At 43.1% G+C, this 274,124-nt stretch overlaps 6 protein-coding genes across 6 annotated transcripts in view; 4 read left to right on the plus strand and 2 right to left on the minus strand.

Moving 5' to 3' along the window:
* Positions 1-7,502, minus strand: part of LOC311108437 (mitotic checkpoint serine/threonine-protein kinase BUB1 beta-like) — a 21,902-nt gene extending 14,400 nt beyond the window's left edge. Inside the window, exons 1-10 of the mRNA XM_084151060.1 lie at positions 7,420-7,502; positions 6,457-6,598; positions 6,148-6,207; positions 5,674-5,818; positions 4,150-4,346; positions 3,760-3,923; positions 3,221-3,417; positions 2,877-2,977; positions 448-677; positions 1-53 (exon numbers count right to left, since the gene is read on the minus strand). The exon at positions 1-53 is cut by the window's left edge and continues 60 nt beyond it. Of these exons, the coding sequence (XP_084007186.1) occupies positions 1-53; positions 448-677; positions 2,877-2,977; positions 3,221-3,417; positions 3,760-3,923; positions 4,150-4,346; positions 5,674-5,818; positions 6,148-6,207; positions 6,457-6,590 (1,281 nt within the window). The 5' untranslated portion in view covers positions 6,591-6,598; positions 7,420-7,502. The remainder of the gene's footprint in view (positions 54-447; positions 678-2,876; positions 2,978-3,220; positions 3,418-3,759; positions 3,924-4,149; positions 4,347-5,673; positions 5,819-6,147; positions 6,208-6,456; positions 6,599-7,419) is intronic.
* Positions 7,503-11,742: 4,240 nt separating this feature from the next.
* On the minus strand, positions 11,743-24,228 carry LOC311108702 (protein phosphatase 1 regulatory subunit 14B-like). Its single transcript, XM_084151422.1, has 4 exons — positions 23,893-24,228; positions 14,541-14,621; positions 14,231-14,263; positions 11,743-11,946 (listed from the first exon to the last, which is right to left on the minus strand). Exons 1-4 carry the CDS (start codon positions 24,079-24,081, stop codon positions 11,884-11,886), a joined length of 366 nt encoding a protein of 121 aa, XP_084007548.1. The 5' UTR covers positions 24,082-24,228; the 3' UTR covers positions 11,743-11,883.
* Positions 24,229-34,669: 10,441 nt separating this feature from the next.
* spint1b (serine peptidase inhibitor, Kunitz type 1 b) lies at positions 34,670-47,433 on the plus strand. The gene is made up of 10 exons (XM_084150741.1): positions 34,670-35,194; positions 35,882-36,039; positions 36,439-36,580; positions 40,231-40,401; positions 40,548-40,577; positions 41,195-41,326; positions 45,019-45,069; positions 45,363-45,533; positions 45,993-46,052; positions 47,171-47,433. Exons 1-10 carry the CDS (start codon positions 34,747-34,749, stop codon positions 47,353-47,355), a joined length of 1,548 nt encoding a protein of 515 aa, XP_084006867.1. The 5' UTR covers positions 34,670-34,746; the 3' UTR covers positions 47,356-47,433.
* A 5,045-nt stretch (positions 47,434-52,478) lies between these two features.
* On the plus strand, positions 52,479-165,268 carry LOC311108543 (pleckstrin homology domain-containing family G member 3). Its single transcript, XM_084151189.1, has 21 exons — positions 52,479-52,674; positions 83,516-83,583; positions 119,825-119,887; positions 127,186-127,685; positions 141,597-141,697; positions 145,275-145,344; positions 145,503-145,549; positions 146,518-146,668; positions 147,554-147,685; positions 148,915-149,097; positions 149,812-149,904; positions 150,283-150,369; positions 150,475-150,508; positions 151,776-151,871; positions 152,289-152,321; positions 153,707-153,717; positions 155,955-156,320; positions 157,555-157,668; positions 159,389-159,484; positions 159,986-161,621; positions 162,795-165,268. The coding sequence occupies exons 2-21, from the start codon at positions 83,535-83,537 to the stop codon at positions 163,745-163,747; spliced, it is 4,815 nt and encodes a 1,604-aa protein (XP_084007315.1). The 5' UTR covers positions 52,479-52,674; positions 83,516-83,534; the 3' UTR covers positions 163,748-165,268.
* A 20,440-nt stretch (positions 165,269-185,708) lies between these two features.
* On the plus strand, positions 185,709-214,792 carry LOC311108300 (neuroglobin-like; the record flags this gene model as incomplete). The annotated part of the gene is made up of 5 exons (XM_084150927.1): positions 185,709-185,869; positions 205,833-205,940; positions 209,542-209,662; positions 210,046-210,126; positions 214,670-214,792. 5 exons carry the CDS (start codon positions 185,709-185,711, stop codon positions 214,790-214,792), a joined length of 594 nt encoding a protein of 197 aa, XP_084007053.1.
* A 36,063-nt stretch (positions 214,793-250,855) lies between these two features.
* On the plus strand, positions 250,856-259,609 carry LOC311108544 (uncharacterized protein). Its single transcript, XM_084151190.1, has 6 exons — positions 250,856-251,017; positions 255,302-255,502; positions 255,579-255,614; positions 255,904-255,990; positions 257,578-257,625; positions 258,458-259,609. The coding sequence occupies exons 1-6, from the start codon at positions 250,927-250,929 to the stop codon at positions 258,568-258,570; spliced, it is 576 nt and encodes a 191-aa protein (XP_084007316.1). The 5' UTR covers positions 250,856-250,926; the 3' UTR covers positions 258,571-259,609.
* Positions 259,610-274,124: the final 14,515 nt, after the last annotated feature.

Below are 274,124 nucleotides of genomic sequence, written 5' to 3' on the forward strand. Positions count from 1 at the left end.
ATCTATCTGCTGCCTCAGCCTCTCTTTGGCTTGGCTCTGCTGTTGAATCGTCTCTATCCAAAGGAAAGGGAGGGAATAAACAATTAATAAAGGGGCATGGGTGGTTTACCTTGAGGGAATATGTCAGTGGAAAAAGGTCCCTTAAACGGCACAGAGAAGCCAAAAAGGAGGCCCGAGTGACTGGGTGAGAAACGGCAGTCGAAGGCACAGAAGCCCAAGACAATTTACATGAACAGGGGATACACACACAACCTTGCCCAAGTATTTTGTCCAAAACAATATCTGTTGTATGTCTGTACTTTAAAGGGGGTTTGTTGGCCCTAAATACTGTTGGGGGGTAATAGACTACAGCCAAGGTGCATGTGAAACCAGGAAATATGTCAAATGTCTTGGAACATCCCAGGTATAACGTGAGTTTTATGCTAACAGTTACTGTCCAATGATAACCTTCGATTTCTTGCCGCTTGCGTGTGAAGTAGTGTTCGGCGCGCAGCTCTTCAATGCTCAGCTCCACAGCACCATTCAGCAGCAGCTCTTTGAGGTACATGCTCTGTTCCTTCACCTCGCCCCCTCCTCCCTCCTGCGACGGCAGACGCTCCAATGCAGACTCGTCTTTGGAGGGGGGCGGGCGGGCAGAGAGGACCATGTTCACCGCAGGGTCAATCTTACACGCAGACCTGCAGCCATGGAGAAAGGGGAGGAGATTATTTTTGCTGCATTTAGTCAGAGATGAAACGTTAGCTAGCCCACTTGGTTAGTTAGCTACTGCAAACAAGAGTTTCCATGGTTTCTAAGAATGTAACCAGACGATTGAGAGTTGATGAATCATCAAAACTTCTTGTAATTTACTCCTTTTATTAAAACTCATTTTTTGACCAGAATATGCGCCATCCTATTAATTCCGAACAGGTAGAAAATTAATGTGAGTGTTCTTATATGCATTTATGAACATTACTTTTTACATTTGAAACAACGAAATTAGCTTGCAGAGTCCATCTTTAACCATGAGGGGAGTTACTCAAAATTGGCCCTAGATCAGCTGCTTGAGACAACTTTAGTCCTCCTCCACTACTCACACAGAAGGGGTCTGGTCACCCTCCTCCACTACTCACACAGAAGGGGTCTAGTCACCCTCCTCCACTACTCACACAGAAGGGGTCTAGTCACCCTCCTCCACTACTCACACAGAAGGTGTCTGGTCACCCTCCTCCACTACTCACACAGAAGGGGTCTGGTCACCCTCCTCCACTACTCACACAGAAGGGGTCTGGTCACCCTCCTCCACTACTCACACAGAAGGGGTCTGGTCACCCTCCTCCACTACTCACACAGAAGGGGTCTGGTCACCCTCCTCCACTACTCACACAGAAGGGGTCTAGTCACCCTCCTCCACTACTCACACAGAAGGGGTCTAGTCACCCTCCTCCACTACTCATACAGAAGGTGTCTGGTCACCCTCCTCCACTACTCACACAGAAGGGGTCTGGTCACCCTCCTCCACTACTCACACAGAAGGGGTCTGGTCACCCTCCTCCACTACTCACACAGAAGGGGTCTGGTCACCCTCCTCCACTACTCACACAGAAGGGGTCTGGTCACCCTCCTCCACTACTCACACAGAAGGGGTCTAGTCACCCTCCTCCACTACTCACACAGAAGGGGTCTAGTCACCCTCCTCCACTACTCACACAGAAGGGGTCTAGTCACCCTCCTCCACTACTCACACAGAAGGGGTCTAGTCACCCTCCTCCACTACTCACACAGAAGGGGTCTAGTCACCCTCCTCCACTACTCACACAGAAGGGGTCTAGTCACCCTCCTCCACTACTCACACAGAAGGTGTCTGGTCACCCTCCTCCACTACTCACACAGAAGGGGTCTAGTCACCCTCCTCCACTACTCATACAGAAGGTGTCTGGTCACCCTCCTCCACTACTCACACAGAAGGGGTCTGGTCACCCTCCTCCACTACTCACACAGAAGGGGTCTGGTCACCCTCCTCCACTACTCACACAGAAGGGGTCTAGTCACCCTCCTTCACTACTCACACAGAAGGTGTCTGGTCACCCTCCTCCACTACTCACACAGAAGGGGTCTAGTCACCCTCCTCCACTACTCACACAGAAGGGGTCTAGTCACCCTCCTCCACTACTCACACAGAAGGGGTCTAGTCACCCTCCTTCACTACTCACACAGAAGGGGTCTGGTCACCCTCCTTCACCACTCACACAGAAGGGGTCTAGTCACCCTCCTCCACTACTCACACAGAAGGGGTCTAGTCACCCTCTTCCACTACTCACACAGAAGGGGTCTAGTCACCCTCCTCCACTACTCACACATAAGGGGTCTAGTCACCCTCCTCCACTACTCACACAGAAGGGGTCTAGTCACCCTCTTCCACTACTCACACAGAAGGGGTCTAGTCACCCTCCTCCACTACTCACACAGAAGGGGTCTAGTCACCCTCCTCCACTACTCACACAGAAGGGGTCTAGTCACCCTCCTCCACTACTCACACAGAAGGGGTCTAGTCACCCTCCTCCACTACTCACACAGAAGGGGTCTAGTCACCCTCCTCCACTACTCACACAGAAGGTGTCTGGTCAACTTCCTCCACTACTCACACAGAAGGGGTCTAGTCACCCTCCTTCACTACTCACACAGAAGGGGTCTAGTCACCCTCCTTCACTACTCACACAGAAGGTGTCTGGTCAACTTCCTCCACTACTCACACAGAAGGTGTTTGGTCACCCTCCTCCACTACTCACACAGAAGGGGTCTAGTCACCCTCCTTCACTACTCACACAGAAGGTGTCTGGTCAACTTCCTCCACTACTCACACAGAAGGTGTTTGGTCACCCTCCTCCACTACTCACACAGAAGGGGTCTGGTCACTCTCATCCACGAAAGGCTGGAAGTTGGGCCTGCTGGCAGGGACCATTACACTGGAGCCAGAACACCATGACGTCTGGGGCATCTGCCATGACAAAGAACACCCCCTTAAATGGCTTAATAATAACAGTTTTTACAATGATCAAATACAAAAGGTTCCACAGAAAATGGCTTTAGTTCCATATTAAAACACAAACCCAAGTCTACCAACTCTATTCACTACTGGTAAGCTATCGCGACAAAGTCTCACAGATTAGAAACAGCGCACATTGATACAATGGAAACGACAGGTCAAGTTATCTGTGGAGATGGGCATCTGTGGTCAAACCTTGATGTCGGCCAATTGCTCAGGCATGACTTCATTCTCTTTGGCCCTGCTGGTGGGTGGTGCCATCCAGGGTTCTAGGTTCGGTTCTGCAGCTTGAAGGGAACCCGCCTGGTTCTCGTTAAACACCGGGATCGGATTGTTCTGGATGTTGCGAGCGGACCGTCTGGGCAACTGCAAGTTCAGCCCTCGAGAGTGTCCTACCAAAGACAGCAAAACGTAGTTCTCAACCTCTTCAGCCCTACTTTACTTTCAAGTGGGATATTTTTGCATCAAAGTCCAGCATTTCATCTGAAAATACTGCATTTCATTTTAGAACATTTTCTAAACAACTCTCAAATTGATATGGTCAAAACATGGCTCTGTGTACGATTGCAATTGCCCTTCTTAAGCAGAAGATCAACGACTCTGGATCCACTTTCCTCAAAGACGGCATTGAATTCAGAACAGCGCCGATTGGCTGAGAAAGCCCCATCTACCCGCCCATTGGTAGATCAGCAACTGTGCAGCAAAACCCCTAGTAAAGACCACAAAGGGCTAACCTGCAGCCGAGGCCTCTGTCCTATTGACTGGTGCGACTGCCTTTTTCCTCCCCCGTGGTCTCAGGTCTACCATATTGGTTCTTGCTGGTTCTGGTTCCTGTTCCTCCTCAGCTCCGTCTGCTATGCCAGACATAGCCTGATGGGCCACCCTGGCCTGGAAAACCCTAAAAGAAAAATCACCAAACCACAGATAAACAATGACAAGGGCTGTGCCTGAATTCTCATATTAAATCATTATAAAGTATTTACTATGAACTAATAGTACATACTATTTAGAACACACTGTTCAGTACAAATGTATGCAGCATACTCCCTTCCGTATATGACGTAGACAACAGAGGCAGACCTAGGACAGCTAACAAGGAATGGACAGAGACAAGGAGCACACACTTGTGATATTGCTGAAGTTTATCCATGGGCTGGGCTCTGCACTTAAGTCCCTCTTGGAATTTGGCGTCTGCCTTCTGGAAGTTGCCGTGCTTCTCGAACTCCTCCGCCCAGGTAATGTAAAGGGCAGCCTGAGTGAGTCCGATGCCTTGGGCCTGCATGTAGCTGAACATTTCCAGGGGCTCCATGCTGTTCTGGGCCTACAACACAGCAGTGTCCATTAGGCACCAAAACAGACTCAAATAGGGAGAAACTACATGGACTTGCCTAATAACAAAAGCTCATTTTTGTTCTATGTTGCAAAATGTTTTAGAACTTTTCCGTTGTGTACCCTAATGCACTCAACCCAAGTTGGGTCAATTGTTCCGAGTTCTGTATCGATGCAAACAGGTGGGTGGTGATAGCATGCAAGCCAATGTCAGTGCTTTCCCAGCAGTAATATACAGTATATTGAACGGCAGGGGTTGGAACCGGTTCAGGGAACAGAACCGAAAAAGAACATTTTTCAAGGAACGGAAACAGAACCGGGAACGAAGGTTCTCTAGTGTTCCGCAACAAAAGTTTTTTTCAAATCTTGAGAGCTGGTTAATGTTCTTTTTTGTTCCAAAAATATTCCTGATGTCTAGTATATAATTCTGTAATTCAGTGAAGTTATGATGCTAGTAATAGCCTAAACACATTCCAATTCACATCACGACGTTCTGCATTTCAAGCCAAGCTCCCTCCATCTCCACCCTCTCTCTCCTCACCCCTGAACTTTCAGTTGTATCTCGCGCTTGCACTTACAGGATCTGTCCATCAAACAACCTTCCCGTTCCATAGCCAGCTGCTCTATCCACGCTAATTGGTGGAGTAAATTAATGAGCCAAATGTAAAAACTGTTGATTTCACTGGGTAAATCTTTTATGATAAGTAAATATATTAACTGCTAATTTTTGGGGTTCTAACCAGTTCAGAACTTTATTCTGCTGGTCGGAACAGAACTAAATAAATAGGGATTCTGTTCGGAATGATTGGAAAGTAATTTACGTTCCAACCCGTTCACATTTTCATACAAATTTATACGAGCTTCTAAACATGGCTGTAAACATACATTTTTACACTTAGTATTAGCTTGGGGAATACAGCGAATATCGCTCCATTTCACTATTGTCAATGAAGGGAAACAGTGAAATTGAGCAATATTTCGTTTGGATTACAATATCCCAGGCTATACTTAGTAAGGCATGTGTTTGCAAGTGTGATATTGTATGAGTGGACAATTTTCTGCCTTAGCTCTTGCACAGCTCAAACTAATTTGATGTGAACAAGATCACGCATAAAATGTAGATATCCTCATTGACCACCAGAGTGTGATCGTAGAAGCGAGGCTATTGGTATTCCTTAATCCTTTGGCAATCCATGTCATGTTGCCGCTCACTAGCTCTGGCCCAGGGCGTTAGCGGAGTTTGTCTATGGAGTTGAACATCGTTCAATGCAGGGTGGTAGTGCAGGATCACGCACTAACGACCTGGACTAGCCACTCACCAACTTGATCCAGAGGTTGATGTAACGGGGATCATTGTAGTATTTCTTGTCATCAGCAAAGAGCTGCACAGCCCTCTCCAGAATGACCGTGAGGCTGCTCTCTTTACTACCCTGTGGGTAAGTCAGGAGTATCCATTTTAGGTACCTGCACAACACAGAAGCAAAAGTGTTTTATGGTCCCCCGAGTGTGTGTGCGTCTGTGTGGTCAATCAAACTATTGTTCCGAGGGACATTTTGGATTGGAAGCAGGGGTAGGTTTAACAGCATACAAAAATTGTACCTATACAAAAGTTTAAAACAGATCACACAAAAGAAACTGAGTCACAAAAAAAACACACAAATCCCATCATGGCAGGTGAAGTTAGGGAGCACGGGGAAGTGTGTTTGTGTGTCTAAATCTGTATGTGTGTACCTGTGTGTGTGTGTGGTGTGTTACAGAGTGAGGTGAATTGCATATGCTGCTGCACATCTCACCTATCCCAGATATCAAGTGGATCGTCTCCAGTGTACACACGGAGTTCCAATTCAAACGCTCTGTGGGGCACAAAGCGGAGGTTTCAATTCTATAGACTGAGCCGATGTGAACTTTTAAAGACATGCCCCATGTAGAAACTCACCAAATCCACACAATACCAAATTCTATAACAGATATCATAATATATCTCTACACAAAGTGAGATGGCACCTGAACAGAATAGCCCAGACAGTGACTCCTATCACCAAACCTAAAATGGTTGAATATAGCGAGCTAGTAACATTATGAAGTCAACGTTGATGACATACTGTCTCTGTTGCTGGATAGCTGCATGGCTTGATCCCTCTTGGTGGCTGAGGTGCAGATCAGTCACAGCCCATCCCTCTCTCAATGGCTGGATGTTCTGTTTACACAGCTCCCGTTCTGCCTCAACCTGGGCCATAACCACAACTGTCAGAAAGAAAGGGATGTTAACTAGCTAGCTACTTTAAAATTGCTAATATAAATTTGCAAACAAGTAGCCTACAATCTAGATTACAACAACATGACACCAGTGTGCATGATGACACAATACATAAACATTGCATACACACTTACACTCTTCACTAAAGTTATATTGGACTTATTGTACTGAATTTGTCAGTGTTCCTTCTACATTACTAACGCTAGTTAACTAACGTACATTCATTTACGACTAAGTGCAAAACAAAAACATTTCGGCAATTACACTTGGTAATAGTAACGCAAGCGAGCTAACAGTTAGTATGCATAAGAGCGTCTGCTAAATGACGTAAATGTAAATGTAAGTAACATTTACATTTTAGTCATTTAGCAGACGCTCGTATCCAGAGCGATTTACAGGAGCAATTAGGGTTAAGTGCCTTGCTCAAGGGCACATCGACAGACGTTAGGCCAACTTAGATTGTATTGTTAAATCACTCATTTGCTGATTTGACTAGACAGCAATCTGCTGTTCGTGACATTCTAGCTAGCTATCTTGGTTTGCATTCTTGTTATTTTACTAATGCTGAAACGCCACTCATTAAAATACAACCAGCTTCAAGCTAACGTTAGCTTAACAGCAAAACAGCTATTTTATAGATACTAGTAGCTAGTTAACGTTAGCTAGCTCAATGAAAGAGACCGGTCGAGTTTGTGGTTGTGAGCTTGTAACGTTAGTGGTAGCTACAGACATTGTGTGTAGTGTACAACTCAAAGTTAGCTAGCTAAAGACAATTTACAGTTTTTGTAATTATACAAAATATATTTACCTTTTCTTTTTTCAAATCTAAAAATGCAAAAGTTGGCTACAGCCGATTACGCCTGTGTTTTCCACACATTTAAAATCAACCGCGAGCAAAAGACGAAAGCGATTGGATTCAATATTTCTTTGATCCGCCTACTCCTCTCTGATTGGATAATGTCACCACACTTCCGTAGCAATGAGCGGACTCGATTATTCTGAGCAGCGGGGCACTGGTCCATGGCCCGTGACGTGACCAGGGAAAAGCGGTATTGGAGGAGCACCATTTTCAAAATCGAACAGTAATCTGCGCCATTTGGTCATGTTGTCAACAAGGCAGCATGGTGCATCGTACAGAAACATACATCAGTTTTCATTGAGAAGGCAGATAACGCATTTTTATCAGAAACCTACCTCGTGCTTAATTACGTCACTTTTGTTTTTAGCCGATTTCGCCGTGGGCTTTGAACGGGGCACCTGGCCAAACGGTTCCAAAACCAATGCAATCAACTTTCGCCCTATGCAAAACACGATTACCCGGGCGCCTGAGCCAGATTAATCGAGTCCCCTCCAACTTTCTCGGTTTACACTATCCTTCTACTTTTTCTTGGCAGGCGTAACATGCAGGTCAAAATGGAATTAGGGCCCTCTACTGGATTGGAATGCGAACACATTAAGAGAAAGCAGAAAGATATTCTAAACCTCAGAAGCTAGCACACAGTTCACTAATAATGCCGTGCAGCCTACCTATACTGAACAAAAATATAAACGCAACATGCAACAATTTCAATTATTTTGCTGAGTTACAGTTCATATAAGTAAATCAGTCAATTTAAATAAATTAGGACCTAAACTATGGATTTCACATGACTGGGCAGGGGTTCTGGCTCCCAAGTGGGTGGGATAATTAGTTTTTCCTCACAAAAGGGCTTTATTACTTAGAGAAATACTCCTCCAATTACATTTACAGTCATTTAGCAGACGCTTTTATCCAGAGCGTGAGTGCATACATTTTTATTTTTATTTTCTTTCATACTGGAATCGAACCCACAACCCTGGTGTTGTAAATGCCATGCTCTACCAACTGAGCTACATCCCTGCCAGCCATTCCCTCCCCTACCCTGGGCCAATTGTGCGCCGCCCCATGGGTCTCCCGGTCGCGGCCGGCTACGACAGAGCCTGGATTCGAACCAGGATCTCTAGTGGCACAGCTAGCACTACGATGCAGTGCCTTAGACCACTGCACAGCTGTCCGGGTGGCTGGTCTCAGACGATCCTGCAGGTGAAGAAGCCGGATGTGGTGGTCCTGGGCTGGCATGGTTACACGTGGTCTGCGATTGTGAGGCCGGTTGGACGTACTGCCAAATTCTCTAAAACTACGTTGGAGGTGGCTTATGGTAGAGAAAGTAACATTTAATTCTCTGGCAACAGCTCTGGTGGACATTCCTGCAGTCAGCATGCCAATTGCACGCTCCCTCAAAACTTAAGACATTTGTGGCATTGTGTTGTGTGACAAAACTGCACATTTTAAAGTGGCCTTTTATTGCCCCCAGCACAAGGTGAACCTGTGTAATGATCATGCTGTTTAATCAGCTTCTTGATATGCCACACCTGTCAGGTGGATGGATTATCTTGGCAAAGAAGAAATGCTCACTAACAGGGGCGTAAACACATTTGTGCACAACATTTGAGAGAAATAAGCTTTTTGTGCGTATAGGAAAGTTTCTGGGATCTTTTATTTCAGCTCATGAAACATGGGACCAATACTTTACATGTTGCGTTTATATTTTTGTTCAGTATATTTTAAAATAAATTGTGGGGATACACTTTATTTTTCTTTAATTTGACTGTTTCCACCCAACAACATTCAAAAAGGGTATTTGCCACCCCTGTATCCAACTGCATCCATCTTTTTTTTATTAGTCATTTAGCAGACGTTCTTATCAAGAGCGACTTACAGGAGCAATTAGGGTTAAGTGCCTTGCTCAAGGGCACATCGACAGATTTTTCACCTAGTCGGCTCGGGGATTAGAACCAGCGACCTTTCGGTTACTGGCACAATGCTCTTAACCACTAAGCTACCTGCCGCCCCAATAGTGAGTGTAACTCACTATTACTCCTCCATGGTTAGATAAGAGCAGGTGAAATGTATCTGGCAAAGATAGACACTCATGTACAGTAATTACAGTAAGGAGAAAGATAGACACTCATGTACAGTAATTACAGTAAGGAGAAAGATAGACACTCATGTACAGTAATTACAGTAAGGAGAAAGATAGACACTCATGTACAGTAATTACAGTAAGGAGAAAGATAGACACTCATGTACAGTAATTACAGTAAGGAGAAAGATAGACACTCATGTACAGTAATTACAGTAAGGAGAAAGATAGACACTCATGTACAGTAATTACAGTAAGGAGAAAGATGCAGTATGGTAAGGAGAAAAATACACTAAGAAGAAAGATATTATACTCTTATCCCGTCAGGGAAACGGTCTATATAGGCTATATCATTTTGTGACCGTTTTTTTCAAAGGTATGCTCTTTAATGTAATATGATACAATATATAAAACGGTATATACTGTATGTTATATTATAAAACTTAACAAACAAAAAAACAAGCTAATTTGTATCAGTTGGTGGTTGTTGAGGTGGTCGTTGGCTAACTTGTCTCTACCCGTAATCCCTTGACCTTTGTTGTCTGTCAACTGCTGTACGGTGTCAAATTCTGAGCCGGACGGTTAAACCATATTCCATTCCATTATATTTTTGATCAGTATAAATAGATAAAAGGCCAGTAGCTTTGCCTAGAGTAGAATATAGACTAGAGAGACGGGATGTCAGAAAATGCAATATAATAGAAACTCATTCAATGGTAAGAACATTTGGGAGTAGTTTGAACCTGCCTGAAATTGAATAAATTACAATTAATTAAATATTTGTATTGTCACATACACCGGATAGGAGCAGTGAAATGTGTTGTTTTACAGGGTCAGCTATAGTAGTACAGCACCCCTGGAGCAAATGAGGGTTAAGTGCCTTCCTCAAGGACACAGACATATTTTTCACCTTGTCGGCTCGGGTATTCAAACCAGCAACCTTTTGGTTACTGGCCCAACGCTCTGCTACCTTCCGCCCTATAAGTAGTTAATGTAAAGAAATGAAGAATGTCACAACTCTGATATGCTTCCACTGATTTATTGAAATGCACAAACATCTAAAGTTTCGATCCCCCATTGGGATCTTTAGCAGGTCCACAGCTCTTCTATATTTTGTGATGCCTAACTACCCTTTTATGGATTGAAGTGAATTTGTTTGAGGTGATATTTTACAGAATATCATAGGTAACATCACAGTACAACACTTATTTTCTGTAAAAGATTTCATTTGAAATTCCGATGTAACAGTTGGGGAAAGTTAATGACAGCACTGCTCCTTTTAAAACACCACCTTAAGCTAAACAAAAATATTAGTAACCATATTTACAGTACATTCTTCGGCTAGTCATAGCAGGGGATTTATCAGAGAAAACATTTAATCAAATAATAAAAAAATTAAAAAGAATGTCAACATAAAAATAAGCTGTGATCGGATTATTAAAAATGCCAGAAGTATCCATTAACACTGAATAACTAAACCAATCAGGCCCTGGTGAATTGGTGAACCCTTCTGTAACATAACAGTGAAAAACATCGACATAAACGATAGACTGGATAATCCATCAACACTAGACTGGATAATCTCTCATTCTACTTCAGAGGCAACTGATACCAAAAGGTGTTCGAATCCAGTAGGACATCTCTATGCTATATTATCTAATTTTTAAACTCTGTTTTACACAGATGCCCCATTGGAAGACCCACCAGGCTTATGTGTGTAAGACATATATGTTACCAAATAGTCCTATAATATAATGCTGTCACATAGAGGCAGGGACGGACTGGCCATAGGGCAATTCTGGAAAATGCCAGATGGGCTGGTCCGTCTTTAGCACAGTGGGCATGTCTAAATTGTTGGTCATTTTATGTGTGCAAAATGATCGTTATTTGGCTAATAATGGGGGTTCTAGGAAAAAATTGGGCCGTGTGAGGACCTCAAAGGGAAAAAATGGGCAGTGTAATAGAAATGCCTGGGCCAATTTCTGGGCCCAGTCAACCCTGCATTAAAGTATGTGATAAGTAGTCCTGTCTGTACCGGTCGTCCATTGGTGGATGGATCCACCATCCATCTGCCATCGTGCCATATATGATTAAATATTGCCATGGGGGCCCCTGATGTAGTAACACCATTGACTGTTAAGGGTGTAACCTGCCCAACAAGGACCCTCTTTGTCTAGGGCTGCCAACCACTAATATAGACACTGATACTGCAGATTGTGGATACATAAGGATATATCTAGATACATGAGGACTGTCACTGTTCACACATCCACAGCTACAGGTGAGAGAGGATGGTGTCTCATTTCAGATGGTCTCCACTCCAACTTTGTTCATTTTTTCAGTGACATCTTGCGAAGTCCCTTCATCCGATACAGCAAGCCGTCAATGAAGTCCTGTCAGGGAACAGTAGAGAAATTAGTGAGTGAGAGGTGGTTATACTGTGTACAGGTTAAACAGTCAATACATGCATGCACAACACAGTAACCCTCAAGTTTTAGGTGTGTTTATGGAAACTTAGTGGAAGTATATCTCACATGTTGTGGTTGTAAGAGCCATTTTGATAGGGTGTATGTTTGTCTAGTTGTGGTTGTTTTGGGCTGTCACTTCTCACCACTAGAGAGCAGTCTCACTCGGGTTAGGGGTCGTGTGGTGGGGTCAGGTGGTGGGGTCAGGTGTATGAGGGCCCAGGTAAACAGGTAGTAGTCATGCATGGGTCAACAGAAGATTCACTGTTTTTTACCGGTATTCACAAGATAATAATCAATCTCACTGTCAACTGCATTTATTTTCAGCAAACTTAACATGTGTAAATATTTGTATGAACATAATAAGATTCAACAACTGAGAAATAATCTGAACAAGTTCCACAGACATGTGACTAACAGAAATTGAATAATGTGTCCCTGAACAAAGGGGGGGTCAATATCAAAAGTAACAGTAAGTATCTGGTGTGGCCACCAGCTGCATTAAGTACTGCAGTGCATCTCCTCCTCATGGACTGCACCAGATTTGCCAGTTCTTGCTGTGAGATGTTACCCCACTCTTCCACCAAGGCACCTGCAAATTCCCTGACATTTCTGGGGGGAATGGCCCTAGCCCTCACCCTCCGATCCAACAGGTCCCAGATGTGCTCAATGGGATTGAGATCCGGGCTCTTCGCTGGCCATGGCAGAACACTGACATTCCTGTCTTGCAGGAAATCACGCACAGAACGAGCTGTATGGCTGGTGGCATTGTCATGGTCATGTCAGGATGAGCCTGCAGGAAGGATACCACATGAGGGAGGAGGATGTCTTCCCTGTAACGCACAGCATTGAGATTGCCTGCAATGACAATAAGCTCAGTCCGATGATGCTGTGACACACCGCCCCAGACCATGACTGACCCTCCACCTCCAAATCGATCCCGCTCCAGAGTACAGGCCTCAGTGTAATGGCCATTCCATTCGACGATAAACGTGAATCCGACCATCACCCCTGGTGAGGCAAAACCGCGACTCGTCAGTGAAGAGCACTTTTTGCAAGTCCTGTCTGGTCCAGCGATGGTGGGTTTGTGGCCATAGGCGACGTTGTTGCCGGTGATGTCTGGTGAGGACCTGCCTTACAACAGGCCTACAAGCCCTCAGTCCAGCCTTTCTCAGCCTATTGAGGACAGTCTGAGCACTGATGGAGGGATTGTGCGTTCCTGGTGTAACCGTAGCTCAGTCGGTAGAGCATGGCGCTTGCAACGCCAGGGTTGCGGGTTTGTTTCCCACGGGGGGCCAGTATGAAAATGTATGCACTCACTAACTGTAAGTCGCTCTGGATAAGAGCGTCTGCTAAATGACTACAATGTAAATGTTGTTGCCATCTTGTACCTGTCCCGCAGGTGTGATGTTTGGATGTACCGATCCTGTACAGGTGTTGTTACACGTGGTCTGCCACTGCGAGGACGATCAGCTGTCAGTCCTGTCTCCCTGTAGCGCTGTCTTAGGCATCTCACAGTACGGACATTGCAATTTATTGCCCTGGCCACATTTGCAGTCCTCATGCCTCCTTGCAGCATGCCTAAGGCACGTTCACGCAGATGAGCAGGGACCCTGGGCATCTTTCTTTTGGTGTTTTTCAGAGTCAGTAGAAAGACTTAGTGTCCTAAGTTTTCATAACTGTGACCTTAATTGCCTACCGTCTGTAAGCTGTTAGTGTCTTAACGACCGTTCCACAGGTGCATGTTCCTTAATTGTTTATGGTTCATTGAACAAGCATGAGAACAGTGTTTAAACCCTTTACAATGAAGATCTGTGAAGTTATTTTGATTTTTACAAATTACCTTTGAAAGACAGGGTCCTGAAAAAGGGATGTTTCTTTTTTTGCTGAGTTTATGTCCTGTTACACACTTGTACAAGTGTCAGTGTGTAATGGAAATGTGTTTCTTGCATATCCTAACTCCCCCTGAGACACCCGCAGGGAGTGGGGTCACAGCCAGTATCACCGTTGTCCAGCACCGCTGGAGCAGTTGGGGATAAGTGCCTTGCTCAAGGGCACAGCGACAGATTTTTCACCTTGTCGGCTCCGGAATTCAAACCACCAACCTTTAGGTTACTGGTCCAACGCTCTAACCTCGAGGCTATCTGCCTCCCTTTAAAAAGATTGCCTGTATCATTGGACTGTCAATGCAATTTGTTTAGTGCTTCCTTACCTCTTTGGGCTTGCCACACTCTTGAAGAAGGTCCTGTAGAAATAGAGTTGGGAAACCATGAACTCTGTCACTCTGACTCTTTATTCAAACAACATAAGGTGTTTTTGACAGATTTAGAACAGGGTTCAAATAGTTTTAGTTCTTGTTCAAATAGTTTGAGCGTTTGGTTGAACCTGTCAGTGACAGTTGGGCTTAGTTTTGCACTTTGGGGACTGTTCCATTGCCAGACAAATTCAATCAAGCACAGCTACAGTATTTGCAGGAAGATGAATAGTATTTGAACCCAGGTCTGAACAGATTTTGCACTCACATGTAGCTTTGATCTCTGTTCTGCGTCTGATATATCCAGCAACTCATCGATGTCAATTTCTAACTCCGGAATATCCTCCTCCTGAAAAAGGGTAAAACACAAACAAAAGAAAACTAGAATAAAACAAGAACCCAAATGTCAGCAAGATAACTCTCCATTTACACTAATAATACATTTAACCAATGACAAAAGGCTGTGGTCCTCTGTAGCTCAGCTGGTAGAGCACGGCGCTTGTAACGCCAAGGTAGTGGGTTCGATTCCCGGGACCACCCATACACAAAAATTTATGCACGCATGACTGTAAGTCGCTTTGGATAAAAGCGTCTGCTAAATGGCATATTATTATTATTATTATTACTCTGAGTCTGAATGTCCTCTCTGGCAACCGTAGACTACTGTATTTCTTCTGAGAAAGGGCATCCTTTGCATTCTCACTCAACAATTTTCATTAACCTGATTGTTGATGGATGAATACACACACAATGATCACTGTGAAATGAACAAAGTAAATTCTGATTTAAAAAAAATAAATACAACTTTTGCCAGTAGATTTCCATGTTGATAGGAAGTGAAAGCATTTTTGTGACCAACACAGTCACGCACAGATATTAGTTCAGACACTTAGTCTTTTGTGTTGACGGCCAACAAGCCCAACATTCCATGGCGTACACTGGGCTTTGGTGGACCACAGTTGTCCCACTAATCATGCAGCCACAGCTATCAAAGAGCCAATGACATACTTTAAAAGTAAACAACCACAAAAAAAAGAGAATATATTGTGCACCTATAACTCTACAATTCCTATTCCCACTGTTCTTCCATTTTAACATAAACTATCGCAAACTTCTCCTGACAAAATGTGGATGTAGATCTCCAGGAAGACGTTTAGGCATAAAGAGGGCTAATAGATATAATAAAAGATCTGAAGATTTACCCAGAGAACACTTTCCCTTGCAAATTAGCTTCCATAGAAATGACCCTTAGGTTTCAATGATTATTTCATGAGTATGTTGGCCTATACTATTAAATATGTTCCTTATTGTACCTACAATTCCTCTAATGAGCCAAAATGGCTGCCAATCCCGACAGTAGAAGATGGGAAATGACTGTTGACATTATGAATAAGTGAAACAGCCGGGAAAACAAAAACGCAAGTGCACCTAATGTTCCCTGTACACTTACGGAAAGACAAACAGGTTCTTATTCGACGCTGCAGAATTTTTCATCTTATTAATGCGTGAAGATAATTTGTGCTGAGATGTTGCTTTTCAACAGCAGTAATGAGGATAATGGAGAATATGGGTTGGGCCCTGAAATGGTTTTCGAGAACCACAACCAAGAGTACAGCGTATACATTTTTCAAACCTCAAAATGACTTTGCAACTTATTTTGCATAATAACTGACAAACGGGCTAATTATGAACCTCTTAATCTACAGTTGTCATCTCCTGCATTAAGGTTGTTGTTTTTGTACCATTCCGGAACAGGAAGTTGTGGGAAAGAAGGAAGTTAGGCCTTCCCTTGTTTGTTTTCTGTTAGGTTGAGATAAAACAGGGATGCCTCCAAAAGACGTTCTAGCTTATTGTAGTGACATTTTTATCAACTTTAACTTCCTTTATTTTTTCTCTTAGTTAGGTCCACTAACTGAGAAGGCATCAAGGAGCAAATGCATATTCTGCCCAATCAAAACAGATATAGTTATAGACCAATGAGGGTAGTACGCTACAGAGGGTAGGGGCCATCATGGGGCCAAGCTTCCTGCCTTCCAGGACCTCTATACCAGGCGGTGTCAGAGGAAGGGCCTAAAAATTGTCAAAGACTCCAGTCACCCTAGTCATAGACTGTTCTCTCTGCTACCGCACGGCAAGCGGTACCGGAGCGCCAAGTCTAGGTCCAAAAGGCTTCTTAACAGCTTCTACCCCCTAACCATAAGACTGCTGAACAGTCAAATGGCTACCCGGACTATTTGCATTGACCCCTTTTTTTACGCTGCTGCTACTCGCTGTTTATTATCTATGCATAGTCACTTTACCCCTACCTACAGTGCATTCGAAAAGTATTCAGACCCCTTGACTTTTTCCACATTGTTACGTTACAGCCTTATTCTAAAATTGATTAAATTGTTTTTCCCCTCATCCATCTACACACAATACCCCATAATGACAAAGCAAAAACTGGTTTTTAGACATTTTTGCACATTCATAAAAATAAATAAAAAAGTGACACAAAATGACATTTACATAAGTATTCAGACCCTTTACTCAGTACTTTGTTGAAGCACCTTTGGCAGCGATTAGAGCCTCGAGTCTTCTTGGGTATGATGCTACAAGCTTGGCACACCTTTATTTGGGGAGTTTCTCCATTCTTCTCTTCAGATCCTCTCAAGCTCTGTCAGGTTGGATGGGGAGCGTTGCTGCACAGCTATTTTCAGGTCTAAATATATAAATATATATAAATATATATATATATATATATATTGGTAATTTAGCAGACGCTCTTATCCAGAGCGACTTACAGGAGCAATTAGGGTTAAGTGCCTTGCTCAAGGGCACATTGACAGGTTTTTCACCTAGTCGGCTCGGGGATTAGAACCAGCGACCTTTCGGTTACTGGCACAACGCTCTTAACCACTAAGCTACCTGCCGCCCGGGAGGTCTCTCCAGAGATATTCGACCGGGTTCAAGTCCGGGCTCTGGCTGGGCCACTCAAGGACATTCAGAGACTTGTCCCGAAGCCACTCCTGCGTTGTCTTGGCTGTGTGTTTAGGGTCGTTGTCCTGTTGGAAGGTGAACCTTCACCCCAGTCTGAGGTCCTGAGCCTTCTGGAGCATCAAAGATCTCTCTGTACTTTACTCCGTTCATCTTTCCCTCTATCCTGACTAGTCTCCTAGTACCTGCTGCTGAAAAACATCCCCACAGCATGATTCTGCCACCACCTTGCTTCATCATAGGGATGATGCCAGGCTTCCTCCAGACGTGACGCTTGGCATTCAGGCCAAAGAGTTCAGTCTTGGTTTCATCAGACCAGAGAATCTTGTTTCTCATGGTCTGTGAGTCCTTTAGATGCCTTTTGGCAAACTCCAAGTGTGCTGTCTTGTGGCTTTTACTGAGGAGTGGCTTCCGTCTGGCCACTCTACCATAAAGGCCTGAGTGGTGGAGTGCTGCAGAGATGGTTGTCCTTCTGTAAGGTTCTCCCATCTCCACAGAGGAACTCTGGAGCTCTGTCAAAGTGACCATCGGGTTCTTTGTCACCTCCCTGACCAAGACCCTTCTCCCCCGATTGCTCAGTTTTGCCGGGAAGGCCAGCTCTAGGAAGAGTCTTGGTGGTTCTAAACTTATTCCATTTAAGAATGATGGAGGCCACTGTGTTCTTGGTGACCTTCAATGCTGCAGACATTTTTTGGCACCCTTCCCCAGATCTGCGCCTCGACACAATCCTGTCTCGAAGCTTGGTTTTTGCTCTGACATGCACTGTCAACTGTGGGACCTTATATAGACAGGCGTGTGCCTTTCCAAATCATGTCCAATCAATTGAATTTACCACAGGTGGACTCCAATCAAGTTGTAGAAACATCTCAAGGATGATCAATGGAAACAGGATGCACCTGAGCTCAATTTCGAGTCTCATAGCAGAGGGTCTGAATACTGAATGTAAATAAGTATCTGTTTTTCATTTTTAATAAAATTAGCAAAAATGTTTAAAACCTGTTTTTGCTTTGTCATTATGGGGTATTGTGTGTAGATTGATGAGGATTTTTATTTAATCCATATTAGAATAAGGCTGTAATGTAACAAAATGTGGAAAAAGGGAAGGGGTCTGAATACTTTCCGAATTCACTGTACATTTTACCTCAATTACCTGGACTAACCTGCACCCCTGCACATTGCCTCGGTATCGGTACCCCCTGTATATAGCCTCGTTAGTGTTATTTTATTTTGTAACTGTTTTTTTTTAAACATTAGTTTATTCTATTTTTCTTTTTTTGTGCAAATATTTTCTTACTTAAAAAAAAACTGCATTGTTGGTTAAGGGCTTGTAAGTAAGCATTTCACAGTAAGGTCTACACCGCATGTGACAAATAAGATTTGATTTGATGTACTTTTTGTCCCCTTGGAACCGTAACTAAATGTAGTCCCTCTGATCCAGTCTGGCTCTGGCTCATATAAATCTACTAGACAGCCCATTAGCATCACAACTCTGGAAAGCCAGAGCAAGCTTGTCAGCACAGTCAGACTCTTAGAAGTAATGATCGTAAAGCGAGGACAAGGAAGATCATTAGGCTATAATGCTAGATAAGGCTAGCCCTGCGAGCTAATGGGCCATTATCCCTTAAATGCAATACATTAGCTAATGTTTTATATTTGTATAACCTTGGAGCTTTAAAGTTATGTTCACCCCTCCTGTGGTAAACTTCAGATGTAGGATCATAATTTGAGCCAGTTTGTTACAGCAGGAAAATAATCTTGCAGCAACAGGAAATGTGAATTATTATGTGGATTATAATTTATGGACATTTTTGTAGGGGTTGATACATTTTTAATTAGCGCAAATCAAGTCAAATTTCAAAGTGAAAATTACAATCGTTAGAAGCCTTTTTAAAACTCAAATACACTACAAGTTTGCATGTCCTGCTTTGCACGAAAATTCTCAGCAACAAAAGGTTGATCAAATTAAGGTCCTACATCTGTAGCTGTCTATTAAACTCTATTCAAATCCACACAGACATCGCTTTATAGTTAAAGTACAGGGGTTCCAATCAAGGTAATTTGGCAGCTGATGCTTAAGGTTACGATGAGGGGTATTTCGACACAGACGTCTATAAGGGTACTTACTTAACGTCAACGCCCCTAGGGTCATGTGTTGAATTATTGAAGGTTATTCCTTAATTCACGTGTGGTTCCAAGGGTAGACCTTATCGGTAGCTTGACATCTTTTTTGCAATTTTTCTCTTTAAAACACACATTGTATTACAAAACCCTGTGGAATTTAACTGCAGCTAGAACTAGTTTCATAGATTGTGTTTGTGTGGCATGCAGGGGCGGTGTGTTCATTAGGGCGATATGGGCGACGCACTGCCAAACGGGAAAAGGAAGGGATTTTTTTTCTAATTAATTATATCACGGCAACAGTAGTTATCAGTGTTCTAATCTAGACGTCTGATCTGCCACTAAATGTCCAATCAGGCTAAAGTCGTGCTTCAAATGGCCCCGCCCCTTTTGGGGCGATTTCAGTCAGGTTGAAAATCGCCCCAGAAGTCTCTCATAGACTCTCATGTAAAATCTTTTTTTTTCAAATATCAGAGCTTTCAATACAATCTCTATGGGTTCCGGGAGGGCTTGCACTTACGCGCTTTCGTCATACGTAACATAACCATGAACGTAACTAAGAAAAGAGCGGGTAGCAGCGTCAATCAATTCACGTACTACTGTCAAGATGGCTAGCGTTCAGTGCAACTCGATTGTCTCTTTGAAAGAAGTTCCTTTTTGTCGGCGAACAAATCAAGATAAATTGGCAACGAAACAATTAGGACCTCCCAGACCAAATGTAATAATTCAACAGGTTTCTACTAAAGGGGGAAAGTCCTACACCCGAGGATTTTCCAAAAATTGGTACGAACGAAAAACCTGGCTAGCAGGCTGCGATGTAGCTAATGCAGTCTTCTGCTACCCCTGCTTACTCTTTCACCCTGAAGGCGGCACGGCAGACAGCACCGCTTGGACAGCGACTGGTGTAACGGACATGCACCATCTTTCAGAAAAGATTATGAAACATGAGCTGTCAAAGACCCACATGGATAGCTGTTTGAGATTGTCTGCTTTGGGGAGAGTGAACATTGCCACTCAACTGGATGAGGGATACAGGCTAGCTGTCCGCCGCCACAACGATGAGGTTAGCAAGAACCGCCACATCCTCAGCCGGCTAATCCAGTGTGTGAAGTTTTGCGGAGTGTTTGAGTTAGCTTTGCGAGGCAAAGATGAAACTGAGGGCTCCACCAACCCTGGTATTTTTCTTGGACTTGTCAACTTTGTGGCACAATTAGATGAGGTGTTTTATGGAAATGCATATTGTTTATGCAGTGTTGAGGAATGTGAAAGAACACCCTTGATTATTTTTACTGTGATAACTTATTTTGCTTTTGTAAGCCAACACTTTTGAGATCAGTCAATAAATGCTTCTGGTATTGACTTATATGCTGCCCCTGTCTTCATGTTGTTGCTGGACATATCTTTTTAAAAATGTGTGTAGGTCACCTAAATCATCAGAAAAATTGACCCCCTGAGAATTTTTTCAGGAGCCGCCACTGGTGGCATGTATGTACCATCCCTGCCTGCATTCAACACCATACTCTCATTATCAGTACTCTATCATCTGAAACCAACCATTACTAAACCATTAAAGCTCAGGTTCTATAATTTAGGGGTAAAGTTAGTGTAGGTATTGGGAAACCAATGTCATTCACCGCGTGAAGCTAAGAGGAGGTTTAAGCACAAATAGCTGAGAAATTAATCTGATCCCCAGAATATTAATCAAGTCAAGAATCTTTGAGCAAGAAACGTTCAGTGCCTTTATCTACACTGTGGGCAAACATGTTAAATCTTGGTATGCTAACTGATGGAGGTAATCGCTTACCTGCCGTAGCATGCGGAGAGAATTTTCTCTGCAGGGGGAAGTCAATAAGTCAGCCATTTTGTTTCTTGGAATGAATCCCACACACAAAAAAGAATGTGACCTCTAACCTGTGTGTTATTGGAAGCTTAAACCACCTTTGTGGCATAACATAGGGTAATGGCTTTGTTTCTGCTTCTAAAATGGTTTCCTCTTAGTTTTGTGAGTATTAATAAAGTCCAGATTACTTTCGTTTTTTCCCCAATAGCAAACCACTTCAGACTTTCCTTGTATCGCTTGGCAAGCTCCTTTACTCCATTCCTACTTTCTTTCCCCTGGCATAAATCAAATAGAACACACATACAGACTGCTACTTGGGAAAATGCTACAGTATTTACTATATGAGTAAAAAGTAGATTATTATTGTCTTGATCTTTCCACCCTTTTCTCAATCATGTACGAACTATTTCTAACCTCAGTGTCTTGGAAAATCATTATGTTATCTGATAATTGATCATGAATGCAATGAGGGTCCAATCCCTCTGATCTGGCAAGGTCATCCTGGAGAATGTGAAGATTAAATGGCTTTGTCTTGATTAGAACCCACAACAGTCTGTTGTACACTACTTTGGTATTTCCATTCATATAGGAACAAAGAAACAACTATTCAGAGACAACAATGAGTGCCTACCAGGGACGAAATATCTAGAAAACTTTCTAGAAAATTAACAATATTCTTTTGAGGGAATATGATAATAAGCTGTTGGTGGTTTCTCAGGCCAGTTCACTGTACTTCTCTACCCATACAAATGTGAGGCATTACACTAAGCAGCTTGAGTTTTAATAATCAACTTTTATCTTTCAATCAGAGCTACTGGACATGGTGTTAGTACTAAAGATGCATATCCATTGTATTTCATTCATTTAAAAAAAATACGTTTGTACTATACAGTGCATTGCTTCAGGCTAACTGTTATTATGGACTTTCTTACAATGGGGACAAAGGGGACATTGGATGGGGGCCAGCATACCGACTCTATTGTCACCCACGCTGCCTGTGACATGAGGCCGTGGTTGAACCCTGACTGGGCCCTTTTCTCCCTCAAACACTGGGGTCTTTTGCCACCAGTTATTTACTTCCATATGGGCTTTACTGGCTAAGGGCCAACTGTGTCCCAAGGTCATGTGAGAAAATACATATTTCCTGACAATGTCCTCCAGGAGGGCAAAGTAGAAATATTAGAATTTTAGAGAACCTTACCTACAGTACTTCACTTACATGTGATTTTAGACTTTTTTTTAAATCGCACTATGGAAGTTGGTTTAATTTCTGCATGAGTCACATAATATGAATATGTATATACTGATATGTGTTAATGTAAGGATTGGGTGAGGATACACTGATCCTGAATCTGTTTCCACAGGCATCTACAGTATCTTCTATCATCTATCTATCTATCTATCTATCTATCTATCTATCTATCTATCTATCTATCTATCTATCTATCTATCTATCTATCTATCTATCTATCTATCTATCTATCTATCTATCTATCTATCTATCTATCTATCTATCTATCTATCTATCTATCTATCTATCTATCTCCCAAAACAAAAGTTATACGGTACACTGACAAGGAGCCAAAACTGAAGCCCAAATGGTCGTTTCCATTGCATTTCCTAGGGGCCCGGTAATCAAATTGCCACAGCTGAGGATATAATTGGACCGAGCTCCCTCTGGTTCCGGGACTAATCATCAATAAAGCCCTCATAGCCAGCCTCACCCAGGTTCCCAATTCAGTTTGTCTGGTCTGGAAACCAACAGAGAAATATACCAAGATAGCTAGATCCTGTCACAGCATGAAATAATCGAAGTACTGAACTGTGAAAGTGCAGGCTTTTACTCCAGTCCAAGCAGTAAGACAGCTGATATCTCAACTAGTCTTGATTGAAGACTGTGATTGCCTGAACCCACACAGGGCTCCTTGTGGATAAAATTGGACATTACTGTACTAAACACAGGTGGCCACAGAGAATGAATGAATGAATGAATGCCATAATGCGCATTTAGCCAATGTTAGAGACAAAACAGGACCAACTAATGGGGCAATACACATTCTGAATTGCTTTAAATGTCATAACCATGTCTGAGTAATCAAAATAGGATCTAATTTAACTTTAGTTACTTCAGATTTGACCCACTAGTCATCTGCACTACAGTAACTGTACAGTAACTGAGCAGCTCAAGTTGCCCCCCTAACCACAGATCTAAAATCAGATTACACAACACAATTCCTAACCTTGACTATTAGGAAGATAACCCTGGACCAGGGTATCTGACCCCGGACCAGCGGATAGGACAACTGTGAATGCCAGGTAAACACACATAACCAAATGCTCTCTCCAGTAAAGTCTCTTTAGTCATCTCCCTCTCTTTCTATACATCATCCTCTATCTCTTCCTCTCTATCCTTTCAGTGGGAATTATTCACAGTAGAAACGAGGGAGCGCTCTCCCCTCTTCCCTCACCTCTCCTCCACTCCGTTTCTCCCCTTCTCTGCCAGGCGACTGTCGCTATGGGAACTCCCTTGTCTAAACTTAAGCTTGCTTACTTCACCATTATATTTACATCATGCCCTTATAAGATACTGGTCCAGGACTAGCTTTGATACATTACACCACAATGGTAAAGATCATCACCGGTGTAAAAGGAGCTGACCCTAGATCGGAAGATAGCTGAAAGTTACCTCGCAGTCAAACAGGAGATGCAGCTGCCCGTCGATCCACTCCTCGATGTCCAGCCTCCGTTGCAGGTCCTTGCGGTTGTACTTGACCGTGAGTTTTCCCAGTCTGCGTTGAGGAGGCTCCTCTTCCACCTTCTCCTCACCCGGGGTTTGGAACAAGACCCTGTGCTGGGGACCCGGTTGGGTGGACATGCCTCTGTCTGTCTGTCTGTCTGTCTGTCTGTCTGTCTGTCTGTCTGTCAGCCCTGGTCACCAAGGAGAAGAGCAGAGAGCTTGAGTTCCTTTCAATTTCAAGCTTTATCTGTCTGCACTGCTGTTTGTCTGTCTGCACTGCTGTCTGTCTGTCTGCAATGATGTCTGTCTGTCTGTCTGCAATGATGTCTGTCTGTCTGCCTGCACTGCTGTCTGTCTGTCTTCCTCTTGTGCTCTCTCAACTGTGTATTCCTACTTCCAACCCTCTGTATCTCTCTGTATCTCTCTGTATCTCTTTGGCCTCCTTTCTTTCTTCCTCTGCCCTGCTATCTCTTCTCTCTATCATGTTCTCCTGGACTCCCTCTTTGCCTCCACCCTCCCCCTCTCTCTCTCTCTCTCTCTTTCTCTCTCTCTCCACCCTCCCCTCTCAGTCTCCTCCCCCTTTCCCTTGCGTGCCATCTTCTTCTTGCATTTCCTCTCCTCTTCCTCGCTCCTCTTACACTCTCCTCTTCCTCTCTCCTCTCTTGATACATGTCGATTTTACTTTGTTATTTTCTGCCTCTGTCTGACTGACTGTTAACAAGAAATTTGTGGAGTGGTTGAAAAACGAGTTTTAATGACTCCGACCTAAGTGTATGTAAACTTCCGACTTCAACTGTATATATATATACAGTATATTACAGTAGAGAGAGAGCGAGAGCAAGAGAGAGAGAGCAATTAAAAGAGTGACAGCTTGTTTACTGGGAGGTGCTAGTGTTTAATCATCGACTTCAAATCCCAGAGGAAATTATTGCTATCAAACCCACAACACGGGGAGCTTTTGACAGATGCCTTGCTGCCCTTACTTAGAAAATACATTTGGAAATATACAGTATTGCAGAGGGTACTTTTTGCAAGTCATCTATAGGCTGCTGCTTGAGAAAGAAAACATTTGCATTGTAAATTATAATTTACTGTCACGACTGTCGGTGAGATGCGGTAAAAGAAGTCAGGCGCAGGACACAGAACTCTCGGACACGTACTTTAATCCGATAAGGATCCAAAAGAACACAGAAATAACTCCACGCAGGGAGGAAATAACCCGCTCACTAAAATGACAACCGTGAAGGGAAAAACAATCACACACAATGTCCTGATGAGAGACAGGGGTAATATAAGGGAAACAATTCAACATAATGACGAACAGGTGTAAACAATACAGACAAAACTAAACAAACACCGATAACATCGAACGGCAGTAGCTAGTACTCCGGGGACGACGAACGCCGAAGCCTGCCCGAGCAAGGAGGAGGAGCAGCCTCGGCAGAATCCGTGACATTTACCTTCCTTTTTCATATCCCCACTGTGACTGGAATCCACAACTTTTTCCCCCACAGTGAAATTAATTGAAGGGGAAGGAGAACAACAGCAATGAAAGACAACAACAAATTCTGAACCTACACATCGATGCATAACTGACCAAATTATGAAAGACAAGCATTGTAATTTTGAATTCTGTATAGTGAGTGTGGAAGAGGTGAAAAAAATATTGTTGTCTATCAACAATGACAATCCACCTGGGTCTGACAACTTGGATGGAAAATTACTGAGGATGATGGTGGACGATATTGCCACTCTTATTTGCCATCTCTTTAATCTAAGCCTATACGGGAAAGTGTGTGCCCTCAGGCCTGGAGGGAAGCAAAAGTAATTCCGCTACCAAAGAATAGCAAATCACCCTTTACTGGCTCAAACAGTTGACCAATCAGCCTGTTACCAACCCTTAGTAAAGATACAATGCCATTTCACAGTAAACAAATTAAAAACAGATTTTCAGCACACATAGGGAAGGGGATTCAACATGTACGGACGGCACTTACACAAATGGCTGAGAGAAATGTATAATGTGGTCCTCTGTAGCTCAGCTGGTAGAGCACGGCACTTGTAATGCCAGGGTAGTGGGTTCGATCCCCGGGACCACCCATACACAAAATAATGTATGCACGCATGACTGTAAGTTGCTTTGGATAAAAGCGTCTGCTAAATGGCTTATTATTTATAATAAAAATATTGTGGGGGCTGTTTTGTTAGACTTCAGTGCAGCTTTTAACATTATCGATCAATTATCTGCTGCTGGAAAAACGTATGCGTTCTGGCTTTACATCCGTGCCCTGCTATATTGTGAATCGAGAGTTACCAGTCTAACAGAACACAGACGGTGTTCATTAATGGAAGCCTCTCCCAACATAATCCAGGTATAGTCAGGCATTCCCCAGGGCAGCTGTCTAGGGCCCTTACTTTTTTCAATCTTGACTAACAACATGCCACTGGCTCTGAGTAAAGGCTGTGTGTCTATGTATGCTGATGACTCAACACTATACACATCAGCTATCACAGCAAGTGAAATCACTGCAACACTTAACAAAGAGCTGCAGTCAGTTTCAGAATGGGTGGTAAGAAATACATTAGTCCAAAATATTTCAAACAACTACAAGCATTGTATTTGGGACAAATCATTCACTAAACTCTAAACCTCAACTAAATCTTGTAATGAATAATATGGAAATTGAGAAAGTTGAGGAGACTAAACTGCTAGGAGTAACCCTGGATTGTAAACTGTCATGGTCAAAACATATTAATGCAACAGCAGCTAAGATGGGGAGAAGTCTGTCCATAATAAAGCACTGTTGTCATGACTCCCTCCTTGTTCGGGCAGGCGTCGCCGTTCGTCGTCACCAGCTGACTAGCCACTGCCGCTCCATTATTCATCATTCCATTTGTCTTGTCTTGTTGATCACACACACCTGGTTCTTATCACCTCATTAGTCCGTGTATAAGTGTTCCCTCTGCCCCCCTTGTCCTTGTGGGTGATTGATTGTTCGTGAGAGTAGTGTAGCTCGGTGGCGCTACTCGTACCTTGTTATTGCCGGGGTAGATATTTCCCCTGTGCTTGTTATTGTTGGAGCTACCGTTACCTTGTATTGCCAGGGTAGATTTTCCCCTGTGCCTGTTTCGTTTGTCGCTATCCAGCGCTATTTGCGTACGACGGAATAAACTCTGCATTCGGTGATTACCCTCCTGCGCCTGACTCCTTCTATCACACTCATCACAGCTGCTCTACCTTCTTAACAGCACTATCAACAAGGCAGGTCCTACAGGCCCTAGTTTTGTGCACTTGGACTACTGTTCAGTCGTGTGGTCAGGTGCCACAAAGAGGGAGTTAGGAAAATTACAATTGGCCCAGATGAGGGAAGCACGGCTGGCCCTTAAATGTACACGGAGAGCTGACATTAATAATATGCATATCAATCTCTCCTGGCTCAAAGTAGAGGAGAGATTGACTTCATCAGTACTTGTATTTGTGAGAGGTATTGACATGTTGAATGCACCGAGCTGTCTGTTTAAACTACTAGCACACTGCTCAGACACCCATGCATACCCCACAAGACATGCCACCAGAGGTCTCTTCATAGTCCCCAAGTCCAGAACAAACTATTGGAGGCGCACAGTACTACATAGAGCCATGACTAAATGGAACTCTATTCCACATCAAGTAACTCAAGCAAGCAGTAGAATCAGATTTAAAAAACAGATAGAAATACACATTATGGAACAGCGGGGACTGTGAAGAGACACACACACAGGCACAGACACGTGCATACACACACGATAACATACGCACTATCCACACATGTACACATGGATTTTGTATTGTAGATATGTGGTAGTAAAGTATTTAATGTGTTGTGAAATCTGTTGTGAAATGTAATGTAATTTAAAATTTTAGAATTCCCTTAATTTTGCTGGACCCCAGGAAGAATAGCCTCTGCCAAAAACATTAACCATCAACTGTTTAATTTACACAGTTTAAAGGTAAACTCAGTGATATGATGTAATCAAGTGATATGATGTAGTCAATACAGTGGGCCAACTTCCTGCTTATGGACATCTACAACAACAGAATTCCATTCTGTCACAACCATTGGATCATTACAAATGACGCCCTCACTCGTTCGTTCATGTTATATCATTGTTATGAATAGGAACTACACTATCAACCTGAACACTTACGCTCCGAACAAAAAACGTGTTTGACATGAGCTAAGTGTAACTATGCAGCTCTTGGTCTGACCTTTGACCTGTGTCCTTGTATACTGTTTCCCATGTTCTTTGTGGGTATCTATCTTCTGGTGTTATGTAGTACCAATGTGTGTCCCACATGGCACCCTATTCCCTATATTATGTACTACATTTGTAGTACACTAGGGAATAGGGTGCCATTTGGGACACTGCGTAAGTGTCCCATTTTCGTACACGAACCTACACATGCAGCAAACAGCCAATAACATTACTCATGCTTGCTTTCCTTTGTCTTTGTTTGAGACCTTTGTCACAGAGGTAAGGCGATCCCTGTGCATACATATAGCGTAACGTAAGGGAATATAGACAACAAAGGTCAAGGGATTACAGGTAGAGACAAGTTAGCCAACGACCACCTCAACAACCACCAACTGATACTAATTAGTTTTTTGTTTTTTTTGTTAAGTTTTATAATATAACATACAGTATATACCGTTTTATATATTGTATCATATTACATTAAAGAGCATGCCTTTGCAAAACGGTCACAAAATGATATAGCCTATATAGACCGTTTCCCTAACGGGATAAGAGTATAATATCTTTCTTCTTAGTGTATTTTTCTCCTTACCATACTGCATCTTTCTCCTTACTGTAATTACTGTACATGAGTGTCTATCTTTCTCCTTACTGTAATTACTGTACATGAGTGTCTATCTTTCTCCTTACTGTAATTAATGTACATGAGTGTCTATCTTTCTCCTTACTGTAATTACTGTACATGAGTGTCTATCTTTCTCCTTACTGTAATTACTGTACATGAGTGTCTATCTTTCTCCTTACTGTAATTACTGTGCATGAGTGTCTATCTTTCTCCTTACTGTAATTACTGTACATGAGTGTCTATCTTTCTCCTTACTGTAATTACTGTACATGAGTGTCTATCTTTCTCCTTACTGTAATTACTGTACATGAGTGTCTATCTTTGCCAGATACATTTCACCTGCTCTTATCTAACCATGGAGGAGTAATAGTGAGTTACACTTCAGTGAAAGATGGATGCAGTTGGATACAGGGGTAGCAAATACCCTTTTTGAATGTTGTTGGGTGGAAACAGTCAAATTACATATTTTCCACCTAGCCTAGGTGCAAGGAACTATAGACAAATAAAGTGTATCCCCGCAATTTATTTTTTTAAATATACTGCACAAAAATATAAACGCAACATGTAAAGTGTTGGTCCCATGTTTCATGAACTGAAATAAAAAGCTTATTTCACTAAAATGTTGTGCACAAATTTGTTTCTATCCCTGTTAGTGAGCATTTCTCCTTTGCCAAGATAATCCATCCACATGATGGTTTGGCATATCAAGAAGCTGATTAAACAGCACGATCATTACAGAGGTGCACCTTGTGCTGGGGAATGTCCACCAGAGCTGTTGCCAGATAATTAAATGTTAATTTCTCTACCATAAGCCGCCTCCAACATTGTTTTAGAGAATTTGGCAGTATGTCCAACCGGCCTTACCACAGCAGACCATGTGTAACCACACCAGTCAAGGTATATTTTTGTTCCATATATATTTGTAGTAAAGTGGTGAGAAGAGCCCTGGGCTAGTATCCAGGGCTGGGGAGTGGGACACCAGCTACTTTAAGCTGAAAGTCATGAAACCAAATTCTGGTTCTGACCCATGGAAGAAAATATCTGATTCAATTGTAGAGATTTTCAAATCTTCATGCAACAAGAGCAAAAAAACTCAAATGTTTTCTATTAGGCCATCGTCAGAGTGTGTGATAGTGTTAGTTTCTCTAGGAAACTCAGTTAGAGTTCAATAAGATAAAGGAAAGGAAAACATGGTGATAGATAGTTCAATCTTTTTCCACAGTTGAACATGTTTGAGTAGCCTAGTAGCCTAGTAACCTAGTAACCTAGGTTACACGATGTCAGTCTATGTATAATATATATTGTGACCCGCAGACATAGCTTAGTGGTTAAGAGCGTTGTGCCAGTAACCGAAAGGTCGCTGGTTCTAATCCCCGAGCCGACTAGGTGAAAAATCTGCCGATGTGCCCTTGAGCAAGGCACTTAACCCTAATTGCTCCTGTAAGTCGCTCTGGATAAGAGCATCTGCTAAATGACTAAAATGTATATTAAATACATTGTTTTATTTGCTTGGCCAGTAATAGAATAATGAGGCACTGTGAGGAATTGTAGTTTCCAGGCTCCATGTTCTGAAAGGACAGCACTTTTCAAAACAACATTTTGGCAGCCAGAGTATGAACGCATAGCCTTGCCTGTGATGTGCTGTTTGTTAAACATAATCAATAATTCAGCTTGTTAACGGCTCTCCTTTCCTGGTGAACATGCTCATTTACTCACACACGCATGAACGAACGAGTGGCCAGCTTTTGAGGGACCTGGAAGATTAAATTTAGCAACAGGCGATGGACCGATAGCCTCGACCCCATTCCAGAGCCATTCAGGACAGTGGAGGCTGGTGGGAGGAGCTATAGGAGGACAGGGTCATTGTAATGTATGGAATGGAATAAATGGAATGGTATCAAACACATAAAAGATATGGAAACCACATGTATGACTCTGTTCCATTTATTCCATTCCAGTCATTACAATGAGCCCGACGTCCTATAGCACCTCCCACCAGGCTGGCAAAGAGACCAATAGTAAGGCCCTCCTTTCGGTCCAGTTCTTTTCTACCCCGCATTTTGATCATCACGCCATGTGTGAACTAATTGTCATGTGCGCATACCATAATAATCTAAAGCAATTATCCAATTAGTCCAAAATAAATTCTCAAGCATGTGACTTCAAATGATTTCCTAATTCCTATTATTTTTCTATATTCCTCCATGGTTGGTTTCATTGACTCTCCCCTTTAAAGCTGCAATATGTAACTTTTGGGGCGACCCGAACAAATTCACATAGAACTATGTGTTATAGATCTGTCATTGAAAGCAAGTCTAAGAAGTGGTAGATCTGTTCTATGTGCGCTATTTCTATGCTTCCCGTTCTTAAGTTTAGTTTTAGCATCTTTTACTTTCAATTTTGTACACCAACTTCAAACAGATGAAAAAACAATATTTTTGGTTATGGAAAATATATTTCAAAGCGGTTTAGATGGTTAAACGATTCTCTACTCTATACTTGCTTGTTTTGTCACATAAACTGAAATTAGGCAAACTATTAGAATTTTAGCAACCAGGAAATGGCAGAGCGATTTCCGCATAGAGCATTTTTAACTGCCCCCAATTGACCCATTTTTATCTATAAATTCTGAGTCCATTGGAGAGGATCAGCTTGAGTAAAGTGAGGTGTAGAATCACTGATCTACAAATAGTATTTCTCTCCCAAATAATAGGTTTTGTGCAATCAAGATTCGCAGAGCTACGCCTCCAGTCTCAGGCGATATCCCTGCCAATCCCACCTGCACAACCAGACAGTGATAGATTGATTGGAGACAGCTTGTATCATTTACAGATCATTTCCAAGGATTTTCTACCAGCAGCGATGCGAGATGTTGCTAGAAATACTGGTAAAAGCACAATACCTCCATTTCCGGACCAAAAGGCAGGGCCCTAGATAAGCAATAGAACCCTTCACATACTGACTCACTCACATCCATTTATTATTATTATTTATTTATTATTATTTATTGTCCATTGCTTCCTCCTGATTTCGGCTCACACCCAGGATCTCTGCCTTGCTAGGACACGTGACCACCCTCCAGTCACGCCATGCGAAAAGCTAGCTAGTCAGCGGCGCAAGTGGGGATACATCCACATCTGCTACACCTCAAACTGCATTTACACAGGCTGCCCAATTCTGATATGTTTTCCACTAGATCTTTTCACATCAGCTCTTTTTCAGAGCTGATCTGATTGGTCAAAAGACCGATTAGTGAACGATCATAATTGAGCTGCCTGTGTAAACGCAGCCATACAAATCGACCCATTCGCAAACCCAAACTCACATGTGCCGGAGTCTGGCACAATGGTAACTCTCCCAACCACACGTACCCTCATGGCGACAGGGGGTTTGTCCTATCAGCAATAGTTTTCATCAGAAGACAAATGTGTACAAATGTAGCCACTGTTTCCAGCAATCAGAAAAATACACACAATTCAAAATCATGTACAATTTAGGATTTTTTTTTACATCAAACTCAGCCTATATTATTTAACATGACACAATGGAACTTTGGTTTTTGAACATTAATGTCCCTCTACAGTGCTGGTTTAGGCCTTGAAGATCATATGATATGCACTTTTATTTCACTAACTTGTCAAACAAGTATGACTTCTTTGATGTACCTTAGCCTATGACATTAGTGTCTTGTCTGTGGAAATCACCAGAAAATGCTTGAGCTTTCTTGAGAGAAATTATAATATCTGTGTAAACCAGTCCAAGGAAGCTAGTACGGTAAGACTTATTTTCATACATTTGATTACTCTCTAATGTACATTAGATTCATGAATGTCTCTTCAGTTAATTTGGGTTGTGTGCCAAACACAGTACCAAACTCAACCATTCCCAGTTTCTTACTGTAATCGTTGGAATCCATGCAAAAGCTTCAACGGCCATTATTTTCCTGATCAAACAAATTCAAACAAGAAGTGAAAGAACACAAAATACACTGAGTGTTACAAAACATTAGGAACACCTTCCTAATATTGCGTTGCGCCACCTTTTGCCCTCAGAACAGCCTCAATTCGTCGGGGCATGGACTCTACAAGGTGTCGAAAGCGTTCCACAGGGATGCTGGCCCATGTTGACTCCAACGCTTCCCACAGTTGTGTCAAGTTGGCTGGATGTCCTTTGGGTGGTGGACCATTGTTAATACGCAGTGGAAACTGTTGAGTGTGAAAAACCCAGCAGCGGTGCAGTTCTTGACACACTCAAACCAGTGCGCCTGGCACCTACCTCCATACCCCGTTCAAAGGCAATTCAATATTTGGTCTTGCCCATTCACCCTCTGAATGGTACACATACACAATCCATGTCTCAATTATTTTAAGGCTTAAAAATCCTTCTTTAACCTGTCTCTTCCCCTTCATCTACACCGATTGAAGTGACATAAATAAGAGATCAAAACTTTCACCTGGATTCACCTGGTCAGTCTATGTAATGGAAAGAGCAGGTGTTGTTAATGTTTTGTACACTCAGTGCCATTCATACAAAAGAAGATCTAAAAGGAAGACCACACAATGTCTCTTTGTTTCTTGACAATACAATGTGCAGTGTTACAAGACATGTCTGCCTGTGGAATCAAAGACCAACTGTTTTAGGATGTCAATCATTCTAAGGCAACTACACTATAGCCACTCTCACAAGGAAACATTTTAAAACCAATATGAAAGGTAACAATGAACAAGAGTTGTCATCAGACCATCTTAGAAAAAAGGGCTCCAAAAGGGTTATTCAGCTGTCCCCATAGGAGAACCCTTTTGGGTTCCATGTAGAACCCTCTGTGAAAAGTATTCTACATGGAACCCAAAAGGGTTCTAGATATAACCTTTTTGTCTAAGAATGTATGCTAGATGATAACACATTTAATGTGAATATTTATTGGAATAAGGGACGTGAAAGGAGTAGAGGCTGGGGTGTATTATTGAAGTAAAAATAATTTCAGCTCTAAAAGTGTTATTCCAAGTTTTGTTGGAAATAAATGTGCACGAAATAAATACATATGACCCATTATTTATTGACAAGAAAATGACAAATTATTGACAAATTACACATTATATATTGACAAGAGAGGAGGGATGTTGAAGTTATGAATTACAAAGGGCAGCCAGCCTGATGCGACAGAAGCAACAGTCCACCGAAACTCTACCGCCCACATCAACGTCAGTGCGTCGGGTGCAGCAGATCATTTCACTTCCTGGATTTCACAGGTATGACAAACCCATAGAGATAGATAGAGTATTCATTATGGACATAACCCCTTTTAGCATGGACATTCCCATTGAGGGAATCCACCATGCTTACGCCATTTTAAAGTAGTCAAAGTAGCCTAGTCAACTGGGTGGGGATTCCTATGGGTTGTAGCCTCAATGGCGCTGCACATGCGTTCACAGACGATATAAAAGCACAGATGAGTAAAGATGAGTCCTCCATATATCTCTATGGACACACCTGAGGATTTTGCTGAAGTTAAATTGTTGGCCTTTCTTGCGAATGGAAACACCCAACATAGCTGAGTGATTTAATCCCGTGAAGCACTCTCTTTACTTGGATTTTAAACAAGGAACGCAGAAAAGGATTTCAACAAATTGGCATATAGCCTTTCTTGTTTGTTTTCCTGCAAAATACAGAATTATTGCTATAACCCGTTTTGTCGGTCGACTATTGAACTCATTTCATGTCGCACGTTCTGTGTTGGGGAAATTAATAGAATATCGTTTTGTTTGAAATGAAATAAGACATTTAGTAGACTGAATGAGCGTTGAACCTTTGTCCAAATATTTTTTATAGGAGTAATTCACACGGAAACCGAGAGGAAACATAAAACAACACTCGACTGCATTTACCTTCTTTGTGTCGTAGGCTATTGCTCAGTAGGCTACGTCCTTCAAGTATCGGCGATAATGACTGCTCTGTGTACTGGGTCAATATTAGGATCTGCGCTGTTGCTCCTGTCAATAGTCTGCCAAGACAACGCACAGGTTACAAATGGAGAAGAATGCGCCAGGGATTTCATTGTGGGCAATGAAAACTTTGTGCTAGACACTGAAGACTCTGTCAAAACAGGAGCCAGATTCATCTCGTCTCCAACTGTAACCCAAGCTGAAGACTGTGTTGACTATTGTTGTAAAGACCCCAATTGCAACTTGGCTCTGATTGAGAATGGTGCAGAGAAAGGCTCGGTTACAACTTGCTTTCTGTTTAATTGCCTGTACAATAGAGAGTATGTCTGCAGGTTTGTGAACAAAGTGGGATTCACAAATTACATTTTGGACTCAGTCTATGAAGATTACCTGGGAGGACCTGAAAGCACCCGTGGTAAGATCAAGACTCGACTCACTCCAGTTACAGGTAGTAATTTATTTATAGTCTTGTAGGCCTACGGACCAGATTCCCAGATACATATCAATAACCATAATCCTGGACCAAGCATGTTTATTAAGGATTTAAATCGGCAATCAGGAGTTGAAACAATAACAAAGTACACTCCCTGCCACTGTTTCGCTAAAAAGCTGGAGAAATGGAGCCACTCTAAAATTCATAGACCGAGCTATGGATGCAAGGACTGACCATCCACGATATCAACATGATAGTTTGTATCATGTGTTGAGGCTATACAGTTTGTTTACTTTGGTTACAAACATTGGACTAATGGGGTACGACACTTAAACTAAGCTCATCAGGCATTTTTAAGTTATATTCTTCAAGAATCAATGCATCCATATCATTGATTTATATGTTCAAAAATAGATGTATCTATTGCAGATTGCCCCTTTTAAAGAGATGTTTCATCCAGTACTATAGGCTAATATGGAAACCAGCCCATTGTTACTAATTAGTAGATAATTACTAACCCCCACAACTTCAACGATATCCACCCCATCTCCTGCTTATGTCCTACAGTGATTTATTTTGTGTGTGTGTTGGGTACTGGGACAGGAAAAAATAAAAGAATATCTGTGCAAATGGACCAATAAAGCAACTATTATTACTATTGTTTTGATGGTAAGTCTTTTGCTGATTGGTATGGCTGCTCAGGTGATGAGGATAAGTTCCCCACGGCCAACGCAGGCCGGAACATTGTGGTCCAACCCAATGACAGGGTGACATTGAATGGCATTGAGAGCTGGGACGACAAAGGGATCACCAGCTACGAGTGGAGCCTTGTGGAGGGGAACAACACGGTGGTCATTAAGGTGAGGGCATCAACCACCATAGTCTCATCCTCATTGTAATAACGATACACTTTATTGTCCCAGAGGGGAAATAGACTTGGGCACAAAATGAGGACTATACATTACACACTCAACACATACTCTTCATCATCATCATCACCAAACCCTCCTTTTCTTCATTAGCCAATGTATAATCTATTGTTGTTATTCAGAACAGTGCTACATGTTTTAATGGTGTGGACTTGCTGCATGGTAAAAATCCAGGATAAATATGCACATTTGCCTTCAAAGTCTTTTGCGAGTTTAATAATCTGAATAAGCACACTGAACAAGCTAAAATGCTTGTTTTCATGAGACAGAGAGAAAGAGAGAGATATAAAAGGCCACAGTTGTATTTTTCTCTTAACCTTTTTCTTCCAGAAAACGGACCTGAAGGATCAGGTGATGCTGTTAAACCTGAAACCTGGGATGTACGTCTTCCAGCTAAAGGTTACCGACTCCAGCGCCCAGTCAGACACGGATCAGGTCTCGGTCCTCGTCCTCAGTCCAGAACAGTCTGAGGGTGAGTACTGAATTATGGGAAATGTCCATGTTAACGCTTTAAGGATGTGTTTCAAAGTCGTCAATAACCAGATTTCCATCCAACCTTTTTATGTCGGATAAAACATGTCACGACATGCCTGATGGATACAGAATATTTGTCGATAAACTTTCCAAATGTCGTTGAAATTGCTGCATGTTGTGTTTAATTGTTGTTCAGTATAAATGAATGTCATCCTTTGAACTACTCCTAGACAAACCTGGTCTTTGGTTTCCTGTAATCAGGCAGTTGACTAAGTATTTCCTCTACCCTGCACTATGATCGGTACCCCAGACATACACTTCATTTAATGTGTGTAAGCAAACGTTTACATGAAGGCAGGGCCTTATTTGGTTACTGGTTAACATGGGCCTGGGTTTTAGTTAAAGAAAAATTTATATTTTATTAATGCTTGAGCCAAACAACTTCGATACAGTACTTCAATTACAGTCAACATCATTAGGGGATCTCAATGGTTTGTGAATTAAACTGATTATTTTCGACCATTAACCATTTTTAAGTCGAGCGTGTAGCTTTAAAAACATGTGTTCTTGACACCCAACACAAGGAGATAACCATGTGACCACTCCCCTGCTAAGCTAGGATCAGAACAGGTCTAGCGTGATTCACAGTTGAGTCACATCAGCCAGTAACTTTATTGGCTGAGGCTCAGCCCTCCTTGAACATTCCACAGAATGTTGTGTTGCTGTTAGATATTTCTGGGAGTTTTGTAACATGAAATGGGGTACTTGTGTTACAAATAGGCAATATTTGTGTCATGGTAGAACAAAAAAAAAGATGGAAACTTGACTGAGTGCAGCAAAGGGGGAAGCCCCCAAAACAGAAGTGTAGAGTAGGCTTGTGCCAATAGATAGTAGAACCAACCACACAGTAGATGGCAGTAGATTTTTTTTTTCTTTTTTTTTTTTCCTCACTGTACTTCAAGTTCAGCTACAACTGCACTGTAGGAAGAGCCAAGATGGCCATGCAGGGGTTCCAGTGAAATAAAAGTCATAGCAACTACCACAACCTCTCCGGCCCTTCTTTAAATAATGTTTCCCTGTATTGGAGAGACTTCCTCCACATCTCGAGAGCTTGGGACTAGAAGGTTCTATCTGCAAAAAAAGATGATTCTGAGATAATTAGCTTTCATGTTCTGAACCCTCATTGGATTGAAGTGTCAGCAATTTTGATCTTGTGTTCTTTTGAACTTAACATGAATTGTGGTATTTAGAGTACTACACAGTATAGTTGGAGAACATTGAACAGAACAAGACCGTCAATAGAATCTTGTAGTCCCAAGCTCTCGATCTCATAAACGTAAGGAATTCTATTGAATATAGCAACCCACTCCAGCTTTGTCCTCAGATCAATGGCCCCTATCACCTTATCTGTGTACTCATGCTATATGAACAAAAAGTCATTTATACGTGTGTTATCACTGAGCGGTTTATCTGAGGTAAACAGGAACTCTTAATCGCTCACTGCTGATGCACTAAGCTGATGAGGGTCCATATCCTCTTTGAAATGTTGACTAACTGTAATTCCACACATTGTCATCTGGGTTGAGTTAATGGCACACACAGAAACATTTAGAAATGTTTTGCAAAGGCTAACGAAAATGTATGCTTCTTATTGGACAAGTCCAGGTAGTCCCTCCCTTTTTTCTTCTGTATGATGCCGAATGAATGCAACCTAGGTGCATGTGATTGGTTGGGCAAACGGTTGGTTGCTATTATAAGGTTGGATAGAATAGATCAATTCATTGTTGCGTTGATATCACTCCATCATACCTGTGCTGAGTGACCGATCCAACATGGTAACAAGTGGAAGTGCCAAAATCATTGCTGGATTAATTAATATTCAGGGTTCGAAGTTAGCCCCTATTCAAGTCAGTTTTGTTGAATGCCTTTGTGGGAATCAGAACAGTTCCCTTCCTAAGTACACCTACAGATCTGAAATGATTCAATGGGTATAAGCAATATGAACATTCCACCGAGCCTATCAAAAGGAAGGGTAAAACAATGACCTTCTTTAAGCCAATCCGATTCCTTCATGTTTACCAGAGTGCCTAGGGTTAGGGGCTAGGCCACTAGGGTTTAAAAGCTATTATGCCTGGCTTCTGTCACGTGCCTTGTCAGCTGTCACACCCTCCCCTTCAACCCTTTGTTGTGTCTAGTACACCCGTCCCACTCATGAGGCCCAGACAATGGTGTATGTCTTTATTGTGTGGCTGGAAGTGTACTCAGTGAGGTGAAGCTTTCAGATATACATATACAGTGGGGTCCGAAATGATTCACACCCTTGATAAAGATGAGCAATAATGACCTGTATAAAATACATTATTCAAATACTGGGCTATATTATATGTTCAGAAAAATTGGGAAATTATATTAATACAATTGCTCAGAGAAAGAGATTTTGTTTAACAGGTAATACTTTTTTTTCTCAAAGGTAGGGGTCAATTATTGACCCCCTTAAAGATTCTTATAAATAAAGTAGTCAAGCCTTTAGTATTTGGTCCCATATTCTGAGAAAGCAATGACTACATCAAGCTTGTCTTTCAGATTATTTTGTGCCCAATATAAATGAATGGTAAATAATGTATTGTGCCATTTTTGGAGTCACTTTTATCGTAAATAAGAATAGAATATGTTTCTAAACACTTCTACATTAATGTGGATGCTACCATGCTTACAGATAGTCCTGAATGAACCGTGAATAATGAAAGTTAGAGGGTCAAAGGTCATACCCCCAAGACATGCTAACATCCCCTGTTATTGGGAATGGGGAGAGGTTAGCATGTCTTGGGGGGTATGATCTTTGACCCTCTATCTGTTATCAAGGGTCTCAATAATTTTGGACACCACTGTATGCTCCATACGTTTCTATCTCAATGTTCTCTGGCAATGACTCTCCTGAACACACCCTTATTGACATTTCGCCATGAGCCTAAAGGGTGTGCATGGGCAAATGTAAGGATACAGTCATAAACTTCCTCCAATGGTGGCATTAGTGGCCTGTTGGCTGCAATAAGCATTTTATGGTTATGGGCTTAAAGGGTAGCACCAACACTGTGTATTGTAGATCTACAGTACAATGTTAAACTGTTTCGCTGCTCAGGTTGATGGACTTTTGATAAACAAGACTTTGTTGGCATGGTGAAGTGTGTTAAAGGGATAGTACACTGGGGGCGGCAGGTAGCTTAGTGGGTAAGAGCGTTGTGCCAGTAACCGAAAGGTCGCTGGTTCTAATCCCCGAGCCGACTAGGTGAAAAATCTGTCGATGTGCCCTTGAGCAAGGCACTTAACCCTAATTGCTCCTGTAAGTCGCTCTGGATAAGAGCGTCTGCTAAATGACTCAAATGTAAATGTAAAATACACATTGGCAAGATTTTCTACTTACCTTGGCTGTTGTCGATTGACTGAGGGCCTAGACAGTTTTGCATTATGGTAAAACTGAGGGAGCCATTGTCATGAATAGCTTATATAAATGGCATGTGCCATACATTAACATTACTGCCATGCTATGTAAAGCATAGATAATTTACCTATGTATCTCATGTAAAGTTGTACAAAAAAATCTAACCAATATTAACCCTCATAATCATCTCTGTCTGTCTGACTGCCCAGGTCATTGTCTTGTCCCCAAGAAGGTGGGTCATTGTCGAGGTGCCTTCCCCAGGTGGCACTACAATGGTGCGTCGGAGAAGTGCGAGGAGTTCACCTTCGGAGGCTGCAAGGGGAACCGCAACAATTACTTGTCTCTGCAGGAGTGCTCCGACGCCTGCCAAGGCGTGTCAGGTACAATGAGATGGAGCTGTCTGTCTGGCTCTCTCTGTTTGTCTCTGTCTGTGTCTGTCTGCAGCCGACTGACTGTGTGCCTGCCAGCTGTCTTTCATATTCTCTCTTGCAAGTTGAATAGATTGTCTCTCTTTTTCAACCTACAGCTGCTTCAGGAAGAAGAGTGCCTACTGAAGGTGAGTGTAATGTACAGTTGAAGTCGGAAGTTTACATACACTTAGGTTGGAGTCATTAACTTGTTTTTCAACCAGCTCTGTCAGGAGGAATGGGCCAAAATTCACCCAATTTATTGTGGGAAGCTTGTGGAAGGCTACCTGAAACGTTTGACCCAAGTTAAACAATTTAAAGGCAATGCTACCAAATACTAATTGAGTGTATGTAAACTTCTGACCCACTGGAAATGTGATGAAAGAAATAAAAGCTGAAATAAATCATTCTCTCTACTATTATTCTGACATTTCACATTATTTTAAGAATGTGGTGATCCTAACTGACCAAAAACAGGGAATTTTTACTAGGATTAAATGTCAGGAATTGTGAAACTTAGTTTAAATGTATTTGGCTAAGGTGATTGTAAACCTCCGACTTCAACTGTACATACTAATTTATGGGCACATAAACACTATCCACCACATAAACACTATCCACCACATAAACACTATCCACCACATAAACACTATCCACCACATAAACACTATCCACCACATAAACACTATCCACCACATAAACACTATCTACCACATAAACACTATCCACCATATCTCTGTTAAATATGTGTGTGTGTGTGGTTTAGGGGAGGTGTGTGGCTCCCACTGTAACTCTGGTCAGTTTACCTGTGCCAACGGCTGCTGTCTGGATGAAGTCCTGGAGTGTGACACGGTGACTCAGTGCAGCGACGGCTCTGACGAGGCGTCCTGCGACAAGCGTGAGTCCACACACAAACACACACACAGCAGTTCTTAACTTAACTAAATGACCCTCTTTTTTTTATTATTGTACTGTCTCAATGCACACTCACATGACTCTACACACTCACGCACACACTCACTTAAGTTGCTCACACACACATCATTAACACACATTTATACTGACTTTACACACAAACACACACACCCATATATGCTGCTGCTACTCTGTTTATCATACATCCTGATGCCTAGTAACCTTACCCTTCTACATATATACCTCTATCACTCCAGTATCCCTGCACATTGTAAATATTGCATTGGAACTGACCCTGTATATAGCTACTGACCCTGTATATAGCTACTGACCCTGGAACTGACCTGGTATATAGCTACTGACCCTGTATATAGCTACTGACCCTGGAACTGACCTGGTATATAGCTACTGACCCTGTATATAGCTACTGACCCTGGAACTGACCTGGTATATAGCTACTGACCCTGTATATAGCTACTGACCCTGGAACTGACCTGGTATATAGCTACTGACCCTGGATATAGCTACTGACCCTGGAAATGACCCTGTATATAGCCACTGACCCTGGAACTGTCCCTGTATATAGCTACTGACCCTGTATATAGCTACTGACCCTGGAACTGACCCTGTATATAGCTACTGACCCTGGAACTGACCCTGTATATAGCTACTGACCCTGTATATAGCTACTGACCCTGGAACTGACCCTGTATATAGCTACTGACCCTGGAACTGACCCTGTATATAGCTACTGACCCTGGAACTGACCCTGTATATAGCTACTGACCCTGGAACTGACCTGGTATATAGCTACTGACCCTGGAACTGTCCCTGTATATAGCTACTGACCCTGGATATAGCTACTGACCCTGGAACTGACCCTGTATATAGCTACTGACCTTGGAACTGACCCTGTATATAGCTACTGACCCTGGAACTGTCCCTGTATATAGCTACTGACCCTGGAACTGACCCTGTATATACAGTGGGGAAAAAAAGTATTTAGTCAGCCACCAATTGTGCAAGTTCTCCCACTTAAAAAGATGAGAGAGGCCTGTAATTTTCATCATAGGTACACGTCAACTATGACAGACAAATTCAGAAAAGAAAATCCAGAAAATCACATTGTAGGATTTTTTATGAATTTATTTGCAAATTATGGTGGAAAATAAGTATTTGGTCACCTACAAACAAGCAAGATTTCTGGCTCTCACAGACCTGTAACTTCTTCTTTAAGAGGCTCCTCTGTCCTCCACTCGTTACCTGTATTAATGGCACCTGTTTGAACTTGTTATCAGTATAAAAGACACCTGTCCACAACCTCAAACAGTCACACTCCAAACTCCACTATGGCCAAGACCAAAGAGCTGTCAAAGGACACCATAAACAAAATTGTAGACCTGAACCAGGCTGGGAAGACTGAATCTGCAATAGGTAAGCAGCTTGGTTTGAAGAAATCAACTGTGGGAGCAATTATTAGGAAATGGAAGACATACAAGACCACTGATAATCTCCCTCGATCTGGGGCTCCACGCAAGATCTCACCCCGTGGGGTCAAAATGATCACAAGAACGGTGAGCAAAAATCCCAGAACCACACGGGGGGACCTAGTGAATGACCTGCAGAGAGCTGGGACCAAAGTAACAAAGCCTACCACCAGTAACACACTACGCCGCCAGGGACTCAAATCCTGCACTGCCAGACGTGTCCCCCTGCTTGTCCAGGCCCATCTGAAGTTTGCTAGAGTGCATTTGGATGATCCAGAAGAGGATTGGGAGAATGTCATATGGTCAGATGAAACCAAAATAGAACTTTTTGGTAAAAACTCAACTCGTCGTGTTTGGAGGACAAAGAATGCTGAGTTGCATCCAAAGAACACCATACCTACTGTGAAGCATGGGGGTGGAAACATCATGCTTTGAGGCTGTTTTTCTGCAAAGGGACCAGGACGACTGATCCGTGTAAAGGAAAGAATGAATGGGGCCATGTATCGTGAGATTTTGAGTGAAAACCTCCTTCCATCAGCAAGGGCATTGAAGATGAAACGTGGCTGGGTCTTTCAGCATGACAATGATCCCAAACACACCGCCCGGGCAACGAAGGAGTGGCTTCGTAAGAAGCATTTCAAGGTCCTGGAGTGGCCTAGCCAGTCTCCAGATCTCAACCCCATAGAAAATCTTTGGAGGGAGTTGAAAGTCTGTGTTGCCCAGCGACAGCCCCAAAACATCACTGCTCTAGAGGAGATCTGCATGGAGGAATGGGCCAAAATACCAGCAACAGTGTGTGAAAACCTTGTGAAGACTTACAGAAAACGTTTGACCTGTGTCATTGTCAACAAAGGGTATATAACAAAGTATTGAGAAACTTTTGTTATTGACCAAATACTTATTTTCCACCATAATTTGCAAATAAATTCATTACAAATCCTACAATGTGATTTTCTGGAATTTTATTTCTCATTTTGTCTGTCATAGTTGACGTGTACCTATGATGAAAATTACAGGCCTCTCTCATCTTTTTAAGTGGGAGAACTTGCACAATTGGTGGTTGACTAAATACTTTTTTTCCCCACTGTAGCTACTGACCCTGGAACTGACCCTGTATATAGCTACTGACCCTGGAACTGACCCTGTATATAGCTACTGACCCTGGAACTGACCCTGTATATAGCTACTGACCCTGTATATAGCTACTGACCCTGGAACTGACCCTGGATATAGCTACTGACCCTGGAACTGACCTGGTATATAGCTACTGACCCTGGAACTGACCTGGTATATAGCTACTGACCCTGGAACTGACCCTGTATATAGCTACTGACCCTGGAACTGTCCCTGTATATAGCTACTGACCCTGGAACTGTCCCTGTATATAGCTACTGACCCTGGAACTGACCCTGTATATAGCTACTGACCCTGGAACTGACCCTGTATATAGCTACTGACCCTGGAACTGACCCTGTATATAGCTACTGACCCTGTATATAGCTACTGACCCTGGAACTGACCCTGTATATAGCTACTGACCCTGGAACTGACCCTGTATATAGCTACTGACCCGGGAACTGACCTGGTATATAGCTACTGACCCGGGAACTGACCTGGTATATAGCTACTGACCCTGGAACTGACCTGGTATATAGCTACTGACCCTGGATATAGCTACTGACCCTGGAACTGACCTGGTATATAGCTACTGACCCTGGATATAGCTACTGACCCTGTATATAGCTATTGACCCTGGAACTGACCGTGTATATAGCTACTGACCCTGGAACTGACCGTGTATATAGCTACTGACCCTGGAACTGACCGTGTATATAGCTTACTTACTTCTCAAGTGTTTTTGTTCTACCTTATGTTATTTTTAGTATTACATTGATATTGATTACTGCATTGTTGGGTTTAGAGTTTGGCAAGAAAGGCATTTCTCTGTACTTGTGCACGCGACATTAAAATGTGAAACTTATCAACTGCAATGAAAACAAGGAAGTCTGCTAGTCTCAAGTCACTTTACCTCACACACACATGCTCAAACCAGCTTAGTTTTAGACCATCCGAAAAAAGAGTGACTCTTAGAAGATTGCTGAGGCACACTTCATGAATACAACAGAAACTCCTAAACATAACCATGCTGTGTCTGTGCAGCAACATAACATGGTGCTTGTTTTGGCAGTGAACCAGACCTTCACTCGTCTCCTGAACATTAATGTGGACAAAAGTAGGGGTGAGTTGATTTGATTTTCACACCAAAGCTTACTATAGACCCTAATATACCCTTACCAAAGCAATACTGTTTATCCTACTACAGCCCTAATGCCCATACATTAATCCTAGCCCTAGATGCCTTACCCAATCCCAGTTCCCATTCTATAGACACAACCCAAGTATCCAGTCCCCTCAGTCCTGTAGTAGACAATACATTTATCACCTCTCTCTCTCTCTCTCTCTCTCTCTCTTTGTCTCTCTCTTTGTCTCTCTCTCTCTCTTTGTCTCTCTCTTTGTCTCTCTCTCTCTCAGCCCGCTGCACCGAGTCCCCCAGGACGGGGCCGTGCCGTGCCAGCCACTCCCACTGGTACTATGACCCGCTCAACAGGAAGTGCCATCGCTTCACCTACGGCGGATGTGACGGCAACGACAACAACTTTGACATTGAGGAGAGCTGCACTGAGACCTGCAAGGGCGTGACTGGTACAGAACTCTAGGCCTGTATTCAGTCTCAGAGTAGGAGTGCTGGACTAGGATCAGTTTTGCCGTTTAGATCATAATGATTAAGATTAGGAGGACCTGATGCTAGATCAACATCCTACATTGACACACTCTTTGAACAACTGAGCTACAGTTTAGGGCTGCGTTCAGCAAAATGTTATGGACTGTTCAGATGTTAGAATACAGAAATATATTATGTTCAACTGATCCGCTTCATTGACATGTAGAGTAAGGAATCATGTCAGCTCTATTTATGGCATTTCTATCTGCAACATTTAGTACTTTGCAGCTGTATTGTTCAAAGTAGTGCTATTTTGATCTACTGTATTTATTGCAGGTCTGTCTCCTTTAAGTCTATGTGGTCAAGCAAAAGTTTTCAAAGGCTTTGAGGTCAAGCAACATTGACCATTATTCTTAATGGCTGGATGTCTTTCTCTATAGAACATGATGTGTTTGCAAGGGGAATGTTTGAACGCTACGAGGTAGAGGAAACTGAGTCCGGTAAGAACCTGTCTATCTATACCTCCTCCAGGAGTTAGAACCTGTGTATCTATACCTCCTCCTAAACAGGAGTTAGAACCTGTCTATCTATACCTCCTCCTCCAGGAGTTAGAACCTGTGTATCTATACCTCCTCCTCCAGGACTTAGAACCTGTCTATCTATACCTCCTCCAGGACTTAGAACCTGTCTATCTATACCTCCTCCTCCAGGACTTAGAACCTGTGTATCTATACCTCCTCCTCCAGGACTTAGAACCTGTGTATCTATACCTCCTCCTCCAGGAGTTAGAACCTGTCTATCTATACCTCCTCCTAAACAGGAGTTAGAACCTGTCTATCTATACCTCCTCCTAAACAGGAGTTAGAACCTGTCTATCTATACCTCCTCCTAAACAGGAGTTAGAACCTGTCTATCTATACCTCCTCCTAAACAGGAGTTAGAACCTGTCTATCTATACCTCCTCCTAAACAGGAGTTAGAACCTGTCTATCTATACCTCCTCCTAAACAGGAGTTAGAACCTGTCTATCTATACCTCCTCCTAAACAGGAGTTAGAACCTGTCTATCTATACCCAGTGCTTGACTTGGGTGAGAGCTCACCGGAGCTGAGTACCGGCACCTCCAAATGTTCTACTGCTTGAGCTCCTGTTCCTCTTATAGAATATTAGCTCAAAGGTATAGTGGAGCTCCTGCACCTAAACATAAACAGTACTGGAAGCTATTTCAATCCAAGTCAAGCACTGGCTATCCCTCTTCCACTGTCATCTCTTGTTGCTGAAAGTTTCTCAGTCGGTGTCCTTAGTTATACTTTCTCAGCATTCTCTGCTGTACGTAGCCAGATTGTATTCCATACACAGTGGGGACATTTGGGCTACTTCCTCTGACCTCTGTTTAGTCACCTAAACCAGTGTTTCTCACAGGATTGCACATTTTTGTTACAGCCTAGCACCAATACATCTCATTCAATTATTGGCTTGATTAAAAGTTGAATCAGGTGTGTTAGTGGTGGTCTGGAACAAAAATGTGCAATCCTTTGAGAAACACTGGTTTAGACGATTTATCGGACTAAATGCTGGTCTAAACCTTAATCATTTGTCTGAATGCTTCTGTTTCTCCAGGCTCCATCGCTATAGCTATAGTGTTAGCGGTAGCCATCATGGCGGTGCTGGCTGTCCTGGGTTACTGCTTCCTGAAGATCAGGAAGGACCGTTCGCAGCACCAGCCCGTGGCCACCAATGTCCCCCATGTTGCCTTTGAAGACCGAGACACCCTGGTCTACAACACCACCACCAAGCCTGTCTGAACCAACAAGCACCTGCCTGGCTTTCAGGACCTTGGTATATTGTGTTCATGTGTATATACTGATCTAACCAGAGAAGGACCAGAGCAATACATACACATCTCCCACACAGGTCCAGAAACTCCAGATATAGTCAGTAAGTGAGCAATTTAAGCAACATTTCACTTGAACAGAGCTTTGCTTGGGCTCCTCCTTGGACAACCGGTTTTTGCTTTCAGAGAATTTACCATTAAGGAGTTGGTACATTAGCATGCTCTGTCGAAACCATTCTGCAGAGCTTGAGTGCACAAAAAGTATGAGACATGGGCACAAATCCAAATACTATGTATGTGTGGGCTTTTTTAAGTGTGTTTTTGTATGTAACACATTCTCAGGGGGAAAAAATCTTTGTTCTAGGTTTTTCTTACAGATTTTGTAAAGATGATTTTTTTTCTTTACCTTTTTATTTATAAAATGTGATTAGTCGCAAGGTTTGTGCTGGGTTTGCATTAGGCGTTGTTTTGTCATGAAAATGTATAAGGTAAACCACACCAGATTTAAATGTAGGTACCAATAAGTGCTCTATGTACGTTTTTACTTACTGAAATATTATTATTTTTAAGCTGTGTTTATGCACCAGTGTGTCTGTGTACTGAATTGTTATCATACTGTAATCGTTTCTTACTTTAAGTAACAACCAAGGCCTAGATCGTGCGGTAGGTGTCTTTTTTGAAAAAGTGTTCTATGTTTGTGTTTCATGTTTCCTTTAACCGTAATAAAACGTTAATTACATAATATAATGTTGTGGTGTTTCTATGTAATTTGTACAGGGCATTACATATTTTAGTTTATCCACTAGGTGGCGATATTGCACCAATGTAGCCTTGCATCATTTGTTAACTACAAATCAATAGACCAAACCACTACCCACTAGTATGTCAAATTCTACCGGTTTGATTTCGAAAGTAAGAATTGCATGCCTGTGGAATATGAGTAGCCTACATAGCTACATTGCTTGCTGAAGTCACATGTGGTCTTATAATTATAGTATATAGAGCATGGTTGGTCAATATCCTCAGAGGATATAGCCTGAAAGTACTCTCCCCTTCCACACATTTGGTTCTGAGCACCGAGATTAGAGTGAAAGCAATCCAAAATTGTTAATATAGAATTGAAATGGAATTGTATACAACACAATCACCCACTTGTTCTGAATAGGTAAACACAAAGTTTGGCATCCTCCCCAAGTTTCATAATCAAATGCATAACAAGCCTATACCCAAATTATATTTTGCCTTAATGATTGCTTTTGGCATAAGCTTGTGTATGCTTTCTCCTTCCAAGTGAATACTTTCCCCGAGCAATTTGAAGATTCCTGACAGGTCCTGACTTGCGTGGACCTGCCCTTAGTTTGTTTACCTCCAGAATAGGGTCACCTGTAGATGTTAGACTTCCTGCTTGGTAATGCAATCTGAGCTTGTTGCAATGCATAACACAAACCTGGATTTAAATGGAAAAGTTTGTCTTGTGTATACATTTTTGATTATGTATGTGGGCTTCCTACAGAGTGGTTTCACCAATTAGACCATTTAAAGCTGCAGACATCCGGTTAGAGTCAGATAGCCAGGCTCAGATATTTTTTCAACCTCCAAAATTGTTTTTATTAAAGAGCCACTGAACAAGCTGATTGGCAAGTGTATTTATTTTGCTCATTAGAAAAATTAGATATCAGTCTTGGTGTGTTTCCTGACTGATTCCGTGTTTGGTTAATGATGTTTGTCCCACATGAGACACTGTAGCCTATTTAGCAGATTTCACTTCCTCCAAATCCCCAGAATGAATCTAAGATAACTCAAGAAATCTGTAATTAATTTACAAAACATTGCAGAGAATGTTTTAGTTGTGCAATTTTATATTAACTAAGGTGTTTGGTGCACTATTTCTCAAGTTAAAAAGATGCACGACATATCTTCTGTAAACAAAGTCGGGCTGCTGGGCAGGTCTGTGTCACTGTCTATGCCAGTGATTCTCAACTGGGGAGGACGTTAAAGGGTCACGGGTACTTGTGAAAGAATATATATAATATATATACACACACAGTTGAAGTCTGAAGTTTACATACACCTTAGCCAAATACATTTAAACTCAGTTTTTCACAATTCCTGACATTTAATCATAGTAAAGATTCCCTGTCTTATGTCAGTTAGGATCACCACTATTTTTAGAATGTGAAATTTTCAGAATAATAGTAGAGAATGATTTTTTCAGCTTTTATTTATTTAGTCACATTCCCAGTGGGTCAAAAGTTTACATACACTCAATTAGTATTTGGTAGCATTGCCTTTAAATTGTTTAACTTGGGTCAAAAACATGTGGGTAGCCTTCCACAAGCTTCCCACAATAAGTTGGGTGAATTTTGGCCCATTCCTCCAGACAGAGCTGGTGTAACTGAGTCAGGTTTGTAGGCCTCATGCTCGCACACGCTTTTTCAGTTCTGCCCACAAATTCTGTACAGGATTGAGGTCAGGGCTTTGTGATGGCCACTCCAATACCTTGACTTTGTTGTCCTTAAGCCATTTTGCCACAACTTTGGAAGTATGCTTGGGGTCATTGTCCATTTGGAAGACCCATTTGCGACCAAGCTTTAACTTCCTGACTGATGTCTTGAGATGTTGCTTCAATATATCCACCAAATTTTCCTTCCTCGTGATGCCATCTATTTTGGGAAGTGCACCAGTCCCTCCTGCAGCAAAGCACCCCCACAGCATGATGCTGCCACCCCCGTGCTTCACGGTTGGGATGGTTTTCTTCAGCTTGCAAGCACCCCCTTTTTCCTCCAAACATAACGATGGTCATTATGGCCAAACAGTTCTGTTTTTGTTTTATCAGACCAGAGGACTTTTGTCCAAAAAGTACGATCTTTGTCCCCATGTGCAGTTGCGAACCGTAGTCTGGCTTTTTTATGGCGGTTTTGGAGCAGTGGCTTCTTCCTTGCTGAGCGGCCTTTCAGGTTATGTCGATATAGGACTCGTTTTACTGTGGATATGGATACTTTTGTACCTGTTTCCTCCAGCATCTTCACAAGGTCCTTTGGTGTTGTTCTGGGTTTGATTTGCACTTTTCGCACCAAAGTACGTTCATCTCTAGGAGGCAGATTTTCCCATGATGTCAAGCAAAGAGGCACTGAGTTTGAAGGTAGGCCTTGAAATACATCCACAGGTACACCTCCAATTGACTCAAATGATGTCAATTAGCCTATCAGAAGCTTCTAAAGCCATGACATCATTTTCTGGAATTTCCCAAGCTGTTTAAAGGCACAGTCAACTTAGTGTATGTAAACTTCTGATTCACTAGAATTGTGATACCGTGAATTATAAGTGAAATAATCTGTAAACAATTGTTGGAAAAAATACTTGTATCATGCACAATGTACATGTCCTAACCGACTTGCCAAAACTATAGTTTGTTAACAAGAAATTTGTGGAGTGGTTGAAAAAAACGAGATTGAATGACTCCAACCTTAGTGTATGTAAACTTCCGACTTCAACTGTATATATACAGCTCTGGAAAAAATTAAGAGACCACTGCAAATTTTTCTTAAATCAGCATCTCTACATGTATGACAGCCATTCCATTCCAGTGTCTGTTGAATTCCAACACAGGCACACCTCATTCTACTGAATTAGGTACTGATTAGGTGATCACCTGAACCAAATCTTATTTAACGAGGAAAAGTATAAAAACCACTGCTGTGGTCATCACTATCCTCTTGCAATAGGACCAGCTGGATGGTGAAAACAGTGCTAATAATACCTCAAAAGTAATATTAATCAAAAAATAACTATTGACCATGCCAAAAGAGTTGAAAAGGAAAGTTTTGAGTGAGGAAAAGAAGGGTTCAATTCTGGCTTTACTGGCAGAGGGATACAGTGAGCGTCAGGTTGCTTCCATCAACCAGCCTTGCAACAGAAACTGTTTGAGATGGTTGAGAGATACCATAGATAGTATCCTTCACCTTCCTGGAAAAGACAGACTAAGGGCCGCAGTCGATTCTCTCTCCCTCCAAAGTATGCACTTACTCCCTTCCATGGGTTTAAAACGAGTAGATGGGTCTGCTAAACAAGCTGTGGGTGAGGATTAGTGGAAACTGGCTCAACACCATTCTTACACCAGTTCAATGCTTTTAAATCCCTCAGGGGGAGGGAATGACTGCACGATTCAAGGAGAAGGGCAGGGAAAATTCAGCACTCAGCTGGCAGGTTATGTGTAGGCGTGCACGTCAGACAGGCATTTGTATTTTTGGTAGGAGGCAGAGGGTGTGCCTATCTGAAGCAAGGTTCTCACGTCTTGTACCAACAGGCTGTGTGCGTCAATGGATGAGTTTTGTGCCCACGCTTTAACGCAGGCTATTTCTCACAGCTATTTGTCTGACATTGCGGTGCTGTTATCATAGATTGTCTATGGTTTTTATACTGGTGGAGCGGAGATAGATTCTCAATAGAGATAGTAGGAGTCCTTGCAGGTGTAACATTTCCAATACAGTGTTCGATTTTATTCTCACACGTTTGATAGTGATCGATATCCTATAAAATGTAATGTGGCATGACACCATCTTGCTTTTATAGATTATATGTGAGATAAACAAGCGGGATTACAAGAGAAACAAGCAACAAAAATGGGGTCAGATGTTGGTCCATTTATTTAGATATTTTTTTGGCTCCATTCACCATCTCGTTGATTGAAGGGTACATGACATGTCAGTTGTCACACCTAAGTAGCCTACACATTCAATAAACATGACAATCTTCGCATATTTTGGGACTGAGACAATATGAACACTAGCCTACAGTTTTGCTTGTCACGCCAGCCCACTTTTTAAAAAATGCCTCGTACATCTCAGGCAATGGATGACTTCCTGTTGACGCATATTTTAAATGTCATTATGCCGTGGAGAATCGTGGGGCATTTTAATACAATGCTAGTTGTTAAACATAAACAAAATCACTATAGATAACTGGGTTTTCTTTACTTGCATCATCTTTTTGATGCAGACAAAAACAGTTTATATATATATTTTTAAACAAGTTCTACGAGGGATGCATGGGAAAGGGGGCGGCGTTCACCAGTCGGTGAAATTCATGAAAACCAGTGTAGCGACAGAATCCAACACTACTGTAGGCCTACATCGTCTTGTCAAGGCGCAGTCAAACTCCTCGGAATTATAAGAACGTTTTCAACTTTTAGGGTCATTGGACAGTTGTCAAATAATATTGTGAATGTAACCGCAACATTGTCGTGCCACAAGGAGTTCTCAGTAAAGTTTTAGAAACTTTCAGCACTGCGGTAAGTTGCAACAGTTTCTTTTAAGCCCTTTCAATCGATGAGATGTGAAAGGTTACAGCTGAGACAGTATGATGATGTGTCGGAAATGTGCCTTTCGTTCATGTCGGTTGGAAAAAAATGCTGATTCTTTAGAAAAGTTATATATTTCTGTCGACATTGAGGAGAAACAGCCTAATGTCGTGTTAGTAGTTGTACATGAGCAAACTGGCTACATAACGCAAATAATATTCAAATCTGTGGTCATCATCAGCAGACAGCACATAAAGACTGCTGTTGAACAAAGGCTTTATGGTAACATTGTAACCCACTTAAAAGTAACACGTTCAGATGCCTGAGATAAAGCAGCTTTCATAGTTCTGAAACATTTTGGTAAAGTTGTTTTAGTGTTGATGGTGTATGGTTGTGAAGAGTATTTCAATGATCCAATGTTGCACCGCTTGCATAAAGCCTAATCACTGACAAGACTTGTCATACTGTGAATACAAAAGGGATAGGACTACCTGCCGTCCACTTGTAGGCTAACGGTTAGAGCGTTGGTTTCTAGCTCAAATCCCTGAGCTGACTAGGTAAAAATAAATCTGTCAATCTATCCATGAGCAGGGCACTTAACCCTAGTCACCATCAATAATGGCTGATCCCATGCCGTGACCCCACTCTCAGGGGGAGTGGGATATGCAAAAAATTATCACATTTCCATTTCACCTCACTTTTACAGATGACACACTTGTACATATGTGGAACAGGACAAATATATAAATGTCTTTATCATAAGATGCAACGTGTTACGAGCAGGGTCTGAACCCTAGACCCATTGGAGAAATCATCATCTTAACCGTAGCCTAGACCGGGGGGGGGGGGGGCAGGCATTCTGTCTTCAATGGAGGGCCGCTCTGAAAATTGGCCAGACTGTCAAGCTTTAATTTCAGTGATTATTAGCGAGCTGGACATTTCTACACAGTTTCGATTTGGTTGTAAACATTTTAAAGTATATTGAGTTCGTTTTCCCCTCAACCCCCCCCCCCAAAATAAAACATTTATTTGTATTTATTTTTACTAAAACCACCCTCCGGCCCACAGGCAGTATGTTTAACGTGTTTGATCCCTGGCCTTGAGGGAATCCTCTCTTGGACCGATGTTGACACTGATCTTGAGGTTGCAGACAGGGCTACATCACGAAACTGTGAGCCGTACTCACGTACGCATCTAAGTGCAATCAATCCTGACTACTGGACAAATGTCTCAATAGGAATAGTTAATTTCTTAGCAAAAGAAAAATCACATTTTCAACGGTTTTCTGCCATACGTCCATATAGTATTTCTCTTGCACTAGCCTACATTTTCAGCCTCCGATTACGCCAAGGTAAGTTATTGAATACATAATTGCCTGCACCTCTAGTATGTGCGTAATTGTAGAGTCAACCCCTCAATTTGTCCATTTATATCAGCTGATTGTATTACAACAGCCTGTGGGATAATTGCACTGTTGACCTAGAGATGGATTTGCCCCACTCTTTTCTAAACACCACTAAGCCTGGTACTGCACCTGAGCATGGCCACCAGAAAAAACTATGAGATCACATGCTGCCCAGTGCCCATTTGTGAAACCACACTGGCCACAAGGCACAGATTTTTGCATCTTTCTTGGAATCAAATAAAATACATTTTTATTTGCCACATGCGCCGAATACAACAGGTGTAGACATTACCGTGAAATGCTTACTTACAGCCCTTAATCAACAATGCATTTATTTCTTAATAAAAAAGTAAAATAAAACAACAACAACAAAAAAGTGTTGAGAAAAAAGAGCAGAAGTTAAATAAAATAACAGTAGGGAGGCTATATACAGGGGGGTACCGGTGCAGAGTCAATGTGCGGGGGCACCGGCTAGTTGAGGTAATATGTACATGTGGATAGAGTTAAAGTGACTATGCATAAATAATTAACAGAGTAGCAGCAGCGTAAAAAGATGGGGTGGGGGTGGAAATAGTCCGGGTAGCCATGATTAGCTGTTCAGGAGTCTAATGGCTTGGGGGTAGAAGCTGTTGAGAAGCCTTTTGGACCTAGACTTGGCGCTCCGGTACCGCTTGCCGTGCGGTAGCAGAGAGAACAGTCTATGACTAGGGTGGCTGGAGTCTTTGACAATTTTGAGGGCCATCCTCTGACACCGCCTGGTATAGAGGTCCTGGATGGCAGGAAGCTTGGCCCCAGTGATGTACTGGGCCGTACGCACTACCCTCTGTAGTGCCTTGCGGTCGGAGGCCGAAGAGTTGCCATACCAGGCGGTGATGCAACCAGTCAGGATGCTCTCGATGGTGCAGCTGTATAACTTTTTGAGGATCTGAGGACCCATGCCAAATCTTTTTAGTCTCCTGAGGGGGAATAGGCTTTGTTGTGCCTTCTTCACGACTGTCTTGGTGTGTTTGGACCATGATAGTTTGTTGGTGATGTGGACACCAAGGAACTTGAAGCTCTCAACCTGTTCCACTACAGCCCCATCAATGAGAATGGGGGCGTGCTCAGTCCTCTTTTTTTTCCCTGTAGTCCACAATCTTCTCCTTTGTCTTGGTCACGTTGAGGGAGAGGTTGTTATCCTGGCACCACACGGCCAGGTCTCTGACCTCCTCCCTATAGGCTGTCTCATCGTTGTCGGTGATCAGGCCTACCACTGTTGTGTCGTCGGCAAACTTAATGATGGTGTTGGAGTCGTGCCTGGCCATGCAGTCATCTGTGAACAGGGAGTACAGGAGGGGACTGAGCACGCACCCCTGATGGGCCCCCGTGTTGAGGATCAGCGTGGCAGATGTGTTGTTACCTACCCTTACCACCTGGGGGCGGCCCGTCAGGAAGTCCAGGATCCAGTTGCAGAGGGAGGTGTTTAGTCCCAGGATCCTTAGCTTAGTGATGACCTTTGAGGGCACTATGGTGTTGAACGCTGAGCTGTAGTCAATGAATAGCATTCTCACGTAGGTGTTCCTCTTGTCCAGGTGGGAAAGGGCAGTGTGGAGTGCAATAGAGATTGCATGATCTGTTGGGGCGGTATGCAAATTGGAGTGGGTCTAGGGTTTCTGGGATAATGGTGTTGATGTGAGCCATGACCAGCCTTTCAAAGCACTTCATGGCTACAGACGTCAGTGCTACGGGTCAGTAGTCATTTAAGCAGGTTATCTTAGTGTCCTTGGGCATGGGGACTATGGTGGTCTGCTTGAAACATGTTGGTATTACAGACTCAGTCAGGGACATGTTGAAAATGTCGGTGAAGACACTTGCCAGTTGGTCAGCACATGCTCGGAGTACACATCCTGGTAATCCGTCTGGCCCTGCGATCAGTAATGCGTTGTCGATAGTTCAGTGTCTGGCATCTCTTTCTGAATGTGTTTTGATGGGCCAAATGCCTTGCATTCCTTAGGTTAATGCTCTTTCAGACGACAGCCTGCAGACATATTAGAGACCGCTGCATTTGTTGTGCATTTTCTATTCCTTTCACACTGAGAAGGATTCTACAGTTCATAACCAAGGATCATCTTCCTGACACCTCCAGTGTCAAGCCTCAGTCACCTTCTGCATTATCGTCAATATTCATATCTTTCTTGCATAGCTACGCAGTGCTTGGGAATAGGGTTGGGCGGTATCCAGATTTTCATACCGTTTCTGTAACATAACGAGATATACGGTAATACCAGAAGTGCACACAAGGGGCACTATTAAAAAAGAAAATATATTTTTACACACAAAACAATTTAGGCAACAGGGATCTTGGTCCAGGAGAGAATTGAATGTCTCTGCTGTAACCAAGAAGCTTGATCTTGACGTCTAGCCACTTAGCTAGCAAGTTAGCAAACCAAATGCATAGCTGGAGCCCTGAGCTTTATTTAGTTGATGCATCTTAGATTTCTTATAGTTATACTTAGTTTAAAGCAGTGGCGTAGCACGCCGATATATCGCCCAAGCCTGCCTGTGAATATCTTTGTGGATCAATGAAACATAGCAACCTATCTCATCACAAACTTCATTATCAGTCTCTTGTTCAACTGCAACAACATTGTGGTTGATTTTTGGCCTTTGGACACTGTCACCACTGAGCAGATAGATGTTTGCTGTTGTGCATTGAGAACATGTCAAATGTTAAGGGATACATTTTTTTTTAAGTCAACGCGTCATTGCAAGATACGTTGAATCAATGGCCTAAGTTAGAAGCAATGTTCCCATGGAAATAATAATAATACAGTCCTTGCCAACACAAATACGGTTGCCAGCAGGCTAGTCACTCTTTCCACTGCCACACTGGGCAACACGCATATGACAGAGAATAACTGAGGTCACGGTATCTGTCTTTATTCAGATGGAGAGACTTCCATCAACATTAAATATGTGGAACGATACATGGAAATGCTGGAGGAATCATTTACAGATAAAGGAAAACCGCACTGCAAAATGTTGGCACTTTATCAGAGGTGTTAACCCTTCCTCCCGTAAGCGGTTCTAAGTACACTTGTCCTTAAAATACAGCACAAACGTTCTAAGTTAAACCTCAATGCAGTTTTCCCTTGTATCTGTGATTGATTTAATTCAGTCTCATAATGTTATAATACAGTGCCTTCGGAAAGTATTCAGACCCCTTGACTTTGTCCACATTTTGTTACATTACAGCCTTATTCTAAAATGGATTAAAAAAAAAGAAATAATCCTAATTAATCAACACAATACCCCATAATGATAAAGCGAAAACGGGTTTCTAGAATGTTTTTCAAATATATACAACATAAAAGACAGAAATACCTTTATATACGTAAGTATTCAAACCCTTTGCTATGAGATTCGAAATTGAGCTCAGGTTCGTCCTGTTTCCATTGATCATCCTTGATGTTTCTACAACTTGATTGGAGTTTACCTGTGGTAAAATCAAATGATTGGACATAATTTGGAAAGGCACACACCTGTCTATATAAGGTCCCACAGTTGACAGTGCATGTCAGAGCAAAAACCAAGCCATGAGGTTGAAGGAATTGTCCGTAGAGCTCTGAGACAGGATTGTGTCGAGGCACAGATCTGTCGAAGGGTACCAAAACATTTCTGCAGCATTGAAGGTCCCCAAGAAGTCAGTGGTCTCCATCATTTTTACATGGAAGAAGTTTGGAACCACCAAGACTCTTCCTAGAGCTGGCCGCCTTGCCAAACTGAGCTATTGGGGAGAAGGGCCTTGGTCAGGGAGGTGACCAAGGACCCGATGGTCACTCTGACAGAGCTCCAGAGTTCCTCTGTGGAGATGGGAGAACCTTCCAGATGGACAACCATCTCTGCAGCACTCCACCAATCAGGCCTTTATGGTAGAGTGGCCAGACAGAAGCCACTTCTCAGTAAAAGGCACATGATAGCCGGCTTGGAGTTTGCCAAATGGCACCTAAAGACTCTCAGACCATGAGAAACAAGATTCTCTGGTCTGATGAAACCAAGATTGAACTCTTTGGCCTGAATGCCAAGCATCACGTCTGGCGGAAACCTGGCACCATCCCTACGGTGAAGCGTGGTGGTGGTGGCAGCATGATGCTGTGGGGATGTTTTACAGCAGCAAGGACTGGGAGAGTAGTCAGGATCAAGGGAAAGATGAACGGAGCAAAGTACAGAGAGATCCTTGATGAAAACCTGCTCCAGAGCGCTCAGGACCTCAGATTGAGACAACAACCCTAAGCACACAGCCAAGTCTCTGAATGTCCTTGAGTGGCCCAGCCAGAGCCCGGACTTGAACCCGATCGAACATCTCTGGAGAGACTTGGAAATAGCTGTGCAGCGACGCTTCCCATCCAACCTGACAGAGCTTGAGAAGATCTGAAGAGAAGAATGGGAGAAACTGCCCAAATAAAGGTGTGCCAAGCTTGTAGCGTCATACCCAAGAAGACTCTAGGCTATAATCGCTGCCAAAGGTGCTTCAACAAAGTACTGAGTAAAGGGTCTGAATACTTACTTAAATGTCATATTTCAGTTTTTCTTCTTTTTATGACTTTGCAAAATTGTCTAAACCTGTTTTTACTTTGTCATTATGGGGTATTGTGTGTAGATTTGATGAGGGAGGGGAAAAAAACACAATTTGATCCATTTTAGAATAAGGCTGTAACGTAACAAAATGTGGAATAAGTCAAGGGGTCGGAATACTTTCCGAATGCACTGTATATATAATATACTATAAGCTTGTCCTCTCCCCATCCTCAATCATCCATCAGGCCCTCCTGCTGGGACTAGCATTGTGAAGCCAGTTCTGAGTGATGGAACATGTGGAAAGTATTAAACAATGGGTCCCATGTGTAAGGGCTAAGCAGTGTCAAGGGAGGTGCAGTGGCAGACACACCCAGTTCCTCTCTGGGATGACGGAGTCTGGCCTGTGGCTCGCGACGCTGGGGTGCCAAGTGACTCTCGCCATTTTTCTGATCCCAGACAGATAAAGGCCACCCCGTGGGAAAATAAACCATTGACTCATATTTCATTTTTTGTGCTATGTAGGCCTACAAAGAAGGGAACCCCATGTTCCTCAAGACATTTGTGTCCTATAGCCTATAGCTGAGATCTGGTTGATCGGCGGCAGCGTCTTGAATCAGGTGCAGCTGGCCGGAGAAAGAAGGCGTGTTTGACACTTGCTGCGATTGCCTCCCGCTGAATTTCTGCCGCCATCAACATGTGGCAAAGGTCTGTGACGGAAATATGAAAACAGTGCGGTACAGTGTGTCAACAGTCTGTCATTCATTAGACAACTGAGTCATGTGGTATAGTTTTACAGTCTTTGTTTGGAACATAATGCTCAGTCAATATGCCATCGCTATTCATGTCTCTGGGACCTTCGGTCTGTACATAATACTGTTTGGCTAGTACTACCCTGAACAAATGTACAATGTCCTCAGTAATGGTCTACTGACTGTAAGTCGCTCTGGATAAGAGCGTCTGCTAAATGACGTAAATGTAGATGTAATGTAAGCCTAACCGAACAGCTATGGCTGTAGTTTGCTCTCGAACCTTATACCCTGGCATGCTTACAATGACCTATGCTGTTGCCATGATGACAGGTAAATTGTCAAACAACTTGAGGAAAAGTCAAGCTTACTGCTTAGGTTCTTTATAGTGTGTGTTGCTAACCCTACAACCGCGAAGGGCTCATACACAAATTAAAGATGGAGATTAGGAAACCCTGCTCTAACAAGGACAGTCAATGGTGGTGGTGCAGGAAGCATACTTCATTTGTGGAAGGAGGAGGGCTTTGAAATGTTCTACTGGGCCCAGTCCACATGCCATGAATTCTCCATTTTACTAGTCTGCCTGCGGTCCAATTCAGCTTTCACACTATGGACTGGGGATGGACGGCTGTATGAATACACTCACCAGGAAGAGTCTGCTTTATGTACACAGTAACCCAACTGATGCTCTAATCAAAAGGGATGAGCATCATGAGTATTTTCCATCTGTAGTCATTAACAGTATGGTGTACACACTGTACCCCCCCCCCCCAATACATACACACACACTACCTTTTTATTTGTACTATTTTCTACATTGTAGAATAATAGTGAAGACATCAAAACTATGAAATAACACATATGGAATCATGTAGTAACCAAAAAAGTGTTAAACAAATCAAAACATATTTTATATTTGAGATTATTCAAATAGCCACCCTTTACCTTGATGACAGCGTTGCACACTCTTGGCATTCTCTCAACCAGCTTCATGAGGTAGTCACTTGGAATCCATTTCAATTAACAGGTTTGCCTTGTTAAAAGTTAATTTGTGGAATTTCTTTCCTTCTTAATGCGTTTCAGACAATCAGATGTGTTGTGACAAAGCAGGGGGGTATACAGTAGATAGCCCTATTTGGTAAAAGACCAATTCAAGAACAGCTCAAATAAGCAAAGAGAAACGACAGTCAATCATTACTTTAAGACATGGTCAGTCAATACGGAACATTTCAAGAACTTTGAATGTTTCTTCAAGTGCAGTTGCAAAAACCATCAAGCGCTATGGTGAAACTGGCTCTCATGAGGACCGCCACAGGAATGGAAGACCCAGAGTTACCTCTGCTGCAAAGGATAAGTTCATCAGAGTTACCAGCCTCAGAAATTGCAGCCCAAATAAATGCTTCACAGAGTTCAAGTAACAGACACATCTCAACATCAACTGTTCAGAGGAGACTGTGTGAATCAGGTCTTCATGGTCGGATTGCTGCAAAGAAACCACTACTAAAGGACACCAATAAGAAGAAGAGACTTGCTTGGGCCAAGAAACACGAGCAATGGACATTAGACCGGTGGAAATTTGTCCTTTGGAGGTTTTTGGTTCCAACCGCCGTGTCTTTGAGACGCGGTGTGGGTGAACGGATGATCTCCGCATGTTTATTTCCCACCGTAAAGCATGGAGGAGGAGGTGTTATGGTGTGGGGGTGCTTTGCTGGTGACACTGTCTGTGATTTATTTAGAATTCAAGCCACACTTAACCAGCATGGCTACCACAGCATTCTGCAGCGATACGCCATCCCATCTGGTTTGGGCTTAGTGGGACTATCATTTGTTTTTCAACAGGACAATGACCCAGCACACCTCCAGGCTGTGTAAGGGCAGTTTTACCAAGAAGGAGGGTGATGGAGTGCTGTATCAGATGACCTGGCCTCCACAATCCCCCGACCTCAGGTGAAGCTGGTTGAGAGAATGCCAAGAGTGTGCAAAGCTGTCATCAAGGCAAAGGGTGGTTATTTGAATCGCAAATATAAAATATATTTTGTTTTTATTAACACTTATTTAATTACTTCATGATTCCATATGTGTTATTTCATAGTTTTGATGTCGTCACTATTATTCTACAATGTAGAAAATAGTAAAAAATAAAGATAAACCCTTGAATGAGTTGGTGTTTTAAAACTTTTGACCTGTAGAGTGTGTGTGTGTAGGTATGTATGTATGTATGTATGTATGTATGTATATATATATATACATACATACATACATACATACATACATACATACATACATACATACATACATACATACATACATACATACATACATACATACATACATACATATACTGCTCAAAAAAAATAAAGGGAACACTTAAACAACACAATGTAACTCCAAGTCAATCACACTTCTGTGAAATCAAACTGTCCACTTAGGAAGCAACACTGATTGACAATAAATGTCACATGCTGTTGTGCAAATGGAATAGACAACAGGTGGAAATTATAGGCAATTAGCAAGACACCCCCAATAAAGGACTGGTTTTGCAGGTGGTGACCACAGACCACTTCTCAGTTCCTATGCTTCCTGGCTGATGTTTTGGTCACTTTTGAATGCTGGCGGTGCTTTCACTCTAGTGGTAGCATGAGACGGAGTCTACAACCCACACAAGTGGCTCAGGTAGTGCAGCTCCTCCAGGATGGCACATCAATGCGAGCTGTGGCAAGAAGGTTTGCTGTGTCTGTCAGAGTAGTGTCCAGAGCATGGATGCGCTACCAGGAGACAGGCCAGTACATCAGGAGACGTGGAGGAGGCCGTAGGAGGGCAACAACCCAGCAGCAGGACTGCTACCTCTGCCTTTGTGCAAGGAGGAGCAGGAGGAGCACTGCCAGAGTCCTGCAAAATGACCTCCAGCAGGCCACAAATGTGCATGTGTCTGCTCAAACGGTCAGAAACAGACTCCATGAGGGTGGTATGAGGGCCCGACGTCCACAGGTGGGGGTTGCGCTTACAGCCCAACACCGTGCAGGACATTTGGCATTTGCCAGAGAACACCAAGATTGGCAAATTCGCCACTGGCGCCCTGTGCTCTTCACAGATGAAAGCAGGTTCACACTGAGCACATGTGACAGAGTCTGGAGACGCCGTGGAGAACGTTCTGCTGCCTGTAACATCCTCCAGCATGACCGGTTTGGCAGTGGGTCAGTCATGGTGTGGGGTGGCATTTCTTTGGGGGGCTGCACAGCCCTCCATGTGCTCGCCAGAGGTAGCCTGACTGCCATTAGGTACCGAGATGAGATCCTCAGACCCCTTGTGAGACCATATGCTGGTGCGGTTGGCCCTGGGTTCCTCCTAATGCAAGACAATGCTAGACCTCATGTGGCTGGAGTGTGTCAGCAGTTCCTGCAAGAGGAAGGCATTGATGCTATGGACTGGCCCGCCCGTTCCCCAGACCTGAATCCAATTGAGCACATCTGGGACATCATGTCTCGCTCCATCCACCAACGCCACGTTGCACCACAGACTGTCCAGGAGTTGGCGGATGCTTTAGTCCAGGTCTGGGAGGAGATCCCTCAGGAGACCATCCGCCACCTCATCAGGAGCATGCCCAGGCGTTGTAGGGAGGTCATACAGGCACGTGGAGGCCACACACACACTACTGAGCCTCATTTTGACTTGTTTTAAGGCCATTACATCAAAGTTGGATCAGCCTGTAGTGTGGTTTTCCACTTTAATTTTGAGGGTGACTCCAAATCCAGACCTCCATGGGTTGATACATTTGATTTCCATTGATAATTTTTGTGTGATTTTGTTGTCAGCACATTCAACTATGTAAAGAAAAAAAGTATTTAATAAGATTATTTCATTCATTCAGATCTAGGATGTGTTATTTTAGTGTTCCCTTTATTTTTTTGAGCAGTGTGTTTTTATATATAAACACACACACACACACACAGTGAGGGGGGAAAAAGTATTTGATCCCCTGCTGATTTTGTACGTTTGCCCACTGACAAAGACATGATCAGTCTATCATTTCAATGGTAGGTTTATTTAACAGTGAGAGACAGAATAACAACAAAAAAATTCAGAAAAAAACGCATGTAAAAAATGTTATAATTTGATTTGCATTTTAATGAGGGAAATAAGTATTTGACCCCTCTGCAAAACATGATTTAGTACTTGGTGGCAAAACCCTTGTTGGCAATCAGAGGTCAGATGTTTCTTGTAGTTGGCCACCAGGTTTGCACACATCTCAGGAGGGATTTTGTTCCACTCCTCTTTGCAGATCTTCTCCAAGTCATTAAGGTTTCCAGGCTGACGTTTGGCAACTCGAACCTTCAGCTCCCTCCACAAATTTTCTATGGGATTAAGGTCTGGAGACTGGCTAGGCCACTCCAGGACCTTAATGTGCTTCTTCTTGAGCCACTCCTTTGTTGCCTTGGCCGTGTGTTTTGGGTCATTGTCATGCTGGAATACCCATCCACGACCCATTTTCAATGCCCTGGCTGAGGGAAGGAGGTTCTCACCCAAGATTTGACGGTACATGGCCCCGTCCATCGTCCCTTTGATGCGGTGAAGTTGTCCTGTCCCCTTAGCAGAAATACACCCCCAAATCATAATGTTTCCACCTCCATGTTTGATGGTGGGGATGGTGTTCTTGGGGTCATAGGCAGCATTCCTCCTCCTCCAAACACGTTGAGTTGATTCCAAAGAGCTCCATTTTGGTCTCATCTGACCACAACACTTTCACCCAGTTATCCTCTGAATCATTCAGATGTTCATTGGCAAACTTCAGACGGGCATGTATATGTGCTTTCTTGAGCAGTGGGACCTTGCGGGCGCTGCAGGATTTCAGTCCTTCACGGCGTAGTGTGTTACCAATTGTTTTCTTGGTGACTATGGTCCCAGCTGCCTTGAGATCATTGACAAGATCCTACCGTGTAGTTCTGGGCTGATTCCTCACTGTTCTCATGATCATTGCAACTCCACGAGGTGAGATCTTGCATGGAGCCCCAGGCCGAGGGAGATTGACAGTTATTTTGTGTTTCTTCCATTTGCGAATAATCGCACCAACTGTTGTCACCTTCTCACCAAGCTGCTTGGCGATGGTCTTGTAGCCCATTCCAGCCTTGTGTAGGTCTACAATCTTGTCCCTGACATCCTTGGAGAGCTCTTTGGTCAGTAAGGCCATTCTACTGCCAATGTTTGTCTATGGAGATTGCATGGCTTTGTGCTCGATTTTAAACAACTGTCAGCAGTGGGTGTGGGTGAAATAGCTGAATCCAGTAATTTGAAGGGGTGTCCACGTGTGTGTGTGTGTGTGTGTTTTTGTGTGTGTGTGCACAAATACACACACAGATCTTGCCTTAACCACTCACAGGATTTCTAAATGAAATCCTAGCTCAAGCTTCACAGTAGTACCATTATGGAAGTCTGAATGGGCCAGTGAGTAAGACGACTAAAGCAATGCCAGAATAGTTTTGCCTGATGGCAGTGGCACAACAACGGTGCATTGGATGGTTTTCAAAAGACCCACTCTCCTTGGAGAGCTTGGTTCAGGAAGCTGTAGTAAGGGACCCCCTTCAATCCTTACAGGATGAGGACTTTCCTGTTTGGAAAAAAAGCACAAGCAGCTCCCCGTCAGGGTGTCTTTATTCAGAAAATAGGAGTCCTCTTTAAGGGCCTGTTTCCAAAGACACAGATTAAGCCTAGTCCTGGACTTGTTCAATAGAGAAACATGTTGAATTGAGACTCCCCAAGTGTTTTTTTTTTTGTCCAGGTCCAGGAAACAGGCCCTAAGTGGACCCCACAAGATAATTCCTGGAGCCATCAGTGTACTTTCCAAAGTGAATCTTTGATAATTAGATTTAGCAGCTAAATGACTGGAGTTGTGTATCAGGTTGACTCTGTGAGCTAGGTATGTTATTGGTAATTGAATGAATGGTGGTGCATGTGTATAGTGACTTCTTTCATTTTTTAAAGAAAGTGGAATGCAAAGCAAGTAGACTACATCGCAAGCGTAAGAAAGGTTTGTTCACAGTTTTGGGGAAAATATTTCAGTGCTGTTTGAATGACGTGGCACTCCTTTAAAAAATGATCACAGCACTCATGGAAAAAGACACCCAAATCTTGTCAACTGTAAAGGCTTCATAGTACATGTCTTGTCTTGTCTTGTCTTGTCTCAGAACAATAACTAAAGGACCTGTCTGCAGTGAGTCAGTTGTGCTCATTTGAGGTGTGGAATTCTTACTGCTCCCATCATGCCGTCATCTGATGTTTTCATTACTCATCAATGACATCACATTGACTCTCAAATTGTCCAAACATTGAAACAAACTGTTCTTATCAGGAATCATCCTAAGCAGAAGAAAATATAGGTTTCACAATCTCTAAACGATTTGCCACCAGGGATGAGCTCAGCCAGTGTGTATCTCGTGCCAGCAGAACTCATGATTGTGAAATGGGATCCGTTCCATGATCTGCCTCATATCATGATTATATGTGAAAGGCGTTTTGTTGGCCAGCTCCATTTCTCATGTTCAGACCTGAAGCAGTCCTAGATGTAGCAACACATGGACCAAAACCAGAAAACAAATAGAATGGCCTCCATCTTGAGGCAAAACACAAGCTCTCAAAATTGAGATTAGACTTTAACCAGCAGGTGGTTGGATATGAAAAAAAACAAAAAAACAATTGATTGTATACTCCATTTTCATGTGCATCAATAGCTAGGTTTCCATCCAATTGTCGACAGATTTTCATGCAAATATTCTAAAGTCTGCATTTTTCCAGCAGAGATGTTTCCATTGAATTGACTTGTTGCAGTTAAAAGGCTGTGCGTGATGACGTAGTTCACATTAAAATTACTTTTGCGTTTTTAAAATACAAGTTAAATGAGTTTCCATTGCATTTTTACCTCCTTTGGATCGTTTTGTCACAAAGAAAATTGCCCAACATAGCAAATGTGCCCAGTCTAGCCAACAACTGGCAGATGCAGTGCGTGTAGGCTACAGTACCTACATGATGAAATTACTATTGACAAAAGAGCAAGATCATTTTTTGGGGGGTCAAAAGGCAGACAATCATCGATCATTCATGTCACCAGTATAAGACCCTCGATATTTATTAGAAAGGAGCATCAAGCTCATCACCGTGCACTTTCACCACCCTGTGAAGTTCATCATAACTTATTTCATCTGTAGCCTAATAAACTGCATGCTTTCCCAACGAGCTGTAGCGATATGACGGTTATTATATCAATATTTCCCCATAAAGGGGTTTCCACCTCCATTTCTCGCAGAATTAATTTTACAGACACAAAAAGATCCCACCTTGCCTAGCGTATTTAGTTTTGTCGACATTTGGAAAGTTTACTGACAGGTTTCCATCAGGCCTGTCGTGAAATATTTTTTATTGGACATATACTTTATTCTCATTAAAAAGGTTAGATGGAAACCTGGTTAGCGTGTGAAACTGTTTAAAAATAATAACCAAATGCCTTTTTTATATTTTTAATTTTATTATTCTGCCTGAGCAAACTGACGAATCGGTTCCAGCTTAATGCGTGACGGTCCATATTCTATATATAGCCTATCAACTGACATCTTTCCCAGTAGTGCAATGTGTCACTCCCAGAGTCCTCTAGGGACTCATTGGAGTGGAGTTCTAGGGATGAACCTTCACATTTCCTCTCACAGGAAGCCTCTGAAATTGAGGGGGTGGATTCACCACATGGGGCCATTTTTTTAGCAAGTTTCTAACACTTTGGGGGTTTACCTCCTACCCAGAAAAATGGTCCCACTCATTAGATTAAGCTTCTGGAATTTGATGAGTGTATGGCAGTTTGAGTGAAAGCGTGTCTTCCCATTCGTCTGCTGGCCCTTATCTGAAGAGATGACTGGAAGCTGCACAGTAAGTGTAGTGACATCATAAAAATTTTGGGAACTAGAAGTGCAACTGAGCCTGTAGGAGAATGTGCGTATGAAAGTGCCTCCAGAAATGTGTAACACAATGGGTGGCGCAACTCATGAACGGGAATATTAAAATAATGTTGCTTTCTGACATCACAGTTCTCTTAAACAGGGTCTCCCAAACCCTGTACTGGGGCTCTCCCTGGGTGCAAATTTAGTTTTTTGCCCTAGCACTACACAGCTGATTTTAAAATAACCAACTCATCATCAAGCTTTGATTATTTGAGTCAGCTGTGTAGTGCTAGGGCAAAAACCAAAACGTACACCCAGGGTTTGGGAAATCCTGTTCTAAAACATATGTAATGCGTAGAGAACACTCCATTTACCCCACCCAAAACTTCAGCTGTTTTAAAGAATTTCAGGTTTTATGTTTTTTTTCATTGTCTTAGGTTTTTGAGTAATGAGGCACATGGACATGCTAACTGTGTTAGCTGCAGCTTTTGCGTAAGTCATTACAGCTAATGATTGCGATCCTCGTTCTTTCTTAGGGGGCTTTCACACCAAATAGTTTGAGTTTTCCCCCTTGGTGCGTTTTCCCCCCTGTTTGGTTAGTTTGGACTAAACAACGCACTTTGGTTTGCTCAAAAAGTGTGGTCTCGGTCCGATTCCATTCATACCATTGTGCGGTTCAAAGCAGGTGAGAACGCAGTCCGGACCAAACACAGGAAAGTAACCAGAGGCGCGCAGTATTATTGGTTGTTTGACTACGAGCATTTGATGAAATGCATGCAGTAGCCTTCCATAACATGATATCTCTGAAACATTTTGTGAGTAGCAGTGCATTTATGAGGCATCTGATGCAGATCAGGGTAGAGGGGGCTGTAACCCACCGGGGATATAGGCTACTGGATCTAGCCTATTCAGGTAGCAGTCAGAGCGGTGGCTGTTGTTTCCTCCCGCATGCTGTTTGTAGACCAGAGCAAATTTAATGAGGTTTGGGAAACAAGTTATGCTTCTTGATAATCCTAAATGTATTTAACGTGAGCGTTTTTCTGCAATAAACAAATGAACACGTGGTTGTCTAGGCATTTTAGTTTGTTTGACATTTGGCAATGTGTAACCAACTGGACCCCCTGTAACCCCCCCCCCCCCCCCCCCCCAAACAAATATACAATGTAACAAATAATCAAACTGTGATTCGAACTATAGCTCAGAACTATGTGTGAAAATGCCCTTAGTCTCTTCTAATTTGCATCCATGAGGGTAATTGCCAGAGTGGTCCTCATTATTAATACCCATTCCAAGGACCCATTGAATGGGTCATAGGCCCTACCACCAGTTAGGTTGTCAGGATTCTGGAAGTGAGTCAGTCAGCATCCGTTGGGTTCTCTTTTGTTGAAGCCCCTCGGCTCTGCCACTGCTCACTTCCTTTCTTGCTTCGGCCTCCTCTTCCCATCCCTGTCCCCTCTGGCTTGTTGTGTTTCCACTTAACCGTCAACATTTTGGCTTTGCCTCAGTTGGAGTTTAGAGCCATTCCTATATGAATGTTTAGGGTGTATCAGAAGACTGTCTGTCTGAGGGGTCAGCTCTGTCAGTCCCCCCCCCCCCCCCCCCCCCAAATGTTATCGGTTGATCCTGCGTAAGTAGAACCATGATATTTCCTCTTCAGGCTAGCGTAAATACCGATGCTGATATACTGTAGGATTGAAGGTTGTTGACATGAAATTGCTTTAAAATTCAAGTACGAGCTTGGTGATGCTCTGTTCTGAAGGGGGCAATGGGCCAGGAGTGTAATGAGGCATCTTCCAAGTGATGTATGCTAGCATAAAATCAAATCTAGATTTTTTTTCAAAGGTATGGGCGATGCACTGTCTATCTATCTTAGAGCTGTTTTTAAAACGTATATAGACACACCCTATGTGTTTTAATAAAATCAACTATATGTAGGCTACTGAGCTTGTCTGATGCTTTAAGCACACTGCGATTTAAATAATTAAGACGCACAAATGACTCGAGGGAGCCAGAGATCACGATAGCCTAACCAGAAGAAAAAAAACACACAGAAAACCTGTTCCCAAACCACCACCTCCTCCCCGCTGCTGCTGGCCTTTGCAGATTCTGCCATTACCCTCTTGAAGTGGCAGGTGATAGGCTACAGCAGAGGTCAGAAACCTTTTCCATTTGGAGTGCTAGTTTGTCTTCCCTTTTCTACAGATCTGCAAGTTATAATTTTCATATGCACATTTTCGTGGAACAGTTTCATTTATTTTATAATAGTCTTAGTATCTCAAAATCATTGTCATGTGATTTAATACAAATGTTATCTAAATGAAAATGTTACAAATCTAAAAGTAACTTCTATAGCCATTGCCAACTATGTAAAAATAGCCTACATAAAGCCAACAAATAAAAACATTGCAGCCTGCAGGTAGAAAATATCCTGATAAAGATAACTCACATTGGCTACGCATGGCCTGTCTGCAAGGAATTTGAAACATTGTGTCAACTGTCAACTTGGTCCAGCCTGAATGCACTAACAAACTTGCAATATTTGTATAAAATATTCTGGACCTTCAGAGTTTCCCGCACCAGTGAGCTCCGGACAGACACAGCTGTAGGCTATTTGCGCAAGGGAAAAGAAGTAATCAGGTAGGCCAATTTTCTGACGTTTCCACCGGATCAGAGCATGACATTTTATTTTCCCTTTCACACTGAGTGGTTATTGCAAGGGGGAGAGCTGGAAAGATTTTTCAAATAGGCTACATTGAGGAACTTTTGTCGTTATCAATGGATGTAAAAACAGACTTTGTTTACTTGCTGTTTTGAGGTGAAGAAAATATTATTTTGAGAAGCTCTACAGCTCATTAGTGGTGGTTAGTTAAGACAATCAGAAATACTATCAGATCCCCAAATGGGCACATTTTATAAGCCTACATTTGCAGGCAGGCCAGGTAGCCTATGCCTACTTCTATGTGTAATCAGGTGGATGTCCTTTCTCAACATTGACGCTCCAAACAAAACACAATGAATAAATTAACAACTCGTAAATTGAATTAAAAAATAAACCAAAACGTGTTTCTCACAAGTGTAGCCAAGGTTGTGCGCTCTGCAAACAACGTGTCCACTCCGACAATGAGAACTGTAAAAGACTGCAATAATAATATATTGAATGCATTAACAGAAATTACGGTAACCAAACAAACATAGTAGATTACAAATTCTGGGAATTAACAGTAAATGTGAAACTGCTGTGCAATCCCAGCGGCCTCCGCAAATGCTCGACTAATAAATTCTCAGTCGACCAGCAGCCTATCGACCAAACAATCGACCAGTCGACTAAATGGTGTCGGCCCTAATCTATCTCGATTTAAATATATATATATTAAGCTTTGTTGTACAATTAAAGGTAAAATACACTGCATTTCAAACAGTTAGCAATAATCTAATGAATTCAAGGGATGTGAACTTATACCTAGGCTAAATATAAGACAACTAATAATTACATTATTTTATCAATATAGTTTAACCTGCTTTTTTTGCAATAATCACTGATCTGCCTTTCAAGTCTGTCTATGAAAACACCCTTTTTTGTTGCAAATTTAACCAGAACCATGTATAATGCACATTCACTAATACTGACCAACTTCTTGTAATGGACATTTATAGAAAATGAACACTGGTCTCATAAACAATCTCTCAGCACAAGCCCACGTGCAAGTGAGTAGCCAGCTAATCTTTATATTTCAAGTGTAACCAAGTTGGATCTATTTGCTAGCTAACAAGGAAGACCAGTTGAATTGTTATAAACACACCCTTCTGTCTGTCTCCAACTGTTTGAACAGCATGCTAGGCTTTCCACTTTGTTCAGATGTTGAAATCAAGTGACCTACCTTATTTCTCAGAATGAGAATGAAATGGAATATCTACATAGGCGTACAGAGGCCCATTATCAGCAACCAAAAGCCTAAATTATCATTAGAAAACCCTTTTGCAATTATATTAGCACAGCTGAAAACTGTTGTGCTGATTAAAGAAGCAATAAAACTGTCCTTCTTGAGACTAGTTGAGTATCTGGAGCATCAGCAATTGTGGGTTCGATTACAGGCTCAAAATGGCCAGAAACAAAACTTTCTTCTGAAACTCGTCAGTCTATTCTTGTTCTGAGAAATGAAGGCTATTCCATGCGAGAAATTGCCCAAAAACTGAAGATCTTATACAACGATGTGTACTACTCCCTTCACAGAACAGCGCAAACTGGCTCTAACCAGAATAGAAAGAGGAGTGGGAGGCCCCGGTGCAAAACTGAGCAAGAGGACAAATACATTAGTGTCTAGTTTGAGAAACAGGCGCCTCACAGGTCCTCAACTGGCAGCTTCATTAAATAGTACCCGCAAAACACCAGTCTCAACGTCAACAGTGAAGAGGCGACTCCGGGAGGCTGAGTTGCAAAGAAAAAGCCATATCTCAGACTGGCCAATAAAAAGAAAAGATTAAGATGGGCAGTCTGAGATATGGCTTTGTCTGAGACAGCTGATGAAATTGAGGAGTATTTCTGTATGTAATAAAGCTCTTTTGTGGGGAAAAAAACATGATTGGCTGGGCCTGGCTCCCCAGGCCCACCCATGGCTGCGCCCCTGCCCAGTCATGTGAAATCCATAGATTAGGGCCTAATTAATTTATTTGAATTGATTGATTGTCTTAGATTAACTGTAACTTGCCTTTATATTTTTGTTCAGTATAATTGGGTTTTATGCTTATTGCACATTTATAAAACAGACTAGACAGCTATTATAACAATCTTTGGCTAAAATGCTGCCAGTGGTAAGGCGTGACAAACTGAGCATTCATTTACCAGAATCAATGTTCATTGATACTCCCGTTTATAGTAGTGTCTGTTCTGTGTGCAATTTGAGGAGTTGAGACATAAAAAGGGTATCGTTAGAAAGGTTAACTTCTCCTCTATTACAGTAAAATAATGTCTCCATGTGTTTTGTTGGCCATATGACCGATTCTGTTGGACCAAACCTCAACTGCAAATAGCGAGTTGAAGCCGGTTTACAGAGAGGTAGAAGTGATCTCGCATCTTTGTTGTTGCGAGTAGCAGGGGAGGGGCTTGGTGTGTGTGTGTGTGTGTGTGTGTGTGTGTGTGTGTGTGTGTGTAAATGGGAAGGTGCACACGTCACAGAAGGAGCGACGGAGACGAGACCAAAAAGACAACATGAAAACAAGCGGACATAAACGCTCAGAAAAACGACAGAAAAACCAGTAACTACTTTCTTGCGATACAGGCATTTGGAATATCGCACTAAAACATCACTTTGAATTAATCTAATTCATTTGATATATCGCCCAGCCTTAATTTCAACCGCTTGGTCATACATACACGTAACTGCCAAAATAAAGGAAACACCTAAATAAATTGGCATAGTCTGCTAAATGACTAAAATGTTGAATGTTAAAATGTTAGATTCTTCTAGTGTCTGAAACTCTATTTCCATGAGGAATTCCATCATTTTGTGTTTTGTTGATGGTGGTGGAAACCCCTTCTCAGCCGCCGCTCCAGAATCTCCCGTAAGTGGTGACTGAGACGGCCATGGCATACAGTTTACATCATTTTCATGCTCATCAAACAATTCAGTGACCACTCGTGCCCTGTGGATGGGGGCATTGTCATCCTATGGGGGCATAGCCGTGGTAGCCAAAATAACGGCCTGCCCAGCATTTGTATACTTGGTCCTAAGCATGATGGGATTTAATTGTTTAATTAACTCAGGAACCACACCTGTATGGAAGCACCTGCTTTCAATATACTTTGTATCCCTCATTTACTCAAGTGTTTTCATTATTTGGCCAGTTACCTGTATATCTACTGCTGACCTTGAGGTGTTAAAAGAACAAGTTTGACTCCTCAAACTTGGATCTAGGAATCCATGCAAATCCCCTTTCTGAATAGAATTAGCTAAGCCCTCTCCCTCAGTGGTCATCCTAGCTTATGTAACAGGCTCAGGCCCTGAGGCGCGGGCCAAGGATGTGCGCTCGGAACAAAGCAGATATTGATCCCCCCCGAGCGCCCCAACTTCTGTGTTCTCGTCAGAGAAGAAATGGGGGATTGTCGGGAGAATGATGCAGGAGTGGACCCAAAGCCTGGCCCATGTATTTGATTAGGGATTGACGGTTGTGGATATGTCAACACATTATTGGACGTGATTGGGTGAAGCTATCACACCCCTAGCCTTTATTGCACCCCACAAATCAGTCACCAGTGAACATCTAACATTGCATTGCCAGGAGCCCGGGCTACTCTCCCAGGATGTTCCTCAACTTTTGAACCTTGTGTTCTACAGGAAACTGGCAAAATAAAGGAAACACCAACATAGTGTCTTAATAGGGCGTTGGGCCACACCGAGCCGCCAAAACAGCTTCAATGCACCTTGGCATAGATTCTACAAGTGACTGGAAATCTAACGGAGGGATGCGACACCATTCTTCCACGAGAAATTCCATCTTTTGGTGTTTTGTTGATGGTGGTGGAAAACGCTATCTCAGGCGCTGCTCCATAATCTCCCATAAGTGTTACTTTGGGTTGAGATCGGTTGACACACACACACACACACGCACACTTTAAACCCACTATGCTCCTTTGCGTCTTTTCTTTCAACATCACAGATCTCTTCTTCTAGCCATGGTAGCCAAAATAATGGCACCTGGGCATTTTTATACATGACCCTAAGCATGATGGGATGTTAATTGCTTATTTAACTCAGGAACCACACCTGTATGGAAGCACCTGCTTTCAATATACTTTGTATCCCTCATTTACTTACGTGTTTCCTTTATTTTGGCAGTTACCTGTGTGCTTGAGCTTCGACACTCACTCACGGTGAAATTGCATTTACAGAGTATTGAATTTACAGAGTGATGGTTGAAAACCCTGAGGCTTATGGGACAATTGCACGTCTAGTTGTATTCCTTCACCTGTTTGTTCTGAGTGAAACACACTGTGCTGTTACAGAGCTGCGTCATCATGTTTTTTCAAGCACCATCCACACAGCCTTCTGTTAAAGGAATAGTTCACTTTTTAATTTGAAGGGATGTAGCTCAGTTGGTAGAGCATGGCGTTTGCAACGCCAGGGTTGTGGGTTTGATTCCCACGGGGGGCCAGTATGAAAAAAATGTATAATGCTCACTAACTGTAAGTCGCTCTGGATAAGAGCGTCTGCTAAATGACTAAAATGTAAATGTAAGTTTTAGCTTATTTTTAAATACAGTGGGGGGAAAAAAGTATTTAGTCAGCCACCAATTGTGCATGTTCTCCCACTTAAAAAGATGAGAGAGGCCGGTAATTTTCATCATAGGTACACGTCAACTATGACAGACAAATTGAGAAAAAAATTAATCCAGAAAATCACATTGTAGGATTTTTAATGAATTTATTTGCAAATTATGGTGGAAAATAAGTATTTGGTCACCTACAAACAAGCAAGATTTCTGGCTCTCACAGACCTGTAACTTCTTCTTTAAGAGGCTCCTCTGTCCTCCACTCGTTACCTGTATTAATGGCACCTGTTTGAACTTGTTATCAGTATAAAAGACACCTGTCCACAACCTCAAACAGTCACACTCCAAACTCCACTATGGCCAAGACCAAAGAGCTGTCAAAGGACAGCAGAAACAAAATTGTAGACCTGCACCAGGCTGGGAAGACTGAATCTGCAATAGGTAAGCAGCTTGGTTTGAAGAAATCAACTGTGGGAGCAATTATTAGGAAATGGAAGACATACAAGACCACTGATAATATCCCTCGATCTGGGGCTCCACGCAAGATCTCACCCCGTGGGGTCAAAATGATCACAAGAACGGTGAGCAAAAATCCCAGAACCACACGGGGGGACCTAGTGAATGACCTGCAGAGAGCTGGGACCAAAGTAACAAAGCCTACCATCAGTAACACACTACGCCGCCAGGGACTCAAATCCTGCAGTGCCAGACGTGTCCCCCTGCTTAAGCCAGTACATGTCCAGGCCCATCTGAAGTTTGCTAGAGTGCATTTGGATGATCCAGAAGAGGATTGGGAGAATGTCATATGGTCAGATGAAACCAAAATATAACTTTTTGGTAAAAACTCAACTCGTCGTGTTTGGAGGACAAAGAATGCTGAGTTGCATCCAAAGAACACCATACCTACTGTGAAGCATGGGGGTGGAAACATCATGCTTTGGGGCTGTTTTTCTGCAAAGGGACCAGGACGACTGATCCGTGTAAAGGAAAGAATGAATGGGGCCATGTATTGTGAGATTTTGAGTGAAAACCTCCTTCCATCAGCAAGGGCATTGAAGATGAAACGTGGCTGGGTCTTTCAGCATGACAATGATCCCAAACACACCGCCCGGGCAACGAAGGAGTGGCTTCATAAGAAGCATTTCAAGGTCCTGGAGTGGCCTAGCCAGTCTCCAGATCTCAACCCCATAACATCTTTGGAGGGAGTTGAAAGTCCGTGTTGCCCAGCGACAGCCCCAAAACATCACTGCTCTAGAGGAGATCTGGATGGAGGAATGGGCCAAAATACCAGCAACAGTGTGTGAAAACCTTGTGAAGACTTACAGAAAACGCTTGACCTGTGTCATTACCAACAAAGGGTATATAACAAAGTATTGAGAAACTTTTGTTATTGACCAAATACTTATTTTCCACCATAATTTGCAAAAGAATTCATAAAAAATCCTACAATGTGATTTTCTGGAAAAAAAATTCTCATTTTGTCTGTCATAGTTGACGTGTACCTATGATGAAAATTACAGGCCTCTCTCATCTTTTTAAGTGGGAGAACTTGCACAATTGGTGGCTGACTAAATACTTTTTTCCCCCACTGTAACCAGCTAACAAACTTTTAAAACATTTTGGATGAATTGATACCTTAGGTTTGTCGATGGCAAGTAGCCTAGCGGTTAGAGCGTTGGGCCAGTAACCGAAATGTTGCTAGTTTGAATCCCTGAGCTGACAAGGTGAAAAATCTGTCGATTGCTCTGAGGTCGCCGTCAATAATGGCTGATCCCTGGATGTGACCCCGGGGGAGTTGGGATATGCAAAAAAAACACATTTCCATGTCACACCTCACACTCGTACAGGACAAATATAAGCACCCCCTATTTGACATGGTTGATTTAATAGGCTTCAATACAAAGCTCCAAATAAAATACATCTGTTTAGCAAAAGTTGTGAGATCTCTCTTTTCTGGCTGGAGGTTGCTTTTGGTCAGTGAGGCCTCTCAGGAAATCAACAGGTCCATAAACCAATGTGGTATCGCTATAGAGGAGATGGGTTTTTGGTTTAATTTCCTACGCCAAATATACACGAGTAACATTGGCCTCCAGATATGGTGTGAAGGCACATGAGGTTGGTGGATGCTTAATTGGGGAGAACGGGCTCGTGGTAATGACTGGAGCACAATTAGTGGAATGGAATTAAATACATTAAACACATGGTTTCCAGGTGTTTGATGCCATTTTAATTTACTCTGTTCCAGCCATTATTATGAGCCGTCCTCCCCTCAACAGCCTCTTGTGTGTGAAAGAGACATGGCTTGAGTATGCAACTGTTTCAGACATGACCCAGTTCAAGTAAGTTAGAGGGCGTTTGTTCTACTGGGACACAGAATGTAGTCAACTGACTATACTAGTCATAAGTGCGTCTAAAGTTAGCAGTAGATATTCAGTTTTGGCCCTCGTGATTTCTGATTACTTCTAGCAAAACACTGTTGCTATAAATGGGAAGAAAATAATACAAGGGTTATTATCACCTGTCTTTGAAAGATGCCGACAGCATGAAATCAGACAACAATCTGTCTAGAAATATTCCATCAGTCATCCATCATAATGTTTTTGAGACATTTGACTGTTGCAGCCAGGGTATATTTTAGTCTGTGACTCATTTGTAATCACACACATTTACAATATCATTACGTGGTCCTCTGTAGCTCAGCTGGTAGAGCACGGCGCTTGTAACGCCAAGGTAGTGGGTTCGATCCCCGGGACCACCCATACACAAAAATGTATGCACGCATGACTGTAAGTCGCTTTGGATAAAAGCGTCTGCTAAATGGCATATTAGATTATTATTATTATTATCATACCCAATTATTTAGTTGCTCAATTATGTTTAAGTGTTCATGTTTTCTGACTATTTAAATGCCTTTGTGGAGACAAGCCCTTATTCAACCAAAACCATTACATTTTCACACAAGTCTTTATTTAACTAAAACCATTACACCTTCACAAGTCCTTATTCAACCAAAACCATTACAGCTTCACAGAATCCCTTATTCAACCAAAACCATTACAGCTTCACAGAAGCCCTTATTCAACCAAAACCATTACAGCTTCACACAAGCCCTTATTCAACCAAAACCATTACAACTTCACACAAGATCCCAGGATGTGTATAGAAAACGTTGTAGTATGTTTGAATTAATAGGCAATTGAGTTCCATTTTGTTTCACATAAGACTTTTTAGTTTTGTTTTGGAGTACATGAATCCAAACATCGATTCTTTCAGCACAAGGAAAATGTACTTTGTTTAACTACTCATATTTTCAGAAATTGTTCCAATCCACAGTTCTTATGAACATAATACAGTTCAGTTTTTCCCAGTCAGTTTTTTTGTTTGTTTCAACGTTGTTCAAACTGTTCAGGAGCTATATACTTTCTGGAACAATTTACTAGAGCTGGACGATATGGTCATAAATCCATATCACGATTAAATTGACTGAATTATCATGATAACGATAAATTGAACGATACGTTTATAACATTAATGTGCACCAGTTACGTTTTTATATTACCCTTAAAACTACTACTACTTTGACTACTATTGTCCCGTTTCATTTCAAACTTCACATTCCTCTAGCAAAGGCTACTGAGTCAGTTGTGCTCATGTAAGGAGTGGAGTTTTTCCTGCCGCCATCACACCATCTTCTCTGTTGTTTTCATTACGCATCAATGACATCACTGACTCTCAAATCCTCAAAATGTTGAAACAAGCAACACCACTGTTATCAGGAATCATTCTAAGCAGAAGAAAATAAAGGTTTCACAATCTCTAAACTCATGATTGTGGAATGGCATGATATGCCTCATTTGAGTGGGGATGGTGGAGAACCCTGAGGCTTATGGGGAAAATTGCACGTCTAGTTGTATTCCTTCACATGTTTGTTCTGAGTGGAACACACTGTGCTGTTACAGAGCTGCTTCATCATGTTTTCTCAGGCACCATCCACACAATCTTGTGTTAAAGGGATAGTTCACCTTTGTATTTGAAGTTTTGGCTTATTTTTAAATAACCAGCTAACAAACGTAAAAATATGTTGGATGATTTGACGCCCTAGGTACAGTGCATTTGGAAAGTAACTCAGGCCCTTTTAACACATTTTGTTACATTACAGCCTTATTCTAAAATTGATACAATTGTTTTTTCCCCTCATTAATCTACACACAATAACCCATAATGACAAAGAAAAAACTGTTAATTTTTTTATTTTAGCAAATGTATTAAAAATAAAACAACTGAAATATCAAATTTACATAAGTATTCAGACCCTTTACTCAGTATTTTGTTGAAGCACCTTTGGCAGCGATTACAGCCTTGAGTCTTCTTGGGTATGACCCTACAAGCTTGGCACACCTGTATTTGGGGAGTTTCTCCCATTTTTTTCCTCTGCAGATCCCCTCAAGCTCTGTCAGGTTGGATGGGGAGCGTCGCTGCACAGCTATTTCCAGGTCTCTCCAGAGATGTTTGATCGGGTTCAAGTCCGGGCTCTGGCTGGGCCACTCAAGGACATTCAGAGACTTGTCCCGAAGCTACACCTGTGTTGTTTTGGCTGTGTGCTTAGGGTCGTTTTCCTGTTGGAAGGTGAACTTTCACCGCAGTCTGAGGTCCTGATCGTTCTGGAGTAGGTTTTCATCAAGGATCTCTCTGTACTTTGCTCCAGTGATCTTTCCCTCGATCCTGACTAGTTTCCCAGTCCCTGCCGCTGAAAAACATCCCCACAGCATGATGCTGCCACCACCATACTTCACTGTAGGGATGGTGCCAGGTTTCCTCCCAGACGTGATGCTTGGCATTCAGGCCAAAGAGTTCAATCTTGGTTTCATCAAACCAGAGAATCTTGTTTCTCATGGTCTGAGTCCTTTAGGTGCCTTTTGGCAAACTCCAAGCGGTCTGTCATGTGCTTTTTACAGAGGAATGGCTTCCGTCTGGCCACTCTACCATAAAGGCCTAATTGGTGGAGTGCTGCAGAGATGGTTGTCCTTCTGGAAGGTTCTTCCATCTCCACAGAGGAACTCTGAAGCTCTGTCAGCGTGACCATTGGGTTCTTGGTCACCTCCCTGACCAAGGCCCTTCTCCCCGATTGCTCAGTTTGGCAGGGCAGCCAGCTCTAGGAAGAGTCTTGGTTCCAAACTTCTTCCATTTAAGAATGATGGAGGCCACTGTGTTCTTGGGGACCTTCAATGCTGCATACATTTTTTGATACCCTTCCCCCTTGACACAATCCTGTCTCAGAGCTCTACGGACAATTCCTTTGACCTCATGGCTTGGTTTTTGCTCTGACATGCACTGTCAACTGTGGGACCTTATATAGACCGGTGTGTGCCTTTCCAAATCATGTCCAATCAATGTAATCTACCACAGGTGGACTCCAATCAAATTGTAGAAACATCTAAAGGATGATCAATGGAAACCAGATGCACCTGAGCTCAATTTCGAGTCTCATAGCAAAGGGTCTGAATACTTTTATGTGATAAGGTATAAAAAAAAAAAAAGGAAATTATAAATTTGCAAACATTTCTAAAAACCTGTTTTCGCTTTGTCATTATGGGGTACTGTGTGTAGATTGATGAGGAAATAAATGTATTTAATCAATTTCAGAACAAGGCTGTAACATAACAAAATGTGGAAAAAGTCAAGGGGTCTGAATACTTTCTGAATGCATTGTATGTCGACGGCAGGAAGCCTAGCGGTTACAACGCTGGGCTCGAATCCCTGAGCAGACAAGGTGAAAAATCTGTCGATCTGCCCTTGAGCAGGGACTTAAACCTAAGCGCTCCATGATCGCCGTCAATAATTGCTGATACCTGGCTGTGACCCCACTCTCCGAGGGTGTCTCAGGGGGAGTTGGGATATGCAAAAAACACATTTCCATTTCACACCTCACACTCGTACAGGTTACCCACTTGTACATGCAGTGAAACAGGACAAGTATAAGCACCCCCTATTTGACATGGTTGATTTAATAGGCTTCAATACAAAGCTCCAAATACAATACATCTGTTTAGCAAAGTTGTGAGATCTCTCTTTTCTGGCTGGAGGTTGCTTTTGGTCAGTGAGGCCCCTCAGGAAATCAACAGGTCCATAAACCAATGTGGTATCGCTATAGAGGAGATGGGTTTTTGGTTTCATTTCCTGCTCAAAATATACATGAGTAACATTGGCCTCCAGATATGGTGTGAAGGAGACATGGCTCGAGTATGCAACTGTTTCAGACATGACCCAGTTCAAGCAAGTTAGAGGTCATTTGTTACTGGGACACAGAATGTAGTCAACTGACTATACTAGTCATAAGTGCGTCTAAAGTTAGCAGTAGATATTCAGTTTTGGCCCTCGTGATTTCTGATTACTTCTAGCAAAACACTGTTGCTATAAATGGGAAGAAAATAATACAAGGGTTATTATCACCTGTCTTTGAAAGATGCCGACAGCATGAAATCAGACAACAATCTGTCTAGAAATACTCCATCAGTCATCCATCATAATGTTTTTGAGACATTTGACTGTTGCAGCCAGGGTATATTTTAGTCTGTGACTCATTTGTAATCACACACATTTACAATATCATACCCAATTATTTAGTTGCTCAATTATGTTTAAGTGGTCATGTTTTCTGACTATTTAAATGCCTTTGTGGAGACAAGCCCTTATTCAACCAAAACCATTACATTTTCACACAAGTCCTTATTTAACTAAAACCATTACACCTTCACAAGTCCTTATTCAACCAAAACCATTACCGTTTCACAGAAGCCCTTATTCAACCAAAACCATTACAGCTTCACAGAAGCCCTTATTCAACCTAAACCACTAACCAAGATCCCAGGATGTGTATTGAAAATGTTCTAGTATGTTTGAATTAATAGGCAATTGAGTTCCATTTTGTTTCACATACGACTTTAGTTTTTGAGTACATGCATTCAAACAGATTTTCAGCACAAACATTATTTTTTGTAACTACTCATATTGTCTGAAATTGTTAGTCCACAATTCTTATAAACATAAAACCATTTCCCTGTCTGTTTTAATGTTTCAACATTGTTCAGACAGGAGCTATATACTTTTTGTCAGTGCTTGACTTGGGTGAGAGCTCACCGGAGCTGAGTACCGGCACCTCAAATGTTCTACTGCTTGAGCTCCTGTTCCTCTTATAGAATATTAGCTCAAAGGTATAGTGGAGCTCCTGCACCTAAATATAAACCGCACCGGCACCCAAAATGAATTCTGCCACCTATTTCAGTCCAAGTCAAGCACTGCTTTCTGTAACAATTTACTTTGTGATCGTTTAGTGCTGCTCAGAGTTGTCTGAGGCGAGAGCAAGCAGAAAGTGCTTAAAGGTGTAATAAAATGGTGTGATAAATATATCTGCACACTATAATTGCCTTGGCTGCACCCCAAGCATAACAGATGAATAGGCTTCCTGCAGACCCACCTTCTACAAGGGCAATAGTGCTTTGCGCTCACTGAGGACCTGACTGCGTCAATCCACTGTGCCCTCAACCTTTAAATGACTGTGAAGGGAGGAGTGAGAGGAAATTTGTATTGAAGAACTGTGTCAGTGCCCCTAATTTATTGCTTTCTTGCCCTGTGGAAAATCAAGTTGAGGACAAACACAACCAAATAAGTTAGTTCTGTGTGTGGAAAATGTGGAGTGCTTTGCCAAACTTTCCCAGTGTGAATAGAGCTGTGGACTGTGACAGCCACCTAGACAGACAAAGCCAGAAGTCATGGACAATACCTTACGAGAAGCTTCCAGTGTGTGATCCTTTACACCACACAATATGATGAGGGAGATGGGAATATTAGAAAAGAGAACTTGAGTTTGTGGTTGGTTGGAAAGCCAGGCATTACTGGCATGAAGTAACAGCTTAACAACCCTTGAAGATGTGAAATGGATTCACTTCTTGGATTCTCTTGAATGCCCCCTAAGGTAGTAAGTAGTCTGGTGGACATTCAAGATATAGGAAGAACCATAAAGACGTTGGTGGAATCTAATGCCATCCCAGACCACATGGAGAGGCACATTGGACCTCAGTAATTATATACTGACTATTTAATATGTACTTATTAGGTTTTCAAACACATTTGTGTCCAAGGAAAGTTTGGTCTGCCGTGGCCCGTGGGATCCAAATATTTGGTTTATTTTAGGATTTGTTTTCAATGGGAGTCAATTGATAGATTATTTTGCTGAGTGGGAGTTCTTGCCAAGTTACAAATCATTAGAGCTATTTTATAAACTTTAAAAAGTTTCTGCAATAACAATAACGATTTTGCGGCAGTGTGAGGCAATTATGAACATGATTTTGAACACATTTTATTTTCTTTCTAATAGATGCTGAAGTTAAGTTGAATTTCTCCTGCTGTGTTCAGCAGGGTTAAGAGTTAGGGGAGCTGTTTAAACTGGCTCACTGAAACACCTGCATGATTTGCGATTTTGAGTGGTGATGATATATCCAAGTTCTGTCTACAGTTCTCCATAAATCAGTCTAGGTACGATTTTTCTTTGTCTGTTAAAAATGTCCAGCTGGAAAAACATGATATCTCAGTTTCTAGTGCTTTCTCAGGCCACAGCAGCTAAGATAACACCTACACTGTAAAAAAGCACATTTTGTTTCAAATGACAAGGCCATGGTGGCTGCTGACCTTCCCACACTTAATGACCTCAGTGAGCAGAGCTGTACTTCCTCTTTTGGGGGAAAGGAGGATTTGCAACTTCCTGTAGTGATGCGTTATGGGAATGATTTGCTGTCAGATTGTGGTCAGCGGCTGTGCACAGCAGTAGTATGTCACAAGATGAGTGATTTTAACTGGGTGGTCCTCTAGTTTGTTGACAGGGGGATCTGACAAGGGCTACTCTTTCATTCTCTGTCCTAATCCTGCATCTTCATGTTTTCTTGCAGTTCCCGAGGCCGCAGTGCCATGCCAGAGGGCTCTCACAACGCCACCTATGAAGTCCCAATGGGTGAAGGTAAGACATCTCCCTGTTCTCCTGCTTCTTAAAGATATAATAATCTCTCAGATATACCCAGACCATGCTGGGATGTTTGTGATTCCTTTCTGAGAGATCTCATTCCAAATGAGAATTTCTAAAACGAGTTGTGGACGGGGAAACACAATTGCTGTAGAGGCCCTAGTCAGCAGTTCATCTTTTCATACTGTGTCTACTTGTCTCGTCCCGCTAAAAAATATAGGCCATTTATTGAGGGGACCTTCATTTGAATCCCAAATCTCCCTGAGAGGTTAATGTATGAACACAATTCTACTACTATTCTACTCTTCTTCAATCTTGCACATTTGTTTGCAAATATCCAGCTGTCACTTAGCGAGTCCCAAATGTAAAACATCGTTGACTGGCTTTACTGCATTCACTCAGAAGCCATACAACATTGCTTTTAATTGGGGTCATGACTTTCGTGAAAGCCAAAGTTTACTGTCCGGTTCAAAGCAATAATGGAATATTGAAGAGCTTGGGATCTTCTGCTGAACTTGAGCATTCTAAGTGACTTGTTCTTTGTCTGCCTCCTGACTTTGCACAGCTGGAACATTTCAGTTCCTGAACTCCAAATAGGTGCCAGACATTTACCAGGAAGCTAGGGAGAGACTTTTCTCTCCCACACTCTTCTTGAATGTTATTTTTACATCATACAGCCGGCCTACAATTAAGTTAATCTGTTCTGTTCATGCAGGCCGTGTCCTTCAAAGAAAAGAGAAACCCGCACTCTGCATTTGCTCATATCACTTGTTTTAATTAAAAGTGATACAAGCAAGACCAGTGTGCAGGTTTCTATTTTCTTTGATGTTATTGCATTATTCCCACGCACCTGCAACAAGAATGACTTAGATATGCGAGTGCTTAATTTTTTATTTTATTTTACAAAATCACATAGGCTTAATCTGAAATGTCACCCTATTTCCTATATAGTGCACTACTTTTGACCAGGACCCATAGGGAATAGGGTACCATTTGGGATACACACCCATAGAGTTGTGGCAAGTTGAATAGGAAACACAAGTGTGCAAAACTTCAAGGAGAACGGTAGGGAATCTGAATCCTTATGAAGGCTGCAGTACAACAGTGGTGATTGTGTGGTGTCTGTGCACTGTGCAGTTCCATTCTTCTCTCTCTCTGGTGCTGTGTGGCAGTGGAGGGAACCGGCTCAATCATTAGTCACATAAGTCCTTTTCCAGGGTCTGAGTTTCTCACAATGGGGTTCTTTCTGTGCCCTGGTCCCTGCACTATAAAGGAATCTGGTTAGATTTAAACATTTTAAAAGCATAGAAAATGATAAATATTTGTATTACAACGGTTACATCATTGGCTTTAGACAACACAGATTTTGTGTTTCCTGGATTGGATGAGGCCATGAACAAAATGGTGAACTTTTGTGGCTGCAGTTCTCATGTTTTTACAGATTTGGTAAAAAAAAAAGTGGCTTGCCTGTTTGAACAAATGTGAAGGATTGGCATTTGGGTCTCGTGTTTTATCACCTGACTTCATTACGCCACTCCTCAAAGCTGTAAGTCTTAGTGGGGTTCATCTTAACTCAGTCGGACAAACCACCACACATCTGTATTATCCCCCCTCCCTCACAGATGATACATTCCCAGAGTTAATTTATCATAGTGCTGTGACACCGACCACACCAACGTGGTTGCAGAGGGGTAAACATCCCTTCAGATTTACAGCCTGGTGATATTGTTAGTAGGGTTGGGCTGTATCCTGATTTTCATATCGTCATACCGTCCTTCTCTCATACCGGGAAATACCGTATTAACAGTTTAGTACACAAGGAGGTGCCAACAAATGCAAAAAAAAGGCCATTGGGCGTCTTTTACCAGAATGCTAACATAATTAGCACAAGTAATGGCGAATTTCAATGGAGGCTGCTAGCTAAATATGCTAACGCGCGCAAAACCAAAATAAACAAATTGCAAAGACAGGCAATCCAGCTCATAAAGTTATACATATATACAGGGCATTTGGAAATTATTCAGACCTCTTCACCTTTTCCACATTTTGTTATGTTACAGCCTTATTCTAAGATTTTTTTTTAAAATGTCCTCCTCAATCTACACACAATACCCCATAATGACGAAGCGAAAACAGGTTTTTAGAAAATGTTGCAAATTTATTAAAAATGTAAAACATTTGAGCTGTTTCTACAACTTGATTGGAGTCCACCTGTGGTAAATTCAATTGATTGGAGACTATTTGGAAAGGCACACACCTGTTTTATATACAGTGAGGGAAAAAAGTATTTGATCCCCTGCTGATTTTGTATGTTTACCCACTGACAAAGACATTTACATGATCAGTCTATAATGTTTCCACCTCCATGTTTGACGGTGGGGATGGTGTTCTTGGGGTCATAGGCAGCATTCCTCCTCCTCCAAACACGGCGAGTTGAGTTGATGCCAAAGAGCTCCATTTTGGTCTCATCTGACCACAACACTTTCACCCAGTTCTCCTCTGAATCATTCAGATGTTCATTGGCAAACTTCAGACGGGCCTGTATATGTGCTTTCTTGAGCAGGGGGGCCTTGCGGGCTCTGCAGGATTTCAGTCCTTCACGGCGTAGTGTGTTACCAATTGTTTTCTTGGTGACTATGGTCCCAGCTGCCTTGAGATCATTGACAAGATCCTCCTGTGTAGTTCTGGGCTGATTCCTCACTGTTCTCATGATCATTGCAACTCCACGAGGTGCCCCCCAGGCCGAGGGAGATTGACAGTTCTTTTGTGTTTCTTCCATTTGCAAATAATCGCACCAACTGTTGTCACCTTCTCACCAAGCTGCTTGGCGATGGTCTTGTAGCCCATTCCAGCCTTGTGTAGGTCTACAATCTTGTCCCTGACATCCTTGGAGAGCTCTTTGGTCTTGGCCATGGTGGAGAGTTTGGAATCTGATTGATTGATTGCTTCTGTGGACAGGTGTCTTTTATACAGGTAACAAACGGAGATTAGGAGCACTCACTTTAAGAGTGTGCTCCTAATCTCAGCTCGTTACCTGTATAAAAGACACCTGGGAGCCAGAAATCTTTCTGATTGAGAGGGGGTCAAATACTTATTTCCCTCATTAAAATGCAAATCAATTTATAAAATTTTAGACATGCGTTTTTCTCGATTTTTGTTGTTATTCTGTCTCTCACTGTTCAAATAAACCTACCATTACAATTATAGACTGATCATTTCTTTGTCAGTGGGCAAACGTACAAAATCAGCAGGGGATCAAATACTTTTTTCCCTCACTGTAAGGTCCCACAGTTGACAGTGCATGTCAGAGCAAAAACCAAGCCATGAGGTCAAAGGAATTGTCCGTAGAGCTCTGAGACAGGATTGTGTCAAGGCGCAGATCTGGGGAAGAGTATCAAAAAATGTCTGCAGCATTGAAGGTCCCCAAGAACATAGTGGCCTCCATCATTCTTAAATGGAAGAAGTTTGGAACCACCAAGACTCTTCCTAGAGCTGGCCACCCAGCCAAACTGAGCAATCGGGGGAGAAGGGCCTTGGTCAGGGAGGTGACTCTGACAGAGCTCCAGAGTTCCTTTGTGGAGATGGGAGAACCTTCAAGAAGGACAACCATCTCTGCAGCACTCCACCAATCAGGCCTTATGGTAGAGTGGCCAGACGGAAGCCACTCCTCAGTAAAAGGCATGACAGCCTTATTGGAGTTTGCGAAAAAGGCACCTAAAGGACTCTCAGACCATGAGAAAAAAGATTCTCTGGTCTGATGAAACCAAGATTGATCTCTTTGGCCAAAACAATTATTAAAATGTATTGAAAAACTTCAAAGAAATCGTTTCAACTGTATTGAAAAACCATCCTGTGGCTATTTTCAAATACCTCTGTATACGGGATGTACGGTATACCTCCCAAGCCTAATTGTTGGCCACCAGCTCGTGTCATTCTCCTCCTTCATTCAGCATGCAGTTTGTCAGGAATAGAGTCCGCATGAGGCCTAATGTTATTTCCCCCCCGATAGGTAGGAGTGCATGCAGTATGAACATCTCTGAAAGTTCTAAAATGATGGCCATCAATTAAGCTTTTCTTCTGTACTTCTGTTTTGTGTAGCTTAGAATAATTGTGAAAAGTGCAGCACTCTGAACTGATGCTTTCCTAATACAGCCTAGTGATCTTACCTGTTGTCTGCATTACAGAGAGAGCCTAGTGACCTGTTGTCTGCTTTACAGAGAGCCTAGTGACCTGTTGTCTGCTTTACAGAGAGAGCCTAGTGACCTGTTGTCTGCTTTACAGAGAGAGCCTAGTGACCTGTTGTCTGCTTTACAGAGAGAGCCTAGTGACCTGTTGTCTGCTTTACAGAGAGAGCCTAGTGACCTGTTGTCTGCTTTACAGAGAGCCTAGTGACCTGTTGTCTGCTTTACAGAGAGAGCCTAGTGACCTGTTGTCTGCTTTACAGAGAGAGCCTAGTGACCTGTTGTCTGCTTTACAGAGAGAGCCTAGTGACCTGTTGTCTGCTTTACAGAGAGAGCCTAGTGACCTGTTGTCTGCTTTACAGAGAGAGCCTAGTGACCTGTTGTCTGCTTTACAGAGAGAGCCTAGTGACCTGTTGTCTGCTTTACAGAGAGAGCCTAGTGACCTGTTGTCTGCTTTACAGAGAGAGCCTAGTGACCTGTTGTCTGCTTTACAGAGAGAGCCTAGTGACCTGTTGTCTGCTTTACAGAGAGAGCCTAGTGACCTGTTGTCTGCTTTACAGAGAGAGCCTAGTGACCTGTTGTCTGCTTTACAGAGAGCCTAGTGACCTGTTGTCTGCTTTACAGAGAGAGCCTAGTGACCTGTTGTCTGCTTTACAGAGAGCCTAGTGACCTGTTGTCTGCATTACAGAGAGCCTAGTGACCTGTTGTCTGCTTTACAGAGAGCCTAGTGACCTGTTGTCTGCTTTACAGAGAGAGCCTAGTGACCTGTTGTCTGCTTTACAGAGAGAGCCTAGTGATATTACCTGTTTTGAATGCAGCCAGGGGTAGGTATGACCTCCTGCCATGGGCATTTTAATGGTTCCTATCTAAAGACAGACGGACAGGGAGTCTGGAGCACTGGAATGCTTCTAGTTCTGTCACCACATACACTTAACTGAACGGTGAAGAGAGGTGAGCTCATACTTTTGGATACAAAAAAAGTGAAATACAATAACTTCTTTGTCCAACTACAGAATATTCTCATTGGCTCACCTCCAGGCCTGAAGAGCGTGTTCTGATGAGATGATTGTCTGGAAGTGAATTTATGACATCCATTTAAGGTATGTGTTATTATGCGTGTCGGTGGAACGTCTGCATGCATGATAGTTGGTGACTTAAGTCTGGTTTACAGCGTTAATCTCTACTACTTCTCGTTGGTAATCGCAGAGAGAGCGAGCTAATGCAGAGGGCCAGTATGAATGTCATTTCTATTCTCCTACTATTTGTCCTGTAAAATCTGTTTTATTATAACTCGGTGATTGTCTTCAACTGCCTGCTCAGCACTCAGCATGTTTAATAACTAGGTAGAAGAAGTCTTTGGCTGCGTTATGTTGTACACTATAAAGACATTTGCCACTGGTAGTATCTCTGCAGCCTGTGACTCCCTCAGCAGTTTGTGCTGTGGTCAGACTGTTCCCTCCATCTTTATGTGTGACTTGCTGACTTACACTATATATACAAAAGTATGTGGACACCCCTTCAAATTAGTGGATTCGGCTATTTCAGCCACACCCGTTGCTGACAGGCGTATAAAATCAAGCACACAGCCATACAATCTCCATAGACAAACATTGGCAGTAGAATGGCCTTACTGAAGAGCTCAGTGACTTTCAACGTGGCACCGTCATAGGATGCCACCTTTCCAACAAGTCAGTTGCTTCAGCACCCTGCTTGAGCTGCCCCGGTCAACTGTAAGTGCTGTTATTGTGAAGTGGAAACGTCTAGTAGCAACAACGGCTCAGCCGCAAAGTGGTAGGCCACACAAGCTTTCAGAACAGGACCGCAGAGTGCTGAAACGCGTGGCGAGTAAAAAACGTCCGTCCTCGGTTGCAACACTCACTACAGAGTTCCAAACTGTCTATGGAAGCAACGTTAGCACAAGAACTGTTCGTCGGGAGCTTCGTGAAATGGGTTTCGATGGCCGAGCAGCCACACACAAGCCTAAGATCATTATGCGCAATGCCAAGCGTCGGCTGGAGTGGTGTAAGCTTGCCGCCATTGGACTCTGGAGCAGTGGTGACGTGTTCTCTGGAGTGATGAATCACGCTTCACCATCTGGCAGTCCGACGGACAAATCTGGGTTTAGCGGATGCCAGGAGAATGCTACCTGTCCCAATGCATAGTGCCAACTGTAAAGTTTGGTGGAGGAGGAATAATGGTCTGGGGCTGTTTTTCATGGTTCTGGCTAGGCCCCTTAGTAAAGGTAAATCTTAACGCTACAGCTTAAAATTACATTCTGGACGATTCTGTGCTTCCAACTTTGTCGCAACAGTTTGGGGAAGGCCATTTCTTGTTTCAGCATGACAATGCCACTGTGTACAAATCGAGGTCCATACAGAAATGTTTTGTCGAGCTCGGTGTGAAAGAACTTGACTGACCTGCACAGAGCCCTGACCTCAACCCCATCGAACACCTTTGGGATGAATTGGAACACCGACTACAAGCCAGGCCTAATCGCCCAACATCAGTGCCCGACCTCACTAATGCTCTTGTGGCTGAATGGAAGCAAGTCCCTGCAGCAATGTTCCAACATCTAGTGGAAAGCCTTCCCAGAAGAGTGGTGGAGGCTGTTATAGAAGCAAAGGGGGGAATAACTTCATATTAATGCCCATGATTTTGGAATGAGATGTTCGACAAGTAGGTGTCCGCATACTTTTGGTCATGTAGTGTGTGTGTGTGTGTGTGTGTGTGTGTGTGTGTGTGTGTGTGTGTGTGAGTATACAAAACATTAAGAGCACCTGCTCTTTCTATGACAGACTGACCAGGTGAATCCAGGTGAAAGCTTTTGATCCCTTATTGATGTCACTTCTTAAATCCACTTCAATCAGTGTAGATGAAGGGGAGGAGAGGTTAAATAATGATTTTTAAGGCTTGAGACATGGTTTGTGTATGTGTGCCATTGAGGGTGAATGGGCAAGAATAAATATTTAACTGCCATTGAACGGGGTGTGGTAGTAGGTGCCAGGCACACAGGTTTGTGTCAAGTACTGGGTTTTTCCACACAGCAGTTTCCTGTGTGTGTCAAGAATGGTCCACCACCCAAAGGACATCCAGCCAACTTGACACAACTGTGGGACGCATTGGCGTCAACATGGGCCAGCATCCCTGTGGAACGCTTTCGATACCTTGTAGAGTCCATGCCCTGACGAATTGAGGCTGTTCTGAGGACAAAAGGTTGTGCAACTCAATATTAGGAAGGTGTTCTTAATGTTTTGTACACTCAGTGTATATATTCATATTCCTGACTCTGACATTGCTCGTTCTGATATTTCTTAATATATTTCTTTTTACTTTTTGGATTATGTGCGTATTGTTTTTGTATTGCTAGGTATTATTCCTGCATTGTTGGAGCTAGAAACACAAGCATTTCACTGCACTTGCAATAACATCTACGAATCTGTGTACATGACCAATACATTTTGATTTGGTTTGAATGGACTTCTTTAGTAAATAAATGTCTAAATCCAGTGCCTTGCAGAAAAACAGAAGTGAAGTTCAAAATAATAATTTGCTTCTTTTAAATTTGCTTCACTTCATTAAGGATGTTCATGAATTGTTGCCAGTAGGCCTATTCAATACCCTGAAAGTAAGCCTATATTGAAAAACATTCTACATTGTGACTGATTTATGGCTGTAAAAACACCCCAAACACAGCGGTCAGTGATCCTTATGGTACTGTAGTTTATTGAATCAAATGGTTTATGGCACCCCATATTTCCTCTTAACCTCTTGTTAAGGTAGATTAATAGGTCACCAGTTTGATGAATACGTCCCCAGTTTAATGAATACGTCCCCAATTTGATGAATTGGTCCCGACTCCCCAGTTAGATGAATACTGTACGTCCCCAGTTGTATAAATAGGTCCCCAGTTTGAGTTCCCTCAGTTATGACTTATGTTGTTGAGAAATGTCTTTCGGCAGTGAAGGTGTGAAAAATGACATAAGATCAGTCCAATGTCTCCTCTTGATGTTGGGATTTGGTTAAATAAATGGCATAAAGAGTATTATTCATGTACAGTATATAGGGAATAGTATGTTTGAGAACATTATGTTGACAGGTTTAAAAATGCCTGCTCCGGTAATGTTTTATCAGCAGATTTGAAAGGTGATTTAAAAGATCAGCACCTTTTACCTAGAGTGTTTTAGTGACATTCTGCCAGACATTGCATTTTCAGCTAAAATTGAGCTGATTAGCTAGCCGGATATATAGAATCTGGAGAGCTTAATCAATGCAGTGCTAAAGCAGAATAGGTGAAAATGCCACAGAAGAGACTGAGGTAAGTTTCCCCTCACTGAAACTGAATGTTGGCCTGAATTATGACGAAAGACCATTTTGAAACTAGACCAATCTTTCAACACTGTGTGTCACTCTTTTTTGAGCAATTTGGAAGTCTTGGTTCTCGGTTATCCTGTTTGTATGATAGTCCCAGTGTGTTGCCTCTGATAACACGGAGTAAAGACTGAATTCTGGTTCTCCATCCATCTCACAGCATCACCTAGCCCATGAGAAGCAGGGAGGAGGGCATTCCGCAGATACCTCCTCGGCCCCGAGCAGTAGCCCAGCACGGTGCCTCTCAGACTGCTTTCTTTCATTACCCAAACCCAGCAAGTGTCTTCCAAGCAATCATCAGCTCAAAACACCAAGGTTTCCAAAGAGTGGGCGGGTGGTCAGGATGGTATCGAGGAAGAATGTAAGAGATCAAGAAAAAGAAAAAAAAAGTAGACGACTTCGAAAATTAGACGGCCTGACGATGTTCCTACGTCCTCATGGCGGAAAAATGAATTAATTTGTAATCAGACTGACATGAAATTCGAAACACATTTGACCACTGTACTGTGAACCTTGGCTTGTTTTTACAGTCCCTGGCAGGAGAACACTCCACGTTTACATCCAGACGTGGAAAGAACGTAGGCCGAATTCGGTTTGGCTGTGGAGTAGGTCTGAGAGCCCACTAGCTCAAATCTTCATAGGTTTCATATCTGTTGTAAATCTTATGGTCTCGATTGCGGTGGAACACATGCTTTCAGGGAGGATTACCACTGATATATTTTTTAATAAATCAGACGTATACATGAAACCAGGCTTCTTGTCCAAGCAGGCTCCCCAGCTCTGGGGAAACCAAAGGTCATGGCACCTCATATTTAAAGCCCTTTTGCAGATATTCTGTATATTCAGTTTCATTTAGGAATAAACAAAGTGTGAGCTGCTGCCCAGACTATGAGGTTGGTAAGCATACATGACATGATACATGGTTGGAAAGCAGTTTTGAACCCCAAGTTCACAAACTGTTCAGCTCAGACATGGGATTTGAATGCCCAGAGAGACCTGTTAGTATGGTAGATTATAGTATATCATGTTCACGCTGTTTACGTTGCTAACAGTTGTACTTATGAAGCCAGCAAGGATTGCTGTGGTTTTTGACAGCAACTAGCAGCATACAGTGTTGTGAATTGTGTACTGTTGGCACACAAGGTGAAGGGAGTTTTTGCCCTCCTCGGTGTACGGGAACCCTTTGGAGACAATGGTGTCTGTGGTAATGAGCTTACGTTGCTGAGCGAGAGAGAAAGAGAGAGACTTAAAGTAGGTAAATGGTTTTAAGTAGATTTGGTGGGCAGACCGCAGAGTATACAAGCCTCCTAGTATGTTGTGAGGGTAAACAGGAGCCATTAACAGATTCATTGGAAAGTTATGTAGGATGTACAGGGACATACATTTTGTTCTTGGCAAATGTTTTCCTCATTCTTCCACGCTCTAACATGGATTCATTGTTCTGACGTGATTTATATAAAATATATTGCATTAATAATCTCATGATCTGGCATAAATTATTGAGTAGTGATTTGTCTCCAATAGGGTGAGTCAAGTGGATAATATTTGGCCATGAAAGAGGATATTTGTTCTGCAGTACACTCGTGATATCTCACTCAGATGTACTATTTAGGTCATTGTACATAAATAATGTCATATTGGGTCTGGTGTGTGTTATGGACAAATACCAAGTTACTCAGAAGCTCCACTGTACTTTTAGAAGAATGCACCAGGGGGAGTTTCCTGGCTGCACTTCACTGGTGTCCTGCTTATCTGATTACAGCAGGCTACTGTAAGTGGCTCTGCTAACAACCCTGTCTCTAAATGCCAAACCACACAACACTATATTGTTAAACTAAGAATTTGACTAAATAAATGAGTCAAATTTGAATGTTTTTTTCTCTTCCCCCCACCACCATTCCTTCTAGTTTGTGACCTTGCAAACACTTAGACATGTTATTTACTATCAGATATCCTCCACATCGGGCACGGTAAGGATAGGCTGTCTGCTGCTGGGCTGAGCTGTGTGCGACAGCAGTGATCAGTACCAGTGGAACCTCTAGCCTGCCTGCAGATCAGTGCAGACCGCAGGCTTTGTGCTGTCAGTTCCCTCTTAACTAATACTAATTGGATAGAAGTTTTTCCACCAGCGAAGGGAGGCAGGTGTGTTTTTGGCTGAGGATACAGACAATCTGGTATGATAAATGGGAATGCTGTGAAGGGTCGACCATTTTTGATAAAAGAGGGATTTTGATTTTGTTTAAAGACATCAATCAGGATTTGTGAAGGACTTTGAAGGAGTTTTCTTTGAGTTTTTCCCAGAGGAACGATATTAAGGTATGTAGACATTTTTAAGGACATTCAATATACCCCTTTAAATATTTGATTGCACTAATGGGAAGCTTCTGTTATGTATATGGAAATTGTAATGTAAAAAAACAAACATGTATTTGTTTGCCACCTCGTGATGGCAAGCGTCATAGTGAGCAAATCACCAAGTTGTTTTGGGGTTTTATCAACTTTCCATTATTCATTAGTCATATTCAGCATGCTTTAATGAATTATGATTCTGCTACCTATTTGGTTTACAAGACTACAACTAATCCTGCAAGAACAACCCTAAAAAGTGGCAATATGCATGTGAAAATATTGCATGTTTAGTTCATTGATGCCCTTGTCTCAAAAAACTATATTTGCAAAAACAAATCCCTGTCAGACAGTTAGGTGTCCCTTACAGATGTATGTATTTATTTATTTATTATTTTAACAGGGGATCCCATTGAGACCAGGGTCTCTTTCTCAAGGGAGCCCTGCATACACATGATTGACAAAATACAATATAATACAAATACAACAATTACAAATACATGAAAGAAAAACAATCACATTCATAAGCAAAGAGGTCCCCAATCAATATGTTGAACTGCCTGAGGCACCAGAACATCCTGTTGTAGGCTACTCTGTAGATTGTTCTATACATGGGGTGCAAAGAAATTAAAAGCAGTTTTACCTAACTCTGAGGAGACCGAAGGGATCTCCAGAGTTAGCCATCCCTGAGACCGGGTATGGTATCTCGTACATCTAAAGGTTATCAGCGAATGTTAGGTACGGCGTGAGTTTTTGTAAGAGAGCTTTATATAAGAATAAAAAAAGAGAGCGATGAGTCGACCTACGTGAGTTCAGAGGGCCAGCCTACTGTCTGGTAAATAATGCAGATAGTGATACATTTTCCCAAAATCCAGCAGCATATTGTAGTTCTAAACTACCTGTGTAGAGGACAAGGTGTAGTTCTAAACTACCTGTGTAGAGGACAAGGTGTAGTTCTAAACTACCTGTGTAGAGGACAAGGTGCAGTTCTAAACTACCTGTGTAGAGGACAAGGTGCAGTTCTAAACTACCTGTGTAGAGGACAAGGTGCAGTTCTAAACTACCTGTGTAGAGGACAAGGTGCAGTTCTAAACTACCTGTGTAGAGGACAAGGTGCAGTTCTAAACTACCTGTGTAGAGGACAAGGTGTAGTTCTAAACTACCTGTGTAGAGGACAAGGTGCAGTTCTAAACTACCTGTGTAGAGGACAAGGTGCAGTTCTAAACTACCTGTGTAGAGGACAAGGTGCAGTTCTAAACTACCTGTGTAGAGGACAAGGTGCAGTTCTAAACTACCTGTGTAGAGGACAAGGTGCAGTTCTAAACTACCTGTGTAGAGGACAAGGTGCAGTTCTAAACTACCTGTGTAGAGGACAAGGTGTAGTTCTAAAGTACCTGTGTAGAGGACAATGAGTAGTTCTAAACTACCTGTGTAGAGGACAAGGTGCAATTTATAACAAGATACTCAAGGTCATGGAGTATCTGCTGTCTGGAGTCTCACTCACCAGCCTTTGTTTGTGGATTCCAGTTATAACTGTAGAGCGGTGGTTTTATGGTCAGTGACCAAGGTCTCTCTTTACTCTGTCGCTAATCTCGGGTCACATGTTCAGGGTGCGAGACCCTCTTAATTACAGTGTTATGTAACAGTGCCACACCTCCTTCAGTATTACCTTGCCTGATCCATCTACAGATCATCCTATCGTTCTAATGCATGCTCAGTTATTAGTTCAAATGTAAAGGTGAATGTGAAAATGGAGTCACTGCCTAACTGCCAAAAAACAATTTAGTGGAAATCGACACAACATGGGACAGCATTTTGAGAATTGAATTAGAGACAGGAAAAAAGAAAGTCAATGGTTATCGCCAAGGTCAGCCTCTGTGGCGCACTATGATGAAAGCAGCACTGGTTCTAGGCTGTAATGACTATAAGGTTTTGTAGTGTCTGTAAGCACTGGCCCTGGGACATTGAAGCGCTTATCATTTGCAATGTATGAACAAAACAGTAATTTCCTAACAGTATCATCAGATGTTCATGAAGTAGTTCAGAATAACTCATGTACGAGCCCAGTTCAATTTTTAGGGAGTCCGGGTTTGGCCGGTGTAGGCTGTCATTTGTAAATAAGAATTTGTTCTTAACTGACTTGCCTAGTTAAATAAAGGTAAAATAAAAAAAATCATCTGTCTCTTCCTCAAGAAATGTGTCATCTGTCCTGCCATGGTTTGTGGGTACCCCAAAAAGATTGAGCTCCTACACATTCCTTCCCTCTTTGAAATGCTATACTTTGGCTTTGATGTCTGCATTCATTGACATTTTATAGTTCTGTCTGTCCCCCCCTCTTCTATACTTACTGTGGCTCATATGCTACCACTCACGGTGAAGTGAACCAAGGGAGGGAATGCTGTAATCCTAGGAGTGTGCCAAGGTTACAGTTTATTTGAAAGCCGATGGCTTTTACAGTAGCTACTAGTGGGCCCAGGGGACACCAGGATCAAGAGCCGGTCTCTTGACCTTACCTAGCAGCAGGGATTAGGTTAATCTGGCCCCCTAGGTCTGAGCAGAAATAAGGTCAGTACACTGGGAATGGCTCCAAGAGATGAACATGTCCCTTTCTGAGGGACAGTCCTACAAGGGTCAGTTGTCCTCACCCTACCGTCACTGCCCCCACACTGTTCTGCAAGTGCCAAAAACTATTTCAACAAAGTTCATCCCATTACGTCCATCCTGAATGCAAGTAGCGCAACACCATTCCCTGAGGTCATACACTGAAGACACATATTTTGTAGCCTGATCCCAGATCTGTTTGTGCTCTTCACAACTCCATTGCTCATTGTCAAGACAAACATGTTTGGCATTTTCTGAGAATGGCGCCGGAAAAGATGGCTGCCGTTTTACAGTCCTCTAACCAATTGTACTATTATGTGTTTTTCCGCGTTATTTGTAATTTATTCTGTACATAATGTTTCTGCCATTGTCTCTTATAACCAAAAAGAGCTTCTGGATATCAGGACAGCGATTACTCACCTGGTATTGGACTAATATTTTTTCTTCAACAAGTCGGACGCGAAGGATATCCTACAGACACCCAACAAGGCCCAAATCCCCGTCATTCGCATGAGAAAGAGATGGAGATATTGTGGACGTAGGTCGGGGTGCTTTGTAAGGATCCGACGGCGAGCGAGTAAACTGCCTCTTCCATCAATCCTATTAGCCAGTGTTCAATCATTTGAGAATAAATTGGATGACCTAAGATTACGGTTATCCTACCAACGGGACATTAAAAACTGTAATATCTTATGTTTCACCGAGTCGTAGCTGAACAATGACATGGACAACATACAGCTAGCGTGCTATACGCTACATCGGCAGGATAGAACGGCTGACTCCGGTAAGACAAGGGGTGGCGGTCTGTGTATATTCGTAAACAACAGCTGGTGCACAAAATCAAATACTAAGGAAGTCTCTAGGTTTTGCTTGCCTGAGGTAGAGTATCTTATGATAAGCTGTAGACCACACTATTTACCAAGAGAGTTTTCATCTATATTTTTCATAGTTGTTTATTTACCACCACAAACCAATGCTGGCATTAAGATTGCACTGAATGAGCTGTATAAGGCCATAAGTCAACAGGAAAACGCTCATCCAGAGGCAGCGCTCCTAGTGGCCGGGGACTTTAATGCAGGGAAACTTAAATGCGTTCTACCTAATTTCTACCAGCATGTTAAATGTGCAACCAGAGGGAAAAAAAACTAAAGACCACCTTTACTCCACACACAGAGACGCATACAAAGCTCTCCCTCGCCCTCTATTTGGAAAATCTGACCATAACTCTATCCTCCTGATTGACGCAGATGCTAAGCTACAGGACTGTTTTGCTAGCACAGACTGGAACATGTTCCGGGATTCTTCAGATAGCATTGAGGAGTACACCACATCAGTCACTGTCTTCATCAATAAGTGCATCGACGATGTCGTCCCCACAGTGACCGTACGTACATACCCCAACCAGAAGCCATGGATTACAGGCAACATCCACACTGAGCTAAAGGGTAGAGCTGCCGCTTTCAAGGAGCGGGACTCTAACCCGGACGCTTATAAGAAATCCCGCTATGCCCTCCGATGAACCATCAAACAGGCAAAGAGTCAATACAGGACTAAGATTGAATCGTACTACACCGGCTCTGACGCTTGTCGGATGTGGCAGGGCTTGAAAACTATTACAGACTACAAAGGGAAGCACAGCCGCGAGCTGCCCAGTGACACGAGCCTACCAGACGAGCTAAACCACTTCTATTCTCGCTTCGAGGCAAGCAACACTGAAGCATGCATGAGAGCACCAGCTGTTCCGGATTACTATGTGATCACGCTCTCCGTAGCAAATGTGAGTAAGACTTTTAAGCAGGTAAACATTCACAAGGCCGCAGGGCCAGACGGATTACCAGGACGTGTACTCCGAGCATGTGCTAATCAACTGGCTAGTGTCTTCACTGACATTTTCAACATGTCCCTGACTGAGTCTGTAATACCAACATGTTTCAAGCAGATCACCATAGTCCCCGTGCCCAAGGACACTAAGAGAACCTGCCTAAATGAATACCGACCCGTTGCACTGACGTCTGTAGCCATGAAGTGCTTTAAAAGGCTGGTCATGGCTCACATCAACACCATTATCCCAGAAACCCTAGACCCACTCCAATTTGCATACCGCCCCAACAGATCCACAGATGATGCAATCTCTATTGCACTCCACACTGCCCTTTCCCACCTGGACAAGAGGAACACCTATGTGAGAATGCTATTAATTGACTACAGCTCAACATTCAACACCATAGTGCCCTCAAAACTCATCACTAAGCTAGGGATCCTGGGACTAAACACCTCCCTCTGCAACTGGATCCTGGACTTCCTGACGGGCTGCCCCCAAGGGTAGGTAACAACACATCTGCCACACTGATCCTCAACACGGGGGCCCCTCAGGGGTGCGTGCTCAGTCCCCTCCTGTACTCCCTGTTCACCCATGACTGGATGGCCAGGCACGACTCCAACACCATCATTAAGTTTGCTGACGACACAACAGTGGTAGGCCGTGTGGTGCCAGGATAACAACCTCTCCCTCAACGTGACCAAGACAAAGGAGATGATTGTGGACTACAGGAAAAAAAAGAGGACTGAGCACGCCCCCATTCTCATCGACGAGGTTGTAGTGGAACAGGTTGAGAGCTTCAAGTTCCTTGGTGTCCACATCACCAACGAACTATCATTGTCCAAACACACCAAGACAGTCGTGAAGAGGGCACGACAAAGCCTATTCCCCCTCAGGAGACTGAAAAGATTTGGCATGGGTCCTCAGATCCTCAAAAAAGTATACAGCTGCACCATCGAGAGCATCCTGACTGGTTGCATCACCGCCTGGTTTGGCAACTGCTCGGCCTCCGACCGCATGGCACTACAGAGGGTAGTGCGTACGGCCCAGTACGTCACTGGGGCCAAGCTTCCTGCCATCCAGGACCTCTATACCAGGCGGTGTCAGAGGAAGGCCCTCAAAATTGTCAAAGACTCCAGCCACCCTAGTCATAGACTGTTCTCTCTGCTACCGCACGGCAAGCGGTTTTAGAGTGCCAAGTCTAGGTCCAAAATACTTCTCAACAGCTTCTACCCCCAAGCCATAAGACTCCTGAACAGCTAATCATGGCTGCCCGGACTATTTGCACTGCCCCCCCAATCCCCACCCCATCTTTTTATGCTGCTGCTACTCTGTTAATTATTTATGCATAGTCACTTTAACTCTACCCATATGTACATATTACTTCAACTACCTCAACTAGCCGGTACCCCCGCACATTGACTCTGCACCGGTACCCTGTATATATAGCCTCCCTACTGTTATTTTATTTTACTTCTGCTCTTTTTTTCTCATCACTTTTTTGTTGTTGTTTTATTTTACTTTTTTATAAAAAAATTAATGGACTGTTGGTTAAGGGCTGTAAGTAAGCATTTCACTCTAATGTCTGCACCTGTTGTATTCGGCGCATGTGGCCAATAAAATTTGATTTGATTTGAAAATGAGTGATGAGGAGTTGGCATGAAAGCGTAAACAGATTGGCACTCATGCTACGTATTTTGTGTGTGTTGTCATCAGTAGTTGTTTTGGGTCACACGGTGGTCTGACACATGTACATTAAGTTTAAAACCATACATTATCTAATAGGTTGTCTAATCCTGTATCCATCTGATGCAGGAAAAATGGAAACACGTTAAAACAACAACATTCTCTTTGGTACTCTATATTTGTGTGGAAAACTGGACTCCTTTGTTTACTATTCTGTAGTTACCATTTGGAAGGTCTGTTCCAAAGACTGTTAATTACTTTATCAGAACCATTATTTTTTGATGAGGTAATGGTTAGGTTTTTAACAATGTAGTAGACTCTAACTCACATTTTACGTAACCGTTGCATTAACCTCGTTCTACAGTATATCTTCATAATCTAGCCGGGCTGCGAGGACAAAATTGCATTGATGCTGCACTCTTGTTGTGTGAACGGTAGCATTGTAAGCACATTACCACAGATGGTCAGGAGATTTCCCTTAAAGGCCCAGTGCAGTCAAAAACGCGATTTTCCTGTGTTTTATATATACTTCCATACTATGAGGTTGGAATAATACTTTGAAAATTATGATGATGCCCTTTTAGTGTAAGAGCTGTTTGAAAAGACTACCTGAAATTTTAGCCTGTTTTGGTGGGATGGAGTTTTGGCCTTCCATTATGACATCACCAATAGACCAATAATAGACCAATAAGAAAGACTTCCAAACCTCTCTGCCAATAACAGCTAGTTTTCAGTTTGCCCCTCCCCAATTAGACCAATTAGAAATTGCTATTTGCTAAGAAGCTATTTTTGTTACTTTTTGACAATTTCTATTGAAAACAATCACATTAAGGTACTTAATTGTTACCCAGAAATGATTTGAAATTGAGATAAAAATGGCTGCATTGGACCTTTAACAATGAAAGGCCACTCCAGCACATTTGTGTTTTATCTGTTGTAGTTGTAGTGGGAGGGCGGATTGGTATTAAGAACGCAAAGGAGGATGACTCAGTTATAATCCCCAAATAGTCACTCACTCATTTAGTAAGCACGCAAATTACCCAGCTGGCCATTCTAGTGCATCTGGATTACAATACTCCCATGCGCACGTCATTGTCATAATTAAGGATTTAGAGGTGGAGATTTATAGGGCTTTTTACACACAAAAAAAATAAGCCCACACACAGGGCAGCGCAGGCAGTGGTCATAACCACTCTCTGCGTGAAAAGAAAGATTTCCCCGTTTTACTGGTAATGATCAAGGACATTTTGAACTTTTTGCCTCAGCTGAGTACTGTACTGTGCCTTTTGTCGTAATTTGTTACTTGGGGAAAGAACCCTGTAAATTCCGAGATGCAAAATGGCAATGGCATTCCTAATTCCCAATGGTAATCCTCATTATGGGTAATTTACTCCCCATGTTTGGTTGCCTCAAAACAAACTATAAATGCAAATTGTGAGGATTTTAACGACCCACGTGATGGGTCTTTTATAAGAGGTGTTGAACTGAGGCACCGACTTTATCAATGAACTTGGTTTACACACACATACATACATACATACATACATACATACATGCATACATACAGTGGGGGAAAAAAAGTATTTAGTCAGCCACCAATTGTGCAAGTTCTCCCACTTAAAAAGATGAGAGGCCTGTAATTTTCATCATAGGTACACGTCAACTATGACAGACAAAATGAGATTTTTTTTCTCCAGAAAATCACATTGTAGGATTTTTTATTAATTTATTTGCAAATTATGGTGGAAAATAAGTATTTGGTCAATAACAAAAGTTTCTCAATACTTTGTTATATACCCTTTGTTGGCAATGACACAGGTCAAACGTTTTCTGTAAGTCTTGACAAGGTTTTCACACACTGTTGCTGGTATTTTGGCCCATTCCTCCATGCAGATCTCCTCTAGAGCAGTGATGTTTTGGGGCTGTCGCTGGGCAACACGGACTTTCAACTCCCTCCAAAGATTTTCTATGGGGTTGAGATCTGGAGACTGGCTAGGCCACTCCAGGACCTTGAAATGCTTCTCCTTCGTTGGCCGGGCGGTGTGTTTGGGATCATTGTCATGCTGAAAGACCCAGCCACGTTTCATCTTCAATGCCCTTGCTGATGGAAGGAGGTTTTCACTCAAAATCTCACGATACATGGCCCCATTCATTCTTTCCTTTACACGGATCAGTCGTCCTTGTCCCTTTGCAGAAAAACAGCCCCAAAGCATGATGTTTCCACCCCCATGCTTCACAGTAGGTATGGTGTTCTTTGGATGCAACTCAGCATTCTTTGTCCTCCAAACACGACGAGTTGAGTTTTTACCAAAAAGTTATATTTTGGTTACATCTGACCATATGACATTCTCCCAATCCTCTTCTGGATCATCCAAATGCACTCTAGCAAACTTCAGACGGGCCTGGACATGTACTGGCTTAAGCAGGGGGACACGTCTGGCACTGCAGGATTTGAGTCCCTGGCGGCGTAGTGTGTTACTGATGGTAGGCTTTGTTACTTTGGTCCCAGCTCTCTGCAGGTCATTCACTAGGTCCCCCCGTGTGGTTCTGGGATTTTTGCTCACCGTTCTTGTGATCATTTTGACCCCACGGGGTGAGATCTTGCGTGGAGCCCCAGATCGAGGGAGATTATCAGTGGTCTTGTATGTCTTCCATTTCCTAATAATTGCTCCCACAGTTGATTTCTTCAAACCAAGCTGCTTACCTATTGCAGATTCAGTCTTCCCAGCCTGGTGCAGGTCTACAATGTTGTTTCTGGTGTCCTTTGACAGCTCTTTGGTCTTGGCCATAGTGGAGTTTGGAGTGTGACTGTTTGCGGTTGTGGACAGGTGTCTTTTATACTGATAACAAGTTCAAACAGGTGCCATTAATACAGGTAACGAGTGGAGGACAGAGGAGCCTCTTAAAGAAGAAGTTTCAGGTCTGTGAGAGCCAGAAATCTTGCTTGTTTGTAGGTGACCGAATACTTATTTTCCACCATAATTTGCAAATAAATTAATAAAAAATCCTACAATGTGATTTTCTGGATTTTTTTCCCTCAATTTGTCTGTCATAGTTGACGTGTACCTATGATGAAAATTACAGGCCTCTCTCATCTTTTTAAGTGGGAGAACTTGCACAATTGGTGGCTGACTAAATACTTTTTCCCCCCAATGTATGTAGATACATCGCATCTACTACAAGACCATGGTGCTTGCCTACGGAGCTGTGAGGGAACGGCACCTCCTTACCTTCAGGCTCTGATCAGACCCTACACCCAAACGAGGCCACTACTTTCATCCACCTCTGGCCTGCTAGCCCCCCTACCTCTACGGAAGCACAGTTCCCGCTCAGCCCAGTCAAAACTATTTGCTGCTCTGGCACCCCAATGGTGGAACAAGCTCCCCCACGACGCCAGGACAGCGGAGTCACTGACTACCTTCCGGAGACACTTGAAACCCTACCTCTTTAAGGAATACCTGGAATAGTATAAAGTAATCCTTCTACCCGCCCCTCCCCCCCATAAAAAGAAAAAAAAAAGAAAAAGAAAAGTGGTTGTCCCACTGGCTATCATAAGTTGAATGCACCAATTTGTAAGTCGCTCTGGATAAGAGCGTCTGCTAAATAATGTAAATGTACATACACACACACACCAGTCTGCCATGAAACACTCTGCACAAGTCATTTATTGTTTTAAGTGTGTAACATAACACTCCAGAGAAGCACATCTCTAGCTGCCCACACAAGCCCCAGAGAGGCTTGGATAAAGCTCAGCCCCAGTTGCTGTGCTTTACCTCCGTAGTGAGGGCATATTGTCTGGAGGGAGTCACTAAGAGAGGCAGAGGACGGGGCAGGCTGCGGTGTTTCCAGTGGTGGAAAAAGTACCCAATTGTCTTTCTTGAGTAAAAGTAAAGATGCCTTAGTAGAAAATGACTCAAGTAAAAGTCAGTCACCCAGTAAAGTAGTACTATTTGAGTAAAAGTATTTGGTTTTAAATATACTTAAGTATCAAAAATAAATGTCTAATTCCTTATATTAAGCAAACCAGACTGCACCATTTTATGTTTTTGTTATGTTTTTTTTTATTTACGGATAGCCATGTGCACACTCCAACACTCAGACATAATTTACAAACGAAGCATTTGTGTTTAGTGAGTCCGCCAGATCAGAGGCAGTATTGGACCATTTTCCTGTCCTGCTAGCCATGCAAAATGTAACAAGTACCTTTTGAGTGTCAGGAAAAATGTATGGAGTAAAAAGTACATTATTTTATTTAGGAATGTAGTGAAGTAAATGTAATAAATAGTAAAGTACAGATACCAAAAAACTACTTAAATAGTACTTTAAAGTATTTTTACTTAAGCACTTTACACCACTGCTTATTTCACACCAAACATCCACTTTACTTAACACCCCTAGAGACAGACACTCACCAGGAATTTACAGAATTACAGTAAGGAGTTTGGAATGACTCCTGACTGGAATCTCAGTTATTCTGCCACGTCCGCAGCCCACAAATTAATCAAATATTTGTGCGTTCCCTGGACACAAGGAGTTCATCTTGCACAATCCCTCTCGGCGTGTTAGAATACCGAAATGTGAAAACTGTCTTGCAGGTGTTCTTTTGTGTGGTTATAATAACGATACCGGATTTAATTTCTACAGTACTTTACGCTGTAACTCACCTCGTCCACCACCCTGTAGCTAGCGCCCACCTGGGTGTTGCCATGGTAGCTAGTCTGCAGCAGAAAGGTCACTACACATCAGCCAATTAGGAAACTTCCGATATTAAGCTCAAGCTGAATGACTCGTTCTCGGGAAAGGAATGAGTACATAAATCATGACCAGTTGTTCAACGAGACATAACTCATCATGTGATTTTACTCTTTCCACTTATTCTGGGTAAGCAGCACCTTTCCATTTACCTTGAACTTTTCAAGACCACAATTGAAGGTGCTGATGGTGATACAAAACCAACCATACACCACATGAGTGATCCCCTGCACGTTAATCCAGATCCACTTTGCATATCGTTTGCTTGTTAACAATAGCCATATTAGAGGGTGGAGGGAATAAGAAGTAGCCTGGTCCCAGATCAGTCTTGCCAACTCCAGTGATCAATGTCATAAGAGTTGGCTCTACAGAATAACCAGATCTGGGACCAGGCTAGGGAGGAAGCGCTCCAGTGGAACGGACTGTGTTGTCCTATTCTCTGATTTTGTGATCTTTTGTTCTCGTTGTGGCGCACCAGGCGAACCCCCTCAAGAGAACCCTTGTGTTTCCCAAACAGACCGGCATTATGCTTCTGCCGAAGACAGAAAACCCAGCCATGGGATAAACAAGCTCCCTCACAAAAGGGCATCGCTGCTTATTCTTTAGTATGGGGGCAGGCGGTACGACAACATGAAAAATGCGATGACATAAGTGTTACCATCTTTGTCTGTATACTCTTCACTAAATGGCAAAAATACCACAATGTATATTGTTATTGTCCAAGAGCTTGTATATATTGTGATTATGATACTGTACAGCTAGGATCCCTGGGAGTACTTGGCCTATCCACAGTTGGTACTTGAGAAGACTCATGAGATCATAGGCTTACTGGTAAAATGCACATGAGGAGGTACTTCAGGGGAGCTCTGGGCAAAGCAAAATTCAGTTGGTGGTACAGTAAACAAATCTGGTAGAGAACCACTGCTCTACAGTATGGCCCTGCACTGTTGTACTGTTTCTCCATAGAAACATACAGTTGTCAGAATCCATGTTTTCCCTGCTTCCCAAAGCAGCTGTCTATCAACCAGCTGCCATCACCCCTCTGGTCTCGTCTGTCACAACACCTGTAGAGAACACTCCATTCCCAGAACATTTGATTCCAGGCTAACAATGGCTACCTTTTTTAGAGTTGCCAAATCCTGGAGACTTTCCCCAAATTCCTTCCCAGTTGGAGGATTCCCTCCCTGTTTATTCCCTCCTGATTCCGGGAGTTCTCCAAATGGGATTGCTGGTAAAGCTGGGAAGTTTGTTAGCGTTTCCAGGAATGTTGCAACCCTAGCTTCCTTTTCATGTATTTCGTGTTGGGTTTTAATTATAGCTATATGTGTTGACAGGAAATACAGGTTTTAATTATAGATATAGTTATTGACAGGAAATACAGGTTTTAATTATAGATATAGTTATTGACAGGAAATACAGGTTTTAATTATAGCTATATGTTTTGACAGGAAATACAGGTGCGGTTTAAAAGCAGATTCCTCCTCTACTCTGAATACCTATGTGTCAGTCAGTGTGATGAGAAATTCCTTTTTTACTGAAGAAGTGATTTGATAAGAGCCAGTGAACCCCAGAACACTTGATAGAGTTTTGGACGTTGTGCAATACATAGTTCAGGACTGCTGTGTCTATCTGTGGGCTTTGTGCGTGTTTGTATACGCCCAAACTTATGCTGTTTGTCTATTTTCGTGTCCACTTTCATTTGCAAGCACATTCTATTTTTGTAAATCTATTCATTGCCCATGTTCGAAAAACATACTAACAAAAGCTGTTACCTTTTATAGGGCAATTCCACCACTTTCCAACTTAATTTTTGTAATCTAGTTTAAAGTTTTAATGTCACATGCACAAGTACAGTGAAATGCCTTTCTTGCAAACTCAAAACCAAACAATGCAATAATCAATAACAATAAAAAACACACACGAGAAATAAGAATAGGAAATATGAAATACACAATTAAGTAAGTAAGCATACTATATACAGGAAATATTTAAAAAGTAACTTCAAATTCTGTATTTACAATGTGCAGGGATACTGGAGTGATGGGGGTAGATATGTATAGGGGTAAGGTGACTATATACAGGGTCAGTTCCAGTACCATATTTACAATGTGCAGGGATACTGGAGTGATGGGGGTAGATATGTATAGGGGTAAGGGGACTAGGCAACAGGATATAAGATAAACAGAGTAGCAGCAGCTTGCATGTGAGTGGGTGTGCGTGTATGTAGAGTCAGTGCATATTATGTGTGAGTGAGAAAATGATGGAGTGAGTGTTTGTGTGTGTGTTGGAGTGACAGTGTATGTGAGTGTGCAGGGCCCTGTGAGTGTGATAGACAGTGCAAAGATTAAAATAAAGATACAAGGTTAAGTCTGTGTAGCTATTTTGTTAGCTATTTATCAGTTGTATTGCTTGGGGATAGAAGCTGTTCAAGAGCCTGTTGGTGTCAGACTTGATGCACTGGTACCTCTTGCCGTGCGACAGCAGAGAAAATAGTCTATGGCTTGGGTGGTTGGGGTCTTTGACGATTTTCCGTGCCTTCTTTTCACACCGCTTGATATAGAGGTCCTGGATGGCAGGGAGCTCGGCCCCAGTTATGTACTGGGCTGTCCTCACCACCCTCTGTAGCGCCATGCGATTTAGGGCGGTGCTGTTGCCATACCAAGCAGTGATATCAGCCAGTCAATATGCTCTCAATGGTACAGCTGTAGAACCTTTTGAGGATTTGAGGGCCCATGCCAAACTTTTTCAACCTCCTGAGGGGGAAGAGGCACTGTCGCGCTTTCTTCACGACTGGGTGTGTCCACGATCAGCTCCTTGGTCTTGCTGACGTTGAGGGAGATGTTGTTGCTCCGGCACCACACTGCCAGGTCACTGACCTCCTCCCTGTATGTTGACTCCTCGTCGCCGGTGATCAGGCCTACCACGACGTGTCGTCAGCGAACTTGATGATGGTATTGGAGTTGTGCGTGGCCACACAGTCGTGGATGAACCGGGATTATAGGAGGGGACTAAGCACACACCCCTGAGGGGCCCCCGTGTTGAGGGTCAACGTGGTGGAGGTGATGTTGCCTACCCTCACCACCTGGGGCCGGACCGTCAGGAAGTCCAGGATCCAGTTCCAGAGGGAGTTGTTCAGACCCAGAGTCCTAAGCTTGGTGACGAGCTTGGAGGGGACAATGGTGTTGAACGCTAAGCTGTAGTGAATGAACAGCATTATCACATAGGTATTCCTCTTATCTAGGTGGGTGAGGGCAGTGTGGAGAGCAATTGAGATTGCGTCGTCTATGGATCTGTTGGGGCGGTATGCAAATTGGAGTGGGTCGAGCGTGCATAAAATGCTTTGTTGTCAAAGTGTGCATAAAATGCATTGAGTTCATCTGGTAGAGAGGCATCGTTGGGCAGATCACGGTTGGGTCTTCCTTTTGTAATCCATAATGGACTGTAGCATCAGGGTTGTCTACGAGAGCTCTGTGTGCGGTAGCCCTGTTCTTTAGTTTAGCGCCAACCTCTGTTAATCCAGGGCTTTTGATTTGGGAAGCAGCAAACCCACACCGTCGGTACAAAGTCGACGATGCATTTCCTAATGAAGCTGAGGTTGTTAGCTCGTCAATGTTATCGGCAGTCTCAACATATTCCAATCAGAGCTAGCAAAGCAGTCCTGTAGCATGACCTCTGATTCTGGTGACCATGTCTCAACGGAGCGAAACGCGGGTACTTCCTGTTTCAGCTTCTGCTTGTAAACAGGAAGCAAGAGTACGGAGTCATGATCTGATTTGCCGAATGGCAGACGAGGGAGGGCCTTGTATGCTTGCTTGTGGGTAGAATAGCAGTGGTCTAGGACTTTATCGCCCCTAGTGGCGTTGGAGACATGTTGATCAAAGTTGGGCATCACGTGTCTTAGTAATGCTTAATTTAAAATCGCCAGCACCAGAAAGACAGCCTCTGGGTGTAGGTTTTCCTGCTAGTTTATAGCCTTATACAGTTAGTTAAGCGCCAGCTTGTTATTTTTATTGTCCTGAGGTGGAATGTATACAGCAGACACAATAACAGCTGAAAACTCCCTTGGGCCGTAGACGGGTCGGCATTTGGCCATCAGGTATTCCAAGACGGGTGAACAGTGGGTCGACACTTTCACCGCACTGGCATTAGCACACCAGTTGGAGTTTCCGCCGGCGTTTCCTCTTGGGTAGCTCGAAAATTGGGTTGGAATTAGAGAGAGAGCCCAGGGCAGATGAGTCGAAGTAGAAGCTGGAATTGGTGTATATTACTGGTTCTCTGATGTTCAATAGTTCTTGTCGGTTGTAAGAAATAATAGCGGATACATCTGGTGAAAATAGAGTAAAAAAAACAACAAAAGCATCACATAATAGCAAAGTTGGGTTGGAGTTTGCAAAACGGCAGCCATACAGTACGGCGCCATCTTTATATAATCTCCAATACCAGTGTCTACATATGTGAAAACGGCGCATTTCTACATCTTGTAGGTTATTTTTCTTCTACCTGATGACATCATCAAAAGTTAAAAAAAATTTAAAACAGTGATTTTCAAACACTACGAGAGTCGCGGGGATGTGGGGAGAAAGAAAGACCCTCCCTCTGGCTAGAAACTAGTTGCAGGTTTTGAAGTCACCGTTTTTCTTACTTTTAATCCTACCCTGTGATGCCAAAGAGAAGCATTTTTCGTATATTTTTAACCACGAATCATAGAAACGTGCCATTTTCACATATGTAGACACTGGTATAGTGCTGGAGATAATGAATATGAGGTTGAAAAGTGGTGGAATTGCCCTTTAAAGATGAACCATTTGGGCTCTCTTTAGAGTCACTTATCTGATTTCCAAAGCTGACTTTAAATGAATTAGGCTTTCAATGGGCACTGACGTCATCTACCCTTCTCAGCAATGCCATCTAAGGATAATCCCAAATGCCCACGCTGGTTAAGTGAAACTGGCAAGGCATGCCCAGTAGTCGATTTACTGCAATTAGCATTGAAAGAATACATTTATATTTGTGTCGTCTTTTTTTCCGGAGCACTCTTATTGGCCGCAGAGACAACATTTTGCTGTTTTAACCCTTTACACTCATGGGAATTGGCCTATATGGATGGGGCTAAATGTAAATGTTTCTTACAGAAGAAATACAGTATGAAATGCATATGCATAACCATGGTAGCAATTGAAAGGGAACAGTTAGGAGATTATGTGGAAATTATTACACCAAAAGTGAGTACGCAACAGTTCACAAGACTGAATCCAAACAGTACACTGTTGATTTTATTTTACATTTACATTTTGCTGCATTTGTTGATAATGAAATAAGACAAAAAAATGACAAGGGTTTGAGTGAGAGGACTAACTTGCATAGGCTCGTTCTGTCCAGGGTATGACACCTTGTCGTCTTGTAACTACATCAAACATAGTGATCATAACTGTTGACACTGTATATGAGTTTTATGCTATGGAAATGTGAAGTGCACATTTGGACTGTTTGGCTTGCTTGTATGACATCAAAGCGGTATTTATTATAATCTTCAACGTCTCATCTTTCAAAATACATAGTCCTCTTAATTTACAGCATTTCCCTCACTCGGAACAACAAAACATTTGCACAAGTTGCCTAATTTAGCGGGAGGGATGGGGGCAACGTTTTGTCGAGTGAGGAAATCAAATTCTGAACGGCTTTCGGTCAAAAACCCATACAGCGCTGTGAAGCGCAGAGCCAGAGCTCTGACATGTATAGAATGTTACTGAACGGCCACGGCGTTCCAATTTAGCTGTTTATCATCTGCAATTTTCAACCTGTATACGGGTATGAGAGTAAAGGGTTAAAGCATATTTCCTGCAATTTTGCATATTTTCCCATGGCATGGGGTGGAGAGAACATTTTACAGTTTTAAAGCTAATTTCCTGCAATTCTACACATTTTGCCATGGCTTATGCTGTGTTCTTCTGCTATTGGAGTGACTCATACATTATAACAACATCAATGGGTCACCATGCCATGCCATTTTTTTGAATTTTAGATTCTCCTTGACTGGTTCGTTTTTTGGGGGGGAGATTGTTAGTTCTCAAAGATGATCTTATTTAAAAACATATAGATCCATTATGTTTTCTACATACATACTTACATCTGGTTTTAGTCATTTAAGTTTACACTGAAAACATTTTACCATCCCGAAAATTATAATATACACTGCTCAAAAAAATAAAGGGAACACTTAAACAACACAATGTAACTCCAAGTCGATCACACTTCTGTGAAAAAAAATATAAAAAAATAAATCAAACTGTCCACTTAGGAAGCAACACTGATTGACAATACATTTCACATGCTGTTGTGCAAATGGAATAGAAAACAGGTGGAAATTATAGGCAATTAGCAAGACACCTCCAATAAAGGACTGGTTTTGCAGGTGGTGACCACAGACCACTTCTCAGTTCCTATGCTTCCTGGCTTCCTTCCTGATGTTTTGGTCACTTTTGAATGCTGGTGGTGCTTTCACTCTAGTGGTAGCATGAGACGGAGTCTACAACCCATGCAAGTGGCTCAGGTAGTGCAGCTCATCCAGGATGGCACATCAATGCGAGCTGTGGCAAGAAGGTTTGCTGTGTCTGTCAGAGTAGTGTCCAGAGCATGGAGGCGCTACCAGGAGACAGGCCAGTACATCAGGAGATGTGGAGGAGGCCGTAGGAGGGCAACAACCCAGCAGCAGAACTGCTACCTCTGCCTTTGTGCAAGGAGTAGCAGGAGGAGCACTGCCAGAGCCCTGCAAAATGACCTCCAGCAGGCCACAAATGTGCATGTGTCTGCTCAAACGGTCATAAACAGACTCCATGAGGGTGGTATGAGGGCCCGACGTCCACAGGTGGGGGTTGTGCTTACAGCCCAACACCGTGCAGGACGTTTGGCATTTGCCAGAGAACACCAAGATTGGCAAATTCGCCACTGGCGCCCTGTGCTCTTCACAGATGAAAGCAGGTTCACACTGAGCACATGTGACAGACGTGACAGAGTCTGGAGATGCCGTGGAGAACGTTCTGCTGCCTGCAACATCCTCCAGCATGACCGGTTTGGCGGTGGGTCAGTCATGGTGTGGGTGGCATTTCTTTGGGGGGCCGCACAGCCCTCCATGTGCTCGCCAGAGGTAGCCTGCCTGCCATTAGGTACCGAGATGAGATCCTCAGACCCCTTGTGAGACCATATGCTGGTGTGGTTGGCCCTGGGTTCCTCCTAATGCAAGACAATGCTAGACCTCATGTGGCTGGAGTGTGTCAGCAGTTCCTGCAAGAGGAAGGCATTGATGCTATGGACTGGCCCGCCCGTTCCCCAGACCTGAATCCAATTGAGCACATCTGGGACATCATGTCTCGCTCCATCCACCAACGCCACGTTGCACCACAGACTGTCCAGGAGTTGGCGGATGCTTTAGTCCAGGTCTGGGAGGAGATCCCTCAGGAGACCATCCGCCACCTCATCAGGAGCATGCCCAGGCGTTGTAGGGAGGTCATACAGGCACGTGGAGGCCACACACACTACTGAGCCTCATTTTGACTTGTTTTAAGGCCATTACATCAAAGTTGGATCAGCCTGTAGTGTGGTTTTCCACTTTAATTTTGAGGGTGATTCCAAATCCAGACCTCCATGGGTTGATACATTTGATTTCCATTGATAAGTTTTGTGTGATTTTGTTGTCAGCACATTCAACTAAGTATTGAATAAGATGATTTCATTCATTCAGATCTAGGATGTGTTATTTTAGTGTTCCCTTTATTATTTTGAGCAGTGTATTATTTGTAATCATATTGTTAGGCGGCATCAATTTAGCAGCGCCGGCTGTTTGTGTGTGTGCCTTTACCGAATGAGTCAAACAAACACAACTCGCACACATCAGGCAGTGACCCCCCCCCCCCCCCTCCATGCCCACACGCAGCCTGTGCCATTTCACATTCCCAAGGATTTCCTGCCACTTCAAAGCCGCTCATAGGTCAGAGAGAAATAAGGACGGACTTCAAACCGACAAGCTCTGTAGTGAAAGAGCACTGGGTCCACGGCTTCCTCTGACCCCACACACAGAAAAGGGCATGGTCTTCTAAAGCTGAAAGTATTGAAATGGAATAGGAGTTGGAAAGGATGTGTTATGAGTAACAAAGAGAGGTGGGCACCACTGCACTGCCCACATCTCTGCCGTGCCATGACATGCCAAGGTGAGGTTGTGAGTCAGCACAGTAACACACCGGAGAGCTGCTGTTGTTGGGGGTTCACTGCCTTGGGCAGAAAGGCATTAAAAGCGGAAGTCACATTCCTGTTGAATGCATTCAGTTGTGCAACTGATGTAACAATGGCGCCTTAGGGGATGGCTGCCGTTTTATGGACTCTTAACCAACCGTGCTATTTATTATTTATTTTTTCGCGTTGTTTGTAACTTATTTTGTACATAGTGTTGCTGCTACTGTCTCTTATGACCGAAAATAGCTTCTGGACATCAGAACAGTGATTAGTCACCTTGAACTGGACAAATATTTTTTCTTTAATGAGTCGGACGAGAGGGATTTGCTACAGACACCCGACAGGGCCCTCATCCCTGTCATTCGCAGTAGAAAGAAAATGAGATATCGCGGTGCCTGGAAAGGTGCCGGTGACGAGTGGCTAATCTGCCTTCGATACTATTGGCCAATTTACAATCGCTTGATAATAAAGTGGACAAACTACAGGCATGTATATCCTACCAATGGGACATTAAAAACGGTAATATCTTATATTTCACCAAGTCGTGGCTGAACGAAGACATGAATAACATACAGCTGGCGGGTTATACACTGTATCGGCAGAATAGAACCGCAGCCTCTGGTAAGACAAAGTGTGGTGGTCTATGTATATTTGTAAACAACAGCTGGTGCACGATATCTAAGGAAGTCTCAAGGTTTTGCTCGCCTGAGGTAGAGTATCTCATGATAAGCTGTAGACCACACTATCTACCAACAGAGTTTTCATCTATATTCTTCGTAGCTGTCTATTTACCACCACAAACCGATGCTGGCACTAAGACCGCACTTATCAATGTATATGGCCATAACATGGATTACAGGTAACATCCGCTTTCAAGGAGCGGAACTCTAACCCGGACGCTTATAAGAAATCCCGCTATGCCCTCCGACGAACCATCAAACAGGCAAAGAGTCAATACAGGACTAAGATTGAATCGTACTACACTGGCTCTGACGCTCGTCGGATGTGGCAGGGCTTGCAAACTATTACAGACTACAAAGGGAAGCACAGCCGCGAGCTGCTCAGTGACACGAGCCTACCAGACGAGCTAAATTAATTCTATGCTCGCTTCGAGGCAAGTAACACTGAAACATGCATGAGAGCATCAGCTGTTCCGGACGATTGTGTGATCACGCTCTCCGTAGCCAATGTGAGTAAGACCTTTTAAACAGGTCAACATTCAGAAGGCCGCAGGGCCAGACGGATTACCAGGACGTGTACTCCGAGCATGCGCTGACCAACTGGCAAGTCTCTTAACTGACATTTTCAACCTCTCCCTGTCTGAGTCTGTAATACCAACATGCTTCAAGCAGACCACCATAGTCCCTGTGCCCAAGAACACTAAGGTAACCTGCCTAAATGACTACCGACCCGTAGCACTCACGTCTGTTGCCATGAAGTGCTTTGAAATGCTGGTCATGGCTCACATCAACACCATTATCCCAGAAACCCTAGACCCACTCCAATTTGCATACCGCCCCAACAGATCCACAGATGATGCAATCTCTATTGCACTCCACACTGCCCTTTCACACATGGACAAAAGGAACACCTATGTGAGAATGCTATTCATTGACTACAGCTCAGCGTTCAACACCATAGTGCCCTCAAAGCTCATCACTAAGCTTAGGACCCTGGGACTAAACACCTCCCTCTGCAACTGGATCCTGGACTTTCTGCCGGGCCACCCCCAGGTGGTAAGGGTAGGTAACCACATCCGCCATGTTGATCCTCAACACGGGGGCCCCTCAGGGGTGCGTGCTCAGTCCCCTCCTGTACTCCCTGTTCACTCATGACTGCATGGCCAGGCACGACTCCAACACCATCATTTCAGTTTGCAGATGACACAACAGTGGTAGGCCTGATCACCGACAACAACGAGAAAGCCTATAGGGAGGAGGTCAGAGACCTGGCCGTGTGGTGCCAGGACAACAACCTCTCCCTCAACGTGATCAAGACAAAGGAGAAAATTAGAAGATGACCTAGCTCGCCCCCATTCTCATCGACGGAGCTGTAGTGGAGCAGGTTGAGAGCTTCAAGATCCTTGGTGTCCACATCACCAACAAACTAACATGGTCCAAGCACACAAAGACAGTCATGAAGAGGGCACGACAAAACCTATTCCCCCAAAGGAGACTGAAAAGATTTGGCATGGGTCCTCAGATCCTCAAAAAGTTCTCCAGCTGCACCATCGAGAGCATCCTGACTGGTTGCATCACTGCCTGGTATGGCAACTGCTCTGCTTCCGACCGGAGGGTAGTGCGTACGGCCCAGTATATCACTGGGGCCAAGCTTCCTGCCATCCAGGACCTCTATACCTGGCGGTGTCAGAGGAAGGCCCTAAAAATTGTCCAAGAGGCTTCTAAACAGCTTCTACCCCCAAGCCATAAGACTCCCGAACATCTAATCAAATGGCTACCCCCCTATTTATACGCTGCCGCTTCTCTCTGTTTATTATCTATGCATAGTCACTTTAACTCTACCTACATGTACATATTACCTCAATTATCTCAACTAACCAGTGCCCCCGCACATTGACTCGATACTGGTACCCCTTGTATATAGCCTCGCTATTGTTATTTTTACTGCTACTGCAATTTTTTTTGTTGATATTCTTTCTTACATTTACATTTAAGTCATTTAGCAGATAAACTGCATTGTTGGTTAAGGGGTTGTAAGTAAGCATTTCACTGTAACGTCTACACCTGTTGTATTTGGCGCATGTGACAAATAACATTTGATTTGATTTGACTAGGTATCCCCCCCCCCCCCCACACACACACACACACACACTTAATGACACTGGACTAGGATACATAGTGCTTTTCCAGAGCTTTACATGGGGAAAACTCACCTAACACACGGCCCACCTTCAGTGGCCTGTATGAAAGATGCAGTTGTCACTGTAGAGAATGTAAAGGGACTGTTCTCATGTTCTACATTGCATTCATCGTATTGTTGTCAAACACTATGGATAATAGTATGATGCCAAATTCTTCTCACCCTTCGGCTGATTAGGGTAGAAATATAATTAATTTAATTCTATTTCTATGTAGCTACCTCACCACAAGGCTTTAAAAAAAAAATATTTCTCATTTGATGCTTTTTCTCAGTGTGTGTGTGTGCAGCAGTATTCCTCAGACACTGGGTGCTATTGTTCTGAGAGCCGAGGCACACTGCCTCCCTAGGCAACCACTCCTCCTCTCCGTTGGAAAGGTGGAACGAGAGAGTGAGGAGGGGGCGAGGGAGGGAGAAGTCTCTAGTGGAAGCCAAGGCTGGGAGGGGAGATGACGTTACATGCTGTGCATTCTTGTAATCACAATCTAACCTCCCTCCCTCCCTTTCTTCCAACCACCCTTCCTCTCTTTCTTTTATGGTCATACTTTGCGTTTGACACCTAACGCCCTCCCTGGTTGAAATGGGCGTGTGCATGTGTTCGTGTGTGTGTGTGTGTGTGTGTGTGTGTGTGTGTGTGTGTGTGTGTGTGTGTGTGTGTGTGTTGTGGGCGCGGCAAGGCCAGGTAGCTTCCTCAGTTGCCTTCCACAAGTGTTTCTGAAGCTCCCACCGGGAACACTGCTCAGTACCTTTACCTCCATGGGTTTGTGTAAGACTGCACCTTGTTAAGAAGAGTTGTCGAGACGAGCGGGTTCTCAAGTTTAGTACCCCATGAAGTGGCCTGGAGTGGGTCAGTCCAGTGGGTCAGTGCCCTCAGTGTGTGGGCAGCGAAAGAGAGCCATGAGCACTCTGGGTCGGTCCAAGGACAGAATCTGGGGGGTCGCCCTCAGACCGGGCATGGAGGTAGCCACCCGCCGGAGCGCCTGGGAGGAGAGAAGGCTCCTGAACGGATTCAACCGCAGGTTAACCCGCTGGTTTGGTGAGTCCTCGCCTCTGGAAATTGTTGGAGGGTAGTATTCTCTGTTCATATTTACGATGTTCACATTCAGTCTTAGTTCCCTTACAATGCTCCCAAGGATTACGTTGTTTTAGGGGGGGAAGCAATGAGGTCAAGCTTTTAAACCTGATACTACTTGTTGACATTGTGCAAAGAATCTTAAAATCTGAGAACCTTTGTTCTACCGTCATCTTTCTTCACCCACCACTCGTTCTGATCGCCATTCACTTCCACTTTCCTGACTCATTATTTATAATGGGCTTTTTGAATGAATCCGCACCAACACTAAGATTGCTGCAATCAATGGAGTCTCCATTTATTTCTTGTCAGCATGATATTGCAGATTCGCCTTACTTATAGGAAGCCCAAGAGACAGGACCTCTAGGATGCTTTGGAGAAAGCCAGTGGGCTGTTTGCAGAGACCAAAGCCTGTATCCATGGGACCAAATCCGGTATCCATGGCATCCACAGTCTCCGGAGTGTCGGTTAAGTCCCGTGGCTTTATAAGCGCCTGCTGGTTGATTTGTGTGTTCACGGCACAGCAATGGTCGGGGAACCATATCCAGATGTGTTCCACTTCTCAAAAAAGGCACTTAGATTTTAACGGTGCGGAGGTTATTTGGTTTTAAGATTTATATGAATCATAATGATTGTTTACAGTCGTATCCCAACTGGTATTAGGGGAGTCGTAGCTGGATCTCCTTTGAAAATGCACTGTGGGACTTTGAAAGCCTGGACCCCCCCCTCCAGGTGAAAGCATCATTCACCATTAAAATGCTATACATGGGTTGGTTTATTCTCCCTCCATGCCCGTCTACATGAATGGGGTTTACAGAAGTGAGATTTGTATTTATACTAGCCTGTGATTTATACGTGTAAACGCTAGTTCAAATATGTCACCACATGCCTGAGACTGTGTCTGTGTTGAGATTTATGTCTGTGTACATAGAGAAATGACTTAATTTTGATTTATATTGTTTGGATAGATTTGAGTGCACGTGTGTTTCATTCTACACTAGACGTACAGTATGTCTCCTTTGCGTGTATGCACACATTGATTGATTGATTGTTTCCTTATTAATCATTGAAAGTCACTATGTTTGAATGTTCACCTTAATACAGTATTTTGTTTAAGAGGGTCTTCACACTTACTAGACTTTTTGCAAAAAGACCCTCGGCTACACATACTGTATACTGCAATGTAAAATGGTGAACTAGTCACGTCTCCACTGCTACCTTCGGAGGTGGTGCTCGACAATCGCCCGACAGTTGCACTTTTTAAATAGTATCTCAAAATACTAAGGGCCTGAACATAATTACAAGTCATTTGTAGACTGCAAATTGACCGCAAGAAGCCCAATAAGATTTGTTTGACTAAAACATAATCATTTCAAACCTTGCATACATTTGTATACGATAACGTCGTGTGTCTCTCTATTATGCGTGGGAATACTTGGGAACAGATTTCTTAAATTAAATAACTTTGAGCTGATTTCCTGGTGTCTATTACAGTTTTATGTCCAACAATGTAAATTACACACAATAGAGTAAGAAGTTTTACAATAAATGTCATTGTCGAATAGTTAGTGCTTACTGGCTAGTGGCTACTGTGATATTTACGGTCAATTTGAGCTGCGGACCAAGAATGTCGCGTTGCCAGCCACAGTGAAAGGTAAGACAAGAATGTAATATGAAATCTGTTTCTCCGCTTCGTTCCTCAGACTCTCCTTCCTCTCGTAGTGGGGATAAATCCTAAATGTGATTGAGCCCTGTGTATTTGAATGCCTGTGTGGCTCCATACTGGGAGCTGTTCAACCAACGGCTGTGTTTGTGTGGAGGTGAAAGTCCAGGCACTGCCTCTTAAGGCTGACTGGCTGGCTGGAGACGACGTTACCGGTTTGAAAATGTTTTCTTTCAAAGCGTGCCCTGGGACTAGGAGAATGCACCTGAAAAAGGGAATTGTATCGGTGCTGGACTTCGCTCCTACTACAAGGCCTGACCTTGACAAGTTTTTCTTTTTTTTCTTTTTTTACAAGTCAATGGGAGAGTTAAGCATAGAGGGAGAGGGCAAGAGGGGGAGAGAGAGGGAGGTCCACTGTTTCCTCTCTATACATCCAGCTCTTAACTCTGCTACTGCTGCTGTAAGAGTTGATTAAGTGTTGCTCTGCTAACCGATGGTCACAAGTTGCTCCATGTTTGATAGGGGTATGTGTACCAATGTGCTGTTATATCCCTTTTTTTTACATTAGGCTTACTGATTTGCTAAGTGCTCATGAATACTACAGTTATACAATTTGGCATGACTCCATGTCTATTCTTTTTCCCCAGGTAGAAACTCAGGCACAGTCCTGTACAAATATATCACAGAACTGCCCCAGGACTGGTTAGTGGGTATGTCCATGTGTGTCTTTTTGCATGCTAGAAAGCGAAGCTCAATCAAACTTAATTTAAAAAATACCAACAAATCAATCTCTTTTTTTGTTTTCTGTATGATCCGTCTCCACATATTACAATCAATTCATCTGACTCAGTGATTTGGCATGCAGAAGATGTGCTAATGACAAACATACACGCTTATAATGTAGATGGATGATTATTGTGCAATGATGATCTGACAACGAGGTTATGGTGCAATGACGCTAACCATTTGACTCCCAACACAGGAATGGATCCTATTGTTATTCTATTGTGGAAACGTAATGTAAAAGCTACAAAGGCTGATCTACTGCCTTGCAGAGCAATGTAATGGGGGAATACATGCAATACTAATCATGCACTCGTCACGAATGGATGATTTAACAATGGTGTAATTGAGCGTTAATGGTAAACACCCATGAGGAGAGTGGATCCTGATTCTTGACAATCTCGTGGGAACGTTGTGTCCTTCATTACAAACAGAAAAGTCAGTCTGTTTCGAGTTCGTCATGTGATCTTCATGTCGGCTCATCTTCATCACAGATATGATTTCCCGTTACTCAATTTCATTCTGGAAGAGAACTTCGAAAAAACCTTGACATGTTTTGGTATAGACTAATATTGGATTACGAAGCACTTTCATGCTTTTTAGTTCAGGACTAGGCGGAGTTAGGCAGAGTCTGTGAAACTGGCCCTAGATGTTTTTAGTAAGTCTTGGTATCATATATCACGCATTGACTGTTTGTGACCATGTTCCTGACTGCAAATGAGTTGTTCATAACCAGTTCTCCAAGTAGGCAGGACTTTTCAGATCAAATACGAAGTTATAATTCGCTCAGTCATGTTCCTTGTAGGCTGATTTTATGATTCTCTGTTCCAATGTCCATACTGACACACTACTTAGAATACATGCCCAATGCATTGCTATTAAGTGGGATGCTAGTGTGTATTTTGTTTGTGCTTTGTGACTAAGGGATCGTATTACTCTCATAGCTTTTCTCACCACGTGCTTTATTGATCAGCTTACTATGTCAATAAATGATCTTCCCCTTCTGAGTCATATCCTGTTTCCTCTTGGCTCATCAGGGAGTCAACATGCAGCAATGTGTTATGGTCGGAGAACAGTCTTCCACCAGAAACCCATTTTATTTCTGACCCTTGTTAACAGCTGTGGAATGTCTTGTGTGTTTGCCTGCTGGTGTTTTGAGGAAGCTACAGTGTAAATTTTCCAGCGGTTCAAACTAATACGATTTACAGTATGTTGTCCTAATGTTTGTGACAGATGTTTTGGGCTCTTTGGAATGGCAGGACTTTACTTAATTGCATCATCTCTGCAGATCCTATTTAGAGGTCACTAATGCTGTGATGGTGTGAGGTTCTGGCGTATGTTTGCAAATGTTGATATTTTAGGTTGCTTATTTCGTTTGGGAATGTGTGACACCTCACAGTGTGTGTAGTAATAATTCTGTAATTTGTCTTAATTTTTATCTCGGGAAGCACTCTTGTTTTGCAATGACATAATCATACATTCATTATGTAACTATTTGATGACATGGGCGCAAATCCTGTGGAGTGAACAAAATGGGTCATGTCATGGTCAATTATTTGCATATATTATAAAACTGTGGCATACATTTCCCTTTATTCAGTTATGAAATGATAGTTACCAAGCAACTAGTCACACAAACAAAACCTGAGGGTGCTTTCCGGCTGATGCGTCGTTCAAAGTGATGTCCTCATGCAATGTTATATGCATTTGCATTGTAAAAGAACCAAGCGGTCATTACCTATATGTTTCGCTATTTGCTTTGGTATATGTATGTTTTTGTGCTTGTCTACTGGAACTATACGATATAATCAAAAGATGATATACAGAACAGAAGTGGATAGGCCCTATATGGTTGTTAAATGTTTCCTTCAACCTTTTAATGGACGCTAAAGTCGTATACTGTATTATCATAGCAGCGCTGTCTTTACCATTATGGACTTGTTAGTATCCGTAGACTTTATGGGGTGCTGAGGACCCGATGCCTCATGATCGACCTCAAAGCATGTGGCCATTCTGTAAAATGACCACTACTCCAACCTCTCAGCTAGGAGGTCTCCCAAGTCCACCATGACTTTTCCACCAACTCTTTCTGTCCCAATGTTAACACAAAATTAATTCGTTGTGAATGGAAAAGCTCCCTCTGATCCAGAAGGAAATTACTGTATTTCTGGATTTTCCAGAGGATGTGGTGTTTTAATTCAGGCACATTTTAGAATGACCTCACAGAGGTCCTTTGTAATACTTGAGGCTGAAGTTGCCCCTAACCACAGTTTTAGGTTCAGCTTACCTTTAAGGCCATCTTCAGCATGACCAGGCTGTTCAAATGCGGGATCGGTCCTTCGTTCTGGTACACACCTAAAACATGTCCCATGTCCCTTCTCCACCTCCTCCTTTCTTCCTCCCTTCTCCACCTCCTCCTTTCTTCCTCCCTTCTCCACCTCCTCCTCTCTTCCTCCCTTCTCCCCCTCCTCCTTTCTTCCTCCCTTCTCCACCTCCTCCCTTCTCCACCTCCTCCTTTCTTCCTCCCTTCTCCACCTCCTCCCTTCTCCACCTCCTCCTTTCTTCCTCCCTTCTCCACCTCCTCCCTTCTCCACCTCCTCCTTTCTTCCTCCCTTCTCCACCTCCTCCTTTCTTCCTCCCTTCTCCACCTCCACCCTTCTCCACCTCCTCCTTTCTTCCTCCCTTCTCCACCTCCTCCTCTCTTCCTCCCTTCTCCACCTCCTCCTTTCTTCCTCCCTTCTCCACCTCCTCCTTTCTTCCTCCCTTCTCCACCTCCTCCCTTCTCCACCTCCTCCTTTCTCCACCTCCTCCTTTCTTCCTCCCTTCTCCACCTCCTCCTTTCTTCCTCCCTTCTCCACCTCCTCCTTTCTTCCTCCCTTCTCCACCTCCACCCTTCTCCACCTCCTCCTTTCTTCCTCCCTTCTCCACCTCCACCCTTCTCCACCTCCTCCTCCCTTCCTCCCTTCTCCACCTCCTCCTTTCTTCCTCCCTTCTCCACCTCCACCCTTCTCCACCTCCTCCTCCCTTCCTCCCTTCTCCACCTCCTCCTTTCTTCCTCCCTTCTCCACCTCCACCCTTCTCCACCTCCTCCTTTCTTCCTCCCTTCTCCACCTCCACCCTTCTCCACCTCCTCCTTTCTTCCTCCCTTCTCCACCTCCTCCTTTCTTCCTCCCTTTCTCAGATGGAACACACAGGCTTTAATGCTGAAAGAAAATCTATCCAGTATTCCAAAAGCGTGGTTAGCCAATCCCTTGGTTAGACATTTCGGAAATGAGAAAAATCTACATGAATAAGACCCTCTGAATTGATGGTAAAAGGCTCAGGCTTCAGGGAGAAGCCAGACAAAGGGAAACGGCTATTTGTTCATTTAATCGATTTTATAAAAAGATCAGCCAGTCGTTCCCTCATGAACACTAGTATATCAAAAGCAGAACACGGTGTCACTGTCTTCATTTCGTGAACAGTTTTGGTACTCTGCTGTATCTCAGTACTTGTATTGTATGTAGTGTATATACAGTGGATATCATAAGTATTAATACGTGTAGTTTATTTAGTATAGTGTATGTGTGGTGTATCTAGTGTGTGTGTAGTGTACAGTGCATTCGGAAAGTATTCAGACCCCTTGACTTTTTCCACATTTTGTTATTATTATTCTAAAATTGATTAAATTCATTTTTCCCCCCTCATCAATCTACACACAATACCCCATAATGACAGTGAAAACTGTTTTTTAAAATATTTTTTTTGCAAATGTATAAAAAAAACATACCTTATTAACAGAAGTATTCAGACCCTTTGCTATGAGACTCAATTGAGCTCAGGTGCATCCTGTTTCCATTGATCATCATTGAGATGTTTCTACAACTTGATTGGTCCACCTGTGGTAAATTCGATTCATTGGACATTAATTGGAAAGGCACACACCTGTCTATATAAGGTCCCACAGTTGACAGTGCATGTCAGAGCAAAAACCAAGCCATGAGGTCAAAGGAATTGTCCATAGTGCTCCGAGACAGGATTGTGTCGAGGCATGGATCTGGGAAAGGGTACCAAAACATTTTTGACAGAGGACAACCATCTCTGCAGCACTCCACCACTCAGGCCTTTATGGTAGAGTGGCCAGACGGAAGCCACTCCTCAGTAAAAGGCACATGACAGCCCACTTGGAGTTTGCCAAAAGGCACCTAAAGGACTCAGACCATGAGAAACAAGATTATCTGGTCTGATGAAACCAAGATTGAACTCTTTGGCCTGAATGCCAAGCGTCACGCCTGGAGGAAACCTGGCACCGTCCCTACAGTGAAGCATGGTGGTGGAAGCATCATGCTGTGGGGATGTTTTTCAGCAACAGGGACTGGGAGACTAGTCAGGATCGAGGGAAAGATGAACGGAGCAAAGTACAGAGAGATCCTTGATGAAAACCTGCTCCAGAGCGCTCAGGACCTGAGACTGGGGTGAATAATCACCTTCCAACAGGATAACGACCCTAGGCACACAGCCCACACAACGCAGGAGTGGCTTCGGGACAAGTCTCTGAATGTCCTTGAGTGGTCCAGCCAGAGCCCAGACTTGAACCCGATTGAATATCTCTGGAGAGACCTGAAAAAAAACTCTTCAGCGACGCTCTACATCCAACCTGACAGAGCTTAAGAGGATCTGCAGAGAGGAATGGGAGAAACTCCCCAATACAGGTGTGCTAAGCTTGTAGCATCATACCCAAGAAGACTCAAGGCTGTAATTGCTGCCAAAGGTGCTTCAACACAGTACTGAGGAAAGGGTCTGAATATTTATGTAAATGTGATATTTCAGTTTTTTATTTGTAATACATTTACAAACATGTAAAAAAAACAGTTTTTGCTTTGATATTATGGGGTATTGTGTGTAGATTGATGAGGGGGAAAAAACGATTATCAATTTTATAATAAGGCTGTAACAAAATGTGTAAAAAGTCAAGGGGTCTGATTACTTTACGAATGCACTGTATGTAGCGTAGTGTGTGTTTATACAGTGTATATCATAAGAATTCACCCCCCTTGGATTTTTTCCACATTTTGTTGCGTTACAAAGTGGGATTGAAATACACTGCTCAAAAAAATAAAGGGAACACTAAAATAACACATCCTAGATCTGAATGAATTAAATAATTTTATTAAATTTACATAGTTGAATGTGCTGACAACAAAATCACACAAAAATTATCAATGGAAATCAAATGTATCAACCCATGGAGGTCTGGATTTGGAGTCACCCTCAAAATTAAAGTGGAAAACCACACTACAGGCTGATCCAACTTTGATGTAATGGCCTTAAAACAAGTCAAAATGAGGCTCAGTAGTGTGTGTGGCCTCCACGTGCCTGTATGACCTCCCTACAACGCCTGGGCATGCTCCTGATGAGGTGGCGGATGGTCTCCTGAGGGATCTCCTCCCAGACCTGGACTAAAGCATCCGCCAACTCCTGGACAGTCTGTGGTGCAACGTGGCGTTGGTGGATGGAGCGAGACATGATGTCCCAGATGTGCTCAATTGGATTCAGGTCTGGGGAACGGGCGGTCCATAGCATCAATGCCTTCCTCTTGCAGGAACTGCTGACACACTCCAGCCACATGAGGTCTAGCATTGTCTTGCATTAGGAGGAACCCAGGGCCAACCGCACCAGCATTTGGTCTCACAAGGGGTCTGAGGATCTCATCTCGGTACCTAATGGCAGTCAGGCTACCTCTGGCGAGCACATGGAGGGCTGTGCGGCCCCCCAAAGAAATGCCACCCCACACCATGACTGACCCACCGCCAAACCGGTCATGCTGGAGGATGTTGCAGGCATTGGTGATTTTAAAACAGCTATAGACTTCAAGGGCTGTGATGGGAGAAAACTGAGGATGGATCAACAACATTGTAGTGACTCAACAATAATGACCTAAATGACAGTGAAAAGAGGAATAAAAATTAAAGGCCTAAAGTAATCCTGAAAAAAAAAAACACACCACAAGAATACACTTTTCTTCCTAAATGCAAAGCCTTATGGTTGGGTCAAATCCAACACCACACATCACTAAGTACACTACCAGTCAAAAGTTTGGACACACCTACTCATTCAAGGGTTTTTCATTATTTTTACTATTTTCTACATTGTAGAATAATAGTGAAGACATCAAAACTATGAAATAACACATATGGAATCATGTAGTAACCAAAAAAGTGTTAAACAAATCAAAATATATTTTATATTTGAGATTCTTCAAATAGTCACCCTTTGCCTTGATGACAGCTTTGCACAGGCACAATTTTAGAGGAAAACCTGCTTCAGTCTGCTTTACACCAGGCACTGAGAGGAACCTTTCAGCAGGACAACAACCTACAACACAAGGCCAAATCTACACTGGTGTTTCTTACCAAGAAGACAGTGAATGTTCCTGAGTTGCCGAGTTACAGTTTTGACTTAAATCTGCTTGAAAATCTATGGCAAGACATTAACGTTGTTGTCTAGCCATGATCGCCACCACATTGGGGTTTCTAACGTATTGACTCGGGGGTGAATACTTATCTAATCAAGGTAAATTTAGTGTTTTATTTTTCATTTTTAAAAAATTATAATAAAAAATGTTGCTTCCACTTTTTTGTGTAGATTGTTGACAAAAAAATGACAAATCCAATTTAATCCCACTTTGTAACACGATAAAATGTGAAGAAATCCAAGGGGCGTGAATACTTATGATAGGCATTATACACTGTAGCAATGGATTCTGCACTGCATTGACGCATAAGATGTTCTTCTCCTGACCAGTGAATCATAATTGCAGCTCTCAAAACGAATCGAGTAAAGCCAACTTGTTTACATGCGGTATTTAATCAGGTGGATACATTTTATTTTGCAGAATATATAACAAGGCACACTGACTGATAAAATGCAATGCCATTATTCATCTGTTTCTTCCTGATAGGAAACTTCAGTTGCTGTATGATTTCAATAGGGGTTAAATTCTGGTGCAGCAATCGCAAGGCATCTTTGCTCTGCTATTTCTTAGTGAGGGACTTGAGTTGATTGGTCAAGTGATGACTAGATCTTTACTCATCTTTGATTTTGCTTCAGAAAACTCAGGCGAATTGATTGTGATTTGGTGGGTTAGCTTTTCCCACTGTTGGATGACCAGTCAGAATGACTTCCACCAATGTCAGTCAGAATGTACATCCGTTTTCACTAACTCCCTGTCCTCTTCTCCTTCCAGAATCCCCCCGTTTGTCCACCGCCTCCATCAGTAGTAATGAGCGGACACCCTCCGCCACGCCCTCCGACTGCTCCGACTTCCCCTCCGCTGGCCAGCGCCCCGTGAGCCTGGTCTCCACCTTGTCCTCGGGGTCCGGTTCGTCCCGGGACGACAGCCCCGCTCTGCCCCCACCTGGCGGCTCCGTGCCCCCCACCGGAGACGACATAGACTTGGAGCTGAGTCCTCCGGTGGGCGCCGGCGATCAGGTACGCCAGCAACCTGATACGGCGGACCCTTCTGGGGAAGGACTGGTTTCGCGTGGCAGGAAGTTCGACCAGTTTAACAACAACAACACTGCCACGCCCTCGCGGGCTGCCAGCGCACGCCACACGCCCCCGTTATCGCCCTTTGCAGCCAACGCCATGGCGCCCAATCCCAAGATCACCTACTTGGACCGGGTGGTCATGGAGATCATCGAGACGGAGCGCATGTATGTGAGGGATCTGCGCAGCATCGTGGAGGTACGTGACAAAGTATTCTCTCTACTTTAAAGCGCTCCCAAGCATTACACAGTCACATTGACCTTGGTATTTGTTGGTTTGCCTGTACAATTGCAGTGAAATGCCTTTATTACGAAAGAGCTCTGTCAAAGTTTTGCCTATACAGAATTTGCCTGTATCCCTCTATACACTGCTGGTGGTCAAATCATAACAGTTCTGTGTATAGTGAGTAGGCTGTTTATGTGAAATATCACAATGAAAACTGATTTATAAGGAGATTATGCGAATATCCCAGGGTGTAGAAAAGGCGCCCTTAACTTGAGGGACACTGGCGGGCAGACGGTGTCGCAGGCCTGGGATGTTCGCCTGTGACGGGTGGGCTTACTCCTCACAACCCCTTAGACAAGTCACACAAGGGTCCAACTCCCATTAGCACGCCCCCTCTGTCAAGCCAGTCCCATGATTGGCCTAATCTTAAAGCCATGCACAAACAAAAAGGGCAACGAGAGGTCAGTCTGAAGGACAGTCACCGATTAACTGTGTGTTGTGTCTGGGATGGCAGTGCTCATAAAAACACATGGAAACCATGTTTGGATCAAAGAGATTGACAACGTAAACAAGGGTCTTTTCATCTGGTGTCACGTCGGGTGATTGGCTGGGCTATTCGTAGATAGCTATGAGGATTTAGTTGTCGGCAGTAGGAAGGCCTCATGCTGTGTTGAATCCTTCAATCTCACGCAAGTTGAGTAACTCCAAAAGAGCTTTGCTGGAGAGCTGTCATTCACTTAAATGGCTAATCCTGTTAGCGGGGTCAGATCAGTGCAGCGTAGGGGGCTAAGCAGGTTTGTCTGTGTGCAAAAGAGACTGCAGCACGAACATGTCTCTTCTTCGTGTGTCAAGGCTTGTGACCACATTTAGCCACATGCCACTCCATTTCAGCCAGTTCTCTCGACTGTATGGAACTGATTTGAACATTTTACTTTTATCAATGACTTATTATCAGTGGGTGGATATAGGAATCCATGGATTCCAGGTATGCTGTCTCCAGCCCAGTGATGTCAGTCACTATTATTAACCCTTTAAGACTAATGCTGCGGGATCATCTCATTGCATAACAATGGGTCTTGACTGGAGGATCATGCCGGTCCTTGAGCAGACAAGTCAATGTCTTTCAGCTTTCATACAGGATGTTGCATGTGGAGACGTGTCCATTTTATGCACAGCACTGAATGATTAATCAAACATAATGCAAACATGACAACTTTGCAAATGCCATACACTCGTGTGGAAATATCTACATACTTTACTCATCTCATATGTGTGCATATACTGTATTCTATTCTACTGTATTTTAGTCAATGCCACTCCGACATTGCTCGTTGTGAATTGTTAGAAACTACTGCACTGTTGGAGCTAGGAACACAAGCATTTCGCTACACCCGCAATAACGTCTGCTAAATATGTGTATGTGACCAATAAAATTTGATTTGATTTGATGCACGTGTACACACACACACACACACACCATGCTGGTATAGTGTTTTTACAAAGGAGTGTGCTCTGTTATTCCAGACCAGCTGTGGTTTACACACACACACACACACACCACACTCAAGCAGAACACTTACATACTGTACACACATACTATGCTTTTAACTCACACACTCACACTCATCCACACACACACACACACTCATCCACACACACACTCACACTCATCCACACACACACACACACTCATCCACACACACACACACACTCATCCACACACACACACTCATCCACACACACACACACACTCATCCACACACACACACTCATCCACACACACACACACACTCATCCACACACACACACACACTCATCCACACACACACACTCATCCACACACTCTCACTCATCCACACACTCTCACTCATCCACACACACACACTCATCCACACACACACACTCATCCACACACTCTCACTCATCCACACACTCTCACTCATCCACACACACACACTCATCCACACACACACACTCATCCACACACTCTCACTCATCCACACACTCTCACTCATCCACACACACACACTCATCCACACACTCTCACTCATCCACACACTCTCACTCATCCACACACACACACTCATCCACACACTCTCACTCATCCACACACTCACACTCATCCACACACTCACACTCATCCACACACACACACACACTCATCCACACACACACACACACTCATCCACACACACACACACACTCATCCACACACACACACTCATCCACACACTCTCACTCATCCACACACACACACTCATCCACACACACACACTCATCCACACACTCTCACTCATCCACACACTCTCACTCATCCACACACTCACACTCATCCACACACACACACACACACACACTCAAACGCATCAGTCGAGAGCTCAGTCAAGCAAAGCCTGCTGGGAAAACTATTGGCTGCTCATACACTCGTTCTCTCATGCATGTCTTCCTCTTGATAATTGTATATTTGTTAGCTAGACACAGTACTCTTAGAAATTGCAATCATATATAAAATGAATGCCATGAAAACCTAAATGAGTGAAATATGTTTTCTCATCATCCTATGATAAATTACATCTTGAAACTGTAGCACCGTTTCATTTTAAAGGACCAGGATGATACTCTGGAATGATAATACTTTTAGGATATTTGGCAACAACTTATGTAGCTACCAACATACTAGAGCTGGGATGATAAACCGAAAATGATCGATACTGACTGAACTGACCATTTATCAAGGACATTTTACTGATATTCATAATAATGAAAAGTATCCTTTACTAGAGGAATGTGATGTTTGAAATAAGTCTGCTAATATGGACAATTGCTAACGGGACAATGATAACCACAACATGTAAAGTAGTAGTAGTTGTTGTTATCATAAATCTTTCAATTTAGCGTTATCGTTACCATCACATTTATTAGAAGTAGTAAAGACATTTCTTCGCTTTTTCGTCCTGAAATCTATTGGGTACTTGATTTGGCTAGGGTTAGGGTTGTAGTACTTGATTAGGCTAGGGTTAGGGTTGGAGTACTTGATTGGGCTAAGGTTAGGGTTGGAGTACTTGATTGGGCTAAGGTTAGTGTTGGAGTACTTGATTGGGCTAAGGTTAGGGTTGGAGTACTTGATTTGGCTAAGGTTAGGGTTGGAGTACTTGATTTGGCTAAGGTTAGGGTTGGAGTACTTGATTGGGCTAAGGTTAGGGTTGGAGTACTTGATTTGGCTAAGGTTAGGGTTGGAGTACTTGATTTGGCTAGGGTTAGGGTTGGAGTACTTGATTTGGCTAGGGTTAGGGTTGGAGTACTTGATTGGGCTAAGGTTAGGGTTGGAGTACTTGATTGGGCTAAGGTTAGGGTTGGAGTACTTGATTGGGCTAAGGTTAGGGTTGGAGTACTTGATTTGGCTAGGGTTAGGGTTGGAGTACTTGATTTGACTAGGGTTAGGGTTGGAGTACTTGATTTGACTAGGGTTAGGGTTGGAGTACTTGATTTGGCTAGGGTTAGGGTTGGAGTACTTGATTTGGCTAGGGTTAGGGTTGGAGTACTTGATTTGGCTAGGGTTAGGGTTGGAGTACTTGATTTGGCTAGGGTTAGGGTTGGAGTACTTGATTTGGCTAAGGTTAGGGTTGGAGTACTTGATTTGGCTAGGGTTAGGATTGGAGTACTTCATTTCTCGACAAAGTCATGAGTGCCCAAAAGGCGGCTCTCCAGAATTAGACATCAAAAAATAAATGAGCAAGATCCCACTCAAATAACTGATTTCTGTCTGTAGAAGAGCTCTCAGCTAACTTGACATGGTGTTATCGACCTTCAGGAACTCTGTATATAATCTTACACGTCATTTGCATGCCAACTGATCCATCAACATAGTAAACATATGAAATTACAGCTCAGAACCCCCGATTAGCCAATAAGGGTACATTCATGTTCCTCTCTCTGTCTCAACAAAGGTCATATGGTTGTGATTTTTATTCATTTTTTTATTTTACCCTTAATTTACCAGGTAAATTGACTGAGAACACATTCTATGTCCCATAGTTCTTGCGCTGGGTAAAAGTCTAGGGTGAGCCCCATCACTCAATCCATTAGGTGGGAAAATGCTAAACTGACCTTAAATTAGTGTCTTGGGGAAAGTTCCTCATACTCCATTACCTTGACCCCACTGACCCCACATTATAAATCCATTTTCCAGCTCAGTATTTGCAAGTCTGGCTGAAAGTCTTTGTTAGCATGTTGGTACTTGACTACCTCACAAGTAGAGGATCAGAAGCATCTGCTCAGTGCTTGTCATTATATCACTGTAATGTATCTCTGACTTGACATTTGTTTGACTTAATTGAAGAACCTGCTATCAGTGGTAACATGCCTAGGTTGATTTATGTGCGAAAGGCAAAATTTCTCACTGAAATTGACTAAAGTTTTATTCTCTTCTAGGTTGAGTTGTTGGAGGATGCAAGGGGAGGCATCTCTATAGACATCAAACAACAGAGGCAGGGTCCCTAAATCTATTAAACGAACTGCAGTGTCACCCCTGGCCACTCCCTATACTATCCACCCCTCCCCCCAAAGATGACTTCACAGTCATCCAGGTCCATACCTGACCATTCAAATCACATTTTATTTGCCACATGCGCCAAATACAACAGGTGGGTCCATTACAGTGAAATGCTTACTTACAAGCCCTTAACCAACAATGCATTTTTTTTAAAGAAAAAATAAATAAAATAAAAGCAAATAACTAAAGAGCAGCAGTAAAATAAAATAACAGTAGGGAGGCTATATACAGGGGGGGTACCAGTGCAGAGTCAATGTGCGGGGGCACCGGCTAGTCGAGATAATTGAGGTAATATGTACATGTGGGTAGAGTTAAAGTGACTATGCATAAATAATAGACAGAGTAGCAGCAGCGTAAAAGAGGGGGGTGGGGGTGGGGGGGCAGTGCAAATAGTCCGGGTAGCAATGATTAGTTGTTCAGGAGTCTTATGGCTTGGGGGTAGAAACTGTTGAGGAGCCTTTTGGACCTAGACTTGGCGCTCCGGTACCGCTTGCCGTGCGGTAGCAGACAGAACGGTCTATGACTAGGGTGGCTGGAGTCTTTGACAATTTTGAGGGCATTCTTCTGACACCGCCTGGTATAGAGGTCCTGGATGGCAGGAAGCTTGGCCCCAGTGATGTACTGGGCCGTACGCACTACCCTCTGTAGTGCCTTGCGGTCGGAGGCTGAGCTGTTGCCATACCAGGTGGTGATGCAACCAGTCAGGATGCTCTCGATGGTGCAGTTGTATAATTTTTTGAGGATCTGAGGACCCATGCCAAATCTTTTCAGTCTCCTGAGGGGGAATAGGCTTTGTCGTGTCTTCTTCACGACTGTCTTGGTGTGTTTGGACCATGATAGTTTGTTGGTGATGTGGACACCAAGGAACTTGAAGCTCTCAACCTGTTCCACTACAGCCCCGTCGATGAGAATGGGGGCGTGCTCAGTCCTCTTTTCTTTCCTGTAGTCCTCGATCATCTCCTTTGTCTTGATCACGTTGAGGGAGAGGTTGTTATCCTGGCACCACACGGCCAGGTCTCTGACCTCCTCCCTATAGGCTGTCTCATCGTTGTCGGTGATCAGACCTACCACTGTTGTGTCGTCAGCAAACTTAATGATGGTGTTGGAGTCGTGCCTGGCCAAAAAGTCATGGGTGAACAGGGAGTACAGGAGGGGACTGAGCACGCACCCCTGAGGGGCACCCGTGTTGAGGATCAGCGTGGCAGATGTGTCGTTACCTACCCTTACCACCTGGGGGGCGGCCCGTCAGGAAGCTTACCACCTGGGGGGCGGCCCGTCAGGAAGTCCAGGATCCAGTTGCAGAGGGAGGTGTTTAGTCATTCAACCATAGAGACAACCCATACTTATTACTCAGTATTTTCTCTCACAATTCCATCTTTGACGTTTGTGGATTTTGGGTGCTGGCCATGGTGCCTGGTTTGATTTTCATTCGAGCCCCTTTAACTGGTTCAGAGATGTAAAACGATACATTGTACGTGTGCGGGTTTCGCAAGAGCTGGAATTTCCCCATGAACTTGGAAATGTTTTAGCAAAACTATGCCTCAGTGAGGTAAATCCGTAAGATTGGAAAATGAGCGGTGTTCCACAAAATCCAAAGGAATTTCAAGCCACATTCGGGGAATGTTTACTTTTCCGTCGAAGCAGAAAGAACTGATTTCACCGTGGACTATTAACTCATCCAGTGGGCTTCAGTCCACGTAATAGTTTTGATGTGCTTTTAATGACATCTCCACTGACACCATTTCTCGACTGTATTTGATGAGCGGATACCATAACCCTCTGGGACGTGGATTGCCTGTGTATTCATTCATTAGAATTCATTATGTATGTTTTTCCTGAAATATGCTGACTCGAATACGTTTGCACCAAATAGGTCAGTGTATTCAGGCACGGCTCCAAACACTACCCCACCCAATTTATTCATCCAACCATATGTAACAGGATCCTTCTCTGCCACGGTCGAGTCGAGATTCAAACCAGTGTTCCCAACCATACAGCATACCCATGAAGCCACCGACATTAGCACTAGCCTGGGGTCGTCTCTCTCTCTCTCTCTTTCTCTCTCGCGCTCTCTCTCTCTCTCGCTGACTCTCTCCCCCTGTCTCTGTTTCTCTCTCTCTTTCTCTCGCTCTTTCTCTCTGACTCTTTCTTTCTCGCTGTCTCTCTCTCTGTCTGTCTGTCCCTCCCCGTCTCCCTGTTTCACTCTCTCTCTGTCTCTCGCTCTTTCTCTCTGTTTCTCGCTCTTTCTCTCTGTTTCTCTCTCTTTCTTGATGTCTCTCTCTTTCTCGCTGTCTCTCTTTCTCGCTGTCTCTCCATCTTTCCCTCTATTTTTCTCTGTCTGTCCCTCCCCGCCTCTCCCTCCCCCTGTGTGTCTCTCGCTCTCGCTCTCTCTCGCTCAGCTGTGTCTGTCTACATCACCACATCTTCTTGGTATCTCCAGCATGTGTTGAATAGATGAGAGAAAGTAGTCCCCAAGGAGCATGTTGTCAAATTTACACTGAGGAAAGCCTTGATTTACAGGGAATAAGGGAAAAGGAGACCTCCCTTATTTGGCCGCCAGGGAAGAGATACACACATTAAACAGAAGGGGGCGCTAAACTGTAACCTGTGATTGAGAAGGAAATTAAACTTAAACATATTGATATTAGGATCTTGCTTTATTTCATGGGGGGAAAGTAACTGTTTAGATACTAACAGTGTGGAGTGGGGTGTGTTGGATTTGGAAATGAAAGTGTAAATAGACAGCTGAACATTGTGAGCTAATCCTAAATCTGAGGTCTGATCTGCTTTGCTGATTATACCTTGACTGCATTTCAGTTTGACTGTAATCTAACATGCCTCCACAACAGCCCAGTTTACACTTGTTTGTGCGTACGTGTGTGTGTGTGTGCCCGTATATATATATGTGTGTGTAGGTACCTGTGTGTGTATGTGTGTTTGTGTAAGTAAATTGGTACATACTGTAAGATAAACCTTGAGATTATGTGCATCTGTTGAATAACACGTTTGTGTATTTACGAAAGATTAGGTACGTGTGTTTTTGGATAAGGGGAAATTTACACACGTCATTGTGTAATGAACTATTTCAATGAAGATTTGCATTCGGAGATGAACACAGACTGATGTGCATGCACCGCCCCACCTATGTGTGTACTTGTAAACAATCGCTCATAAGCTTTTGTTCAGTTTTATTTGACCTCAATTCACCAGACTGAACAAAGTTGTGTCCTTCAAAAACCTGTTTTGGGCCTAGGTCATGGTACAACTAGGTCATGGTACAACTAGGTCATGGTACAACTAGGTCATGGTACAACTAGGTCATGGTACAACTCAACTCAAATGTTCAGACAACCGCCAGGACGTACACAGTCATTGAAGCATCTCTGTTCTCGCTGGTGTTCTCTGTTCACCTCGTATGATCCCTTGACCTGAGTTGACCACTTCAGTTTAAAGTACATAGTCCACACACAGTTCCTATCCTTTATTTGTCCACGTTAAGAGTACTATAATGTAAGTCTCCCATTCCCAGGAGGATGAACAAAATGCAGCATATTAAGCCATGACATCACAGATCTAGTACATAAGCTCATAGACATGGACTGCGAAAGCTCCTCTCTGATGCTTGCTTACATTGAGTAAAGCGGATACCTTTTGCGTTCGCTTGCGCCAAATTGGAAGCTGACTTTTACGTGGGTGGTAACGGCGTTATTTTGGTCAACCAGCTTGATTACTGTCTGTTGTCGGAGCGTTTTGAACTGCTAGACAAAAACGAGACCGATGTCAGGTTACACCAGGGTGAGGGAGACTGCTGCTACCGCTGGGGCGAGTTGTTTGTTCACTCACGCCCTCTAGTGGATGGATGACTAACTGTTTCACACACACACACAACTCCACCCAACGTGAATGACTATGGAAGTACCTCAACTGGAAGCTGGAGGGTTTCATAGTATTATTTTAGCACAAAGTGGCATCAATATTCAACACACACACACACACACACACACACACACACACACACACACACACACACACACACACACTCTCAATTATTGAGGGTTTACAGTTCAGAGGTCAACCCAGACCCTCAAATAATGCTGACTGACTGCTCCCTTTTTTTTTTAGACACAAGTTTCAGTCTACGGACATAATTTATATAAAAATCTGACAATAAAATAGCAGTCCTGTCAAACATCATCCAGATAATGGTAGGGTAACTACAGTATGAATTTTCAAAACATACTTAAATGTCATGTTATCAGTGTAACAATTGAGTATCTCAGAATAATTGCTGTTAGATATGTTTGAACTTTGACATGTATTGGTTAGATACAACCCACAATAATATAGAGGCAATCAGGGTAGATAAAAAAAGAGGCTTTGAATCAAAAAAAGTATTTCAGTAAATAGACTTTATTAGCCAAATACCATTTTAATGCAAAAATAAGTAGAAAAAGTAAAGAAATTAGGGGCAGTGTGTGTGTGTGTGTGTGTGTGTGTGTGTGTGGGGGGGGGGGGTCTCATTCAGGCTGATCAAATGTTCAGTGAGGTGACGTGAGAAAGGAGGAGGGACAAAAAAAAGGAGGGGGGTGTTTTTGAAGGAGGGGCGGGAGGGGAGAAGTGATCTGGTATATGCAGTTAGGGGAAAGGTTTCTGTCTGGCAGTCTTTCACCCCCAATAGAGGACAATGGGAGAAGACTCATATGTAAGAGAAAATGGACATGAGCATTAGTTTAATCAGGATGGAACTTTGTTGTCTGTATATTAGCTCTTTCAGGATATAATGTCATTAGTGCCAACTTCACAGACTAATTCTGAAAATGTATTATAACTGCAAAAATGGACTATTTTCATATGTTGAATTGAAGTTATTTCTCATCAATGACAAGTGCATGCACACCCATAACTGTTTTGAGGTTCCCTAATGCGCAAAACAAATGAACCTTAACCCATTTCACTAACTCGGAACGTTCAGCGCTACATTTACCTTCATGTTGTCTGATTGTGGCAGTTAGTTTGCACCCTTCAAAATAATCTACTTTGTAATAATATGTGATATACTCAAATTACGCACACTTATTCAACAGGAGGTCAAACCCTGAGAATTGTACCTGTTTTGGATAGGGTTGGGCGTCGGACATCTCCTCCATCTTCTGTTGCCTCTTGGCCTGCTTCTTCTGGGACTTCCCCCTTTTGGCTCCTGAACCATTCCTCCTCTACCTTCTTTCGTTCCTCCATTGCCCTCAGCAGCTTGGCCCTGTTCTTGTGCCTGTATCTTTGAAGACCAATCCTTTCTTCTCCTCATTTACGAAGGTCTTCTCCATCTTTGTCTGGTGAATTTTGTCTTACTGTTTTATCCACCCAGTACACCGCCCTTCTGCACCTACTGTTTTATCCACCCAGTACACCGCCCTTCTGCACTTACTGTTTTATCCACCCAGTACACCGCCCTTCTGCACTTACTGTTTTATCCACCCAGTACACCGCCCTTCTGCACTTACTGTTTTATCCACCCAGTACACCGCCCTTCTGCACTTACTGTTTTATCCACCCAGTACACCGCCCTTCTGCACTTACTGTTTTATCCACCCAGTACACCGCCCTTCTGCACTTACTGTTTTATCCACCCAGTACACCGCCCTTCTGCACTTACTGTTTTATCCACCCAGTACACCGCCCTTCTGCACCTACTGTTTTATCCACCCAGTACACCGCCCTTCTGCACTTACTGTTTTTGATGAACGCTTTCTTTTCTGCCTCATCTTGGAAGTCGTCCTCCTCTTCATCACTGATCTCGGGCTGGAGGCTGGCGCAATCTGAGCCTTCTGGCTCCTCCTGTCTTCTCCTCTTCTTCCTCTCTCGCTTCATTTTCATCTTCATCCACCAGGAACTGTTTGTGGCTCTTCTTCAGCTCCACGATGATGTTCCGACGTTCAATCTCAAAGGCTTCGGCCTGAGCCTTCTGCTCGGCTTCCTCTGCCTCCTTGAGGAGCCTCTGCTTGGCTTCCTCTGCCTCCTTGAGGAGCCTCTGCTTGGCTTCCTCTGCCTCCTTGAGGAGCCTCTGCTTGGCTTCCTCTGCCTCCTTGAGGAGCCTCTGCTCGGCTTCCTCTGCCTCCTTGAGGAGCCTCTTCTCGGCTTCCTCTGCCTCCTTGAGGAGCCTCTTCTCGGCTTCCTCTGCCTCCTTGAGGAGCCTCTTCTCGGCTTCCTCTGCCTCCTTGAGGAGCCTCTTCTCGGCTTCCTCTGCCTCCTTGAGGAGCCTTCTGCTCGGCTTCCTCTGCCTCCTTGAGGAGCCTCTGCTCGGCTTTCTCTGCCTCCTTGAGGAGCCTCTGCTCGGCTTCCTCTGCCTCCTTGAGGAGCCTCTGCTTGGCTTCCTCTGCCTCCTTGAGGAGCCTCTGCTTGGCTTCCTCTGCCTCCTTGAGGAGCCTCTGCTTGGCCTCTTCAATCACCAACGAAGGGACGATCCTCCCCTTGTAGACAACATTGACATCGACGCATTCGTTGTCATCAAGCTCGATGTCCATCACTATACATTGAGCCTCGGCAGCCATCTCGGGCTCTGAATCCTGGTCTGGGTCTGGAGCCATAACTGTGGTGTGAGGTCGGCCTGGGGCCTGGGCTTGCACACGATGAGTCCCCGGGTCTCCGGCGCAGCCTGATCACCTTCTACCTGCAGCTCTGTCAGGCTCTGGGCACTCATTCTCTCATTCGCTTTCTGTTATTCAAAATGTTAATACTAAATTAACAACAATTGCAATTACGAACACTATTGTGCTATTGAATAATCATCATCATAATGTAATCATACATCATCGTTATTGTCATCATATAATGTCATATCATCTTCATAATCTTTGTCATAATGTCTGCCTTGCCTGCCATCTTAGCCTCTCAAACTGTTGTTGACGCTCTCTACCAGCTTTCATGATCCTCGTCTGTCTCAACTGGAGATCAGTCTTTCGGGTTTTACGCCTCCCTGCATATGGCCTTGAACCACTCCATTTCAGCATTTTTCTTCCTCTCAATCTCTTGAATAGCTTCCTGTAGTCGTCCTTCAAACTCCTCTTCCGTATTCTTTCTAAGGCACATCTCTATCTTCCTTTTCATTTGTTGGAGTTTCTCCAGCTTGTCCTACTTTGATCTTCCCTAGCTCTTCCTCCAACTCCGTTCTTCTGTTGGTCTCCTCCTGGATCCTGGTCCTGACCCTCTCAACCAGTCCTTTTCTCGCTCTCTCTGCCTCCAAGATGGCTTTGCGGCCTCCTGAGCCTGCTCTGCTTCTTCCTCCTGAGCCTGCTCTGCTTCTTCCTCCTGAGCCTGCTCTGCTTCTTCCTCCTGAGCCTGCTCTGCTTCTTCCTCCTGAGCCTGCTCTGCTTCTTCCTCCTGAGCCTGCTCTGCTTCTTCCTCCTGAGCCTGCTCTGCTTCTTCCTCCTGAGCCTGCTCTGCTTCTTCCTCCTGAGCCTGCTCTGCTTCTTCCTCCTCCATCCGGCGGAGCTTATCTTTTAGGCGCTGATTCTTGGTCTCTCTCTCTCCTCCCACCTCCTCTCCATTTCTTTACAGAGTACGATGTTGCACCTCTCCCTGGTGCTCTCTGCTCTCTTTGACCCGTCCTCTCTTTTATCCGTGAGTCCTCTCTGACCTTTGATCCTTAGGTCAGGACTGCTCGATTCATTTGCCATTCTTCTTCTAACAGGAGTAACAGAACATATAAAACAACATTTACAGAACATATAGGCTAAATACACCATTAACACAAGACACCAATCCCATATATCTTATTCCATAGAGAGAGAATGCAAAGAACACAATCATCACCAAGAGCCTATGAGCAGTTCTACAGTATACATGTACGAATAACTTTTTCTTATTTTAGTCACCGTTGAAAATTCTACGCAGTTATCTGAACAATCACAATAAAGAGCTAATACTCCTAAAAAACAGACTAAGGTTGTGCACTACCAGACTATATAGTGCATTACCTTTGACCAGAGCCCTGTGGGCCGGCCCGGGTGAAAAGTAGTGCAGTGTATATGTGTGTGTGTGTGTGTGTGTGTGTGTGTGTGTGTGTGTGTGTGTGTGTGTGTGTCTGTGTGTGTGTGTGTGTGTCTGTGTGTGTGTGTGTGTGTGTTTTATAGCGTGCCATTTGGGACACTGCATTAAGGTATGACTGAAGTCAGATGAAGGTACTTACCAACACATAGAGATCATATTGTATTACTCTTTAAGTATTCTAATTGTATTGAAGTATTCTAATTCCTAATTCTATGTACCAACAGCACTCTGTCACACAACTTAATCAGTACTGGTGGATTTGGGCTTTTATACCATTTCCTGCATTGTGATGTCATGCCTATTTCTATGATGCCATGCCTACAGTGACACGCATACCACAATTAGCCATACTCGTACCCTGTATTTCTGGCCCCCCTAATTTCTTGTGAAACAGTTCTATCATACTGTGCCTCCATATCAAAGACAGTAAGATGTCCCTAATACATCCCCATCCTTTGTTTGTCATAGAAACAGAATGCAAACACAACAGAGACACGTGAGGAAAAGTGTGTACAAAACAAAGGGGGCCTCCCGAGTGGCGCAGCGTTCTAAGGCACTGCATCGCAGTGCTAGAGGCGTCACTACAGACGTGTTGCAGCCGGCCGCTACCGTTATGCCCATGAGGTGGCACACAATTGGCCCAGCGTCGTCCGGGTTAGTGGAGGGTTTGGCCGGCCGGGATGTCCTTGTCCCATCGTGCTCTAGCGACTCCTTGTGGCGGGCCGGGTGCATGCACGCTGACTCGTGTCGCCAGTTGTACGGTGTTTCCTCCAACACATTGGTACGGCTGGCTTCCGTGTTTCGGAGGACGTATGGCTCTCAACCTTCTCCTCTCCCGAGTCCGTACGGGACCAAGTCATTTATACCAAATAAATCCCGGTGGTAATAGGACAGTAAAACATTGTGTTATGAATTGATAGGTGTCCATAGCTCTTTGAAAATACAAAAAGGAGCATACCTGGGTTTTCAAGACTAGGTATGAGCATGTTTCATGAACAAGGCACTAGTTCGTTATACTTTTATTTAGTAGATGGTGCGTGGACCTAAAATGCTCAGTGATGAAAAGAGGAAGGTCCACAATAAAATGTAGGAATAAAAGTAAATTAATCCACTTTTATTTCTATTCACCTAAATTCTAAGATTTTGCTCCTTTGCGTCATGATGTTGTCAGTTTGTTGTCAGGTGAATTGTGACTGAGTTATACCTATATTTACATTTAAGTCATTTAGCAGACGCTCTTATCCAGAGCGACTTACAAATTGGTGCATTCAACTATATCTGTGTTGCAGGACTACCTGGCCCACATCATCGACCAGGCAGACCTACCCATTAGGCCAGAGCAGGTGTGTGCCCTGTTCGGAAACATCGAAGACATCTACGAGTTCAACAGGTGAGCCACTGACAAACTCATTTCTCTTACCTTGTGAGGATGTAGTGAATTACTGAATGAAGGAGTGAACGACTGAATGAGTGAGTGACACTGTTTTTTCCCAGTACCCAAGTTACAGTGGCAAACATGCACACTGATTAACACTATTGACATTGGCAAGGCAATTCTATTCACCTAATGATGAAACTATTGTGTCTTTAACACAACACGAGTGAGGATCCTCAGTCAAAGTCACGTTCATTAAATATTCACGAGAGGACAATTTCAGAAATGATGTGCCTGATTTGATGGGTGAAATTGCTGTCATGGAAATGTTGATTGCTGATCTTGGATGACGACGTTAATGACTATGGATTTGATGAGGGCATTTGGGGCACACATTAACACGCGCCATAGGCACACACACGTGTTCTTTGCACATCTCGCTCCAGTATACAATGAAACAGCGTATTTACTCTGTAACACTTTTTGTGACAGGCAACCACTCTCCTCATTTTGTCGTCAAGGGTTTGTACACCACAGTTGGTTCATGGTGCCAGGGAACAGTTTACAGAAGGCCCGCCTGTGTTGACAGTGGTCCTTTGTGCTCTGAAAGGCTCAGTTGTATTAGCGTGTCAGATCTAGAGCCAGAGACCCACAGAGATGCCTATTAGAGAGTGAGATTTGGGTCGCAAGTGAACAGGCGCGAAGTCCTGTGTTTAGGAAAAATAAATACTTTGGCCACACTGCCTCCCCACATAATGTATGTGGGCACACACACACACACACACACACACACACACACAAACAAACACAAATACAAATAGCCGCTCTCTCCCCTCTTATTCAGTGAAGCTTATGAACAACACCAAAAGCTGTGTGTTAAAGATAGCTCCCCTCATGACCAGTAACGTCACCACTGTCCTACTGTTTGTTAGTGAACGGTCCTGTCCAAGGCCACACGCCTCACTACCCAGTGCTATCCCAGAGTGCCTGAGATTGGAGAGTCCCAGCTATGCTCCGGCATCCACAACAATGAGAACCATGTTTGTTAGTGGTGGGTCCTGTCCTTTTTAACTCTGATATACGATGACATGCAATACTCCCTGAAGTTAGAGATGGTACACCAATACCCTCCCCTTTCCCCTACTACTGCAATAGCACGTAAGAAGTATATCATTAAGTAAGCACAAAGAAAATGGCGTCGTGCTTATTTTCATTGGCCAAACTACATGGTTTTTCCCAATGTCCTCTAATGATGTCCTCTAACGAAAGTCATCATTGCTTGCCCCAGGATCACTGGAATAAATGTTTTTAAAAAAACTGGAGTATTTTGTATGATGTGTAGCACCAAATAAGCCTTTTCAAGCCCTGCCTAATGAGAAGAGGTAGGATCATTCAGTGGCACTTTTTTCGGGGTCACTGTTCAGAGGCCTTTACAGAGTAGAGTACATCCTTGGACAACTTCTGTAGTGTACAGTATATGAGTATTGCACGAGCCAGCAAATCAAGATGGATGATTATTTTGTCAGCTTTTAGGCAGACTGGTATAGATGATTGGCTGTCAGATTCCCTTTGTGGAAGTGAAGCGAAACGAGTGCAGCGGTCAGGAGGGTAGATCAGGCTACAGACTCGGCTGCAACCACAGCAAAAGGGTTGTGAGCCTGGGGAGCAGCAATCTTCTGTGTACTGGCCGCTCAATCCTTTATCTCAGTATAATTTTTTTGCCCAGTACTGGTATTCTCAAGTTCAGGGATGTGCCTATCATATCACCCGCCCTTTATTCGTGGTATTTGTGTGAAACCATTGCCCTACATATCTTCCTTTCACAGAAATCCAGTAAATGGGGTGTACTGTATTAGGGATGGGCATTTGTCATTTTTTGACTGTTCGAGTACTCCGATTTTCTTTTTTTAGTACAAAAGATACAGAAAATAATAATACTTTTTGAACACAAGGCCCGCACTGAAAAAAAAGATGTGCGCATTTATGCCAACAGATCGCAACAATGCCTAATTTATCATAACCATAACAGATAACAAATCGCCATTGCTAAAGTACCCCATATATATTTGGTCCTTTTAAAAACCTGCTGTATGTAAAATATTGTGTGCTATAGCTTGGAAAATAAATACATGTGACTCTGGATAACAACATAATGATGATTGTTTCCAACATTAGGTCTGTTTTCCTAAAGAAGTTAAATCCGCTTTGTGTTTTGTTTACTTGCCACGATGCTAATGAGTATCACAATACTGGTATCGTCCCGGCCCTACAGTTATGTTATCTAAGTAGGCCTACATCTCTTCTCCAAACTGACAATGAATCAAGGGATGGTTGATGACTTGGCATGAAGTGCGTCCGGTCTGGAACAAAGTAACTTATTTGATTCCTGTGTTTTTCTAACTCATGGTTAGAAATAGAGAAGGCATTAGTCCTGTTGGCGTTACTGGATGAATAGCCACTCTTATCTCTTATTTAACCCACCAAGGGTTGGTTTGTTCAATTATGTGCTGATGGTGGGTTTTCCCCTCAGTGAGAAAAGAGATATGAGCAAACTGTTCTGTTCTGAGGTATTGTCGACCTTCAACTAACCTGCGATTGCCCTGAAGCTCTATACCTGTCTGCTTCCTCACTGGCGATGCCCAATAGCAGTCCTTCAGAGTGGGGAATTTATCTTCATCTTGTACCCAAATGTGTCCCTGTTACATGTTAAAGGGAGATCATGGGTAATGCTTCCCAGGTAGCCATTTTCTTTATTCCTCTTCCAGACGGTTAAATCATTCCAAGGCTTCTGCTACTTGTTCTCTTCTTATCTCTCTCCCTCTCTTCACCTCCTCTCCTCTCTCCCTCTCTTCACCTCCTCTCCTTCCATTTTCTCCCCAACTCTTGTCCCTTTATCAGTCTTTACATGTTCTTATACTGCCTCTACCAGTCAGCCCTGTAATTAAAACCCTGTACTAAAAATGTTTTTAAACGTCTTCACTAATGTATTCCCTGCTGCTATATGGCTAAACTCCCTGAGACCGAATACTTTCAAGACAGAGAGGCCTCAGACCCTGTTTACCAAACTGACACGTCTGTCTGTTGTCGTCCCCTCATTGTTTAGTCTCACCGGGGGACTTTTTTTGCTACTCCATTGGTTGTGGATGGTAAGTTTTGGTTTGCCCGTTTGAAGTTGCTGACTAAGTGCATGCTAGCACTGAGGGCATGGTGTGCTGTGGCGTGCAGTCTGGGTTTGCTGTGTCTCTCGTGTGGTAGGGCATCCCCAACGCTGGAAGATTGTCTTTCCCATTTCCCCTGTGGTCATGGCTCCCGACGCTCCAAAGCAAACAACTCTGGGCACCAAGACAAGATGGCAACAGAACCATATTTAACCACCTCTCTTTTTCTATTATCGATTATGAAATGTAGGGGATTGTCGACAAAAGCCTGAAATAAATGCTGCTTTGGTTTGTATGTTACAAGTGTGATTGAAATGTACTGCACTACGATATCTGCAATATATTTGCAAAAGTCATACTGTATAATTTGCCATTTGATCTCAATCTAACCAGGCCTCACCTTTGACCTCTTCCCTCTGACCTCTCTATTGCAGTGAACTGCTGCAGTCCTTAGATATGTGTGACAACGACCCTGTTGCCATCGCTAGGTGCTTTGTCATGAAGGTTAGTGCAATTCCAGTCCTGTTCTGCTATGCATGATTCTCTGCCCTACTGAATATTTTAGTCCAGTGCTTGAAACCAATAGCTCGTCATAATTTTTTATGGATTAACACTCGATCTAACAATATTGAGACTATATAATGTATTATTTTTTCTTTCAGAGAGAGTATTTTGAGATCTATACACAGTACTGTACCAACTACCCAAAGTAAGTGAACTCTCTTAACTGGCCATTGTACCTGGCATGTGCAGCTTTACTGGTTCAACTGTTCCCAGAAACAGACTGAGCATGTGAAGAAAACCGTGGATGACTTCAGATATTGGGGGATGTCTGCTACTGACACCTAGTGGTGGAAAGTATACTCTGTTTGCTGTGCTGTTACTCAAGAAAGGAGTTCTCTGGAAAAATCTCATTGTACCAGTGGAGTCTGCTGAGGGTTGAACGGCTCATAATAATGGCCGGAACGGAGCAAATGGAATGTCATCAAACACCTGGAAACCATGTGTTTGATGTATTTGATACCATTCCACAGATTCTGCTCCAGGCATTCCCACGAGCCCGTTCTCCCCAATTAAGGTGCCACTGACCTCCTGTGCATCCTACACACCTACTAGTTGTGTTTTCAACCCACTCCAGAGATGTTATGTACAAATTATAGTCATTTTGCTCAAACTAAATGGGTGAGATGCAAAAATAATGGAAAGGATAATATCTAAATGGATAAATCGGGGAGCTTATTTGACACAAACATTAAATTGTACTAGAGATGATAAGTGTGTAGATGTGCACCAGCTTTATCCATTCACAGAACTAAGTGTTGGACAGTGATTGAATAATTACAACACAAGACTTTCCTCTAGACTCATTCTGTAGTACTGACCCGGTCCTCTCCATCTAGGTCTGTTTCTGTAGTACTGACCCGGTCCTCTCCATCTAGGTCTGTTTCTGTAGTACTGACCCGGTCCTCTCCATCTAGGTCTGTTTCTGTAGTACTGACCCGGTCCTCTCCATCTAGGTCTGTTTCTGTAGTACTGACCCGGTCCTCTCCATCTAGGTCTGTTTCTGTAGTACTGACCCGGTCCTCTCCATCTAGGTCTGTTTCTGTAGTACTGACCCGGTCCTCTCTCCATCTAGGTCTGTTTCTGTAGTACTGACCCGGTCCTCTCTCCATCTAGTTCTGTGGCTGCTCTGACAGACTGCATGAGGAACAAATCTCTGGCCAAGTTGTTCCGCGAGCGGCAGGCTTCTCTGAAACGCTCCCTTCCCCTGGGCTCCTACCTGCTCAAGCCTGTACAGAGGATCCTCAAGTACCACCTACTGCTTCAGGTACAGAGATAGGATCAGTTTTGCCTTTTAGGTCACAATGAATACGATTATATGGACAGGGGGACCTGATCCTAGATCAGCACTCATACTCTTTGAATACAGCCTGTTGAGAGGATCGTCACGTACCACAGTTACTCCAGGTAGATAGAAACTAACCACCCAAGGAATGCCATTTCACAGCATCCTGGTTCAAATGCATCTTTCCTTCCTACCCTCCCACTTCATAGATTTCCCCTATCCATCCATGTCAGATCAGTAATTACTCTGAGGATTGGAGGAAGAAAGGATGCATTTTTGAAATAACCAATTCGGGTTCTCCAAAGGAGCTTGAAATGATTCAGATACAGTACCAGTACAACTACTCATTCAAGGGTCTTTTTTACATTGTAGAATAATAATGAAGACATCAGAACTATGGAAAACACATATGGAATCATGTAGTAACCAAAAAAGAGTTAAACAAATCAAAATATATTTTATATTTGAGATTCTTCAAATAGCCACCCTTTGCCTTTATGACAGCTTTGCACACTCTTGGCAAATATATTTTGATTTGTTTAACACTTTTTTTTGGTTACTACATGATTCCATATGTGTTATTCCATCATTTTGATGTCTTCACTATTATTCTACAATGTAGAAAATAGTAAAAATAAAGAAAAACCCTTGAATGAGTAGGTGTGTCCAAACTTTTAACTGGCACTGTATGTATGTATGTATGTATGTATGTATGTATGTATGTATGTATGTATGTATGATATATTGACACCAGAGGTTCAACTTCTTACAAGAACAAACAGAACAACTCTCACTACGGAGCCATGCCTGTGAGAAGTGCACACACTGAGTTGACTAATTTAACTAACTATGGTGTTCCTTCTGCAGGAGATAGCCAAGCACTTTGACCCAGAAGAGGAAGGCTATGAGGTAGTGGAGGAAGCCATCTACACCATGACAGGCGTGGCCTGGTACATCAACGACATGAAGAGGAAACATGAGCACGCCGTTCGACTGCAGGTTAGCAGACGCCTCATTCACGCAAACACCCATGTAAACATATTCTCAGACAATTACCAGACAATTACCACACAAAGAGCAGAACACACACCCATCAACACGCGCCATAATTTCACACCATAAACCTACATCCTTTCACACCCTGTGTAGTCAATGTGAATAAGCCCCTCACACAATAATTGACATTTAAACCCACTGGCCGTCTGTCTGATCATCTCTCATCTTGTGCTGTCATTACATTTCAATTAGGCTGTAGCAGGTCAGCTCCGTGGACGTCAAGGGCTGCGTCCCAAATGGCAAACCATATCCTACATAGTGCACTACTTTTTTTTACCAGATTCCTATAGGCCCTGTTCAAAGGTAGTGCACTATAAAGGGAATAGGGTGCGATTTGGGACGAAGCCAAATGTTCTGACCATCATGTGGTCCTCTGTAGCTCAGCTGGTAGAGCACGGCGCTTGTAACGCCAAGGTAGTGGGTTCGATCCCCGGGACCACCCATACACAAAAATGTATGCACGCATGACTGTAAGTCGCTTTGGATAAAAGCGTCTGCTAAATGGCATATTATTATTATTATTATTATTATTATTATGTACAGTTCAAACCCTCCATGGTTCTCCTCTCTTGTTAAATTAGATTGAGTCTACAAAATTCCCGACCAGGGGCAACATGACGCGGTCAACTCCAGGAGACCCACACAGAGTAGCTCTCTCAGGGCAGTGCATGGGAGCTTGTCGTGAAAGGCCATGTAAAAATAAACAGCGACTACAGTGTGTTCTTAGGCTAATTCCTCATGGGCCCAGCTATTTATTGGTCGGAGCTTGTTGGAATAGATTTGTTTCTCATGTGCAGTTAGGCTTGATTATGTATTTAATCCTGGTTGGAGGATCTATTACCCCAAACTACCTCAAAATACCCACAAACAACCCCAACATACCCCAACGACCCCAAAACACCCCCCCCAACAACCCCAAAATACGCTCCCACCCCCCAACAACCCCAAAATACCCCCAACGACCCCAAAATACCCCCCAACAACCTGGCTATGCTCCAAATACCCATATAATTGCACACCTTCAAGAAACACCCTTGAACATTTTTGGGAAATGAATTGTTTAACATGGCTCGCGCCACAATGAAACCTTTTTCCCCCTATGATGTCTACTGCTGTTGGGTATCTAATGAATAGGTGCTCCTTCATCACCTCACCTGTGTTGGCTTGTCCAGGAGGTCCAGTCGTTGCTGATCAACTGGAAAGGACCGGACCTGACCACGTACGGGGAACTGGTCCTGGAGGGCACCTTCAAGGTCCACCGGGCCAAGAACGAGCGCACACTCTTCCTCTTCGACCTTATGCTCCTCATCACCCGGCGCCGAGGAGAGCACTACGTCTACAAGACCCACATCTCGGTGAGTGCTGCTTGCTGGGGTCAAGGGTTAGGGGATCAGGATCTCTACAACACCTTGTCCCGTTTCAAGTCTCCATTATATTCCAATCACTTACAGTTTGATTGGCGAAAAGTAATTAAATGTATGTCTATATCCTGTGTTGCATTTATTGTATATTAATTATTTGGAGATTTACGTAATTTTGATCTTATGCTCTGATAATGCCTTCTCAATGGTCCCTAAGGGGATTAATGAAGACGTATTGAATTGAATTTTAATTCAATTGAAAAACAGAGCTGAATGTGTTTAGGCTTATCTGTGGCTAATGTCTGTCCCATTGGACTAAACTAGCTTCCTTTCCCCGTTTCCTTCCTTTCCTGATGATGAATGACAGATTAGGTGGTAGGAGAGTAATCTAGCTATTCCTTTCCTGATGATGAATGACAGATTCGGTAGTAGGAGAGTAACCTAGATACTCCTTTCCTGCGTCAGTGATAATGAAGGAAAGGGAGCTATTTAGGATTCTTTGGACTGGACCCGATTCTTTCTCTCGTTCTAACTTTCTTCCACCTTCCTGATATGTCACATTTGTCTTTCCGTTCTTTCTGGTGACACTGGGTTTGATACGCCAAAGTATCCCCTACGCACGGAATGAATGAATATACTTCAGTATTAAATCTAATTATTTTAACAATATTTCACTTGTCTTTCATTTCTCTTGTGTTTTGGCTAAAGTGCTCCACCCTCATGCTGATCGAGAGTGCCAAGGACTCTCTGTGCTTCAGCGTCACTCACTACAAGCACCCCAAGCAGCCTCACACAGTGCAGGTGAGTGAGGGAGACCTCTCAACCAACCGCACAGTACCACAGTGGCTAATTAATGGGAATTCAGAGTCATGGTAGGAGAACATAAAGACACGTTAGGAGTGGACTTTTAGAATCATGAATGCCATAGTAACCCTGTGTAGCATGTGAATCAGATTACAGTATTGTGTGTGTGGGGGAGGGTTGGTTTTACTATCCTTGTGGGGACCAGACGTCCTCACAAGGATAGTAAAACAAGGAGAAAAACAGACAAGTGGGCACATTTCGCAGGTCCCCATAAGTACAAAAGGCAATTTTAGACTTAAGGGTTAGGAGTTAGGTTTGGGAACTTACCTGACCCTCTCTCACCCCTCCTCTCCTCTCCCACTCTCTTACCCTCAGGCCAAGACTGTGGAAGAGAGAAAACTATGGGCCCATCACATCAAAAGGATCATTCTAGAAAACCATCAAGCCATCATCCCTCAGAAGGTACACATGAGGTGCTATTGCTAAAATGAAAGAGGGCAGAGGGAGGGGGGCGTGGTAATCTAAGGGAGGATAGCTGATGGTTGTTTTTGTGTTTATTTCTATCAGGCAAAGGAGGCCATCTTAGAAATGGACTCGATTTGTGAGTATTCACAGTGATAATTCATGCACTTTACTGCCCAGCCACCACATCTATCCAGCATATTTTTGTATCCAAGCAACATCGGAATGAAGTTGATTTATTTCAGAGTGGCAGAGAGGGTGCTTTTAATATACTGAACAAAAATATAAACGCAACATGCAACAATTTCAACAATTTTAATGATTTTACTGCGTTATAGTTCATATAAGGAAATCAGTCAATTGAAATCAATTCATTAGGTCCTAATCTATGGATTTCACATGACTGGGCAGGGGCGCAGCCATGGGTGTGCCTGGGAGGGCATAGGCCCACCCACTTGGGAGCCAGGCCCACCCACTGGGGAGCCAGGCCTGCCAATCAGAAATCGTTTTCCCACAAAAATTGCTTTATTACAGACAGAAATACTCCTCAGTTTCATCAGCTGTCCGGGTGGCTGGTCTCAGACGATCCCGCAGGTAAAGAAGCCGGATGTGGAGGTCCTGGGCTGACGTGGTTACACGTGGTCTGCGGTTGTGAGGCCGGTTAGACGTACTGCCAAATTCTCTAAAACGATGTTGGAGGCAGTTTATGGTAAAGAAATTAACATCAAATGATCTATCAACAGCTCTGTTGGACATTGCTGCAGTCAGCATGCCAGTTGCATGCTCCCTCAAAACTTGAAACATCTGTGGCATTGTGTTGTGTAACAAAACTGCACATTTTAGAGTGGTCTTGTATTGTCCCCAGCACAAGGTGCACCTGTGTAATGATCAGGCTGTTTAATCAGCTTCTTGATATGCCACACCTGTCAGGTGAATGGATTATCTTGGCAAAGGAAAAATGTTCACTAACAGGGATGTAAACAAATGTGTGCACAACATTTATAGAAATAAGCTTTTTGTACATATGGAACATTTCTGGGATCTTTTATTTCAGCTCATGAAACATGGGACCAACACTTTACATGTTGTGTTTATATTTTTGTTCAGTATAGATAAATTATTCTTTTATAGATGTCATAGAAATGATGGAATGGCAGTCGCTGTGTATTTATTCTGTCAGACCGCTCCCTTTTACAGGCCTCTTCATTAGTGCTTTAAATGAACATTAATATATGTGTTAATTATATACAAAAGCCACACACTGTAATAATATTGGAAAGTGAGTGGATTGAGCGTCATGCATCAGTTTAACATTTTTGCAAGAATTTGTATTAAAATGTTTCTTGGATCATGATGTGTCATTCATTATACTTTAAGTTGATGTTGTTTTTCTCTGTGCCTGAAAGACCCATCAAAGTTCCGGTACAGTCCAGAGAGAATGAAAAAGGTCTGCCAATCAGACGAGTTTCCCAGAGAAGGTCGTCAGGGGCGACGACAGTCAGGTAAGCACCCAACTTTAGTCCTGTAACTCAAATCGGGTCTTCTATTGATGCGCAAACCCATTCGCTACTGTGTATGTGAAAGTACAGGGAAAATATATAGGGAGACATATATATATTATGACACTAGCTTTAATCACATTTTGATCAGATTTGGCCAATGCTCAAATTGTGTGTCTGCTCAAATTGTGTGTCAGTCACGTAACTAACATTAACGGTAACTCACATGCTTTTTTAGCCTGGATTCAGATTTGGAACGATTTGTAGCTTTACGTGTCACATTTACGTAATTAAAACATTCTATCTCTCTGAAAAGGATTTCACAATGACCATCCATGTAGTTTTGAATCGTGATGAGGCGGGGACCGTCTGAAGTGTCTCCCTTTTGAGATGTGCTCATTGTCTATTTCTCTCTCTCAGAACCAACCAAACAGATCCTGAAGAACACCAAAGGTAAGGATACGACACTTTCATCCCAGCCAATTTCATATGTCATCATCAGCCATTATTACACCTCCGAGAACCTTTTGTGACTGTTCAGAACTTACTTTTGCCTGTTGCATTTGTCTTGTAACGGATAGATTCAGCTTGAGAGGCATTCAAATGAGATTAGGAATTTGGGAAACACAAAACTAGATTCCCCCCCCCCCTCCTCTGTGTAGTAGTCACAGTTGGTAACCAAAGATGAAAGGGTTAGCTTGAGGAAATGTGCATCTCCTATGATGCTGGTGCAAATGGTGGATTCTATGTCTAGTATTTAGTATTTGATTAGGATCCCCATTACCTCCTGTCAAGGCAGCCACTGCTCTTCCTGGGGTCCAAACAGGAACAGAACAACACGTCACAACAAAACAATAGTCTACATCATTAATAAAACAATACGTCACACAAAGACATTGTGCACTATTCAAATGTACACTGCTCCACCAGTCTGTGATGAGGGACAATGGCACAGCAGGTGCTTCAAAGGAACTGTGGGTAGCAGGTAAAAGGAAAGCCCTTTTTGTCCGTGTTTTGAGGAGATTAAAGGCTAAGGTCTTCTCCCTCTGAAATTAGAGCATAAAAGCCCCTTGTTTAATAAAATTAGAGCATAAATGCCCCTTGGTTAATACAATTAGAGCATAAATGCCCCTTGGTTAATACAATTAGAGCATAAAAGCCCCTTGGTTAATAAAATTAGAGCATAAAAGCCCCTTGGTTGCTCCATCGAGTTTCGCTCCAGCTCTTTTCTAGCAGTCAAATGTGGTTTGGAGCGCCGATCAGTGTCTCTTGCCCATTAGATTGATTCAGACATTTTAGTGAAAAATGTTCCGTTAGGATTATCCATTTTATTTTCTCATGCACCTTGTGTGGTGTGAAAGTGAGCTAGGTTTGGGCATCACAAATGTCATATTCTCCATGTTTTAGTGTTAGCGTTAACAAATGGTCACCAATGTTAGTCACTGTAACAACGGGAATTCTGAAACGCTGCTGGTTGAAAAGGTGTAAGGCAAGCAATAGCATGGTCAAGGGTATTTTTTTCCCATTGCGAGCAAACTGATGGCGGATTGCAGAATTTGACAAATTAATTTTCCGAACTCAATATTAAGCTGTCAGTCATACGATACTTTGGGTCAGGTTTCGTCTAAGGAGATTAGACTCATTCATTGGTGAAGAGAACTCAATGTCATTTTCAGGGAGAAATCATAGTCATTGCGTGCATTTTTAATTTGGCTTATCATAGGCTTGTGTAATTACAGTTGACTGAATACTTTCCTCTTTGTCCTTTTATTAAACATCTGAAATATTTCTCTACCCCCTCTTGTTCACTTTTCCTATTATCGGCGGGGATCCTGCAGCCGTCCTCAAGGTAAGCCCAGAGTGATTCATTTTAAATTGTCCTTGATAACAAACTCTATTATACCGCTCTTACCTCTGCTCTCAGAGCCGAGCCGAGGGTAACTGCGATTAATCATGTTGGTTAACATGCCCTTCAAAGATGGCTGACGTCATAGAAAGGAAAGGCTTTTTCCCAAATGAGAGGAAACGTACATCTGGAGATTGACATATTTCGTTTAGTGGGCTTAAATTGAGGAAATGTAATGACGAGGTATGGACGATGTACATACAGTGGGGAGAACAAGTATTTGATACACTGCCGATTTTGCAGGTTTTCCTACTTACAAAGCATGTAGAGGTCTGTAATTTTTATCATAGGTACACTTCAACTGTGAGAGACGGAATCTAAAATCCAGAAAATCACATTGTATGATTTTTAAGTAATTAATTTGCATTTTATTGCATGACATAAGTATTTGATCACCTACCAACCAGTAATAATTCCGGCTCTCACAGACCTGTTAGTTTTTCTTTAAGAAGCCCTCCTGTTCTCCATTCATTACCTGTATTAACTGCACCTGTTTGAACTCGTTACCTGTTTTAAAATACACCTGTCCACATACTCAATCAAACAGACTCCAACCTCTCCACAATGGCCAAGACCAGAGAGCTGTGTAAGGACATCAGGGATAAAATTGTAGACCTGCACAAGGCTGGGATGGGCTACAGGACAATAGGCAAGCAGCTTGGTGAGAAGGCAACAACTGTTGGCGCAATTATTAGAAAATGGAAGAAGTTCAAGATGACGGTCAATCACCCTCGGTCTGGGGCTCCATGCAAGATCTCACCTTGTGGGCCATCAATGATCATGAGGAAGGTGAGGGATCAGCCCAGAACTACACAGCAGGACCTGGTCAATGACCTGAAGAGAGCTGGGACCACAGTCTCAAAGAAAACCATTAGTAACACACTACGCCGTCATGGATTAAAATCCTGCAGCGCACGCAAGGTCCCCCTGCTCAAGCCAGCGCATGTCCAGGCCCGTCTGAAGTTTGCCAATGACCATCTGGATGATCCAGAGGAGGAATGGGAGAAGGTCATGTGGTCTGATGAGACAAAAATAGAGCTTTTTGGTCTAAACTCCACTCGCCGTGTTTGGAGGAAGAAGAAGGATGAGTACAGCCCCAAGAACACCATCCCAACCGTGAAGCATGGAGGTGGAAACATCATTCTTTGGGGATGCTTTTCTGCAAAGGGGACAGGACGACTGCACCGTATTGAGGGGAGGATAGATGGGGCCATGTATCGCGAGATCTTGGCCAACAACCTCCTTTCCTCAGTAAGAGCATTGAAGATGGGTCGTGGCTGGGTCTTCCAGCATGACAACGACTCGAAACACACAGCCAGGGCAACTAAGGAGTGGCTCCGTAAGAAGCATCTCAAGGTCCTGGAGTGGCCTAGCCAGTCTCCAGACCTGAACCCAATAGAACATCTTTGGAGGGAGCTGAATGTCCATATTGCCCAGCGACAGCCCCGAAACCTGAAGGATCTGGAGAAGTCCCAAAATCCCTGCTGCAGTGTGTGCAAACCTGGTCAAGACCTACAGAAAACGTTTGATCTCTGTAATTGCAAACAAAGGTTTCTGTACCAAATATTAAGTTCTGCTTTTCTGATGTATCAAATACTTATGTCATGCAATAAAATGCAAATTAATTACTTAAAAATCATACAATGTGATTTTCTTGATTTTTGTTTTAGATTCCGTCTCTCACAGTTGACGTGTACCTATGATAAAAATTACAGACCTCTACATGCTTTGTAAGTAGGAAAACCTGCAAAATCGGCAGTGTATCAAATACTTGTTCTCCCCACTGTACGACATATTGCTGTACATCCATCCATGGGGTTGATATACATTTCCTGGGGGAAAAAAACATATATTTTGGAACTGGTTGCTTTCTCATGATTAGTTAGGTGGGGGAACTCTGAACGCAATGTGAAATGCATGTGTCAATTGGCAATCAATGTCTTATTCCTAGACACCCTAGTGGTCTTAATAGCACTGTCTGGGATTTACTCTAGCTCTATAATGTCACGACATGTGGGTATGAGACGATTTTGTAATAAGACTCATGTTTTCACACAATCCAGAGTATTTGCTGAGTGTGTGGAGATACCCAACAGGCTTTACTGAATAGGTCTTGAGGTGGTTCATCAGACAAAATGCATTGAGTGATCCAGGGAAATCTGTGTGACTTCACGCTACAGCACGCAGACAGCGAAGGGGCCCTACCAGACGACCCGCGCTCCATTCAGGCCGCCGCTAGTGTCAGCACCCTGGGCTCGAGCCTAGGCGAGTCCGAGGCTGAGAGGCCTAGCGTGGAGGAGGAAGAAGAAGAGGAGGATATGGGCCTTAGGAAGGACTCTCTTGAGAGGCTAAGCCCAAGTGACATTGAGGAGCCGAGGACAGGGTCAGCGTCCCACGAGGGCAGGGCGACCCTGGGGGAGGAATGTGACTCAGATGATATTCTGATGGAGGAAGACCAGGTAGAGGACTTTGCCAGTTCCATGCTGGCCGCCATCTCCTGTTGGCACTATAGAGCCAGGGCTTTGCTTTCCATGGGGGTCATAACGGTGAGACTCTAGCTGCCACCATCGGGTTTCCTTTTTCTTCTAAGCTTTGTAGCGAACCCCCCTCCAGTCCTCAGCTTGGCCACATTGGTCCACCCTAGTCCTAGCCCAAAGTCTTGTCAGTCATAACCTACTAATGTCTTGGATAACCCCTTGTCAATGCTATTCGCATCCTGCAAACGGCGACTGACTTTTGTGAATGACGCTCTGTCTAAGTTTGTATGTTCTTTGTCTCAATGCTTTCTACATTAGACTAATAGATGCATGATCTTCATACTCCTGGAGCACCTCTAATGCTGCTTCTGTAGTTTGGCTGTACTGGGTGCATGTTTGAGTGACTGCCAGTGCTGCAGAAACAAGGGGATGAATGGAACCTTATTCATTTCTATTTAACTGACAAAATGACCTTCGTTGTTTTGCTGCTATTTACAATGTCGTTATCATTGCCTCTTGTGAATCTCTCAATTAAAATGTAAGAAATAGGAACTAAAAAGGGTCGGCAACTGCCCTCATCTCTCAGTTTAGCTCAAACCTGGGCTCCAACTCCAATGTCTCACACTGACACTGATCCCAGGATAGGTACACACTAATAAAAGAGCAGTCACCCTTTCTGTTTGTGCTCTAAACTACTGACCAGTCCTGAAGGTGATGCATAGTGTCCTGGTTTTAAACCAGCTATGTCTCATCTCTAAAAACATCCCCTGGTATTTTCTTACTTGTCTGTTTTAATGATGCTGAACTAAAATGAGTGTTTACTGCTACTTGAGTGTCAGTCTGATATTAGCGGCGTCTGTTAACACAACACTGATTTGCATGTCTGCTGGGATTGGTCATGCATAGAGTGGGCCGTTGATAATGACGTTTGCTGATTCACAACCCAGGCTTTAGCTGGCTCTAATCCCCTTGCAAATGCATTACCGTCTGTATTTTCAGACTCAAATAATTAGTCCCATTCCTACCATGCACATCATCTCAAACAGATCGGTATCATGTTTCACTCTTATAATTAAAGTAATGTGAGACTATAGACCCCAGAGAGGGACGAAAAGAACAGGATTTATTGGCAATTTATACAATTTTATAAAAGCAATCTGGAAGACAAATATTGTATTACTGCTTATCAAGAAGCATTATCCCTGTCTTGGCTGAGGTTAGGAAGCTAATTGGCTGAGGTTAGGAAGCTAATTTTAAATATTTTAAACCTGGTTCTAAAATTCTCTATTGTTTTGTCTTGAAGGATGAAGAGGGAGACAACGTCATTGAGGAGAATGGGTGTTACAAAGAGAATGGGCATTCATCTGGTCCTGTGTTACAGTCGGGGACAGAGCAAAGCACCTCCATCGCGGAAAAGGTAAAGGAGTGTCAGAGCTGGTTGGTATTTGTGCTCCTCACTGTACCGTCTGAATCTGTGAAAAATCAAACATCATCTTGGGGATGGAGGGAAAACATGACTCATCTGCGGTCTACTCCACTTTCATCTGTCTCAAGTCTCTGGGACTTGAAGGATTGGGTTTGTCTTCACCGCTGTCTCTGCTCCAGCCAGTGCCGCTGACATTATTCAGTGACACATTGTGCCCATCTGTCTTGACTGATGTCTTCCATTGAAGGATGGCAGTGGAACTGGCCTGTCTGGGTCAATGTGCACCTTCCCATTTACACCAGAGATCTGTATATAATGAAGAGGTGCACGTTTCTGCCCTAACAATGGCAGTCGTTGTCCCAAAGGCGGGAAGGCAGGCGACAAGTTTAAGTCCAAAATAAGCCCATAGAAACGTATTGTGCATATTTTGGACAGATTTTAGTGAGAGTAAACCTCTCACTTCGCCTCTTCCTCTATGGTTTACACACACCAAGCCCCTCCCCCCCACCTCTCACGCCAACAAAGTTGAGAGATCACTTTTTTCTCTCTGACAAGCGGTTTTAACTCGCTATTTGCATTTGAGGTTTGGCCCAACAGAGTCGGTAATATGGACACCAATTCACCTGGAGACATTAATTTACTGTAATAGAGGAGAAGTTAACCTTTTCTAACGATGCCCTTTTTATGTCTCAGCTACTCAAATTGCGCGCAGAGCAGACGCTACTAAAACGAGAGTATCAATGATTGATTCATTGATTCTGAAAAGTGAATGCTCAGTTTGTCATATTGGGGTACCATGTACCGCGAACAGCCAAAGACTGTTATACTAGCTGTCTAGTCTGTGTTTTATAAATGTGCAGTAAGCATAAAACACAATTATATAAGGAATTGGCAACTCGTTCTCATTCTGAGAAATAAGGTAGGCCACTTGATTTCAACAGCTGAACAAAGTGGACAGGCAAAAAAAAATTCTAATAGTTGGAGACAGACAGAAGGGTGTGTTCATAACAATTCAACTGTTCAACCTTGTTAGCAAAGAAATCCAAGTTGGCTAAACTTGAAAGATAAAGATTAGCTGGCTAATCACTAGCACGTGGGCTTGAGAGATTGTTGATGAGACCTGTGTTAATTTTCTATAGCCTAATGCCTGCTACAAGAAGTTAGTCATTATTAGTGAATGTGCATTATGCATGGTTCTAGAAAAATGTGTAACAAAAAAGGCAATTTTCATAGACAGACTTGAAAGCTATATCAGTGATTATTCAAAAAAAAAAAAGCAGGTTAAACTATTTTGATAAAATAATAAAATAATGAATGGGTGTTATGGTTGTGGAAGGCTTATATTTAGCCTAGGTAAAACTTCACAAGCCCTGAATTCATTAGATTATTGCTGACTGTTTTAAATGGTCCTCTGTAGCTCAGCTGGTAGAGCACGGCGCTTGTAACGCCAAAGTAGTGGGTTCGATCCCCGGGACCACCCATACACAAAAAAATGTATGCACGCATGACTGTAATTCGCTTTGGATAAAAGCGTCTGCTAAATGGCTTATTATTATTATTATTATTATTATTATTATTATTATTATTATTATTAAATGCAGTGTATTTGACCTGTAATTGTACAATGATTATTTAGAGAAAACATTTAAAAAATTGAGCTGTATATTGTGAATCGCTCATAAGTTTGAAAAAATGGAGATCTGATTTTCAGGCCGTATCGCCCAGCCCTACCACAACCCCATCAAAGTTGCCCATCACTGCTGTAGATGTTCAACATAAAAAGCACTACTTTCATGGAACAACCCAGGTACTGACACATTTTTAAAGATGCACATTTTGCATTGTTTGTTTTCAGTGTATTTTGAAAAAGACTTCACTTGTTTAGACAGTTGATGATTGTTAAAGGTGCAGCAACAGAAAATCCTGCCTCCCTCCGCCATTTCCTGATTGCAAAAATTCTAATAGTTTGCCTAATTTCAGTTTGTGACAAAACAAGCAATGCATAGTGTAGTGTAGAGAATCATTGTACCATCTAAACCGCTGTGAAATATTTGTATTTTCAGCTGTTTGAAGCTGGTGTACAAAACCGAAAGTAAAATACGCAAAAGCGAAACTTCAGAACGGAAAGTATAGAAACAGCGCACATAGAAGACATCTACCGCTTCTTAGACTTGCTTTCAATGAGAGACAGATCTACAACTCAGATTTGTATGTGAATTTGGTCGGGTCGCCCAAAAAGTTACATATTGCAGCTTTAAGGGTGGAGGTTGCTTTTGTGCTCTTACTTAGAATTACCCTTTTTCTCCAGGTTACTCAGGACAAGCCGCTGCTCCAGACCAAGACCTCTGCCTCGGAGTCCACTGAAAGGCCTAAGCCAGCCCCCTCGGACTCAGAGAAGGCTTCTGCCACTCCCCCCAAGGTCTGCACCACTCCCCCCAAGGTCTGCACCACTCCCCCCAAGGTCTGCACCACTCCCCCCAAGGTCTGCACCACTCCCCCTAAGGTCTGCACCACTCCCCCGAGGATGGAGGTACCAGAGCCTCAGAGGGACAAGGAGGACGCGATGGAGGAACAGGACGAGGCGTCGTCAGCATCTCAGTCAGATGACATAAAAACTTTGAGCAGTGCAGATTCTTCAGAAGAAGAGGAGGAAGTAGCAGCAGCACAGGAGAGCGGCCCCAGCAGCATTCTGCCTCCCTCCGTACTGAATCAAGCCAGTGCCATCGCAGAGCACTTCACCAACACCGCCAGGCGAGGCAGCACGGATGACGCCCGCTCCCTTGGCTGCTCCTCGCCACGCCTTCCCAGCCGTACTGGCAGCACCCTCAGCCTTGGCGGCGAAGCCAATGAACGCCCCCACTGGCTGAACAGCACCTGCTTCGAACCAACCCAGGACAACTTTGGCGGAACGGATCTGACTATGCTTTCTCCGAGGGACGACAGCCTCTTTGAGATCCACAGGAGGAGAGACTCTACCCTATCCAAGCAGGACCAGTTGCTCATTGACAAAATCAAAAGCTACTACGAGACTGCCGAGCACCAAGATGCCAACTTCAGCCTCAGGCGCAGGGAGAGCCTGACCTACATCCCTACTGGCCTTGTGAAGAACTCTGTCAGCTTGTTCAACAGTTCGGACGAGAGCCCTTGCGCAGAGAAAAGTGATGCATCAGCCTTGGCCACTTCCTCTGCACCTCACCCTTCCACTTCAGAACCCGATTCATCAACAGCTCCAGACGCCTGGGACCGCATGACCTCCAGTGCATCATTTGACTCTCTGGAGTTGGAGAGAAGTAAGAAGCCTGAGGTGCTGGGTTCAGAGGCCGAGAGAAAGGACAGGTCTCTGAGTTTACAGGAGAGGCACATCCATGACGAGGAGTTCCGACCTTCATCTGAGATGATCAAGGTTTGGCAGGACATGGAGAAAAAGGGGAGTAGGTCCCAGGGAGAGGCCAGAGGCCCCGTGAAAGACCGAGAGGCTCAGCAGAAGACCTCTAGTGTTGCTGGTCCAAGCCTGTGCAGAAGGAGCCAGACTCCCAAGAAGAACTCTGAACCAGAGCCTGAAGATTCCTTTATGATACTGGAGGAAGCTAACCTGAGCACCATCACTGAAGAGTCCATGAGCCCTTCGCCCATCAAGAGAAAGGGGTTGGGGCTTGGCCGTACAGCGAGTTTGAGGGATCCCCGCAGATCCAGGATGGACGAGGGTAGGCTTTCCAGAGCCCCTATGCCCAGGGTCATCCAGTTGAGGGCTGAGGAAGGGGAGGAGGCCAGCAAGGATCCTCAGTCGCCGGACGATGCGGAGATGGCCAAGAACAAAGTGTTCCAGTTGGCCCGGCAGTACAGCCAGCGTATCAAGTGCACCACACCAGCTCCTAGGCAGCGAGATGTCCTGTTGGGCAAGAAAAACCTGCCCTGTGTGATCGAAGAGAAGCCAGAGAGCTCAGGTATGGAAGATGTGGAAGAGTGTTGTGTTTTTCTAAATGATGTGCACTCAGGTAGGGAAGATTCTTATTTGTCCCCAAGTGTTGTGCCTCAAGAAGTGCTGTGCTATTCTTTTTACCAAGTAGGGTTTGAACTAGTCCTAGCCTCGCTAGGAGGTGCTCTCCTATTAGCCTGGCAAATAGCAGTGTCCAGTGATGGATAGGGCTGCCCACATTGGGGTGAAGAGTTGATGGAAGAGTTTCTGACAGATTGCTTAGCAAATCATACAGTTTTTATTTATGTGGCCTACGTAGTTTACATGCACACTGAACCAGTATTACTTCTATTTGGCAATACTCTGAGTAAGGCAGAGTAATGTCTTAATTAGAGTAAGCTTACTCCGAGTAAAATAGGTTGAATATCGAGCTATTTTCCAGATTATTATAGGATTATTAGGACAAGTAAACGCCTTAATCGGAGTATTGCTCTTTCTCTGAATACTTTTCGGCAAACAAGCACACAGGAAAGCAACTTACTCCAGAAGAGAAGGCATTGGGTGAGTCAAGGTAGGATGATGAGTAGCTGGTTTTAGCAACGCTAATTAGTATTCTCCAGCCAATTTAGCTTGTTTGCTAAATTGTGTCGTTGGTATGTCATTGTCGTGGGTATATTAGCGGTCGTGACGGACATGAGACGGAGCTCACGATAAGCTCCCACTGTTGTCAATGCAGCCTACTACTTCGGCAGCGTGAGCAGTACAGCAGCACATAAAGCACGTATTTAGACTCTATTTTCCTGAAACCGACACAAGTCACTGAAGCTTCTGAAAAACTGGAAGAAATGTATTGCGCTGCCTTCGTAATATGCTGCCTGAGTAGCAGTCAAAAAATTATGCTGACAGAACGCGAATGTGATGTTTGTAGTTCATTGTAGATTTGCCATTACTCAGAATATTGTTTTACTCAGAGTATTCACAATAATCGTGAATAATGTGTGCATGTAAACATAACTGAAGATACCAAAACTACTACTAAGCAATGTAGACCGCAGTGTCCCTTCGGAGCATTACAGTATGCCACACGGGAATGCCCCCCCCCCCCAAAAAAAAGGCACACCTTTTCAACTTATTCTGATTTTCTGACCCCCAGGTAATTCCTGTTAAGTCTTGTTTACATGGTGTGCTTTGTGTTTTACAGGTAAACCCAACTTGACGCTGCCCCTGCTCTCGTTTGATCGTATGAGCAATCTCCAGGAGTTGAGTCCTATAGCTATATCTCCCAACCCTGCTCAAACGCCTAGTTCTTTGGGCAGTCCCCGGGTCCTCTCTCCCGGCCGCACGCGCGCCAAGAGCCCACTCAGTCCTACGCCTACCGAGGCTTTCAACTGGCCCGATGTGCGAACACTTCGCTCCAAGTATGCCAGCTCAGACAAAGACCAATCCCAGCTGCCGCCAGTTAACCGAAGCCGCTCAGTTCCTGAGAGGATGGACAGCGGCCCCAAGAGGCGCTCAAGCTTCTGCTCCAGCTTAGTCACTGCTTGTGGTACGGTCGAGGCACCGACATACAGACCCCACCTCAGCAGGGACCCTGGGCCTGGAGAGGGGTTGGCTAGGCTCCACCGGGCCGGGTCACTGGACCAGAGGCTGAGTGGGCTGCATCTGAATGAGCTGCAGAACCTCCAGGACGAAGTCCCTAATGGCAGTTACTACATCTCAGCACAGGCCACCATGCCCGATGACCACAGGGTCATTGTTGTGGAGAAGGTTCCGGAGCCTGAGCCAGAATGCACCTCTGCAGAACCGCTGGAGATGGTACTCAGGGCAAGGAGAGTAGAGGTGGTAGAGGACATAGATGATAGCTATGTCCAGATCCGTTCACCGACCACTAGAGAGAAAATCTCCATCATGGCTGTAATCGACCGCTGCCGGGCCTATCAGGAGTCTGATGAGTATAGGCAAAGGGAGGAGGGCGGGGCTAAGGCAGAGTCAGTCCCCTTGAGTGGGAGGGGCAAGGAACTTGACAAGGGTCCACCCTCAGATGAAAAGCTTGACGATGCCCAGAAAACGGCCACGAACTCGGTCAAAAAGACAGATGCTAGTCAACAGAACGTGGTGAAAAACTTGAGACAAAAGTTCCTTAACTTGAGGTGAACAGCACCAGTAAACTTTTTAAGTAACCTTTTATTCAGTTCATATTTGTCATCAACTAAAGGGTTTAAGTTAGGTATGTGGATCTCAAGTTAGGATTCGGTCCAAAGTGTGCATGTTGGCCAGTCCTGTACTGCAATTTAATGACTTAAGCTTTGCTCTCAAACTTTCTGTGTACATAGAAGCAGTTATAGTGACAGCCCAGGGAAATTGTAGTTGTTTTGTCTCAGAAATGTTGCATAGAAATGTTTAAACATCTATGTATAATACTCAAGAGAACCTTCTCTTGATCCTGAAATTATGTCTGTCTAAAGCACCTTTTGTATAGCTTGAATTGCACAATTGAAGAAAGCAATTTTTTGGAGGGAGTGAACTTTTCTTAGTTTTCTTTCTAGGGTGGCTACCCACTGGGCACAGATGTCACTTCAATGTCTAGTTTTGATTTACATTTGATTGACTTGTCAACTAACGTGAATTCAAAGTAAAACCAACAAACATTTTAACCATCTCATTGGATTTAGGGTAAAAGTTGGGTGAAAAAAAGACAAATTACCTAAATTCCTTTACGTCAATGACTTTTTGCAAATCCAATCCATTTCCATGTTGATTCAACGTCTTCACATTTGAATAGTTTTGTTGAAATGACATGGAAACAACATTGATACAACCAGTTTGTGCCCAGTGGCTACTGTGTCTCTGACATAAAATGAGAGCCACTCAACATCATAGCAGCACTACTTTACTGTTTACTGGAAAACACATAAATATATGATATTGTCTGATGGCAATGGTTTTTTGGGAGAAATGCTGACCAGAAAATTGAGGGATTGAGTCTGAAACAGAGCATTGCATCATTTGCTGTCTACCATCTTTCCTTGAACTCTCACCCTGCACTAGACTTAACCTTCAGTACACATGACCTGACCACTAAAATACATATGAGAGAGTCAGCGCCATACTGGGATCTAATGGTTAATTAATTGCCCTATGTCCACTTTGTATATCCCCCCTGATGTGGTGATATCTCAAGGATTCTCTTGTAATTCTATATAATCATGAATTGTCAAATGGAATGAAAATCAAAGACCCTGTATAGAGTCACTCTTTTCTAGTCAGTCAACTTCTTACCTTGATTATATATAATTGATTAGTTAATTGGCTAATGATGTGCACGTTATGTATTCTCTGCTTCGGATGCCCAAAGGACTTCATTCACAGCAATAGGTCATTGAAATGAGCAAAAACTAGTGTACACGTATGGATCCAGGGGACCCTAGTCAAAGGGGTCCACGTCTTCTACTGCTAAAAAGTGTTACTGTCATTGCTCACTACTTCCTTCTCTTCACATTCTACATTTACCTCTTATTTATTAAGCCAACGTCAATTTTATGAACATTAATTGTCTTGTCTTTATATATTTGTGAGTGTATATATAGGTTGTCTTGTATGTTGACGGTTGTACAGAAATGTTTGTGTTGCCTAGAGATGGCATACATTCCATATTAAAACAGCACATAGTGCTCACTTGTCCAGATAAAAATTTTTCTTGTGTGCGCATACGTGCGTTTGAGTCAGGGAGAGGAAGGGTAAAATAAAAAAAAACTTGCACGTCTTTCTGTTTCTTCGAAAGAATTGGGGCTGTATGGCTGAACAAATAAGGTTTAGTTTAATCTCCTTTACGGTGTCCATATTAGGACAGGCTCACCGTACTCCTTAGAAGATAATCATGACATCAGAATGATTCAGTCCTATCCATAAAAAGAAATGACCAGTAATGGCAGTTACTACATGTCATGACGACAACCAACATACCTGAATTAGGAAAGCTGCTGTTTTTGGTAATAAGAGACTGCTATGAGGTGATTATGGTTCAATGGATTCTAAACAGACATGCTTTTTATATAATAATAATATATGCCATTTAGCATATATGCCAATTTGACTAAGTCATCCGTGCATACATTTGACATATGGGTGGCCCCGGGAATCGAACCCACAACCCTGCAAGCGCCATGCTCTACCAACTGATCAGCACAGGACCACTTTTAAGGGAGATTTGAAATGCAGTGCAGTCTCTGCTAAATGGCTCTCTTCCTACTTGTCAGCGAAGTGATTGGAAACCCTTTCAGAATGGGTAGAGAGGAGAGGGAGCGTGCTGTGACAATGGGACCGATGCCCTTGTTGTTCGCAGTAGCGTTGAACACCAATTAGCTCGACAGTGAATGTGGGAAGATCATGTAATTTCAGAGAAACTGATTCTAGTGTCAAGACTGCGTTCAGTTCTAAACAAATAGTGCTTTATGATTATGTTATGTAAATAAACCTGTCATATATAAAAAAAAGTTTAAAAAAAAGGATGTGTATGAATAGCCTTTGTCACAGAGAAATATAATAATTCACTTTGATGCAATACATTTTATGTATCTTGCCAACCAGTGATGTAAGTAATTGCTGATGCTATGCGTTGGCTAGTGAGAGGCTTTGAAGTCACCGGCCGCCATATTGGTACTCCTCAGAATGAGCAGCCATTAAAGGAGAAGTCACCGGCCACCATATTGGTACTCCTCAGAATGAGCAGCCATTAAAGGAGAAGTCACCGGCCGCCATATTGGTACTCCTCAGAATGAGCAGCCATTAAAGGAGAAGTCACCGGCCGCCATATTGGTACTCCTCAGAATGAGCAGCCATTAAAGGAGAAGTCACCGGCCGCCATATTGGTACTCCTCAGAATGAGCAACCATTAAAGGACAACATTACATTTATTTATTTGTTGTAGTGGGGACAGTAACATTAGTAGTCTCAATTTTTTTTTTTTTATATCTTTTGTATTTTTGTAATGTTTAGTTCACATAATATAATTTAAAAGTATGCATTAAGGTGTCTGTAATAGAATATACTTGACAAAAAACGAATGTAGACCAAAAACAGTGGAGGAGTACAGAAATGGCTATGCAGTGGCTTCAAAACAGCGTCCCGCAGTCATCTAGGGTTTAGGTTTATATACATCATTGGTGCTAACCTGAGTTGGTAGTAGAAAGAGTAAGGCTGCGTTTACACAAGCAGACAAATTCTGATTAATTTTTTTAAACTAATTTGTCTTTTGACCAATCTGAAAAGCTCTGAAAATAGATCTGATGTTAAAAGATCTGATATGATCGGTCAAAATATCAATTAGTGGAAAAAACATCAGAATTGGGCTGCCTGTGTAAACGTAACCCTTGAGAGGTATCAGTATGTGCTGAAGACGCAGCCTATGAGGTTTAAGAGAAGCCAAAGTTTCAAATTAAATCACACTGCCAGATTATAATGAGGTCTATGGTACATTCTGCACTTTCCACAAGTATTTTGCACTACGTAAATGTCGCCCTGAGTTAACAGGCCTAACAATATAAAGTGTCTCTGACAATCGTCCAAATAGAAAGTGTTGACCTGCTGTGACTGCATGCTGTTAATGTTTACCGTTTGGTGCCCATCAATGAATTTACTGTTTAAATGGATTTGTTTTCTTCTCAAAAGCCTGGAAAAGCATTATAATTCAACTATGACTTTGCCTGCTGAGAATCTGTGTTAAAACTGTTTGCAATAAGTGTATCTTTAGTATTTGTAAAATTCTTTAGCAAATTTAAAGTACAATTCCAAAGGTTTGCAAAACTGTATCGCAAGCAAGGATTACTAATGTTTTGACAGAGCGACAGAAGTGGTTACACATTCCTCGCGGGGAAAATCATAGTTCAAATGGGAACCCAAGGGGTGTATAATAGCCATTTGGTGACTTGGAGAAAAATTATATTGTGAGTAATGGGGCATTCGTGGTAAGGGTGAAGTGGTAAGTCTGACATTATTGTGTTCAAGTGCTTGAAGTCAGACCAATTATTCAACCAATAAGATTTTAGCTAGCTTGATAAGCTAGCTAAGTGGTGGAAATGTACCCAATTGTCATACTTGAGTAAAAGTAAAAATACCTTAATAGAAAATGACTCAAGTAAAAGTTAAGTAGTATTTTACTGGGTGAGTAAAAGTCTAAAAGTATTTGGTTTTAAATATAGTTAAGTATCAAAAGTAAAAGTACAAATCATTTCAAATTCCTTATATTAAGCAAACCAGATGGCGCCATTTTCTTGTTTTTTTTATTTACGGAAAGCCAGGGGCACACTCCAACACTCCAACATAATTTACAAACGAAGCATGTGTGTTTAGTGAGTCTGCCAGATCAGAGGCAGTAGGGTTGACCAGGGAGGTTCTCTTGATAAGAGCGTGAATTTGACCATTTTCCTGTCCTGCTGTACTTTTGGGTGTCAGGGAAAATGTATGGAGTGAAAAGTAAATTATTTTCTCTAGGAATGTAGTGAAGTAAAAGTACAAGTTGTCCAAAAATAGAAATAGTAAAGTACAGATACCCAAAGAAACTACATAAGTAGTACTTTAAAGTATTTTTACTTAAGTACTTTACACCACTGAAAGTTAGCTAGCTTGCTTAACATTGACATTATGGTCAAACTATCTACATTATCCACATTGATAAGTTTGTGAAAAGGTGAAAGGTCAGTGGTGAAACGTCACAACTCGGGTAACAACATTTTAGAGTTTCCCACTTGGAGGGTCGTTCAAGTGAAACTTCCCTGTCGGAACTCCAAACTTACGATAACTCCGACAGCATGTGAACGCTCCATAAGAGAGCAAGAAATGAGTGAAAAGACAAGTTATATTTCATGCTTTCTAGTTTTATTTTATTGGCACTGTAAGAGCATGGAAACAAGTGGTGACAGTAAATACAGTGAGGGAATTATGATAATAATGTAGTATTATTTGTTATAAGAATATCTTTGAATGATCCTTTACTCTCCTCGGTCTCTCCACTTCCAATCATACTGTCATACATGAATACTACACTGAACAAAAATATAAACACAACATGTAAAGTGTTGGTCACATGTTTCATGAGCTGAAATTAAAGATCCCACAAATGTTCCATATGCACAAAAAGCGTATTTCTCTAAGATTTTGTGCACAAATTTTACATCGCTGTTAGTGAGAATTTCTCCTTTGCCAAGATAATCCATCCTCCTGACAGGTGAGGCATATAAAGAAGCTGATTTAAACAGCCTGATCATTACACAGGTGCACCTTGTGCAGGGGACAATAAAAGGTCACACTTGTCACAACACAATGCCACAGATGTCTCAAGTTTTGAGGGGGCGTGCAATTGGCATGCTGACTGCTGGAATGTCCACCAGAGCTGCTGCCAGAAAATGGAATGTTCGATTCTCTACCATAAGCCGCCTCCAACATTGTTTTAGAGAATTTTGCAGCATGTCCAACCGGCCTCACAACTGCAGACCACGTGTAACCACACCAGCCCAAGACCTCCACATCCGGCTTCTTTACCTGCGGGATCGTCTGAGACCAGCCACTCGGACAGCTGATGAAACTGAGGAGTATTTCTGTCTAATAAAGCCCCTTTGGGAGAAAAACTCATTCTGATTGGCTGGGCCTGGCTCCCAAGTGGGTGGGCCTTTGGTCAGCCAAATTCAGTGAAGGTGCTCATGTACTGGCCTGGACAGGAGAGAGGGTTACAAGTGACTAAGCTATTATTTCAACAAAACATTACATTCAAAGTCAGTTTGCTTTTGAGGTTATTTCTAGCCATCCATGAGCACAGTTTTCTTTTTTTATTGAAGCTTTATTTGACCAGGTTAGTCTCATTGAGATTTAAAATATATTTAGCAAGAAAGAGGTCAATTCTCTTCTCTCAAAAATAACCTATTTAGTCTTAGCCTGGTGTGCCAGACCATATGGTACGATAGCAATATGGCTAGAGAGTTTGACTCGTTAGCCAGATGAATTCATTCTCAGTATTTCTAAACAACCTGGACCTGGAAGCCACTACATTTGTAATTAAATCTTGAACATAGTTTTTATTGTAACAATGGTTAAGTAAAATTTATAACCAATGGATTTTAGACCGACAAGTAGCCCTTTCATTTGCTTTGCACTGACCAATAAGTTATGGTTAACAAATGTCTCATTGCCATGCATACCATATGTTCTGGAACTTTCTGTTCAAGAGAGTCATACATGAACCTTCCGTTGGTCATTATAGACCCGTCATTAGCAGTCTGAGGAAGATCGAGAGTTTTTCATAAAGTGGCAATCCTTAGTTGAAACAATTACAAAGCATATCCCTGCCCATGTTTAGGTAAAAAGCTGAGGGATGGGACTGGAGAAATGTAACCACTCTCAAATTCATAGACATAGCTATGGATGCAAGGACTGACCATTCTTGATATCAAAATTATAGTTTTAACCATGTTTTGAGGATATATGGTGTTTGTTTACATTTACTTTGTTTACAAATATTGGAGTAAAACAAGCTTATATTTTGGGTTCTGATGGGGTATGACAGTTGAACTAAGCTCATGAGGCATTTATAAGTTATATTCTTCATGAACCAGTTGGTCATATCATGAATATATGTCCAAAAATGTATGTAGCAATTGCAGATTGCCCCTTTTAAGATAGTTTCTGAACATATTCTGTGTCTCTGAGTTTTTGTGCTTCATAGAGAAATTATCCTTACAGTTATCCACTGTGAAGGTGTATCATTGACTTTAAAAAACACTGCAATAGACATTTTATGAGAATCTTACCATGGACATGGCTCCAGTCAGTAGTGGTGATGAAGCTGAAGTTGTGTAAGAAGTAAACAAAAAGTTAAATTACGTTCAGTTCATGGATAGTCAAAAGCTGTCATTCAAGGTACACAACATACAGTATTCAAAAAATCATTCAGGATGTGTCTCGGCATCCTTTTAAATTCATAATTATCTCTAGGGGTCCTTCAGATAATCATTGATCATCATTGAGACCAGGATGAGGGATCTCATGGTGATGGAGACACAGGGGAAGGAAGACCCAGACTAGAAGAAGCTAAGAGTACTCTGACACCTGGTGCTCAGAACTCTGCCTTTAATACCTGTTCACAGGTCAGCCAGCTGATCTAAGGTCCAACATCCAACCTGCTTAGTATGAAAACAAATTAGGGAAACATAATCAGTTGAGATTTTTGTTTAAATCACTTACATAAATGATTCTCATGTGACACTCAAGTGATACATTTACCGCAGTTTTCCAAAAACGTTTAGGTTTATTGAAAACCACCTCTTTAAATGAGCATACATGTGTTTTTTTTGGAAACTAAAAATAAATTAAGATTGAATTAAAGGGATAATTAGGAGCAAAAAAAACACACATACATATATATATATTAATCTCCTTCAAGTTAACAATTTAATCTGTCCTTGAAAAAAATCCACTCTGCAACATTTGAAAGAAAAATCTATATATCAAAGAACAACAGTCAAATATTTAATCTAATCTGTTTTGGAAAACAACTAAGCATTGAACATGAGTTTTCAACTGGAAAAATTGGATTTAAAGGGCAATTTCACCCCTTTTCAAACTCATATTCATTATCTCTAGCACCATACCAGTGTATACAGTGGGGGAAAAAAAGTATTTAGTCAGCCACCAATTGTGCAAGTTCTCCCACTTAAAAAGATGAGAGAGGCCTGTAATTTTCATCATAGGTACACGTCAACTATGACAGACAAATTAAGAAAAAAAATCCAGAAAATCACATTGTAGGATTTTTAATGAATTTATTTGCAAATGATGGTGGAAAATAAGTATTTGGTCACCTACAAACAAGCAAGATTTCTGGCTCTCACAGACCTGTAACTTCTTCTTTAAGAGGCTCCTCTGTCCTCCACTCGTTACCTGTATTAATGGCACCTGTTTGTACTTGTTATCAGTATAAAAGACACCTGTCCACAACCTCAAACAGTCACACTCCAAACTCCACTATGGCCAAGACCAAAGAGCTGTCAAAGGACACCAGAAACAAAATTGTAGACCTGCACCAGGCTGGGAAGACTGAATCTGCAATAGGTAAGCAGCTTGGTTTGAAGAAATCAACTGTGGGAGCAATTATTAGGAAATGGAAGACATACAAGACCACTGATAATCTCCCTCGATCTGGGGCTCCACGCAAGATCTCACCCCTTGGGGTCAAAATGATCACAAGAACGGTGAGCAAAAATCACAGAACCACACGGGGGGACCTAGTGAATGACCTGCAGAGAGCTGGGACCAAAGTAACAAAGCCTACCATCAGTAACACACTACGCCGCCAGGGACTCAAATCCTGCAGTGCCAGACGTGTCCCCCTGCTTAAGCCAGTACATGTCCAGGCCCGTCTGAAGTTTGCTAGAGTGCATTTGGATGATCCAGAAGAGGATTGGGAGAATGTCATATGGTCAGATGAAACCAAAATAGAACTTTTTGGTAAAAACTCAACTCGTCGTGTTTGGAGGACAAAGAATGCTGAGTTGCATCCAAAGAACACCATACCTACTGTGAAGCATGGGGGTGGAAACATCATGCTTTGGGGCTGTTTTTCTGCAAAGTGACCAGGACGACTGATCCGTGTAAAGGAAAGAATGAATGGGGCCATGTATCGTGAGATTTTGAGTGAAAACCTCCTTCCATCAGCAAGGGCATTGAAGATGAAACGTGGCTGGGTCTTTCAGCATGACAATGATCCCAAACACACCTCCCGGGCAACGAAGGAGTGGCTTCATAAGAAGCATTTCAAGGTCCTGGAGTGGCCTAGCCAGTCTCCAGATCTCAACCCCATAGAAAATCTTTGGAGGGAGTTGAAAGTTGTCTGTGTTGCCTAGCGACAGCCCCAAAACATCACTGCTCTAGAGGAGATCTGCATGGAGGAATGGGCCAAAATACCAGCAACAGTGTGTGAAAACCTTGTGAAGACTTACAGAAAACGTTTGACCTGTGTCATTGCCAACAAAGGGTATATAACAAAGTATTGAGAAACTTTTGTTGTTGACCAAATACTTATTTTCCACCATCATTTACAAATAAATTCATTAAAAATCCTACAATGTGATTTACTGGATTTTTTTTCCTCATTTTGTCTGTCATAGTTGACGTGTACCTATGATGAAAATTACAGGCCTCTCTCATCTTTTTAAGTGGGAGAACTTGCACAATTGGTGGCTGACTAAATACTTTTTTTCCCCACTGTATAAGTGAAATAATCTGTCTGTAAACAATCGTTGGAAAAATTACTTGTGTCATGCACAAAGTATATGTCCTATCCGACTTGCCAAAACTATAGTTTGTTAACAAGAAATCTGTGGAGTGGTTGAAAAATGACTCCAACCTCAGTGTATGTAAACTTCCGACTTCAACTGTATATGGGGCATACAACCATGTCAGCTATGCAGATTTAGCTGTAAAGAGAGAATCACTGAACCATTTATTTTGGTATTGCCCCCTTGTAGCTGGTTTCTGGAGTGGCAAAAAAGTCATAACATTGTTCTAAAATTAACCCTACAAATAGCACTGTTGGGCGATCTGGAACGCCTTAGTCAATCAATCAACAACATAATACTCTTAGCAAAAATATTCATCTGTTGATAACATGCGATTAGAAAGGTTCACACCCTATGTAAGACATCACAGCACAGTTGAAAAATATACGGCACAAGGAAATCAAGAGATGGCGGTCTATGTAGATAGATGGTATAGGCTGAGAGAAGCTGAGGGGTGGATTTCATCTGTAATAGTTATTAATCTGTAATAGTTGTGACTGAAAAAAATATACAGTTATATATATATATAACAGCTATAACAACAATATACAGCTCCAAAAGTATTGGGACAGTGACACATTTTTTGTTGTTTTGGCTCTGTACTCCAGCACTTTGGATTTGAAATGATACAATGACTATGAGGTTAGTGCAGACTGTCAGCTTTCATTTGTGGGTATTTGAATCCATATCAGGTAAACCGTTTATAAATTACAGCACTTATTGTACAAAGTCCCCCCATTTTAGGGGACCAAAAGTATTGGGACAAATTCACTTACGTGTATTAAAGTAGTCAAAAGTTTAGTATTTGGTCCCATATTCCTAGCACGCAATGACTACATCAAGCTTGTGACTACAAACTTGTTGGATGCATTTGCTCTTTGTTTTGGTTGTATTTCAGATTATTTTGTGCCCAATAGAAATTAATGGTAAATAATGCATTGTGTCATTTTGGAGTCAGTTTTATTGTAAATAAGAATATAGTATGTTTCTAAAGACATCTACGTTAATGTGAATGCTACCATGATTACGGATAATCCTGAATAAATCGTGAATAATGATGAGTGGCACCTAGATGTTGGTTGTTCTGCTCTAGGACGCCAACAGGACTCATAAAACTCGTCTGAAGGTCCCCTGGTACCAGTTGAAAAAATATATCAAAGTATATATGGAGACTGTTAGTGCCAAAAATAAGGGGTATGTAAAGAATAAAACAAAATAAAGGTTCCTGATCTTACTATATCTCTCAGATATAGGACAGACACTTCAGAACAAACTTCCTTTAGATTTTTTGGGGGACTATCTGTTGTTCCTTGTGGTGAATCTGTTATTCAATGCGTTTGTATTGGCTAATAGCAGTAAGGTCAAAAATAATATTTAATCCAAAATAAATGTAATATTATATATTTGTTTGATACTTCAAGGGGTCTTAAAATTCCAATTCAAATAGCTAAACGATCCTTGAGATGACCTTCTTAAAACAATTCCATATAGCTTGGTACGTTGTTCAAGTTTACCACAAATGTCTTACTATGTGTGTGTACTGTACACTGATTGGTCAGTCTATGTCTTTCCATGACATAGACTGATCAGGTGAAGGCTATGATCCCTTATTGATGTCACTTGTTAAATCCACATCAATCAGTGTAGATGAAGGAGAGGAGACAGGTTAAAGAAGGATTTTTAAGCCTTGAGACAATTGAGACATGGATTGTGTATGTGTGCCATTCAGAGAGTTCAATGGGAAACACAAAACATTTAAGTGTCTTTGAACAGCGTATGGTAGTAGGTGCCAGGCGCACCAGTTTGAGTGTTTCAAGAACTGCAGCGCTGCTGGGTTTTTCACGCTCAACAGTTTCCCGTGTGTATCAAGAATGGTCCACCACCCAAAGGACATCCAGCCAACTTGACACAACTGTGGGAAGTGTTGAAGTCAACACGGGCCAGCATCCCTGTGGGACGCTTTCGACATCTTGTAGAATCCATCCCGTGATGAATTGAGGCTGTTCTGCTCAACAGTTTCCCGTGTGTATCAAGAATGGTCCACCACCCAAAGGACATCCAGCCAACTTGACACAACTGTGGGAAGCGTTGAAGTCAACACGGGCCAGCATCCCTGTGGGACGCTTTCGACATCTTGTAGAATCCATCCCGTGATGAATTGAGGCTGTTCTGATGGCAAAAGGTGGTGCAACTCAATATTAGAAAACATGAGCCTATCACAATAATTAAAACAAAATGTCAATAAAACTGTTGGCTATTTCACCACTTTTGATCATTAACGTATGTCAGAGGCATGAAAAAGTTGCGAATTGACTTGAAAATAGGTGGTACAATTTACGCTCCAAAAATGCGATGTGGTAAGATGAAAACACTGAAACTTTGCTAAGGCAGAGATGAGTGGCCGAAACCGGGACGTGCGCGGACAGCAGAGGATGCATACATTCTGGCCTAATGACAAATGTCAGTACACTTTTGGGTGTTTTGTGTAACAGATGTCTCTTTCCATTCACCACTGTTTGGAGGCTGGAATTATGTTGCGAGTGGATTAACGTGCGTGGGTAGCTTAGTAAAGGAGCCATTTTGAAGTGATTGTTTGACAATCAGATGATAACATCATGACTGGTTGTGTTTATGCCACAATAAAAGGTAGTACATTTTAAAAGTTAAATTACAACTCTTTACAACGAGGTCCACAGAGATCCTATTGAATTAATAGGGATTATACAGTGGGGAAAAAAAGTATTTAGTCAGCCACCAATTGTGCAAGTTCTCCCACTTAAAAAGATGAGAGAGGCCTGTAATTTTCATAATAGGTACACGTCAACTATGACAGACAAAATGAGAATTTTTTTCTCCAGAAAATCACATTGTAGGATTTTTTATGCATTTATTTGCAAATTATGGTGGAAAATAAGTATTTGGTCAATAACAAAAGTTTCTCAATACTTTGTTATATACCCTTTGTTGGCAATGACACAGGTCAAACGTTTTCTGTAAGTCTTCACAAGGTTTTCACACACTGTTGCTGGTATTTTGGCCCATTCCTCCATGCAGATCTCCTCTAGAGCAGTGATGTTTTGGGGCTGTCGCTGGGAAACACAGACTTTCAACTCCCTCCAAAGATGTTCTATGGGGTTGAGATCTGGAGACTGGCTAGGCCACTCCAGGACCTTGAAATGCTTCTTACGAAGCCACTCCTTCGTTGCCCGGGCGGTGTGTTTGGGATCATTGTCATGCTGAAAGACCCAGCCACGTTTCATCTTCAATGCCCTTGCTGATGGAAGGAGGTTTTCACTCAAACTCTCACGATACATGGCCCCATTCATTCTTTCCTTTACACGGATCAGTCGTCCTGGTCCCTTTGCAGAAAAACAGCCCCAAAGCATGATGTTTCCACCCCCATGCTTCACAGTAGGTATGGTGTTCTTTGGATGCAACTCAGCATTCTTTGTCCTCCAAACACGACGAGTTTAGTTTTTACCAAAAAGTTCTATTTTGGTTTCATCTGACCATATGACATTCTCCCAATCCTCTTCTGGATCATCCAAATGCACTCTAGCAAACTTCAGACGGGCCTGGACATGTACTGGCTTAAGCAGGGCGACACGTCTTGCACTGCAGGATTTGAGTCCCTGGTGGCGTAGTGTGTTACTGATGGTAGGCTTTGTTACTTTGGTCCCAGCTCTCTGCAGGTCATTCACTAGGTCCCCCTGTGTGGTTCTGGGATTTTTGCTCACCGTTATTGTGATCATTTAACCCCACGGGGTGAGATCTTGCGTGGAGCCCCAGATCGAGGGAGATTATCAGTGGTCTTGTATGTCTTCCATTTCCTAATAATTGCTCCCACAGTTGATTTCTTCAAACCAAGCTGCTTACCTATTGCAGATTCAGTCTTCCCAGCCTGGTGCAGGTCTACAATTTTGTTTCTGGTGTCCTTTGACAGCTCTTTGGTCTTGGCCATAGTGAAGTTTGGAGTGTGACTGTTTGAGGTTGTGGACATGTGTATTTTATACTGATAACAAGTTCAAACAGGTGCCATTAATACAGGTAACGAGTGGAGGACAGAGGAGCCTCTTAAAAAAGAAGTTACAGGTCTGTGAGAGCCAGAAATCTTGCTTGTTTGTAGGTGACCAAATACTTACTTTCCACCATAATTTGCAAATAAATTCATTAAAAATCCTACAATGTGATTTTCTGGAAAAAAAAATCTAAATTTGTCTGTCATAGTTGACGTGTACCTATGATGAAAATTACAGGCCTCTCATCTTTTTAAGTGGGAGAACTTGCACAATTGGTGGCTGACTAAATAATTTTTTTCCCCACTGTATATGTAATTCAATGATTAGGCCCATAAAGAAAATAGGTGCACGTGCAAATGCTAATATTATAGGGGGTCCCGTACCGGGAAGAAATTAATTCTACTTTCACTTCTGCTTATCATGTTTACTGAGGTAAAAGTGGCATAGTTTTTATTGCGGGTCAATTATATAGGTTTGTTGTTAAACATAAAAGATAAGAGAGCATTTCCGTTGATAATAATCATTTGGAAAATAGTGCTTAATCTACATACAAAGCAGACAGTAAGAAATAAGATATAGATGTGCGGTCATTTTTTCCTGTACTTATAGGACAGAGATAATGTCAAGTATAACCAAGAGGTTTTCACTACCTCACAAAAGCTATATCACAAACTGTCCTTGCTTTTGGAGTTTAACTTTTGCACAGTTTCTGATCACACTTGTCTACCCTGTTTGAATTCATGCACATTGGTTTCTAATGATGATCTTACAACAATGAAATACCCACACATACTGTAGTAATTAATTTGTGGAATAACACATTACCTTAATCCTTATAGAAAGGTAATCACTTTAAAGTGCACTCAATACTGTAAGTTGCTCTGGATAAGAGCGTCTGCTAAATGACTAAAATGTAAAGTGTAACTTTCCTTAAAAGGTCAATTCCACCACTTTTCAACCCCTATATTATGTTAAAACTGAGCATTTCTATGTTTTGTAGTAAAAAATATCAAAAGTTAAAAAAGTGCAAAACAGTGATTTTCAAACTATTCGATTCTCGGTGACGAGTGGAACAGGAAAATGCCTTCCTCCTGGCTAAACATTTGTTGCAGGTTTTGAAAAAATCAGTTTTTTCTTACTTTTAATGTTATTACATACTTTTAATCTTATGACATAATCGGACATAATGACTTTTTAGGACCTTTCTTCTTGTCTTTTTAACCACAGAATGTAGAAACTTGCCATCTACAACTATACACTGGTATGGCGCTAGAGATAATGAATATGAGGTTGAAAAGGGCTGGAATTGCCCTTTAAATCCACTTTTTCCAGTTGAAAACTCATGTTCAATGAATGCTTAGTTGTTTTCCAAGACAGTTTAGAAAAGTATCCTAAATATTTTACTGTGTTTCTTTGATATATAGATTTTTCATTCAAATGTTCCAGAGTGGATTTCTTTTCAAGGACTGATTAAATTGTTGTTAACTTGGAAAGAAAAAAGTACAAAAGTAACTGTTTGTTTCTAATTATCCCTTTAATTCCAATCTTAATTGAGTTTAGAATCAGTTTCCAAGAACAACGTATGTATGCCCATTTAAAGAGGTGGTTTTCAATAAACCTCAATGTTTTTGGAAAACTGCAGTACATGTATCACTTGAGGGTCACATGAGAATCATTTATGTAAGTGATTACAAGAAAAACAAACTCAACTGATTATGTTTCCCTAATTTATTTTCATACTAAGCAGGTTGGATGTTGGACCTTTCTTTTCATACTAAGCAGGTTGGATGTTGGACCTTAGATCAGCTGGCTGACCTGTGAACAGGTATTAAAGGCAGAGTTCTGAGCACCAGGTGTCAGAGTACTCTTAGCTTCTTCTAGTCTGGGTCTTCCTTCCCCTGTGTCTCCATCACCATGAGATCCCTCATCCTGGTCTCAATGATGATCAATGATTATCTGAAGGACCCCTAGAGATAATTATGAATTTAAAAGGATGCCGAGACACATCCTGAATGATTTTTTGAATACTGTATGTTGTGTACCTTGAATGACAGCTTTTGACTATCCATGAACTGAACGTAATTTAACTTTTTGTTTACTTCTTACACAACTTCAGCTTCATCACCACTACTGACTGGAGCCATGTCCATGGTAAGATTCTCATAAAATGTCTATTGCAGTGTTTTTTAAAGTAAATGATACACCTTCACAGTGGATAACTGTAAGGATAATTTCTCTATGAAGCACTACCTCAAGATACTGCTCTCTTTCTCAGACTGCTGCCGACGGGTCTATAATGACCAATGGAAGGTTCACGTACGACTCTCTTGGACAGAAAGTGCATTCCAGAAACTATGGGATGCATGGCAACAATAAGTTTGTTATAGATCTGCTGATGCTCTTCAGAGAGGTACAATGTAAGGAGCACAACAGGGCTTTCCATATAGTCATTACTGGCAGGGATATAATATACAGTGGGGAGAACAAGTATTTGATACACTGCCGATTTTGCAGGTTTTCCTACTTACAAAGCATGTAGAGGTCTGTCATTTTTATCATAGGTACACTTCAACTGTGAGAGACGGAATCTAAAACAAAAATCCAGAAAAACACATTATATGATTTTTAAGTAATTAATTTGCATTTTATTGCATTACATTTTAGTCATTTAGCAGACGCTCTTATCCAGAGCGACATACAGTTAGTGAATAGATATTTTTTTATACTGGCCCCCCGTGGGAATCGAACCCACAACCCTGCCGTTGCAAACGCCATGCTCTATCAACTGAGCTACATCCCTGCCGGCCATTCCCTCCCCTACCCTGGACGACGCTGGGCCAATTGTGCGCCGCCCATGAGTCTCCCGGTCGCGGCCGGCTGCGACAGAGCCTGGATTCGAACCAGGATGCAGTGCCTTAGACCACTGCGCCACTCAGAGACTCTTGCATGACATAAGTATTTGATACATCAGAAAAGCAGAACTTAATATTTGGTACAGAAACCTTTGTTTGCAATTACAGAGATCATACGTTTCCTGTAGGTCTTGACCAGGTTTGCACACACTGCAGCAGGGATTTTGGCCCACTCCTCCATACAGACCTTCTCCAGATTCTTCAGGTTTCAGGGCTGTCACTGGGCAATACGGACTTTCAGCTCCCATCAAAGATTTTCTATTGGGTTCAGGTCTGGAGACTGGCTAGGCCACTCCAGGACCTTGAGATGCTTCTTACGGAGCCACTCCTTAGTTGCCCTGGCTGTGTATTTTGGGTCGTTGTCATGCTGGAAGACCCAGCCACGACCCATCTTCAATGTTCTTACTGAGGGAAGGAGGTTGTTGGTCAAGATCTCGCGATACATAGCCCCATCCATCCTCCCCTCAATACAGTGCAGTCGTCCTGTCCCCTTTGCAGAAAAGCATCCCCAAAGAATGATGTTTCCACCTCCATGCTTCACGGTTGGGATGGTGTTCTTGGGGTTGACCTCATCCTTCTTCTTCCTCCAAACACGGCGAGTGGAGTTTAGACCAAAAAGCTCTATTTTTGTCTCATCAGACCACATGACCTTCTCCCATTCCTCCTCTGGATCATCCAGATGGTCATTGGCAAACTTCAGACGGGCCTGGACATACGCTGGCTTGAGCAGGGGGACCTTGCGTGCGCTGCAGGATTTTAATCCATGACGGCGTAGTGTGTTACTAATGGTTTTCTTTGAGACTGTGGTCCCAGCTCTCTTCAGGTCATTGACCAGGTCCTGCCGTGTAGTTCTGGGCTGATCCCTCACCTTCCTCATGATCATTGATGCCCCACGAGGTGAGATCTTGCATGGAGCCCCAGACCGAGGGTGATTGACCGTCATCTTGAACTTCTTCCATTTTCTAATAATTGCGCCAACAGTTGTTGCCTTCTCACCAAGCTGCTTGCCTATTGTCCTGTAGCCCATCCCAGCCTTGTGCAGGTCTACAATTTTATCCCTGATGTCCTTACACAGCTCTCTGGTCTTGGCCATTGTGGAGAGGTTGGAGTCTGTTTGATTGAGTGTGTGGACAGGTGTCTTTTATACAGGTAACGAGTGGAGAACAGGAGGGCTTCTTAAAGAAAAACTAACAGGTCTGTGAGAGCCGGAATTCTTACTGGTTGGTAGGTGATCAAATACTTATGTCATGCAAATTAATTTTTGTTTTAGATTCCGTCTCTCACAGTTGAAGTGTACGTATGATAAAAATTACAGACCTCTACATGCTTTGTAAGTAGGAAAACCTGCAAAATCAGCAGTGTATCAAATACTTGTTCTCCCCACTGTATTTGATAATTGAGGAATAACATGGCCCAGGTACAGTAGCCCTATCTTAACAAATCACTACTCTCTCTCTGTGTCTCTCTCTCTCTCTCTCTCTCTCTCGCTCTCTCTCTCTCTCTCTCTCTCTCTCTCTCTCTGTGTCTCGCTCTCTCTCTCTCTGTGCCTCTCTTTGTGTCTGTCTCTCTCTCTCTGTGTCTGTCTCTCTCTCTGTGTCTCTGTGTATGTCTCTCTCTCTGTGTCTCAGTGTCTGTCTGTCTCTCTCTCTCACTTTCTCTGTGCCTCTCTCTGTGTCTCTCTCTGTGTCTCTCTCTGTGTCTGTCTCTCAGTGTCGGTCTCTCTCTCTCTCTCTCTCTCTCTCTCTCTCTCTCTCTCTCTCTCTCTCTCTCTCTCTCTCTCTCTCTCTTGTCTCTCTGTGTGTGTCTGTCTCTCTGTGTGTTTCTCTCTCTCTCTGTGTCTCTCTCTCTGTGTTTCTCTCTCTCTCTCTCTCTGTGTGTCTCTCACTCTCTCCTACTACTACTAAACTCAGCAAAAAAAGAAACGTCCTCTCACTGTCAACTGCGTTTATTTTCAGCAAACTTAACATGTGTAAATATTTGTATGAACATAACAAGATTCAACAACTGAAACATAAACTGAACAAGTTCCACAGACATGTGACTAACAGAAATTGAATAATGTGTCCCTGAACAAAGGGGTGGTCAAAATCAAAATTAACAGTCAGTATCTGGTGTGGCCACCAGCTGCATTAAGTACTGCAGTGCATTTCATCCTCATGGACTGCACCACATTTGCCAGTTATTGCTGTGAGATGTTACCCCACTCTTCCACCAAGGCACCTGCAAGTTCCCGGACATTTCTCAGGGGAATGGCCCTAGCCCTCACCCTCCGATCCAACAGGTCCCAGACGTGCTCAATGGGATTGAGATCCGGGCTCTTCGCTGGCCATGGCAGAACACTGACATTCCTGTCTTGCAGGAAATCATGCACAGAACGAGCAGTATGGCTGGTGGCATTGTCATGCTGGAGTGTCATGTCAGGATGAGCCTGCAGGAAGGGTACCACATGAGGGAGGACAATGTCTTCCCTGTAACGCACAGTGTTGAGATTGCCTGCAATGACAACAACCTCAGTCCGATGATGCTGTGACACACCGCCCCAGACCATGACGGACCCTCCATCTCCAAATCGATCCCGCTCCAGAGTACAGGCCTCGGTGTAACGCTCATTATTATGAGATCATGTGGGACAAGTTATCCTGTAAGAAGAGGAGACTGGAGTTCCCCTTCCATCACAGTGGGGTTCCCCAGGATGCCAACTCCATGGCCCAGATGGTCCTAGGAAGCCCCTCAGGTGTTGGGATGAGCTTGCTGGCCAACACCTGGACCGGAAGATCCCAGGGTCCAGTGAAAGGAAAACCATAACTTTTTGGTCAGTGCAAAGCAAATTAAAGGGCTACTTGTCTGTCCAAAATCCATGGGCTATTCATTTAAAGGCCCAGTGCAGTCAGAAATTTGATTTTCCTGTGTTTTATCTATATTTGTTTGAATAATGCTGTGAAATGTGAAAATGATGACAATGCCCTTTTATAGTGTAAGAGCTGTGTGAATAGAACGCCTGAAATTTCAGGCTGTTGTGGTGAGATAGTTTTGGCCTTCCATGGTGACATCACCATGCAGTAAATTAGTTAATAGACCAATAAGAAAGAGAGTTCCAAACCTCTCTGCCAAAAACAGCTAATTTTCAGTTCTCCCCTCCCCACTCAGACCACTCCCAGACAGTCCTAGCTAAATTCTTGCTTGAGAAATTGCCCTTTGCTAAAAAGCTATTATAGATTTTTTTTGGACCATTTTAATTTAAAACAATCACAGTAAGGTACTTCATTGTTACCCAGAAATAATTTGATATTGAGATAAGTGTCTGCATTGTACCTTTAACCATTGTTACAATAAAAAATAGGTTTCAGATTTTTATTAAAATGATACAGATTTGATTGGCAGTGGCTTCCAGGTCCAGGATGTAAAGAGAATGAATTCATCTGGCCAACAAGTCAAACTCTCTAGCCATATTGCTATCGTACCATATGGTCTGGCACACCAGGCTAAGACTAAATAGCTCCTATTTAGAACTGGCACACCAGGCTAAGACTAAATAGCTCCTATTTAGAACTGGCACACCAGGCTAAGACTAAATAGCTCATATTTAGAACTGGCACACCAGGCTAAGAAAAAGCTAAATAGATCTGTAATCTCAATGAGACTAATCTGGTAAAATAACTGTTCCAAAAAAAAAAAGGTACAAAATAACTGCTTATGGATGGCTTGAAATGACCTCAAAAGCAAACTGACTTTGAATGTAATGTATTGCTGAAATAATAGCTTAGTCACTTGTAACCCTTTCTCCTGTCCAGGCCAGTACATGAGCTCCTTCACTGAATTTGGCTGCCTACCTCTCACCAGCATGGTCCACAAAGCGGAAGGATGGACTGTAGTCAGGTCAGTGAAAACAATTCACACCTACATGTATTTAATATTTAGCGGATAGAAGTTGGTCTTATAATAACTGATCTAGTATCCGCTTACCCTCCCCATATCCTTACCTAACCATTTGAGGGGAAAACCCCAAAACTGATCTTAACTGATCCCACTTCTCTTGGCCCTGAGGATACTTTCTCTATCAATGAGTGTAACCCTATACAGTATGTGGAGACTCAAAGGTTGAAGCTGGTGACTTTCATATCATGCAGTGTAACATTGTTGTACTATTTGAAAGTATTGTCTAGATTGTTTTGTGTAATGCATGTTTGATTATTCTGAATTTGTCTATACGTACCACATGGCAAATAAACTCAAGGCTTCTTTTCTCACCTGCAGCCTGTATAACATCCTCCTGGGCATCCAGGACCCTATGGACTTTGTCCCTCCTTTCTTCTGTAAGGGAGTACTGCAAGAGGAGACTGGAGAGGCAGACAACTTCTTGCCAAGGAGCTTCAGTAACGAACACCAAGAGAGTGCCTCAAATCACAGATCACATCAATGTCCGTCCTTGTCTCCAATCTGGCAGCGGCATTCAATGATTCCTCTATATTAAACCAAACACAGTAAGCAGGATGTAGAGATGATTTGAAACTCTAAAGTGTCAGCGGAGCGATGTGATCTGCACTACTGATATTCCTGTTTGACATGACGATTTGAAGGGAGTGAGAGAGGAGTGAAGGGTTTTCCATTCCGTCACAGTGTTCACTGTCACCACATGCTTCTCTGTTCTTACAGTGACTAGGAATGAAATAAAACAAGAAGGGTGACATGTAACTTGTCTTTTCAATCACTTTTTGCGCTCTTTAAATTTTATCACGTGGGTTTCTCAATCCTAGGACCGTTCCATCATCTTTCTTTGGGAAACACAAAGATTACAATAACAGGAACTGGGTAGGCTATATATATGCAGCCAGCGATTGGTGACGGGAGGCGTTGTAAATGGTTTGATTGTTGAAAGGGGAGGAGATGTGTATGTTTCAGGTGTGGTCTTTCCTCCTGAACTTTAGTTAGGTCACACATAACACCATTGAAAGAGATTCATTGAAATTCTAATGCCATAATTGATGTGACATTTATTTCGGGGGTCTTTCAGTTCTTGAATTGGAATTTCAATTCACTGAATTTAAATGTAATTGATCTCAAACCTGTGAAAGTAGCATTTTTTTTACATACCTCTGTTTTGTCATAAAGCAATTTGGGTTTTGATTTGGAAATGAAGTGCTGCCTTGTTATGTTAGAGTTAGAAAAGATGTCAGTCAATTGTTGATTTGCCTCTGCTTGCTCTGACTTGGCTGCATGTGGTTTAGGTCCCTGTTGGTTTTTCCATTGACATGTCCCAAGTCCCATGGGAGGGACATGCCAAATCTGATGTTGTAATCGCCTCAAGAGAATATTAAGGATGTGTGGCTCAATGAATTATGCTGAAGCTGTGTGTGTGATTGTCTGTTTGTCTTCCATTGTACCGTTTTTTGTGATTTTGCACCTTGCCTCACTACACAAATTAATACAAATGTTTTGCTTTTTCAAAGAGCCTTGTGGAACAAACAATAAAAACACTAATCTATACATACCCCACACTCAGTTCTCATTTACATAATTGCTTTTACGAGTTATTTGGGTCATTATATTTAAAGTTCAAATAGGCCTATAGTAAATGGAGGCCCTTTAGTTGGCTAAAAGTTGGATGGCGCAGCAAAATAGTTAATGATATTCCTTCCCTCCCATCGGCGCCAATAGCCTACATACAGTACATCTTCAGAACTCGGTTTGACGCACAGATAGTCGATTCAATCCACGATCAAGGACCCTCCACGCGCAAAACGAATATTTTCTGGAAAATGGGAGGTTTCACGAATTAGGGAGTGATCATTTGAAAATGTTCCTACTTATTTGAATGTAATTTCAGTCGTTTGTCATTGTTTTATTAATTTTTTTGCCGGAGATGGGCTGCGCAATATCAGGCTTGGTACCAAAGCAAGTCGAGGAAGTGATGGACGATGTTCCCACTGTGCATCTAACCGACGAGCACAGGGAGATAATCAAAGCTACGTGGAAAGTCATCCAAGAGAACATCGCGAAAGTTGGTATTATTATGTTTGTTGGGTGAGTACTTTTTAACTGTAGCCTACCGACTGAATTGGTTTCCCTAGGTTTTAAGAAATGTCATGCCTTATTCTGAATTTAAAAGCATGCCAAAATGAACGTAGCCCTATTACTAACTCTGATGTCAAACATTGATTCGATTCATTAAAGTAATGAAATCTAACCCTCTTCTACTTGGTAATTGAACTATTTGTCAGGAACATGAGTGGACAGCAAATGTGTCACTTCACTGGGGATTGTATAGAACAACATTTTATCACGTGATTGTATATGATCGTATAAAGTGGAAATACAACCCTCTCCACACACTTTTGTTTTTGTCACATTTTCCATGTTAGCAGCCTATAACCTATATTTATATAGCCTACATAATTTGCAACCAGAGCCCAGTCTAATGAAATAAATGGATAGATAAAAATAGTATTTTAAATGACCACACAACCTTTAAATGAACACAAATCTAATATTTTAGCAGCCTATTTCCGGTGGATCGACAATGGAACTCTGTTTAAAGTATCCTCGTTCTTAAATGCAGCCATACAGAGTTGGCTACAATTCCAATTTTATCCTCCAGAAGAGGCAGAATATATATTACAGCAAATAAATGGCTAAACTCCAATGTACTGGTTTACATTTTACATTTTAGTCATATAGCAGACGCTCATATCCAGAGCGACTTACAGTTAGTGAGCGCATACATTTTTCATACTGATAGAGGATAAACCCATTTTCTTGCATAGAATGTATAAGGAAGGTATCATCGTTATGAGTGACATTGTAAACAACTACCATAAAATGTCACACAAGCAATTAATCAAGGTGTATGGATAAATATGCTCAATACAAAATTACAACCAACTCATGGCAGCTCTGCCACAAAAAAAGGAAGAGGCAATTACTTACAAGAGAAAGAAATTAACTAGTTTGTCTGTCACCAATAACAAATTATAAATGGCTTAAAATGACCAATATTGCCTAAATCCTAAAATGTATCCCTTTCATTAATGGTCAAGAGGTTTGACAACTAGGCCTACAGTCTTAGAAAAAGGGGTTCCAAAAGGGTTCTTCGGCTGTCCCCATAGGATAACCCTTTTAGGTTCCAGGTAGAACAATGTTGAGTTCCATATAGAACCCTCTGTGGAAAGGGTTCTATATGGAACCCAAAATAATTATACCTGTAACCAAAAGGGTTCTACCCGGAACCATAAAGCGTTATTCAAAGGATTATCCTATGGTGACAGCCAAAGAACCCTTTTAGGTTCTAGAGAGCATATTTTTTTCTAAGAGTGTATGTGGCATAAAGAGATAGTTGGGAACAGATTTGATGTCCCAATACCATGGCATGATTGGCATTGGGTTTATGAACTGATATATAGGACAACAATTGATGCATCAATCCTTTCTTTTCAATTTAAGCTAGAATATAAAATTCTTGCTACAAAGATAATGCTCAGTATATGGGGCATTGTGAACAGTCAGACCGGTGCAGACTCTGCCACGAGGAAACAGAATCAATAGATCATCTCTTTTGGTACTGTCCATCGGTGGCTCGGTTTTGGAGTCAGGTCCAGGAATGGTTGTTATGTCATAATATCAGGGCGCAGTTGGACCTGCAAACTGTGTTGTTGGGGGATTTGAAGGACCACAGTCAGTCAATAGGCAATATCATTGTGCTCTTGGGTAAAATGTTTGTTTTTGGGGCAATTTCGGCAGAAATGTTGATGATGGGGAGGTTCAAGTCCCTAGTGAGACACCATGGTAGAATGGAGGGATGTATCGCAGGAAGAAATGGTAGAATGATGATTGACTGGGAAAGATAAGTTGATCTGTAGCTGTCTGAAGGTTGCAATTAATGAGTAAACACATACACATGCACAGTATACATTTTTGAGGTCCTCCAATCAGGGGTGAGGGTGGGGATGTGATGATTGTATGTTTTGTGCTAGTCCAGGTGGTTATGGATACGCTCACTTCCATGCCCGCCCGGACTTAAGTCCTTCCCGCCCTTGGAAAATCCCTTTGAGCTGGGGGAGGGCGCATCGCCCTGCCGGCATATCAGGGCGGGTGGGTAGCAGCCATTCGTATTGTCTTTGTATTGTATTGTTGTTTTAATAACATTATGTATATATATATATATATATACAGTGGGGGAAAAAAGTATTTAGTCAGCCACCAATTGTGCAAGTTCTCCCACTTAAAAAGATGAGAGATGCCTGTAATTTTCATCATAGGTACACGTCAACTATGACAGACAAATTGAGATTTTTTTTCTCCAGAAAATCACATTGTAGGATTTTTAATGAATTTATTTGCAAATTATGGTGGAAAATAAGTATTTGGTCACCTACAAACAAGCAAGATTTCTGGCTCTCACAGACCTGTAACTTCTTCTTTAAGAGGCTCCTCTGTCCTCCACTTGTTACCTGTATTAATGGCACCTGTTTGAAGTTGTTATCAGTATAAAAGACACCTGTCCACAACCTCAAACAGTCACACTCCAAACTCCACTATGGCCAAGACCAAAGAGCTGTCAAAGGACACCAGAAACAAAATTGTAGACCTGCACCAGGCTGGGAAGACTGAATCTGCAATAGGTAAGCAGCTTGGTTTGAAGAAATCAACTGTGGGAGCAATTATTAGGAAATGGAAGACATACAAGACCACTGATAATCTCCCTCGATCTGGGGCTCCACGCAAGATCTCACCCCGTGGGGTCAAAATGTCACAAGAACGGTGAGCAAAAATCCCAGAACCACACGGGGGGACCTATTGAATGACCTGCAGAGAGCTGGGACCAAAGTAACAAAGCCTACCATCAGTAACACACTACGCCGCCAGGGACTCAAATCCTGCAGTGCCAGACGTGTCCCCCTGCTTAAGCCAGTACATGTCCAGGCCCGTCTGAAGTTTGCTAGAGTGCATTTGGATGATCCAGAAGAGGATTGGGAGAATGTCATATGGTCAGATGAAACCAAAATAGAACTTTTTGGTAAAAACTCAACTCGTCGTGTTTGGAGGACAAAGAATGCTGAGTTGCATCCAAAGAACACCATACCTACTGTGAAGCATGGGGGTGGAAACATCATGCTTTGGGGCTGTTTTTCTGCAAAGGGACCAGGACGACTGATCCGTGTAAAGGAAAGAATGAATGGGGCCATGTATCGTGAGATTTTGAGTGAAAACCTCCTTCCATCAGCAAGTGCATTGAAGATGAAACGTGGCTGGGTCTTTCAGCATGACAATGATCCCAAACACACCGCCCGGGCAACGAAGGAGTGGCTTCGTAAGAAGCATTTCAAGGTCCTGGAGTGGCCTAGCCAGTCTCCAGATCTCAACCCCATAGAAAATCTTTGGAGGGGGTTGAAAGTCCGTGTTGCCCAGCGACAGCCCCAAAACATCACTACTCTAGAGGAGATCTGCATGGAGGAATGGGCCAAAATACCAGCAACAGTGTGTGAAAACCTTGTGAAGACTTACAGAAAACATTTGACCTGTGTCATTGCCAACAAAGGGTATATAACAAAGTATTGAGAAACTTTTGTTATTGATCAAATACTTATTTTCCACCATAATTTGCAAATAAATTCATTAAAAATCCTACAATGTGATTTTCCTGATTTTTTTTCTTCTCATTTTGTCTGTCATAGTTGACGTGTACCTATGATGAAAATTACAGGCCTCTCTCATCTTTTTAAGTGGGAGAACTTGCACAATTGGTGGCTGACTAAATACTTTTTTTCCCCACTGTATACAGTGGGGAGAACAAGTATTTGATACAGTGGTCCTCTGTAGCTCAGCTGGTAGAGCACGGCGCTTGAAACGCCAAGGTAGTGGGTTCGATCCCCGGGACCACCCATACACAAAAATGTATGCACGCATGACTGTAAGTCGCTTTGGATAAAAGCGTCTGCTAAATGGCATATTATTATTTATTATTATTATACACTGCTGATTTTGCAGGTTTTCCTACTTACAAAGCATGTAGAGGTCTGTCATTTTTATCATAGGTACACTTCAACTGTGAGAGACGGTATCTAAAACAAAAATCCAGAAAATCACATTGTATGATTTTTAAGTAATTCATTTGCATTTTATTGCATTACATAAGTATTTGATACATCAGAAAAGCAGAACTTAATATTTGGTACAGAAACCTTTGTTTGCAATTACAGAGATCATACGTTTCCTGTAGGTCTTGACCAGGTTTGCACACACTGCAGCAGGGATTTTGGCCCACAGACCTTCTCCAGATCCTTCAGGTTTCGGGGCTGTCGCTGGGCAATATGGACTTTCAGCTGCCTCCAAAGATTTTCTATTGGGTTCAGGTCTGGAGACTAGCTAGGCCACTCCAAGACCTTGAGATGCTTCTTACGGAGCCACTCCTAGTTGCCCTGGCTGTGTGTTTCGGGTCGTTGTCATGCTGGAAGACCCAGCCACGACCCATCTTCAATGCTCTTACTGAGGGAAGGAGGTTGTTGGCCAAGATCTCACGATACATGGCCCCATCCATCCTCCCCTCAATACGGCGCAGTCGTCCTGTCCCCTTTGCAGAAAAGCATCCCCAAAGAATGATGTTTCCACCTCCATGCTTCACGGTTGAGATGGTGTTCTTGGGGTTGTACTCATCCTTCTTCTTCCTCCAAACATGGCAAGTGGAGTTTAGACCAAAAATGCAGGATTTTAATCCATGACGGCGTAGTGTGTTACTAATGGTTTTCTTTGAGACTGTGGTCCCAGCTCTCTTCAGGTCATTGACCAGGTCCTGCCGTGTAGTTCTGGGCTGATCCCTCACCTTCCTCATGATCATTGATGCCCCACGAGGTGAGATCTTGCATGGAGCCCCAGACCAAGGATGATTGACCGTCATCTTGAACTTCTTCCATTTTCTAATAATTGCGCCAACAGTTGTTGCTTTCTCACCAAGCTGCTTGCCTATTGTCCTGTAGCCCATCCCAGCCTTGTGCAGGTCTACAATTTTATCCCTGATGTCCTTACACAGCTCTCTGGTCTTGGCCATTGTGGAGAGGTTGGAGTCTGTTTGATTGAGTGTGTGGACAGGTGTCTTTTATACAGGTAACGAGTTCAAACAGGTGCAGTTAATACAGGTAATGAGTGGAGAACAGGAGGTCTTCTTAAAGAAAAACTAACAGGTCTGTGAGAGCCGGATTTCTTACTGGTTGGTAGGTGATCAAATACTTATGTCATGCAATAAAATGCAAATTAATTACTTAAAAATCATACAATGTGATTTTCTGGATTTTTGTTTTAGATTCCGTCTCTCACAGTTGAAGTGTACCTATGATAAAAATTACAGACCTCTACATGCTTTGTAAGTAGGAAAACCTGCAAAATCGGCAGTGTATCAAATACTTGTTCTCCCCACTGTATATATATACACTACATGGCCAAAAGGAGGTGGACACCCCTTCAAATTAGTGGATTTGGCTATTTCAGCCACAACCATTGCTGACAGGTGTATAAAATCGAGCGCTCAGTCATGCAATCTCCATAGACAAACATTGGCAGTAGAATGGCCTTACTGAAGAGCTCAATGACTTTCAACGTGGCACCGTCATAGGATGCCACCTTTCCAACAAGTCAGTTCGTCAAATTGCTGCCCTGCTAGAGCTGCCCCGGTCAACTGTAAGTGCTGTTATTGTGAAGTGAAATGTCTAGGATCAACAACGGCTCAGCCACGAAGTGGTAGGCCACACAAGCTCACAGAACGGGACCGCCGAGTGCTGAAGCGCGTAGCACTTACAAATCTTCTGTCCTAGGTTGCAACACTCACTACCGAGTTCCAAACTGCCTCTGGAAGCAACGTCAGCACAAGAACTGTTCGTCGGGAGCTTCATGAAATGGGTTTCCATAGCCAAGCAGCTGCACACAAACCTAAAATCACCATGTGCAATGCCAAGCATCGGCTGGAGTGGTGTAAAGCTTGCTGCAATTGGAGCAGTGGAAACGCGTTCTCTGGAGTGATGAATCACTGCCATCTTGCAGTCCGACTGACAAATCTGGGTTTGGCGGAAGCCAGGAGAACGCTACCTGCCCCAGTGCATAGTGCCAACAGGTGGAGGATGGGGCTGTTTTTCAGGGTTCGGGCTAGGCCCCTTAGTTCCAGTGATATTCAGATGGTTCTAGTGTCTTGTTGTGAAAAGATCACTGTCTGTCTCACTGGTGGCATCCCATTTAATTATGGATTGAATGGCATGATTAAATCAAATCAAATCAAATCAAATGTTATTGGTCACATGCGCCGAATACAACAGGTGCAGACATTACAGTGAAATGCTTACTTACAGCCCTTAACCAACAGTGCATTTATTTTTAACAAAAAAAATAAAAAATAAAACAACAACAAAAAAAGTGTTGAGAAAAAAAAGCGCAGAAGTAAAATAAAATAACAGTAGGGAGGCTATATATACAGGGGGGTACCGGTGCAGAGTCAATGTGCGGGGGCACCGGCTAGTTGAGGTAGTTGAAGTAATATGTACATGTGGGTAGAGTTAAAGTGACTATGCATAAATAATTAACAGAGTAGCAGCAGCGTAAAAAGGATTGTGTGGGGGGGCAGTGCAAATAGATTAATGGAAAACATTAATTTACCATGCACAAATAAGAGCCGCTTTATGTCTTACAAAAGGTGGGGGTAAAATTCCATATAAAAGTAGGTGTTAGCCTAATTTAAAATCAAATAAAATGTTATTTGTCACATGCGCTGAATACAACAGGTGTAGATCTTACTGTGAAATGCTTAAAGCAATATTGTTTATGAGTCCTTTACCTCTCTACCAACACCTATGTGCCCCTATGTTAAAATACCTCCACTAGGTGCCTGTTTCCAATAGCTCAGGTTGTGCAAATATTATTTTCACTTATATTGTTTATTGCAGGAGCCAGGGCAACAAGCAAGCATCAAAATAGATCCTAATCAAATAATTGGTGGCTGCCTTTTGAGTTTTCCTGGGCCCATATTCATAAAGCTTCTTAGAGTAGACTGATGATCTAGCATCCATTTTAACTTTTTGATCATAATTAATAAGATCACATGGACCTGGTCCTAGATCAGCACTCCTTTTCTGAGATGCATTATGAATATGGCCCCAGGTTTATTAAAGTTGAGCAAAGTAAGTGCATTTTCCGGTTTACTGGTTTGATATTCATACAGATAAATCTCCCTTCCTTCAATAAAATTAAACAAGTAGATTTAGATTTAAAATCTATATACCTTCATTTTCACACACAAAATATTCTCATTCACATTGTCCGTTTCAAAATATTTGATGACAAAGTCCAACATCACAATGCAAATCTCTACACTGTATTACACTGTCATGTTGTCAGTGGCAACCAACCTATCATTTAAGGCATAATTTCTCGCTTCATAAAACTACCAATTTCAATCCTCAACCCGAAATCTTCTACCTCCCTACTGATGTACCACTAAAAATAGAACTAACCCTCTCTTAAAAAAACGTTGGTATACAAACCTACTCCCCTTTTCCCTACTTTTCAGCGTTTCCCATCGGTCACTCTTTATATAGTGCTCTGGTCAAAAGTAGTGCACTATGTCTGGAAGAGGGTGCCATTCAGGACAGAGTCTGTCTGTTCCTAATGAGTCAATCAATGCAGAAAGGGACAGGGAACGCAACCAATAAACTTCTTCTGAGGCCCATTTAAACCCCAAACACGATGGCTGTGCTGATAAGGATTTAACAGGCTATTTATCAGTGGCCCTCGCCATATCAGTTAGGCCTTTAATGGGCTCTGTCTGTGGGCCGAGCTGTCAGCTGTGACATGGGGCCTGCCGCCCCTGCCTGTTTTGGCACCAGTGTGATGTACCTGTAGATAAGCGTCATGCTATACATCACACAGCCATCCATCCACACATTGGGGGTTGTGGTGTTTGTGTCTACTGGACTCTGTAGAGGGGTAGAGGAGTACTGCAGAAGGTTGAGACATTTTATGAAGCGAGAGATTGTAGCTTGAAAGATTGGTTAGTTGGTTGGTTGCCACTGACAACATGGCGGCAATAAAGATTGTCATTTCAGCTACAGTCTTGAGATGTGGTACATTGGACAATAATATGAATGAGAGGGCAAATTGGAAAAAAATGGCTGTGGCTTTTTCGAGAATTCCCATTTTTCTAACTTTGAAAAGTACTGATGTCCATTGATATCGGACAGTGTAGGTGATGTATTGAAGATTCAAAATGACTTACTGTCCTAGTCTTAGATATAATAGGAATCAAATGTAGCAACTAAAAGTGAGACTCCCAGTGTGGTTTTAAGTCAAATCTTCATAGGGACACCAAAACAGGTGTGAATAAAAAACACTCTGTTAAAGGAGAAGTTTACCCAAAATCCAGAAACTCCCAAGTGATTCTAGAAATGTAAACTAGTTCAGTGGAGTTTACCCTCTCTTCCTCTCTCACTGTAGTGCTGTATGGAAACAGCTAAAAAACGGATCACGCGACTCTTGACGTTGCTGGATGGAGGCCTCGCTCTGCTCTGTTGCCAGTGAATTCATAACCTAACGTAACAGGCGTAAGAGAAACGCCTGAGCGGAGTTCCCACATCCGGTTTTCAGCGGGAAAATAAGTGAGGTTGAAAATAGTTGTATCCCTGAAAACCGGAACATTGTTTTTGACAACTATCATTATGTCATGTAGCCGAATGCCACAGCAGAGGAGATTAGTAACATGGGCACGTTATGCCCTTATTCACAGATGTAAGTATTTTGGCAGAGAAGTGAAGACAGCATTACACATTAGTTATACAAAGTAAACAACCTACAAACATACTCGCGAGTGATGAAAAACACTACTGGAGGGGCGCCGATGGTGTCGTCGAACCATAATTATTTAGGCCTGAGTATTAAGACCAATTGAGGCGAATTGAGCTTCAGAACGCCGCCGCCACTCTAGCCTCCGAAGCTGTAGCAGTAGCTGGACCACAGCCTCAACCCGTCTAGCCTCCGAAGCTGTAGCAGTAGCTGGACAACAGCCCCAACCCGTCTAGCCTCCGAAGCCGTAGCAGTAGCTGGACAACAGCCCCAACCCGTCTAGCCTCCGAAGCCGTAGCAGTAGCTGGACAACAGCCCCAACCCGTCTAGCCTCCGAAGCCGTAGCAGTAGCTGGACAACAGCCCCAACCCGTCTAGCCTCCGAAGCCGGGGCAGTAGCTGGACAACAGCCCCAACCCGTCTAGCCTCCGAAGCCGGGGCAGTAGCTGGACAACAGCCCCAACCCGTCTAGCCTCCGAAGCCGGGGCAGTAGCTGGACAACAGCCCCAACCCGTCTAGCCTCCGAAGCCGTAGCAGTAGCTGGACAACAGCCCCAACCCGTCTAGCCTCCGAAGCCGGGGCAGTAGCTGGACAACAGCCCCAACCCGTCCCCAGGATCAACACAGACTGGTGGTGCAGCTGTGGCAGTTGCGCTCCAATGCCGACAGATGACGAATGTTTGTGCTGCAGAGAATTAGAATACGTGACTACAATTCTTACAGAAATGGAGGAACGTAATGATCACGAGGAGCAGTTAAACTCTGGTGTATTCCATAAACTAATTGGAGATGCAAACCAAGGGCCAAATGGACAGTTATCCAATGAGTAAATAGCTAAACTTTACTTTATGGAATGATCGTATACCATAAATCTCTATGAGCGTTACTGGGTTTACACTGAGTATACAAAACATTAGGAACACCTTCCTAATATTGAGTTGCACCCCCTTTTGCCCTCAGAACAGCTTCAATTCGTCGGGGCATGGACTCTACAAGGTGTCCTTTGGGTGGTGGACCATTCTTGATATACACAGGAAAATGTTGAGTTCTTGACAGACTCAAACCGGTGCGCCTGGCACCTACTACCATACCCCGTTCAAAAGCACTTTTGCATTGCCCATTCACCCTCTGAATGGCACACATACACAATCTCACAGGAGGCTGCTGAGGGGAGAACAGCTGATAATAATTTCCGGAATGGCGCAAATAGAATGGCATCAAACACATGGAAACCATGGAAACCATGTGTTTGATGTATTTGATACCATTCCACTTATTCTGCTCCAGCTATTACCATGAGCCCGTTCTCCCCAATTATATCGGAAAACGGTGAAATGTAGTGCCTTCTTCAGGGACTGAACACCAGCTTGCTCTTGCAGCCATCTCTTTTTCAACTTTGCGTTAGTAATTTTACCTGCGACTCTATCAACTTTCACACCAGCCACCCCCCCCGCCCCAAAAAATTAATAAAACGTTAATCTGTGAAGCCAAGCAAAGATGGGAAACCAAAGCAACATGGGCTATATGTGACATAAACCCTGAAGAGAAAGACAATTAAGATTTTTGTAAAGATTTGTTTAATTTCTCAGTAAATTTAATAAAGTTTGTGTTAGATTTCATCGTCAACCTCCATATAAGGGCATATCATGACGCTTCTACGTAGCAGGGTCTCCCCCAACGAGGGGGCACGTGCAGTTGTTATCCATCTTCACTGCTGTAGCAGTCGGCTACATAAAATAATGATATTAAATACTTCATGCATAACCAAGCACGTACAGTACATCACAGTTTGGCTCGGCTCTTTGTGAGTCAGTAGTGTGAAAATAGTAACAGAGACCTCGACAGACGTAGACTAAGGCGCGAATCCTAACTTCAATTTGAGTCAAAGTTTCACTTAAGTCTTCCATTTCCATCAATGCATGACAAAGTGAAAATTGGATCTGACACTTTCTCTCAAGCTGAAGAGTGAACAACCCAATGGTAAAGTTGTGCTTTATTGTGTTAAGCTAAAAGCGGGCAAAAGAGAGGTGTTAGCCTGGATATCTGCCGAGGCCAGAGTTACCAGAGAGGCAGTAGTATGAAACATTGAGTACTTGCAAAGGGTTCGAAAATGGAAAAAGGAGGGGGTGCTGGATAATTGAGTTCCGATGTACACATCATAGGGGCCTGTGTCATGCTGATCAAACCGAAGTGATGTAACAAACCCGTTGACAGAAAGAGGTCCTTAAAAAAGACCATGACGTAAAGACAATCAGTGTGTATGAGGGGATCAGTTAGAGCAAGGCGAGGTGCTAAGCTTCATCACTCCTTCATGACAAGTCAAGGTCCTCGCTTCATCTACAGTGGGGAAAAAAAGTATTTAGTCAGCCACCAATTGTGCAAGTTCTCCCACTTAAAAAGATGAGAGAGGCCTGTAATTTTCATCATAGGTACACGTCAACTATGACAGACAAAATGAGATTTGTTTTTCCAGAAAATCACATTGTAGGATTTTTTATGAATTTATTTGCAAATTATGGTGGAAAATAAGTATTTGGTCAATAACAAAAGTTTCTCAATACTTTGTTATATACCCTTTGTTGGCAATGACACAGGTCAAACGTTTTCTGTAAGTCTTCACAAGGTTTTCACACACTGTTGCTGGTATTTTGGCCCATTCCTCCATGCAGATCTCCTCTAGAGCAGTGATGTTTTGGGGCTGTCGCTGGGCAACACAGACTTTCAACTCCCTCCAAAGATTTTCTATGGGGTTGAGATCTGGAGACTGGCTAGGCCACTCCAGGACCTTGAAATGCTTCTTACGAAGCCACTCCTTCGTTGCCCGGGCGGTGTGTTTGGGATCATTGTCATGCTGAAAGACCCAGCCACGTTTCATCTTCAATGCCCTTGCTAATGGAAGGAGGTTTTCACTCAAAATCTCACGATACATGGCCCCATTCATTCTTTCCTTTACATGGATCAGTCGTCCTGGTCCCTTTGCAGAAAAACAGCCCCAAAGCATGATGTTTCCACCCCCATGCTTCACAGTAGGTATGGTGTTCTTTGGATGCAAATCAGCATTCTTTGTCATCCAAACACGACGAGTTGAGTTTTCATCTGACCATATGACATTCTCCCAATCCTCTTCTGGATCATCCAAATGCACTCTAGCAAACTTCAGACGGGCCTGGACATGTACTGGCTTAAGCAGGGGGACACGTCTGGCACTGCAGGATTTGAGTCCCTGGCGGCGTAGTGTCTATACTGATGGTAGGCTTTGTTACTTTGGTCCCAGCTCTCTGCAGGTCATTCACTAGGTCCCCCCGTGTGGTTCTGGGATTTTTGCTCACCGTTCTTGTGATCATTTTGACCCCACGGGGTGAGATCTTGCATGGAGCCCCAGATCGAGGGAGATTATCAGTGGTCTTGTATGTCTTCCATTTCCTAATAATTGCTCCCACAGTTGATTTCTTCAAACCAAGCTGCTTACCTATTGCAGATTCAGTCTTCCCAGCCTGGTGCAGGTCTACAATTTTGTTTCTGGTGTCCTTTGACAGCTCTTTGGTCTTGGCCATAGTGGAGTTTGGAGTGTGACTGTTTGAGGTTGTGGACAGGTGTCTTTTATACTGATAACAAGTTCAAACAGGTGCCATTAATATAGGTAACGAGTGGAGGACAGAGGAGCCTCTTAAAGAAGAAGATACAGGTCTGTGAGAGCCAGAAATCTTGCTTGTTTGTAGGTGACCAAATACTTATTTTCCACCATAATTTGCAAATAAATTCATTAAAAATCCTACAATGTGTTTTTCTGGATTTTGTTTTCTCAATTTGTCTCATAGTTGACGTGTACCTATAATGAAAATTACAGGCCTCTCTCATCTTTTTAAGTGGGAGAACTTGCACAATTGGTGGCTGACTAAATACTTTTTCCCCCACTGTATGTCATTTTAAGATCAATGAAATTATATCACCAAATACAAATCCCACCCCTAATGTAATCAATAGCTACGCTGCCTGACAAATCTGCTGAAAACATATACGGAAGATCAATACACTTGAATAAATAGGTCAGGGAAAAAAGGTGTAAAATAGGAACTTCAAACAACCTGTTTTTACCTTAACTTGACCTTCTGGCATCGTTAGTAGGGTGGCAAAATTCCAATAAATTCCCTGGGCTTCCAGAAGTCGTGGTTGGAGGATTCCGTATTTCATGCTTGTTCCTTCCTGATTCCGGGAGTCCTCCAACCGGGATTTCGGGAAAAGCAAGGAATTTGAGAGTTCCCAGAATTTTGCAACCCTAATCACCCATGAGTCACCTAGGTTGCGTTCCAAATGGCGGGTAGTGCACTATGTAGGGAATAGAGTTCAATTTGTTACGCAGCCCTAGCATCTTGTAACCAAACGAATGTGACTCCATGCGTGCTTGGTCTGAAGGACGTGCTTGGTCTGAAGGGCGTACTTGGTCTGAAGGGTGTGCTTGAGTTCATTAGCAGAGGAAAGGTGGCCCACCGTGGCCTTTACAGCTTCGGCCCTCACAGCACGCCACAGCAGGGCTTCTCTATAATGAGAGAAGATTTACCCAAGGGCCTTTCCTTCAGCACAATCAGGCCTATTCTAGTTTAAGGTGAATGGAAAGGTTGTGTAGGGTCATGTTCATGCTGAGCAATGGCATTCAAAAGCTCCAATAATAGTCAATTGAGAGGCCTTTTTTTTAAATAGGGTGTCATTTTGTGTTTCAAACAACATTGTGTGTATATATGATCACACTATTCAGAGCATTTATTTGTTATAATAATTTTTAAAAAATGTGTTTAATATTAGATAATGTAGAATATAAAGACCATGAATTGCCATATGAAATACATTGGAACTAGGCTGAGGGCCAGTTTGGGACCAGGCTACACTTGGAACTAGTCTGAGGGCCAGTTTGGGACCAGGCTACACTTGAATTTGAACTACAATAAAGAAGCGCAGGTTAATAATATGAGGTTCGTGGCGGACATTTCCACCCCAAAAACCATCCACAAGAGTACCCAACCCCATAATCCCATTTTTAAATTGGTTTGATAAATCAATGTTCTAGGGCAGTGGGTTACTTTGACACTCTTGTATGACTCTGACTCATAACACCTTCCATAATGTGTCTGGCTGTGGCATAACCTTTGCCTGATGAGAATGTGTCGTAATGTCAACTGGAGCTACAGTGCAATTAACAGCTCCTTCGGTTCATACTTCAGTCTGAGACTGCCGTCGTTGAAGTTGTTTGTGGTGACGTCAAAATGAGGGGTGTTTTACAAAACAAAGTCATCAGCGATTGGATAATCTCTAACCAATCAGAGTCCTAAAGCCAATGATGAATAAAAATATAAAAAAATCTGCTTTATCCACGCACGTTCTGGCTCTGGCCCAACCTATTGGTTTCTGGGACCAATCAGAATGGTTAGAATGTGTTTGCGTTCTAGTAATCTTTGGAGAGGTACTCAGATCCAGACTCATTGCAGAGATTAAAATAACATCTGTGGGAGTGGCGTAGCGTTTGGCAAAAGGGTTTTCTAATGATCAATTAGCCTTTTAAAATGATAAACTTGGATTAGGAAACACAACGTGCCATTGGAACACAGGACTGATGGTTGCTGATAATGGGCCTCTGTACGCGTATGTAGATGTTCCATTGAAAGTCAGCCGTTTCCAGCTACAATAGCCATTTACAACATTAACAATGTCTACACTGTATTTCTGATCAATTTCATGTTATTTTAATGGACAAAAAAATTGCTTATCTTTCGAAAACAAGGACATTTCTAAGTGATCCCAAACCTTTGAACGGTAGTGTGCATATATACAGTGGGGAGAACAAGTATTTGATACACTGCCGATTTTGCAGGTTTTACTACTTACAAAGCATGTAAAGGTCTGTAATTTTTATCATAGGTACACTTCAACTGTGAGAGATGGAATCTAAAACAAAAATCCAGAAAATCACATTGTATTATTTTTAAGTAATTAATTTGCATTTTATTGCATGACATAAGTATTTGATACATCAGAAAAGCAGAACTTAATATTTGGTACAGAAACCTTTGTTTGCAATTACAGAGATCATACGTTTCCTGTAGGTCTTGACCAGGTTTGCACACACTGCAGCAGGGATTTTGGCCCACTCCTCCATACAGACCTTCTCCAGATCCTTCAGGTTTCGGGGCTGTCGCTGGGCAATACGGACTTTCAGCTCCCTCCAAAGATTTTCTATTGGGTTCAGGTCTGGAGACTGGCTAGGCCACTCCAGGACCTTGAGATGCTTCTTACGGAGCCACTCCTTAGTTGCCCTGGCTGTGTGTTTCGGGTCGTTGTCATGCTTGAAGACCCAGCCACGACCCATCTTCAATGCTCTTACTGAGGGAAGGAGGTTGTTGGCCAAGATCTCGCGATACATGGCCCCATCCATCCTCCCCTCAATACGGTGCAGTCGTCCTGTCCCCTTTGCAAAAAGCATCCCCAAAGAATGATGTTTCCACCTCCATTCTTCACGGTTGGGATGGTGTTCTTGGGGTTGTACTCATCCTTCTTCTTCCTCCAAACACGACGAGTGGAGTTTAGACCAAAAAGCTCTATTTTTGTCTCATCAGACCACATGACCTTCTCCCATTCCTCCTCTGGATCATCCAGATGGTCATTGGCAAACTTCAGACGGGCCTGGACATGCGCTGGCTTGAGCAGGGGGACCTTGCGTGCGCTGCAGGATTTTAATCCATGACGGCGTAGTGTGTTACTAATGGTTTTCTTTGAGACTGTGGTCCCAACTCTCTTCAGGTCATTGACTAGGTCCTGCCGTGTAGTTCTGGGCTGATCCCTCACCTTCCTCATGATCATTGATGCCCCACGAGGTGAGATCTTGCATGGAGCCCCAGACCGAGGGTGATTGACCGTCATCTTGAACTTCTTCCATTTTCTAATAATTGCGCCAACAGTTGTTGCCTTCTCACCAAGCTGCTTGCCTATTGTCCTGTAGCCCATCCCAGCCTTGTGCAGGTCTACAATTTTATCCCTGATGTCCTTACACAGCTCTCTGGTCTTGGCCATTGTGGAGAGGTTGGAGTCTGTTTGATTGAGTGTGTGGACAGGTGTCTTTTATACAGGTAACAAGTTCAAACAGGTGCAGTTAATACAGGTAATGAGTGGAGAACAGGAGGGCTTCTTAAAGAAAAACTAACAGGTCTGTGAGAGCTGGAATTCTTACTGGTTGGTAGGTGATCAAATACTTATGTCATGCAATAAAATGCAAATTAATTACTTAAAAATCATACAATGTGATTTTCTGGATTTTTGTTTTAGATTCCGTCTCTCACAGTTGAAGTGTACCTATGATAAAAATTACAGACCTCTACATGCTTTGTAAGTAGGAAAACCTGCAAAATCGGCAGTGTATCAAATACTTGTTCTCCCCACTGTATATATATATATATATCCCACTGACAAAGACATGATCAGTCTATAATTTTAATGGTAAGTTTATTTGAACAGTGAGAGACAGAATGACAACAAAATAATCCAGAAAAACGCATGTCAAAAACGTTATCAATTGATTTGCATTTTAATGAGGGAAATAAGTCTTTGACCCCTCTGCAAAACATGACTTAGTACTTGCTGGCAAAACCCTTGTTCGCAATCACAGAGGTCAGACGTTTCTTGTAGTTGGCCACCAGGTTTGCACACATCTCAGGAGGGATTTTGTCCCACTCCTCTTTGCAGATCTTCTCCAAGTCATTAAGGTTTTGAGGCTGACGTTTAGCAACTCAAACCTTCAGCTCCCTCCACAGATTTTCTATGGGATTAAGGTCTGAAGACTGGCTAGGCCACTCCAGGACCTTAATGTGCCTTCTTGAGCCACTCCTTTGTTGCCTTGACCGTGTGTTTTGGGTAATTGTCATGCTGGAATACCCATCCATGACCCATTTTCAATGCCCTGGCTAAGGGAAGGAGGATCACACCAAAGATTTGACGGTACATGGCCCCGTCCATTGTCCCTTTGATGCGGTGAAGTTGTCCTGTCCCCTTAGCAGAAAAACACCCCCAAAGCATAATGTTTCCACCTCCATGTTTGACGGTGGGGATGGTATACTTGGGGTCATAGACAGCATTCCTCCTCCTCCAAACACTGCGAGTTGAGTTGATGCCAAAGAGCTCCATTTTGGTCTCATCTGACCACAACACTTTCACACAGTTCTCCTCTGAATCATTCAGATGTTCATTGGCAAACTTCAGACGGGCCTGTATATGTGCTTTCTTGAGCAGGGGGACCTTACGGGCGCTGCAGGATTTCAGTCCTTCACGGCTAAGTGTGTTACCAATTGCTTTCTTGGTGACTATTGTCCCAGCTGCCTTGAAATCATTGACAAGATCCTCCTGTGTAGTTCTGGGCTGATTCCTCACCATTCTCATGATCATTGCAACTCCACAAGGTGAGATCTTGCATAGAGCCCCAGGCCAAGGGAGATTCACAGTTCTTTTTTGTTTCTTCCATTTGCGAATAATCGCACCAACTGTTGTCATCTTCTCCCCAAGCTGCTTGGCGATGGTCTTGTAGCCCATTCCAGCCTTGTGTAGGATAACAATCTTGTCCCTGACATCCTTGGAGAACTCTTTGGTCTTGGCCATGGTGGAGAGTTTGGAATCTGATTGATTGATTGCTTCTGTGGACAGGTGTCTTTTATACAGGTATCAAGCTGAGATTAGGAGCACACTCTTAAAGGGAGTGCTCCTAATCCCAGCTTGTTACCTGTATAAAAGACACCTGGGAGCCAGAAATCTTTCTGATTGAGAGAGGGTCAAATACTTATTTCCCTCATTAAAATGCAAATCAATTTATAGCATTCTTGACATGTGTTTTTCTGGATTTTTTGTTGTTATTCTGTCTCTCACTGTTCAAATAAACCTACCAATAAAATTATAGAATTATCATTTCTTTGTCAGTGGGCAAACATACAAAATCAGCAGGGGATCAAATACTTTTTTCCCTCACTGTATATATATATATATATACCGGTCAAAAGTTTTAGAACACCTACTCATTCAAGGGTTTTTATTAATTTTTACTATTTTCTACATTGTAGAATAATAGTGACGACATCAAAACTATGAAATAACACATATGGAATCATGGAGTAACCAAAAAAGTGTTAAACAAATCAAAATATATTTTATTTGTGAGATTCTTCAAATAGCCACCCTTTGACTTGATGACAGTTTTGCACACTCTTGGCATTCTCTCAACCAGCTTCACCTGGAATGCTTTTCCAACAGTCTTGAAGGAGTTCCCACATATGCTGAGCACTTATTGGCTGCTTTTCCTTCCCTCTGCGGTACGACTCATCCCAAACCATCTCAACTTGACATCATGGGAAAATCAAAAGAAATCAGCCAAGACATCAGAAAAATTATTGTAGACCTCCACAAGTCTAGTTCATCCTTGGGAGCAATTTCCAAACGCCTGAAAGTACCACGTTCATCTGTACAAACAATAGTATGCAAGTATAAACACCATGGGACCACGCAGCCGTCATACCGCTCAGGAAGGAGACACGTTCTGTCTCCTAGAGATGAACGTACTTTGGTGCGAAAAGTGAAAATCAATCCCAGAACAACAGCAAAGTCCAGTGTCAAGATGCTGGAGGAAACAGGTACAAAAGTATCTACAGTAAAACGAGTCCTATATCGACATAACCTGAAAGGCCGCTCAGCAAGGAAGAAGCCACTGCTCCAAAACCGCCATAAAAAAGCCAGACTACGGTTTGCAACTGCACATGGGGACAAAGATCGTACTTTTTGGAGAAATGTCCTCTGATGAAACAAAACTGTTTGGCCATAATGACCATCGTTATGTTTGGAGGAAAAAGGGGGTCGCTTGCAAGCCGAAGAACACCATCCCAACCGTGAAGCATGGGGGGTGGCAGCATCATGCTGTGGGGGTGCTTTGCTGCAGGAGTGACTGGTGCACTTCACAAAATAGATGGCATCATGAGGAAGGAAAATGATGTGGATATATTGAAGCAACATCTCAAGACATCAGTCAGGAAGTTAATGCTTGGTCGCAAATGGGTCTTCCAAATGGACAATGACCCCAAGCATACTTCCAAAGTTGTGGCAAAATGGCTTAAGGACAACAAATTCAAGGTATTGGAGTGGCCATCACAAAGCCCTGACCTCAATCCTATAGAAAATGTGTGGGCAGAACTGAAAAAGCATGTGCGAGCAAGGAGGCCTACAAACCTGACTCAGTTACACCAGCTCTGTCAGGAGGAATGGGCCAAAATTCACCCAACTTATTTTGGGAAGCTTGTGGAAGGCTACCCGAAACGTTTGCCCCAAGTTAAACAATTTAAAGGCAATGCTACCAAATACTAATTGAGTGTATGTAAACTTCTGACCCACTGGGAATGTGATGAAAGAAATAAAAGCTGAAATAAATCATTCTCTCTACTATTATTCTGACATTTCACATTCTTAAAATAAAGTGGTGATCCTAACTGACCTAAGACAGGGAATTTTTACTAGGGTTTAATGCCAGGAATTGTGAAAAACTGAGTAGAAATGTATTTGGCTAAGGTGTATGTAAACTTCCGACTTCAACTGTATGTGACAGGTTTGCTGAGTTGCATTTGATCGTTTGTGTAATATGTGACATTGCTTAGATACAGACATGGATAGAGATGACAGAGTATTGTTGACACATTGTTAGAAAGTAATACTATGGTCCTTTGTAGCTCAATTGGTAGAGCATGGCGCTTGTAACGCCAGGGTAGTGGGTTCGATCCCCGGGACCACCCATACGTAAAAATGTATGCACACATGACTGTAAGTCGCTTTGGATAAAAGTGTCTGCTAAATGACATATTATTAAGATCTACTCATAACAAAACATAGATTAACCCTATGAGAAAACATAGATTAACCCCATGATAAAAAATGGATTAACCCCATGATAAAAAATGTATTAACCCCATGATAAAACATAGATTAACCCCATGATAAAACTTAGATTGGACATCACTTCCAAAGCTCAAATGTGCATTTGAAACCTATAAAGAACAAAATCTGTATTTTCCCCACTGTGTGTGGCGAAATTAATAGCATACAGTTTGTTCATCTATTAATCGTGACCTCGAGTGTGCTCACAAGTAGTGCCCGTTGTCATGGTAACAGGTTGTTTGAGACCCATCCAGAATGCAAGAACGTCTTCTTCCTGTTCCGTGACGTGGAAGACCTGGAGAGGCTGCGGAACAACAAGGAGTTACAAACTCACGGCCTACGGTCAGTGACACCCTTCACCTCCTCCCTCAATCTTTCTTTATCTCCTTTCTCCCTCCTGCCATTCTACCTCCTCCTCTCACCCTCTCACCCTCTCATCATCACCCACTTGTCAGCTCCCAGGCAAGCTCTGAGCACATCCAGAGACGCGAGTGCAGAAACTGTGAGGACGGTGGGTCCCTTATTTCTTATTGTCTTGGCACACAGTCAACTAGATTCAGAGAAGGCGTGAGATTGCACCAAGATATTGCTTTTTTTTAAATAGTAAATGAATAAGATTGGGTCTAGGAAGCACAGCTGTTTGTTTGTTTCTTGTTTATTTGGATCCCAATTAGCTTTTGCAGAGGCAGCAGCTATTTTTCCTGGGGTCCACAAACAACACAAAATATGACAACACACACACTGATAAACTGATAGACAAGGACAGTCACACACATTTATAATACAATGATGTACAAACAATACAACAATAAAACAACAACAACAACAACTTATACAAACAGTAAAACTACTAAAATGACGTGTATGTTAGTGTGTCTTTGTGTGCGCGTGTGTTTGATTGTGTGGTTAGAAGCTGGTTAGAATATGAGATGGCACTCCACAGACCACATGCACAGAATACCTTACCCTGCATTCACATGATAGCTACATTTCCAATGTAGTATAACTAGTATAATCTCATGCACCTTCGAGTGTCATCATTGTCAGCATAATACGTCAGTCGGTTTCCTGAAACAAAGCGGTAAGATGGCGCCGAAGGTTTCTACTTTTTCTAGTGTTTTTTTGTAGCGTTTTAACGCAAATTTTCTTACAATACTTAATAAACCCGGGCAGAACTATTGGAATATGAATCGCTATTGGAATATGACCCCCCCCCCCCCCTGTACCCTGTAATTACACCTGCAACTCTGTAAATTTTTACATTTCTAATCTAAATCTAATCTAATCTGCCTGTTCTTGAGCTGAGCGTGAGTGGACTGAAATTACTTGTCTTGTACCTGCTGCGGCCCTGGCAAAGAGGAGACATTTAACCCAGTGTCTGCTGTCTACGTTTCTCACAGCGACCCACAACACACGTCGCACAGGACACTGACCGTAAGCGAGGCATCAAAGGGTTGCCAATGCTAACGCTATAGCTAATTAAGCCGCAGAGCGGGTTGTGGCTATTAATTCAGCAACAGGGTGCCTGGGAGTGGGACTAAACACACACTGTTGAAAGCTAGGTTTGCTATCGCCAGCGTCAACTTGTCACGCTCGTCTAATGAGGAGGACCAAGGCGCAGCGTTGAAAGTGAACATAGTATTTATTAGACTGATCACACGATCAAAATAACTGACGAAAACGTGATGTCTCTGGTTACATAAACAAACCAAAATGAGAACAAGAAACCACAACACAAAGTGAAAAGACCGATAGTTAAATATGGCTCCCAATCAGAGACAACCAGCTGACACTCGTTGCCTCTGATTGGGAGTCACTCAGGCCAACATAGATATACAAACATAGACTTACACACCCTGGCTCAACATAACATAGTCCCCAGAGCCAGGGCGTGACAGTACCCCCTCCCAAAGGCGCGGACTCCAACCGCGCCAAACAACCACAACAGGGGAGGGACCGGGTGGGCACTCCGCCTCGGCGGCGGATCCGGCTCCGGACATGACCCAGGCACGGGTTGTGCTGGACTGACGACGCGCACCCCTGGCTTGGTGCGTGGAGGAGGAACGGGCCTTACCAGGCTGACGACGCACACCGTAGGCTTGGTGCGTGGAGCAGGGACAGGCCGGACTGGGCTGACGAAGCACACCACTGACTTGGTGCGGGGAGCAGGAACGGGCCGGACCGGGCTGACGAAGCGCACCCCTGACTTGGTGCGGGGAGCAGGAATGAGCCGGACCGGGCTGACGACGCGCACCACTGACTTGGTGCGGGGAGCTTGGACGGGCCGGACTGGGCTGGCGACGCGCACCACCGACTTGGTGCGGAGAGCAGGAACGGGCCGGACAGGGCTGGTGACGCGCACCACCGACTTGGTGCGGGGAGCAGGAATGAGCCGGACCGGGCTGACGACGCGCACCACTGACTTGGTGCGGGGAGCTTGGATGGGCCGGACTGGGCTGGCGACGCGCACCACAGACTTGGTGGGAGTGGCAGGAACAGGCCGGCCCGTACTGGGAACACACACCACTGGCCCTACGTGGGGATCAGGAACAGGCCGGACCGGACTGGCAACACACGCCAGTGCCTCTCGCCGTGCCTCTACAACCTCCTTCCCCCTGGTGACCAGTGACTCCCGTAACCTGGCGGCCTCCTCTGCCAACCCGCTGGACCGCTCTATCGCGGCCTCCTGCTGCCCCGACGTCGTGAGCCCCCCCCTAAAAATTTTCTGGGGGTCTCTCCTCCCCGTGGGCCAGGCCTCCATCGTTCTCGCCAGACTCTCACCCCACTGCTCCAAAGTCCAACCTCTCTCCTCTTCTCTTGGCTTGGCCCAGTCGAGACTCCTACTCCACTGCTCCCAAGTCCACCCTCTCTGCTCCTCACTAGGCTGCTTGGTCCAGTTCTGGTGGTTTCTTCTGTCACGCTCGTCTAATGAGGAGGACCAAGGCGCAGCGTTGAAAGTGAACATAGTATTTATTAGACTGATCACACGATCAAAATAACTGACGAAAACGTGATGTCTCTGGTTACATAAACAAACCAAAATGAGAACAAGAAACCACAACACAAAGTGAAAAGACCGATAGTTAAATATGGCTCCCAATCAGAGACAACCAGCTGACACTCGTTGCCTCTGATTGGGAGTCACTCAGGCCAACATAGATATACAAACATAGACTTACACACCCTGGCTCAACATAACATAGTCCCCAGAGCCAGGGCGTGACACAACTTCAGTTGCTTCTCAGTATGACAGGTTTTTAAAGGCTCTCTGATCTCTTTCTTTGACTAAAAGGTAGAAATGTCTACTCTAAAGTAGTGGGACTACAACTTAGTCACAGGGGTACTGAAAAGTTCCTTGAGATCTTCTGATGCAGAAGTAGTTCTGATGGCTTGGTTAGTTGAAGCGTGGTGCTAGGAATGGGGCCCATATAACTAGCTACATTCAAGTCTTTATCTTACAACCTAGACATGTGTACTGTGTATTTAACTATCTAGTTGTAACTGCTTGAGAGCATGGGGCCTCTAACCTGACCAGCATTATCATGAGATACACTTGGTGCCTTCAGGAAAACAAACACATGAGTGTCTAGCGCTAGTCAATCAGTTGCTAATGTGATAGGCCTACTTGTAGCTCAGTTGTTAGAGCATGGTGCTTGCAACGCCCGGGTTGTGGGTTCGATTCCCACGGGTGGCCAGTATGAAAAAATTGATGCACTCACTAACTGTAAGTCGCTCTGGATAAGAGCGTCTGCTAAATGACCCCCCCCCCCCCCAAAAAAAAAAAAAACAGATGTCTCCTTCCCCTTTCCCTAAATGTCCCTTTAGCTAACAACACAGAAGCTTGCTACTTTGCATTGGCCGATGTCACGGTTTGAATGTTAGTGTGCCTTTCTACTTCTGACCCTATTTACCTCTGACAATGGCATTTCTTCATGTCTTGAAGGATAATGCACTTCATTGAGAAAAGCGTGGCCAGACTTAATCAGATGGAACAACTGGACCAACTGATCCTAGATCTGGGCAAGAGCCACTATCGTTACAACTCCCCACCGAAGTACTACGTGGTAGGTGTTCAGTCTGGTTTCTGGCTAATGTAATCTTGTTCATTTATGATCTTAAAGGCTAAACTAATCCTAGATCAGCACTCAAAATATTCCATGGCTAGAAAATAGAGTTCCAGTACTACCTTTGCTTAACAACAGAGCGTGGACTTTCACAGAACATTCATCACTACAGGACTAGGGATGATGTGTGCAGATATTCTTGGAATCCATCCAGCTTTAATCTTCTCTGTCTAGATAATAACTGCATGATAACGTAATGGAAAATCTGTCTTGTTATTTTGTTGGATGTTGGATCATCAGATAATTCTGAGTCTATTGCTCTCTGTTTATCAAACATTTATGACCTTCCAGGGCACTAATTATGTCCTCTGGGTTTATTCCAGTACGTGGGGACAGAGTTTATTCGAGCCGTCCAGCCAATCCTGAAGGACAACTGGACCCCAGAAGTGGAGGAGGCTTGGAAGGTAAACAGTTGATGGGAACATTCCCATCCCAGCTAGCAACCATGGTGTGACGATGACAATGAGCCACCCGTCTCAGTTCCATTAACTCTGTGGAGAAGCTATTTAATGATTAAAACTGGGTAACACTACTTTATAAGGCCTTAAAGGGCAATCTGAGATTGGTATATCCAGTTTTGGACTTTTAAATTAAATATATATAGCCATTGATTCTTGAAAAATATAACATATAAATGCCTCATAGGCTTAGTTCAACTGTCTAACCCCATCAGAACCGAAAATATAAGCTTGCTTTACTCCAAATGTAATTGTAAATGAAGACTGTATAGACTTGGTCTTTTACCAAATAGGGCTATCTTCTGTATACCCCCCTACCTTGTCACAACACAACTGATTGGCTCAAACGCATTAAGAAGGAAAGAAATTCCACAAATTAACTTTTAAGAAGGCAAACCGGTTAATTGAAATGCATTCCAGAAGAGTGTGCAAAGCTGTCATCAAGGCAAAGGGTGGTTATTTGAAGAATCTCACAAATAAAATATATTTTGATTTGTTAAACACTTTTTTGGTTACTACAAGATTCCATGTGTTATTTCATACTTCTGATGTCTTCACTATTATTCTACAATATAGAATATAGTAAAAATAAAGAAAAACCCTTGAATGAGTAGGTGTTCTAAAACGTTTGACCGGTAGTGTATACCCATTGATTCTTGAAGAATATAACATATAAATTCCTCATGAGCTTAGTTCCACTGTCTTACCCCATCAGAACCCAATATAACCTTGCTTTACTAAATTTGTAAACAATTAATTGTAAACAAAGACTATAGCTTTAAAATGGGTTAAAACCATAGAGATCCTATTAAATGACGTGTTTAATACTATCATTGTGATTGCATGGATCGTCTGTCCTTGCATACATAGCTCATTTCGCCAGCTCTATCTCTCAGCCATTTACAGTGCAGGAAAAAAATATTTGATCCCCTGCTGATTTAGTACGTTTGCCCACTGACAAAGACATGGTCAGTCTATAATTTTAATGGTAGGTTTATTTGAACAGTGAGAGACAGAATAACAACAAAATAATCCAGAAAAACGCATGTCAAAAATGTTATAAATTGATTAGCATTTTAATGAGGGAAATAAGTATTTGACCCCTCTGCAAAACATGACTTAGTACTTGGTGGCAAAACCCTTGTTGGCAATCACAGAGGTCAGACATTTATTGTAGTTGACCACCAGGTTTGCACATATCTCAGGAGGGATTTTGTCCCACTCCTCTTTGCAGATCTTATCCAAGTCATTAAGGTTTCGAGGCTACCATTAAAATTACAGACTGATAATTTCTTTGTCAGTGGGCAAACGTACAAAATCAGCAGGGGATCAAATACTTTTTTCCCTCACTGTACCCAAAAAAGTGGCAGGGTGTCGGCTTTGTGGTTGTTTGATTGTGTTCAGATCTAGCTGACCACTTCAGAGCCTGGTTCCTCTCTAGGTTTCTTTGTAGGGTCCTGCCTTTCTATGGAGATCTCCTAGCCACCATGCTTCTACATCTGCATTGCTTGCTTGCAGTGGGCAGCGTCATCAGCACTCCTCCCACAAGTCTCCAGAAAACTTGTGTTTTGGGACGAGAGGCACCTTTTCATTATAACGTTGGAGGACATATGTTCCTAGCGTGTGAGGAATGTGTTTGCTGGCCTCATAAATGCTAGCCAGCTAGCTAATACTGTATTTAGAAAAACTATTTTTTGTTTGGCTAGAGTTATGCTAACCCGTTTGCAACCCCTTTAGCGTTCCTTGCTAGCTTGCTGGCTAGCTACAGAGGTTAGCTGGCTAGTTAGCTACAGTAGTTAACTACTGCCATAAGTTGTTGTGTTATTATCATATTTGGCCTATTCCACTGTTTATAGAATGCATACTGGCATTTGAATATAGAGTGGGAAAAGGGAATCTGGACACACAGTAGACACATTTAAATGTAGGTGTAGATGCATGACGCGTTCAGAATTCCATGATCAGAACTCTATGATCAGAATACTAAAGCTGTATGAACTGTCAAGCCTAGACACGGCCTTGGACTCATTGTCAGATAATGATCAGGAAAGGTCCTATCACAAAAACACCTGGGCCTGAATGGCCTTAGGCAAGGGAATGATGGATTAAATTATACAAGACAGGCATCTTCAGACATAGACCGTGCATCCACATGATGCTTCTGAAATTCCAATTAGCACTTGAGACTGAATCTTGAACAGTACTTGTTCTTGTCTCAACCAATGAAACCATAGAGACAGAAAGACACCACTTAGTAACACAATTACACTGAACAAAAATATAAACGCAACATGTAAAGTGTTGGTTTCCATACGCACAAAAAGCTTATTTCTCTCAAATGTTGTTCACAAATTGGTTTATATCGCTGTTAGTGAGCATTTCTCCTTTGCCAGGATAATCCATCCACCAGACAGGTGTGGCATATCAAGAAACAGCATGATCATTACACAGGTGTACCTTGTGTTGGGTACAATAAAATGATATTTTAAAATGTGCCGTTTTGTCAGACAACACAATGCCACAGGTGGCTCAAGTTTTGAGGGAGTGTGCAATTGGCATGCTGACGGCAGGAATGTCCATCAGAGCTGTTCCCAGAGAATTTAATGTTGATTTCTCTACCACAAGCCACATCGTTTTAGAGAACTTTGCAGTACGTCCAACCGGCCTCACAACCGCAGACCATGTGTAGCCACACCAGCCCAGGACCTCCACATCCGACTTCTTCACCTGCGAGATTGTCTGTGACCAGAATAATTTCTGCACAAACTGTCAGAAACCGTCTCAGGGAAGCTGATCTGTGTGCTCGTCATCCTCACCAGGGTCTTGACCTGACTGCAGTTTGGCGTCGTAACCGACTTCAGTGGGCAAATGCTCACCTTCAATGACCACTGGCATGCTGAAGAAGTGTGCTCTTCATGGATGAATCCCGGTTTCAACTGCACCTGGCAGACAGCGTGTATGGCGTCATGTGGGTGAGCGGTTTGCTGATGTCAACGTTGTGAACAGAGTGCCCCATGGTGGTGGTGGGGTTATGGTATGGGCAGGCATAAGCTTAAGCTAGGGCGGCAGGTAGCTTAGTGGTTAAGAGCGTTGTGCCAGTACCCGAAAGGTCGCTGGTTCTTATCCCCGAGCCGACTAGGTGAAAAATCTGCCGAAGTGCCCTTGAGCAAGGCACTTAATCCTAATTGCTCCTGTAAGTCGCTCTGGATAAGAGCGTCTGCTAAATTACTAAAATGTAAGCTACGAACACAATTGCATTTTATCGATGCCAATTTGAGATACCGCAACGAGATCCTGAGGCCCATTGTCGTGCCATTCATCCGCCACCATCACCTCATGTTTCAGCATGATAATGCACGGCCCCATGTCGCAAGGATCTGTACACAATTCCTGGAAGCCGAAAATATCCCAGTTCTTCCATGGCCTGCATACTCAGACGTCACCCATTGAGCATTTTTTGGATGCTCTGGATCGACGTATACGACAGTGTGTTCCAGTTCCTGCCAATATCCAGCAACTTCACACAGCCATTGAAGAGGACTGGGACAACATTCCACAGGCCACAATCAACATCCTGATGAACTCTATACGAAGGAGATGTGTCATGTTGCATGAGGAAAATGGTGGTCAAACTAGATACTGAATGGTTTTCTGATCCACACCCCTACCTTTTTTTAAGGTACTGTACCTGTGACCAACAGATGCATATCTGTATTCCCAGTCATGTGAAATCCATAGATTAGAGCCTAATGAATTTATTTCAATTGACTGATTTCCTTATATGAACGGTAAAATCTTAGAAATTGTTCCATGTTGTGTTTATATTTTTGTTCAGTGTATATTGTATTGTTTTGAATAGGTTGAGCCCAGGCTTACATCTCCAGGATGTTCAAGGCCTTTGTCCTTGCATTTTTTTTCTTCATAGTTACAACCTTTATCAGGTTGGCATTTAGCTATAAGGGCACATTTGAAATCCAGAGTTGTGCTGAAAACATGTTGCCAGTATGCTGTTTAATTATTTTTTTCTGCGTTGTTATTCACTAAGTAAAAGGCTTTCTAAGCTTTTTTTTGTCTCCATGAACATGAGCACCATGATCATCCAGGGGAAAAACTGTAAGCCCTGAGCATTTTCAATGTTTTGCTGTGCTAATGGTACAAGAGAGAGATGTTCCGTTTTTGACTCATTTCATTCAGACATATCAAAAGGACAGCAATGTATACTGTCCAGCAGCGGTTCCCAACCTTTGTCGGTTACTGTACCACCACCTGAATTTTGCTCTGCCCGGAGTACCCCTGAAGTACCCCCTCATGTGCATTTTAACAGTAGGCCTATGGTCTCATGAGACTTCTCAAGTACCCCGTATGGATAGGCCAAGTACTCCCAGGGGTCCTAGTACCACTGGTTGGAACCACTGCTGTATTTACCATATAATGGAGCAGTAGATGTCTATTCCATGTCTTCTGTGTTGACCTTCATGTTGTCCTACAGACGTTGTTCCTGTACATCTCCAGTATCATGAAGCAAGGCTATCTGGAAGAGGAGAAGAACCAGAGGAACGCAATGGCCAACACCAGTAGAGAGAGACCAGAGAAGAGGCTCAATGTCATCTAGGAGCAGCCTACTCCCCAGTCATCTAGGAGTAGCCTACTCCCCAGTCAACTAGGAGTAGTCTACCTCCCAGTCAACTAGAAGTAGCCTACCCCCCAGTCATCTAGGAGTAGCCTACTCCCCAGTCAACTAGGAGTAGTCTACCTCCCAGTCAACTAGAAGTAGCCTACCCCCCAGTCAACTATGAGTAGCCTACACCCCAGTCAACTAGGAGTAGCCTACCCCCCATTCAACTAGGATTAGCCTACCCCCCATTCAACTAGGAGTAGCCTACCCCCCATTCAACTAGGAGTAGCCTACCCCCCATTCATCTAGGAGCAGCCTACCCCCCAGTCAACTAGGAGTAGCCTACCCCCCATTCAACTAGGAGTAGCCTACCCCCCATTCAACTAGGAGTAGCCTACCCCCCAGTCAACTAGGAGTAGCCTACCCCCCAGTCAACTAGGAGTAGCCTACCCCCCAGTCAACTAGGAGTAGCCTACCCCCCAGTCAACTAGGAGTAGCCTACCCCCCAGTCAACTAGGAGTAGCCTACTCCCCAGTCAACTAGGAGTAGCCTACCCCCCAGTCAACTAGGAGTAGCCTACCCCCCAGTCAACTAGGAGTAGCCTACTCTCCAGTCAACTAGGAGTAGCCTACCCCCCAGTCAACTAGGAGTAGCCTACCCCCCATTCAACTAGGATTAGCCTACCCCCCATTCAACTAGGAGTAGCCTACCCCCCAGTCAACTAGGAGTAGCCTACTCCCCAGTCAACTAGGAGCAGCCTACTCTCCAGTCAACTAGGAGTAGCCTACTCCCCAGTCAACTAGGAGCAGCCTACTCTCCAGTCAACTAGGAGTAGCCTACCCCCCATTCAACTAGGAGTAGCCTACCCCCCAGTCAACTAGGAGCAGCCTACTCTCCAGTCAACTAGGAGTAGCCTACCCCCCAGTCAACTATGAGTAGCCTACCCCCCAGTCAACTAGGAGTAGCCTACTCTCCAGTCAACTAGGAGTAGCCTACCCCCCAGTCAACTAGGAGCAGCCTACTCTCCAGTCAACTAGGAGTAGCCTACCCCCCAGTCAACTATGAGTAGCCTACCCCCCAGTCAACTAGGAGTAGCCTACCCCCCAGTCAACGTGATTCATTAAGACTCAAGTAAAGTATAGGCCAACACTGCCAGGGACATATTCATTAGGGCATCAAATAGAAAACGTTTTGAAATGGTTCGCAATGAAAAATGCATGTTTCAGTCCGTTTTCTTCAATTTGCTTTCTAATGAATATGACCCAGATGTCTGATAGATGGGAACAAATAAAAAACAAGCTCAAACTGGGAAAATCTGTGACGTCAGTGATCTTCAGGTTGGAGAAGTCGGAGCTCTAGGATGATAATTCCTATTGGATGCGCTGAGTGTCAGAGATTATAGCCTATGCTCAATAGGCTCTAATTACTTAACCAAGAATGTGCACTATTCAAAATATATCTCCAGTCAAAGTTGTTGCTAGCACTTGCCCCCAAAATAAAGTGTACCATCTGGGTTAACTTGGTTGAGTTTACAAAAACAAAATCATACGACTACGAGTGTCATCCCAGATGAGGAATAAGACACTATTTCAAAGCACATGTAATGTTTGCCAAAGTACAATGTAATTACACACACACTCTACACACATGTACACATGGATTTTGTATTTTAGATATGTGGTAGTAGAGAAGTGGCCTGAGGGAACACTTAATGTGTTGTGAAAAATGTTATGAAATGTATATGTCATGTAATATTTTAAATGGTATATATAACTGCCTTAATGTTGCCGGACCCCAGGAAGAGTAAGCTAATGGGATCCTTTAATAAATACAAATCACTAGTAGTTACACAGGATTTAGCTAGTTAAAATGAAGTTTATCTTGAGGGGTACTTACATGTAATTATTGTGTACCGATAGCCAGTGGTGGAAAAAGTACCCATTTGTCATACTTGAGTAAAAGTAAAGATACCTTAATAGAAAATGACTGAAATAAAAGTGAAAGTCACCCAAGAAAATACTCCTTGAGTAAAAGTCTAAAAGTCTTTGGTTTTAAATAAACTTAAGTACCAAAAGTAAAAGTATAAATCATTTCAAATTTTTTATATTAAGCAAACCAGACGGCACAATGAAAAAATATACAAATATTATGGATAGCCAGGGGCACACTCCAACACTTAGACATCATTTGCAAACAAAGCATTTGTGTTTAGTGAGTCCACCAGGTCAGAGGCAGTAGGGATGACCAGAGATGTAATGAGTACTATTGGGTGTTAGGGAAAATGTATTGAGTTAAAAGTACATTATTTTCTTTAGAACTGTAGATGAGGAAAAGTAAATGTAATATAGTAAACTACAGATACCCCCCAAAAAGGACTTAAGTAGTACTTACAATGCATTCTCAAACTTTTGTATAATTGCAGCCAGTAGTTTTGAAAGTGGTGCTCATGAGCCAAAAGTCGTTCCTGTTTTTTATGTACTATGTCATCAAATTGTGTACTACATCATCCATTTCGTATGATATGTTACGTCCTGCAAAAAAACAAAAATAATAATTTTGTGTGTGTGCAATTCGTATGATATGTTCCGAATCCAATTCATGCTATATTGGGCTCCCGAGTGGCGCAGCGGTCTAAGACACTGCATCTCAGTGCTTGAGGCGTCGCTACAGACCCCCTGGTTCGATTCCAGGTTGTATCACATCCGGCTGTGATTGAGAGTCCCATAGGGCGGTGCACAATTGGCCCAGCGTCGTCCGGGTTTGGCTGGTGTAGGCCTAGTAAAATAAGTAAATATGTTACACATCTGTTGTGCTTAAGTGTCACGACTTCCTCTGAAGCTGCCTCCTCTCCTTGTTTGGGCAGGCTTCGGCGTTCGTCGTCACTGCCGCTCCATATCTCATCATTTGTTTTGTCTTGTCTATTACACACACCTGGTTCATATCCCTTCATTAGTCTGTGTATAAGTGTTCCCTCTGCCCCCTTGTCCTTGTGGGTGATTGTTTATTGTGAGTAGATAGTAGCTCGGTTGAGCTCAGTGTATTTTGTATTGCCGGGGTATTTTCCCCATGTGCCTGTTTGTTCCAGTGCACCTGTTTTGTGCACTGGACTGATTACGCTGTATTAATGAATAAACTCTGTATACTGTGATTTACCCTCGTGCGCCTGACTCCTTCAAATCACGCATCACAGAATCACCTACCCGCTATGGAGTCAGCGGGAGAGGAGCGCATGCCTGGAGTCGTGGCACAGCTCCAGGAGCATTCAACAATGCTAGCCAGCTTGGGAGAAGCGATGGATCGGGTTCTCCAGGTCGTCCAACGTCTGGAGAGGAGAGGACCCGATCTGTCGAGACCAGCTGGTCAACCGGATCCAGCCACCCACACCCCAGCACCCAGAGGGATCCATATATCCCGACCACTGGATTTCGACGGCACAGCTGCTCTCTGCCAGGGATTCCTTCTCCAACTGGAGCTCTACTTCTCCAGCATCAGCCCGGCCCCATCGGAGCGGGAGAAGGTGTCCGCCCTCGTCTCCTGCCTCTCTGGGAAAGCCCTGGAGTGGGCCAACGCGGTCTGGAATGAAGGAGGAGCCGCGTTGGACAACTACGGGGAGTTCGCTCGCCTCTTTCGGGCTGTCTTCGATCACCCGAGGGTCGAGAGGTGGGCGAGCGGCTGGTCCACCTGAGGCAGGGGACGAGGACCGCGCAGGACTTCGCCCTACATTTACATTTCCGTCATTTAGCAGACGCTCTTCTCCAGAGCGACTTACAAATTGTAACGCGACTTACAAATTGTACACCTTATAGCCAGTGGGATAACCACTTTACAATGTTTATTTTTTTTTTGGGGGGGGGGGGGGGTATAAGGATTACTTTATCCTATCCCAGGTATTCCTTAAAGAGGTGGGGTTTCAAATGTCTCCGGAAGGTGGTGAGTGACTCCGCTGTCCTGGCGTCGTGAGGGAGCTTGTTCCACCATTGGGGTGCCAGAGCAGCGAACAGTTTTGACTGGGCTGAGCGGGAACTGTGCTTTCGCAGAGGTAGGGGAGCCAGCAGGCCAGAGGTGGATGAACGCAATGCCCTCGTTTGGGTGTAGGGACTGATCAGAGCCTGGAGGTACGGAGGTGCCGTTCCCCTCACAGCTCCGTAGGCAAGCACCATGGTCTTGTAGCAGATGCAAGCTTCAACTGGAAGCCAGTGGAGTGTGCGGAGGAGCGGGGTGACGTGAGAGAACTTGGGAAGGTTGAACACCAGACGGGCTGCGGCATTCTGGATGAGTTGTAGGGGTTTAATGGCACAGGCAGGGAGCCCAGCCAACAGTGAGTTGCAGTAATCCAGACGGGAGATGACAAGTGCCTGGATTAGGACCTGTGCCGCTTCCTGTGTAAGGCAGGGTCGTACTCTTCGAATGTTGTAGAGCATGAACCTACAGGATCGGGTCACCGCCTTGATGTTAGCGGAGAATGACAGGGTGTTGTCCAGGGTCACGCCAAGGCTCTTCGCACTCTGGGAGGAGGACACAACGGAGTTGTCAACCGTGATGGCAAGATCATGGAACGGGCAGTCCTTCCCCGGGAGGAAGAGCAGCTCTGTCTTGCCAAAGTTCAGCTTGAGGTGGTGATCCGTCATCCATACTGATATGTCTGCCAGACATGCAGAGATGCGATTCGCCACCTGGTTATCAGAAGGAGGAAAGGAGAAGATTAGTTGTGTGTCGTCTGCGTAGCAATGATAGGAGAGGCCATGTGAGGATATGACAGAGCCAAGTGACTTGGTGTATAGCGAGAATAGGAGAGGGCCTAGAACTGAGCCCTGGGGGACACCAGTGGTGAGAGCACATGGTACGGAGACAGCTTCTCGCCACGCCACTTGGTAGGAGCGACCGGTCAGGTAGGACGCAATCCAAGAGTGAGCCGCGCCGGAGATGCCCAGCTCAGAGAGGGTGGAGAGGAGGATCTGATGGTTCACAGTATCAAAGGCAGCAGACAGGTCTAGAAGGACAAGAGCAGAGGAGAGAGAGTTAGCTTTAGCAGTGCGGAGAGCCTCCGTGACACAGAGAAGAACAGTCTCAGTTGAATGACCAGTCTGGAAACCTGACTGGTTTGGATCAAGAAGGTCATTCTGAGAGAGATAGCAAGAGAGTTTGCTAAAGACGGCACGCTCAATAGTTTTGGAGAGAAAAGAAAGAAGGGATACTGGTCTGTAGTTGTTGACATCAGAGGGATCGAGTGTTGTTTTTTTGAGAAGGGGTGCAACTCTCGCTCTCTTGAAGACGGAAGGGACATAGCCAGCGGTCAAGGATGAGTTGATCAGCGAGGTGAGGTAAGGGAGAAGGTCACCGGAGATGGTCTGGAGAAGAGAGGAGGGGATAGGGTCAAGCGGGCAGGTTGTTGGGCGGCCGGCCATCACAAGTCGCAAGATTTTATCTGGAGAGAGAGGGGAGAAAGAAGTCAAAGCATAGGGTAGGGCTGTGTGAGCAGGACCAGCAGTCTTTTGACTTAAAAAAACGAGGATCGGATGTCGTCAACCTTCTTTTCAAAACGGTTGACGAAGTCATCCACAGAGAGGGGGGGGGGGGGGGGATTCAGCAGGGAGGAGAAGGTGGCAAAGAGCTTCCTAGGGTTAGAGGCAGATGCTTGGAATTTAGAGTGGTAGAAAGTGGCCTTAGCAGCAGAAACAGATGAAGAAAATGTAGAGAGGAGGGAGTGAAAAGATGCCAGGTCCGCAGGAAGTCTAGTTTTCCTCCATTTCCGCTCGGCTGCCCGGAGCCCTGTTCTGTGAGCTCGCAATGAGCCATCAAGCCACGGAGCTGGAGGGGAGGACCGAGCCGGCCGGGAGGATAGGGGACATAGAGAGTCAAAGGATGCAGAACGGGAGGAGAGGAGGGTTGAGGAGGCAGAATCAGGAGATTGGAGGGAGAAAGATTGAGCAGAGGGAAGAGATGATAGTATGGAAGAGGAGAGAGTAGCGGGAGAGAGAGAGCGAAGGTTGCGACGGCGCATTACCATCTGAGTAGGGGCAGAGTGAGTAGTGTTGGAGGAGAGCGAGAGAGAAAAGGATACAAAGCAGTGGTCGGAGACATGGGGGGGAGTTGCAGTGAGATTAGTAGAAGAACAGCATCTAGTAAAGATGAGGTCAAGCGTATTGCCTGCCTTGTGAGTAGTGGGGGACGGTGAGAGGGTGAGGTCAACAGAGGAGAGGAGTGGAAAGAAGGAGGCAGAGAGAAATGAGTCAAAGGTAGACGTAGGGAGGTTGAAGTCCCCCAGAACTGTGAGGGGTGAGCCATCCTCGGGAAAGGAACTTATCAAGGCGTCAAGCTCATTGATGAACTCTCCAAGGGAACCGGAGGGCGATAAATGACAAGGATGTTAAGCTTAAATGGGCTAGTGACTGTCACAGCATGGAATTCAAATGAGGAGATAGACAGATGGGTCAGGGGGAAAATAGAGAATGTCCACTTGGGAGAGATGAGGATTCCTGTGCCACCACCCTGCTGACCAGATGCTCTCGGGGCATGCGAGAACACATGGTCAGACGAGGAGAGAGCAGTAGGAGTAGCAGTGTTTTCAGTGGTAATCCATGTTTCTGTCAGTGCCAAGAAGTCGAGGGACTGGAGGGTAGCATAGGCTGAGATGAACTCTGCCTTGTTGGCAGCAGAACGGCAGTTCCAGAGGCTGCCTGAGACCTGGAACTCCACGTGGGTGGTGCGTGCAGGGACCACCAGGTTAGAGAGGCAGCAGCCACGCGGTGTGAGGCATTTGTATAGCCTGTGCGTAGAGGAGAGAACAGGGATAGACAGAGGCATAGTTGACAGGCTGCAGAAAATGGCTACAATAATGCAAAGGAGATCGGAATGAAATGAACTAAACATCTGGGAAAGGAGAGAGCGGGGCCTCCCTCACCACAACACCCAAATATAACTCTCCCAACTTCCACCTCAGAAACTATAATTGTTGTAAACTACAGCGGTTCAATGTTTTCTAGGAATAGACTAACTTAGTTTATTCAGCTAGCTAACTTGGTACAGTATTCTTCCGTGAAAATCGTCCAGAGCACCTAGTCATAAGACGCCACAGCCAGCTAGCATGCCGGACTCCAACAACACGGTTTAGCACCAATACTCGGCCACAACAAACCACCAGTGTGTCAACACGCCAAGCAGATCGTTCGTGTCCGTGTCTAACGTTGTGGGTTAGTCCCGACAGCTTGAGTGAGTCCGTCGTCAACTTATTCAGCCAGTTAGTTAGCTAGAATAGTTAGCATACTAGCTAGCCATTGCTTTCAGACAAAGAAGAAACTCCTCCTTTCACGGCACGAACACACAGAGAGAGCCAAGCTAACGTTAACTAGTCACCGATGTCCCGAATTCCTTGAACGACTCTGGCTACCAATATGTAAAAACAAAACACAAATGTAGGTTATGACTTACCCCTAGCAGCTACTGTTAGCTAGCCAAGTGCAAAGCTAGCCACTGAATTGACTCAGCCAGTTCGCGTCTGTTCGCTAGGTCGTTCCAGCTATTGTTTACTAGTAGCTATCCAGGTAGCAACAAGCTAGCTAAATTTCAAGCACAGTAGCCACTTACTACCTAACGTTAACGGTTCAGACAATGACGTTAGAAAACAGCTGAATGGTAGGCATTATTGTATGTAATTATTGTAGGCAGCCAGCTGGCGTAATTACAGGCACTCTCAGGCGTGAAACAACTATACTGTCCTAGAGTTCCAGACTCTAGCAGCTGGGTCCGGGTGGAACGAGCGGGCCCTTATCGACCATTTCCGGTGCCATCTGCAGGAGGACGTCCGAAGGGAGCTAGCCTGCCGGGACACCATGTTGTCCTTCTCTCAACTGGTGGACATGGCCATCCGTTTAGACAACCTACTTGCGGCCAGAGGACGTCCTGGAGGGGGTCTGCCCGTTCCAACCCTGCCCGACTCGGATCACGAGCTGATGGAGCGGCAATCCGAGAGAGAGGAGGCCCTTCAGCGCCAGTGTCACTCTGGTGGCACGAGAGGACATTTCACCGCACGACGTCGTCAACATTATTTTGGGTCTGGAGGCGGCAGGCAGGGCACTCTCGCGTCACCCCAGGTATCGAACACCCACACTTGTTCAGAGCCCTCTGCTGCGCACTGTACCCTATCATTCCACTTTCCTGATTACATTGTAGTTCCCCAGTGTAAGGCGCTAGTCGATTCAGGTGCATCTGGGAACTTTATGGACAGGTCATTCTCACACAGTCTAGGCATTTCATTGGTTCCCCTATCCATTCCACTCCCCATCAGAGCACTTGACAGTCGACCATTAGGGTCCGGGTTTGTTAGGGAAGTTAAAACACCAGTCACTATGGTTACCCACAAGACTCATCGAGAGCAAGTCACTTTTTTTGATTATTGAGTCTTCTGCTTTCCCTGTTGTATTAGGTATTCCTTGGTTAGCATTCCACAACCCCACCTTCTCATGGCCGCAGAGGGTTCTCACAGGGTGGTTGCGAGAGTGTCAGGGTAGGTGTCTCTGTGTTTCCGTTGGTGCAACCACGGTAGAAAGTCCAGACGGTACCTCCACCGTGCGCATTCCCCCCGAATACCTCGATTTGGTGCACTCGTTTTCCAAAACGCAGGCGACCAAGTTACCACCTCATCGGGTGGGAGATTGCACGATAAACCTCTGGGTATACGCTGTGCCTCCCAGGAGTTATGTGTATCCCCTGTTACAGGCTGAAACGGAGGCTATGGAAACATACGTCACAGAGTCCCTGCGCCAGGGGTTTATATGTCCCTCCACGTCGCCCGCCTCCTCAAGTTTATTTTTTGTGAAGAAGAAAGACGGCGGTCTGCACCCTTGCATTGATTATCGATCACTGAACAAGGAGACGATACGATTCAGTTATCCTCTCCCCCTCATTCCTTCAGTGATCGAGTCAATGCATGGGGCGCGCTTCTTCACCAAATTAGATCTCCGGAGTACGTACAACCTGGTACGTGTCTGAGAGGGGGATGAGTGGAAGACAGCATTCAGCACAACCATGGGGCATTATGAATACCTGGTGATGCCCTACAGTTTAATGAATGCTCCATCCGTCTTCCAGCCCTTTGTGAACGAGGTGTTTCGGGACATGCTTGGTCGCGGTGTAGTGGTCTACATCGATGACATTCTGGTGTATTCAACTCCGCGCGCCGAGCATGTATCCCTGGTTCGAAAGGGCCGTCCCGACTGTTGGAAAATGACCTTTATGCCAAGGCAGAAAAGTGTCTGTTTACCCAGCAGTCCGTCTCCATCCTCGGATACCGTATTACCACCTCAGGTGTGGAGATGGAGGGAGATCGCATTTCAGCCGTGCGTAATTGGCCGACTCCAACCACGCTTAAGGAGGTGCAGCGCTTTATTGGCTTTGCCAACTACTATCAGAGATTTATCCGGGGCTTTGGCAAGGTCCAGGTCCCATTACATCTCTGTTGAAGGATGGGCCGTCCCGGCTCCGCTGGTCTGCTGAGGCTGACAGGGCCTTCAGTAACCTGAGGGGTCTGTTCACCTCAGCCCCGGTACTGGCCCACCCCGATCCATCACTACCGTTCGTAGTGGAGGTGGATGCGTCCGAGGTAGGGATAGGCGCTGTCCTATCTCAACGCTCGGGCACGCCACCCAAGCTCCACCCCTGTGCCTTCTTCTCCAAGAAGCTCAGCCCGGCGGAGCAGAACTACGACGTTGGTGATCTGGAGCTGTTGGCTGTTTTCCGAGATCTGACCTTGTGGAGGCATTGGCTCGAAGGGGCGAAACACCCTTTCCTCGTCTGGACAGACCACCATAACCTGGAGTACATCCGAGCAGAGAGGCGGATGAATCCTCGCCAGGCCAAGTAGGCCCTATTCTTCACCCGTTTTGATTTCACACTATCATACATCCCGGGTACGAAGAGCGTGAAGGCAGACACATTTTCACGGCTGTATGACTCAGAGGAGAGGCCCAGAGACAACACCCCCATACTCCCGGCCTCCTGCATTGTGGTGCTGGTAGTATGGGCGATGGACGCGGATATAGAGCAGGCGTTACTCACAGAGCCATCTCCACCTCAGTGTCCAGCTGGGCTGCAGTACGTGCCTGCTCTTATCCTTGACCGTCTGATCTACTGGGCACACACGTCACCCTCCTCTGGTCACCCAGGTATCGGTCGTACAGTGCGCTGCCTGACTGGAAAATACTGGTGGCCTACCTTGGCTAAGGACGTGAGGGTGTATGTCTTCTCCTGCTCGGTGTGCGCCCAGAGTAAGGCACCTAGGCACCTCCCAGCGGGTAAGTTATAGCCTTTACCAGTTCCACAACGACCATGGTCTCACCTGAATTTTGATTTCCTTACCGATCTTCCCCTTTCTCAAGGTATCACCACCATCCTGGTCGTTGTGGACTGCTTTTCCAAGGCCTGCCTCCTCCTTCCTCTGCCTGGTCTCCCCACGGCCCTGCAAACTGCGGAGGCCCTGTTTACACACGTCTTCCGGCACTAAAGGGTACCAGAGGATATAGTGTCTGACCGGGGTCCCTAGTTCACATCCAAGGTCTGGAAGGCGTTCATGGAACATCTGGGGGTCTCGTCAGCCTGACCTCTGGTTTCCACCCCGAGTCTAATGGGCAGGTGGAACGGGTAAATCAGGATGTGGGTAGGTTCCTGCGGTCCTACTGTGGTGGTCTGTTGCCATGGGCCGAATATGCCCAGAACTCTCTCCGTCACTCCTCCACTAACCTAACGCCATTCCAATGTGTTTTAGGTTATCAACCGTTTCTGGCACCGTGGCATCAGAGCCAGACCGAGGCTCCTGCGGTGGATGACTGGTTTCAGCGCACAGAGGAGACGTGGGACGCTGCGTCGTCAGAAGGGCAACGCTGTGAGGCCCCGGTCTTCGTACCGGGTGATCGGGTCTGGCTCTCGACCCAGAATCTGCCCCTCCGCCTTCCCTGCCGGAAGCTGAGCCCGCGGTTTGTGGGGCTGATAATAATGTTAAGTATACATACCTTCGTAAATTGGTTAAATAGGACAACATGTAGAATTTAAGTCTGATTCCCAGGCCCAGGTCAAGCTTTTGTTTCAAATTCATGGAAGCCTATGAGCACAATGGCAAAAACGGGTTCACAAACGGTTCACATCAACAAACAATCAAAAAAAATCATATAACTGTGTATTTGACATGTGTATTTGGGTAAATTGCTTTAACCATTAATAAAAAAAATAGACATATTAATAAACAGTTATGGTTAAAATTGTGAAAAACAGCCCTTGACCATGATTCCTCCTCCACCAAACTTTACAGTTGGCACTATGCATTCGGGCAGGTAGCGTTCTTCTGGCATCCGCCAAACCCAGATTAGTCCGTCGGACTGCCAGATGGTGAAGCGTGATTATCACTCCAGAGAACGCGTTTCCACTGCTCCAGAGTCCAATGGCGGCGAGCTTTACACCACTCCAGCCGACGCTTGGCATTGCGATTGCGCATAATGATCTTAGGCTTGTGTACGGCTGCCCGGCCATGGAAACCCATTTCATGAAGCTCCCGACAAACAGTTATTGTGCTGACTTTGCTTCCAGAGGCAGTTTGGAACTCTGTAGTGAGTGTTGCAACCAAGGACAGATGATTTTTACACGCTGTGTGCTTCAGCACTAGGCTGTTCCGTTCTGTGAGCTTGTGTGGCCTACCACTTTGTGGCTGAGCCGTTGTTGCTCCTAGACATTTCCACTTCACAATAACAGCACGTATAGTTGACCTGGGAAGCTCTAGCAGGGCAGAAATTTGACAAACTGATTTATTGGAAAGGTGGCAAAGGTATTGGAAATATGTATGCACTCACTACTGTAAGTCGCTCTGGATAAGAGCGTCTGCTAAATGACTAAAATTTAAAATGTAAAATGAAATACCTTTATTGGAAAGGTGTCATCCTATGACGGTGCCATGCTGAACGTCACTGAGCTCTTTAGTAAGGCCATTCTACTGCCAATGTTTGTCTATCGCATGGCTGTGTGCTCAATCTTATACACTTGTCAGCAACGGGTGTGGCTGAAATAGCCGAATCCACTAATTTGAAGGAGTGTCCACATACTTTTGTATATATAGTGTAGCTATGCTATGGTCGCTACTCGCTAGCTAGCTAGCTGGGCTCACCTGTGAAGCTAGCCACCATTTATGGTTCGCCTTCGTAATAAAAGTCCCCAATTGAAAGTGGCACAAATGAAGCACACCCAGCATGTTAATGTTAGCTAGCTACATGTGTCAAGACTCACTATGAGTAACATTATTTCCTTTTCAATTTAGCTAAACACTAGCTAACTTATTAGTGTTAGCACAGATAAAACAATGGCCCAGATGTTTCATCGGAAATATAAATGTAAAGCATCCGGTTGGAGTTTCCTCTCCTCGCCTAATATGGTGGGGAGAGGAAATCCAGTGGCCGGCAGTAGGAGAGTATGGAACTGTGCTGACGTTCTGACGGTTTTCTCATCAATGAAACATTTGATCTCAATAGAGTTTTCTGTTCCCAAAACTACAATATTTTACAAACAGAGTGGACTCCCTTTGCCAAAAAATGTTGATGTTTAGATGGAGTGCAAGGGCGAATTGAGTTATTGCACACACACACTTCACATACTAGGCGTTCCCTAATGGAAATATGCAAATACATGCTAGAAGTGGTCCTCTGTAGCTCAATTGGTAGAGCATGGCGCTTGTAACGCCAGGGTAGTGGGTTCGATCCCCGGGTCAACCCATACCTAAAAATGTATGCACGCATGACTGTAAATCGCTTTGGATAAAAGCGTCTGCTAAATGGCATATTATTATTATAACATGCCAATAGGATCTTGCTTGGCTCTGCCCACTCGACTCACTAACTTCCTATTGGAAACAACAGAGTGTGGTCTGTCTAGGGTTAGTTATACGAATCTTTGGTGTTAGCGTCCACTTTTATAGCTAGCTGGATAACACAAGAACTAGCTAGTTAGCTAGCTAGGCCTAGCTAGCTATAGGCCTAAACTATATAAAGCATGATGATGATAACTAGTATAGGGTGACGTAGTGTCTGATGCTAAATTGTAATATGTTCTTCTTCTCTACCACATATTCCCACAAGGTCACAGACTCCAGGATGGGAAAATGCTTACAAGAAACATATGAAGACAGAGACAGAGTTGTTGATTTCCATTCTTACAAGACAATCCCGTTTTTCTAAATGAGCTATCTAGGCTACTCACCACTCTAAAGGCTACAGATTTGAGTCACCACTAGAATCGTTATTTTAGTTATATCTTTGTTTAATCTAATTAATCACATTATTGATCTTACAATAAAAATCCTTATAATTTTGTAAGAAATGTAAGGTATTTTTTACATGTTGTATTAAAGTTGACTAAAGTAGAAGCTCATCTATTGTTTGTAGGTATTTTCACTTGGGCCTAAGTAATGAATAGAAATAGCTAAATCCTGTGTAACACCTAGTAACTACATTGTATTGATGTAGATATTACATGCACTCTATGTTGCACTAGTGTGTTTATTCTCCCACTTGGATCGCACTTCCAGAAGCTTTAAAAATTATAGCCAAGTTGTCAGGATTGGTAATGTACACATTAATCACAGGTAAGTACTCCTCAAGATACCCTTCATTTTAACTAGCTAACTCCTGTGTAACAACTAAAAATGGCATTGTACTTAGGCAAACATTACATGTACTATGCTTTGAAATAGTGTCCTATTTCTCATCTGGATTTGACACTCGTATTAGATCTGTTTTCATAAACTCAACCAAATTAACACAGATGGTACGCTTTATTTTGGGGGGCAAGAGCTAGCAACAACGCTGACTGATTATTTTTTTAACAGTGCATGTTCATGGTTAAGTAATTAGAGTCTATTGAGCATAGGCTATAATCGCTCAGACACCCAGCATATCCACAAGGGATCCCAACCTTTTTCACAGTTGTTAATGAATCAGATGCAGTTGAGAAGAAGCTAAACATTTTTTTCAGAGTTCCATAGAAGTCGGAGGTCATTGATTTCCTAGTTCCGAGTGGTCTTGAACGCACCATGACATTGGCCAATACATTGGGCAAGACTGACATGTAAAGTACCTCAGCTAAATACAGTACAGTGCAGTGCGTGATGATGCCTTCTGCATTCATTTCATGCTTCTTACAATGTTACATGAACAGGCTGCATTAGACCAAGGTACTCAAATAGGGATTATCCTGAAGTTCATAAACAAAAAATAATAGCCTATGTAATAATGTGTAGCAAAAAGTAAAACAGAATGTAAGCTAAATGCAAGGTAACGTAAAGCCAAACATCCTGAAAGATGTCTATACAATATAGCAAAGCCACTAACATCGTTTCCATCCAACCATTTCATGCAGATGAATTACCTGATGCATGAAAAAAGTCACGACCGGGCTGATGGACATGGTGGGATCTTTCTGTGTCTGTAAATGTAATTATGCGAGAAATAGCGGTGGAAACGCCTTTATGCGCAAATATTGATATAATAACCATCATATCAAAGTAAAGTTGGAGTCATGCGATGATATGTTGTGTGGTCCTCTACGACTCGGGAAAGCATGCAGTTTACTAAAAATACATTTACATTTTACAGACGCTCTTATCCAGAACGATTTACAGGAGCAATTAGGGTTAAGTGCCTTGCTCAAGGGCACATCGACAGATGTTTCACCTAGTCGGCTCGGGGATTAGAACCAGCGACCTTCCGGTTACTGGCACAACGCTCTTAACCACTAAACTACCTGCCGCTACATTAAAGATTAAGATGAACTTCACAGGGTGGTGAATGTTCAAGGTGATTAGTTTAATGCTATGTTCCAATAAATATTGAGGGTCTTATTCTGGTGACATGATAATCGATGCTTGGCTGCCGTTTGACAAATGCAAATAATATCGCTCTTATCCATAATACTCTCAATGTAGGTAACCTACACACACTATCTGCAAGCTGTTTGCTAGAGCGCATGTGCCAAGACCAGACTGGGCACATTTGCTATATAACAAAACCGTTTTTTGACAAAACCATCAGAGTTGAAAATGCGATGGGAATCCATTTAGATTGGTCATTTTTAATTTCGTAATTTAACGGTCAAAGTTATTTTTATGTGCATTGTGCACTAAGTCATCAGCAAAAAGTCTGTTGGATTGGATGGAAACCTAGCTGCTGTAGATTTAATTTTGTACCTAATTTCTCAGAATGCACTTGATTTTTATTCTCTTTTTTCTACACACAGTGATTTTGTATTGATTTATGTGATCTGCTTTCATTGTCAGAAATCTTATCCAATTATGTCTTTACCATGGAAAACATTGGACAGGAAAAGGCGCAAAGCTCCCTCACCATTACAAATGTGTGGTTTTATTAGACACGTTTAAAAGATTTATGTTTTGGCCTATAGGGCATGAGGAAGACAATTAGGGAGAAAACACTCTTCAGCTGGTGGTGCTAATGAGACGGTGTGGTAGACCATATAGGTTAGTACTCAGGGTGTGGTGTGGTGTGGTCAGTGTCTCCATTAAAGACAGTGTTGTCCAATCAGACATCAGCCAAGGCGCAAACAAGACCAGCATATTCCCCCCGGCGACTACAGGTGTGCCAATTGTACTCAATGCCAGTACACCAAACATATTAAAAGTTTATCGCACCCCAGATCGGGTCGAGACATAAAAATCAAATGTAATCAATTGTAATCCTCGCAATGTGATCTATGTGATTCGCTGCCCTTGCAGCTTATTTCACATATGAGAAACTTCAAGGGAGTTACTAGAACGTGTGATTACCGAAGTGTCATTCGCCGTGCTGACCCCAACAGCCCAGTGGTCCCTATTTCAAAGAGAGGACACTAGTTTTGTTAATTTATTTGTATATTTTGGAATTGAATAAGTCAGTAAAAAAAACGAGAGACGTTCTGGATCCATTCCTTAGATACTTTAGTCCCCAGAGGTCTTAATCTAGATAATTAATATGGTATGCTTTTGTGAAGGGCCCATCTCTTTGTTACAACACCCCCCCCCCCCCAAATCTTTTAAACTTGTCTAATAAATCTATGTATTTTTTATGGTGAGCAAGCGTTGCGCCTTTTCCTGTCCAATGACGTCTACACATTTTAGGTTGCACCTCTACTCACGTTGGTTGAGCACCTTCTACTTCTGTACCACGGAATACGTCAGATGAGAAATAATGTGGAATGTGTTGAAGTGCCAGATAGAGGCTGAAGTGTGAGGTGGGGGTGGGATGGGTGTTTGCCATGTGTTTCAAATAACTTCAATGTGAAAATAAACCTGATGATAAGTTGTGAGAGTTCAGTAAATGTTTAGACCACATGAAAACACATTTGACAACACTTGACACTGTTGCAATTCTGTTACCCGTCCCAGTTGGAGGCATGATCAGGAATAAGGCCTAGATTCAGTCAGATGAAGCGTTAACCGGTGTTATGATAATGGTTTGTGGCTAGGTGGAGTACAGCTCCATCTAGTTGTCGCGTTGGGGATAAGTTGTTAGTTCTCCTAAAGCGCTGTGTTAGTTCTCCTAACCTTCTACGTAAAGTCACTTCTGTCCGTAGCTGGGTTAGGTTTAGCTAAAATGCTAAATTGTCAACAAACCATCAATATCACCACACCGGGATCCACTTGTGGATTTCACAGCTCTAACACATGTACACCTCCTACACCAACAAAACAACCGCTATGTGGATGTTGGCTAAAGCGGATCTGATTGAATAGAGGCCTAAGAATTCCCAGTACACAATGACATACATCTTGAAATGAACGTATGACATGTCTTTAACAAAAAAACTACAAAAATTAATAAATTAAATAGGTGACCACCAGTAATAGACCACACATCCTCACAATCATCATTGCACTATAGCCTATATCAAATCCAAATGTGTTATAGTGTGGACACTATATAAATAATGACATTGAATATGTGTTGTACTTACCTGCAGTATAGTATGATTGCTATTCATGTGTGCATGGTTATTATTGGCATTGACCTTGACCTTTCCCCTTTGATGATGTCATCACCAAGAGTCAGATCTGTACAATGTGATTCTACCACAGGTTGAGTGGGCTGCATCGTTCTGCTGTTTTGGTACCATTTGTACATGGCTGTACACCTTTTATTTATTGGGTTGAAAGTAAAGGAAAGTAATATTGAAATGCGTGTGGGCATTCCTTGTCAAGTTACTACAAAATGAAACACAGCATTTGATAATTACAAAAGGATGTATCTAAGTGAGTTATCATCATCACCACCTAGTGCCATCATTACCCTCTCATTATTATCAGTGTGTATTAACTGATTGTCACTCTGGCCACTGTCATGGCTGATGGTTCTGCTGCTTGTGCTGAAATAGGGAGAAATAATGATGAGCTATTAATCTTGAAGAGCACAGAGCGCTGGAAAAATATTCATTCTTGCTGACAGACCACTCAGGCCCTCTGCTGACCAAACTGGTATCTGACATCTGAGTGAACGGGGCATTACGTGCTAGTCGGAACTCTGAAATGTCCTACTTGCTAACTGGTTGTAGTTATACACGTGCCGCGTTCAACGAATCAGCAAGTCCGACATTTCGGAGTTTCCTAGTTCTGACTAGTATGTGAACGCGGCATAAATAACAGAAACTCAGATACCCACTCTGACTAAATCTTCGCTGGGCCAGCTCGCCCTACGCAGATGTGCTGCCCATGTGGCCCTCGACCACTACATATTTTTTAATCAGACATTTTCCCTCTTGTTATGTTAGTCACTAAGCAGGTTTCCATCCCAACCTTTTTATGCGAGTAAAGTACATTTCGGATACAAAATAGCACGACAGGCCTGATGGAAACTGTGTTGGTAAACTTTCCAAATGTCGACAAAACAAAATACGCTAGACAAGGTGGGATCTTTTTGTGTTGGTAAAATGAATTATGCGAGAAATATCGGTGGAAACTTTTGGTTTCACAACTGATGGATTTTTAAAAAAAAATAGTTTTATATATAGCAATTATAGCCTAATGCAAAAGTTTCTAACAATAACAATCAAGTTAGTTCTTACCTTCAATCAGCTTCTGATCTGTCTTCCCCAGGATCTCCACTCAGCTCCTTTCCCTACATTGGGTTTTATACCCCCTTAATTGCCAAGCCCATGCCTACGATCCCCGGGACCACCCATACACAAAAAATGTATGCACGCATGACTGTAAGTCGCTTTGGATAAAAGCGTCTGCTAAATGGCATATTATTATTATTATTATTTACTTTGACTACTGCCACACAAGACATCTTCCCACTTACACGTGACATTTTAAGGAAAGTTACATAAAACATTGTCTCCTTTACATGTTATGTCTACACAGAGTTGGGTAACAACAATCCGTGGTGTCATCTGCTTCATGGCCCACGTGCCATCAGGCTACTCTACCAACTCCATCCCAGGGCCTGAGATTTGACAGGGGTGTCACCATGTAAGATGAACCTCCGCACCTCTCTGCATTTCCTCTCTGCATCTGTCAGGATTTTGCTGCTCCCTAGCTGCCTGTGTTTGAGGCTTCTTCCTGTCCTCCTTCCTTTTCTCAGTGTTACCATGGCTCTGACTGGAGGAGTCACCAGGTCATACTAACTAGGCTCATTCACTACAAAGCACTTTTACGTGCAAATATTGATAAAATAACAATCATTTTGAAGTAAACTTGGAGACACGTGATGACATGTTGTGTGGTCCTCCCACTACGACTTGTTGGGAAAGCATGCAGTTTATTAGGCTACAGATGAAATAAGTTATGATGAACTTCACAGGGTGGTGAAAGTGCATGGTGATGAGCTTGATGCTCCTTTCTAATAAATATTGAGGGTCTTATTTTGGTGGAATGATCATCAATGCTTTGCTGCCATTTGACAAATATAAATAATGTATCTTTTGTCCATAATAATATCATCATGTAGGCTATACCCACACTGTATCTGCCAGCTGTTGGCTAGAGCGCAAGTGCCAAATCCAATACCAAAGTGGGCTCACTTGCTATATATTTTTGATGAGAAAACCATCAGTATAGTTGAAAATGTGATGGAAACCCATTTAACTTATATATTTTTTATTCAGTACATGGGAATTTGACCACATAGGGGAAATGTAGCAGTACAGGTTTATCAACTGGTAGAGCATGGCGCTTGTAACGCCAAGGTAGTGGGTTCGATCCCCGGGACCACCCATACACAAAAAATTATGCACACATGACTGTAAGTCGCTTTGGATAAAAGCGTCTGCTAAATGGCATATTATTATTATTATTATTATTATTATACTATAGCTCAGTGAAAGCCACACCTACTCCTCAGAACAAACAGTTCAAGAAAACGTATCTTTGGTGTGTGTATCAAAATGGCAGATGGCATGGACTCAGTCAGTTGTCCGATATGTCTGGATACACAGAGGGATCCAGTGACTATTCCCTGTGGACACAGCTACTGTATGGGCTGTATTAAGGCTTACTGGGATCAGGATGATCAGAAGGGTGTCTACAGCTGCCCCCAGTGCCGACAGACCTTTACCCCAAGACCTGTTCTGAACAGCACTATCTACAGTATGTTGGCTGAATTGGTGGAGGAACTGAAGAAGACAGGATAATTTATAGTTGCTCCTCCTGATCACTGTTATGCTGGATCTGGAGATGTGGAGTGTGATTTCTGTACTGGGAGGAAACTCAAAGCCTGTCATGTCCTGTCTGGTGTGTCTAGCTTCTTACTGAGACTCACCTCTCAGCCTGGTCTCTTACACTAGACGTAAGATAGTAAATGTAAATCCGGGACACTCAAATTAGTATGATATGTTACATTTGGTGTGGTTACATAAGACAGATGGTTACTTAAGGCAAAAACAAACGTTTTTGGTTGGGATGGATGTGTGGGCGTATAATGCGAACGTCTAGCAACCCAAAGGTTGTGATTTCGAATCTCATCACAGACTACTTTAGCATTTTAACTTTTCAACTACTTACAACTTTTTAGCTACTTTGCAACTACACTGAACAAAAACATAAACGCAACATGTAAAGTGTTGGTCCCATGATTCATGAGCTGAAATAAAAGATCCAGAAATGTTCCAGATGCACAAAAAGCTTAATTCTCTCAAATGTTGTGCACAAATTTCTTTGCATTTCTGTTAGTAAGCATTTGTCCTTTGCCAATATAATCCATCCACCAGTCAGTTGTGGCATATCAAGAAGCTGATTAAACAGCATGATCATTACACATGTGCGCCTTGTGCTGGGGACAAAAGGCAACTCTAAAATGTGCAGTTTTGTTACACAACACAATGCCACAGATGCCAAAATATTTGAGGGAGTGTGCAATTGGCATGCTGCCTGCAGAAATGTCCATCAGAGCTGTTGCCAGATAATTGAATGTTCATTTCTACCATAAGCCGCCTCAAACGTCGTTTTAGAGAATTTGGCATACGTCCAACTGGCCTCCAACTGGCCCATTTTTTTAAAGGTATCTGTGACCAACAGATGCATGTCTTTTCCCAGTCATGTGAAATCCATAGATTAGGGCCTAATGAATTTATTTAAATTGACTGATGTTCTCATTTGAACTGTAACTCAGTAAAATCAATGAAATTGTTGCATGTTGCGTTTATATATTTTTTCAGTATACTTAGCATGTTAGCTAACCCTTCCCCTAACCCTTTAACCTAACTCTTAAATGTAACCTTAACCCCTAGCCTAGATAACATTAGCTAGCTAGCTAGCTAACGTTAGCCACCTAGCTAGAATTTGTAACATATCATATGTTTTGCAAATTCATAACATATTATACGTTTAGCTAATTCGTAACATATAATACGAAATGTAATTTTTAACATATCATACGAAATGGGTGATGGACATCCATAAATGAATACATACCATAAGTAACATATCATACTAAATGGAGTGTCTCGGATTTAAGAACAGAATAATACGAAATGCTCTGAGACCAGGTTTCACCTCCAGCCTCACTGTGAATCTCCTTCTTTTAAGAACAAGCTGATCAAAGCCTCCACACAACTACAGGAAATGATCTGCTCTCATCATGAAAAACTAGTGGAGGTTTACTGTCGTACCGATCAGCACTGATACGGTCAGCTGTGTGTGCTGGATGAACGTAAAGGCATGAAACTGTCTCAGCTGCAGCAGAAAAGGTAAGGATGGGAACTCCACCGTTTGAGATCACATATTTGCATTAAAAACATAGCCATCTCTTTACCCTGATAGTAATGTGTTTCATATGAATGAGGAAGTGTTTTTGTCTAAGGTGATGTAACAGGAAGAACAATTAAAAACAGCCAACACCCAGAAATGCAATGATCTCTCTCTCTGGGCAGGCAGGCAGGCTGGCTGGCAGGCTGGCTGGCTACACTATACAGTGCATTCAGAAAATATTCAGACCTCTTGAGGTTTTCCACATTTTGACAAAGTGAAAACAGGTTTGTATAAATTTTTGCAAACTTATAAAACAGAAGAAACAAAAATACCTTATTTACATAAGTATTCAGACCCTTTGCTATGAGACTCGAAATTGAGCTCAGGTGCATCCTGTTTCCATTGATCATCCTTGAGATGTTTCTACAACTCGATTGGAGTCCACCTGTGGAAAATTCAATTGATTGGACGTGATTTGGAAAGGTACACACCTGTCTATATAAGGTCCCACAGTTGACAGTGCATGTCAGAGCAAAAACCAAGCCATGAGGTCAAAGGAATTGTCCGTAGAGCTCAGAGACAGGATTGTATCGAGGCACAGATCTGGGGAAGAGTACCAAGAAATGTATGCAGCATTGAAGGTCCCCAAGTGGCCACAGTGGCCTCCATCATTCTTAAATGGAAGAAGTTTGGAACCACCTAGACTTCCTAGAGTTGGCCGCCCGGCCAAACTGAGCAATCGGGGGAGAAAGGCCAGATGGTCACTCTGATGATCACTCTGACAGAGCTCTAGAGTTCCTCTGTGGAGATGGGAGAACCTTCCAGAAGGACAACCATCTCTGCAGCACTCCACCAATCAGGCCTTTATGGTAGAGTGGCCAGACGGAAGCCACTCCTCAGTAAAAGGCACATGACAGCCCGCTTGTAGTTTACCAAAAGGCACATAAAGACTCTAAGACCATGAGAAACAAGATTCTCTGGTCTGATAAAACCAAGATTTAACTCTTTGGCCTGAATGCCAAGCGTCATGTCTAGAGGAAACCTGGCACCATCCCTACGGTGAAGCATGGTAGTGGCAGCATCATGCTGTGGGGGTGTTTTTCAGCGGCAGGTACTGGGAGACTAGTCGGGATCGAGGCAAAGATTAACGGAGCAAAGTACAGAGAGATCCTTGACGAAAACCTGCTCCAGAGTGCTCAGGACCTCAGACTGGGGCGAATAATCACCTTCCAACAGGATAACGACCCTAAGCACACAAGACATTGCAGGAGTGGCTTCGGGACAAGTCTCTGAATGTCCTTGAGTGGCCCAGCCAGTGCCTGGACTTGAACCCGATCGAACATCTCTGGAGACACCTGAAAATAGCTGTGCAGCGACGCTCGCCAACCAACCTGACAGAGCTTGAGAGGATCTGCAGAAAATGGGAGAAACTTCCCAAATACAGGTGTGCCAAGCTTGTAGCGTCATACCCAAGAAGACTCGAGGATGTAATCGCTGCCAAAGGTGCTTCAAAGTACTGAGTAAAGGGTTTGAATACTTATTAAATGTGATACCTTTATTTTTAATACATTTGCTAAAATGTCTACAAACCTGTTTTTCCCTTGTCATTATTGTTTGTAGGTTGAGGGGATAAAAAAAAAATACATTTTAGAAAAAGACTAACGTAACAAAATGTGGAGAAAGTCAAGGGGTCTGAATACTTTCGAATGCATTGCAAATGTATATGACGGTGTGTATAGGCAGTATGGACAATATCCAGTTGAAGTCGGAACTTTACATACACCTTAGCCAAGTACATTTAAACTCAGTTTTTCACAATTCCTGACATTTAATCCTAGTAAAAATTCCCTGTTTTTGGTCAGTTAGGATCACCACTTTATTTTAAGAATGTGAAATGTCAGAATAATAGTAGCAAGTGTTTTATTTCAGCTTTTATTTCTTTCATCACATTCCCAGTGGGTCAGAAGTTTACATACACTCAATTAGTATTTGGTAGCTTTGCCTTTAAATTGTTTAACTTGGGTCAAACATTTCGGGTAGCCTTCCACAAGCTTCCTACAATAAGTTGGGTGAATTTTGGCCCATTCCTCCCGGCAGAGCTGCTGTAACTGAGTCAGGTTTGTAGGCCTCCTTGCTCGCACATGCTTTTTCAGTTCTGCCCACAAATGTTCTATAGGATTGAGTTCAGGGCTTTGTGATGGCCACTCCAATACCTTGACTTTGTTGTCCTTAAGCCATTTTGCCACAACTTTAGAAGTATGCTTGGGGTCATTGTCCATTTGGAAGACCCATTTGCGACCAAGCATTAACTTCCTGACTGATGTCTTGAGATGTTGCTTCAATATATCCACATAATTTTCCTTCCTCATGATGCCATCTATTTTGTGAAGTGCACCAGTCCCTCCTGCAGCAAAGCACCCCCACAGCATGATGCGGCCACCCCGTGCTTCACGGTTGGGATGGTGTTCTTCGGCTTGCAAGCCACCCCCTTTTTCCTCCAAACATAACGATGGTCATTATGGCCAAACAGTTCCATTTTTGTTTCATCAGACCAGAGGACATTTCTACAAAAAGTACGATCTTTGTCCCCATGTGCAGTTGCAAACCGTAGTCTGGCTTTTTTATGGTGGTTTTGGAGCAGTGGCTTCTTCCTTGCTGAGTGGCCTTTCAGGTTATGTCGATATAGGGCTCGTTTTACTGTGGTTATAGATACTTTTGTACCTGTTTCCTCCAGCATCTTCACAAGGTCCTTTGCTGTTGTTCTGGGATTGATTTGCACTTTTCGCACCAAAGTACGTTCATCTCTAGGAGACGGAACGCGTCTCCTTCCTGAGCGGTATAACGGCTGCGTGGTCCCATGGTTTTTATACTTGCGTACTATTGTTTGTACAAATGAACGTGGTACCTTCAGGCGTTTGGAAATTGCTCCCAAGGATGAACCAGACTTGTGAAGGTCTACACATTTTTTTCTGAGGTCTTGGCTGATTTCTTTTGATTTTCCCATGATGTCAAGCGAAGAGGCACTGAGTTTGAAGGTAGGCCTTGAAATACATCCACAGGTACACCTCGAATTGAATGAAATTATGTTAATTACCCTATCAGAAGCTTCTGAAGCCATGACATCATTTTCTGGAATTTTCCAAGCTGTTTAAAGGCTCAGACAACTTAGTGTATGTAAAATTCTGACCCACTGGAATTGTGATACAGTGAATTATAAGTGAAATAATCTGTCTGTAAACAATTGTTGGAAAAATTACTTGTGTCATGCACATAGTTTGTTAACAAGAAATCTGTGGAGTGGTTGAAAAACGAGTTTTAATGACTCCAACCTAAGTGTATGTAAACTTTTGACTTCAACTGTAGGAGTAGAAAAACGTGTATGGAAGTATAGGATGAGCCTCGTCTACAATACAGTATGTAAACATTAAAGTGGCTAGTGATCAATAATGGACATACTGTAGGGCATCATTCTCTAAGGTGCAGTGTAGAGTACTTGGTGGTAGATTTTAGTCATTTATCCAGAGCAATTAGGGTTAAGTGCCTTGCTCAAGGGCACATCAACAGATTTTTCACCTAGTGGGTTCGGGGATTAGAACCAGCGACCTTTCGGTTACTGGCACAACGCTTTTAACCACTAAGCTACCTGCCGGCTAGGGTACTGAGTGGAGGCCGGCTAGTGGTGACTATTTAACAGTGATCTGAGAGAGAGAGAGCGAGAGCGAACAATTCATGGTTGTTTAGGAGTCAAAAATAGTTTTCAGTATAGTCAACAGTGTGAGTCACTGGAGCTGGGCTTTTGTCACAGTGTGGGGGTTGAGGATCCAGAATGAGACTGGACCGAATGAAGCAGAGGGCTGCAGATGAAGGATCCAGGGGGTGGACTCTAGAGTTTGACTTGGAGTCGCAGGTAGACATAGTCAGGCCGAACAATGATGACTGGACAGACAGCATGCAATGACATGAAGCTGGCATTTCTAGAGTGAGAAGGCCGGTCTGCAGGATGTGGCCAATATAATGGTGAATTTGTAACGAACTAATGCAATCTGATACTGTGTGGCCTGCCGTCACACGGACTGTGGCACACGTGACCCTGGACAAGTTAATAAAAAATGGCAAACTGACGTGCCAAGCAGTTATCAATTACTCTTAACATGAATGGATAGGAGTACAGAATGTGTCAAATTGTATTAAATGAATTACTGCACCAGCGATGGAAAACATTTCGGGAAAGGGGGAAAACGGCATCATACAAAAACCACATCAACTAAGAAAACCCATTCCACTTCTTCAATCCCACTCCAAAATACATCCCTACACAGACTCAGGGGCCTGTGATGGGGGTACATTCACTGACAGGATTTCTTGCACGGCCTCAGCTGTGAAGACCCCAAAAAAACGTTCAGCTGCATTCACAATGATTCCAATTCTTAGACTTCTCCGCTTGTGCTGTACAGTTTATGATCATTGCAATAAATAATACAAAGTCCACCTTTTTAACATTTAGCATTTCCCTATCCCTCAGTTGATGAGAAACCTTCACTGGTCGTGGTGGCTCTACTACCATTGTTTCTTCCCCGCCACTCATTCCTTCCAATCTTCTCACCGCCTCCAGATAGGAGACATGCTGGACACTCCTTACCCTTGCCACCTCATTCTCCTTCACCCTAACAGGACACTCCTTACCCTTGCCACCTCATTCTCCTTCACCCTAACAGGACACTCCTTACCCTTGCCACCTCATTCTCCTTCACCCTAACAGGGCACTCCCAAGAATTCAGGCGCATGTTCACCTCCACAGTTGCCACATTTCCCTTCATCTGGCATACGCTATTCTTCCCTTCTGCACACACTTGACCAAATCTTTTACATTTATGACACTGAAACATTTGTGCACAAAAACTCTTATAGGGTATCTCATGAATCCTAACTTTATATGAGAAGGGAGAGACTCTTCACCAAATAACAGTAACATGGATGAAGTAAATGTATTTTCTCCATCCACCATACAGGTCAGTCGACGTGCACCAACCACTCCATCGAGGTCTTCAGTTATATCCTCAGTCTTTATTTATTGCGCCACCACAGAAATAACCCCCTTGACAGGAGCCCTGCTACAAAAATCCATGCAGGAAACATTCCACTCTGATATCTTTTTTAGTCTTAAAACGCGCTTCTTCTGCTCCGCAGACACAAACAAATAAATCTAAATAAGACCACTTTCTTGTGACTCTCACGGACTCCACACTTTCCTCCAACACATTCCAGATTTTCCTGGAGATGTTAAACGGATTTCCCAAGTAGCATTGATCCAAAAATGATTCTGGTGGTTTCCTATTTTCGAACATAGAGTTACTTATCGTTTCCACTCTTCTCACTTTCTGTACTATTAGCTTCACTCGACTCACTAGCAGGTTCAAACAAAACCTCAGTTTACGCCATCTTCCGTCCTACCCCAACTGAATGATCCTTGACCAAAAAGAGGAGGAACATTAGTTTGGTCAGGTTTAAGTAGGGTGGCAGTGGTGATTTAATGAGAGTGAGGACAGGTGTAGAGGATGATTAGCAATGAGTTGCAGCTGATGCTTGTTGAGGAGCTGCGTTCAAGGCAACTAGTTAAAGTGTTGCAAACAGGTGTGGAGGCTGATTGGCAATTAGTAGCAGCTGGTACTTGTTGAGATGCTAGGAAGCTGAGTTCAAGGCAACTTGTTAAAGTGGTTGCATTCAAGTCTGGTCCTCTCTCCTGAATTATTGTCAATTCTTAACATCATTAACCTTTTCTCTTAAAGGGATTCTCCAGTACTTTTGTATACTCTTTAGCCAGTAGTTCTGAAAGTAGCGCTCACGAGCCAAAAGTGGTACTAAAATGGCATACTACATCACATGTGCAGATTTGTGCACCACGTCATTGCGCTCTCTCTCTGCTGTGGGTGTATCATATGCATCTTGCTAGCTGTCACTCGTATGGCGAAGGGCTGAAGCTCATTGGTTGAACTCAAATTGCTAGGGGGCTGGCCCATGTGGGGAAAATGCATGGGAAATGGCGCCGAACAGCTTCCAGAAAAACAGTTGCTTTCAAACTAGGGATTTCGTGGCTAATTGAGGTAAGATGCATGTATGAACTACACATTGAAACATCCAGCCCAAACCGGGTGGTTAAAAAAATACTTAAGTCGTCGGCAAAGTTCCAGAGTATGTCTATAAGCGTTGACTGTAATGGAGGATTTCTTCTAGAGACTCTACCACACTTTTCTGTGCGATATCCTCAATGTCTCAGGGTCATTGAGGTATTTTCTTTACTTTTATGTGGTTCCAGAAATGGCTCACTGAATAAATCAACACCTCCGACTATACTATTCAGTATCCACTGAAGTCTCAGAGGACTGTTATGTGATAATGACAGTAATTGAGGTGGCAAGACAACATAGGCTACAGATCTACATAACAAGAGATAACCATTGTTTACACTAAACTCGTGCAAAGCATTTTCATTCAACATAAGGAGGAAATGCTTAAAGCACCTTCTAATTAATGTACTTAATCGTCCTATGTTAAAATGTGAGGCACGGCATGTTACATTCATACTTCACATATCTAAAGACACATCCCATGTGTCACTCTAATCCACGCGTCAAACTCATTCCACGGAGAGCCGAGTGTCTGTGGGTTTTCGCTCCACCCTTGTACTTGATTGATGAATTAAGGTCACGATCTAGTAAGGAACTCCCCTCACCTGGTTGTCTAGGCCTTAATTGAAAGGAAAAAACTAAAACCTGCAGACATTTAGCCCTACGTGGAATGAGTTTGACACCCCTGCTCTAATCAATGCTCTGAACAAGTCCCTGTTTGTGCAATCTTGACTGCAAGTGTCTGTCAAGTGGCACTAATCATTGTGTTAATTGACTGACAAAATGGGAAAATACCATTATGAAAAGGGTCACTGGAATCTTGCCGTGGAATTGTGGTTTCTATATGTTTGATCTGTTTAATACCGTTCCATTTATTCCATTCCCACCGTTGCAATGAGCCCCTCCTCCTATAGCTCCTCCCACCAGCCTCCCCTGGAAGATAGATAGTATCCAAGATGGTATATGAAGCAACAGTCCAGTCATTCACTTCATCATCTACTTGGAGTACAATCCATCTTCAGGTTAATCCTTTGTCCATTTCCCAGGTAAGTATGTAGTTCTAACACTTTGACCTACACCCCTCTCACCACTGTACATACAACAGGAGGTTGGTGGCACCTTCATTGGGGAGAACAGGCTCGTGGTAATGTTTATGAGCCGTCCTCCTCAGCAGCCTCCACTGGTACATAGTCTGTCTTGTGGAAGGGCAACAGAGAAGGAAGCAGCCTTTCCTGCAGATACGGTCGTTGGTCTCCAGGGGCTTATTTCAACACAATGCTCTGGAAAGTAAAAAAATCCAAAACAGACCTTGTCAAGCAAACATTTATTACCTTATCTCCATACAGTAAAAATGGTCCAACCTGACTCATTACTGTAACTGTATTGTACAGTAAATAGGCCAGATCACACTTATAGATGCACCACAGAAAAGAGATTAGATAAGCTAAACAAAAAAATGGCTGTACTATATATTCAATACATAACAAATTAACAATAAGCCCTGTTAGAGCACAAGCATATTCAGTAGTAGTGCTTGTTTCCTAGAGGAATCTTTCCGTTTTTTTCTTGCATGAATCATTTGCTGGCGCTCAGTAGACCTGCGGCCAGAGTATTCCCTGTAGGACCGTGTGGTCGATGTGTTGTTGCCGGATTGGTCAACATAACACACAACGCATAGCTAGGGGAAGAATTCACCTATCCCCATTGACAAAGACGGTTGGGATGGGGTCACTATTTTTTGATTAAGGCATTTTCAGAAACGTTACGTTTTTTAAAAAATATCACTTCCCCCTGAGTGTCTGTGTTTGATCTATTTTAATGTCTCTTTTGAGGGAGAGTGGTGATGAGACACTATGTTTCCCCCTCCAAGCAGGGCAGTGTAAACATAATTGTCTCATTCAGCCCAGCATTCTTAAAGTATAAATCGAAATAGCAGAGAAATGTTTTTGAAACAGCTGAAATGCATTTTCCTTGTATCAGAGACTTGTTTTATTGAGTTTTTATCTGAAAGTGCAGTAAAAGCTGGTTACTCTGAAATTGACACCGTAGCTTTACATTAAGTAAATTGCAAAACACTGTCATTTATTTCAATGCAAAAGTGAGCAGGACCGCAGGCATAAACTGCCCAGTGAAATAACTTTTTTGTTGTTGTCGCAATTAGCATTTTTTTATGTAATGATTTGCATGATATTCATAAAGATGAAGCATGGTTTGTTCTAAGGTATGCAGAAAAGCTAGCTATCTAACTCTGTATAATATGAATTACACTGTATGATAACGTTACTGTACTTTTATATTCGTATATATTTTTGCTATGCTGAAGTTACTTGATGAAACAAATGTTGTTAGCTAATGTTAGCTAGCTAGATAGCACCTGTGCCACTTTGGCTGTGTTTTTGTCTTGCAGCTAAATTATGGATGGATGAGAAAATAAAGAATTTAAATGTCTGCACATGCTTGTGAATCGTTGCATCATTCAAGAGTGTAATATGGTTTTGTTGCATTAATCAAGAGTGTAATATGGTTTTGTTGCATTAATCAAGAGCGTAATATGGTTTTGTTGCATTAATCAAGAGCGTAATATGGTTTTGTTGCATTAATCAAGAGTGTAATATGGTTTTGTTGCATTAATCATGAGTGTAATATGGTTTTGTTGCATTAATCAAGAGTGTAATATCAGGGGGCCCGCGTCGGCGGCATGATGTTTTCCTCGAAGCAGGCGAAGAAGGTGTTTAGCTCGTCCGGGAGCAAGGCGTCCGTGTCTGCGACGTGGCTGGCTTTCCCTTTATAACCCGGGATTGTCTGGAATCACTATTAAAGTTCCCAGCTACAATAAATGCGCAGTGGCGATTTTAGCATGTAAATCTTGGTGGGACAAACTAAAAAAAAAATGTAATGCATGCCAGCAAAGCCACTACACAACATTAAACAATACATTAATTGCACTACAACGGTGACAAACGGTGCCCACAAACTGTTAGGGCCTACATAAAGCTGTCCCAACCGCAGTGCTTTCCTTTCAGCACCATGGAGTGAATCCTTACCACCACTACACCTTGCTATCAACGGAGCCTTGTCTGGCAGCGAAACAGATAATTCAGCCTCATTTACTGACTTTTTAAAACCATAGCTGATATGGCTGACTTGCTTGAACAAATGTGGTTTCTACTGACTCCTTGTGGATTTCTGTAAGTCCATAAGAACCTCATTGTCCTTCAATAATAACGAACGCCAACATGAGTTTTGACTTTTGAACCGTACACAAACATTATTACATTTATGTTCAGTAAATTCATCATGTTTGTTCTTATATCATTAACACTTAGCTCTAAGTATAAGCAAGTGGAAGCAAACGAGCTCCGACGAGGTAGGCCTATTCGTTCAGCACTTTCAAAATGGACACAGACAGAAATTCAGAGAGAGAGAGGCGCGGTTAGCCTACCAACATGGTGACAGACCCAACAACATTACATAGTATCCCCTCCTCGTGAAGAAAAGCACATGAGCTCATTTACGCAGCAGCATACAATACATTTTTTGGACTCATCGTTGTTGTGATGTGCTCACTTGAACAGGAAGGTGGCGCGGAGGTCCTTGTGAGCAAATGTTGTCATCAAAGGTGCTTTCAAGACAACTGGGAAGAACTCTGGAAAAAAAAACAAGGTCGAATCAGGACATCAGGTCGGAGCTGTAGAAAGAGGCCCGAGTTCCCGGTTTGGAATTCCGAATTGGATGACCGTTCAAAAAGTATTTTCTCAGTCAAAGCTTGTTTTTTTCCGACTTCTAAGTTGTCTTGAACTCACTGAAGTCGTCTGAGATTTCCAAGTTTCCAGTTGTTTTTAACGTGACAGAAGTCATGGTGGATTGACAGTATGGCCAATGTATTCAACATTTTCTGGCCCATGGTGTTGTGAGTGAATGTTTATCATTTTAAGCTTGGAAAAGAGACTATTTCAGACAGATGTTTTAAATCCTTAAACCCAGACTTGGACCACACACCCTCTCCACCGAATAGCAGGCAGGGGAAGCAAAATAGTGATTGATTTGCAACGCTTGCAGTGAGCTACTGATTCCTTCCAAACTACTCATTGTTGAATTTGCGATTTCCGACTTGTGTAATGACTCTTAATATGACAAGGATTGAAAAGGATTTGCCAGTAGATTGTCGACGTGATTCATGATGATGACTGCTTGTCTAGCTTGCTAGCTAAGATTCTGAAAGTAACATGATCAGTTCAATCAAAGCTACGGTAGATATGTGATTTGATGTCATTTTATCTGTGGCCAATGACCTTGAGCCTTCTTGGATGGGCACTTCTAATGTAAATCTATGGCAGCACCCAAGAGGGCTTGAACTTTCTAGCTCTCCCCGTAGATTTTGCGGTGACGTAGTGTCCCCATGAGTGACAGAACACTGAGCCAATCACGGCGCAACTAGAGAACAGTACCAATCCCTACGCTCCGTATTTTCCGCTGGCTGCCCCACCACTACAGAAAGCGCTGAGCTAGACTGAAACACCTGCATTTTGGAGCTGCCTTATTCAAGAAAGCAAAAAGTATACCATGTTTGGATGCGGCTTTATTAACTCAATTATTATTAAATGTTTTACATTGTTTGCAAACTGATATGTGACACATATTAATGCCAAAATAACATGCAGAAAAATTGATTATTCAATTTTTTTTTTTTGCTGAACAGGTGAGGCTAAACAGGTGGGGGCTCTGCCCCCCCTGCCCTGAATGACGTGTCGCCACTGCTTATATCCTAAAGTTATTTCCATCTGTAGGTAATAATACAAGAAACGTTCTGAGCAAATAATGTAAGAAATAACACCAAAAAAACCAATACTGCAAAGTTGGCTTGGAGCTAGAAACAGGTTATTTGCTTATAGATTGCTCTAGTTTGCTATTCACTGTTTAATTCTCCATTGTATTGCTATCTGTATAGTCATTCATATCTCTCTTTAGCCTACAGAACCTCATCCATCCCAAAAGTCCTCTGGAAATAAAAGTTCCCTCTTGTGTGTAACTCTGTGCAACACTCTGTGAGGTAGCAGAGTTTTTCTCAACTCCACCATGTACCCTGGAGTTGAGAAACACAGCTATCTGTGAGGTTGCCTTGTTCCTTTGAAAGTTAAGTCACATACCAGCCCAACTGGAGAGCCGCACTTTTTCAGCCATTGTTAAAAAATAAAAAATCTGACTGCTTTGCGTTTAGTAGGGTCGGCTTCGGTCTGGGGTCAGGGTGAATTTAAAACAACATTTTTTTATCGAACTCAGAGAAAGGTTATGAATCCCGTAAAAGGATTCATAACCTTTTCGTGAAAAGATGCTCACACTTTTCGCTGCAAGTGACGTCTCAGCTAAGACCCAGCTAACAAGGAACGTAACTGAGACGTGTAACATTCCCCTTAAGTCTTCCAGAGGTACTGAATGTCATAGCCCGTTTGGGACATTATAGGCACATTCATAACGTTTCTAATAAAGTATTAAAGAGGTTATAAATATCCGGTCGCTATACAGACATCATGGGAACATTAAAAACGTTCCTTGGTAGTCCATGAAAGGTTCTGAATATCATGTTATTTTGGAGATATCCTAGGAATATTTCATGACGTTACATTTAGAGCTATGGTTTTGGCTTCATATAACGTTACAATCGGAATGAAGAGAAATACATTTTGGAACGTCGTCTATAAGTCAAGTGGTGGTACACTTGTAACATTGTCTTTCTAAGTGTGTAGGAACATTTGTTACGTTCTAAATAAGTACTTTAGATCCCAAGATATTGGGGCCAGCATACTTGTGCTTGGAGTAAAGGAAGTGGATCCAGCTCTTCCCCTCCGCAATATATTTGTCCATAATTCTACCGATTTTAATAAATTTATGGAAATTCATAATGTCATTTTGACCTCAGTATAGGCCTATGGAACAGGGAATGATACCTAAAAATAATATTTTTGTATTATATTAATTTATGAATGTAGCCTATAACAATAATAATAATAATAATAATAATTTTAAAAAAATCAGTATAAAGCAGCTAGCAGTAGTCGTGGCCTGACGACGGATCATCCTGAATATTCCTTTTGACTCCATTATCCGTCATTGCAAATATAAAAGTGGGTGTGGCAACTAACAATACTGAGGCTGGAGCCAGAAAGAAACACCTACGGTACTAATTGTTAAAAGAGAAACAACACAGCTGAACAGCAAAGACGCCATCGACTCCGACTGACCGAACACAGTTCACCTCTTGGAGTTTTTACGAAAGGTAAGTTCTCCAGCGTGTACTATTTAAACCAAGTAAGTTAGTGTACTCCCTGCTCCCCAGATAAAGACATTTTGATGATGTCAGGCTATCTAACTAGCGAGGGAGCTAGTGCCATCTCAAGCCAGAGCGACAGTAAGTGTCTGGTTGTAGTTTGTGAGGGTGAACAATTGAATTGTATGAAGTATTATAGTTTTACAAATCATTCAAAGACACTCAGTAGAATACAATTACCATCATATTTTTGCATATTAGGTTATTTAAAGTCTTATTACTACTTTGTGCATACTGTTAGAACTTTCCAAATACTTGTGGTGAAGCTTGTACTTACAAAAGTAGTGAAATCACCATATTCTTCTGGAGTAAAACACAAGTGTAAATATCTATGTATTTGCCATCAAACTAAAAGCATTATTTAAAACAAAAAAATTATGCTTAGCATTTATTTTTGTTGGGATTTCATTAACCTTCCCACTGAGTTCCTGACTGACATCCCTTCACTTTTGGTTCTGTGCCAGTTTCAAAACTATGTCTTAATTTTTTTAGACAGAGCATCAGAATCAGGTTTCTTTAGCCATCAAGATATTGATCTCGAAATCGTAAATGTTTAGAAAGTTTAAATAACAGCATGATTTTTTACTTATATTTTAGACCAAGAGCTGCCATCCCTGCTTGATGAGCCTGTGGCTTCTGAGATGCCTGCTGGATACATTGAAGGTATATTATGCTAGCCTATATGTTACAAAATGTTGCTTCTATTGTATTATCAACATCAATTCCAAATTGTATGGCTGTCAGCAGCTATATGGTTATCAATACTACTAATATATATGAAGGGTGGATATTTTGATCGAGGTATTTCACATGGCCTTGATCCATGTCCTGCTGGTACTCACGCTGCTTGCAGCTAAACGGTTGATTCTTTATTATTTTGCAGATCTTCAAGCAGTGGAGATGAGGATAATGGTGGAACTGGAGATGATCCGTATAGAGTTCAGGACTGCTCTGAACCAAGTTATGGAGGCCATAGAGGCTGGCAGCCAAAGGAGTCGGAGTCTTGAAATGCTGCAAAACCCTGCAGAAACAAATGAGAAACTGAAGGATATCTGTGAAACACTTAGACTCCTACTATCGAAATGGTAGGGATGGCAATTTAAAAGGTATCTGTTTGTAAAAAATGTGAAATCTATATCAAGTATTTTAACAGCAATTGACAAAAATAAGTTAGCTGTTTATCAAGAGCCACTTGAATGCGACCAAATTTGAGAGAAGATTGCAACCTGCAATATTATTGAATCCAAATATCTTAATGTCAACGAAATGCAGTTGTCATATATGCCATATGCCTATTTAGTATTTGGATTGAATTCCCAATTGACACTTAACTTATTTTAAGAAGAAACGATCAGCCCTCTGCCTGTTTACACAAGTTTTAGCCCATGATTACATGATACACTACAAAAATGATTTCTCATTACTATCAATCAGAACTGTATGGCCAGCTGTTTTAGCTGAGGAACACACAAATGAGTGGTATTAAAAAAATAATTTTAAAAAACAGATCCGATACCTGACCCTCTGTTGTGGCCTGGACCTGGGCTCAGGAATCAGACGAATGATGAGAAAAATTTGGAACAGAGGAGCTGTGGACAGGCTACTCCTTGAAGGTCAGGAAGGGAAGAGGGCTTTTACTGAGCTATCAATCTATGATGCTGACACAAGTAAGTAAATGCACAAGTTTAGATCTTTATTTGTTATTATTTAGTAGATAGTATTATTGGTCAAGTGATGGTAAGTCAAATGTGTATTTATTAACATTTCAAATTAATTAAATCAGTAACAAGGCAGTTACAAACTAAATGTGAAATCCTACCACCTGTTAAGATCGGAGAGAGAGGACGAAGAAAAGGTGAAGGAGAGAGGTCTCATGGCCAAAACTGCCTATGAGGGACGAGCGGGACAATACCCAACCTCAGCCAGCATAGGTGGAAAAGTAGTGATATGACACGGAATGTACCATTTCAAATATTTTTCACAACATAGGAGTGTCCCTGAAAGCACACCCCAAGGCCGGCCGGGATGCTCTTGTCCCATCGCGCTGTAGCGACTCCTGTGGCAGGCCGGGCGCATCCCATAACGTCGCTAAACGTCAAAGTACATTGAGAGCCCCACAAAATGCAGTTTCTGGTAACCAATGGGAACGTAACCTACAGTACCAATAAGGCACGTCTCTTATAACATTACTGAATTACGTTATTTAGCTGTTTAAAACCCCCCACATTTCTATGTCCTGAAAAGACTTGGGACGTGCGTTTTGTCAGCGGACACCACAGCTACGTAGAAGGCACATCTCACAATAACGTTATCATGACTTATGTGGGGACTAAAATAACTGTCCTGGAACGTAATTTTGTTAGCTGGGAGCTAAGGTTTTTCAACGTGCGCTTCCTCTCCACCTCCTCTTGCAACTTCTGTCCCTTAAGAGCAAGACGCTGGAAAGCTTGAGCACTGTCTAATTGCTTTGCTTAATATGTTTATACATATGGACGTCAACAGTCCTTTAATAGTCATACTCTGTCTATTGTATTATCTAGCCACGTGTGTTTTGGCCAACCCTGACGGTAAGATATTTATCTTCCTTGACTCTTTACAGAAACCGGTCGAAATGCCGATGTTTAGTAGCCTCGGTCCCGAGCCACAAACTTGTGTTTGCGATAATAAGATTGTTATTATTTATTTAGTCAAAACTAGAGGCGCGTAAAAGGTTTAGACTTCACCGTGAAATGCTTGCGTACGAGCCCTTCAACGATGCAGAGTTAAAAAATAATATGAATTGTAACACGAGGAATAAAATACACAAGAATGGAGTTACAGTATACAGGGAGTACCAGTACCAGATCAATGTGCAGGGGTACAAGGTATTTACTAGTACTCAGTCATTTATTTTATTTTACCTTTATTTAACTAGGTAAGTCAGTTAAGAACAAATTCTTATTTACAATGACTGCCTACACCGGCCAAACCCGGATGACGCTGGGACAATTGTGCGCCGCCCTATGGGACTCCCAATCACGGCCGGTTGTGCTACAGCCTGAGAATAATAATAATAATAATAATAATATGCCATTTAGCAGACGCTTTTATCCAAAGCGACTTACAGTCATGCAAAGGTCACAAGTGTTTCCCTAAATGCTGGGTTTGACCTCTAAAAGGGTGTGGGGGGCTTTACTACTATAGACCATAGAAACTCTTAGAATACCACATAAATATAATGGCAAAAAATAAGGTGAGAAAATTATTCATAAGGAATAAGGTTTTGTAGTGTCTCAGCCTGGTCTCATAGACTAGACATAACATAGTCAATGTCAATCTGTAACACTCAAATTAGTATGATACAGTGCATTTGGAAAGTATTCAGACTAAGGATGCACCGATATGACATTTTTGGCCGATACCGATAACCAATATTTAAAATGTTAGCGGCCTTTAAGCATTCTAGTACAGTTAAATAGTTGAAACAAAGTGTCATATGTTCATTTGTACAGTTAGGAACATATTGTTTAATAACTTGGAAATGACAAATCCATGAATGTATTTTATCGCACAACAGATATTTATGACACAAATATTTTAGCTTCCCCCCAGCATTACAAAGATGGTTAAGTTGCTGGTGGCTCTTCTTACTATCCAACCTTGACTGTATGGTGAAACTTAAAAATGCTTTGAAATAAATATTGGTTTAAACTAAAATGCAGTTAATCATTTTAGCTTTAACTGCTTGAAAAAATGACTGTCTCTAGGCTATGTCATAAACTGCTATAAATGGCACAACTTAAACTATTCTAATGTGCTCAACTGACCTGACTAGTAAGATTCGAGCAAATTTACATCATCTCATCTCATCTTTCATTTAGGAAATTAAAATGTAATTCAACATATTGCATTATTCTTGCATTCCAAAGGATCATTAGGCATAGATCAACATTGGCAAATGTTGGCCGATGTAGTAACAGAAAATGAAAATACAACGCGTCTATCTCTCTATACACACACACACACACTCTGATCAAAAGGTTATTTTGTTGACATTTACGTATGTCCCCATTACCAGTAAAACATAACCAAAACCTATTTCTTTCACGTACTTGCTGTGCTGTTTCGTTGTTCATTTGTTCAGTCGTACCATTCTCAACCAGAATTTCATCGTACACATGTCAAGCAGTGAAGTTTGAGCTCTGTCTGTCCGTTGCCTCTTCTATCGTGGGTCCTCTTCCTTGGTGCGCACTGTCACTGTGTCCGTTCTCCATCTTGTCCAGCTGTGTCTGTAACATTTCACGTAAACACTGTTTCTTGTCTGCATCGAAGTAGCGGTCCTTGTACCTAGCATCGAGCATGGTGGAGACACAGTGAAGAGGCTCAGAGAGAATGCCACCTAATCACTTGTTCACAGCCTCTAGTAGAGAACCTTTGCAAGTTTTAACCCCACGGTCTGTGTCGGCAGTTTTGTTGAGCAGGCGTTTCGATGCCATGACAGAGGGTATCACGGCTGCTGCAGATGCAGTTGATGAGCTTATTTCTCGAGTCAGTTGTTCGAATGGAGCTAGGAGTGTGTTCATGTTTTCAATGAGAGTCCACTGGTTTGTACTGATTGTGGCAGGTAACTCATAGCCGGCTGCGTACACGCCAAGCACTCGTTTCTGTTACAGCAGGCTCTCTATCATGTAAAAAGTACTGTTCCTGTATTGCTTGCAGGCGGCTGTATGCTAGCTGTGAGTGTTTAAAATCACTCACTATCTTCCTACCTGTTGCCACTGGTGTGTGCCATGCATGGCAAACTGGCAACTCCGCATTCTTCCAAAGCCTTTGTCGTGTTATGTGCATTATCACGTAGCACAGCGTGTACTTTGTTCTTGGGGTTTTTCCTAGTTTCAAACATTTTCTCAAATGCCATTGAAATGGCAGCAGCGGTATGAGAACCAGCACATTCTTGAGCATGCAATACGGCTTTCCTAAGTACGAAATCCTCGTTAACCCACTGTGCTGTCAGACTCCGCATGCTAATGGGGCTGACATCGCTGGTCCAAATGTCAGTGGTGAAGCTAATAGCAGTGACGCCCATAGCAAGTAGCTCATGGATGTACGTTTCAACAATACTGTGTAACTCCGGTAGGGAAACGTCTGAAAAATAACTCCTACTTGGTAGTGTGTACCGGTGCTCGACCAGTCGGCGAAAGCAAACATCATCCACGACAGAGAACGGTAGAATGTCAAGGGCAATGAATTCCATTATCTTTGCGTTAATGGTTGTTGTCTCGCCGAAATAGTCTTACTCTTTCAAATGACTGCTCAACTTGAACTTGTTTAGTTGTTGGAAGTGTGAGCTTAGTTTTTTTTCTGGTTTTGTTGTAAGTAGACACGTCTGGGGGTGATGCACTTTAAAATGAGTAATTAGGTTTGTGGTATTGAAAGATTTCACTTTCTCCCCTCCTTGTGAAATAATAGCAGCACAAACGTTGCATATGGCCTTCTTGTTATCTTCCTTTAAAACTTCTTTATGGTAGCGTGGCCAGACAGAAGCCACTCCTCAGTAAAAGGCACATGACAGCCCGCTTGGAGTTTGCCAAAAAGCACCTAAAACCAACATTTTACTCTTTGGCCTGAATGCCAAGCGTCACGTCTGGAGGAAACCTGGCACCATCCCTACGGTGAATTATGGTGGTGGCAGCATCATGCTGTGGGGATGTTTTTCAGCTGCAGGGACTGGGAGACTAGTCAGGATCGAGGGAAAGATGAACGGAACAAAGTACAGAGAGATCCTTGATGAAAACCTGCTCCAGAGCGCTCAGGACCTCAGACTGGGGTGAAGGTTCACCTTCCAATAGGACAACGACCCTAAGCACACAGCCAAGACAATGCAGGAGTGTCTTCGTGACGTGTCTCTGAATGTCCTTGAGTGGCTTGAACCAGATCAAACATCTCTGAAAATAGCTGTGCAGCAACATTCCCCATCCAACCTGACAGAGTTTGAGAGGATCTGCAGAGAAGACTCCCCAAATACAGTTGTGCCAAGCTTGTAGCATCATACCCAAGAAGACTCAAGGCTGTAATCGCTGCCAAAGGTGCTTCCACAAAGTACTGAGTAAAGGGTCTGAATACTTATGTAAATGTTGTATTTCAGTTTTACATTTTTTATACATTTGCAAAAATATCTAAAAAACAGTTTTTGCTTTGTCATTATGGGGTATTGTGTGTGTAGATTGATGAGGGGGAAAAAACTATTGAATCCATTTTAGAATAAGGCTGTAACGTAACAAAATGTGGAAGAAGTCAAGGAGTCTGATTACTTTCCGAATGCACAGTGTAATATATGTATCAAATATTACTGCCCACTACAACGGTCTATGGCTTGGGTGACTGAAGTCTTTGGCAATTTTTCGGGCTTTCCTCTGGCACTGCCTGATATAGAGGTCCTGAATGGCAGGGAGCTCGGTCCCAGTGATGTACTGGGCCGTCCGCACCACCCTCTGTAGCGCTTTGTGGTTGAGGGCGGTGCATTTGACAAACCAAGAAGTGATGTAGCCAGTCAAGATGCTCTCAATGGTGCAGCTGTATAACTTTTTGAGGCTCCGAGGGCCCATGCCAAATCCTTTCAGCCTCCCGAGGGGGAAGAGGTACTGTCGTGCCCGCTTCACGTGCGTGTTAAGTCCTTAGTGATGTTGACGCCAAGGAACTTGAAGCTCTCGACCCGCTCCACTACAGCCCCGTTGATGTGGATGAGGCGTGCGTTCCATTCTTTCTCCTGAATTCCACGATCAGCTCCTATTCAGATAAGAATGTACCGTGATTGAGTCTCTCAAACTGACACAATGGTCAATCGTCTGTGTCTCTCTGTCTCTCTCTTACAGCAACTTGCAAATACAGGACAACGAAGGTTGCCATTCCAAGAGATGAAAAACTGTCTTGCTTTGAGCCAAGGGGAAGGAATGACCCTGTGTGTGGGACAGAAGTTAACCGCTCAGAGGGCTGCTGTGTGTACAGGAAAGACGACCAGGTGTGGTTGAAGTGGGACGAGAAAACAACATTGAGATGTGATGGCACACACTATGGTGAGGACTCTAATTAGTCTATGTGTGTTGCGTGAACAAAGATGAATGCTCTTCTAAAGTCTATTTTTTGTTTCAGGGAACAATGATGGTGAATGTTCCAGCAATCAAACCAGTGAGTAAAAGATAGTAGGCTCCTCAACATAATAGACCACTTATACCAGACAGTTCTGTAAAGGCAAATCTATGCCCAAGTTCAGTTATTCATTTTATTATAACGCTCAATGTCTTCCTATGTGTCATCAGCACTTTATCAGTTCAATTTTATTTCACTCTACTTCTCTTTTTCTTCAGGAAAATAGGGATTATACTTTCCTTTCTCTATCTCCTCATTGCTATCTCCAACAGTATGGCATAAGTATGACATAAAATACCACAGAACCTTTGTTGTTTTTCTCTGTCAGGCCTTGACTGTGATGGAGAGATGTATGCCAACGACACACCTGATACAGACACACCTGGCATAGACACACCTGGTACAGACACACCTGGTACAGACACACCTGGCACAGACACACCTGGTACAGACACACCTGATACAGACACACCTGGCATAGACACACCTGGTACAGACACACCTGGCATAGACACACCTGGTACAGACACACCTGGCATAGACACACCTGGCATAGACACACCTGGCATAGACACACCTGGTACAGACACACCTGGCATAGACACACCTGGCATAGACACACCTGGTACAGACACACCTGGCATAGACACACCTGGCATAGACACACCTGGCATAGACACACCTGGCATAGACACACCTGGTACAGACACACCTGGCATAGACACACCTGGTACAGACACACCTGGCATAGACACACCTGGTACAAACCTCTTTTGAACATTATTAGCTATCTCTTATTTGTCCATTTGTCATAACCTAACCCGTTTCAAATAACTTTGATGAATACACATTTATAAATGCTCATCACAGGTGAAACCGTAATGGAGGACAGACCCAATAGAACCGCCCCCCTTGAGTGTGTGACTGCTGTTTCTTAAGTCTTTCTCCCCACAGTGGGGAGTGCAGTATCTGTGCTCCTCCCACATGTCTATGTGCTTCTTTTCCCCAAAGCTAGATGAGTGAGTCATTCTTATACACTGTCAATATAGCCATCCTGCATACTGAGTTATTCTGAAGGTAGTAAGATAGCTGGTAATTTTAGTAAAGTAAACTGCTAGGTTACAAATGAGACTGAATGCTTAAATGTTCTATAAATCATTAGAAATGTTTATAAATTATATGCTTACCATGCTTGGAAATCCATTTGTAGTATAAAAACTATTTACAAATGTGTATTCATGAACGTTGTCAAAGTGTTACCTAATGTTTATCCTAATTTGAGAATAATGAGACTTAGTGGGTTGGTGGTACTTTCAGTGCATGTTTACATTTAAAAAAAGGTCTGTACTAAAAATACCACCTGGTTGATTTACTGGATGTTGAATTTGGACCCACAAAGCACCTCAGATTAAGAGGACTGATCAATAATCAGTTTAGCCTTTTAGATCAATATGAACACAATCACATTAAATCAGCACTCGCTCTGTGAATGAGCCCTGGTTTCAGGTCATGACAGTATAGTTTTGTTTACTTGTATGAGAATTAAGCAATAAGACCCGAGGCGGTGTAGTATATGGTCAATATACATTTACATTTACATTTACGTCATTTAGCAGATGCTCTTATCCAGAGCGACTTACAAATAGGGCTAAGGGCTGTTCTTATGCACGACACAGCTCTGAGTGTCTGGACACAGCCCTTAGCCGTGGTATATGAGCCATATATCACAAACCCCTGAGGTGCCTTATTGCTATTATAAACTGGTTACCAACGTAATTAGAGTAGTAAGTGTTTTGTCATACCCGTGGTATACGGTCTGATATACCACGGCTGTCAGCCAGTCAACATTCAGGGCTCGAACCAACCAGTTTATAATGAACAGTAGAGTAGGGTACAGTATCCTCCACTGGCTTTTCCTCTTTTAGTTTTACAGACAAAATAGAACATCTGAGTTGAATTCGTTATGTTAAAATTGATTTCACTGTAACATTGACTCTCACAGGACAGCAGAGGACTACCCTGGACGAGACACCCCCTGCCAGCCCTAGAGGTATGTTGTTGTTGTTGGATATTTTTGGCACAATAGATACCGTGTGCCTCCTAGAGAATAGCAATTCAAAGACCATGGAGGCGCATAATGGGACATTTCACTCATAAATGAATGTTTGTCAGATGTTTTCAGAGCTTGAAACTAGAGTAATGTAAAGGTGAAGCCACGTCCCACGACATTGTTTGTGTAGATCCAGCTATATGCCTCAATCGCAAATGAATGGAAAAGATCATCCCTGTCTAATTTCCCGTTTGTCTTGGTTTTTATTCGGTGTGTATTTTTTCCAATTCATTTGGGGTGGAGGCGAATAGCTTGCTCTATACAACTGGTTTTGTTGGACATGGTTTCATTTTGACATTACATTTACATTTTAGTCATTTAGCAGACGCTCTTATCCAGAGCGACTTACAGTTAGTGAATACATATTTTTTTATACTGGCCCCCCGTGGGAATCGAACCCACAACCCTGGCGTTGCAAACGCCATGCTCTATCAACTGAGCTACATCCCTGCCGGCCATTCCCTCCCCTACCCTGGACGACACTGGGCCAATTGTGCGCCGCCCATGAGTCTCCCGGTCGCGGCCGGCTGCGACAGAGCCTGGATTCGAACCAGGATCTCTAGTGGCACAGTTAGCACTGCGATGCAGTGCCTTAGACCACTGCGCCACTCAGGAGACATTAGACTACTTTAGAGGTCTGAAAACATCTGACAGACTTTGATTTGAAAGTGTAATGTCCCTTTAGCTTGTCTATGTTCCTTTTTATAGGTTTTGCTTCATGGACAGAAAAATGTCTCATCAACTCATTGTCTTTCTCTTATTGGCCTTTTAGAGAGATTGTTCCTGTTACTCCCACTGGGAATATTCACGGTGATTCTACTGGGATGGGCATGCTACATGCTACATGCTACAAACACAGAAAGAAGTCAGACTCTGCTGTTATGATGTTTTGATGTCTTTTGTTTTTGTTTTCTGTTTTTGTCTTTTGTTCATTTTGTTGGTGGTGGCAAATTGACATAAGTATTTAGACCAGGGGTGTCAAACGTCCGGCCCGCGGGCCGGATCAGTCCCGCAAACGGGTTTAATCCGGCCCGCGAGATGATTTTGTAAAGTATAAAAATTAGCTGCAATTTTTCAATAAAAGAAACTGCTGTTCCAATTGTGTCCACTGGATGGCGCAATAGCAATTGTGTTAAGCAAGCAAACATTTATACCGGGGCAGAGCAAATAGGTCAAGCAAGTGCAGCCAGTCCGGATGAGCTACTTTGTTTTGCTCGCGATATTTATTACGGCTTCTACTTTTAACATTATCTTAGCTCATTGGTCACCATAGCAACACCCACCCGTAGTCTGCGCTCCAGCGGGTATATCTCACTGGTCATCCCCAAAGCCAACACCTCCTTTGGCCGCAATTCCTTCCAGTTCTCTGCTGCCAATGACTGGAACAAATTGCAAAAATCTCTGAAGCTGGAGACACTTATCTCCCTCACTAACTTTAAGCATCAGTTGTCAGAGCACCTTACCGATCACTGCACCTGTACACAGCCCATCTGAAATTACCTCATCCCTATATTGTTATTTATTTTGCTCATTTGTACCCCAGTATCTCTATTTGCACATCATCTCTTGCACATCATTCCAGTGTTATTACTAATTTGTAATTATTTTGCACTATAGCCTATTTTATTGCCTTACCTCCATAACTTGCTAAATTTGCACACTGTATATTATATGTATTTCTGTTGTATTTTTGACTTTGTTTTGTTTTACCCCATATGTAACTCTGTGTTGTTGTTTTTATCGCACTGCTTTGCTTTATCTTGGCCAGGTCGCAGTTGTAAATGAGAACTTGTTCTCAACTGGTTTACCTGGTTAAATAAAGGTGAAATAAAAATAAATAAAATAAATGTGCTTTGGCACCCTCATTGCCCCAATATGTCTCTGTCAAAAAAGAGAAAAGTGGACGCAGAGTGCAGAGTGTTCCAAGAAAAATTGTCATCCTTCTATTTATTCACGGAATTGAATGGGAAAGCTGTATGTTTGGTGTGTTCACAGCATGTTGCAGTGCTGAAAGAATATAACCTTCGTCGCCACTATGTGAGTCTTCATGCCGACAAATATGACAACTTTCAAGGACAGCGGAGAAGAGAGAAGGTGAATGAACTGTTGGTGGGTCTGAAGAAACAGCAGTCTGTGTTTACTCACAGCCGAGACATCATTGACGCTGCAGTGAAAGCTAGCTACCTCATTGCTAATGAAATCGCAGTGGCTTCAAAACCATTTAGTGAGGGTGAATTTGTAAAAACATGCATGATGAAGGCAGCGGAGATTGTGTGCCCTGAAAAGCACCAGGCTTTTGCAAATATCAGCCTGACAAGAAACACAGTTGCAGACAGGATTTCCGATCTTTCAGTGGATTTGGACAGCCAGTTGAAGCAAAAAGTAAAGTAATTTATTGCGTTTTCGGTTGCAATTGATGAAAGCACGGACATTACAGATGTTGCACAACTGGCCATTTTCATCCGCAGAGTTGATGACACATTGACCGTCACCGAGGAGTTCGTGGAGTTGGTGCCGATGACAGATACAACGACAGCAGCTGATATTTTCACTGCACTCGTCAGCGCGCTGGACAGGGTCGGAGTGGACTGGTCCCGCGCTGTCAGCCTGGCTACAGATGGTGCGCCCTCAATGATTGGGAAAAAAGCAGGCGTTGTGACAAAGTTCAGAGAGAAAGTGCAATCTGCAAATGGAGGACGTGATTTTTGGACTTTTCACTGTATTTTGCACCAGGAGGCTTTGTGTTGCAAGTCATTAAAGATGGATAACGTCATGAAGGTGGTTATTATTTTTATTATATTATTATTATATTATTATTATTATATTATCCAAACTGTTAATTTCATCCGATCCAGAAGCCTGAATCAACGTCAGTTTGACAGCCTTCTCAGAAAGAAAGACCACATCTATGGCCTGCCATACCACACTGAGGTAAGATGGTTAAGCCGAGGTGCTGTGCTGAGGCGTTTCTTTGATTTACGAGAAGAAATTGAACAGTTCATGGAAGAAAAGGGCAAACCAGTGTTAGAATTTCATTCTGCAGAATGGATGCAGGACCTTGCATTTATGGTGGATGTTACAGAGCACCTGAATAACTTGAACAAACAGCTGCAAGGGTGCAACAAAGTTGCCACGCAGTATTATGACAGCATACGTTCTTTCAAGTTGAAGCTGTCATTGTGGAGACGCAACTCGCCGGTGGTGATGCAGCTCACTTCCCCTGTCTGAAAAATGTGTGCGCGACCCAACATGTGGCAGACATGAAGCGGTTCAAAGATAAAATAACGGGACTGTTAAGGGAGTTTGAGCAACGCTTTCAGATTTTTGGTGAACTGGAGAAAGACTTCAACGTTTTTTGTTCGCCATTAACCGTGAATCCCTCTGATCTGCCCGTCAGCATCCAACTTGAAATAATATACTTGCAGTGTGACTCGGATTTGAAGGGCAAATTTGCCGCAGCTGGCTTGGACACATTTTATCAGAATCTCTTGCCAGGTTACCCCAACTTGACAGCCCTCGCTGCAAAACTGTTGTGCATGTTTGGAACCACATATCTTTGTGAGCAAGTTCTCTGTAATGAGCATAAATAAAACAAAGCTGCGCTCAAGGCTCACGCACAAGCACTTGAATCACATCCTGAAGTTGGCTGCCACTCAGGATGTGACGCCTGATATTGATGCGCTGGTGAAAGCTAAAAGATGCCAGGTATCAGGAGTCAAATAAACTATGCAACCCCACTTAAAGTGCTGCATGAGACACCCTGATATAGTTCTGTGATCTGTGATATACTTCTGTGAATCACTGAGGCATTGTGTGTTGTTTGTCCTCAGAATTTCAAATAGCTTGAGGTGTTTTATGATTAATAGTGATGTTGTGCTTTTGGACACACTGTCCTCAGGCTCCAGCTTTATGTTTATATGTTTTTATGTTGATGTGCTATTGTTTTTAATTGATTTAATTGTATTTGTATATTTAACCTATTCTTGACTCTGTGGTTCTTGCACTTGTTTGGGGAACAGGATTTCATTATTTGTATCTACATTTCTGCCTGAGAAATGACACCCTGATATAGTTCTGTGATCTGTGAAACAGTTCTGTGAATCACTGAGGCATTGTGTGTTTGTGTGTTCTTTTTCTTTAGAATTTTCAAATAAACTTGAGGTGTTTTATGATTAATAGTGATGTTGTGCTTGTAATATTTTGGACACACTGTCCTCAGGCTCCAGCTTTATGTTTTATGTTGATAGTATTAAAACAAAGAAAACAATCTGAAGTTGTTGTTTTTAAGTTATATGTACCATGATTTTACCGGTCCGGCCCACTTGGGAATAGATTTTCCTCCATGTGGCCCCTGAGCTAAAATGAGTTTGACACCCCTGATTTAGACCCTTCGCTATGAGACTCGAAATTGAGCTCAGGTGCATTCTGTTTCCATTGATCATCCTTGAGATGTTTCTACAACTTGATTGGAGTCCACCTGTGGTAGATTAAATTGATTGGACATGATTTGGTAAGGCACACACCTGTCTAAATAAGGTCCCACAGTTGACAGTGCATGTCAGAGCAAAAACCAAGTCATGAAGTCAAAGGAATTGTCCATAGTGCTCCGAGACAGGATTGTGTCGAGGCATGGATCTGGGAAAGGGTACCAAAACATTTTTGACAGAGGACAACCATCTCTGCAGCACTCCACTACTCAGGCCTTTATGGTAGAGTGCAAGACGGAAGCCACTCCTCAGTAAAAGGCACATGACCGACCGCTTGGAGTTTGCCAAAAGGCACCTAAAGGACTCAGACCATGAGAAACAAGATTCTCTGGTCTGATGAAACCAAGATTGAACTCTTTGGCCTGAATGCCAAGCGTCACGTCTGGAGGAAACCTGGCACCATCCCTATGGTGAAGCATGGTGGTGGCAGCATCATGCTGTGGGGATGTTTTTCAGCGGCAGGGACTGGGAGACTAGTCAGGATTGAGGGAAAGATGAACGGAGCAAAGTATAGAGAGATCCTTGATGAAAACCTGTCAAGGGGTATGAATACTTTCCAAATGCACTGTACATCCTCTGGTTTCTTGACAAAAAAATATATATATATTGTGGAAAAGTATTTCTGAATTCTTACATTAACTGAAGGAATCTTACAATAACACATTTTCATAAGATTACATCTATGTCAAACAAGTAGAGTTTTCTCTCAAAACAAAGTAATTAGGACATTTTAGCCACCGGAATCTGTGTGACACTCAGGCTATTGCCATTTTCACAGTCACAGGTCAATTGCTCCAGGGGTGTTGGACAATGGTGACCCTGACCCCCCTCCCTGAGGGTGTCCCAGGGGGAGTTGGGATAAGCAAAAAACACATTTCCATTTCACACTTATACAAGTGTGTAATGGAAAAATATAAGCACCCCAAATTATTACTATTATATTCACTCATATTGACATTACACTCGCAATAACATCTGCTAAACACGTGTATGTGACCAATTTGATTTGATTTGATTTGAAGGGACGACATGTGAAAAGTGGTTCAAGAAAACACATGACAAGCAACAGGCAACGGAGGAATAAAACTCCACTTCAAAGTTGGAGGCAAATCAAAACGATGTTTAATACTGAAGAAGCTGAGGTAATAATTGAAGTAGCTAGGTGTGCTGCTATATCATGCAATAGTTCCAAGTTTTCTCCATTACTTCGTCCCAGCAGACACAGCAGCACTGCCTCAAAAGCCCGCATAAGAAGTGTCGGACTAGCATGGTTAAGGAGTGTCGGACTAGCCTGGTTAATTAAGAGGTTTCGGACACACCCTTGAGGGGCCCCGTGTTGAGGATCAGTGTGGCAGATGTGTTGTTGCATACCCTCACCACCTGGGGGCGGCCTGTCAAAGTCCAAGATCCAGTTGCAGAAGGAGGTGTTCAGTCCCAGGGTCCTTAGTTTAGTGATGAGCTTGGAGGGCACTATGGTGTTGAACGCTGAGTTGTAGTTAATAAAACAGCATTCTGACGTAGGTGTTCCTTTTGTCCAAGTCCTTGTGGGTTATGGGATCAAATGTGCAATGGAGGAAGATGTATTCATGTATTTGTACAATAGTGTTTGTGTCATAAATATCCCTGTCCTAATGTAACCGAGTTGAATTCAATGCCTGTATTGAATTCAACCAAAATTACTACATTACCATGTTGAAAGTGACATCTGCTGATCGAATGGTGCAGCTGACAATCTGCATCTCTTACGTCCATGGTCATTTCGCTTCAGTTTAATTTTCCTATGCTAGAGTTCTTGTACGTAGATTTTATTGCCTTACACATTCATGAATGGTGTGTCTTTCCAGTTTACGTCACCATAATGAAGCCAGAGAGAAAGCAAGACCTCAGCAGAGTGAAAATAATATGGTGACATTCAGAGGAGCCTCTATTGGGTATATTCGCATGCAAATAATAATTTAATGGGTTTTATAGTAAAGACGTCATTTAACAGTAAAATTGTATTACCTTTTAATGTGGCTTGAACACAACCAGTCATTATGTTTTCATCTGATTGTCAAACAAATCACTTCAAAAAAGTAGGTTACCTGCGGCTGAGCATGTTCGTATGACAAACACCATCAGTGTAATGACATTCAGCGATTGTTATTAGGCTTACTACAGTGAGCGTATTCATGGATGCCAAGGGAAGCCAATCTTCCCCAAAAATGTGAACATTAAAAAAAGAAAAAAAAACGTGTGAAATAATGTTTCGTAATTTTCCTTCAATTCCCAAGTGGCTGAATCTACAGTATCTCAGCTGAGAAAGCATCCGAGCGAAACAGCACCCCTCTATCTAGCCCATGTCTCTGATGTCATGCTAGTCTAGTCCAGACAGCATCAGATACATGGGCTACACATACTGAGACAGAGAGGCGCTGTTTTGCTCGCTAAGATTCTTTCTCTGGTGAGATTAATGCATCTTGCTGTCGGCGCACATCTCCTGTCAAATTATCAATATTTATAGACCCCCTCCCCCCTCACACTTTCGTTGCCTTTAGAGGAGCTCATGTCTCATTCAGGGGACCTGACCCCCGTAATTCGCACTCTGCCTCTGCGTCCTATACGTCATTCTGTGATCTATGATCACCTTTACTCAGACAGACAGGTGTTCAGGGCTGGGAAGGGGGATGGCGTGGGTGGTAAGCAGGCACCCTGTGGAGGTCAGGTTAGCTGCTGTAAGTGGATTAGTGAGAAGCAGACGTCAGAGAGCGGGCTGAACACACACACACTATGGTCTGTGCAGACGTACTGTACTCGGTTTCTCATTCTCGCTATTACACACACACACACACACAGAGGATTACCCTTAGACCTGTATTCAGCCAGAAGAAGCTTAAAAACCTTTCACAGAGAGATGAAGAGCAGGAGGAGGAGTCATCTCTCTGTTACTTTCTTCTAGTTTTTTCTAGCATTTTTCTTACAACTCTGTACTAATATCATCTGCACCTCTGATTACCACTGCATTTCTGTTTCCTGGTTTGATTACCACTACATTTCTGTTTCCTGCTTTGATTACCGCTACATTTCTGTTTCCTGGTTTGATTACCGCTACATTTCTGTTTCCTGGTTTGATTACCACTACATTTCTGTTTCCTGGTTTGATTACCACTACTTTTCTGTTTCCTCTTTGGATTTCTCTTATTTTTTTGGATCTCCATTAGCTGACGCAATAGCAATCGCTAGTCTTCCTGTGAAGCCTCTTCACTACAGCCTCTTGTCCCAGTCTGGATGGGGGACGGCGGGATGCTGGTGTCTCCCGAGCGCCTGGAGCAGCTGATGAAGAGCATGGAGGTTCTCCTCTCCGACGTGGAGCAGCTCCGGGGCCACTGCGGCCACAACATGACGGAGCTGACCCGCGTGGTGCTGGAGCTGAGGCAGGAGCGGAGGGAGCTGGCGGAGAGGTACGAGGCGCTGTCCCGTGACATGCAGGAGGCCATGGACACCATGGAGGAGCTACAGGACACCAAGATCGCATTCAACTCCAAGGAGAGGCAGGCACAGAAGCTCAACAGGCAGCTCTGAGGGGAAAAGAGCGCTGTGGTGTTCAGTAGGCAGAAAACATTTTGAAATGGAGTGAAACAGGGAGATACTACCTGGATGTTTCCAATGAAAGCAAAGATTTTCATATGCGCTGCGAAATGTTTTGCAGTGCTGTGACTGAACGCAACCCATGAGAGACTGACTGATTCAGATTCTGTCACAGACTGCTCTATGGAAAACCAAAGGACACTTGAGAGAGCAGTGACTGTGGGGTGGGGATAGAGATGTATCACTCTGTGTGGAGATATGGGAGGGGGAGGCGTGTTTGTGGAATGGCGTTTCCGTGGCTTAGGTGGTGGAGATGGATGAATTGCAAGAGTTTTTTTCAGCGTTTTTATTTAGCAATTTGTGATTTTGAGGGATGAGTGAATGAAAGAGCAATCTGTCATATCTGAGCCTACGCAAGTTTAACAGCGTCTTGTTTGAGACCTGAAGACTCGCGTTAGCTCCCTGAGCTAATGCAGTCTTGTAGCATGAAGGAGACCATGGGTTTGAACCCAGTTGGTCTTACGAGCACCTGAAATATGGTCACCAAAGCAGTTCAGGACCGACCAGAAAGAACTACAGTTCTACAAAAAGAACTACAGTATGTAATGTGATTTGGGCTCTCTCAGGTCATCAGAGGACACTTCTCCACGTCATCCAATGGAGAACAATGGTGTTGATTGGACCTACAGTAAATCATATATTGTCCCTCAGTTTGTGCCCAACAAGCCAGGCAGAGGGCCAAGCCTGTCCAATTGGATTTGTTCCCTATCATTACCTTTTCTGCTCTGTCTTGTCCCTTTCTCCTGCTCTCTGTCCGGTCCCTTTCTCTGTCCCTTTCTCCTGCTCTCTGTCCGGTCCCTTTCTCCTGCTCTCTGTCTGTCCCTTTCCCTTTCTCTGTCCCTTTCTCCTGCTCTCTGTCCGGTCCCTTTCTCTGTCCCTTTCTCCTGCTCTCTGTCCGGTCCCTTTCTCTGTCCCTTTCTCCTGCTCTCTGTCCGGTCCCTTTCTCCTGCTCTCTGTCATGTCCCTTTCTCCTGCTCTCTGTCCGGTCCCTTTCTCTGTCCCTTTCTCCTGCTCTCTGTCCGGTCCCTTTCTCTGTCCCTTTCTCCTGCTCTCTGTCCGGTCCCTTTCTCTGTCCCTTTCTCCTGCTCTCTGTCCGGTCCCTTTCTCTGTCCCTTTCTCCTGCTCTCTGTCCGGTCCCTTTCTCTGTCCCTTTCTCCTGCTCTCTGTCCGGTCCCTTTCTCTGTTCCTTTCTCCTGCTCTCTGTCCGGTCCCTTTCTCCTGCTCTCTGTCCGGTCCCTTTCTCTGTTCCTTTCTCCTGCTCTCTGTCATGTCCCTTTCTCCTGCTCTCTGTCTGTCCCTTTCTCCTGCTCTCTGTCTGTCCCTTTCTCTGTCCCTTTCTCCTGCTCTCTGTCATGTCCCTTTCTCCTGCTCTCTGTCCGGTCCCTTTCTCTGTCCCTTTCTCCTGCTCTCTGTCTGTCCCTTTCTCCTGCTCTCTGTCATGTCCCTTTCTCTGTCCCTTTCTCCTGCTCTCTGTCATATCCCTTTCTCCTGCTCTCTGTCATGTCCCTTTCTCCTGCTCTGTCTGTCCCTTTATCTGTCCCTTTCTCCTGCTCTCTGTCATGTCCCTTTCTCCTGCTCTGTCTGTCCCTTTCTCTGTCCCTTTCTCCTGCTCTGTCTGTCCCTTTCTCTGTCCCTTTCTCCTGCTCTCTGTCTTGTCCTCTTTTGACTCTGCGAAATACCCCTCTTTTTCTCTCTCCCTCTCCCTCTCCCTCTCCCTCTCCCTCTCCCTCTCCCTCTCCCTTCTCCCTCTCCCTCTCCCTCCCTCCCCTTTTTCTCCCCAGAATAGATAGATTACTGATTAGATTAAAGTATATATCCCAGGGTACCGTGTGGCTGTGTGTTCCTCAGCAGAGAAGCCGTAATGTCTACTGTCCTCTCCTGTCTGGTGAAAACGTGGCATGTGAACCGCTACTAACGGTACTCTAACATACAGAGACAGGGTATGATTCCTTCCCCACCCTGGCATTGCTCTTCCTCTGTGTTTTCACACTGAAATAACTCTGAAATAACCCCCTAAGACGATTTCAGTGACTTGGCAACTCCCACTGCTCTTTTCCTGTGATTTATCAGTGTGTGTTTAGTGGGGTTGTGGGGTGTGCAAAAGGGACTTTCAGCGGTTGTAGAGGTAAACGCCGAACCAAGTTGAATCACAAACAAACCTTTTAAAGGACATTACTAACTGTTGTCTCTGTACGGTGTAACCATGTCTTTTCCAGCTGTGATACTCTATGCTTTTATGGGTGTGTATATTTGTAATAAGGAAAACTCAGGGCCCCAAGAAAGAGTGACAGCTGGTACAATGAATCAGGTTTAATAACAGCTACAAGGGAACAACAATCCACATCAGTTGCAGACTTACAGACTGAATCACACAGCGTATATATACTTGATACCTACGGTGTAATACAATTCCTATGTGTGTGTATACATTCATGTGAATCGTCAGTGTGTCCTCGGTCCTTGGGCCTTCAGTAACTAGCTCTGGCGTCAACAGATATGAGAACAATTTCATCATAACAGCCAGAATCAAGTCTAGTGACAATCAGTACACACCTTGAGTGTTTGGGCAACAGACTTCTGGATTGACAGAGACTCTAAATATGCTACATAGTATGTCAATCACACTATAGACCTTTGTCATCATTCTCCCATCACAATGTATGCTCTGAATTCTATGATCATTTCATTGTCCTTTCAATTATCTTTATGTGGAAAAAATAGTTCACTTTATTCTACGTTACTGATACCACTGGTACTATAGGAATGGGGGTATTATAATGGAACTTTCTGGTACTTTCTTCAAAGAATATAACACAACTGGTAAATAACCTGTTTTGCCTAGTGGTGCTTGATAGACTGAATCCCAGAGAAAGAGTCATTCAGTGTTGTAATTCCTAGGTTATTATTGTGTAATGACTGTTTTAACAATTTTGAAGGAAATCAGATGTAATTTCTTCACTGTAAAATAAAACGTACATTTAGTGTTATTGTTTGCTCTTATGGTGCCCTGAACTGCCCTGCCCTGCCCTGTCCTGTCCTGCCCTGTCCTGCCCTGCCCCACCCCGCCCTGAACTGTCCTGCCCTGCCCTGCTCTGTCCTGTCCTGTCCTGTCCTGCCCTGCCCTGCCCTGCCCTGTCCTGCCCTGTCCTGCCCTGCCCTGCCCTGTCCTGCCCTGTCCTGCCCCACCCCGCCCTGAACTGTCCTGCCCTGCCCTGCTCTGTCCTGTCCTGTCCTGTCCTGCTCTGTCCTGTCCTGTCCTGTCCTGCCCTGCTCTGTCCTGTCCTGTCCTGTCCTGTCCTGTCCTGTCCTGCCCTGCCCTGCCCTGCCCTGCCCTGTCCTGTCCTGTCCTGTCCTGTCCTGCCCTGTCCTGCCCTGCCCTGCCCTGTCCTGCCCTGCCCTGCCCTGCCCTGCCCTGTCCTGCCCTGAACTGTCCTGTCATGCCTTGTCCTGTCCTGTCCTGCCCTATCCTGCCCTGCCCTGCCCTGCCCTGTCCCGTCCTGCCCTGCCCTGCCCTGAACTGTCCTGTCATGCCCTGCCCTGCCCTGTCCTGCCCTGAACTGTCCTGCCCTGCCCTGCCCTGTCCCGTCCTGCCCTGCCCTGCCCTGAACTGTCCTGCCCTGCCCTGCCCTGCCCTGCCCTGCCCTGTCCCGTCCTGCCCTGCCCTGCCCTGCCCTGAACTGTCCTGTCATGCCTTGTCCCGTCCTGCCCTGCCCTGAACTGTCCTGTCCTGTCCTGCCTTGACCTGTCCTGCCCTGTCCTGTCCCGTCCTGCCTTGACCTGTCCCGTCCCGTCCTGCCTTGACCTGTCCTGCCCTGTCCTGCCCTGTCCTGCCTTACACTATATCAAGGTTGATGTATCATATACTGTACACAATGACATACTGTACTACCAACACATTATTGGCCTGGATGTCACTTCAGACAGAGTTGAATATCATAGTTTGCCAGAATGAACAGAAGAAAAGTTTATGTCAAACGTTTCAAATTTTACCCCAAAATATGCATGTATCATGATAAAAAGCTAAACAAATGATGAAAGGCAAAGTGATGGGGGAAATCCAAGTGGAAAGGATCCAAGTGGATTGAACATAAAAGGCGTTCATTTCATGCAAGGAGTTCATTGTAACCGGACACCTGTGCTGTAGCTAACTGCTCTGAGAGCTGGGAAGTTAAGAGGGCCGATAACTGAGTGTCAGTCGCTGCCCTGTCTCCTGGGCGAGTGCACATCCTTCTGGGACACTGCGCAAGGGGAGTGGATTTGAACGACAGAGATCTTGATAAGGTACGATTGAATGATGATCATATATTCTATTCTACTTTTGACATTTTTGCAAACGTTTAGACACATTTTCATTTTCCCTATCCCTGCTAGTAAACATGGGAATCCTACTGGTCCTGGTTCTTCTGCAGTTACTGGCTGCACCAACATTTCCTGTGAGTGATACTTATTTGATTTGATGTATTGTTTGGGTTTTTAAAAAAACATGCTGGTGAATAATGATGAGTGAGAAAGTTACAGACGCACAAATATCATACCCCCCAAAAAAATGCTAACCTCCCCTGTTATTGTATTTTATCATCATGAATTTTTTTACGACCTTTTTGCCCATAGCACAAGGTAATACTGAACGCATTATTAAGAAACGCTATCTTACCTCTGAAGTTACTACAGATTTTATTGAGTGTATGAACAATACTCCGTCACCTATTCTGCCTTCCTCTTGTGATGATTTAGTTGATAACTTTAATAGCAAATTAAGGGCAACCGTTGATGCCATAGCTCCAGTACAGCTGAAAAAGGCCACATCCAAAAGGAGAGCCCCTTGGATGAGTGAGGAAACTAATCCATTAAAGAGACGTTGCAGAAAGGCAGAGCGGAAGTGGAGAAAGTCAAAGATGCAGGTCCATTATGATATTCTGAGAGAGCAACTTGGCATATATAACAAGGCAATTAGAAATGCCAGACAGACTCATTTTTCTAACCTGCCGGGCGGCAGGTAGCTTAGTGGTTAAGAGCGTTGTGCCAGTAACCGAAAGGTCGCTGGTTCTAATCCCCGAGCCGACTAGGTGAAAAACCTGTCGATGTGCCCTTGAGCAAGGCACTTAACCCTAATTGCTCCTGTATATCGCTCTGGATAAGAGCGTCTGCTAAATGACCTATTTATTAATCCGAATAATTAGAGAGTGCTCTTCTCGACAATTGATAGCCTGATAAATCCTACCCCCGCAAACCTATGTGAACTTTCCTCCACATCTAAATGTGATGAGTTTGAGGCATATTTCAGATATAAGATAACCAACATTAGGCTGGAAATCAGTCAAGCAAGACCTGATGAGAAGTTTGATGATATGTGCCCTAGCCTACCACGCAAAGGCACTGTGGATGTATTTTCCCTGGTTGACACAGACATGCTCAGGAAAGTGATATCACAACTTAAGCCTTCTACCTGCCTTCTCGATCCTATCCCCACCACCTTCTTCAAAACAGTTTTTAATTGCATATCTGAAGAAGTGAAAGCTATTGTTAATCACTCCCTGTTCACAGACATTTTCCCCACTGCACTAAAAATAGCTATGGTGAAACCCCTTCTGAAGAAAGTAATCTAGATTCTTCAGCTCTTAGCAATTTTCAGCCAATCTCTAACCTTCCATTCTTAAGCAAAATTCTGGAGAAATTGGTGTTCAAACAGCTAAATGATTTTTAAGTGCCAACTGTATTTTTGAAAAATTCCAATCTGGTTTCCGTGCCCAGCACAGAGACAGCCTTAGTTAAAGTGATAAATGATCTTAGAGCCAACACAGATGCCAAACAGATCTCTGTCCTTGTACTCTTAGATTTAAGTGCACTGGTGACCATGATGTCCTTCTGGACAGACTGGAGAGGTGGGTTGACCTCTCCGGTCCAGTTCTAAATTGGTTTAGGACCTATTTAACCGGTCAAGAGTTTTTTGTCACCCTTGGTGAACATAACTCAGAGAAAATACATATCACATGTGGCGTTCCACATGGTTAAATTTTGGGTCCGGTATTGTTCAGTTTATATATTTTACCCCTTGGCAGCGTTATCAGAAAGCACTGCATTGATTTTTACTGCTACGCAGACGATACACAACTTTACATTTCTGTGTCACCAGAGGATTTTTAGCTCCACGGATAAATTATTAGACTGTATTAGTGATTTAAACACTTGGATGGCTCACAACTACCTCCAGATAAATCAAGACAAGACCGAGGTAATTATTGTTGGAGCCAAAACACAGAGAGAGAATCTAGCCGCACATTTTAATTCACAGATAATAAAGATAAAACAGCAGGTAAAAAACCGAGGTGTTATTTTTGATTCTGAACTCAATTTTGAATCACACATTAGGAATGTGACCAAAATCGTTTTTTACTACCTGAGGAACATTGCCAAGGTGCGGCCATTTCTCTCTCAGGCTGATACAGAGAGACTCATCCAAGTTTTTATTACATGCAGGCTTGACTACTGTAATGCTCTCCTGTCTGGTCTACCCAAGAAAGTAATTGGTCAACTGCAAAACATACAGAATGATGCCACACGGGTACTGACCAAGACCAGACGGAGAGCACACATTACACCGGTTTTAAGGTATCTGCACTGGCTGCCTGTGAGTTTTAGAATTAATGTTACGATTCTTCTATTGGTTTTTAAATCAATCCAGGATTGTAAACCGCAATACATATCAGATATGCTTTTGAGTTATGTACCCAGTAGATCCCTCAGGTCCTAAGGCACTGGCCTTTTAACTATCCCAAAGCCTAGGACCAAGAGACAGGGAGTGGTAGACTTTAGTTACTATGCCCCAGCCTCTGGAATAGCCTGCCAGAGAACCTGAGGGGGGCTGAAACTGTGGACATATTTAAAAGAGATCTTAAAACACATCTTTAAGCTTTTTTATCTTCCTTAAGGTGCTTTTTAGTTGTTCAGTTTGTGTCATTCTTTTGTTTTTTAACTTATGTTTGTTGTGTAGTAAATACTTCAGCTTTTATTTTCATTGTTTTTTATTACTTATTTCCTGTAAATCACATTGCGTTGCATTCCATGTCTGAAATGTGCTGTATAAATAAAGCTTGATTTCATTTGATTTGATGGTGAGAGGTTAGCATGTCTTGGGGGTATGATCTTTGTGCGTCTGTAACTTCCTCATTCATCATTATTCACGATTTATTCCGGATTATCCGTAATCATGGTAGCATTCACATTAATGTAGATGTCGTTAGAAACATACTATATTCTTATTTACAATAAAACTGACTCCAAAATGACACAATAGATTATTTACCAATCATTTCTATTGGGCACTAAATAATCTGAAACAACCAAAACAAACAGCAAATGCATCCAACAAGTTTGTAGAGTCACAAGCTTGATGTAATCATTGCGTGCCAGGAATATGGGACAAAGTACTTAACTTTTTACTATACTGAACAAAAGTATAAATGCAACAAATAAAGTGTTGGCCCATGTTTCATGAGCTGAAATAAAAGATCCCAGAAATGTTCCATATGAACAAAAAGCTTATTTCTCTCAAATTTTGTGCACAAATTTGTTTACGTCCCTGTTAGTGGGCATTTCTCCTTTGCCAAGATAATCCATCTACCTTACAGGTGTGGCATATCAAGAAGCTGATTAAACAGCATGATCATTACAAAGGTCCACCTTGTGCTGGGGACAATAAAAGGCCACTCTAAAATGTGCAGTTTTGTCACACAACACAATGCCATATATGTCTCAAGTTTTGAGGGAGCGTGCAATTGGCATGCTGACTGCAGGAATGTCCACCAGAGCTGTTGCCAGAGAATGGAATGTTAATTTCTCTACCATAAGCCGCCTCCAACGTCGTTTTAGAGAATTTGGCAGTACATCCAACTGGCCTCACAACCGCAAACCACGTGTAACCATGCCAGCCCAGGACCTCCACATCCGGCTTCTTCACCTACGGGATCGTCTGAGACTAGCCACCTGGACAGCTGATGAAACTGAGTATTTTTGTCTGTAATAAAGCCCTTTTGTGGGGAAAAACTCATTCTGATTGGCTGGGCCTGGCTCCCCAGTGGGTGGGACAACCCATGGCTGTGACCCTGCCCAGTCATGTGAAATCCATAGATTAGGGCATAATGAATTTATTTCAATTGACTGATTTCCTTATATGAACTGTGTAACTCAGTAAAATCTTTGAAATTGTTACATGTTGCGTTTATATTTTTGTTCAGTATACTTTAATACACATAAGTGAATTTGTTCCAATACTTTTGGTCCCTTAAAATTGGGGGACTATGTACAAAAAGTGCTGTACATTTGAAA

The sequence above is a fragment of the Coregonus lavaretus genome, assembly GCF_964263955.1.
Source record: "Coregonus lavaretus genome assembly, chromosome: 33".
Classification (NCBI taxonomy): domain Eukaryota; kingdom Metazoa; phylum Chordata; class Actinopteri; order Salmoniformes; family Salmonidae; genus Coregonus; species Coregonus lavaretus.

Excerpts from the sequence above, each read along its gene's own strand:
- LOC311108702 (XM_084151422.1), bottom strand. The coding sequence starts at position 24,081 with ATGTCCACCCAACCGGGTCCCCAGCACAGGGTCTTGTTCCAAACCCCG. Across the intron at positions 14,264-14,540 it reads AACAGAGATCAAAGCTACAT|GACCTTCTTCAAGAGTGTGG; the intron begins GTGAGTGCAAAA and ends CTATTTCTACAG. Across the intron at positions 11,947-14,230 it reads AGTGTGGCAAGCCCAAAGAG|GACTTCATTGACGGCTTGCT; the intron begins GTAAGGAAGCAC and ends GTTCCCTGACAG.
- LOC311108543 (XM_084151189.1), top strand. The coding sequence starts at position 83,535 with ATGCCAGAGGGCTCTCACAACGCCACCTATGAAGTCCCAATGGGTGAA. Across the intron at positions 145,550-146,517 it reads TACTGTACCAACTACCCAAA|TTCTGTGGCTGCTCTGACAG; the intron begins GTAAGTGAACTC and ends CTCTCCATCTAG. Across the intron at positions 161,622-162,794 it reads AGAGAAGCCAGAGAGCTCAG|GTAAACCCAACTTGACGCTG; the intron begins GTATGGAAGATG and ends TGTGTTTTACAG.
- spint1b (XM_084150741.1), top strand. The coding sequence starts at position 34,747 with ATGACTGCTCTGTGTACTGGGTCAATATTAGGATCTGCGCTGTTGCTC. Across the intron at positions 41,327-45,018 it reads CGAGGCGTCCTGCGACAAGC|TGAACCAGACCTTCACTCGT; the intron begins GTGAGTCCACAC and ends TTGTTTTGGCAG. Across the intron at positions 46,053-47,170 it reads GGTAGAGGAAACTGAGTCCG|GCTCCATCGCTATAGCTATA; the intron begins GTAAGAACCTGT and ends CTGTTTCTCCAG.
- LOC311108544 (XM_084151190.1), top strand. The coding sequence starts at position 250,927 with ATGTTTATACATATGGACGTCAACAGTCCTTTAATAGTCATACTCTGT. Across the intron at positions 251,018-255,301 it reads TGTTTTGGCCAACCCTGACG|CAACTTGCAAATACAGGACA; the intron begins GTAAGATATTTA and ends TCTCTCTTACAG. Across the intron at positions 255,503-255,578 it reads ATGTGATGGCACACACTATG|GGAACAATGATGGTGAATGT; the intron begins GTGAGGACTCTA and ends TTTTTGTTTCAG.